The sequence below is a fragment of the Antedon bifida genome, chromosome 8 (assembly GCF_963402885.1).
Source record: "Antedon bifida chromosome 8, ecAntBifi1.1, whole genome shotgun sequence".
NCBI lineage: Eukaryota > Metazoa > Echinodermata > Crinoidea > Comatulida > Antedonidae > Antedon > Antedon bifida.
The window spans coordinates 18976622-19261207 of record NC_136233.1 but is presented as its reverse complement, the minus strand read 5'-3'; the positions used below and the strand labels follow the sequence as shown (position 1 = coordinate 19261207).

The 284586-nt window shown below is 33.1% G+C and overlaps 23 protein-coding genes, 1 long non-coding RNA gene and 1 pseudogene across 35 annotated transcripts in view; 16 read left to right on the top strand and 9 right to left on the bottom strand.

Annotated features, from left to right (window-relative positions):
* Positions 1-21304: 21304 nt before the first annotated feature.
* Positions 21305-28137, top strand: LOC144849717 (uncharacterized). The gene is made up of 5 exons (XM_078706740.1): positions 21305-21786; positions 24795-24968; positions 25232-25380; positions 25580-25902; positions 26267-28137. The coding sequence occupies exons 1-5, from the start codon at positions 21358-21360 to the stop codon at positions 26779-26781; spliced, it is 1590 nt and encodes a 529-aa protein (XP_078562866.1). The 5' UTR covers positions 21305-21357; the 3' UTR covers positions 26782-28137.
* On the top strand, positions 27168-32800 carry LOC144849727 (lathosterol oxidase-like). Of its 2 annotated transcripts, XM_078706755.1 has the most exons (4): positions 27168-27283; positions 29821-29897; positions 31228-31354; positions 31828-32764. In XM_078706755.1, exons 1-4 carry the CDS (start codon positions 27181-27183, stop codon positions 32313-32315), a joined length of 795 nt encoding a protein of 264 aa, XP_078562881.1. In that variant the 5' UTR covers positions 27168-27180; the 3' UTR covers positions 32316-32764. The 2 variants fall into 2 exon arrangements, with proteins under 2 accessions (XP_078562881.1, XP_078562879.1); XM_078706753.1 differs by lacking the exon at positions 27168-27283 and having other exon boundaries at positions 29604-29897; positions 31828-32800.
* Positions 32801-33541: 741 nt separating this feature from the next.
* LOC144849720 (glycerol kinase-like) lies at positions 33542-44344 on the bottom strand. The gene is made up of 16 exons (XM_078706742.1): positions 44119-44344; positions 43580-43653; positions 41811-41995; positions 41223-41302; positions 40045-40182; positions 39605-39714; positions 39064-39166; positions 38724-38791; positions 38255-38378; positions 37844-37922; positions 37549-37645; positions 37095-37179; positions 36334-36454; positions 35856-35990; positions 35326-35403; positions 33542-35166 (listed from the first exon to the last, which is right to left on the bottom strand). Exons 1-15 carry the CDS (start codon positions 44191-44193, stop codon positions 35327-35329), a joined length of 1551 nt encoding a protein of 516 aa, XP_078562868.1. The 5' UTR covers positions 44194-44344; the 3' UTR covers positions 33542-35166; position 35326.
* A 748-nt stretch (positions 44345-45092) lies between these two features.
* LOC144849730 (regenerating islet-derived protein 3-beta-like) lies at positions 45093-49295 on the bottom strand. Its single transcript, XM_078706759.1, has 3 exons — positions 49125-49295; positions 45740-45992; positions 45093-45325 (listed from the first exon to the last, which is right to left on the bottom strand). Exons 2-3 carry the CDS (start codon positions 45829-45831, stop codon positions 45163-45165), a joined length of 255 nt encoding a protein of 84 aa, XP_078562885.1. The 5' UTR covers positions 45832-45992; positions 49125-49295; the 3' UTR covers positions 45093-45162.
* A 3406-nt stretch (positions 49296-52701) lies between these two features.
* On the top strand, positions 52702-67866 carry LOC144850293 (protein sel-1 homolog 3-like). The gene is made up of 23 exons (XM_078707540.1): positions 52702-52787; positions 53683-54247; positions 55800-55926; positions 57017-57141; positions 57479-57594; positions 57821-58012; positions 58477-58609; positions 59106-59338; positions 59548-59682; positions 59850-59967; positions 60244-60305; positions 60741-60860; positions 61886-62029; positions 62257-62400; positions 62867-63103; positions 63625-63749; positions 64145-64228; positions 64325-64415; positions 64786-64873; positions 64992-65098; positions 65341-65465; positions 65936-66038; positions 66366-67866. Exons 1-23 carry the CDS (start codon positions 52740-52742, stop codon positions 66462-66464), a joined length of 3321 nt encoding a protein of 1106 aa, XP_078563666.1. The 5' UTR covers positions 52702-52739; the 3' UTR covers positions 66465-67866.
* A 3855-nt stretch (positions 67867-71721) lies between these two features.
* LOC144850444 (uncharacterized) lies at positions 71722-90365 on the top strand. The gene is made up of 24 exons (XM_078707724.1): positions 71722-71796; positions 71907-71934; positions 72406-72590; positions 73012-73134; positions 73518-73659; positions 73905-75437; positions 75532-75690; positions 76116-76525; positions 76712-76786; positions 77247-77355; positions 77602-77712; positions 78233-78381; positions 78656-78708; positions 79194-79299; positions 86338-86447; positions 86734-86836; positions 87162-87312; positions 87549-87615; positions 87968-88034; positions 88186-88271; positions 88616-88745; positions 89254-89295; positions 89592-89694; positions 90212-90365. Exons 1-24 carry the CDS (start codon positions 71722-71724, stop codon positions 90238-90240), a joined length of 4146 nt encoding a protein of 1381 aa, XP_078563850.1. The 3' UTR covers positions 90241-90365.
* LOC144850445 (uncharacterized) lies at positions 81500-83860 on the top strand. Its single transcript, XM_078707725.1, has one exon. The coding sequence runs from the start codon at positions 81500-81502 to the stop codon at positions 82253-82255; it is 756 nt and encodes a 251-aa protein (XP_078563851.1). The 3' UTR covers positions 82256-83860.
* LOC144851112 (trafficking protein particle complex subunit 4-like) lies at positions 90309-93654 on the bottom strand. Its single transcript, XM_078708642.1, has 6 exons — positions 93480-93654; positions 92996-93170; positions 92773-92876; positions 92265-92391; positions 90631-91549; positions 90309-90465 (listed from the first exon to the last, which is right to left on the bottom strand). The coding sequence occupies exons 1-5, from the start codon at positions 93652-93654 to the stop codon at positions 91471-91473; spliced, it is 660 nt and encodes a 219-aa protein (XP_078564768.1). The 3' UTR covers positions 90309-90465; positions 90631-91470.
* A 2496-nt stretch (positions 93655-96150) lies between these two features.
* LOC144849712 (piezo-type mechanosensitive ion channel component 1-like) lies at positions 96151-148158 on the top strand. Of its 9 annotated transcripts, none has more exons than XM_078706732.1 (52): positions 96151-96432; positions 106951-107046; positions 107357-107479; positions 108130-108172; positions 108359-108802; positions 108970-109141; positions 109758-109817; positions 113988-114053; positions 114757-114777; positions 116263-116490; positions 117202-117468; positions 118097-118244; positions 118839-119050; positions 119609-119757; positions 120151-120297; positions 121150-121238; positions 121606-121754; positions 122057-122239; positions 123156-123224; positions 123664-123864; positions 124207-124408; positions 125006-125095; positions 125808-125970; positions 126598-126619; positions 126870-127033; positions 130305-130483; positions 130906-131056; positions 131636-131725; positions 131951-132027; positions 132396-132571; positions 132681-132765; positions 132989-133066; positions 133506-133619; positions 134038-134210; positions 134500-134579; positions 135907-135960; positions 136140-136175; positions 138322-138586; positions 138922-139101; positions 139529-139655; positions 139816-139882; positions 140332-140470; positions 140882-141096; positions 142034-142192; positions 142512-142659; positions 143182-143367; positions 143829-143927; positions 144258-144430; positions 144631-144753; positions 145112-145200; positions 145785-145971; positions 146345-148158. In XM_078706732.1, the coding sequence occupies exons 1-52, from the start codon at positions 96363-96365 to the stop codon at positions 146595-146597; spliced, it is 7281 nt and encodes a 2426-aa protein (XP_078562858.1). In that variant the 5' UTR covers positions 96151-96362; the 3' UTR covers positions 146598-148158. The 9 variants fall into 9 exon arrangements, with proteins under 9 accessions (XP_078562858.1, XP_078562852.1, XP_078562851.1 ...); XM_078706726.1 differs by lacking the exons at positions 96151-96432; positions 109758-109817 and adding exons at positions 101045-101613; positions 110634-110672; XM_078706725.1 differs by lacking the exon at positions 96151-96432 and adding an exon at positions 101045-101613 and having other exon boundaries at positions 135919-135960.
* A 6202-nt stretch (positions 148159-154360) lies between these two features.
* Positions 154361-156827, bottom strand: LOC144849608 (guanine nucleotide exchange factor MSS4-like). Its single transcript, XM_078706573.1, has 2 exons — positions 156438-156827; positions 154361-156175 (listed from the first exon to the last, which is right to left on the bottom strand). Exons 1-2 carry the CDS (start codon positions 156759-156761, stop codon positions 155936-155938), a joined length of 564 nt encoding a protein of 187 aa, XP_078562699.1. The 5' UTR covers positions 156762-156827; the 3' UTR covers positions 154361-155935.
* A 450-nt stretch (positions 156828-157277) lies between these two features.
* LOC144850612 (uncharacterized) lies at positions 157278-158982 on the top strand. The gene is made up of 3 exons (XM_078707938.1): positions 157278-157426; positions 157866-158285; positions 158471-158982. Exons 1-3 carry the CDS (start codon positions 157360-157362, stop codon positions 158914-158916), a joined length of 933 nt encoding a protein of 310 aa, XP_078564064.1. The 5' UTR covers positions 157278-157359; the 3' UTR covers positions 158917-158982.
* A 1436-nt stretch (positions 158983-160418) lies between these two features.
* On the bottom strand, positions 160419-234553 carry LOC144849721 (GPI-anchor transamidase component PIGU-like). The gene is made up of 11 exons (XM_078706743.1): positions 234153-234553; positions 233438-233502; positions 232673-232807; positions 231970-232073; positions 231322-231422; positions 173404-173507; positions 171058-171212; positions 170329-170472; positions 166659-166783; positions 164653-164795; positions 160419-162486 (listed from the first exon to the last, which is right to left on the bottom strand). The coding sequence occupies exons 1-11, from the start codon at positions 234280-234282 to the stop codon at positions 162376-162378; spliced, it is 1317 nt and encodes a 438-aa protein (XP_078562869.1). The 5' UTR covers positions 234283-234553; the 3' UTR covers positions 160419-162375.
* On the bottom strand, positions 180961-186489 carry LOC144849724 (uncharacterized). The gene is made up of 2 exons (XM_078706750.1): positions 185553-186489; positions 180961-183650 (listed from the first exon to the last, which is right to left on the bottom strand). Exons 1-2 carry the CDS (start codon positions 186250-186252, stop codon positions 183277-183279), a joined length of 1074 nt encoding a protein of 357 aa, XP_078562876.1. The 5' UTR covers positions 186253-186489; the 3' UTR covers positions 180961-183276.
* LOC144849731 (uncharacterized) lies at positions 190790-192684 on the top strand. Its single transcript, XR_013613993.1, has 2 exons — positions 190790-191178; positions 191939-192684. It is a non-coding gene; the product is annotated as an uncharacterized LOC144849731 (long non-coding RNA).
* On the top strand, positions 196050-196166 carry LOC144851193 (5S ribosomal RNA; annotated as a pseudogene).
* A 1118-nt stretch (positions 234554-235671) lies between the features above and the next one.
* LOC144849718 (sialate O-acetylesterase-like) lies at positions 235672-241319 on the top strand. Its single transcript, XM_078706741.1, has 10 exons — positions 235672-235781; positions 236349-236501; positions 237150-237334; positions 237680-237818; positions 238217-238430; positions 238516-238628; positions 238750-238880; positions 239268-239428; positions 239570-239762; positions 240089-241319. The coding sequence occupies exons 1-10, from the start codon at positions 235727-235729 to the stop codon at positions 240311-240313; spliced, it is 1569 nt and encodes a 522-aa protein (XP_078562867.1). The 5' UTR covers positions 235672-235726; the 3' UTR covers positions 240314-241319.
* Positions 241320-241693: 374 nt separating this feature from the next.
* LOC144849728 (peptidyl-prolyl cis-trans isomerase B-like) lies at positions 241694-245305 on the top strand. 2 transcript variants are annotated; one of them, XM_078706756.1, is made up of 4 exons: positions 241694-241849; positions 242996-243221; positions 243868-243987; positions 244406-245305. In XM_078706756.1, the coding sequence occupies exons 1-4, from the start codon at positions 241778-241780 to the stop codon at positions 244624-244626; spliced, it is 639 nt and encodes a 212-aa protein (XP_078562882.1). In that variant the 5' UTR covers positions 241694-241777; the 3' UTR covers positions 244627-245305. The 2 variants fall into 2 exon arrangements, with proteins under 2 accessions (XP_078562882.1, XP_078562883.1); XM_078706757.1 differs by having other exon boundaries at positions 241707-241849; positions 242999-243221.
* A 775-nt stretch (positions 245306-246080) lies between these two features.
* LOC144850893 (uncharacterized) lies at positions 246081-252746 on the top strand. Its single transcript, XM_078708398.1, has 7 exons — positions 246081-246267; positions 247537-247744; positions 249624-249743; positions 250183-250391; positions 251015-251228; positions 251439-251558; positions 251743-252746. Exons 1-7 carry the CDS (start codon positions 246211-246213, stop codon positions 251961-251963), a joined length of 1149 nt encoding a protein of 382 aa, XP_078564524.1. The 5' UTR covers positions 246081-246210; the 3' UTR covers positions 251964-252746.
* A 321-nt stretch (positions 252747-253067) lies between these two features.
* LOC144850254 (uncharacterized) lies at positions 253068-257919 on the top strand. The gene is made up of 7 exons (XM_078707492.1): positions 253068-253247; positions 254711-254918; positions 255229-255348; positions 256013-256221; positions 256336-256549; positions 256747-256866; positions 257040-257919. The coding sequence occupies exons 1-7, from the start codon at positions 253185-253187 to the stop codon at positions 257258-257260; spliced, it is 1155 nt and encodes a 384-aa protein (XP_078563618.1). The 5' UTR covers positions 253068-253184; the 3' UTR covers positions 257261-257919.
* Positions 257920-258948: 1029 nt separating this feature from the next.
* On the top strand, positions 258949-261387 carry LOC144850256 (peptidyl-prolyl cis-trans isomerase 6-like). Its single transcript, XM_078707495.1, has 4 exons — positions 258949-259237; positions 259975-260179; positions 260833-260952; positions 261071-261387. Exons 1-4 carry the CDS (start codon positions 259172-259174, stop codon positions 261289-261291), a joined length of 612 nt encoding a protein of 203 aa, XP_078563621.1. The 5' UTR covers positions 258949-259171; the 3' UTR covers positions 261292-261387.
* Positions 261388-262133: 746 nt separating this feature from the next.
* LOC144850251 (CCR4-NOT transcription complex subunit 10-like) lies at positions 262134-270473 on the bottom strand. The gene is made up of 14 exons (XM_078707490.1): positions 270413-270473; positions 269501-269780; positions 268650-268800; positions 267985-268205; positions 267512-267595; positions 267077-267329; positions 266595-266803; positions 266388-266503; positions 265909-266073; positions 265173-265367; positions 264729-264847; positions 264158-264330; positions 263664-263739; positions 262134-263356 (listed from the first exon to the last, which is right to left on the bottom strand). The coding sequence occupies exons 2-14, from the start codon at positions 269768-269770 to the stop codon at positions 262800-262802; spliced, it is 2589 nt and encodes an 862-aa protein (XP_078563616.1). The 5' UTR covers positions 269771-269780; positions 270413-270473; the 3' UTR covers positions 262134-262799.
* LOC144850257 (E3 ubiquitin-protein ligase ZNRF2-like) overlaps positions 269235-284586 on the bottom strand; it is a 32253-nt gene continuing 16901 nt past the window's right edge. The window contains exon 5 of one of the 2 annotated variants that reach the window (XM_078707496.1): positions 269235-269245. The gene's annotated coding sequence lies outside the window, so the exon portion shown is untranslated. Of the gene's footprint in view, positions 269246-284026 lie in introns of those variants that run through there. The other variant, XM_078707497.1, reaches the window with a different exon arrangement.
* On the top strand, positions 271215-273525 carry LOC144850258 (triple QxxK/R motif-containing protein-like). Its single transcript, XM_078707498.1, has 4 exons — positions 271215-271253; positions 271737-271955; positions 272237-272337; positions 272829-273525. Coding segments are annotated over exons 2-4 (255 nt in total). The 5' UTR covers positions 271215-271253; positions 271737-271802; the 3' UTR covers positions 272830-273525.
* Positions 273489-277920, bottom strand: LOC144850255 (uncharacterized). The gene is made up of 5 exons (XM_078707493.1): positions 277157-277920; positions 275796-275888; positions 275462-275590; positions 274784-274833; positions 273489-274670 (listed from the first exon to the last, which is right to left on the bottom strand). The coding sequence occupies exons 1-5, from the start codon at positions 277668-277670 to the stop codon at positions 274587-274589; spliced, it is 870 nt and encodes a 289-aa protein (XP_078563619.1). The 5' UTR covers positions 277671-277920; the 3' UTR covers positions 273489-274586.
* Positions 278334-282349, top strand: LOC144850253 (malonate--CoA ligase ACSF3, mitochondrial-like). Its single transcript, XM_078707491.1, has 6 exons — positions 278334-278397; positions 279042-279962; positions 280120-280283; positions 280421-280566; positions 280699-280917; positions 281377-282349. The coding sequence occupies exons 2-6, from the start codon at positions 279069-279071 to the stop codon at positions 281751-281753; spliced, it is 1800 nt and encodes a 599-aa protein (XP_078563617.1). The 5' UTR covers positions 278334-278397; positions 279042-279068; the 3' UTR covers positions 281754-282349.

Sequence of the window (284586 nt, the reverse complement as noted above, 5' to 3'; positions counted from 1 at the left end):
TACATCCTGTATGAACGCTGAACAAATCGAGCTACAGCTTGATTCCCACTAGAACTCGACGTATCGACGCAAAGTGCTGTATTGCGTAATCACAAGTGGGAACCGACGACGCAATAGTGCTGCAAACATCGAAGGTTTGATTTTACGCAGGCGGGGGCAAACACAATTATTAGAAGGGCATTTGCTTACGTTGCGTAGATTGCGTTGCGTCGCTAATGGGAACCACGCTTACTTTTCAACTCATTCATGATTATGTATAAAACGTAAGACGACAGCCTCGAGTTTGCTCCGGCCACCGAGTCGAACAATCCCCGTGGCAACGTAGCTTAAATATTGAGTTGAAAATACGGATAAACATTCGTAAAAAAATAGATGTGAAAAAAAGAATCGTTCACTCATTCCTAATTATGTTTTAAAACGTAAGTGTGCTCGAAAGCTCGTAAGGCAGCCGGTCTCTGTGGGGGAACATAGCTTAAACAGTGAGTTGAAAAAACGGATAAACATTCGTAAAAAATAGGTGTGAAAAAAAGAATCGTTCACTCATTCCTAATTATGTTTTAAAACGTAAGTGTGCTCGAAAAGCTCCTAAGGCAGCCAATATCTGTGGGAACGTAGCTTCAAGGCGCTTAGGATTGTAATTAACTTGTTTGAAAACAATGAAACAGACAAGTTTGAAATGATTTATTCACCGTTTTAATATATTTTGTATTCTTGCTACTTTGTCAAATTACATATAATATAATTGAGATAGACTGTTATTTATGAGGTTTCACTACTATATGGTAATCATCGAGGTATATTTCTATATGCATTAATGATGTTATTTATTATATATTTTTTTAATAGTTTGTAATTCCATGGACGTGTTAATTTATAGGGTAGCTCCGGGGTTAACATTTCTCTTATAAAATACAAACTGTTTCTACAAGATTGATGATATACCACTTATTTTTCAACATAACAGTTGTTCTGCTTCACCACTGACACAAAATAAGCGGGATATCATCAAGCTTGGTTCCCACTGGGACACAGCGTCATGATTGGTCGAATTTCTTATGTTGCGCGTTAAACTCGGAGCTACCCTTTAAGCTTGGTTCCCAATAGGACACAGCGTCATGATTGGTCGAATTGCTTGTGTTGCGCGTTAAACTCAAAGCTACCCTTTAAGCTTGGTTCCCACTGGGACACAACGTCGTGATTGGTCGAATTGCTTGTGTTGCGCGTTAAACTCGGAGCTACCCTTTAAGCTTGGTTCCCAATAGGACACAACGTCGTGATTGGTCGAATTTCTTATGTTGCGCGTTAAACTCGGAGCTACCCTTTAAGCTTGGTTCCCACTGGGACACAACGTCGTGATTGGTCGAATTTCTTATGTTGCGCGTTAAACTCGGAGCTACCCTTTAAGCTTGGTTTCCACTTGGACACAACGTCGTGATTGGTCGAATTTCTTGTGTTGCGCGTTAAACTCGGAGCTACCCTTTAAGCTTGGTTCCCACTGGGACACAGCGTCATGATTGGTCGAATTGCTTGTGTTGCGCGTTAAACTCGGGGCTACCCTTTAAGCTTGGTTCCCACTGAGACACAACGTCGTGATTGGATGAATTGCTTGTGTTGCGCGTTAAACTCGGAGCTACCCTTTAAGCTTGGTTCCAAATAGGACACAACGTCGTGATTGGTTGGATTGTTTGTGTTGCGCGTTGAAAGCAGAAAACAGTAAGCTTGGTTTCCACTGTCGACGCAAGGCAAAATAGTTGACCAATCGCAAGCGTAAGTTCAAATAATCCGTGGCTTGTAGTCATCATTTGAGTTTCGCTTACGTCCCTTGCGTTGCGTCCTAGTGTGAACCGAACATTCGTATCGTGTAAATAATTCAGGCAAATAATACTAAGCATCATCTGTATTTTTTATTGCGGAAGGTGATATTTCCTATTTCCGACTTATTAGGTTATATGCATGATATGCATATAACCTCTTGATTCTGTCAGGATCTTTATTTATTTATTTATTTATTAGGTTATATGCATGATATGCATATAACCTCTTGATTCTGTCAGGATCTTTATTTATTTATTCTTTCCTTAGCACTATTTTGTCCGTGAATTATCTTGATATCAGTTTCATCTAGCTAAGTCAATTTTTCAGAGTATATTCCTTATGGCCAGGAATCGATGTGGTTATGTTTTCACGGTGCGCAATCATAAATTACGCGGTCTACGCGCGATTTAACGAAATCACGTTTGTAATCATATCTTCACAAGCATGAATCACTTTTAAACAAAATTTGGTACTCATAAATTTCAGGTCATATTTCATCATATGGCAATATAATTACGTGCGTAGCGCATATAACGCATGCGTACGCGCGCTTAAAAGTTTTAAAATTGTCAAAATTTATTTTCGATGAAATTAGAGTACGTTTAATGCAATTTTAAGCGTTTAAAAAATTGCCACGAGTGCGCAGAATTGTGCACGCGCACTGCGCGTTAAACGTTAATGCGCACTCTTTTTGCCCGATTTCTGTTTTACAACCTTTCTTTAATAATATCATCATATTTGATTCACTTTTCAACTCGAAATTGCGTTATACAAGCACGTCAAAAGTGACAGGCTACGCACGTATAAGTTAACAAAATAGTGAAAATATGCTAATTTTTAAAATTAATATATATCGTCAGAATGCTGGGGAACACCTATTTTTTATTTCATTTTCTTGAAGTGTATGTATCATATGTATGATTTATTATCAAATTAAGAGAACAAAAGTTGATTAAGTCATCATTAATTGCATATTGAATTAAAAAAAATTAATTTCGACAATCAAACAAATTTTGACATTTTCTTAGGCCGAAATAACAAACTTAACATTAACTTTCTTTCTTAAGAAGTTCATATATTAAAGTTAAAAGTATATAGTTTGACAGTGCATCATTTTTTTTAAATTTTTAAAGATGTAATCATAGTAAAAAATTATAATTCATTGCGGTATGTAATAATCTATCTGCACCAAAGTGGTTACTGCATAGTAAATACACGGGGAATCTTTCTACATCTTTTAGTCAGTTGTGTATAGCTCGGTGGTCTGTGCTCGTGTCTATGGCTGTCAAGGTACCGAGTTCGAGTCTCACCTTGGGAAACGAAACGATATAAGATTTTTTTTATTATCCGTATTGTTTGTTCAATTTTATTTCTTAGTGTATAGATTATACACATGATTTATAATGAAATCAAGATAGAAAGTAACTTATGTCTTTATTATGTAACAAATGTGATTTATGACATTATACGCAGAGGGATCTTTGATCTTATTGTGATACCGGCTATTGTATTTACATTAGCTAGATCCTATCATATATTATAAATAATTAAAGATTCTGAGAAAATCAATCAGTCAATATATCTTTTAAAAATCAATTATCTTTATTTAAATCAATGCATATAACCTATAATTCGTCATAGTGACGAATTAAATCTAGTTTATTTATTTATTCTTTCCTTAGCACTATTTTGTCCGTGAATTATCTTGGCTTCAGTTTCATCTAGATAAGTCAATTTTTCAGAGTATATTCCTTATGGCCAGGAATCGATGTGGTCATGTTTTCACGGTGCGCAATCATAAATTACGCGGTCTACGCGCGATTTAATGAAATCACGTTTGTAATCATATCTTCACAAGCACGAATCACTTTTAAACAAAATTTGGTACTCATAAATTTCAGGTCATATTTCATCATATGGCAATATAATTACGTGCGTAGCGCATATAACGCATGCGTACGCGCGCTTAAAAGTTTTAAAATTGTCAAAATTTATTTTCGATGAAATTAGAGTACGTTTCAGGCAATTTTAAGCGTTTAAAAAATTGCCACGAGTGCGCAGAATTTTGCACGCGCACTGCGCGTTAAACGTTAATGCGCACTATTTTTTCCCGATTTCTGTTTTACAACCTTTCTTTAATAATATCATCATATTTGATTCACTTTTCAACTCGAAATTGCGTTATACGAGCACGTCAAAAGTGACAGGCTACGCACGTATAAGTTAACAAAATAGTGAAAATATGCTAAATTTTAAAATTAATATATATCGTCAGAATGCTGGGGAACACCTATTTTTTATTTCATTTTCTTGAAGTGTATGTATCATATGTATGATTTATTATCAAATTAAGAGAACAAAAGTTGATTAAGTCATCATTAATTGCATATTGAATTTAAAAAAATTAATTTCGACAATCAAACAAATTTTGACATTTTCTTAGGCCGAAATAACAAACTTAACATTAACTTTCTTTCTTAAGAAGTTCATATATTAAAGTTAAAAGTATATAGTTTGACAGTGCATCATTTTTTTAAATTTTTAAAGATGTCATCATAGTAATAAATTATAATTCATTGCGGTATGTAATAATCTATCTGCACCAAAGTGGCTACTGAATAGTAAATACACGGAGGAATCTTTCTACATGTTTTAGTAAGTTGTGTATGGCTCGGTGGTCTGTGCTCGTGTTTATGGCATTCAAGGTACCGAGATCGAGCCTCACCTTGGGTAACGAGACGAAATAAGATTTTTTTTTTATTATTTGTATTGTTTGTTCAATTTTATTTCTTAGTGTATAGATTATACACATGATTTATAATGAAATCTAGATAAAAAGAAACTTATGTCTTTATTATTATGTAACAAATATGGTTTATGACATTATACGCAGAGGGATCTTTGATCGGATTGCGATACCGGCTATTGTATTTGCCTTAGCAAGATCTTAGCATATATTATAAATAATTAAAGATTCTGAGAAAATCAATCAATCAATATATCTTTTACAAATCAATTATCTTTATTTTAATCAAATGCATATAACCTATAATTCGTCATAGTGACGAATTAAATCTAGTTAATGATTGATTTTACAATCTGTAACACATTTGTACACTATTATAATTTTAATGTAAATACGACAAGGATGACGTGACGACGATGCACGCTAAAAAAAATCACTTTACGAATACATGCTCTAATCAGTGCATTATGACGACGAATAAGACAGTAAAATAAAAGCCAATTTAAACAGACGAGAGGTAACGGTAAGCGGAAAACCGCGTAGCTTGTCACACGTACAATCTGTATAATATATCCTGAGTGCGTTTCCGCTCCGCGTTTTGTGTAAATATCAGAAGAAATAGATTATTGTTTCCACTTACCGTTACCGCTCGTCTGTTTACATTAGCCTTAATGACGATAATATGGAATTAATTTGTTTTCATGTAGTTCACTGTCGAGGAAACTTATACATCTTTCAGTTTACAAAGGAGCCGGTGCACATATTTAGATACCACTATATTTTTAGTTTAACATCGTTTGTTTTGCTAGGCATATTAGTTATCTGATTCTCGAAGGCATATCAGTATATTCTGTTGAGATACTTAGGCCAACTTTATTTTCACTAATGATATTTGTGGTGTAAAAGTGACACAATTTTTTTTTAAAATAATATAAGCATCGTCATGATTAATAGTAGGTATATTATAAGCAGAGAAGTGTGGAATTTCACTCTTCTACGGATTGTAAGTATAGATTCTGCATGTTGCATACTCTGCCGGCAAGTATTTAAATACTACATGTGTATTGATAGTTAGGAATGTTAATTATTGCTATTATAGCGTTACTGGACTCCTACGATATCTACTAAATATATCTAAAATGTTAATATAGTTTAACATAACATCGTCGTAGAGTATATACTAGTACAATGTGGATTGCTACTCTTTGACCTCATGTAAAGTAATGTACTTCTCTCAGGTTTGTTATACGTTTATTTATTATTAATTGATAGGCCTGCAAATAGTGGTCATTTCTATCACAGTAATGCTAGCTAAGTTGCAGACGCAACAACATTATGCATGCTTTCAATAACCGGTTTCATTTCATTCATCATGTAGTAGTAGTAATAATAATAATGGTAGTTTTATATAGCGCCTAATACAATGTTTCTAAGCGCTTTACACACAATATGATCCATAATATATCAGAAGATTAAAAAAAAAGAAGAAAAGCAGAGGAATCGTTTACACTGCTCCGTTCTCCAGCACTTCGAAGCTCCCGCGTGAGACCTCACCGGAGCAGCATTCACAGGAGCTCGAGCGAAAGGCATCTGTCTATCGTATCCTACGAAAATAAGGAGAAAACATATGTTGTCTAATATTGTTACGGGTAAATGAATGTAGTGTAATTATAATATATACATTTTCTTTTTATTTTAAATAACTAAGAATGTTATGTTTAGAACAAAAAATGGTTTTGAAATAGTTGACTGAATTATTTAACATTAAACTTCATTTAGATTGTATGTTGGTATTTGACCAGTAAGCCTATTGTGTACAACACTAGTTGATGCAGCATTCTATACAAGCTGTCTGCTGACTCACTTTTGCATACAAAAATGTCAAGATCCCCCGATGTAGTAAAATCAGTTAGATCGGTCCCCTTGCATAACACTAATTGGATACCTATCATGTTGTAGATTCGTTAACATAAATAAATTGCTGATGTGGTATAAGATCGTTTAGTTTATTTATTGTATGCAATGTTACAAACCGGAACTTGAAACGCCGCACTCTAAATGTTATTCTGTTCAAAGACAGGAGTAACAATGTAAAAAGCCAGCATCGTTGGCAGTATTTAGTTCTTTTATACTTTCAAATCTGTGGGACACTTTCATTACGAAGGTACATCGTGGATGTTACTCTGCCAATGCAAGCCCTACGTCTGGGTACAACCATATTGTATGTGAACCCACAGGTTCGCTTAACGTTCACATCTGTACATACATAATGTTATTTTTTTACAACCAAGTAATCTCTCTTGAAACGTTTTCCGTCATTCCGACAATACGCTTCCCATGATTTGTTTCCAACAGCTATGTTGGTCGGTCGGTCGGTAAACACTAACTTCAGCACGCGACTGCAGCCATGTATATGGCCTTGTTCTCTTTTTGGCAGGATTGTTTGTAATTGTGCTAAAGTCTACATTTTTTCTTTTTAATTCTTTTTTTATTTGGTTTATCCAGAGTCTTTGGTTTTCTGGTGGTCTGTTTACTCTCTTTTCAGCTTCCTTCATTTGTTGTTTAATTGGTGTATCAGCCGATATAGTATGTGTCCATACCATTTTGATCTTCTTCGGTTAATTATTTTACAACCAAATAGGAATACTTTAATTCAAGAACGATATAAACATATGAGTGGAATGTATCTATTCTTAGGACTATAAATAAATATATACATTTTATTATATTTATTATTCTGACCGTTTTCAACGGCACGATTTTAAAGTCCGGGAGGTTATATCAATCCGGGAGGTCTGGAGTTTTACATCAGCATCGTTTTCATTTTAATCCGATACAATCATAACCAGACAATCCTAGCTTTTTTTCATTTCTTACACTAAAACCAAATTAAATCTTCTTAAATCTCACGTTTACACTTAAAAGCACGGAATTATTTTAATAGATGATTTAACTTGCTTCATAGTGTGGGTCTAACGTGATTCGTTGTTATAGAACCTACTGTGTGTGCTGTTTGTTTTTTAAATATTGTACCGATAAACTAACGCTACGAATGTCTTTTATTTAAGTTTTAGAAGAATGACAATTTAATACTAAACACGTGAACCTCGAACCTCGAGAGTGCTCAAGGCGCATGGGTCAGTGAAAGAATGGTGGTAAATCCAGAATTTAAAACTAAGGGGATATAAGGGTGGTTACGAGGGCCTAACACTTGTAAAATTAACCTATATCCTATATCACCCGCCCGGTCCACCAATTTGGATCCGCCTATATGACTACCTTTAGCAAACTACCGTATCGGACCCTTCGTTTCCATTGAAAGAAATTAATCCCGTTTCCTGATACGAGTTCCGAGTTTTGTAGAAGTAGATTGATGGTTATTTTTAGTCGCGTGCAACGCGACTCTATAGCTCACTATGTCGGTTGGTCGGTCGGTTGGTCGGTTGGTCGGTAAACACTAACTTGAGCACTCGACTGTGCAGCCAGAAGCAGCCTGTACATTAAATTATACTGAATATTGAATCAAAACTGATCGTGGAAAAACCATATTTCTATGCTAGTGTATTGAAATTATAGTGTGATCCTGCCACAAGACTACACAGGATTGAACAAGTAGCTAACGGAAAAGGAAACCATACATACCAAAAACCCACGTTACAACAATACACCTAAACCTTGAACCCCGCAGTTAGATTTTTATTTTTTTATCATAATTAATCATACTTGTCTTAATGGGATTTACTTTCCTTGTGAATAATAGACCTAAATTGAAGTTTAATCACAATATTTGATTACTTATGGTATAAGAAAATTAAATTATAATTTCATTCATTAAATATTAATTCATGTCAAATAATAAAGTAACATCGTCGCGTGCGTTTAATAATACCGTGTAGGCCATAGTAGAGTCAAAATTATTACAGTTGTTCTTTGTTCCCGCTACGAGGCAAGCGCATCCACTTACGGAAATCATTCATCTTGCGTTGCGTTTACGTCTAAAGCTTGGTTCCCACTAGCGACGCAACGTAACACAATCTACGCAACGTGAGAAAATGCCCTTCCAATCATTGTGTTTGCCCCCGCCTGCGTGAAATCAATTTTTGCAGAACTGTTTCGTCATCGGTTCCCACTTGTGATTACGCAATACAGCACTTTGCGTCAATACGTCGCTGCGTTGCGTTCTAGTGGGAACCACGCTTAAGTGGGAACCACGCTTAAGTGGGAACCACGCTTAAGTGGGAACCACGCTTAAGTGGGAACCACGCTTAAGTGGGAACCACGCTTAAGTGGGAACCACGCTTAAGTGGGAACCACGCTTAAGTGGGAACCACGCTTAAGTGGGAACCACGCTTAAGTGGGAACCAAGCTGTGGGCCTACAGTTGTCATGTATGGTATCGATATGACGTACGTGTAAGATAGAGAGAATGTGCTTTAAAACATCCCTAGTCCCACACAGAGACCCATATTCGGATTTTAGAGAATTCTTCAATTTTATGAAATTCGTTTCCGTAAGATACTTTATAGGCATGTTCAACATACTGTAGATAGTCAGTGACCTTGGTTCTATTGACAAATCCTCAACAACTGTTTTATAATCAATGTTTCAGCTAAAAATTGCTTCACGGAAACCATTTTCAAAACCGGTATTGACGATTGAGATTAGTATTCTTTTGCTCAATAGAAACGGACCTTATGGTATTTAGTAGAGCTTAAAGGCCAGGTGCGGGCAAAAGATTTCTATTGATCATACATTCCAATAATTATCGATCTATAGTTTCCTCTATGTTTCATAATTTTTGGGATTTTATTTGTGTTAAACGAGCTTGTTGAAAATAAGCACTTTCTTATCAGTGGGGGGATAGTTCAAATTACACAGTAAAATCTCTATTCCTTTGTGCATAAATTTTGTAAAAAGAGAGCCATTTTAAAAAGCTATGAAAAATAAACCGTGTGGTAAAAAAATGTTATCAGATGACTAAATATAGGTAATATAACTTGAATATTACATTTCTGGTATTTTTATTCAACTTCAGATTTTTATTTTCATGCTATAGCAAAAATAATCCACCGTATATCCACCATCTTTTTTCACCTTCTAGGGAGTCACCAGACATGTTATTACATTAGGTTAACTACCTAACTACTGAAAAAAGTCTTCCTGGTTTTTATGGTAGAATTTTGCCAAATTTTGTATTTGACCATATTAAGGGAAATTCATGTTTTTTCGTCTTGATTTCTGTTACAAATATTTGATTTATGTATAATTAACCAAATATTATATTTAAATTTCATGCCTGTACCTGAGCTTTAAGACTAGATTTTACGAAACGGTCGCCGTTGTGTTAGCTGATCAATCATAGAGAATTGAACAATGCCGTCCTCCGCTTCGTGAAGAATAAATGTAGTTTTGTTTAAAGATGTATTGTCCCCCTGAAAAAATAATTCTTGTTATTTTTTGTTGAATATGCCATTTTAATGTGTGGAGAAACGAACAAAACGTTGAGGCAATAAGAAAGTGCTTACTGACGTTTCGACAAAAATGTAAATAGTTAATTTATTACAACGAAACTTACAATAAAGTTATTTAATATTTTAACAATACGATTAAAACTCATTGTAAATATTGTTCCATTCATGTACGAGTTAGGACTTCAATTGATATATATTTATATATGTATTTCAGTATAATCACCGGGCGGTTTAGAATTAATGTTCTTTGCATGTTGTGTTTATATATATATATATGTATATAAATGTTGTTATTTAGTTATTATTTAAAAATCGATGCTTGCAATGCAATAAAACTATATTCTATCTGCTTTTTAATGCGAATGATTGATTTTACAATAATTAAAGAATAAAGACGGTAAATGTTAAAGAAAAGGATAGCAACCATCAATGATTTATGATATTAGGGCTGCCGCAAAAGCGTTAGCAGACAATTGGTTTTGAATAATAATAAGAATATGATAATATGGTGATCTAATGGCGCTTAATGTTTAAAGCCTCTCTTGATATCAGTTATTTCGATTGAAACCCCTTCATTTTGTCGTTTTAAAGAGACAAATGGAAAAATATCGTATATTTTACAAGAGTGGAGCTGTAGCTTGGTGGTTAACATGCTTACGTTCCAATCTAAAAGTCCAGGGTTCAATCCTGACCTAATTCCAGGGTTGTCTCTACAGACATAATTTATAAGCACAACAAATTATAAAAATAGTTTATCAATCCTGTAATTGGCGAGTTACTTGCTGGTGGAAAAAATAAATAAAATAATAATAAAAGTTATAATAATAATGTTATAAAATATAAGATTCGCAGAACATCTGATATAGATAATGTCCGTGAATATGGTTACCGTATTTAGGGCCTATAGAACAATAGAAGCCAGTATTTTGGCATTACCTTCGTCTCCGATGGGTTAGTTCCTGGTATGTTCGGTACCTCATCTCCAGTTTTGGATCAACAGAAAAGAATAAATCTAAATCTTTAAAGATGTATTGTCTTTCTGAAAAAATAATTATTAAATTTCTGTTGAATATGCCATTTTAATGTCACATATTAGTTATCCACTTTGACCAAAAATTAGATTGAAAAAATGTATTTACCTGCAAAAAATAGTCAAATTGGCTGCCAGCCAATGGATATTTGGTTGAATTTAACCATTTTTTCAACAGAAGTGATTAACTTTATTAAAACTACAAAATAACCTATTAAAAGTCTGATTTAATTAATCTTCATTTTTCATGTTTTTGGGGGACAATACATCTTTAACTTATTCACTTTAGGCAGCAGAAAGATTCGGGCTTTTGAAAGAATAGGAACTCAATAAAATAGTCTCCGCGGGTCACTGTTGATCTACAAACCTACTTACTGGATGTGTCAAAAGTTGATTTGATTAACTCCTGATCTGTAATGTATACGGTACAATCGACATTTATTCCCTAGGCTTGAAAAATATGATATCTTCCTGAAATTATCGACATTTTCATTTCCCTGTAATTATCAAAATGCAAACTCTCCATTCGATAATTAGGCCTACAGGTAAAGTGTAAAGGTGTTTTGATAAATGTAGTCAATTATAATCGTTTCCTCGTTTCCCCCAAGGGATCAATCATCAGAAAAACAATATTTATGAATTGTTACCTGATTCTATCAACCTAATTTAACAGTAAATATAAGTTTAAATTAAGTTTAATACATGATTTAAGCAAAATTAGAGTGGATCGAATGATCATTTATACATTCGAACCTTAGGCTTACTTAAGGGTAAATCGATTGCCCATGAAAACAATTTACCCCGGTAAATACCTAAACCTGATATGTAATTTGTGAGATTCTATATTTTTCATGAAATTCAAAACCGACTAGTATTCCGGAACTGTATTTCTTTTTTTAACAAATGAAAATGTATCAGATTCGCACGTCACGAGAATGTTTACAAAACGGAAACAATTTACTACAGAACTAAAACAATTCAACCGGGAGGTAAAACTGACATTTTTAGTAAAGTGATTTCTTTCTTTAAATACCAAACAACCAGAAAAGGTGTGTATTCAAAGAAAAGATTTAATCATGTTTTTTCCAATTCACGAAACTCAATTTCCGTGTCTCCAAGATCATGCAATTATATTCTGAAGAAAAAACAGCAGACGTCATTAAAATTTGTTTGTAAAATGTCCTTTGGGCTCAAATGTTTAAAGAAACGATAGAAGTTTAGATTATCATCTACAAATCCACTTAACTTTCCATGTGCCTAGATTTGATTGGATTAACTTCCCATACGTAAACATAGTGCGTAGTGAATTTATAGTTGCGTGCACACGCGACTCTACAGCTCACTATGTTGGTCGGTCGGTGATCTGAACACTAACTCAAATTTGAGCACGCGACTGCAGCCATGTATATGGCCGTGTTAGTTTTATTCTCCGATTGAGAAAATATTTTAAACACTTATAGACCTAAGTATGAATGTCTCTTAAGTTGTATGTCTGTAAGTTTCTATATATAATTTTTTTAATTTAAAAGCCTTTTTTTTTTGTAGAAGGTTAGCCTATATCGTAATTCTCTCTGTCTCTCCCTTTGCTACATTCCTCACATATCAATTCTTATTATTTGTTATTGAAGATTAATTTCAAAATAATTCATAATAGCAGACGTCATACAAAACTAGCTTTCCTACTCCATAATCATTTTAAAGCGACTATTGCTATAACAAATTTGTAATTTAATATTCCCTGGACGGTAGTCTTCTTTAATGGAATACAAACATAATTTCCGTACTTAATGGAATTCAAACATTTTCATTATTCGAATTAAATAAGAAGCTTCCGTAATCACATATGTATTGTCACTGACATCCGAAATATGTTGAAAATTACATTTTTTTTTTAAACGGAAATCCAATGACAACAAAAATCATTCTTAACAGATTTGTATCTAATATATAATATCTTAAATTGTTCAGTTAGTTGGCAGATTAGTGGACGCTAAGTATTACACAATTGTTTTAATTTTTATAACTTTTAAACTCTGTAAATTGTGTTGATAGGATTAGATAAGCAGATCCGTCTTAGTTACGTTATATACAATGCCTCTTTTAGTCGCATGCAACACGACTCTATAGCTCACTATGTCGGTCGGTCGGTCGGTAGACACTAACTCAAATTTGCGCACGCGATTCAGCCATGTATATGGCCTTGTTAAACTTGCCAAAACATTGAAGACCCGATATAGCCACACCCACCAAAATAAACGCGCCAGACTGTCATTTCCATACATTGATATGTACGTAGATAATTGCCACATGCATAGAAATTGGTTAACTTTCCAGCTAGGTTGACCCCTCTGGGCTCTATATATATTATATTGATTCATCTTCAACAATCAAAAGCATAGGTCTACAATTGGTTGGGCTCGGATGACCCAGATATGGTACTATTACGCTTCTTTTCCAATTGCATATGCTGATCGAAGGTAGAGTCCACCTAACCCTAAAAGATGAAACACTACAGCACTTATTTAAAAAATGTTTAGGTCCAGGGCAGGCACTATTTCATTGGATCGGCCAGTGAATGATGTAAGGCAATCTATCTGTTTCAGTCTCGCTATTGTTTTGGCACAGTAAACACAAGATGAATTTTAAACTCAATACAATCCTGATAAACAAGAACAGTGTTATACAGTAACATAATAGTGATGGAAACACATTTTACCCAGAAGACTTTTCTTTCTTACACTTTTTCTGCAATTCTTTTTATAATAAACAGTTGAAATTCCACACCACATTTGTTATGTTCGTCTTAATTTACCGAACCGAAGAGTGATCACATTGGAAACTCTTAATCTATTGTAAGACTTGATATTGAATACCCATGACGTTCAAACTGTAAAAAAAAATATCCTTCAACTTTCCTACCTTAAAAATCTTTCGCGCTCATTTAAATATAATAAATTGTGAAGGCGCAAGTATAGAAAATGTAAATGTTTGAAAGACTATCATCCTTAGTTGTCACAGATAGGCTTATATGATTATTTTACGTACTATTTTGAAAAGATCATTCTTAGTTCAATGTCTTAATGTTGTCAACCTATTATTAGCATTATTACTTACTAAGTTTCCATTAAGTATTATTGCTCCGGCAGATTTTAACACTATTCTTGTCGTTGCTTTCGGTAGAGCCCATTCTCGGTACTGTGTCTATAATTTGAAGACACATACGCAGTGTCACGTGCATCATATGCTTAAGCATAAACATATATTTTAAGCTTAAAACATACAGGCGCCTGTGATACTGTACTTAATGTGACAATGTATTACAGAATTTACGACTATAAATAGATGAAAGCTCTATCTACACTTTATATGGCAAAAACATGTGCCCATATATGGACATGATGATGTAATATCACTACCATATTTGGGCATATCACTACCATAATATTTGGGCGCATCACAGTAGTTTGATAATGAGACAGAACTTTATAAAATTAATTAATTAATTAGAAAATTATTCTTCTTATAACTATAGGATAACATTTATACTGTCTTTGATATTTTTTCCACAGGTCGAATCAAATGACGTCATGATCAGTAAGAGCAATAATTTCGTGAAAATACAACGATTTTATTCGTTGATCATGACGCCATTTGATCAGAAAAATATTATTTTCATCGAAGACATTATAAATCAAAACCTTTTAGTTTTAGAATGAAACCTTTTCAAATTTCTTTAATTGTCCGTTGTTTGTATGCTGTATTATCTATTTATAGTCTCTGTTTATCTTTTTTATTTTTTCATTCTCATTTTAGGCAAATTGCCAAGGATAACCACAAGTGAATTAATTCACTATCCTTCTCAAAGGTGGCAATCTGTTCACAAGACAAACATATACAGAAGATGCTCTACAAAAACAAAGACTTATAATTAGTCTTTGGGAGTGGAGTTGCAAATTGTCATGAGAAAAAATCCTGACATATGCCAAGACTTAAACCCGGATTGGTAACCAAGCATCAAACCACCAAGCCACAACTCCACTCTTATCGTGCGCAGTATAAACGGGTCTTAATGATATGAAGATATTCTGTAGTACAAAGAATCGCATTCAATCGGTTATTGTTAAAATGAGCAATATTCTATACACCAGAACAATTCAATTAACATATAAGCAATTAATATCAATTAGAATGTCAATAAACGTCTGTATTTCTTTATCCTATAAAGTAGTATAGTTACCTGATTTGTATAATTTGACGTCATAATATCTAAAATATCAGAGAGTCGTATACTATTTACGTGCGTATTGCATTTACTCTGCCGTCTAGACATTTCGACTGCACGTCGACGAGTGACACACAGATTTTTAATGTGAAGTATCAGAGCGCAAGATTCTGCGTATGCCTATATGTGGCGTCAACGTTTTCCGGTTTTTTTTTTACTAAAATAAAATTGTAAAACTTATACTGCACATTCTAAGGCATTAATCATAAACAGCGACTGTGCTTTACACCAATAACATTGGTTGAAATAAATATGATGTCTTTAAATGTTTTTAAAACTGATAGCAGTTGTCCAAGTGTTAATTGATTTTATCGAAGCGAGTGCAATAACTGTACATATTATGTATATCTAAGAAATGCACAGGTTTTATTCGAACTCACCGCCTGCTTATAAAAAACTCTTCATCATTTAAGCAATTAAAAGATGTTCCTACATCATTAATTTTTAAGCAACTAACGAATGTTGCGTGCGCGATACACACGTTACGTTTAAGCTTCCGTTCGAATCGTGAAATCAAAAAAAAACAACTGTTTGCCAAATTAAGCTAGTTAGTATGCAAATAAGTAGAATGATACCACCCGTTTGGGTTACACGTGCTGATTTCTACTAAGTACTACTGAGTATATAAAATCATGTTGATACGAACGAGACTTAATACAAATACATTCGAATCGCTCTATTTCAATAGTGTCTATTTTAATGTCATATCTCTGCTATCTCTCTGTCTATAGACAATATAAAGTAGAAGTTTTTGGCACAAGATGTAGTTTATAGTTGTTATACGATATTTACTAAAAGATATGTTGTCTCTGGGATATCTTTACTCAATACAACCTGAATTGACCGTATTAAATATTGATAGGACTAACAAATTCTAGGTTTCGTTTAAATCTTGTAACTCTACCATTTTTAAAAGCAGTACAATGTTTACTGAAAAATACAATCTAGTCAATTCGAAAGAAAGAATAAATAGGTCACATAGAAAAGACAAATAAGTTTTTTTCTTTCATTTACAAATATGTCCGAAATTCCGGAAAAATACATCTTTATTTATTGGAACTTCGTATGATATAGTACAAGCTAATCTAAATAGCATCAACGTATTATTATTATTTCATTTTTATTTCGTAAAAGATTGATCAAGTATCATTGAATTAAAACCCCGTATGTGTGTCCATATGCATTTATTCAAACCTGACATTCGTTATTTGTATGTAAATGTGTTTGATAGGCTTAAGCATTAATGTAGGCTAACATATTGTAGAATGATTGCCTCGGGTTAAAAGTGATAATGAAAGATGCTCCACGTACATTCGAAGAATTACAATCTTACTTCTGTCGAAGTCAATTCGTCCTGTAAACTGTTATATGATGTGGTCATTTTGACTCATCTACATATTGAGATTCGCTAAGCAAGTTAATTGAACCATCGTGTCAGAAGGTTCGATTGATGGTCTATCAAAGTCAGTTCGTCCTACAAACTGTTACTTGGGGTGGTCATCTGATATTCGCCTCGGTATATTTCTATTCAATGATCTTCCTATCGACATTCAGCGAGCAAGTTAACTGATCGATCATGCTAGAAAGTTTATTTGATGGTGACGAATAAAGTAATGAAAATGTCCATCGAAGAATATCAATCATACAACTCTCAACAATCAGTTTATAAAAGTCAGTCATGTGAGTGTCCCCGCCTTAGTATATTATTGTTGAACAATGTTTTACAATTCGGTAGGCCTAAATTCGTTCTTTAGTTTGGTCAAATTTCGCATGCGCACTAAGACACATGCCTGTGCTTAAGCTGATTTTCTAAATATTACATTTGTGTGGAGATACTTAAAAGTTAGGCTTGAAAACAAGAATTAGTACAGAATTTGCTGATATGTTCCGATTATTCGAATTTTAAATTCAGTACGGAAAAAACATTGCTCTCGAAAAACTTGAAATAATTCACTAATTAAGATTCGTCAAGCAGGTTTCGTTAGACTATATATCTAGCCGTAAGTCATCGTTTTACTAACTTTCTTGTGAATTATGGGTGATAGTTATGTACGTTGTTTTTTCTTAGACCACGGATTGGTTAGTTACCGCAGGGAAGTTCATCAAAAGATTGGACGACGCTACGCAAAGACGTAAGAAGCGCCGTAATACGTGGTTCCTATTAGAAACGCCACGCAAGGTCGTAGACACACGCAGCGCAAATGAGTTGACCAATTACAAGCGACAGTTCGAATAATCCATTGCTTGTGATTGGTCAAATCACTTTGTGTTGAGTTACGTCCTTATGTGTGTATCTAGTGGGAATCAATCATTAGCAATTTGACCAATCACGGTTCATGGACCATCCGAATTGTCTCCTGTGATTGGTCAACATTAAAAGTATTCTGTGTATTAATAAGTATATCTTGGATCATATTGATACGATGGTCTTAAATGTCGATGTGTCTGAATGAGTGCACACAGTGTAGGCGTTTAAACAAACTCACGTAAAATATATTTCCAATTCTCTAGGCATTCGAAGTTACTTCTGAAATTTGACAATTATGAATTTGACCTGAAAGAAATGTACTAATGCAGCATTTGCATATGTAATCACCGAGTATTTACTCAATTTTATAACTATATTCCATAAATTACATTTATATTCACATTAACACAATTGAATTACAAAGTTTTATTTATACTGTACAAGTACCAGTAATACCGATAGTCATTTCATGTGAAATAAAAGTACAATGTCAGGTTAAAGTAATATTATATAGTTATTTTATTGTTATTTGTCAAGAAGATTCACAGTTTTGTCAAATGCGCGGACAGGTTAAGTGTCCAAAAGTAAAAGACAAGTAGGACTATTAATTAGAGCACTGTAAATATTATTGGAAAGAGTTGACATTTAATTATTTTGTAATGTTACACAACCCGGCCTAGAATGACTCGTACAGTGTGGTATTGTGTATAGTATAGAATTTAACACAATAAGCTAAAGCGATTTACCAGTGCTGTATCTCCTAATACTATCTATTTCCAAAGTATCATAAGATATTTGGTAATAGGGCCTAATGTAATGTAATGTTGTTCGTTTTATTTAGCGCTTTACACAATCAAAAGATTGTCCCAAAGCGCTGAATGTTTTGAAAACTATGATAGAGTATGCATTTTTAATAGGATCAGGAAGATTGTTCCACAGTTTAGGAGCTGCAACTGCTAAGGCCTGATCACCATTTATGTCAATACATCATCTCATTTACATCATGTGGTGCCTGTATCATGTAAGGTTAGGTTAATGGTTAGGTTTCTACTAGATACATGTTATATTGTATTACCAAATATTCCTATGATACTTGGGAAATAAATACAGTAACGAAAATTGACTATATAGCATTGTTTACCGTCGATAATTCATACAAAAATTATGGTATTGATTATATATTATAGGCATACGATATATAACCATATTTATAATAATTTTATGATAATCTTTTTTATTAGTAGAGCCATCGTTTACCAGCTGCCGTAATCACTACTGCAGATGTCTTTTTTAATTAAAAAAATAATATAATAATAATAATAAAGCCAATATAATTACAAATTTGTTGAATATGGTTTATATTCAAACAATGTATAATTGCATTAGCTGCTTTGTTTTTTTTTTAATTAGGCCTAGCTGAACATTTGGTTCCGATATGAAACATATATATGAAACTTTCGATTTTACCATGATAAGGCTCTAGATTTATGACGTCATATTAATGTAGGCCTACTATTCACATAGTTCAGTTTGAACATTTTTTATCAAGTCGACGTTGCGACGCGTCGGACCCAATTCCGTTGATTCTGGAACGCGTTTTTATGTCATGCTATTAAAATAGCCGTTATCGCGCTGCATGCGCATTTTAACATCTTTTACCTATACACGCAAGTCTCTATCACATACTCACTCATCCTTCATAAGATTCCCCGTACGTGACACTGGTATGTTTGCTTTACTTTAATAACAATATTAAAACATATGTAGTAGGCGTACCTGTACAAATCTATATTTACATTTACATTATTGATCCTAAATTAATATTTGTATTAAGGTTTATCTACATAATATTGTTATAGTGCTCTGTTGATTTAAAAACTATTAATAGTTATTATTATTATTGTGTAAAGGAATACGCATTATAGTTATAAATAAACGTCGTAACTAAAAAGTGCTAGGCCAATCAACAATGTTTTTGTAGCCTCTAATTATTATTAGTAGTATACGTACTTAGCAAGTAGGCCTAATTTAAATAATTGGTAAGCCTAATTACTATCAGGATGCTTCGATTCACAACCTCTTTAATAAGTATAAAAGAAAGAACACGGTCGTAGGGGACACGACGGATATATGAGCGCGAACTCTTGGGCGCGAGGCCATCGTCGGCACTCGCCGACGTATTCTTAAACATTAGTCGTAGTTTAAACTTTTCGAAGTGTGCAGTTCCATTTAATGACGTCAGGCTTTATAGTCGAGTTTCTCACGTCTGGTAAGCAAAGGCTATTGGCCAATAAGAAGAAAAGTATTCGAGTATAATGTGGTCTTTGCATTATTTATAAGAAATCAGTGTATTTCGCTTCTTTTTATTTAGGAAGGCGAGCTCTATCATATCAATCGTATCATTTATCATTGTAAACAAAATCGTACATGAATACAGAACAAAAGTAAATCAATTAGGCAGGATTCACCTTAATGTTATAACAAAAAGAAATACCTTACATAAAATTAAAAGATACAGGTCTAATACCTGCCTTAAATTGGTCACCTTGTGTACCTGAACTGACACAAAATGAAACATTTCGTCTTTAGGGCCATAAAATACATACGATTTTAAAACACTTTTACATTTCAATTTTTGTTTAGTTTTCTTTTATTTTGATTTGACAAGTCTTGCCAATCCTCTTTAAATGGCATATCACTGATGAGGTATATTGTGATTTAATTTCACTTACATAAGCAAGAGAAATATATTCGTTATTAAACATTTAATTGAGGCAAGGCTGTTAGATTGTCTTGATTGTAATAAATGATTATTGCCATGTTTTTTTCTTTCAATTTGTTTTCATTTAATTATGTCAACTTTGTAGCGGGCGCTATCCATTTAATTATGAAAGCCGCAGCAAACTGTTGTGTTCTTTCTATATACTGTATTAGTAAAGAAAAAGAAAAAAAAAACTTTCACTGTATTGAAATTCAACAGCGGCTTTCCACGGGAAGCGTTTAATCAACATCTGAATGGTGAATATCATTATAATCAAATTAGTTGTAATGGGGAAATCTCAAACTTGTTTCTCCTTGCTTAATAGCATACTAATCAAAATTAAAATCGATTTACTTTTCTTTACACTTGGAAATAAATAAGAATATTTTACACACAATATCTGGCTATAATTATGTATCGATTACATCGTTATATCCTCGTTATACAACGGCGCTTACTGAAAACGAAAACAATATAATTGGATTCTCTTTGATGCAATTACTAAACTTTAAAAGTAAAACTACTACACGTAGCCTATCCCTAAGGCGTGGATAGGCACATAGTAATTGACGACACCACCATGTACCAGTGTATTTCATTACATTATTTGTATCTCCAAATAAAAAAAAAAATATATATTTGTCAATGTGTCAGAAAGGGAAAGTGAATTTCATGTCGGAACGATCAGGGACAAGATGGATATAACGATATCCGAGTCGAATCATTGCTTTAAATGTCAAAATGCTTTCCAAGAACGTTAAAACAAGTTTATAACTCTATTTATAATATCTTAATTATTTACATGACTGTAACATTATGCTTAAATTGTTTAATTGCGGTAATTGACTACGCAGAAAGAGCGAACCAACTAAAAAAACGGTCATTGCTTGATTTCTTTAGAAGGTCTATCAATTAAGGGGCTGATGACTCACTTCCATTTTCAAAAGTCATATTTGAGATGAACAACCGAGGACTGAATGCATAGTTTTACTTTAGTATATAACAATGTCGTACTTTCTCCTATTTCTTGTGAGTTCAGTGGTTTTTGTCGTAGACCAACGACTGGTAAATGGGCAGATGGGGGGTGGCCCGGCTGGCCCGGGCGCGGCGGGCCCACCGTCTTCAAAAACACGGATATTAATCCTAGGCGCTGGACCGGCTGGGCTCAAAGCAGCTCAAACTCTTGTAGATCAGGGTGTACATGATTTTTTAATCTTGGAAGGAGCTTCATATTATGGTGGCCGTGTGCGCGATATTCCGTTTGCTGGGGCTCAGGTTGAAATCGGGGCAGATCGGGCTTTGCCGCTGGCGGAAGCAGTAGAAAGTGCGGCGATCGGACTTCTTCGAACGCATCGTCCAAATTGGGAATCGATGAATGTTGTAGATGCATCGGGACGTAATCTGAACCGAGCGGCACTTCCAGTCTGGACACAGGTATGCTAATTGTTCATAAATAATTTGGTATTAATTATTAGTTTATTAATAAAGTTCAATATAATACTCTATGTTGGGTGCCAGATTAGAAAAAGATGAAAATCAAAAAGGTGAATGTGTAATGATGAAAGTAAAAATTAAAAAGGTGTTGGGGAGTTGTTCCTGTCTGATTGAGTTGAGAAGGAAGTTGACATCAGCAAACCAGGAAAAGGCACGTTGTCCATAAAACTTGAAGGTCGTGAATACTAGGCCTCCGAGTAAAGTCAAACCTCCGATGATGATGATATAGGCCTGAGTAAAACCTCCGATGATGACCTCAAAATACATTTTTGCTTTTTTTTCGGAGAAATGATATATATATATATAGGCCTAATATTGGAGCCATGTTATGGAGTGATGAGAAGTAATGTTCATCACTCTTTTCTTAACTGGCAACCAATTTAGCTGCTCCATTACTGCTGCAATGCTGTCATGTTGGAATGCGAAGAATCAGGTGGGCACGCTTGGCCTTAGTGATAGCCGTAGTTGCAGGCCCACAAAGGAGGTGATTGCACGAGCCTAGTCTGGATGAAACAATGTTTCCACGATTTTGTGTTCAATACATGCCCAATCTTCATTGCAGATTTGCACACTTTGTCCACAGGAGCAGACAAATTGAAGACAGAGTTAAAAGATTTCGAGGTGATGGTCTAATAAAAGAGTTGCCAATTTTTACAGAAGGTGTCCAATCTTCAGGTCTATGACGACATGTAAAGTAAATTCAGTCTTGGCCTCATACAGTATACAAGTGTGTTATTGTACAGTATGATTTCACCAATAACTAAGTTTCAAGCTTTCTCACACAGCCTCTTGCAATGTAGAACTGAGTGAATGATTCAACATAGACCATGCTGCATACCATGGAAAGGTTCACGAAAGTGCGCGCATAACTCAATTAGGACCGAGGAGGGGACAACCCAAATGTGTTGCGTCACGGGCCTATTACGAGTACAGTAGGTAGGATTGGCCAACAATGTTAGTAAATTGACAAAGGTGTTAGGCAGTCGATGTTCAGCGTGACAGGGAATTGTGTTAATTCAGCTCCTGGAAGCATCTAGGCCTAGTACTTGACTTTTACTACGAATTAGCTAGCTGTGGAATGTTCTTAAATTGTTTCTTGGAAAGCACAGACAGTGAGCATAGTTTCAATCGGCTGATAATGAATAACAGTTATGTATGTTGAATGACAACTCTACGTGGGAGCTTCAAATAACATCCATGTTATCCTATGCTTTTATCCATTGGTTTATTCCATTGTTCAAGTTTCTTGTATAACTGCAGAAATTGATTTTAATCGAACTAATTTAACGTGTATATTCAGTTCAATTTATTTTATTATTTTACTGTATGTTCACAAAATAAATAACCTATGTAGATCTTATGCATACACCATAATCAATGTATCATACAACGTAGAGTCCGCTATAAAAGTATACATTTACATACAGAGGAAAAATAAATTAAAACATAAATGTTATAAGTTGTTTAAACTTTAAATTAATGTTCGCATGTACTCATCAAAAGTTGAGACGCCATGTTCGACAAACAGCATACACACTACAGTTTATAGAAGCAATGGCACCGAAAGCATTTTGATAAAACAAAAAAAAAACATTTACACATCTAATATTCAAACACCACATTGTAGCACCTTTAACACTACAACTACTAAAATCGTTGTTATAGGCCTAAATAAAATTTAGCATATTTCACTCAATCAGTGATCGATTCGTAGGCGGACTTCACACCTAACAACAAGATCGCCACCGGAAACAAATGGACTAGACAAGTCATGGTTTACTTGATACTCTGGAAACAGTACTGTAGTTAAAGTAAAATCAGTATAGTTGTATATTAGTTATATCAACCGAAAAAATGGTCAATATTTTGTTTTAGATACAGTATACATATCAAATATCAAAAGCCCTTTTTATATATTTGATATAAACTTTTAATCATCGCAAACTGTGAGCTTCTTCCACTCCAACCTTATTATCTTTTTTTGTTATCTTAATACCATATACAATATAATTAATTATTCAATTATGAATGTTAGATGACAAATTGAAATTTTGTGAATTTCGTAAATTTTAATTCATTAACATTAATGTTCAGCTTTCTGTTTCTTTATTAAGAATTAATTAATTTATATTAAAGTAGATATTTGGCCCATGAAACTTACCGGGTTAATACTAGCATGGAGGAAATATACAGTATATTTCCTCCATGATACTAGATACTATTTCTAAAGTAAACATAGCCTAAGCCTATAGAATTTCGGACTTTTTCAAATTATTCAGTTGTATATAAAATAAGTTAGCAGATAAAATTGATCATGACTTAGGGATTTTAGTCTCTATTTAATTGGCAAAAAAGTGAAAGTTTTCGAAATTTTCTAACTGTATTATTTCCTCATCGCTAGAGTCTATGGTAATGTTGATGCAACGTCACTTCCGTTGACTAAAGCGATGTCCCCGAGGGTGAGTTTGTTAGCAGGCAGAAACCCTGGGTAGGAAGTGATGTCATAGGTTAGACTGAACAGACCCCTGTAACGGAAAGGGCTCTCCTCAATCCAAGGTATGGCTATACCTGTAGAAAGTTTCTGAAAAAATGTTAATATTGCGAACAGATGCCCGGAAACTCTACAATTATTGACAAATGATTTTTACCACTGACTTTATCAAACCAGTCAGCGGACTATCCCGGCTTGCTAATATGCTAATCTACTTAGTTACTGTTTGAATCAGAGCATTAGTCATTCTATGATGAAAAAGTCATTCCAAACTTTGATGTCAAATACCATACATATGTGGTTCTTGGTTAACAATGATGAAGTATTTTCTTTCATGGCTCTTTCATCCGCTTGGATGCATCTCTCCCATGTTTCTGTTTTGTAAATTTCCTTGATTACCGTATTTGAACCTTATGACACCAAATTACCATTGTCAACGTCATCTTAATTCTTTTAGGCAGGTCGTGCTGTTCGTAATGGGTTAAATGTAGCGGAGGAATTGTGGGAATCCCACGACACCGATATGTCAGTCAGAGACGCCTACCGAACTATCGGGTGGCTACCAACGACTGCCCTAGAGAAGACGATTGAGTGGGCCTATAACGACTATTGGCTAGGAGATCGACCAAGTGTAAGTCCTGGTGTATTCTGCTTGTATTACTTTATTTACTATCAATCAATATAATTAGCCACATATTAAAGTATAAATGGTTAACCTTCCCATTAAAATTATAAATACGCCAAGAAATATTAATTAGTTTTGCCACATAAACATTAAGAAGAATCTGTGTATTAATAAGAAAAATAGCGTTCTCAATTGGTTTTAATTATGATTCTATAGCCAGTAAATTTCTATCTCTAGAGTGTAATAATTGTCATTTATTTCATCCTCAGTATGCATCGTTAATGTCACATGCGTTCGACACACCAGAGTGGGTGAAACGCGGACCAGGAGCAAGAAGGCCTGCTTACGTCACTGACCAGCGCGGTTTCAAACACTTCTTTGAAGCTAAAATGCTCTTCCTGAAAAACCCAACACATAAGTACGTTTTTACTATTTTCCTTTTCAGTGATGGATGCTAGTTGGAAAAAAAGAATTATTCACAAAACAAACATTGTTTTGATATACTATAAGTGGACTTATTTTAAATACAAAAAATTATTCTTAAATATTTATTATAAGGTTACGCCAGTAATGCCTGATTTCTCACGTAATGTATTTTACACTTTTAATACCATCAGAGCAAAGATCCTTTTGAATAAAAACATCACCCAAATCAACAACAACGCTATGGACGTTCAAGTGACGTGTGCAGACGGCTCAGTATACACAGCCGATTATGCTATATCTACGTTCAGTGTTGGTGTTCTGCAAAACAACGTTGTGAAGTTTACTCCTGGATTGCCCGGATGGAAAGTGAGAGAGTACAACAGGTATACGATGGGAGCGCATACAAAGATTTTGATGCAGTTTCCTTCAAAATTCTGGGGTAATACGGAGTTCTTATTACGAGCAACGGACCGAAAAGGGCATTATCCATTCTTCACCGATCTTGGATCAAAAGGTAGGCTATGATATGACGACCAAATGTGATACTGTGCATCATCTTGCCATTTTGCTTGGGAAAAAGTTTATCAAAGAAATCAATTCCATCAACCTCACCCATCCAAGGTAGGCCTCTACGGCTTGGGTTCCATTAGTAGCTTACATGATGGATCCACACTGGGGATTACTAATTCTAAATAGAACTTATAATTTTTAAGAAATTATTTCTGACGCAATTTCTTACTCGCTGTGCAATTAAACATTAGACCACTTTCTTTGTGACATTTATCCCAAACGGTGTGGGACCGATAGACGCTTTGGCTTCTCTTGATGACTTTCTTCATAATAATTTATTTATAAATATTATTGAATTATCTTCGTAGGCATTTACAGTCGTAATGTGCACGTTTTGATGGCAGAAGTAACAGGCGACGAAGCGAGGAGGATTGATCGTCAGCCGCGTTCGGTTATCAGAAACGAAATGATGGCCGTACTTCGTGGAATGTTTGGACCAAGAGTACCAGATCCTATTTCATTCCATGTAACAGACTGGAACTCTAACTCACTAACGATGGGAGCAAGATGCGTATTTGGCCCATCACTTAACAGCAAATGCTTTCAGAGGATTCAGTCAAAAGTAGGAAGGGTACTTTTTGCTGGCGAACATACAAGTCTGCGGTTCAGCTCTCACGTTCAAGGGGCTCTAGAAAGTGGTGCTCGTGAAGCAAGGAAAGCTGTAGACTGTCTCAACGGAGGAGCGTGCGCTGAATGGGTCGAAGGTCATCAGTGTGCTTGTACCGGGAGTGCGCCTGCGTTTAGTACGAACTCGGCATCAAACTTAAAATTACCCGGCGCTTTACTTTTTGCAACCATTATAGTTGCATTTTTTAATTGCTGATTTGCCGAATTCGATACACTTTTACTGTGCTTTATAGTAAAACTATAATTTAGTGGGTATAACTATGTCCATATAGATAAGCTATTATATATATATCGTCATCGGATTAGTTTATTTTGCTAAAATAATATATTAATTAAATGCTATGTGTTAATTAAAACATTTACAATATTATGCAGACGTTTTCACAACTTTATTACCGATAGTTACTTGTGTAACAAGTTTAATTGTGAAAGAAATGTTGTTAAAATCATTGTATACGCATCACTTGCGTCACCAGGTGTGAGTCCTAATTAGCATACATACTGTGTTTCATTTGTGGAAATCGTTTTCATTTCGATAGATTCCTCTATAGTTTACGTTTCGTTTACAAACAAATGGTCTGGATGTGACTGTACCATGTATAGTACTTACTTAACTGGATTATATTACTTTAATAATACTTTTTCATTTGACATTTTTTTGGAAATTGGAATTATTAGGCCTACACGTACACACAGTGGTAAGTTCAGATTTATTTGTATACTAGTGTTTCAAAATAGCGTTCTGCATGATTCGTTCGACACGGTGTAAGTTAGCTTTAAGTTTCGTCTATCTTAAATGTAGGCCTACTAGGATGTTCTAGTAACTGTAATGTTACAAGGTATGTACAGTGCATAAAGGTTAAGAGAACATCTATTAAGCTATACAGAAACTAAAGTTTACGCCATACGGGGAGCTTTTACGCACATAGTGCTTTGCTTCAACAAGTAAACCAATAGACTTGCCCCATGTCTGAAAACTACGAACATTTGAGCGTATTATACGTATGAAACGCTATATGTGTCAAAATATTTATCTTTTTACTAATTTTGGTCTAGAACCTATTCAATTCAATTCACATTTATTAACGTCCAAAATACAAAAGGTAACAAAAAAACAACAATGGCAAGAGATAATAAAAAAATAACCTATAACCATGTAAAAAAACAAGATAAAACTCTCAATCAAAATTTCCCGGAAATAACAAAGGTTGCCTGTAACGCCAGCAAACACATACGTATATTTCGTCACCTGAACCTGATGTAGAATAACAAATCGAGTGAGGAATTTACCAAAATCCCAATAACATGACGTACCTTGGTTGTTGTCGCAAACCAAAAGTTCCCTCTAACCAACGGGTGGTTTTCAACCTGCTTATCTTAAACAATTGACTAAAACTTAGCTAAGGTTAAACATTACATTAATTATGCATTTTTGAATAAATAGATATTCAAGATTTAGTCTTGCTTACGTCTAATTCACTGTGTAGTGAATTTTTGGAGAAAGAATGGCTGCCGTAATTTTTATTTAAATAAATGCTATTATTTTTCTTAAGCTTTTGTGTTATTCTTGCGTATATGCCTAAAGGAGGAATGCTGACAGTTGTTGCCAATTTCTCCATATCTCCACCCCTCTTCCACCATTAGTAGGCCGGCTATATTATACCGTGAGCATAATGCAAATGCGTTCGTGCTAACCAGTTACAGGCCTGTGGCAGATGGCTATTATAGGCTTACTCATGATTGCGTGGATACTGCATTCGAAATAACTAACCTATTGAGGTTAAGGTACTGCGTTTTACTGAAATACGGCATATAAAAAGCACTAACCCTAAGCTCACATCACATGCAAATAAGCGAATCAAAAGTATTATGCTAATGTGTGGCAATGGATATCCTAAATCTGTGTTCTCACCCAACGACGTAGTGCAAGTAGTGAGGTTCGAGTGGTTCATCGCGTAGAGAGAGAAAAAAAATAATTTAACTTAATGTGCAAGCAACATTTCGCCCGAGGACTTCCTCATCTTTCTTTCTGGTATCTACCAATTGAATTAGGCCCGCGTAGATAGCCATACCAACTTAATAAAGAGCACTGAAATCCACGATAATCTATTAATACCGTAGCGTGGGGTATTTAATTTTTTTGGAACTAGTACCAAGAGCACTCTCCTGAATATATAATAATGTTCAAATTGGAAATTTGGCAGTTTTATAGTAAATCGAAACAACTTTGCGCCGATCCACACACTATAAAACTTTAGTCTGCAAATTTGAGCAAACTCATTCGAGTTTGGCAAGAAAAGTTGATAAACCTCGTCAAGTTTTGAGAAGTTAGGCCAAGCATGGCATTCTTGGCAAACTATTTTGCCGAGGTTGTGTGAAAAGTCAATCACATCAATAGCCTAGCAGTCATGTGATTCTGCAGGTGGCAAAATAACTACCTCCCTGAAAGAGAGTGTAGACCTGCAGACACTATTACTAGGCTTCAGAATATATGGCTCTGGGTCTTAGAAAGTTAAAACTCCGTAGTTCATTTGATATCTAACAACGATTACAAAATGTATTGAATACAACAATAGTTATAACCATCAGTGTACCATTATTAATAAACGATAAAATATAATACTTTGAAATTATGGCAGTTGAAGTAATAGAACCCAAAGGACCAGCATAACATTATACAATGGTATTTACTGGTATTTATTGCGCGCTCATTAAAAGTGATTCATTTCTTTTTAAAATACGTGGTGGTATAACTAGTAAGGTATTTTCAAAAACTAACACATTAAAAGATTTTAAATGATTCAATACATTAATACATCATTATTACTGCGTTGCTTTTGGATACTTCAACGATAGTGGTTTTTTTTAAACAGGAAGATTTAACACTATGCCTATATATTTCATATTATATTTACTGGTCGGTATGATATTTCATCAATAAAAGTAATCTGGAGAGGAGTGGTAATAAAACAGATTTTCTAAATGACAGTTCAATACACGGACATCTAGCATCAACTTAAACCGAAGCTGTCCATAGTTCCAATTTGTAAAATCAAACCAAACTATATTCTAAATTGGTGAAATTAAGATAAAAGATTGAACATGGATGTCATTCTGAATACTTGTGATCGGTATTTTTTCACTCCTTATATCTATCCTGTTGACTGGGCTGAAGACAACATCATCAGACAATCACTTAGTTTATACGTATTTCTGGTATTCGTTTCCTTTTTAGCATATTTGTCGACGGCTACTTTATTTTATGTTTTCCTTTACGATAAACGACTCATGCAGCACCCACAGTATTTAAAGGTAAAGTAAATGTTTTTTTATTTAGTTGCACACTTTCTACCATGGAGGTATAAAATAAATCATTTTATACTTCCATTCTTAAACACACAGTACTTTAGCGCAGTGGCAACCGGGGAAGAGTATTTTTACTCTGGTCGCAACCATAGGCCTACACCGTACAACAACCAGTATTTTTTATTAGATAACATAAATTTTAAGTTTTAAATAATGACATTTTAAATAGGCCGTAGTGTATATAGTTCCAAACGGATTCACTTCAGTAGAAACAAAAAACAACTAACTTACAAAAATACAAAATAAATGGCTAGATTCAACCAAAAAGACTGGTAGACAATTTTACTATTTTTTGCTTTAAATTTGTTCAGGTAGATAATTTTTTTCCGCTCCAATTTTTGGTTCCAAAAACAATTACTATTATTTGACACAAAAAATATATAATTGTTTTTTAGAGGTACAATATATCTTTAATAGATATATTCTCTGAAGAATAGATAGGCCTATTATATTAGTTGTACACTATACATTCCTATCAAATTATTTTTGTATATTCATAATGTATGTATTTTTTTTTCTTTTTCCGTGTTGTTTAAATCTAGTCTTTGTTTGGGCATGTCTGTCACAAGCATTTTGCTTTTTTGAACATGCCTTCTTCAATCATATTACCTTTCTTTACACCATTTTGTATACTGTTTTTATTTGAAGAAAATAAATGTTACTTTGAATTGAATTGAAAAAGTAATAAGTAAATCATCAAAGTGGATGAAAGTTTGAACAAAAATGTGGGAGTTCATTACAAAGAGAGGATTCAAAAAAAGTCTAACCTTAAATATATATTGTTCCCGAAAAACAATTAAAAAATGAAGACTAATTTGTAGAAAAGACTTCAAATAGGCCATTACGCAGTTTTAATATTAACTTCCGTAGAAAATGTTTGTTTTTTTAAATTTTGTTTTCACTTATAAAAAGAAAAATAAACGGTTAAATTCAACCAAAAACACATTGACTTCCTGTCAATTTGACTTTTTTTTTTGGCGTTAAATTACATTTTCCAGTTAAATACATTTTTTGTTCGATCCAATGTTTGGTCAAAGTGAATAACTATATTATATTGTGACATTAAATCGGCATATTAAACAAAAACATGTTTTCATTTTTCAGGGGGACAGTACATCTTTAAGCCTACTGTATATTCTTATTATTAAATAATATTACATGTAGCATAAATATTATGGTTATGTGTTTTGTTGCGCTATTGATTTGTGAATAATAAATCTATAATCTATACTAATCTAATGATAATAATAATTATTATTATTCATATCTCTATTAGAATCAAATAAGTCTTGAAATCAAATGTGCGATGAAATCACCGCTCCTTGGCGCACTTCTTTTCCTTCCGTTTTTTGTTGGTGAAATCCGAGGTTTTTCAAAACTATACGATAACGTCACCGACTACGGTAAGTTGATTTGAATAAATAATGTGTACAATGTAACAATAAGTTTAGTTCACCTCGGACACAACGCCAAAGGATACAGACGCAACGTATTGACGAACAGCGAGGTAAGAACCTTGCGTTTCACAAGTGGGACCCACCTTTTCTGCCTTTCATACGTCGCAACAGTGATGATTAAATCTGTAATAGGGGATGGGAAACAGTTAAATTACGATAATGTTGCGTTGCGGCAGAAGTTGTTGTTTTTTCTATAACTTAAACTTTGCTCCCTGCGATCTCGCGTATTTTTCCTCTTGAGTCGAATTAGGGCCTACATCAGCCTAAATTTATAGTTTTTCTTTCAAATTCAAAAACCACAAGAGCTAAATAAGTAATTACAATTCGTGTTCGATATGAAATAATGACAATGAATAACTACTACACGCAGTAGTACCAGCTATACCTGCTATAACTTACAGTTTACTTACTCTTTTCAGGGGGATGGCCATTTATTGCTTTGAGTGTCGTATCTTTTGTGATGGTGACGGATTTTCTGGTGTATTTAGCTCATCGTGGATTGCACCACCCATTAGTGTATAGGAGCGTGCACAAAGTACACCACGCCTGGAAGATACCAACACCGTTCTCAAGTATAGCAATGCATCCTGTTGACGCCTGGATGCAGGGACTACCTTACCATATCTATCCTTACTTGTTCCCTATCAACAAGTACCTTCACTTAGGTTTGTTTTTAATGGTCAATGTTTGGGCCGTTAGCATACATGACGGTTACTTTATGGTACCTGATAGCCTGAAACCAATGATTAACGGGGCGGCACACCATACCGATCATCATTTGTATTTTAATTATAATTATGGTCAGTATTTTACTCTCTGGGATCGTATTTTTGGATCATTTAGAGACCCAACTGCTTATGAAGGAAAGTCGCCATTGGATGAGGTAATAAAGAATAATAGTAAATAAATACGTATACGTATATATATTATCCTAAAATATAGGAATATGTAGTGAAAAAGGAAAACGCCAAATACAACGACAACAATGCATAATTTATTTATTTATGTATTATTATTTTTTTTGTCTTTTATGGTAATTTATTGTTTACCGTAACGGAAAAGTCATTTCATCTCAAGTTAATTAGTCCGATATTTGCCATACTCTGACGTAGGCCTAATTGTACTTTTGTTCAAATGATATTATAAACTTAACGTTTTCGATTCACACGAATAGATTATTACTTATAGAATAAAATAGAATTCGGTATAGAATAAAACACTAATACAGTAATAATATATTACTATTTTTTATATAATTATAAATTAATTTATATTTCAATTCCATTCATTTATTTCTTATTTATTTATTGAGTTCATTATTTTTGTTGTTTTTGCATTTCTTAATCATTATCTATTGCCCATTTATTATTGTTTTGTTGAAGTAAGATTATCTGAAATCTCTAAATAAATAATATTATATGTAGAGTACGCTGTTATTTTTCTTTGGTGTTGATTAAAAAACTTAACATGCGATTAAATCTACGGCTGCTACAAATTCCCGCCCGGTACCGGTTTAAGAATAGAACTGTTCACACAAACACATTCGGCTCAAAATGTACTTGTGTGAGAAAAATATGTCATGATTTATTCTTGATTTCTGCCTCAGACGTCCAGTAAAACAATCGCATTGGGCTCAGAGATTCAGGCCTGGCCTGACCTGTATTTGACCCATTTCAATATTTGCCTTTATGCCTAATACGTGTGATGTAATTAACTGTAACATTAGTAACTATACTATGCAATTCCTACGCAATGCGACATTTGCTGGTACATTACATTAACATTAAAAGAGTGTGTCTTTGGCGTTCCATACGATGCGAATAAATAGCGGAGGCAGACATTCCCGTGCATTATTACGTACCTGTACAAATACCCTCCTTTTAGAGGGAACAATATTGTTCATTAAGTAACGAGGAAAATGTGTTTTTTGCGTCCCTAATGTATCCCCGTCGTAATATCATTCTACTGCACTAATAATATATCTTAATATAATTAAATCGAGATTGACAGAAATAAAAATACGTACAAAATCAAAATACAGTTAGGCCTACAGAAAACAAATTTACCGCGCGTAATATTCATTGTTCTCAAGAGAAAGTCAAATAATTAACAGAATACCAATGTCTTTCTTCCAATAAACTTGTTTAATATTATTTTATACAACATAATATATTTGTAACTAAAAATAGAGAAAGACTAACGTACAGTAGTAGGCTGAATGAGGTGTACCCTGACATACCACAATAATTTACAAACGCAATTAGGAAAATGAGTTTCCTTGAATATCTGTGATACATAAATTATCATTTTCTTGCTTCTAAATAAATGCTTGGAAAATAGTTTTGCTATCAAGGGAATGGCGGCTCCGTTTGTACTATTATAGATGTGTTGTGATGTATCTAAATAGGCCTACATCAGTATACATATTGATTGACCTGATTGATCCAACGATTATTTATTCGTGTGATCTTGACTTAAAAGTGAAAGTACGCTAAAGATAAATTTGGATACAGTTGAGAATGAAATGTTTAGTAATATATAGAAATGGAAAAAGAGAGAAATCGAAATCGAGTTTTCAGACAAACCATTGTGTCGGTTGGCGTACGCGTGAAATCCATTGCAAGATACACATTCTACAAACAAGCTGAAGCCAAAGAATTGGCTTGCAGAAAACTGATACCATAACCTATTATGTATATTTATTCATAACGTTCTTCCACCTCGGATTTTTAGAGAGAAAAAAAACGTGCGCCCCGTACTGGTACATATTACAAACACAATCATAGCACCACAAAAACTCTCAAACAATAACTATGTTACTACTGTACTACCAAGGCATGCATTTAAACAAACAATGATATAAATATTATCTGATATAATACTGTATAAACTGAGTAATTGAAGTTGGAACTACAGTAATTGATTAGCATACAAATCTAAAAAAAAATACTGTTGTTGTTTTCTCCTTCATTTTCAGGTGTGCCATACTTTAGAAATGTTTTGGAAGTTTCATATTAAAGTTTAAAATTTCTATTCTTTTTTTTATAAAACCGTTACAACAACATTGATAATAAACTTACTTGTTCTTCGAAAGCAGTGATGAAGCGTGTTGAAAAGTAGTGCTCCAACAAATGTTGTAAGATAAGAATTTTACTTATTTTGAATGACTTAGAATAAGTAAACTATTTTTATTATTACATAAATGTGTCAATTTTACCACTATATGTAATTCCTGTAGCAACACTTTTGGTTTAATTACAATACTCATTCTGCCGAACAGAAAATAAGTCCGATTATTATAAATGTTGTTGTAAAGGTTTACTTTCTACAACTAGCAATAGAAATTTTAAAACCGGGGTAAACTATTTAATTGATATAAATCAATTTTTACTAGTATTAAATGATTTCTTGCATATATTATGGGACATAACAAGTATAATTATCATAGGCTCTGTATTCCAAATATCCAAGAATTAAATTGATCAAAGTTATCAGTTATTCAACCAAAATTATAAAAATCCTTAAATTTCTTGATCACAGTTCTCTATGTAATGGGAGTCGGGTTTAGTTTCATCTCCTTTCAGCAAGAAAAGTCAAAGTTTGTGGGAAAGGTAGGATAAGAGATGTCTCCATTTTGGTGGTGTGCATTGAAGCCTAACTTTTACTAACTTTTATTTATTTTTTTTTTGTGCGATTGACAAACTTGACCTTCTTTTCGCTTCTGCACACATTATTTGGAAATCTTTCCAATGAAAGACCTAAAAAAACAATTGATTAGAAATTACTTTTATTTTATATTTTTTCATAAATTGTTTTCATCAATAAATAAATTGTTTCATTAAATTTTACACAAGATTAATTTGTAGATAATTACAAAATCATTTTTCCAAAAATGTACGATATTAAATATAAATCACCTTATTCATTATCTCGTTCCTCCCACTGCATTGACCGCTGGACAGCTTTCAACCATTTTTTAAAACGCTTTTCACGAACTGAAACATAATTTGCATTCATTTATTTCATATAACCAAATTTACAAGATTAAAAAAAAATATTTATTCATCATCATTATTATTTTCCTCTACTCCGTAGAACATCATTTGTGAATATTCGTACATGAGTTGGTGACATTTATGCAGAGCCTGAGATTCCTAATTACCAAATTAAAATTTATTCATAAACGAATACCCTTTTCACATCTGCAAAAATTGTTACAACCTCAATTGTTATAACTTGTTACAAGTTGTTTTAGATGTTTTTGTAGGTGTGTAAAGGGTCTCATTTGAGGTTCTTAAGGGAGTTGCAGTAGTTTTATATTTAACCCTGGACCTTGGAGTTGTAAGACAGGAATGCTACACTACAGTTCCATATTCTTTGTATATGAATTTATTTCTAAAATTAAAAATGATTTTTGTCAACATAATATAATGTATATCATACAAACCTTTCTCATCGATAGCCGGGGTAAAAGTTGTTTTTCCATTTACGTCCTTTTCTTGGTTTATATCCCAAACTCCTACAGCCTTCCCAGCAGCCACTGCTGCACCAAGCGCTGTTGTTTCAAGCATCGTTGGACGTACTTAAAAAGAAAAACATCTTTGGTTTTAGGGAAGGTTTGTCAGATAGCCTCTATCCCGGGATATCCCTATTATGGTGAACACTTCCTGATAACGTCCCTATCTCCTATGCCATGTTATTTATTCTAACATTTTGTGTGGTATATTCAGGGATTACCCCACAATTATCGGGGGGGGGGACACTTTGTTCGGTGCTGATGGTGTCCCTTTAATGTTGCTTATTGCTCCATCATTTTGTGTTGTATTGCGTCTTTTCAGATTTAATACCATAATAGCTTTTCATGAAAAAAATGTTCTGATATGTAATTCAAAGAGCAGACAAGTAAAAACAAACTTTCTCCTTACCAACTGGAATACCTAGTAGATCTGCTTGGTCTTGCATTAAAAGATTATTAGCTGTCATACCACCATCAACTTGCAGCTGTCGTAAGGGAATACCGGAATCCTTATTCATTGCATCTAAAAGCTGAATTCGTTACAATCAACACATGTATTAAAATAAGTTTATACTACCATAATATACATCATCAACAATCATCTACAAAAATTACTTAATATTAATTAAGTATGCAGTATGCATTTGATTTGCCATTTAACATAGGTTTTTTGTGTGAAATGCAAAAGACACAATATAACAACCACCACATCCCCCTCCATTACAGGTTAGATGTTAAACTAGATCGACTTAGATGCAGAATATTTGTGATTTTTCTTTTCACAGATAATCTTCTTGCAAAAGGGAGGTCAGCCATAAGTACAGCAATAAAACCTTGTAAAGATGCTGGTACTTCTAACATCTAATTTTAATTTGATTATTAGCAGCATACTGCAGTTGGCCTTGACTGTGTATGTGTAAGGCCTTTAAACTTTGAACATTTAATTATTAAATAGCAATTTTGTGTTTCTTTCCCTTTCCAGCACGCAATTTGAATGTTTTATAATTATGTCTGTATATATGTAATAATATATCAAAATATCTATACCACAAACGATGTTTGTAAAAATAAAGCAAAGATAACAAAAAACATAGAAGAAACACAATTTCAATTTAGTTCAAAATAATCATGATGTATTTCAATGAATAATGAAGTTTTTCTTCTTCTTGCCTCTTTAGTTTGGAAGCTAACTGACTCCAGGGTTGCCCTGGCGATATGAGCTTTAGTAGAATACTGTGTCAGCCCACAAATCACACTGAAAAATAAACAAGAAGATCAGGTGAGTGAAATTAAACTGCACACAAAGTTAAGATACTTCTTAACTTTTTAGAAACAATGCTCTCCTATAGCTACTTTTTATTCAACCAACTGTGAACATTGCTATTGTTTTAGCTTTTACACCAGTCCCACCCAATTTCCCTATATTCCCAGTTTCCTGGACTTTCTGCATGCTCACTCATGAGGCCAATCGAAGTATATTGATCGAAAAACTTTGATTCAGAACTATGTGTATCGCAAACTTTATATCAACGATATTCAGTTTATCTTCAAATCTTTACATAAATTCTTGAAACAAGTACAGTAGTAACTTTTCCAGTGACTTTGCCAGAAAGATGTAACATACCCTCGTGCATCTGTCTGCCAATAGGGGGCATATAGTCCAGAGAAAGCAGGCACAAAGTAAACACCTCCACAGTCATCAACACTCTTTGCAAGTTCCTCTGCAAAATAATGTATTATATTAGAATTTATACATACTGCAGTGTTCAAGGGACATAAATATTATTAAAAGGATACTGCTTTAAAACCAGCTTTTAACACTAAACCTAACCTATATTTTGAGGTCACACCTATTTGTGGGGAAGGGGTTTTACTGTGTAATCATTGTGTTGCAATCATACACTGGAACTCAAACTTACCAATTTCATGAGCTTCCTTAATAAATCCCAAATTATCCCTAAGCCATCGCACAGCTGCACCAGTAATGGCAACCGATCCCTGAAAGAAGATACATTAGTTGTTTCCAAATGAAAATGTTTTTACCTTTGTATGTACACTCAGAGAAAACATTATTCATAAAGTAAAGGTACAGTATCTCGCATTCTCATGGTGTCAAGGCCTATAGCAAACAAAACTTAGCAAACAAAACTTGAAAAATTCAATAGACCAGACAGCAATATTTCTAAATCCTCCCTACGACTAGTACTGACTTCATCAAAAGGTTGTATAATTATTACTTGCTTATGGTTATCGCAGGCCTGCATATTTTCTCTCTTTGGCAATATGAAGAAATTCATTTTCATATTAAAAAATAAAATGGTGTGCTGTACCTCCAATGCAAACACTGTTGGTTCTTTTGGTCCCAGTTTGTAAGCAACTGTAGTAAGCATACCGTGAGCTGATTGAACTGCTTCCTCCCCAGTATTGTATAACAGGAAACAACCTGTACCATACCTGTATGCAGAAAAAAAAACGTTACCATCTTAACCCTACATAGACTTATTTTGTACTTTTCTATATTATCATTGTAAAAAATCAATAGAATTGAATTCTATAGCTGATTTTTTTTTTTTTTTGAAAGATTGACCTTAATACTGTAATAAGTTTCACATAATAACTCCTGGCAAACAGACTGTTTTTCTGACTGGAAGTCTTACTAAGAGAGCATGGGCCACTATTGGTTCATCCAGGTAAGTGCCAGCAACATATACTGTCATCACCAATATTGATCTCAGTAGTGAAAAAAATAAACTGTTGAATTGCTACTTTTTTCTGTATGTTGGTTTCAGATCCACTTACGTATTTTTGGCCATTCCTTTTTTGAAACAATTCTGACCAACTAAAGCAGCTTGTTGATCACCAAGAATCTAAGGGAAAACGTTTATATGATAGATATAGGAATTGTAGTAGCATATCTAACCAAAACTTAACTTTATATCCTTTTGGAGACCATGGTGTACTGCAAAATATATGTAATATTTGTGAATGTGTGTTTTAATATTATAATAAAGATAATATTGTAATAAAAATCATATTATTGATATTCACAATGGAAGAGTTTAAAAACAGATTGCATTAGGATAGTTAATTTGACAAAACGGTATGAAAATAAATTAAATAATTAATAGAAATACAATACCCCAGCAATAGGCATCCCTTTTAATACACCTTTGCTAAGATTTCCATACACTTCCGCTGAACTATGAATTTCTGGTAAAATTGACATTGGTATATCAAAGAACCTAGGAAAAACATTTGACTGAATAACAATTTCAAAAGAGGGGAGAAAATTCAAATTTGTGACACCTGTAATGAAGAAGCAATGCCTGGAAGAAAACTAAGACACATAGAACAATTTTAAATTTCTGAATCGCCAAGAGTAACCTCACTTTCAATGTCATCATGTTTTTTTTATTTTCTATTCTGACATTCTACCATTTGCATGTCATCAAATGTATATTTATTAAACATTTGGCAACTACCCAAAGGCCAAACATAAAAGTGCATACCTCTTGATAAATTTATATACATATTTAAAACAGTTCAAGAAACGATAAACCGTGGTAAACATTAAAAGTTCATCTTTCTTTTGTCCCCCATCCCCTTCAAATACAGTGTAGCAAAAACCATCTCATATCTCCACTTCACCCATTCTATTTCACCACATGCAGTAGTCTTACTTGCATAAGTCTTCATCCCACTGCAGTGTTTTAAGGTTCATCAGCATGGTTCTGCTAGCGTTGGTGACATCAGTCAGATGCGCTCCTCCACTCACTCCACCCGTCATGTTCTAAAAATAGATCAATCATGCAGTTGTTCGCCATAAAAATTACTCCAATGGAAGACAGAATAAAAGAAGCTGGATTGATAATTTTAAGTAAGTTCAGAGGAGTTTGAGGGGTTTCCATAACCCATACCTTTCTCAAACTAGGGTTCAGCAGTGAAGTATGATAAATATGTAGCCTACATATAGGCTATATAGCCTAGCTCATGACGATTTTTGCTTCTTTTGTGAAAAAACGAACGCCGTTGTAAAAATCCTAGCTATGCTCTTGTTGTTTGTTACCAAAGACTCCTGCATATACTACCAGTCTTCAGATATTGTTTTTCAACTACCTACCCACAACAGCCAAGAATCGATAGTTCCAAATAGGCAGCTACCATTTTTTACAGCATCTTGAACAGCAGGAATGTTGTCCATTAACCACCTCACCTTCACAGCACTGAAATATGTTGACAGTGGAAGACCACACTTTGGCTATGTATAGAACAGTAAAAATCGACTTATGAAGGTTGAAATTAGTTGTAGCACAACATGCATTTAGGTTCAATCCATATACATAATTCTTATCTATTTTGTTCTGCTTTGCACTTTTGTTCATGCCTTGCGAGTCAAAAACACAGATTATTACAGAATTCTTATATATATTTTTGTAATCCTATTTTCATCCCTGTTTTAAATAAGTAAAAATAAATAAATACTCGACTATCAAGTCGAAAATCACAATTTTCAAGTAGCAGCTCAGTGCCAAGATATGACTCTAAGGAATGAAGAATTACTTAAAGACCCCTTCCCTGCAATTTTGGACGTTTTTTGGAAAATAATACATATATATCACTTTAAAAACATTAAACCATGTCATTCCTTGTCTTAAATGTACGTTTTATGGTAAATTATGATCAAAAGTGAGAAACAATGCACTACCTAAGTAGCTCGCGGCGATCGACCTCTCGTGGACGGTCTTAGGCCTAGCCTAGCTAAGCTTAGTTTTGTAGGCCTAGCTGGTAAACATCGGTAACGTACGAACATCGTACGCTAGCTATATACCTAGCCTGACGTTGTATAGTTGCTGCATTAATTGTCTTTCTATTTTTGCCAGACTCCGTTGATACAAATTGGGGAAAACCCGGTATTTTCGCTGAAAAGTTAGGAGTCTTCCATTTGTTTTGGCCTCACGATCGATCGAAAAGTGGGCGAATTACAGGTGAAAAACAAAAATATCAATCCGCGCGCAATGCATTTTGGGATTTATAGCGGGCCGCTATAATTATTAGAATCGACTTATTTTTCACATTTTTAACCGTTTAAAGACAAAAAAAGTTATCACAATAGGACCATATAGTATTATTTTTACATTAAATATAGTTTGTGATCTTAAATTAGATCTAAAAAACGTAGGGAAGGGGGCTTTAATTTATCCACCACCAAACATACTGTAACAGCACATCTTCTGAGAAGTTCACTGGACTTTATTGTAGTTTTTGTTTATTTATTGTAAATTCATAAACTTAAATTACCTTGAGGAATTCTTTGTTTTTATTTGGAGTCTTGTTGATTAGTTTATCTACAGTTGATGCAGTTCTGTTGTCCAACCACACTGGGAAAAAAATGTTTATATTACTGGTTTTTAGCCCATTCTTCACACCATACATTATTTTGTTTGCTGCCCTCATTTGCCCTGACCAAGTGTTGATTATGTAAATTAGTTGGTAAGCTCAAAACTTGTCTTTTCATCATTTTGACAACATTGATTGATTGCTTATGTACTGTTTTCATTAATAATAATTCATTAACAGTTCAGTTGAGTTATATTATACTATAAAAAATCAAAATATTCATGTTAAAAGTTATGAGGCTACAATAAAAAGTGGATGCCAAAAATAAAGGATTGAGTCAATCGATCTCATCAGTTCTTGGAGGTTATCAAAGGTTGGGTGCTAGGTCAAAAATAGAGCAGGTTGAAAGAGCCTTAAATAAACTTCTGATTGAGTGGAAGAATTTAACATTTCCATTAGTTATCAACAAAATTGATAAGCAAAACAAGTTATTAAGCAATAATAAATAAGCAATAAAATAAAATACATGCTCTCTTAATTTAATCTCACCAATAGCTGGATGCAATGGTTTTCCTGTTGTTCTATCCCACACAACGGTTGTTTCACGTTGGTTTGTGATCCCGATAGCCTTCATACAACTTGCATCAATGTTCTTTGCTGCCAGCTTCTTCATGGTTTCCTCGATGCATGTATAAACAGTTTCCAGAATCTCTAACGGGTCCTCTTCAACCCATCTGCCATAAATGTTATGATTTTTATTTTAATTTAAAATAAAATTCTCTTTAATTGATAATTGGTACAGTTACATTTTCTACATTTTTCACTCTACATCCCATCCCCACTTTTTTTTGTCTGGTTTCATGGTTCTTTAAGCACTATCTACACTATCAAACTTGTTGACAAAAAAGTGTGATGTGTCCAAATATGGTATTAATATGATGTCATCGTGTCCTTTGTTTATATCTTAAATAATATATACGGTATTATATATGGGCCTCTGGGTGTTTATTGTTGAGGGGGGTGTTTAGTGGGTTGGGTTATTCGAGTAACATGTATATTCAATTTTATATATAATTTTATGATAAAATACAGTTAAAATTGTAGCAAAATGCTTGATAAATTGTAGATCATGGCAGTCAATAAATTCTAAAAAAATAAATTAAAGTTAACTAAGTTAACTTTATACTCTATTTAAATTTAAAAAGAATTGAAAGTGGGTGAATGTTAGACAAAATGATAATAAAAAAAACAATGTTAGATAACTCATTATCATTTTAACAATGTTCATTGATGTCCTTGAAACTTCATGTTTCAAAAGTAGGTCAGAAGTTTATTTGTTTATAGCTATATGTATATCTTTTATACACAACTTGACCTTCTCTGTGTCATTCACAAGTACAAAGGTTAATCAAATTTCATTGTCAACATGCTGAAGATATTTTTTTATAGGAAAGAATATATAATCAAGGGTTGATATCTGTTGTGTGAAAAGTATCATAAAACAATATCATCTGTCGGTACTGGTATTTTCAGGCTTGTATAGTATAGTGGTTTAGTCTTTTTATTTTATATTCACTATGAGCAACACACACAGCACACTTCTGACTATTTTTGTATTCCTTGATGAGTGATAAAGATCCCAAAGTTAATTTCATTGTCAATTTGCAGGGTGCCATCTTTTTCCATTGGGACTGATAATTTAAAATATATAGATATAAAAACAGAGAACTTTTGTTTTTAGAATTTTATGCAAAGCACACTAGTGGTCCGTATAAACATTTTAATTCTTATTCAATTTTCATGAATGGCTGATGATGCAAGAGTGTTCTGGTTCCCTGCTGTGATATATTCCTCTTAAATATTAAGTATTTATAAAACTTAATTCAATAATAAATATTTAAGTATTTCCCTTAAATTTTATTCACTTTGATATGAGATTTTTTTAATTTTAAGGGTGTTTTCCTTAACCTCATATGAATGATGAATACAGCCACAGGAGCATAAACATTTTGTAAAAATAGCCTGAAAATAATGGACATTCTAATTGTTCTATTCAACTTATGTGAATATGTTTACCATTAATTTTTTTTAAATTTCTTTTCTATCCATATAAATCTATTAAATCACTCAATATGGGAAGAAACATCTGTGAAGTAAGCGCTGATGCCCTTGAAAATACTATTTAAATGCATTCCTAAGCCCTGAATGCCCTCCCATAATTAAGTTAGCATGAATTTTAAAATAACACAGTAGTATTCAATTTTCATTAATATGCCAACAATGTTTTTAGAAACACCACTATTTCCCATTCATCTTACCCTTCTTTTGGAAACATCTGTGTCAACTCTGTTTGATGGAAACATATCAACTCGGACGTTTTACTGGAAAAAACCTTTGAAGAATGCAACAAAACAGAAAAACTGGTCAGTAGTAAAATGTCAAATTATGATTTTACTGTAATTTATATTTTACTTTTTTATTGAAATTTTAACATAGGAGTAGGAATATTATAGTATGCAATCTCTGACCTTCAAATTTACTAAATGCAAATATTTGAACAACATGATTGGTGGGTTTTGAAATGTCACAAACTTTACAAGGTAGTCATCTAAATATAAATCCTAATCATTCTTGCAAATATTTCAATTGACATTTACAACAACAATCTAAATATTCATAAGGCCACCACATAAAAGATTAACTGCCCACACTGCTGATACTTTAGCTAAAATAAATACAGTAGATAAAAAGAAATAGCCTATCACATCAATCAACATGAACACACCCCACTGCCACCTTCGCACACCCCCACCACAAATTAATGCTTATCTCCTGAATTCATTCATGCTTGACTTACCAAAAACCGTGTGCTGCTGGTACCTTGATCGACAGCTCCAATTAAAGGACCGATATCGGTGTTTTTCGCAGACATATTGAACACAAATTATCGAGATATATATCACAACTTTAACTATAAATCGGAATTGGGACAGAGCAGGGTCAAACCGTTCTGTAAGGGTCAGAAACGTGTTATGAGTGCTTTGTAAACATTCGTTTTCTCTCATCAGAGTGTGGTCTTGAGGCTGTGTGCAACCAAGCATGTAAATAATTATGTATCCTCTGTTGTATGTTGTGATTGGTTACCTACCAACTTTGGAATAATTCATTATAACTAAAGGGATGTTAGTAGTATATAATTTGTTGACGATATTTTATTAAGTATATAATAGTATAACTGTAGTGAAAACGGCAAAAATAAGACGGAAAGAAATGAAATATACAAATAATAATAATAATAATAATAATTTAATGCACCGAAATCCTCAATGGCTTAGGAATTAATTAATTTCATTAAACTTACTTAGGATTTGTTATTGCAATCGGAGTTAACTGGTTTAAATTGATTTGCAATAACCAACTATCTTAGTTTATTTAAATCTTACATATAAATCTTATTTATTTTTTTAAAAAAATACGTGCTTACCGTTACCCGTATAGGTGTACTGTAGTTCGAACAATTCACATTAGATGCTCTCGTCTGAGTTCCATTTTGCTCCTACAAAATTCTGTCAAAGGAAGCTCATCCCTTCCCCCATTTCAAAATTGGTCATGTCATGGCATGCCATGACCAATTGCCGGCAACAATGTTGATATAATAACGCAATACGTTTTTCTTTGCATACATCGGTTTTTTTAAAGAAACTTTGCGCGTGCCATACTTAATACTATAATAGGCCCACGATTCTACACTCAAAATAAATCGAACCAAGGACTTAATTTAACTTTGAGCGTCAAAAAGATAACATTTAATATTTGTCTTTTGTATGGTACGCTTAGGTATGGCACGCGCAAACATCAATGGTCTCAACAAATCTATTGATTGATTTGTAAAGTAACACTTTTAAATGTTGCGATATACTTTACCCTGTTCATATTCACAGATGTAAGGCGTGGAGGTTGCAGGCTGGTTACAGGTCTCTGTAGTCCATCGGAACCCGTTTGAATAATCAAGACGCGTGCATTTGCGTCCGCTTGTAGACGGTTCTGTTACCCAGTCTGAATAGCTGTAAAATGATCGAACATGTAGTAAAGTGAAGTTCCCGTAGCAAATTATACGTTGGTAATGCCAGTCAGAACTTTTAAGCTATAAATGAAACAGGTTTTAAGATAACTGGCAATCCGATCTTTAGATGTTCTTTTTTTTTTGCGATGAACTAGAAACCGGCTTATGACGTCATATGGAAGTACTATTCACATAAGTTGAATTAGGTTTGGTATATAAAAAGGCGGGAATTGTCGACTGTATCCAATTTGGTCGATTCTAACGTCTCCAAAAAAAAAGTGTTATAATAGTGGACGACGACTTGGACAAATGTATAATTTACATAAATCCGATGTCGTACAGACAAACATTTCGTATCATTATTATAGTGAGGCCTAATGTGGGCTCCAAGTCGTGTTAGGAACTAATAACTCACCTATAAAGAAGACCATTCTCCCATTGGAATGGTGCTCCTGTAGTTGGTTGATGAAGACCAATCCAAAAGTCAAACGTATAATGGTTCACCATTCCTTGGATTGCCTGCTGCTCTTCACTTGACGTGATGGTCGCCAGGCGATATCCCGTGCCACGCAATTCACATGCACTTGACGCGGTCGACCAGGTGGTTGCCGTGACGTCATGGATGTAGTAACATGATGTTTCGTAACTTTGTTCGCCGATTGGACAACCTATAATTTAAGTTTTCAAAATTCAAAACTACTATAAAAAAGAATCATGTCAAGATTACTACAGTATAGTAACTGCAGTAGAATATAATTATGAGTCTATGTGAGTGAATTATCACAATCAATATAGCCTTCTTCTTCTTCTTCTTCTTCTTCATGTACCAAGTCCGGTTCTCAGCGACTCTGAAAAATTCTTCAAAATTCAGTTTGAGTTCTTTTGCAATCCTTTCTATAAACATAGCTCTTTGATTTCCTCTTGATTTCCTCCCTTCGATCTTCCCTGTTAAAATTAAATGTTCCAGTTTTTTCTTTCTGAGCAGATGTCCCATAAAATTATATTTCCTCCATTCCATGCCAGCTGTTTCACTATCTGTAATCATGACTTATTATAGGCCTACATCATTTTTTATTTCACAAACTAACTTGAATTTTTAAAAAATAAGTTGAATCTTACCCTTGACTGTTGGTATGAGTAAAAATAATATAAAACAGAAATGACTTCGCATGCCTAACATTGTGAAACAGCACTATTTGTGGTTGGTTCCTTGAATAAGTACTAATAATGTAATCGAGAACCAGAAAGCTGGGTTATATAGACGCGTCGCATCATACATTATTCGAAATTTAATAATTTCTTTTCCCTAATCAAGTAATTACATTACCTAGCCGTTAATTTGTTGTAACGTTGACTAATTGCGTATTTTTTCATTATTTATATGGTATATGCTACGTCATTTAACAAATCACACAAAGATTGAATTATGATTGATTCTTTGCGTAAAGCAATTTATTATCAGCTTTGTATGCTTTTTGTTTGTTTGTTGTATGTTTATTCGTTGGTTTGTACATTTTGTAAAATAATTACTTTAAAAAAGGAACAAGAAAATGGTTATTTATATAATCTCGAGGAATGTGCATCTTCTATACTATGAGCAAAAATATTTAATAGCACGCCCTCTTTGTCGTACTCCCCTGGACTTTACCAAGCATTTCCCTCAGTTTCCGATCGAGTGCTTATTGATTGATCTCAACGTTTTAGCAAAAAATGGAAATAAACAATCCGAGTTATTCAAAGCAGTCATGTAAATACCAAATCTAAAAATAGCATAAAAGGGAAATTTTGAAATGAAAAAGAAAATAGTTTTGGGTCACGATTCCGGATGATGTTTATGTAAGGTTTCTATAAATGCTATCAGTATTGTATGTTCCCGCAGAACACATTCATAAACCATACGTTCCTTTGGTTTCTTTTTTTTATATAGAAGTTTGTTAATGTTATATTTTTTAATATAGAAACTGTGTGACATTTCGTAACATGGTGACTATCGTAGCTAACTTTATGCCACTTTGTGTTTTACTCGGGTCAGATGTTGTTGTAACGGGTGGTGTGGAAGGAATTGAAGAAAACCACGTAGTAAGCTGGCTTAGAAATGGAGAAGAGATTACTAGAGGAGAAGAAATATTGACAGACGACCACTGCAGTGAACGTATACATCCTCGTGTTGGCGCCAATGGTTTATTCATGCTTGAAATAACAAATGTAGAGCAAGTTGATGAAGCTACGTATTCTCTGAGAGTTTACGAACGGCGCCATGACGGAACTCTCAATCAAATTGCACAACGTGACGTCATGTTTGTTAACGTTGGCCAACAATGCGATGACGACATGGATTACAGAATGGACATTGTTTACAATACAAGAGGAGGAGAATCTAATCAAGATTTTGGTTATGCATAACAACTACTGTATAACTTTCTTGGTTGATGTTGTAGGCCTATGTTACATTATATAAATTAATTGCAACATTTACTGATTCGTTTTAGACTTTGTTGTTAACCGAAATGGTAATCTTCTTATATATTAGCAAAATTACATATAGAATATGATATTTAGCGCTAAGAAACTGAGCGAAACACTTGGCAAGATAAAGAAAGCAAAAGAGGGCGTGCTATTTGTTATTTCGGCCCATGTTGAAGATAAGCATAACTTAAGCATTTGACGTCACCAATATATCGATTTGCTGAAATACACAGTAGGCATGGTTTGTAAATGACATTATTCGGAACGATAACTTAAAAATTCTTGAAAACAAACAAACCGGCTACCTGTACTTTTAATCAAGAAATGAGGGTATTTACAACTATGGAAAATCTTTTGAATATTGATTTGATTTGAATTTATTTGGAAAATCATCATAAAAAATACATACAAAGTGATAACATAAATTACGGACATTACAAATAATACATTTATAAAAGATTTTCCAGGATAGCCCAAAAAGCTTATCAGCTTATTTCCATTGGGATCCTTTATTATAGATGAGGATATTTACAACTATGGAAAATCTTTTGAATATTATAGAACTACATACTGTGGTAAAATGACTACCCGTCCTTTTATAATAAATATCAAATAATCAATATAATATAATATTAATCACAATAAAATCGACTTCTACAGTTTATGTCTTGTTTCTCTTCCTTATAATCAATATTATACTTTAAATATATGAAAATAAAGTAAATGTAATTGTACAGGTCTTTTTTGGCTGATAGGTAGGATTACATATCTGAAGAAAATATCTGAAGCAGGCCGCTGACCTGAGTTCGGAGAAACGGCACGAATTTGCCAAACCTTTGGTAAAATAGTCTTTATGCACCATATAACACCATCTCACCATTATTCAAATTGTACACCCATGGTCGGTTAGTTAGTCATTCAACCGTTAACGAAGTCTAGTTAAACTGGGAAATCCGTTAGTTTTATATAAATAATGCCTATCGATTGTAATTGTGGTTTGGATCAGCAGAACTATCACGTTTGAAGGGAAAATACATTGCAAAAGTGAGTCAATTAAATCATTTATTTTGCTTGCATTTTATAGTGTCTGTTGCATGTGTAATATTAGGAAATACTCATCTACGTTATATTCTAAAAGTCACTGATCTGATGTTTCCATTATTTGAAACGAATTGGGAAACCAGAAATACTTATAAGCCTACTGTATATGCATCACATATTCCTTTGAAAGAAGGCATAGAGTAGAAATTATTAATGTTTTGCTTATCATAGGTTTGGGCCGTAGGCGTAATTTTGGTGCAAAACTAATTAGGCAACAAACGATGACATTTTACCTGGGTGTTGTGTTTAACAATAGGTGTCTGGCTTTTTCAACTTGCTACAAACTGACCGGCGCAAAGAATAAGTTGCTGAAGCTATTTTCTATGCCTTGTCGTTCACTACAGGTATAAGAACATGCTGATTATCTCTGAGCTGTTACCAACGTGCGTATTCCTTGGTTCAACGATAACCTGTTCTGTGCAAATATACGGTTTAAATGATAACCATGTGATTGGTTGGCTTCATAACGATGCTCAGATAATACTAGGTGGAGAAAGCATCCTTGACCGATACAGAGGACGTGTAACTAGGCCTACTTCTACCGAAGCTGTTGAAACTGGACAACACTGGGAAATGTTAGAGATACGTGATACTGGAGAGCTCGATTCTGGCATATACTCAGTGGTCGTCTTTGATCGTTTGGATAATGGCACACTGCATCAGGTGGCACAAGGAGAAGCAGGTTTTCTTGAAGTAATAAATAGGCCTACCCACGAAACCGAGTGTGTCCGTATTGATTATTTTTCTGCCATAAAACCAAATAAACCTGGAATTTCACATTATAAAAAAGGAAGGAAAGGAAACAAAAAGAAATCAAAGAAAAAGAACAAAAAACAAAAGAAAAACAAAAAAAAAGTTAAGTTAATTAAAGTTAAAAAATAAAGTAGAAAATGGTAGAAAACAAACAGATTGGGGTTTTTTTTTACAAACGGTTCAAGGAATAACAAATTAACGATTTATTTATATTTAGGCCTATCATAGAAATTTGGTAGTAAAATTAGGCCTACATTTTAAAATTAAGGAACGAAAAGACTTACAAGGACAACGTAGTTGATTCGTTGTAAATATGTATCTTAATCAGATTCATTTACAAATAAAAATTAATTTAAAAGTTGATTATCTTAGTCTCATGATTGCTACTTTTGTGATGGTGGTATGCAAATGTTTTTTTATCATTTTTTTATCATGGTTTTTCATTATACAGGGTTCGTCCCTCACACCGGATGCGCATGTGCATGTCTAGTTCGGTATCGATTTGGTTGCACTGGACCATTAATGCTTTGTTTGCGGGAGATCAGATACTCATGCAACAGAATAGAAAATGGTCTATGGAAAAAAATTAATAGATTGATAGCACCAAATTCATACATGAAGCTAACAACAGGACACCAAGTTCTTGTTTATGCATACACGCTTCAGTTTTAACATAATTAATAATTATTTTCCATGGTAAAGTAATTGTGTTTCTATTAGACCTCTTACTAAAATCGCACATGTGTGCAGTATTGATATGCTGAATGTCACTTTCTAACCCGGATTAATAACTGTATAATGATTGATATGTATATCGTAATCGTCTTTTAATTCAGGTGATGCAGCATTATTCTAATATGTTAAATTTAAATGGAAATAAATTGAATTATGTATTAATTTTTCCTGCTTGTTGTGTAATAAAATAAAGAAAAGGCAAAAAATGTATTAATTTGAACCAAAAACTGTAATTTTGACTGATCGTAAGCCTCAGCCGGTTTTTCCACACCAAAGGTAGCAGGAATGGTCTGGTTTTCGATGAGACACGACCCAAATTTTATTACTGTACAAGTCCGGTAAGAGACTTTTACACATCCGTGATCTGGTTAGTTTGTGTTGATAATTTCCTGCTAACATAACCACCAACGACGTATGTTAAGTTATATTAATATATTATATATTATATATAATAACCATGAAACTATTTTAGAGATTCGTGAATAATCTGGAAAATCCACGAGTCTTGCAAATATATAATGTATGCCTCTCAATGTTCTTTAAAATCAAATCAGCATCAGTAGGCATATCCATAGAATAAACATATTCGCAATCTAAGGTGAGTTGTCATTTATTTTGCTTAGAATTTGTCGTAGATTTAATTATGTATAGAAGGTTGTCTGTTTCTTTTGTCCGTTTCAGAAACATTGTAAATCAATAATCGTGTTTGAATTCATGATTTATGCTGTTATAGGTAAAACGGAATTGGGATGAATAGGTTAAACAAGTATACCTAGAAAATAATACTGTAAAAGTAACCCTCTGGAAAAGATATAGATACAAAACTTTACGAGTCAAAAAGGTACTTAGTCGATGAGTTTCTGCAGGCGACTGTGGCTATTACTTACAGTGGGGGAGTGGGGAGTGCCTACTCTCATGTTTAGTTCGATTTCTCTCAATTGAATAGACCTATGAATTTGCTATAATTATATACTATTAATTATTGTCTTTCACAGGTAACAAAATGATGATTACATCCCAACTTTTGCCAATATGTGTGTTCATTGGTTCAATAATAACCTGTTCAGTTAACATACACGGTTTAAATGAAAATCATGCGATTGGTTGGCTTCATAACGGTGAACTGATAATGCTAGGTGGAGAAACCATCATTGACCGATACCGGGGACGTGTATCTACCTCTACCGAAACTATTGAAACTGGACTCCACTGGGAAATGTTGGAGATACGTGATACTGGAGAGCTCGATTCTGGCATATACTCGGTGGTGGTCTTTGATCGGCTGGATAATGGTACGCTGCATCACGTGGCAGATGGAGAAGCAGGTGAAGTCAATATAGTTAATTTAGAGCCAACAGTGATTCAACGAGTTCAATTTTCCCTTCCATGAACCTGAAATGTATTTTAAGAATTAGAGGGTTCGGAAGTCTTGAAATGCCGGAAGGAAATGAATAAAGAAACAAAACGTACAAGATCTTTTTTCAAACGGTTCAAGTGTTAACAAATTAACGATTTGAAAAACTTTTGATAACATATAGAAAGTTACATTAGGCCTATTACACAAAATGTCTAATCTGTCAAGTGTTGTAACTGTAAGCCTAATTAGTCGATTTCCTAAGCAGCAGTGTCCGCACAAAGTTACCAAAGTTAAAAACTAAAGTAAATTTATGTAGTGTTTGTTTTATAAATAAAATTAATTGATTTTAAACGGTTAAGATGAGGAAATCTGAAAATGAGTACAAGCCGACAAGATTCGAACCCGAAATCTTGTATTTGATGTACAGACATTCTACCATTAGACAATACAAATTGTAGAACATCCATTAATAAACACATTCGATCCTATTTAGTGACCCATATTATTTCGAGGGCCAGAAGTGAAAAGACGGACATACAGAAACTTTTTATTATTAAGAAGAGTTTAGTAGCGCCATCAGTGATTGTACGCTTCACTGCACAGAGCAGTGAAGCATGTAATAAAATGTAGTGACGCGTGGTTACGTGATATGTTTGTTTTTGTTTTGCATCTCTTTTATCTTATGTATACACAAACACAGTTTACTACAATTTAGATGAAAATTATGAAAGATCATCCAACATTTTAATTCTATTTTAAAACATTCAATGGGTTCAATAAAACATTAATTTTAACTAAAAAATAAAAGTGTTTGTCGAACCTAAAACAGAAGAAGAGATGAACCAATCAGTGATAATATGATACGCTTCACTGCATACTGTGAAGTGAGGCGTGTAATTAAATGCAGTGAAGCGTGGTTACGTGTTGTTTTGTTTTGTGAAATGTGGGAAATTGATGATGTGTAATTAAGTACTACAGCAGTATATGAGACAGCCATTGCGGGATGATTTCTTTGATTTTGTTTAGTTTATTTTTATTAACTTTGGGTTTGGTATGTATGACTGCAATAGTTTGTAAATATCTTGTAGAATGAGGCACCTACCACACAAAGACAGGATTGCATTTGCTTCCTACCTACCACACCAGTAGTAGGCCTAGCCTACAGTAGGCCTAGCCTAGGCCTAGTACTATATATATAGGCCTAGCTAGGCTAGTAGTAGTAGTACTAGTTAGTACTTGCTTGGCCTTAAAACTTATATCTGGCATAATTTAGTGTTAAATGGTCATGCACGGCTGCGGTGTGCAAAAATGCCAGTCAGGGTAGGCCCTAGCTCTAGCTTGAGGGATCCAGGAGTGATTCAGTCTGACCTATTTATTATTAACAATAAACATAGTCTAGCCTAGGTCTAGATGTACGTATGTGGCACCCATCATAGGCATAATGTTATGCGCAGTTTGTACCCGAATCAAACGTTTTCTAAATTGTATACTATATAGGCCTAGTAGTATTTTGATACAAAATTACAATAGAATTTTAAATAATGAAACTTTTCAATGTTCATGACGTTACTGTCAACCCTTCACTTCATTCCAACTAGGACACAGCGCAAAAATGTAAGCACAGCGCAAGTGATTTAACCAACAATCTTAACTGACTTTATTGATGAATTGTCATTTATCAATTCGCTTACGTTGCATCTACGTCTATGAGGGAACCAAGGTTGATAAATATGCCCTGATTTGACAAAAAGTGGGTGATGTGCCCAAATATGGTAGTGATATGATCGTGTCCATATATGGGCACATCACATTTTTTTGTGACATAAAGTTTGATAATGCTTTAGACCTACTGTAAGTACACTCTTGAACATTCCAATTATTGTAAAGACACCTTTATACTATATTGAGAATTAAAGATTGAATAGCTAATTTTTTGTTTCATTCAGAGTAACAGTAATATACTTGAAAATGATGACACTTTAACTGTGCTTGTTGACACTGATAGATTAAAGCACAATTTTGTAAAGGTTTTGCAACCACCTGAATTTCTAACACCAGAGACATGGATCGAGGTGGAATACAGATGTTCAAAAGATTCTACAGTCGGTATCGAACTTGTCGCTACCACTGACTATCAAACAGAAACCACAATTTATCGCAAACATTTTCCGTGTAATCGTAAGTTCGACAGAGCCAGAAGAAGACTTCTAAAGTTATCGACAGCAGACAGTGTGCTATATAGACGAGACTACCTTTTGAAAAAATCTCACAATATTTATAACGTTCAATTACGTGGTTGGCTTTTGAGTAAAAAGGACCAACGACGTATATCTGGGAATTACTATCGTTCCAGTGCGAGAGTTACGTACCCAATAACAACACGCTCACCTTATTCAAGACCCAGGCGGAGTGTGTATCAAATCACATCAGTTTGTTTACCATGGTTATCTCGGATGCTGGTGAAATATTTAAATGATAAATATTTGTTAGAAGAGTGTAAGGTAGAACCTGGTAAGTAATGTTGCTGTAGCACTAAAGCATGGTTTCCAATTTTGGTGTATTTCATAATTTATATTTTTCTGCAACAAATTTAGATAAGTAAATGTGTAAACATTTTCTGTTGCAATTAATCAACTACCCCTTTTTATTTTTTCCATTGTTTTAAACACATTGTGTAATTTTATAAAACAAGGGCTTATTTATCTATTCTTCTATACATTTTTTTGTATATATTTATTATCTTAATGTAACTAGTTTTTAGTGGGCCTTCTATCACAAGCTCCTTGGGGTTTCTTTCATCTTCTTTACAATTTTACTCCTTTTTGTTGTTTTAAGAGATGAATAAAGAAATTGATTTGATTCTGGTGGATGAACACGTCTTCTTGGATAACCACTTTCAAAATTGAAGTCTCATATGGCTTATGTGTACTTTAAAGAACCCAGTGCGTTATGATAACTTTAAATGAAAAGTTTTCTCATTTTAGAATAAACCTCTGTCTACAGTATCAAACTTTATGTAATGTGCCCATGTACAGTACTGTTATGGACATGATGATGTCATATCACTACCATATTTGAGCATATCACTAGTTTTGATAGTGTAGACAGAGCTTTAGGATTTTATCAATTTATTGTTAGATCTGAAAATGATTAATATGCACATACTAAATGATACAGTTCTATCTTTACAACATAATGAAAACAATTAAAGTTTATTAGTATCTGAACAAAATTGAACATTCATCAAGAATTGAATTAGCAATTATTTAAATTTATGAGCATATTTGTCTGTACAATTGAATAGTGTACAAAAATCAATATTCCTAAGCTGCATATGACATCTGTTGCATGAATATGAAATAGTACCAGAACAAAATGCTTTTTTTCATCTCAAACTGACTATAAAATGTGTACAAATCAATAATTAACCAACCCTCCTGAATTAAAGATATATTGTTCCCTGAAAAAAAATGGGTTTTTTTGGTTAAATATATTTTAATGTCACATAATAGTTTAACCAAAAAAAATATTTACCTGAAAAAATTAAAAAAAAAAATTTACTGCCAGCCAATGGTTTTTTGGTTGAATTTAACCGTTTATTTTGTCATTTTATAAGTGAAACATTATTTTTTCGGTTTTTTTTTTCTATGAAAGTGATTAACTTTGTTAAAATTACAAAATGGCCTATTCAAAGTCTGATTTTATTAAACTTCATTTTTCATGTTTTTGGTGGAAACCTTTACATCTTTAAACATACATTTCTAACTGTTTCACTGTTATCCATTTCCCTTGTGTGTCAGACCTGCCTTGCTTTTTATTTCTTTTCTGTTGTTTTGGGCTTTGCTCCCCTCCCCTACCCCCACCTCCTTTTTTATGTGTTTTAGATTTATATTTTTATATATTTCAAATGTTATCATTTTATGTAAAAATCAATTGCAATTCAGTTTTACTGTGAAGATTATTTTTATAATAAATATACCATTATGAATGTATGAATTTTTCTTGCATGTATTTTCATTATATGCATTTATATCTCTTGAACCCTGTACTTTCATTATTTTAGAAATAGTAGACCTGGTACAATTTCCTTTGGCTCTGACTGGATTGTTTGCTGGTATAAGTAAAGATGTTCCTTCGTTTTCTGATCGCATTCTTCGTCACCAAGTTCAGTCTTCAAGAAAAAATCCAAGGTAAAATATATGATTAAACGAAGAAAGTTTATGGTAATGGGCTTTCAGAGTTTACTGGAAAGATTTTTAACTATATTTTAAAAGGGAGGAGGTGACAGTGTTAAGCTCTGTCTGCACTATCAAACTAGTTTAACAAAAAATAGTGTGATACCAAATATAGTAGTGCTTTTTTTTGGCACATAAAGTTTGATAGTGTAGACAGAGCTTTAATGCAATGTAATTAATTTGTAAGTTGTGAGTTCATAAAGAACAACAACAACACCTTGTACACGTGTAGCGAATATTTGCACATGATAGAAGATCAATCAGTATGGTTATATCTTGTGATTGCTTCCTGAATTTTCTACAGTATAGTCTGAAAGGAAAGTAAAGCTTTGGTTTGTAATTTTGCATCAACGTTTGCTACTCACTTTTAGCCAGATAGTTTGAGTGATTTCCTGTTGCCCGCTAAAGGTGTAATTTCTCCCAATTGTTTTGAAATTTACCATTAAGCTCTACTACGATTCCACTTTTGATTTAACTACATGCACAAATTGTCTACAATGCGTATGTGGCATATACCACACTATTTTAAATAACGCCTAGGATATATTAACATTGTAGCATACTCTATGGTTTAAACGATGCCAAACCATAGAGTATGCTAAAGTCAACAGATATTTCATTTTTACAAGGTGAGACTCCCTATATCCTACACATTAACAAATTATTTATCTGCAAAATTATATCTACTTGTGATAATATTAATCAACACACTTGTGTTCAGAATTAGAACAAGACTGTAACTACTTTATGTTTTCAGTTTGATAAATAAACTTAAATTAAGTGGATTTAAATTGGAGACACTTAATTTTTGGCATACAGTAATTCATAAATTCAATTATGTATCAAGATATGTGGTGCCAGTAATTTTCTGAAACTCCTTTACGTACAAAGCGGAATCAGACTAATTTTTCTACGTAATTGCAAGATATTCAGCATCTTTTTTTCTTTTCTTTTTTATTTATGGAAAAATATAATGAGTAGTATAATGCTATGATTTGATAATTTCTACTGCAGAAGGAAACTTGTATCTTTGTATTTTTATTAGATTTACATTCGTCATGTACATATACATGCTGAATCATTGTAAACACAGCCTCTGCAGCATCATGCACAGAAAGACGCACTACACAAATGCCTACGTCACACCCTTAATCTTTGTCAACAGTGAAGGTATTGTTTTGTTATCTTAATATCCAGCACCATGTTTAAACTGATTTATAGTATCCTTCCATTATTATCATTATGTATGTTTATACCACTTTATATAGTACTGTATTATAGTATTTTTATACTATAAACTCTGTCACCGACTTCACAGCAGTGCTATAAGCAATTTCTTGTTAACCCAGGCGCTCAAGAGTTAAGAAGCCCCAACGTGAGCAGTCCCTAAGAAGCTCCTTCGGAAGGCCCCGTAGGAGTGCTAAACCAAGGGCCTTTTCCCCCTGCATTACGCCAATGCTTGTGTGTGTTATTATTGTCAATGTATCTCAATGTTTGTTGCTTGCAGGCCAGGTTCATGTTCAAGGAGTTATGGAAAATGGTCAAGCTCACAGCATGTTGACGATAGCAAAGATACCAGTTGGTCAATGGGTTAGAATTGTTTATGTACAGGACAAAAGAAAGGTTTGTTTTTTAATTGAATACTATTACAAAATTTTGAAAGTTACAGAAGTTTGGTATGCCAAAATAAAATACAAATGTACAACATAATTAAATAAATTAAAAAATACATGTGTTTTCACTTTACCATGAATGTCGTTGTTGTAGCCTAGTATACTATTTCATAGACTGTTTTGATACTGCCTTCCATACAAACTAACACAAACTCACAATTATTCTTTTATTTTAGTGGTCACTGACGTTTAACTATGGTCAGAATTTTGAAAATGTTTCAAAATCAAGTGCATCATTTCCAAGAAGGTTACTATATGATGATCAAGATGCATTCATCCACATTGGGGGCAGCAAACCGGTCGTCTCATTCGAGGGTTACGCAGCACATGTAAAGCTTTGGCGATTGAGAGCATTAGAAGCTGAAAAAGTATTATTATGTTTATTTTAAGTAAAATTAATATTGCCCTTAAAGAGTTAATGTGTATCCTATGTGAATGGCAATTTGAAGTGAAAAAGCAGTACTGTAGCCTACAGTACAAGTATCACTGTGGTAGCCTACAGTGCAAGTATCACTGTGGTAGAACATGAATTTGACTCTTTTGTGCATAAAAATAACTGTAAAGTAGAGGCACAATTTTATGTTTTATCACTATGGCCAATCCCTATTCAGGGAACATCCATATTAAGAGACACTTGGTTTGTACAATAAAAGTGTCCTCGTTTATAGAGGTTCTAATGTACTTTTTTGGGTGTGAAAAAAGGTTGCTGGCATTTTTGTCAAATAGATCATTATTGATTAAGAATAAATTTACCATATACTAGGCATACATGATTATAAATGACTATACATGTTGAAATGATCATAAAACATTGTATTGAAATTGATTATAGATTAAGTTTGTAGAAGAGGATGAGCTGATGAATGGCATCCAGGTACAAGTTGAAAAATGTCAACGATTCAAAAAGAAGATGAACTCTTTAGTCAGTAATTATCAACACATGATGCAGTATTACATTAAACAGAGTGAGTTTTTACCTTGATTTACCTTGACCTTTAGACTATAAACCTTTTAAGGTTTGTGAGTCCCTCTTTGAACATCTTGGTTATATGGCTCAAACTTTAGGTTGTGGGTTTTCCAGTTAAATTATTGATAGAGGATGCATTTACTATATGATATGGCAAACTATTCAATCATTTACTGCAGATATTGAAAAGAATTTCTGTACAACACCACTCACAAAGTTTATGAGACTTGTTTCTGTAGAGCATTTTTATGTTTGTCATGTACTGTCAGGTTGCTACCTAGTGTGGGCAGGTATCTTTTTTTGTGTTGAATGAAACTAATATCAATAGGTATCAAAACAACCTGGTTCCAATTCTTTCTCTGCCAAGCGCCACCACCTAAACCTTTAATTATTCTGTATCTTTGACGTACAAACACCATTGCTGGTTATCACGTATGTATGTATCTGTTTGGTTCTACACTGTAAATTGTATTTGCACATTATTATTATTATAGAATCTTCACATCGCTATGAATACAGTTTAAGTATAAAAGAGCCAGTTCAGCCATATTGTAAAGTTTGGGCGTACAAGCCAAATCCCAAATACAAGATTGTTAGTGGAATTCTGAAGCGTTTTGTTTTGGACAAGCCATGTGATCAAATAGACCAGCGAACATGTGACTATGACTTGCTGTATGACAAAACAGAAATTGGAAGAAAATTGTTTGAGCAGGCTACAAAAGTACTGGTAAGTTTAATGGGACTTTTCTAAATACAAGACTTCTGTCAGCCACCAATTAAAAAGAGCCTAGAAATACTTCAGATACCATTATAAATAATGCAGTTTAGACTTCAGTGGAAATCAACCTGATCTAGATAGTCACTTAATCTAACTTTATCGTTTTGTAGGATATCAAACTTAATAATCAATCATGCCATTATTCTTATCTTTTACAGACAGTACACTTGAGAGATATCTCTGTGATGGTCCATCCATTGGAACAGGCCAGTTGCTATGGATACCATAGAGCAACTCATATGGTGGCTATTATGTACTCTGAAGGACTTGGAGCAAGAGTTGATGTAACTAAGGTGATTACAAAATAAACATTACTGTGCCCGCAGAAGCATTCAGCATTATGTCTGTTCAGACTTTTTTTGTATTTATTAATTTGACAGTTATGGGATAAATATTAAAATAATAATTGTTTAGTTGTATTCTTTCTCCTAATAATATATTTTATGTGGTTATTTTTCAGTCATTGATCCTTGAACTTGCTGGTGCACAGGGCAAAGGTCGACTTTCAGCAATGGCTCTGGGTTCCCAGCATTCCCTTGGGCAGCATGGATTACCGCTAGACTATGATTATGCATTCTGTAAGTGGAAATATTACAACATTCATTTTTTTTTCATTTCATTTATTTTTCGTCAAGACAGAAACAAAACATAACAAAAACCTGTGACGGGATTAAACAGAAGCAAACTGAATTTCTGTATAAATTTTCTCCGCCGTCACGGAGATTGATTGTCTTAACTTTAGACTTCTTTACCCACTATTTACCTAAATTTTTAACAATAGATAAAACAAAATGTAAATTAAAAAGTAGAGAAGCTGTTAATGAAATTGGCCTTTTTTTCAAAATAACCTATAGATTATTATAAATTGGTTGCCAAGGAAACTAGTGCAGATCGGGAAAAGCATGATTCTGGTTCGGTGAGTTTTATATATTTTTTTATTTAAACATTTATCGACTTATCGGCCCAATTTAATTTAACTAGTCCCAAATCCTTTGATACCAGAGATATTGTATGTTTTCTTCCTGATATTCTAAATGATAAAATCTTTTTCTCACTATACCAACTACTCTTTCTGTCAACCCTAAAGCTCTGTCTACACTATCAAACTAGTTTGACAAAAATGTGTGATGTGCCCAAATAAATCCATATATGGGCACATCACATTTTGTTGTCACATACAGTTTGATAGTGTAGACAGAGCTTTAGAATTCCCTGTTTATTAGGTTTAAAATAAAAATTAAGGTGTTTTCGTTGATCGACCCCTTTTTTCAATTGATTCTATACTTAAGCAACACAACAATATTAACCTAAACCTAATATCATTAACATTCTTCGCTTCACAACTCTCTAGATTTATACAGAGCATATAAGGTTGACGGACACTGCAGCTCTAAAGACACAGTCAGGCGAGAAGGGTGATTATTTCTTATGGCTTAAGTACCAGGCAAAGCATGGTATGGCAGATGCTCAGGTATTGGGATTGGTATAGCTCGGTGTACGCATGTCATTATTAAGGAGCTTTCAAACTATATCATGTCAATTCATTATGCACATGCAAAGATACTGCGACATGTGTCCTACATCAATTGACATGGCCTAGGTTGATTGTTGGTGGTCGCATATTGATAGCCCACTAAATGATAATAATTTTAATAACAATAATTGATAACTTTAACAATAATAATTGATAACTTTAACAATTAAGATAGTGAAATGTTTTTATAACTGTTTTGTTTTTTTTTATGATGGTTTTACTACTTTTATGAATGTTTTATTCATTTCTTTTGTTTTACCCATTGGGTTATTTTACTGCAATAAACAATACATTATTTTAAAAATTTTAAAAAGAACACCTTCTCTTATGCATCCATTTTCTTTCTGCATGTACACATTTTATCATGATTATTTTAATGTTAAACATTTAAATTAATACCTTTATGTTCCTTAGTTATTGAGTATTTATGCAACCCAGTCAATCCATTTTTTGTTAAGCTTTTGATTTTGCATCCTCATTAACACTGATTTTAAATTCCCATGGAATCGCTCCAATTCAATCATTTTAGGGTGTTATTTTCTTCTGTTTATTAAATCTTTTTCAAAATATTAGGTCCATCTAGCTTTTCCTGTGTTAAAAACTCTGCTCTCTGCAGTCTTTGTTTTCATGATGCCCCACTCGACTACACAGCTGTTAATTGAGTCATAATAATAATAGTCATTCTTCGCACACTTAGAAACACAGAATGACTAACTTGATAGCTGAGTTATTGAGTGAAACACATGGAATCGAAAACTCCCTAATTAAACTCCCAGCTGCGTTCTTCCATTATGCGTTCTTCCATTATGCAAATGATGTGTCTTTGCGACTCTTGTATGTTTTGAACACCTATAATATAATGCTCATGTTTCGAGTCAAAAATCAAAAGCTTTTGAATATGCATGAACCACTTTCCCAGCATGAGTTTTCCTCAATTTCCCCTTTCTTTTCCCTCCTCTCAGGGTGAGCTAGCTCGTATTCTGTTCTGGGGACAACATGGAATTGAGCGTGATGTAGCCGAGGCTGCTCAATATTATAGGTTACATGCCGAGAATAGTCCACTAAATGCGGCTGCTCAGTTTAATTATGGTATTATATTAACAAAGGTAACGTTATGTGCCTGTTTTCTGTTTTTTAAATATACGTGTAATTCAAACACGTTCTTATAACCTTTCCTCCCACACACACAGAATGATTTTATACTTTGATAGACATTGAATGATTTAATTTTTTATATTTTGGTTTGAGGGTTTTTTTATTTGTTGCAACATTACATTTTTGTTAAAATGAATTGATCCTAAATGAATTTTACTTTGGACGCTGCTACCACCAGTCAAACGTTGCAAGGATGCTATTCTGGGGGTCTCAAGGTGTACCACGTAACATGGAGGCTGCTGTACACTATTATGAAATGGGTGCACTAGAGCACCCTGACAATCCAATAGCTCTATATGACTATGGAATAGTGCTCATGCGGGTGAGATAGTTATTTGAACTGAAACATTATTTTGATAACAAAACTTTAAGCTTAACACATACTTTCAACAGTTTTAATATATATTTTTGTTGTAACATATATATATATGTCCAATTAAAGTTTTTCATAAATTGAATAAATTTTATACCAAACATGGTTAAATATATCAATATTATATTTATCTCTTTTATTTATCAAAAACAATTTTTAAAAGTTTATGTATATGTTGATAAAAAGTTTGCAGTACACCACATGTGATTTTGAAACAAAATGTTGAGTTTCTCGACAATTTGATCAATATGCTTCAATCATGGAGGTATAAAATGTTATACCTCCATGCTTCAATCGTCCACACTTTTTCGCCCTGAAAACCTTCAAACAATATGAGTTTAGACATTGTAATTTCTATGAATTTTCAACTGAATAACAAGTTCTGTAGACCTATATTACCATCTGTTTCTTGTAGGGACAAGGTGTGAAGAAAGACCGAAAAAAGGGAGTTGAACAACTGAAGAAGGCAGCTGACTTGGGGCACTCACCCGCTATGACCGCTCTAGGCTGGTATTATCTTAACATTGAGCGCAAAATTGATATTGCCATCCCATACTTTGAGATGGCTGATGCTATGAATGACAAAGATGCAGCGCACAACCTTGGCTTTCTTTATCAACATGGAATGTATCCTGATCACCCTGTTGACAGAGTAAGATATTGAGATATATATCAATTTACAACCTACAAATATTTCAATATTTTGTAAGCCTAGTAGGCCTTGAATTGTGCCACATTGCATTTGGATATTCACCAGCTCCCTACTATATCTTCCAGCATGAAATCTTTTTGTGTCTTTAATTTGTTACATAGATGTACAGTAGAAACCTTTTTGAGACACAAACTGTAATGGGAGCAGTACCCTGAAACTAAAAGTCTTCATTACAGTTTTTGTCCTGTTTCCGGTTCCCGTGTTGTCCTGTTTTCTCCTGTTTTCTTTTTTAGTTTTTATGGGCTGCCTTATACAAGCTTCGCTTTTTTGGAATGTTGCCCCTCTTATTTTAATCATATTTACTGTTAATTTTTATTTATTATGAAATTATAAGAGAAATATATGTTACTTTGATTGATTGATTGAGATAAACTATTAACACTACTATTCAGGGGACACTCCTTATTAAGGTGTCCCCTTATTAGAGGTTACTGTAGCGTTTAAACTTTGTTCACCTATAGGCCAAAGGTTTTGAATATCATTTAAAAGCAGCAGCAGCTGGTCATATTGAGTCATCCATCACAGTAGCCACCACATTCAATGAAGGCCATGAGAGTATGCAGAGAAATAGCTATCATGCTATGCTGTAAGTAATACTGGCTTTTACTAACTTCATCATAAAGTTACAATAGGGAAAAGTGAGATTACTCTGCTTACGGTATGCATGCATCTGGGTGTATGTGTAAAATTAAAGAATTTCATTGGTTGACATTCTGTACAACAATGAAAATGTAGTTTTTGCAAACGTCATAGAGAAGAAATCAAAGATAATCTTGTCTTATTTTGTATGATAAATCTGCTTTGCTATTAAAAGACTATATTGTTACTGAAGACTTCTGCAACGTCCTTCCAACATATACATCATACATAGATACTTCAGAATTTCAATCATATCTTAGTTACAAGAAATTTCAATAATGTTTACAATTTTATTTTTACTCATTTAATTTTGTTAAAATTTATTTAATTTTGTATACACAGATGGGCACGCTACATTGCTTTCTTGAATCCTGAACTTGGAATTGTGTTACGAAAAGGTCTTGATGGTTATTTTGATGGTGATTGGTATGTCTGTATCGGATACATTTCCAAACTGCTCAATTTTAATATAGATTTCCAGTTGACATAGGAATTAAGGTAATAAATGCATTTTCTTTGCAGGTCTGCAGCATTTGTTTACTACATCATGGCAGCTGAAACAGGCCTAGAGGTAGCTCAATACAATATGGCTTACCTATGTGAAGAGAACTTTGTAAGTAAAAACTGACACTTATCTAAATTCTAGTATGTACTACCAAGCTTGTAAAGTCTGTGGTGCCTGTCTACAGTTAAATCCATCTGCAGGATCACTTGCCTACAAAGCTGTTATGTGATTCGCTGAACAAACTTCAGTAAACTAGTTTGAAGGTGCAGTTTTTTTGTTCTACTCTTTTCCTGGCAAACTCTGATTTTGCTCGAGTTTCCAAATTTAAATTTTCAAGTATAGGCTCCAGACTAATTTCACAGTTTTACTCCAGTTGTTTAAGAGACACTGACTGGCCAAAACTGATTTCCAGAAAGTCTTTACTATTTGCTCTAGTCAGGATTAACATGGAGTTTAATTTCATTTTAACACTTTTTAGGATGGTCTTGCTAGCAGTTTTATTAAAAATGAGTGTACATGGAAATATTATAATTTATCAAGCATTGGAGAAAACCCTTACCCAGAATGTGAGTTTTGCAATGTTATAATCATTAAAAAATAAGAAAACATTAGTTATTTTTTAAGCATACCAATTTCTAATTTCCAGTTTAGTTAAATATATGTATTATTTCTCTTCATTATAAGCTCAAATCAAGATGGGTGATTATCATTACTATGGGTGCTTAGGCCAACAAGACATTCCAGCAGCTGTGGAGATGTATTCCAGAGCAGCCTCCGCAAATGAACCACAGGTAGGATAGCCTAAGGTCATACTTGCTGGTTTAAAATTACAATAATTAAAGATTTGCATGGTGAATAAGCACTGTTAGGTTTTCGGTACAATGGTAGCATAACAACCAAGGTATTCTCAACAATAATTTATTTCCTTTTTAAAATACATGGTGTACCGCAAACCTAACTTAGGTTAAAGATTATTCAATTTTAGTGAAGTGTCATTTTGCAATAACCTATGCTGCCTTTTTTCATTCTGTAGGCTTTGTTCAATTTAGCTTACCTAGTTGAGGAAGGTGTAAATATTAACCAAAGTACTTTGACCAACTTAAAAATAAACATTCCATCTGGTAACAAAACGGGTATACTTGTGAATCTGTATCAGAGGTAAGACATTTATTTAACTGTACATTACTATACTATATTATAAAGGAAACCCATGCATTTTGTTATGATTATTTTATTATATTTGGCTTGTACTGGGGTAGACCTCTACTCTTCCGAAACATGCACTGGGTTCTTTAATGTGCACACAAGCCAGATATATACGATGATTCTCCAAGTTAAATTTCTTATCCGAGAAGACTTGTTCTACTACCAGTTGGTCAAGAAGTGCCTTGACTGCTGCTAGGTCATTGTCTCTTATTATAATGACACATTTCTGGCATAGGTAACTCTTCTTCAAAGCCCAGACTGCTATCTTTTCCTTAAAATCCCAAAAGATTTTTTGTCCATACTTTAAAATGCTTTCTGACACCCATACCCAGATATTGTGTGCAATTTGCCAATGCTGAGCTAATATTCAAATGGCAAATAAGTGTCATTTTTAATGTTTCTCCATTTCTGACTGAATGTAGGTGCAGAGATAGTGGCCGAGATGAATCTTACTTACCTTGTGGCCTAGCCTTACTCAGAATACAATTTTTAGATACATACAACAGATTCAAAACCATCATGAAGGTAAGTCCTTTTTGACGACCCTCAGCTCTGTCTAGACTATCAAAAAAAGTGTGATGTGCCCTAATATTAAAGTTATATAATAATAATATACTGGATTCATAAAGCACCTAATGCTGTAAAACACTGTACATAAATTATTACCATTTATGGATCAAACACGTATGGAAACATACTCTCATAATGCAGCTAGTAATCAACCTTTGACCTTACCATATATGGGCACAGCACATTTTTGGATAATTAGTTTGCAATTACTCACTCTATTCAAATAACTCTTTACCCAGTGGCGCACAACAAATGTAAAAACACACTTTTTTTTTCCTGTAGTTATCAAGTGCACTGGGCATAACTGCTGTTTTCATGGTTACTTTACTATCAATCGGACATCATTTAAAAAACCGTGAGCAAATTGTTGAAACTGTTTGATGTTAAAATCATGTCATCATTGTTCTTGATTTCGATTGGACATTTTGATAGTAATTTATTTTTTACCAATGTTTGGAAGGACACTCTTCTAACTATCATCTAACAAGTTTTGGAGACTGACCATTGGACATTATTAATAAATTAATTGGACAACTTTTCTAACTATCATCTAATGATATTTGAGGCTAAAACTGTGTCTTCCAGTGCATTATATTACTTCATATTTTAACTCAAATTGTCAGTATCTAAAAATACATTTTTTATTTATTTTGTTGTTTTAATTATTACAAAGACATTATATCTTCCATTTATAATAATAATTACTTTCACCTTTAATAATATTTAATATTTAAAAAAATTATATTTAAAGCAACTTATTATTAATTTGTTTAGATAATTATTTTAAATGTCCAGTTTGTGTAATTAATGTTTAAATTTCATGTGCAATACAGTGGTATGTGTTTATATAGAATTTTTTTTTAGATTAATTCAAATTTCAAACATTTTCTTTCTCTTTTATCCCAGAGCCATTTGAAGGCTCTAAAACAACTCTCTGTTTATATCCTATATGTTAATCTTTTAACTGCAGATTTTAATTATTTCTATAAGATTTTAATATTTCTGGTTCAAATCTTGATTGGGTGCTTTTTTCTCATTTTCACAGGTTTCCTAATTTTCACTGTCTATAAATGAATTAATAGATTTCCAGTATATCACTAGGTGTATATTATTATCATTACATTTACCATATTTATTTGAACAAGGCCATATACATGGTTGCAGTCACATGCTCAAATTTGAATTAGTGTTTACTGACCAACCGACCGACATAGTGAGCTGTAGAGTCGCGTTGCACACGACTAATAAACACCAACTTTAGAACATTTTTTGGACTAAATGGTCAAATAAATCTTTTCTTTTTCTCAAACAATACTGTATTACAACATATTTAAATTTGTAGTAGAATGAATTCAAGATTTATAATTTACCAAGGTTTGATAAATTTGTTTACTTTTGATTTTAATTGTGTTGTATTTTTTCATATCTAGGGGAGATTAATTTGATTATACATGTTACCATATTACACTCATAAAAATAAACACCTCCCTTAAATAATTACATTAATGATTATTAATAATTTAATGCATTTGTTGTCAGCCAATCTTCCCGGCCCTGTCAGTGTGGCTGTTTGTCCCCTTCATAATTGTTTCTCCGTTTGTATACTTCTTTCAATAACCGTTTTATGTTCCATCCTCACCTAATTGTGTTTTTTTGTTTTCTATACATTTTTCAAAGAACGTTTTATCCGATACTTACCACAGTACTTATAAGTATAAGCAATAATTAATTTAGTGTATTAGTATTATATGTTTGATTTTTAAATTCTATTTTTCTGATGAAATCTTCCTATATATATATATTTACATTGAAATAAATAAAAGTCATAACTAAAAAACGATTTAGTATTTTGTAATATTTGTTAACTATTATAGCATAACATATTACACCCAAGTACTGTGTTTTACCTTGTCAATCTTGCTAAAACTAATCCATTATCAAAAAATATACTAAAAATAAGTAGAAATAAAAAGATATTAAAATAATATCAATTTAATTCAACTTTTTTAACCATGGAGGCTCAAATCAACTTATGATTGTTCTAACCTGGGCTGAGCAAATATAAAAATACAATTTTAACAATTTTCAACAATATTATGTATGGTATTCTCAATATAGGATTCTCTGAAAATCGGAAACACTAAAAAAAAAACAGACTTTCTTGAGGTTCGAAAGTTCCCATATTCTTTGTACCATTAAAAGCACATTTGGAATACAAGTACTAAACATATTAGACCAGCCCAAGGTATCCGGTATTAGAAAGTTGACTGTACTGTATATATAAAGAATAAATTAATAATAATATCCTGGATTTATATAGCGCCTAATGTTGTGAAACCTCTAAGCGCTGTACATAAACTAATACGAAAAAAAGGGAATTCCAACCATGCCAAAAAAAACCCAAACCGAAGTAAGGGGATGCGCCTTCGTCGCTAACCACGGATCGGTCTAATTGAACCCCGGTCAGCACCAGTTGTGTCTCGGTCATCCCGGACTCAGGCGCCTCCTGCCCTACTAAATTAGATCTAAAACAATCTAAAATTACAATCGTGATGCCAAATAATAACATGATATTTTAGAATGACAGCACAATTAAGGATGGACAATGAAGAACTTCATAAATTTCTTATTAACTCTCCACTCAATGGATCGACCCATGTTTCTTATTCAAGTCTTGGTTATTGTGTAATTTGGTAAGAAACAAATTAATTGGTAAACATTTTTATTTCAATAAAAGAGAATGAGTAAATATTAATAATATATGGCCGATATATCGACGATATTACATTTTTGACAATTCTCTTTATTATTAAGACTATATTTAGAATTACTAGCATTGCATAATGACTCGATTGTTGGTCTGAAAAAGGATGACATTGTATGTACTTTAATTTAAGAAGATATCATTTACACAACAATTTTGAATGAATTAGAAAACCTAAGATTGAGTTTCAGTTTAGTTAACAAGTTAATTAGACATTGATTGCATTGAAGTTATTGTGCGCTGACAGTGTGAGCAGAGGGGTTTTTTAATTCTGTGCTATTCTGTTGTAGTATAGACAAAACTGTGCTGACAGGGGAAACAGAGAGGTTTTTGAATTCTGTCGCTATTCTGTGCTATTTTTATGTAGTATAGATAGAACTGCGCTGACAGGGGAAACAGAGGTTTTTGGATTCTGTCGCTATTCTGTGCTATTTTGATGTAGTTTTTTAATTCTGTTGCTATTCTGTGCTATTTTGTTATAGTATAGACAGAACTGTGCTGACAGTGTGAACAGAGACGTTTTTGAATTCTGTCGCTATTCTGTGCAATTTTGATGTAGTATAGACAGAACTGTGCAAGGTATTGCATTGAAAAGAGTAAGTTCCTTTTACTTTTTGTTCTTAATTTAATAATCATTAGTTTCGAGAAAAGTTTGTCTGAATTGGGCTGACATTTGAAATTTGGTCACTTTTCAATGATATAGTCGCTAATAGCTTGTTTGTACTGGAAAAAATTAAGTAACAATATTACTGGTACCAAAGTAAGCAATTGTTTTTGTTACTGATAACCATACTTCAGGTGAATATATTTTAAATTATAATGATTAAGAGTGCAATTAAAATTGTCTAAAATTGCATGTGGATGTGTGTGTGTGTGTTTGCAATATATATATGCCTCATAACTAAAAAATGTAGATGGTGAAGTATTCTATATTTTTAAGCTCTTAGAGTTTGAGAATTTGTTTTTTTCTTTTTGCAAAAACTCTCCCTCAACCAAAAATGTTCTTGCATTTTGAACGACCAGTTTAAGCAAGTTGACTGGTTTAAAATCATCTAATAAACAATTTTAGAATAAAATGTTAATATAACAACAATGTGTTTAGATTATTTAACGTGTTTTCTAATGTACTTATTTTATTAATTATTTGATTTAAACTATCGTGTTTTCAATAGGTGATATTCAGCTTTTTTCAAGTGGACATAATTCTACAATATGTTTAAACAAAAGCATTTGATTGCGGTGTTCTCTGTCCTGTTTGTTACATTGTATTTATCATCATCATCAGCAGAGGTAAATTCTTTTATAGCATTTCCTGCCAAAAAAAGAAAACCCTTTGAATTTTGAGTATCAGTGGTTATCCAGGATTTCTGAAACAGAGTGCTAATGGTAGTAATATGTTTTCCATTTAATATAAAAATATTATGTAGCGTTTATTTCTCAAAGCATAGAGCAAAGCTTCTAAGCGCTTCACACTGTTACCCCAGTCATTGGATCAAAAACATATGGACAGCTACGTAATGTTGCAGCTAAGTAATCAGCGCAATTGTGTTTGATCTTACCCATTTACACCTGGATGGAGTGAGGCAAACGTAAATAAGTAAATTGTCTTGCCTAAAGAACATAAGCAATGCATTTTGTTAAATGACATCGCTAGATGGTTGGAAAATTTCATGATTAATGGCACTCTCATTTAGCGCGCTAGCAATCAGTAAAATGATCATACTTTTTTTACCAGTAACACACGTATGATTATGTTAGATGCGCATGTTCTGTGTGGGAACTGCCAATCGTTTGATCGTTCACAGAGCTTAGTATTTTGATTTGAGTCTAGGAAAACCGGTTAAATGTATGCTATTTATTTCCTAAATTTAAGGTGTTGGGGGAGGGGGGAGGTGGGCTTGAACCTGCCCCTGTCCACATACAGCTAATACTAATAACCTAGTCTACACCAATATAATAAGATTAGTAAATTGTATTGGAAACATTTTTCTTTTGTTATTTAAGGTGTGCCATTTGTAAACTTTACGATATCACATGGATATGGTTTGGGTGGTTCTGGAAACATTACATTCAATTCAACAGTGGACAATTGCTTAGATGATTGTCGTCAAATGGGTTTTTTTCGAGCCTTCAGATACTACTCCAACAATCTTTGTGAATGTATATTACAAGTTGACGAAGAGTCATTAGTTGTCGTTGATGTTTTTGGTGTTCGGCCTAGTGAGTTTTTCGCAGTTTTTAAAATAAAAAGTGTTGCGTTTCAAATCAGCGCATTTAAAACTATACCATAAGCAAGTATGTTTAATATGTTTATATTAAAGATGTATTGACCCCCTGAAAAAATAATAATTATTTTTTATGTTGAATATGCCATTTAAATGTCACATAATAGTTATCCACTTTGACCAAAAATTAGATAAAATAAAAAATTATTTACCTGAATAAACTGTAATTTAAAGCAAAAAATAGTAAAATTGGCTGCCAGCCAATGGATTTTTGGTTGTATTTAACCATTTGTTTTGTCATTTTATAAGTGAAAACAATATTTTTTGGTTTTTTTTTTATGGAAGTGATTAACTTTATTTAAACTACAAAATACCCTATTCAAAGTCTGATTTAATTAATCTTCATTTTTCATGTTTTTGGGGGACAATACATCTTTATGAAAAAGCACTTTACCAATCTATATCACAATCAATTAAATGATAAGTACTGTAACCTTTTCTAAATAGCTATAAATACTAATTAGATATTAATGGTAAAGTTTATCACAAGTTTAAGAATATTTACTTTTTGAAAATTGGGTAGTTCACCTCTGACCTTTCTCATTCTAATATTGATATTCTATAGCAAAATGTAATCTGGAATGTGAGAATGGATACCTTAATCCATTCCTATGCTACTGTAAATGTTACGATGATTGGTATGGCAAACATTGTAGAACCAATGGTAAGTGGTTTCCTCTTTCTCAATAATTAATTTGAGTATTGCCAAGGATTTCCAAAGTCATCTGTGTCCCGATAGATGAAAATTTATTTGTATGACAATTTTATTTTTAGTTTACAGACACCATGGACCCTTCAGGATGTAAATATCCTTTTGGGGATTTAGAGGGCCATTCCTGGTACCATGCAAAGTACTTTGTCCGCATTTGTGTATGGTATTAAAATATATCAGATCAAACCATGCTGTTTTCTTTGGTGGGAATGAAAAAAAGTCAACAACTACAATGTTCAACACACCGGGTTTAAACACCTTAATGCATTCAAACTCTGGAAACTCACCGAGGACCACTGTGCATGCAATGTAAAAGGTACCGACTGGTATGGTTTAGGGTCTGTGGGTCAGCCGAATAATTATTTATTTATATTATTATTGTATTTATCAATGATATAGGGTAACATTATTTTTTTTTTTTATTGCAAAACTCTGGTTGTGGTTCCGTATGATCTATAATCACAAGCTAAAAAATGGGTGGTTTTCCCCTTCGTTTTCATGTAAACACAAGTTGGTCAGTAATTTAAATTTTAACAATGCATCCTTTTCTTTAAAATATAGATGTATGTTTAGGAGAATTGGGAATGGAAGATGGTCGAATCACCACAATAACAGGACTTAGATTAGTGGAGATGGATTCACTACGTTTCAATAGTAATCAATTAAGCTTTACAGTTTGGTCTCGACATGCAGATTCTGTTGTGTCCCTAGAAATAATACTCCCTGTTATTACTAATCTAACAGCTGTAAGTTGGTAACAGGTTTAAATAATTTGAATTCAGTTTAAGGTCACACATATGCAAAAAGTTTTAGGTCCAATTATTTTAGAGTAAATATGTATATCTTAGCATCTGCAGACAGTGTAACGTGATTCTTGTTTAATTTTCTCAGTAATGTCAATATCTTGTTGCTGAAACATTACCTTTCATGGCCTACCAAATAATATTTGTTTTAATTATCAGAAAAGTTATCTTCAATCTCGAAGGATCACCTACAATTCATCAATTTGATTTAATTAAAATATAGTTATTGATATTATTGTAACTCAAATGTACCAATCAAACAAAAGGGATATTAAGAATAAAACTTTTATTATTAAAACGTTTATTATTGAATATTTCAGTGATGCCTAACAACGTCCTCTTTATCTTGATTATTAATTTACAGATAGCTTTGTATGGAGGAAAAACCATATCAGGAGATGATGCCAGGATTTTGAGATATTTTATTAGTTATTTTCAAGATGGTGAACAACATTATGTTGTTGGGGAGGATGATCAAATAATGTTTGTAAGTAGTACATTAGTACCAGGATTATTATACAAATAATGAACGTTCAGAATAACAGTAAGTGTCTTGGAACTAGCTGTTATGCCACTGCTGGACAACCAGCCTCTACATTTTGAAAATTACAATGCAAAAATACTGTAGAACATAGCGTTCAGCACTTAGTTTTACAATTTTTAGGGCCTGCAAAACACCCCCTCAACTGCCATTTCAAAATTCCTTTTTTCTCACATTTGTTTTTCAATAATTTGATATTAATTATTTTGCTACAGTAGTTACATATTTTAAGGTGTGTGTAAACAAGAGTGGGATAAAAATTTAGAGTAAAAATTAGCCTAGTATGCCTACTAAATCTGCTATGTATTATTGAAAATGCTTATGTTTAGTTTCCAGGAAATTTTCATTCAAGCAAAGCCCGCTTTCAAGTGTTGCCATTACCAATTTTTACAAGGAGATTGATGATCAATGGTACACATTGGCAAAACGAACAAGCAGTAAGGTTTGAGCTTTATGGATGCCCATATTTTGGTCAGTATTTCTTGCATAAACTTAAAAAAACATTACTAAATTTTATAATAAATTAACCTTTGTAATTGTACTAGTTGTCTTATTGGAATTGAAGATTAGAAAATATTATGAAATATTAAAAAAGAGAAATCAAAAGTTACCAGATACTGTTACTGAGAAGACACATTTAGGACCTGCAACAACATTCTTTATTTTTATATGCCATATAAATGCAGTAGATAGCAACTCATTTTTGTTTTGTGTAGATACGACAACAGGTGGATCTACTACTTTAAATGAGAGTGTGACCTCTAGTATGCCTACCACACTGATAACAGGTGTAGATACGAAAACAGGTGGATCTACTACAATTGCTTTACCTGAGAGTGTGACCTCTAGTATGCCTACTACCACTATAACAACAACAGGTGTAGATACGACAACAGGTGGATCTACTACAAGTCCTTTAGCTGAGAGTGTGACCTCTAGTATGCCTACCACACTGACACCAGGTGTAGATACAACAACAGGTGGATCTACTACAAGTACTTTAGCTGAGAGTGTGACCTCTAGTATGCCTACTACACTGATAACAGGTGTAGATACAACAACAGGTGGATCTACTACAAGTACTTTAGCTGAGAGTGTGACCTCTAGTATGCCTACCACACTGACAACAGGTGTAGATACGACAACAGGTGGATCTACTACAAGTGCTTTACCTGAGAGTGTGACCTCTAGTATGCCTACTACGACAATAACAACAACAGGTATAGATACAACAACAGGTGGATCTACTACAAGTGCTTTACCTGAGAGTGTGACCTCTAGTATGCCTACTACGACAATAACAACAACAGGTATAGATACAACAACAGGTGGATCTACTACAAGTGCTTTACCTGAGAGTGTGACCTTTAGTATGCCTACTACGACAATAACAACAACAGGTATAGATACAACAACAGGTGGATCTACTACAAGTGCTTTACCTGAGAGTGTGACCTCTAGTATGCCTACTACGACAATAACAACAACAGGTGTAGATACAACAACAGGTGGATCTACTACAAGTGCTTTACCTGAGAGTGTGACCTCTAGTATGCCTACTACCACAATTACAACAACAGGTGTAGATACAACAACAGGTGTAGATACAACAACAGGTGGATCTACTACAAGTGCTTTACCTGAGAGTGTGACCTCTAGTATGCCTACTACCACAATAACAACAACAGGTGTAGATACAACAACAGGTGGATCTACTACAAGTGCTTTACCTGAGAGTGTGACCTCTAGTATGCCTACTACCACAATAACAACAACAGGTGTAGATACAACAACAGATGGATCTACTACAAGTGTTTTAACTGAGAGTGTGACCTCTAGTATGCCTACTACCACAATAACAACAACAGGTCTAGATACAACAACAGATGAATCTACTACAAGTGTTTTAACTGAGAGTGTGACCTCTAGTATGCCTACTACCACAATAACAACAACAGGTGTAGATACAACAGCAGGTAGATCTACTACAAGTGCTTTGCCTGAGAGCACTGAGAGTGTGACCTCTAGTATGCCTACTACCACAATAACAACAGGTATTGATAGGTCAACAGGTGGATCTACTGCAAGTACTTTAGCTGAGAGTGTGACTACTAGTATGCCTACTACCACAATAACAACAGGTGTAAACATAACAGTTAAATCTAATTCTGGTGGCAGTTTGGGTGGTGTACCTCTGCTGACTTTATCTAATACCAATACAGATGTTTTGCCAACATGTACCTCTTCAGGTAAGTTCAACTAGTGGAGTATGTTAAGGCTGAAATATTTATAGAACACCCTTCTTACTTTACACGCCTGCTATGTATATGCATGTTTTCACAGACGACGGTCAGTCCCCTAAACTGAGCCGTTATGAACAGGAAAGTCAGTCACCGCCAAATGTCTACTGCTATAATAAAGGGTGCTCCTGGTGCTACTTCAAAAGGCTGCTTCAGCTCAACAACCAGCCAAATTTGAACGATCCCCATGTAGCGTTTTCAAGTATCCTTTCCAGGTGGTTTAGTAATTACACGGAATCCATTTCTGTTTATACAACACGCCAAATGTGTTAATTTAACGCGTTGTATAAATGGGCCCTAATGGTGTTTGTTTCTGTTTCTTCCAAACCACCAAATTTGGTACACAGTTTTCCCAATCAATCTAGCACCGGTATCCATAAATAATGCTCAGAGACAAAGTTAAACAGGAAATGCTTATGTAAATACATATTTTGAAGATATTGCCATGCTTTTTTGGTAAATGTGACACCCCTAGATGGTCAGAAATGGTACTCTCGCACATACAATTCATGATAAAATGGCACCTCTCACTAGTCTAGTTGGCCCAGAAAGGACACCCTACACGAAAAAAAAAAAATATTGCCTGCTCGCATTGATTCTTGAAACTTTTTGTTTGCTTTTGCTTAGAAGAGGAAGGAGATTTGGTATCTACCACAATTTCTTCCTATGATCCAACAGATGCAGATGTACAAAAATCAAAGATTTTTTATCGATCCGATGCACGAAGAGATGACTCGAGAGAAGCTAGTATGGTGGAGGAAGATGACTTGTGGGAAGATAGCATGGAGGAGGAAGAAGAAAGACAAGAAGAAAAAGCAGCTCCAACCATTCCTCCCCCTAGGCCATCAATTCAAAGTTTAATAAGCAGCAAAATAGAAGATCTTTCGTCCTGTGCAACTGCATTGTGCGTAAATCAAAGTGTATCCTCTGTTCATTGGGCGATAGAACAATCATCTGGTGACATCGATACAGAGATATTACTCACTTACTTCAAATTCATTGATACCCTTTTGAACAGCAGTCTGCCAACTACAAATGTAAGTTTTACCTTTACACAATTCAAGATACTCACTTCCGATAACTTTCCATTCATCTTATATTTATACAGTCAAACTGGGCTGGGATAATAGTTAATAGTTAGGTGAAATTGCTGCAAATTGTATATATAGTCTGATGATTTTTATTAAATTTTTGTTAACTTTTGATTTTTTTTTTATTTCTAGACATTATTCCACGTTCTGAAGGAAATAGACAGTCTATTGAATGTATCAAACCTACCTGTAAAACATTCTATGCAGGTAGGTTTACTTGTTTTCAATAATGTTCTCATTTTGCAATCCATACACTAGCTTCTGCCTCTTGATAGTCAATGGTACTAAAATGCTCTGATGCCAAATACTTTGGATATGCAGGTTGTACATATCACAAGTGTTACTTGACATGCAGTACCATGTTGCAGACTTTTTTTGCCAAAGTACTCATATTTTATCAGCGTTTGCCTCCAGGTTTATTATATAGGCTGTCAGTAGTATGTTGTCTTTGGTGCTCATTCAAGATATGAAAATATGGATCTTTCAGTTTTCGGCAACGTGTTGCTGGTCGCAGCCTGGACCTGGAAATCAAACCTGTGTCGAGCGACGACACACATCCCAATATCTCCATATACACGTAATGAATTAACATAATGTACTTAGGTCATTGGTTGTCAGTGGTTGTTGCAAATTAAAGATCCCTAATATTCTTTTTTATTTTTTACAGGAAGATACCAATGTAACTAGTAACCTTCTGTCAGCTGTTGAAAATGTAGCCATCAAATATTTCTTGCTTAAACCAAATGAATCCTGGATAAATGATATCAACAAATTCAGTAAGAAATTTATGTTGAGTTTTTTTATATTAACTCCTTCTTTCCCCAAAGAGAATACAGCCTAGTATTTCTGTCCTCCACACAATTCCCTATCTTGGGCTGCCTTCTGTCTACTTCCTGTTCCCTAATTTTGTATTATTTTGGACAAATTTGAGATAAATTGTGACTACTATGTGAAAGTTTAAGAGAGTTTCCAGATGTCACAGAAAAATGATTTTACTTTCTTAAATAAATGTTTAATCCTAGATGTGAGATGGGTTAATTTTGCATCTGAACGAGGAGACACGAAGATGAACTTTACAAACAAGGAGGAAGTAGTTGCAGAATTATCTACTACCAGTGTTTTAGATGCATATGGTCAGTGAATCAGATCTTTAGTGGTCTCTAATTAGTCATTTTCTCCAAGGGTTAAGGTTATCTACTGTACATAATCCTTTCCATAGCAGGGCCGTAGACACCAGTACGGTTGGTAAACTTCAACCTGACCACTTTTTCACAAGAAGCCTTTGACAACCTTGTGGCCAGCACATAATATTGTTCCTCTTGTTCTTTATTTCTCATGACTACAGCACTGTATAGAGAGAATCAAAGACAATGGTTATATTCAGGTGTTCAAACGAAATAATATTTAAAAACTCTCCCTATGGTTAGAGGTTATATAAAACCAGTATATTATATATCATATATCTTTACGCTTCCTTGTAACTTGTATCAAAGTAAAGAATTACTTTGATACTTGACCACAAAGTAGGAGTGCAGACAAAAAGCTCGCAAAGGCAGAAGATGATATTAATTTCATAAAAAAATGGTATAATGTAATATATTATAATATATATTTTTTTTAAACACTAAACTTGCATCATTACTATATGTCCAGATTATATGGTTTCCATTGTGTATAAGAGTTTGCATCTCATTCGACCAATCAAAGAGACTATTGGTAGTCATATAATGTCTGTTGCTTTTGTCAACCAAAATGGAAAGAAGCTAAATGGTGGAATCCATCTTCAGTTAAAGCTGAACCTAGTAAGTTTTCCACTTCTGATGTGTCAATTTTTGTACTTTTATACTGCTGCTGGGCAGTTAAGGGGGTTTATATGCCTGTTGAATTTATACATAAATTAATATTAGAAGATGAAGAGATATCAATTTGATCATTGTTGCACATGTACAGTATACACTTTTTCTAATTTGTACAGATTTTATTTCATTTCATTTCACACTTATGATATTAATTTATGTACACATGGACAATACAATACATACACATATGCTAATTATTACTCCTATTATTCTTTAGGTTGAGGATGGGTACACTATACCAACGTGTAATTTCTGGGATGTACATCAAAGGCAAGTACCAAGTCATAATGTGATATGTAGCATGAATGAATGGAAATTATGGTACCCAGTGGTGAGGGTACTTGCAGACAACAAAGTACTGTGTGTTAAGTTGGCATCAGGAAAAAAAGGGGTGAAGCACCTGTGTGCTTCATAGGGTTTGGTCCCACCATTTTACAAAAGCTTTCTATAAAGAAATACATTGATGAGTGAGTCAATGGTTTGAAGATAGACTTTGTGGAAAACAGAAAAGCCCTACCCTTCTCTTCCCAGCACAATATAAAAAATGTTACTCAATTAAAACTACAATTTCATACTGTTGTGTAACCCTACTCTACATTTCCAATATTTTGAAGCCTAGATTTTGACACTGTTTTCACCTCAACATTACTATATTTTCTCACTTGGTTATAAACCCACCCCTGAAAGTTCTGGGCTTTATTTGTAATTTGTATTATGACAAGTTTAATTTAATTTAAAATTTGCTTTCAACCCAGTGATTGGTCTGATTATGGCTGCCAAGTTATGTCATTCAACGATTCATGGGTCACCTGTCTTTGTAACCAGACAACCTCATTTGCTGTTTTGATGCAAGTTTCAGAGGTGATGTAAAAAAAATATATATCTATATGTATTAAAATCATCAATTCATAATCATAATAATATCCTGATAATAAAGTGTCTAATGTGGTGAAATCTGAAAGCGCTGTACATATTACAGTATTACCCCGGTCATTTTTGGATCAAACACATACAATATGCCCATGGTTCAGCAGTGGGTTTTGACCTTACCATGCATCCATTTGTATACCTGGGGAAGAGAGGAAACGCAAAGTGTCTGACCTAACAATACAAGCAATGCGACAAGCGTTTCATCAATTCACGATTTCACAATCAGTAGTCCAACGCCCGACTCACTATGTCACACGCCCTCACACATTATCTACAACTTTATAATCAACTAGACATGAAACTCGTCACTTTGACGAGTTAGTTATCCGCACCACGACAAACGCCACGTGCACGTCATACGTTGGAATATTGCACACAGATAAAGATTATGGCATTATGACAAGAACTGAAGAATATGACATGCTGTTAGTGCTGAATTTTGTGTCATATAGTATATACATGCAAACAGTATAAGCTGTATACATATTACATACAGTGTAGAATAGGTGAAATTACGGGACCCGCCATTTATTCCAATTTTTAACATGGCGACGGTATCAAAATGAAACACTTAGATAGCAATTTCTGAAGGAAATTATCTCAGGAACAACATATTAACGTGTAGAAGAAATTTGAATACGTAAAATATAGATGCGCACCCTTTTAAATGTGATGAACTATTACGCAAAATATGAAAATACGACTTTTTTTATTCAACTGGCCATATGATGACGTCACAACATCCGATTGGCAAAATGTTTACATGAATTCGTATCTACAATCCAATAGCTTCCAGAAAACGTTTTAATCGTGATTATCACATTTTATTCTTACGAGCTATTACAGATTAAAATTTACTGTAAAGATGAAATTAATGACCCACGTAATTAAAATTTTTAGGCATGATGACGTCATAAAAATTAAAATATTTTTATCTCATGCTAAAGAAAGTTGATTGACCTACACAATATATAAATGTAGGAGAAAAAGGAATACAGATAAGCGCGATGCGCTCCATTGAATGTGATGAGCAATAACGAAAGAGACAAAAATCCTATATTTTACATTCGTGTGGCCATACGATGACGTCACAATGTTTTTTTAGCCTTATTGATGCATGATCCGATATCTACAACTCATCAACTTCTAGATTTTGTAATAAAAATAAACGGTTAACGGTTTACTTTAGAAACTATGACTGTTTAAAAAAAGACATAATTTTGACGATTTTTTAAGCTTTTTCATAAAAAACGCGCACGAATTGTCTAATTCAACGTGTTCGTATGGCGTTATTTAAACTGGAAAAGGTCTAAATTGTTTTCAAAATCACTGGGAAAGGCTTGAAAAATATAATTCAAGAGAAAAAAATATGTTTTTAACGCTATGTGCGCACCGCGCGCATAAAAAATTGCGCGCCCGTGGGAATTTTTGACATGCTCAAAATGACAAGAAACGCGTAAAAAGTTGATTAGAAATTAATTTTGCGCATTTTGAAATTTTAAATGCGCGTACGCGCGTAACTTCTTGTCAAACATGCCATTTTTAATCCGTAGAAAGTTTGCCCCTGATATGACTTAAATTTTGTCAAAGTGTCAATACTAAATGACTTTTGGTTTTTAATCTATGATCAATCATTGAAATTCATAAAATTGCGCATAAGTCACGTTGCGCAACTATGACGTCATTCAAAAATAGGAGGTGCACAACTTCACGTAAATGCCCATATGTTGTCAAAGTTATGAAATGTTATGTTTACACATTTTAGAGGAACACGACTCACAAAAAGGAAGGAAGGAAAGAAGAATAATACAGAAAAAAAATATTGATCTCATACAATTACAAGGAGTTATCCGCTTGGTATACCAAGCGGATAACTAATAAATTGTCACTTTATAATCATAATGAATTACAGTATATACCATTTTCAAAGCTACAATACGTACGTTGCAACCTTCATGGAGAGCGGACAAGAATAAATTAGTGCTGCGGAAAGTGTCCTAATCCGACCAAACAGGACTCTAATTACTATTTATCGACTATATTGAGAATTATAGACGCACAGTCTCAACAAATTATATATTTTTCATGATTTATTTTGCTCTAATTTACTGGTTTTCCTAATTTTAAAACCATGACTACCAACGAGGCCAGTAGTAGACGAACCCGCAGTAGCCAACCGGACCAGCCACCTGTAGACAATGAGGTAAATATGCATACATTGCATGCATTGTTAACCAAATTGGACGCTGATATGAACTCCCGGTTTGACGCGCTAGCGTCTCAAATGAGCAAGGTGAATGCAGACATTAAAGGCATTCGAAATGATATGGCGGACTTGGAGACAGGGGTGAAGCATATGGACAACGATATTCTTGAAATTAAGGAGGAAACCATACCAAAGTTGGAGTCAGAACTTAAGGATAAAATTCAAGAGCTGAATGCTAGCAGGTTAGAGTCAGAGCTTTACAGTAAAAAAGCAAATTTATTGTTCTTTAACATCCCTCAATCCAGTGCAAGTGAGGACACGGAGAATGTCCTACGGAAGGTGCTGACCAAAGTAAACACCGCTGCTGACGATATTGAGTTTGCAAATGTCCACCGTCTGCCTACCAAGTCTGTAACGGCTACTAAGCCCATCATAGCAAAATTTCTTAAAATGAAGGATCGCGAGGCCGTTTTGAATTACATTTCTCGCGCTAAGCTGAACATTGCTGGGAAACCGGTTGTTGCTGTTCCACATCTGCCTACAGCCATGCAACAGGAACGGAAAAGGCTCATTCCAATTCGAAACAAGCTGATAGACAGTGGGAAGAACGCCAAAATACGAGTTCAAGGCACCAAGGTAGCTATCTTCGTTGACAAGGTAATATGGAAAGAGAATTTGTAAATTATTTACTATTCCATTTCAACATTAACTCATTTTTGAACTTCGAAACGCCGGACGGTAGTCGTTTTATTTGCCATTTTCAACATTTAATTTATTTCATGAACTTCCCAACTGTTTAATGAACTTCCGTACTGTTTAGAATGAGATCGTTTATTTTCCTTTTTAAGATCAATTAATTTGTTGAACTACGCAAAGCCGGCAGTACTGTATGTAGTGAGAAACTGTAAATTGTTTGTATTACCATTCTAACATTAATTAATTATTTTCATAAATTTTGAAAATGCAAGTAGTATGAGACTTCATTGATCTTTCTATCTGTCTATACGTTAAATTCAAACATAATATGGACCTTTCCCCAGTAACACATTGTTCTTGTCGTCTTCGTTTTTTACTTTTTGCCTAGATAAGTATATGTGTTTAAGTGTGTATAATATGTTATATGTTGGCATGGTACTCTTTTTACATATATTTCATTATGCGTTATACTCAATGACCTATTACATTCCATTTTATATTATTCAAGTAAATGACTAACTATTGTAATTGCTGTTCAAAAGACATTAGAAGTCATCAGTCAACGATTGTTTGTAATATTTGTAACTCGTATTACCATACACATTGTATTTATACCGATGTTAATGCTAATGAAGACTGGTTTTGTTTTCAATGTACTGGAAATGTCTTTCCTTTCAACCATTACATTGATGACGATGAATTTAAATTTGCTTTATTCAGTCTTAATAATACCCTTGAATATAATAGAATGTTAAATCTGAAATTTAATCCATTTGTCTTTAACGATGTGATAAATAACTCTAATAATTTAATTGATTATGACATACCACATTCATGTTCTTATACCTTTGATCATAACATCTCAGCTACATGTGAAAAGGACTTTTCCATCTTACATATAAATCCACGAAGTTTCAATAAAAACGTTGATCTGATTAGCACGTTCCTCACTAGTTTAAGGCATACCTTTTCGATTCTAGCTTTATCAGAAACCTGGTTTAAAGAAGATGGTTCCAATTTAATCCACATAGATAACTATAACTTGGTTAATACACCATGCTGTGGAAGAAGAAGTGGTGGTGTTGCTATCTATGTTCATAATACAATCTCATTTCGAATCCGGAATGATTTAAAATTAATTGACAAACCGTCTGAGCACTTTGATCATTCTGAATCTATCTTTATCGAAATAACAGTTCCCGGTAGGAAAAACATTGTTGTTGGCAATATCTATCGTGCTCATCGTACCAATATTGAAAAATTTTTTTATGATCTTACAAATTGTCTCACAAAAATTAATACTGAAGAAAAACAATGTTATATATCCGGTGATTTTAATCTTGACCTCCTACATTCTAATGACAATCACATTATTAATGAGTTCCTCTCTATTTTTTATAACCATAATATGTTTCCTCTTATCGATAGACCCACCAGAATTACCCCTTCAACAGCTTCCTTAATTGATAACATTTTCACTAACATTTTTACTCATTATATAAAATCGGGTGTTGTTATTGCCGATGTTTCTGATCATTTCCCTGTTTACCAAATCACTAAATCAACTCCAATTAGCAACGCAAATACTTTGAATAAAATTTCCACTCGTTTATTTAACCAAACTAGAATTCAACACTTTTTTGAAAATTTAAGCTTGGTTGATTGGAGTTGTATTACTGATCTTGATTCTTCTGACCATGCATATAATGTTTTCATCCATAAATTCACAGAGGTCTACAATGTACATTTTCCCATCTCTAAACATTCCAACAACAATTCCCGGCGTCGTTGTATTCCTCAAAAGCCTTGGATTACTTCGGCGATCCTAAAATCAATAACTCGAAAAGATAAATTATACAAAAAGTATGCAAGTAACCCTACTGAATCCAACAAAACGTCTTATGTTAATTATCGTAATAAACTTACTTCTTTAATCAGGGTTTCTAAACAGCAGTATTATGCTGAAAAGCTTGAGGAAACAAAATTTAATTCAAAACAGACTTGGAATGTTCTCAATAACATTATGGGTAGACAAAACAATAAACACATATCATTTTTTTAAATAAATGATTTACATATATCTGATTCTCAAATTATTGCTGATAACTTTAATAAATACTTTGTCAACATTGGTCCTGAATACCTGCGTAAAATTCCTCAATCTGATATTACTTTTAATTATTTTATAAATAACATAAAATCACCCGTTAACTCTCTGTTTTTTTTACCAACTGATAAAGATGAAGTACTCACAATATTCAGAAATCTGAAATCTGGTGCTAGCAGCGGTTTCGATGACATTAAACCAGATATTATTAAATCTGTTGGGGAATTAATAGCATCTCCACTTGTTCATATTTTTAATTTATCACTAGCTACCGGTATTGTCCCGGAGAAGCTGAAAATTGCCAAGATAATTCCCGTCTTTAAACATGGTGAGACTGATAAATTTAGCAATTATAGGCCCATCTCGGTACTGCCCGTTTTCTCCAAAGTTTTAGAACGCATAATTCATAAAAGACTCTATAATTATTTATCTCGATTTAATTTATTGCAAGAGAACCAATTTGGTTTCCGCCCAAACATGTCTACTGAAATGGCTGTTCTACAAGCATATGATAAAATAATCTCTGAATTAGATAAGAAAAAGCATGTTCTTGGGATATTTCTGGACCTTTCAAAGGCCTTTGACACCGTTAATCACGACATTCTCCTGTCTAAACTACAGCATTATGGTATACATGGTGTTGCCTTTGATTGGTTCAGAAGTTACCTGGCGGATAGAAAGCAATATATCTCTTTTAATTATCATAGTTCTTCTTCTTTAAACATTTGTTGTGGTGTTCCACAGGGCTCAATTTTAGGCCCGCTACTCTTTATTATTTACATCAATGATTTAGCAAACATCTGTAAACACTCCAATCTTATTTTATATGCAGATGACACTAACCTTTTAATTTCAGATAATGTTTTAAACCGTCTAGTTGATAATGTAAATTCCGATCTCTCGACTATCTCGAGTTGGTTTAAAGCAAATAAGTTATCGCTTAATGCTAATAAAACTAATTATATGATTTTTAAGAACAGATATAGTAACCGTGTTTACAATGACCTTAACATTTTCATTGATAATAATAACATCTCTCGTGTAACTAGTTGTAAATTTCTTGGTGTAATAATGGACGAATGCTTAACCTGGAATCAACATACAATCCATATTGCAAACTTAGTTTCAAAATATTCTGGTATTCTTTTTAGGCTAAAACCAATTTTACATGTCAATGTTCTATCATCCTTATACAAAACTCTAGTCCTTCCTCATATTCAATACTGCAGCTTGATTTGGGCTGACCACAATAACTGTCGCCTTGAAACTGTTTATCGCAAACAAAAGCGCATAATGCGTTTATGCACAAATTCTCAATTCCTTGAGCATTCACCACCATTATTTGCTAGTCTTAACAACTTAACTGTGTATGATATTCATAAGTTATCAAAAGGTGTTTTCATGTATAAATTTAAGAATAATTTATTACCAGCTAACTTTTCTAATTATTTTGTTAGAGTAAACTCAGTTCATAATTATGGCATCAGGTCCTTTGATACTTATCGCCCTTATAATTTTGTTACCGATATGGGTAGAAACACTGTCAGAGGACATGGTCCAATTTTATGGAACAGTATTGATGCTTCTATTCGTAATTCATCATCTGTTAAAGTATTTAAAAAGTTGTATAAAAATAATTTGCTCTTAACTTATCAATGAGTGTTACAAATATGTTTACATTTACATTGTTCTTTTGCTTCTTTTGGTTTTATCGCACTATCTTTGAGTTCATATGCCAACATGTTTAGCTAGTATTGTCTCGTCCTGTGCTTCAATTATGTTTGTATCATGTATTAATTATTTTGTTAAGGTGGCCAAATACTGTACGAGCTTTGCTCTTTTTTGGTCATCCTTCCATTTTTGCATATATTCCATTTCGCTTATATTATTATATTGGAAAATAAAAACTGAAACTGAAACTGAAACATTATTAACTCAATCTTAATTAAAATGTTTTCAGGTTTCGATTAGTGAAACGAATGAGAAGGTTTTAAGTATGATAACCCTAATTGGAGTTTCTATATCAATCATATGCCTGGTCCTTACATTGCTATCGTATATTGTGCTCAAGTAAGATTTTGATTTTTATAAACCTTTTTATCGTACGCAATCCCATTAATATATATATATATATATATATATATATATATATGAAGGGCTAGTGTTGCCCGAAAGCTCTGCTAACTTTTCTGGCTGCTTTACTTTATCGTTTTGATTTAGCCTTTCGCTTTTTTTTTTTGTATTTCCATTGAGATCCAGCCACTGATACCCACAGCATTGTCATTTTTTTCAGTAATTTGCCTTTGGATATATATATATATATAAATTAAATTTCACTGTTATTACTTCACATTAGGTTACTACACCAGAGAAACATAGCAATCCATGCCAATCTGGCACTATCGTTACTATTTGCTCATTTGATCTACGTTACAGGAATTGATGCTACGGGCAATAAGGTTTGTTTTAATCAAATCTGTTACACCTATAAACTTTTATTTTATATTTTATCCTATTTTATTCACCTAGAGGCTTGAAAAAGGAAATCATGCAGTGATCATGCAAACAAAATGCATATGCATATACTGACCATGTGATCATATGTATTTATCATGTGTAAGACATGGAGAAGACATGTATTTATCATGATAACAAAACTGATTTCCAAGAACTGACCATGTGAACAACATGAGATTGTCATGACTTTATAATTTTTCAATATTTATTGCAAACATCAATTATTATATCCAATTGAAAATTTACTTCTTTTCCACTTCTTTGTAGACTGTATGCAAAATAATAGCGATTCTTTTACATTACTTCTTTCTTGCATCGTTTGCATGGATGATGATAGAGGGCGCTTACCTATACGTGAAAGCCAGCCAGGCTCATCGCAAACCACTGACTCTCCTACATTATGCTCTAATTGGTTGGGGTAGGTTACATTATTAATAATTATTGTCATGAAAATATTGCATTTGGTTCCTAAATATTATAGGAGAGAATTTTTCTTTTTCGTTGATCCAATCAGTACTTTTCGAATGGTTGGATCAACAAAAAAGAAAAATTTTATGTTTTAGTCAACAGTTTTTTTTTATTTCGTTTTTCAACTTTTTTATATAAAAATATTTCTTTTGAAACTTCATAATTATAAAATATTTTTCTTTAAAGTGTCACCACTTTTCATAGTTGGTATAACAGTTGCTGCAAGATATAACGGATATGGAACACCTGAAGCGTAAGTTACAATTATAAACAATCAATACTAAGAGTGCAGAATTGCACGACATTTATAACAACTCTCAAAACAGCTAGAAAGGTTTGCAGAGCTTTTGGGAAACACAATCATCATTATATATAGTATATTTTTATAACATATAAGAAGGCATAATGTTTCAAATTAGGGTATGCTCAGACTCACGGTGTTAAGGTGGCATTATGTAAGCGGTGTACATATTTTTGTGTCTGGACTAGGCCGCGAATTAGCGTTAGGGGCCTTGTGTTAGATAACAAACCTAACGCCGTGAGTCTGAACATACCATAAGATATCATTTTTAATGGTATTTAGAAATTTAATTTTTTTTTTCTAGATGTTGGCTTGGCTTAGAGGATGGTGTTATATGGGCATTCGTTGCTCCAGTGCTTATTGTTGGAATTGTAAGTTACAGTGGCTTACCATCACTCACTAAGCAAAATTTAACAGAAACATAGTTACCAAGAAAAAAACACCTTACTTATGAAAACTCAGCTTACTAACTGAAAACTCCACAATTTTTATACACATTTATGACATGATACTTGTTTCTAGATTAACACACTTATAATGGTGAGAGTTATCAAGACGTTTAATTCACTGAAGACTAATGCAGATAAAGCCAGGACACCGAGAATGAGGCAAGAATAATGTGCATTTAGTATAGCTTTAAAGTCACTATTTTATGTATATCTTTGTTTTGAATGAACATAAATATTCTGCACCAGTATATCTTACTTACATCAGTGGAGAACTGAGAAAGGGTTCTACATTTTGTATGGTATTTAGGTTGTAGCTTCAGCTGATAATTCTACAAAACAAGAAGAAATACTTATGCTGTGTTCCTAAGCTATGTCTACTCCAACCAAGTCCATGTTATGCATTTCGATAAAAGCTCGGTCAATATTAATTGTATTCTATCCTAGCTCATAATGATATATAGAAATGTGTGTGATTGGTAATAATATATTTTTACTATTATCAGGGCAAATCTACGAGCTATTTTAGTGCTCCAGCCTCTACTTGGTGCCACCTGGTTATTTGGAGTGCTGTCTTTTAACTTTGTTTGGGCGCTATCTTTCGTATATCTTTTTGTCATCTGTAATTCCTTACAGGTATTGAAATATATTTACTTATTTTTTAAATATTTAATGACAAAGTCCATTCTATAAGATAAAAAGAACTGGTATAAAGCTTTCGTTTTTCACCTCGTAACTATATCTTGGCTTAAGATTTATAAATGCCACCCTTGTAGGCCTACCATTTAATAATAATAATAATAATATCCTGGATTTATATAGTGCCTAATGTTGTGAAACTTCTAAGCGCTGAACATTATTACCCCAGTCATTTTTTGTATCAAACACGTATGGAAACATACTCCCATAATGCTGCTAGTAATCAGCGCAAAGTTGTGTCTTGATCTAACCAAGTTCCCATTTATACACCTGGGTGGAGAGAGGCAAACATAAGTATCTTGCCTAAGGTTACAAGCAATGCGGCGAGAGTTGGATTCCAACCTCGATCTCACGATCAGTAGTCGAACGTCCAACACAATGCGCCACACACCTTTTAATGCGCCACATGCCAATTTCATTATATTGCTTTGTTTTCTACTTTTAGGGAGCATTCATTTTTCTACTTCATTGTGTCATGAATGATGAGGTAAACCAAACGTTTTAATGTATTCAGTACCATAGAGATACTAACAATAACTGTGAACAATGCCAACAGCAATCCTATCCTATCTCTCTAAAATATATTGTATAAATCATCTTTTAATGACTCTCTCGGCCTTGAAACATTTTAGTAAAATTCCATGATGATGGAGGACATGCATGAACCCTGATTTAAAGTCTGATAAAAGAAATGGCTACTTTAGGCACAATGTTATTTACTTACTCTAAAGCTAAAAGTTTTCCTACATTTCGATCATATTTAGGACCTTTTTAATGTTTCAGGTTCGGAAAGCCATTTTTCATCGTCTTAACAGATTTAAGGCGATTCGTCGCGGCCATCATAGTGTTCACTCAACAACAAATAGTTCATTTACTGGCACAACAGGTATGAATGTAGTATGTAATTACCAAGTTCAGTGGTCAAAGCCGGGTGCGCAGGCAGTAGCCATAAAATTGGCACAGGTTGAAGGTTCCCCCTCCCCCGCCTTTAGTTCTTTGCTCCAGTGTACACGTCAGGCATGTATATCTTTCTATAGAGTAGGTTTGAGGGTGTGCCCAGTGTACTGTCCATCTCAACATGTCGTGGGCAGATGAATGAGCACTGTTTAATGGTACATTGACATAAAAGGTCTGTACAGTATGTGCAACCAAGGTAGGATACTGAGCTCTGGAGATGAAAGAGTTTACCTGTGGCTGTGACACAATCAGTTCCATGCCCCTTAGACACCATGTGCCGCAGAGAATATGTACATAGTACCGTACGGTTGGAATTTGTAGCAGCTCATGGTCCTGTTGTTAGATTGCATTGCTGCAACTATACTCAAATAAAGTCCTGCGTACTAATAGCTAATGACAATGATTTTGGACCCATATTAATTTATGTGCATTATTATTTTTTATAGGATTGACACGGACGACAACCAGCTGGTAAAAATCTATGGAAATGCAGACAAATTATTCATCTTCATCAAAGAAATGAAAGCAATTGTACAGAGAATATACTGTATATCTCTTTTAAGTTTATTATGTATTTATTTACTGTATTTTTTTCACAGTAAAACAATAATACTAATATAAATCAAGATACAATATATTATATTTACACCGACGACAATATATTTTATAGACTGCTTTTGTTCACTCACTACTTGATTTCCTAATAAGGTTTATCGCAAATAGCGTGAGCGATGCATGATGGGAAGGGTTTGGGAGCACGACGTGCACGTATGTGATTTGTTGTTCGTGACGTTTGCTCCCAAACCCTTCCCATCATGCATTGTGTAATGACGTTCCTTGCGAAATCAAGCTATTTGCAATAAACCTTATTGTAGAAAATAATCACCTAGTCTTTACCGATCATGCTTAGGGGGCTTTCAATTGCACTATGTAACACCTTTGCGACATCTGGTCATCATGAGGTACTGTACTTTGTGAGGAAATTGCAGAAGTATGGTACTATGACGAATAGTTTTCATCCTCTGACCCTCAAAGCCTAGTAGTTTATAATTTATAACTATAATGTATAAATAACAAACTGTACTTAATATCTCATTACTACTGCACTTTCGCACCTACAATTTTCTGGTTCTGGTCAGAGCAACCAGTGTTTGAAACCTGAATTAACTCTCAAGATAATAATACTTATTGGTGCTACTGCACCTTCGCACCTACGATTTTCTTTAAGAGGTTCTGGTCAGATTTAAACCTGAATTTAACTCTAAAGTGAGTATGTGCTAAAGTTCAGTAGTGTTGTAGTTATTCTCTATTAATTACTAACTTTATTGTAAATTATGTGTTGAGCACATGATGGTTTTGTAAAATACTTTAGTGAATGTAAGAAAATGTTCTTTTATGATATAATAATCGAGTTGCCAAGTGGTTAAGGCAGTGGCAACGAGAACATAGCCATAGAATTTTAAGGTTCTCTGTGGCCAGTGGTAGTAGAACTCGGATAATGAGGTCCAGTGTACATATCTGGCATGTGTGCACTTTTAAGAACCCACAATGCATCAGTGTACTGAACACTGAAACATTTTTCTGCCCGCCACTGTCATATTCACATTTATAATAACACATTCTATTTGGCCACTCATGTTTAAGAATAACATAATTGTTCAGCACAGTTTGTTTAGCTTCTAATAGGTTGCAACTTAATCATTGTTCATGCATTTCCAGCGTATACGCCACCACGGTCGATCTGTTCCACTAGAGCTTGGATGTTGGTATCAAATAAATCGCACCTGTTTAAACAATGAGTAAACAAACTTTAATATAAACATAATGCTTGAACTAAATGCTAAACATGATCTTTTCAATGTTTATTTCCTAATAATAATGTATTCTACATTTGTATTTATATTAAAATAAATGTCATCATTATTACATTATGACAATTAGATGATCTATCATAATTAGTTTAGCATGATAAAGATAAACCGTTAAAATAGAAATCATGTTATGATCTAATTATGGAGGCTGGACCTTATCTATTGTGTGCTTTTTGTCTTATTACAGTCCAAGCTTTATTTTTACAACCCTTTGTATTCAGGGAATATTTTCATTCAAAATTTGTGCATAGCCATAATGGCTAATCAAAATATAAATTTTGTTTAGTCAACATTTTCATTAGCAATTTTTCATGTATATTTTTGTTAACAGATTTGACGCGTTAAACCGGTTTGATTATAAATCGGGACAGGTTTACAGGTATGGTACTGTAACTAATTATATGCCTGAACTAGCTTAGGCTTAGGGCTTAAGCAGGGCTAGGCATTCAAATTGAATCGCCCAATTTTGCGATATCGTTCTGCATTTGGATCGCAACTTCTGTTTATTGTGTAGCCATTGGTGATGCGTTACTGGCGAAAATAATGGTATGTGCTATTTTTTACAAGATACCATGTTCAATACATTGCTGTCAAACAATGAATATCAATGGTACATATAGAGACTTACCTAATTGGCATATCAACGGAATAAAATGGATTTTTTAGAGCATAATCTGCGTAAATTTCATAAATCTTTTTTAACAGAGTGTCAATACCAGTCTGCTTGGGGTCTGTTAATAAAATAAATTTGATTCCTGCAAAAAAAATACAAATTTATGATTTTATTAGTAAGTGGAGTTTGAAGCTTGTCCATCACTCTTAAAGCTCTGTCTACACTATCAAACTTTATGTGACAAAAAAATGGATGTGCCCATGAACATGATGTCATATCACTACCATATTTGGGTAACTAGTTTGATAGTGTATACAGAGCATAAGATCTGGAATCAAATCCTGTTTATTGGCCATTGTGTCTTTTTCAAAATTTGCATTTGCTGGTATGGGAACAATTTTTTTTCAAAAAGTCAGGAAATGTAATCATTCCTTGGGGAGAGGATGGACTTAAAAGTAATGATACATCCAAATTAATTATTTTTCATATTTGATTACAATATGTTGAAACTTCCACAAAATACCTGTTAGTGTTTGGAAGCAATGCAGTTTAAATGTATCAGTTTCAAGGCATTCAATCCCAGATGACCTTTGTTCTGGTGAAAGCTGACAACCAATAGCGTACAACCTACAGAGAAACTTTTGTTGTTTTAATTTGGATAAAAATGTTAATAGATTAAAAACTTTATTGCACTTTATTATCTGACATATTTAATGAATGGTTTTCTGCTTGATTTGTTTACTTACGAATGAAACATAGAAGCTAGCATAATTCTTTCATTTGTTGATAATTTCGGACGACCAAACTTGATTGCAATTGGATAATTCTCTGGATTTGCGACAACTTCTAGAATATCTCGTCCATCCTCCAACTGCCTTCCTTTAGCTGGCATTCCATTGATTGCCAAAACCGTGTGACCAACTATACAGTATATTAATTATTATATAAATCCATTATTAAATATTAAGAATTAGTTAGTTATTAAGTTACCATTATTATTTTTTATTTTACATTATTTCACATAAGCATCATGCTCTTATGCCTCCTGTAAAGCTATATCTACAAGTCCTAGACTAGTACAATATGCCTAGACCTAAATTAAAGTGCTAGGCCTAGGCCTAGTCCTGAGCCTGACTGACAGCCCTCCCCGCCGGACCCTACCCTGTCGATTCTCTCAATCGCAAAAGACTGTCTCTAAAAATAGAGGCCTAGCTAGCCAGTAGGACCTACCTTTGATTCCATCTCTTTGGCCAAACGAAACCACCATTCGTTCGTCATAATGTTTCAGTGTAGGTTCTAAAGGAAATCCAAATGTCTTTTCTACCTCAGTTTTTGGCTGAGTAAAGTCTGCTTGGTAAATTAAACCTCCTGCTCGATTTACAACGTAAACACTGAAGATCGCCATTTTTCGGAAAACGAACGTGGTGGCGCTCTTTGCAAAACATAAATTATTTGAAATTCGAAGAAAAGAAGGTGGTGAAGACGAAAACGAATGATCCACCAACTTTCATTAAAAGTAAGTAAACACTTTAGCTAAACATTTGATGTTTCTCAATAATTAAAAGTGATAGTGAAATCACGTATAGAGGTCTAGCCTAGGCCTAGGTAGGTGTGTGATTTCTAAGTTCATTACAAGCTAGGCCAGCCAGCCCAAGACTATTGTTGTTGGGCTGTATGGTGTACCCTAAATAAAGGGTGTCAGATGAAGGGGATTCTGCTGTAATTTTGTTTCTTTTCAATTTCAATTTTTTCGTTTCTTTCGTATTTATATGGTGTTGGTTTTTTTTGTAATACAGTATCACGAACTTGTGTAAAAACAATCAATGTTGATTGAATGAGTTGTGCTGTACATCAGTCTCGTGTCTAAATAAAGTTTATATATATATTCTTTCACTTGTTTTGTTCTTTTTTAGCTGCTGACCGGCGAAAAAGGCGCATACCAGGGGTGGGGATGTGTTTCTTCATGTGGAGTAATATGTCTAAGAGCCTAGCTAGGCTCGAACTCCTCTTCATTCACATTCATATTTTTTTAGTTAACTAGTCAATTTGTTTCACATTTTTTTTCATTTTTTTATTAATATTAAATATTATTTCATTAATTAATAATCTGTAAATTTAAATTAAATAAAAAAATGACACTTTCTCTGCTAATTAATAGTAATTGACATTCATTGATTGAATGTGACAGTCTAGGCCTAGGTAGGTAACGTTGGTGGATTACAGAAGCAAAACAATTAATAGCAGGCCACTTAAATTTATTAATCAACTTATTTTCACATTTTTAACTGCTTATCACAATAGCCTAATAGGCCTACCTAGGCCCATATTAATATATTTTTACATCAAATGCAGTTTGTGACCTTAAATTAGATACAAAAAAATGTTGGGAAAGTTTAATAACAATTCGTGGTTGTTATGAAAAAAAAGAACATGTAAAAAATGAATTAAATTGGAGCATGTTGATAACATGTTATCATAAAATCTTGTAATGTAACCAACCCCTAAAAAATAGAGTATGGAAAAACCCCATTTATTGTGTTTAAAGATGCCCATCTTTATTCTTATATACTGTACTGGTTCTTTGCTTTATTTCCAACCAGCACAATTGTTGTTTTGATGAATTGGCTTTCTTTCATTCTGAATGATCTTGTTATTTGGTGAAGAATGTCACATTGTTATTGGATTCCCTTGTCATTCATTATTTTACTTTAAAATAATCAATAATAAAATGACATTGAGTTACTTTTAAACATTTTATCATCTAGTATAGATAGTTAAATTTGTATTTTTAAAATGATATCTACAGTAGACTGCAATTCAGTCTAAAGTTCTAATTGTTATATTTTTATTGTTAATGTTGTAGTTGAATTTGAATAGTCCACAATATTATTATTATTTTAAATGCTTAAAAAGGTTATTTTTTTAAATTTTCTAAAAACCTATTTAAACAGTTAAAAAACATAATAGTAGAATTAGCATTCAACTAGTATTATTAAGGCTAAAAGTGAATAAAATATCAATAAAAAGAAGTCAATAAAAAACATACAATCATTATACATAGTACTTGGACTGTACTGTAGTATTATTTGCCAAGTGTTAGCAAATATTTTGGTAATAGATAAAAGTGTGTATATTAGACTTACAGTTTTAAATCTATCGCAATAATCTCTAGATTTAGCTAGTCAATTCCAGAATACAAAAATCCTAAAACAAAATTAACATGATTTTTTGCTAAACAAATTTAATATTAATACCAAAACCCAGGTTAATATAATACTGTACTGATATTGATCCCTATCTCAGCCTTGTAAACTAGTTCTACTGCATGTAGTGGTTGTTGACTTCCTGTGATAAAATTGATTGATTTCGCTAGATATGTTTGTTTAACTTTAGATTAACCACTTATAATTTTAACAGAAGTACTTGAGTTGATAATTCGTCCGTCATACAGATTGATTGTTTACTCAATTTTATTAATATTAAATATGAAGTCATTTTTGAAATTCAAAGAAATAAAACCAATTTTTTAATGTTAATAAAATATGCCTGATTCGTCTTAGGAAGGGAGACACACCTATTTAAAGCACAACAGTTTTTCTTGAAAAAAATACAAATAGCAATAGTAAAAGAGTTCATATATAGCTCCAAAATGTGATGAGGAAAGGGACAATTCATTTTTATTTGGCCTTAGGCATTGGAAAAGGAAATCATATTTTCTGCCATCGTACAGATGAATTTTATTGCTGTTGGTCTGACTGAATAAAATAAAATAAAAAGTACACGCCATTTTAATCGCCATTCTCTCTTTAACTTTCATAACATGCTATACTATTGGTCACATGTTTAGTATGTTACATAAATTATAATTCACTATAACCTTTGAATTTCCTTTCTTGTAGCCAACTGTTTGATTACCACTTGTGCAAGCTGCAACATTCTACCAGTCAAGCTTATCAGCTTGGGAAATGGCAATCAGGACCAAGCTGATCACTTCCTGTAGATGACAAAAACATTTAAAACTAAAAGAAATTTGCCGCTTTTTTCAGTGTGTTTGTTGCAGTAGCCTTGTTATTTTTCTCCAGAGCTGTGCTCTCTGGAATAAAATACGGCACCATGATTTCACTTGATTATGGAGTTTGTACAACTTTGATCCAAGTTGTCTTGCCGATATTTTTACTTGCAAGTAAGTTTTTTTGAAGTTTTTTTTTTTTAACTAGATAATGTAATTTGCATAGCCTTTAAACTTAAATGCAGAATTTAAACAAAGAAGTAGGGAATGATAAATGTTAATGTATAATCTTGGAGATTTGTTTTCTATTTCTATACATTAATTTGTTTGCACATTTATTTGTACATATTTCAATTGATAATACATTCTTACCAGAGATTAAATACTGTATATTGTTAATTTTGGTATAATTTAAATTTAATTTTTTTATGTTTTGTAATTTTTTTAAAACTTCAAATGTACTGTACTGTACAGGCTCTGAAAACAGACTGTAAAATGTATTAAAATTGATTAGTGTTGGTACAGTAGGCTAGGTCTATCTTATTAGGCTACTGTATAGCCTACATTAGACAACATTTTCCAAAAGCAATCAAAGGCTATTGTCAATTGGAGTTTCATTTTTGTATACTGTAAGATTAGATCACATTATTCCTGATTACTTGCTAATGATATGGTACTGTACATCATACTTATTTGCTGAAATAGTTTCCAAATTAGGAGAACAACATAGATTTCAAACAAATAATTAATACATGATCAAAAAACAGATAAGACATTTACAGTATTCCTGTTGAAAGCCACACTTTCACTTTCTGCACATTATCTAGTACAATGTTCAAACAAAAACCACCAACATTTACTTATCCTTTGTAATATTCTCCCCCATGGTTTATAAGCACAGCATAAGCATTGAAAATATCTATTGCATTGACACACTCCTTATTAGAAAGAATTATTCGTCCAGTGGTAGATTTTTTATTTAATAAAATCCATTTTGGAAAATGCAAAAATTGGTTTGCCATTCAAACCAATGCTATTTTGATATTACGATCATTCGGAAAATCTATGCTGTTTTACTGTACAACCACAGGAAAAATAGTTTTTATATGTTTGAACTACTGTGCTCATAAATTGTGAACATTTTACATTTTAAGGTCTTTTAAATTATTACATGGTACAGTATGTTAAATAGTAAATTCTGATCAGGTTCAATGTTTTTTTAGAAATACAAATACGTTTTTAAAATTGTTTTATTTCTTTATATTATTATCACTTCATATTTGATTTTGAAACAAATAATTGAAAGGCAGAAGTGTGTTGAATTATTTTTCAAATACCTTTAGCATTCAAATCTTTTAAAGTTGTAACACCAATAATCAAGGCTATCTCCAAATATGTGTTCACTCAGGTATATCATGATTGGTTCAGTGGGTTTGAATGCAAACAGGTTTGCAGTTTACTTTCAAACCACTTGGGCTAAAAGAATCTTTGTTGGAAAACCAATTGTGAATCCATTGCTTGCGCGTGGGACATGTTCATTATATAGTATTACAGTTCATATTTAAACTATTGTGATGCGGTTTAGTATAAAAATATTAAAAGCAGTAGATTAACACTGTGAAACATGGGATTAAAAGTACAGTATAAGTACCGATTCACTATCAGACTTTATCTGACAAAAAAATATGTGATGTAGTTTACCCACACATTTTATTTGAAACAGTCCAAGAAAAAAAACAAGCATACATTTACAATAAGTTAAATGGTAACAATAATAATAGTAGCTGTTTCAGCACAGAGCTTATATTATAGAGATCATTTCAAAAATTGTTTTTATCACAGCTGAGCTATTAATTACCAAGACATTTTTTACTGCAATAAAATATTATTTTAGTGTTTTCCAATGTAAAAGTTTATGAACCAGCATGATTGAAACAAGCTTGCTAACTATTTTATCGGGTTGAAGGGTAAACAAATATAGTTACTGCATTAACTGCAGTAAAATAAAATTTGACATGGTCCATTTTTGTTTGAGTGAATAGCTAATGATACTGATAGACACTGTCACACCTGTTATTCTGTTTTTGTTTTCGTTCACTTTATTCAAGCACAAGGCTTACATTCAATAGCCAACAATACCTTTGTCTAAGTAAACATAGAAAGTGTACCTATTATGTCCATTAATTGTCCCTTGATATGTGTTATAAATATTTGTTATAAGTCTCAATCAGAGCCTGACTGACCTGAATGACTCCCATACTGTAGGGTCAAAACACATTATCCTTTTTTAAAAGTTATTTTTCTTTTAGTTAATATAGTAAATATACTCATTTTTTAGTCTACAATTAGTTACAAAACATACTGCTATTTGGTACAATTCATCATATTTATAGCATTTTTTGGGAGAGACCGTTTTCTCATGGGAAACTGTAACATTACACAATTGACTTTGTATAGCCTTAGGGGACTACTGTAGTCCTGTGCCTGCTTCCTTTCAACAATATTGCTGCAGAACTCTCTACAAATTGATTTAAAGTGCCTGGTAATTCAGGCTAATTTGAGAGTGAGCCATCTAGAGTTTATTACATAGAGTTATATACTTTAGTAACTGTAAATGTATACATTACTGAAATGTGTAACTGTGGCTTGGCAACTGTAAACAATCTCTGTAAACCATGCCAACTTAAACCATGGACATAAGTCCATGCATAAACATTGGAGCCATGCTTAAACCACCTGAAACCAAAATGAACACTTTTACTTTTCAATTACAAATAAACGATTCAGATATTTCTCTCCAATTAATTACTGCTAATTTACACTTTCATTCATTTTCATTTCATTTTTAACCTTTAAATTGACAGCAACGAAGACGACTCTATTTATTTAATTTGACTTCAAATATGTATAATAATAATATCCTGGATTTATATAACGTCTAATGTTGTGAAATCTCTAAGCGCTGAACAGTATTACCCCAGTCATTTTTTTCTGATCAAACACCTATGGAAACATACTCCCATAATTCAGCTAGTAATCAGCGCAAAGTTGTGTCTTGATCTAACCGGGTTCCCATTTATACACCTGGGTGGAGAGAGGCAAACATAAGTAAAGTATCTTGCCCAAGGATACAAGCAATGCGGTGAGAGTTGGATTCGAACCTCGATCTCACGATCAGTAGTTGAACGTCCAAAACACTGTGCCACACGCCCTTACATGTATGTATCAACCAAGCATTTTGACAGAAAGTACTATCTTAAATTTATTGAACCATGGAGCTATAACAATTCATGATTCACATTCAGTAAGGATTTTAAACAAACAAAACTCAATTGTGTTGCTATAGAAAGGTGAAAGTCTTTTGACAAAAGTACTTTTAATGCCCTGCATTACAGATGGTTCAAAGTGTACAGAGTTTACCTTAGAGAAAAAGAAAAAACATTGTTTCCAAAATTTGGTTGGTTGAGCTGGGTACTGTACTGTACCTCTGGGTATCAAGTCATTTTATTTTAGATATCAATGTATAAACAACAATTTACAAACAAATAAATTTTATGAACATTAGTAAACACAGGCCCCTGGAACATACTGTATACTGTACATAACAGTAATTAAATGCTAAATAAACTTGTTAATGCATTAAGTATCTTGAAACATTTATATTGAGTTGTTTTAGACTTTGCACTCATTAATTTAATAATTAACCTCGCTTTAGATTGATATCAAATGTAGACCCTGGAAAGTTATTAGCCCGAGAGTATCATTGGGCGGATTGTGTGGACTTTGTTTAAAACGAGATCGTACCATTGTCAGCTCACCCTTTATACGATGACATTTAATTAATCAATCTTGTAAATTGAAATCTATTTAAGCTGAAAAATATTTAATTGCAAATTGTGTACAGTACATCCACATTGTATAGACTGCTACAGTGAGTTTGTTTATTTAGTGGTTAAAGGAAGTGTGTGTTGTACTGTAGCTCTTCTTAGCATTGTTTTACTGTGTTCATGTACAGTACATGTCTTGCAACTGTTGTAAGCACCTTCTTTGCTAACTGAACTTATTACAGAGGCGGTACAGTATACAGTATCATTATATCATCATTAACAAATGATAATCACTAGGGAAGTGTTTATTAAGTAAACAGAGTTATTTAGCTAATAGATATTTGTGGTACAGCACAGAGTCAAATACTGTGTAGTCATCGGAAGACACAGTACAGTAAGCAGTGGGCTTCCCTGCCCTAGAATTGGTAGAAGTTTTTACATGCTGTCTTACCACTGGAGAATTCCTCCATGCTCTTACACATAGATGAATGAATGAAAGCTATGGAATTGTACTTTGACATTTGGTGTTGGATTTCAAGACAATGCTTTTGAGGAATTAAACAGATGTTGTATGGCTTTTCTTAAACTGACTCAAAGCTACTGTGTTAATGAAATAAATTCTACTGTTGTGTTCTCTTTCGGCATTTATCTTCACATACCCCCTGTACTGTGTAACTCTTGACTGTTATTCACCACTACGTTCCAGTAAACACTGTATATTTTAATTTGAATCTTTTGTGAAGGGTCAAGTATTTCAGTGATTTACTACAGTAGTTTATATTACAACAAGTGACCTACTATATTTTTCCTATCTCAACTGAACTTTGCACAGATCTGCTATGTTATCTCTGGCTGATAGACTGAGGAGTGGTTATATTGGAATTTCCATTTTCCACTCGTCTTGCTGATCCTCAATACTATTTCTTAACTTATTTGGTTATTATGTCATCTTATGTTAAATTGGAGGAAGAAAACGAAATGGAGCAAGGAGAAGTGAAAAGGCATGAGAATGGTAGCAATCTACCCCGACCTCAACATTTAAACTTGCCTGGTTCCCAACCAGTTACCGTTCCAGATACGTCGGTAATCATGGAAGATGTTCCTCTTGACAAGGAATCTGTAGAGATTAATAAGTTACCTGAACCACAACCAAATAATATCGCTAATTCCAGTCAGAATGGTTATCCTGAAACTCCCTCTAGGAACAATTTAACAACCAATGCGCCCCTCCGACGGCCATCTTCTCTGCGTCAATCATCCCGTCCAAGGCAGACTTCAGAGTCTACTTCACGTCCACGTTCCATGGGAAGCTTTGTGGATAGCAGAGAACGGACAACATCGATTAACATTTCTGATCTGCCTTTCAAAGAACTCTGGAAAGAGACGAAAACTTTGATTAAAAAGCGCTGGCATTATTATAAAGGCGGAACACAGAGCACTTATAAGTCTGCTAAGAATTGGCTATATTCAAAATTATTTGCAATGTGGCTTTTATTCAAGATTCTTCTGCCGCTATTTCTACTTGTTAGTAAGTACATATTTATATTTTTTTACAGGCCTTAATAAATGTGCCTAAACGCTCAATTTATATGTATATAAATGGTTAGTTTTATTCTCTATCCTCTCTATACTTTATGTGTCTCCATGTTGTTTCCTCTACACCTCTATACTAATTTTATATTATTTACCTCAATTATGACCTTATGTTCTATATTAGAGTTGTACATGCCCACAGTACTGTAATCTTTCAAATGCTAGATAGACTTTTATATCAAGCTACAGTACCTTGGAATTCAAACCCATCTTTTAAAATTAATTAATACAGGTACAGTAAGGCCAATTGCTTCACTTTGTTCCTCTGGTACTATATTACAGGAAAGTAATGTTTAAAAAAAATGTTTGGTATTCATTATAAACTATTAAAAAAACTTGAACTGTAAGTATTTGAATAGTACAGTATTGACTGATAAATGTAAACATAAATTCTATATAAGCAAACGTTGGTATCATGCTCGTTAGTCATGGAAGAAAAAATAAATATTACTTTGCACCTTGGTTGTCTACAGTATGTACAGTAACTACCAGTGTAATATTTATATGAAGCAAGTGTAAATGCTGACTAGCACCATCTGTTGAAGCAGTGACATCTTCACACTACTGTGTACTCTCAGTAGCAAAGAATTTTAGCTATTAATAGAGATCATGTGTATCGTCATTAGTTATTAGTTAATCATTGAATTCGTGATTCAAATAAGATTTATTTGGTTCTTATCTTATGGAAACTCGTGTAATAGGCTCATCAAAGTAACATAACAGTATACAAATAATGAGGTTTTCACCCAAATAACTGGTTGAATGGCATTTCAAATTCATTCAACAATGATTGTTTTCAACTATTATTATGAGGCAATGTCAGTTACTTACTGGTTACCGTATTTATTTGAATAAACACCCCACTTTGAAAGAACGCCTCTCTCGAATAAACATACATATACATGTTACTATTACACCCAAAAAATAAACGCCTCCCTCAAATAAATAAGGTTTTTGAATTTTTGCTATGTCTGCTGCAAATAAATTGGGAATAATTTACTGTATTTGTATGGTTGAATCAATACTGCTGTATTCAATTGCAGCTTTTATAACAAAATCTTTTCATTTGTTTGTAAATTTGTCGTTCTTAAAATCAGACTCAGATTGGTATCATCGGGTTTCTCGCACCAAATTAGCTTTTATTGAAGACGTATCAAAAACGCATGATTCCTAATTGTAAGCTTCTGGTTACAGTATTTGATTGGACAATCTTTTCCAACATCAATCATTTTATTTGTTGACGTCCGTGTTTACTGGCATCGTGTTCTAATTGGATTCACATGTTACGATTTAATAAATGTTTTTAGCGTCATTTCAAACTTAATTATATCATTTATTACGAAGAGTTGTCATTTCAGCTTCGTGATACTAGTATCATTGAGTGTATGCACTTTATCTGAGTTAATAATAAATGTATTTTCACTACAGTACTTCCAGTTCAGTGTTTACTATGGACCATTTCAAAATTATTCTAATGTAGGCTAAGTACAGTAACTACTGTACATTGAGTTTACTGAAAAGCATACAATACAATACAAGTGCTTACTGAAAATTGTATAGAAATGTCCCACACAAGATTTTTGAAAAAAACATTTCTTTTTTACATTTTTGTTTTATCGTTGATTAATAATTAACCAGCTATCACTATCACAAGTCTGGCCAGTCACAACAAAAATTTTGTAGCTTTACTTACAATATTGTTTATTGCATTTTATTATGATTATATTTTGCTTTAATGATAAAAAGTATTGATAAAACTTTTTGCACTCAATTTTTAAGCATACAACTTCTTAACTGTAAGTTACTAAAAATTGTAGTTTCCCTCACACATAAGATAATTTAATTTTAACTTGTTATCGTTAATTAATGATTAATAATTAACCAGCTATCACTATCATGTCTCACCAGTCACAACAAAAATCTAGAATTCAGTTAGAATATTGTTTATTGCATTTTATAATGATTATATTTTGCTTGAATGATAAAAAGTATCAATAAAATTTCATCTTCTTGCACTTGATTTTTCAGCATACAACTTCTTACTGTACTGTTACTAAAAATTGTAATAGCTTGGAATTTCCCACACAAGATAATTTAATATTAACCTTTTATCGTTAATTAATAATTAACCAGCTATCACTATCTTAAGTGTCTTGCCAGTCCTAACAAAAATCTAAAGAGTTCTGTAAGTTACAATATTGATTATCTTGCATTTTATTCATAAAACATGGTCTCAACATTTTTGAAATTTGATTAATTATACTCTTACTAAAACTGTACATTTTAATTAATAATTGTCTAGCAAATGCCTATGACATCATACTGTAAGTGTGTTTGTTACTAGAAAATTAAAAAAGGTAACAAACAAATATAGGAATTTACAGTTTTAAAATGAATGTGTTTGAAAGCTGTAAGAGAAGTACTTTAATAATTCATATCAACACAGAGCCCACTTTATTTCATAATCAATTGGCCTCTTATTTATTTTACCACCATAAACCCACTTCACCACTTCATGGATACAGTAAGTATAATTTATGGACATTATTTTGATAAATTGTATAGCTCCCTCTGTGCAATTAATTAATTAGAAACCTTTTATTATTACTTCCTACAGTATGTAAATTATTATTATTAATATTTTATATTATTATATTTATTAACAGCAGAATTTTTTATTTTAAATTAATAGATATTTTTGGGGGCGTTTGTAGTCTTGCTAAAAAATAAATCCCCTTGAGCCAAAATCCAAATTTGATCACATTTTGGGTCAGTCTGTCTTGGGCAACACCAACTATTTTTGTTTACTCCTAATCCTAATAGATTTTATTTTGATTTTTTTTTAACACCACTAATATAATGATTTGAGACATGAAAATATGTGATAAGAAATAACAATTAAACTATAAGATCTTATAAAGCCTAAATTAATATACTGTAGTATAAAGTTGTCATTTAAAAAAAATTCTCTTCTTATCATAATTGCTAATTAAATCAATTAAGTATTCAAATTGTTTGTTCATTTGATATTTTAAGATAGTTTGTGTATTTTTGATGAGACTGCCTCAGCTGTGACACACTGATGTTCACCGTTTTATCATAAATTGATTATGATTAAATATTTAAATTATATCCCATATGGTTTATTCAATACAGAGTCAGCAGCATATCATTGCAACACAAAAGGACACCAAAATAGAACATTGATGCATCACATTTATTTTATTTTTTGAATAAGGATTATTTCAATTGGCTGCAGGAAAACATCATTGCCGAAGTATTGTAAACATATTATTATTTCGTCTTCTGGAATGTTTTTTAAAGTCCGAGCAGAAATCATTCGTTGCAAACTAAATATTGCCTGCTTTTTAAAGGAAATATTAGATTCTGTTAGTTACTAATTTACATTCAAGCTGTTTTGTTTCTAGTCTCAAAAGGCTATAAATGTTTATGTTTTTACTGATTCCGGCTGAATTAACTACTTATAGTGTACAATACCAGTAAAGTTGACGTTTAAGTGTACAGTAAAACTGGATATTATGAGATTAATTTCAAATGGGAGTGTTGTGTCAACCAGCTTACATTTTGGATTTTTAAGTATTATACTCAAATGTTGAATACAGCTAAAGCTGTATGGTAATAATAGTGCTCATGATGATAAGATTTGTGTTTCAGTGTAAATACAGCTTATTGAAAACGTGAAATTACCATAGGAATATCCTGTTTTATTTGGTGTTAGAAAAATATGGAATTTTTAAACTGATGTTTCTTTGCCCGTACAGTACTGTTACTGTACGTATCATCCATTAATTAAAGTATCCTGTCAAATAGGATTGCTGCAGACTGGGAAATTGAGGATTGGTGAATTTTACATTGCAAACAGAAGGATTTGCATATTGTATTTTGATTAGTAAGATATTTTTGTAAAGTTGTACTGTTCCAGCCTGTCATGTTCTTTGATGACATATTCAGTCCTTTTAATAGAGCTTCAGACATTTAATTCAAATACAAGAATCCACCTTGGAATCCACCAACATTATGTATTTTGATTCGTAAGATATTTTTTAATGTACGGTTCCAGGTCATGTTATTTTGCGACATTTAAGTTTCATCGAACATCGGAAATTCTTAGCAGAGCTTGCAGAACAATTGAATTTAAGTAATGAGAGTGAATAGTTTGGAATCAACCATAATAATTGATATTTGAAAAAATTAAATGTGCTGACAGATAACCAGGTTTTCAATGAAAGTAAACATCTTTTACTGAATATAATATCTTTCCTGAGATTATTCAGACTAACGATTTGCATTTTAATATTTTCTATATTAAAATTAGATTACTCTACTATCTCATTTGTAATCCAGAGAAATTGTAAGGAAATTGTGAATGTATTTAGAATGCTGTTCCAGTTGATATCCAGAAATAGAGAAAAATCAATCGCATTTACGAAATACTGTTGTACACAAATGCATTGACCATCACATTAGCATAGCAAACAGAGGAAGGTTGAATTTCACTTTGCGTGTGCACCATATTGTATTATCAGATATCACTCTGTGTGCATTTAAAAGAATGGAGGACGAACTGGAATTATTAACTCGAAATGTGGAAGGGGAGAATGAGCCAGATGGATCGGTTCCGTGGTACCGTCGTCATATAGAGGATGTTAAATATTATCTGATGTGGTTTCTGTTTTATATTGTTATATCATTTACATTAATAGTCGGTGAGAATGATGTCGAGAATGTCTTTTTCTTACTGAATTTTAAAAATTATTTTGTAAATGCATATAGAGTAAATTTAATTGCAAATACTTTCAGTTTAATGTTCTTAGTACTGTAAAGTATACTTTCTGTTATACATGTATTTGATTAAAAGATTGTGGGTCGCATGACATAACCTTTCATCTTTCAGCTCATGAACTTATTTGTACAATGTACATTCATTATTTGTATTATTTATTCTGTACAGTATATTTTCTGCTAAAGTGTAAAGTAGCACAGAGTATTTAATATTAAGTCTATATATAAACATTTGGACTACCAAAGGCCTACCGACATCTTTCCAATATTTAAAAGACCATAGTTGTATGACATATTTATGATGTTTTTCTCTACAATATCTTTCTTAAGCATATCCTTACAAATTGTCTTGTTTTTCTATTTTGTAGTACTGTACAAATGAATTTCATATTTAAATAATAAAATTCATTGAATCTTGAATTACATTTAAAATAATTTAATATCACTGTACTTCATTTCTTTTTTCCAGGTACACTATTTAGGTACAATGGAATATCATTTGTATATCTGCTCCTCTTAATGTGTGTGCCCTTACTTCAAAGCCCTACAGCGCAATCTATGAAAGGTAAGAATACAATACTGTAGCTAAAAACGGGAAAATTGAAATTTAATTTTTTTTAGCCGAAAACTGTACTCTATTGTGTAACTAATTATGTAAATTGGTTATGTTGCCTTAGTACAGCATCAGTTGAAAAGAAGGTTTGTCCCCCAGATTTTCCTTTCTCTCTCACTTTGTAGCTGATTTTTAATTTATTGTAGTGTGTTGATGATGTGTTGGCCGAAAATAGAAAATAGAGATCCATAATATAGTGCAAATAATGTTTTAAAAATGTTTTTGTTTTATAAATCTTGTTTTTATTTTTATTTTTTTTCAGGAGCTACAGGGAAATATCTAAAGATAGTCGTTGCGTTTAGTGCTGCTGCGTCGATTGGTCAGCTTATATTTCAAATAGTACTACTTATCATTGGCTATGGTGAACTGGACTTTCTAGATGGATGTAAGTTATTTTAGACCACAACAAAACACCTGTTTGTTTTGTTTGATTTGACTGGCTGGTTCGTTAAAAACCTAGAAGATAACCCCTGTGCGGTAACTTCCAATTTCAATTCCACAAATTCATTTTTTAAAATGTCTAATCTTTTACTTTAAAATGTACAGAAAGCAGGTTTAGTGATTTGAGTACCACTCAAAATGGTTAATAACCTTTGACCTTTAGATGTAATTACTGTATTGTTGCTGGTCACACAATATGGCACAGAACGTACTATGTTTAATTTATCTATCAATTACAGTTTATCAACAAATTCATTATATTAGCTACTTGACTGTTCTCATCTTGGCCATCTGTGAAAGATAATAATCTAGTATTCATATAAATGCTTAGTTTATCAACTTTCACCATCAATTTCCAAAACAGATTTTTTATTACCTGATTATTACCGACATTAGGAAATAAACTGGAAAAAGTTTTGAAAGAGCGACAATAATTGTAAAATCCATAACGTAAGGAATTCTGTTTGAGCATTGTTCCCAGACCCTCTTCAGCTCATCTCCCCCCTTTTCCTTTTTTCAACCCATCTTGAATTGTAATTACTGTCTTTGACATTGAAAATAATAGATAGTAATTATAAACTGTTCTTTTTTCAGGTACAGAAGCCGAGAAAGTTCTGAGGCAAATAGGTTTTCAAAGGTATTGTTTGTAATTTTCTCATATTAATGTGTATTGAAGGTTTAGTATGACTGGAACGAACTATATAACATGACCATTTTATGACCTTAAGGAGTAATGCCTCTTGTACTTCCTTCCTTTGTAGTATAGAGAGTATTTTCCTATTTCACAACATAACCCTGTTCTTAAATGGTTGTAAATTCACAGGTTAGATGTAACTGCACTATCATCTATTAGACTTGTTGCTCCAGATGTTATAGTGTTCATTGTGTCTGGCATTGTCCTAGCATCATGCCACAAGCTACTGGCCCAAGAGCGGGCCCAAGAAACAATGCAAGCTGCAACATCCAACACGGTGTACAAACGCAAAAAAGAAAAACGATCAATCATCATCGCTGGTCTACGCGGACTTCTTACAATGACGCTGTTGGCATTCGCTGCCATCATCGAACCTTCAATGATTTCCGCTGTTTACTTCGTATCGTTTTTGGTTGTCGTCACCTGGTGGTCTTTGTACAAGACGACAGGGAACCGGTTCATCTACTGGCAGGGTTGTTGGATGGTGTTCAGTGGATTTCATCTGGTTTTACTTTATCTTTGCCAATTCCAATTCTTTCAAGATAATGTTGATTTTGATGATCTTGCAGCCAGGTAAAAATACCAATGCTTTTCTGATTTTATGTTAAAGCCTTTATTTTTTATTAAATTTGCATTAACTTCTGTAAAAAAACTACTTTAGTATAATTACTATATAATTGATCAGGATTTTAATACCCACATACTTTTCTTATATTCCTTTCAAAAATATAAACAAACAGGTTGATTGGACTTAAAGCAGTGATAAAGACAGACTGTTCTGGAAGTGGTAAAGCTGCATATGAACTCAGGGTAAATGATGACCTTGATTGGCCTGCGTTTGTCAACCCTGGTGCAGTATTACTACTCTATTGGTACTGCGCCCTCGAGGTTCGACGATGGTTGGAAGGACCAGTAAGTGTGACTTTTTACAATTTCAAAAACTTCTTTTGATTATAAAGGCTGTTTTTGATTGCCTCCTTATGTACCTGTCACCCATGGCGTACTAATTGTGCAATAATTGTTCAGATGACCAATACTTTAGTGTGTACATAGGCAAATATTTGCTTGTTTGCATGGTTGTACTTGGCGGCAATGGAAAGACACATCATTGAAATCTTCCACTCAATCTAAAGTTTATTGCAAAGTCTTTCATTTTAACATAGCTCCCATCAAAAAACTTACAGGTACCTAAAAGTACTGTTTTATTATGCATTTTTGTTTAGCTACCCATTCCTAATTTTTTTTATACCATTCCTTATATGTACTTATCTAGCTACAGTACCTACTTTAGTTTTTAATAATTATTTGTGGGTTTTGGCCAATCCTAGAGTATACTAGTAATGTTCATAAATTCACCAAATTCATTTTTTTTTAAAATTCTTATGGTTAGAACAGAACAGGTTTCTGACCTTAAACTTATGTCACAGGTCATAGTTGACACTACATTTACTTGCAAAAAATATTTAATTAAAAAAAATGTGTTCAATTTTTTTATACACATGTCATTTCTTATTATAAACTCTTCTAGTGCATTTCACTAAGAGATAAGAGAAGTAATCAGTTGACTGGTTACACAAGGTATAAGGAGGTAATAACACAAACGTATCAATGCTTAATGGTCCAATCATTAATAATAATAATGTACTTAATATCCTTGTATCATTTTGTATATTTTATTTATGCTAATAGTCTACTAATACTTTATTATTATTCTAAATCGTGGCTTCAGGCTTTATCAAACAAATCATTTTAATATCTAGATTGTTTGTTGTTATTGTTTTCCCTTTTAGTGCTATTGTAAGTTTAAAATTGCAAGACTAATACAGCTATAATAAAAAAAAATATTTTTTATGATGTATAAACTACACAAATCATAATTTCAAAGAAAAACGTTTTCTCTTCTCCAGTTTGGTTTAACTTTCCATTCCAAGATCATTTTTAACGTTTCATTTTCATTTACTGCACATATTCAACCATCAGCCAATTCATGTTAGATACAAAATATTTTGTTTGGAGGTTGAGATTTGAGAAAGAGCACATGATTGTGATTGGTGATTGTGCATGAAAATGTTTCCACATTGAAGGGGAGATACCTGGGGTATATGCTAAATACAGGTACACCACACTTACAGTAGAACTGCTCCTTTGGGACATCCCTGAAAGGCATTTTCCAGTGAAATGAACAAGGAGAAATATATTTGTTAACACAAAGGCCAACCCCTAGTAGGGGGTCACTTTGTTGGGTCTTAAATGTGTTCCTAGTGGTTCTACTGTATTTTAATTGTCATTTTGATGTTCATAAAATCATTCATGAATTATCGGTAATCAAAGACATCATCTCATTTACATAATGTTAGTTTATTTTTGTGTGCTTTTATGTTGGTATTCTCACATTCCTACACAGCAACATGGGTATGACCAGTTAACTGGCCAAGATGGTCTGGTGAGTAGTGGATCAAATTTAGATTAACTTCTGACATTGTCCACAATTGTTATCGGGCGCACTTGGCATGCCATACTTGTCATTGTTTTTGCTTGTCGACTGATTGTGCAAGATATGCGAATTATGGGAATAAATTAGTTGTGTTAAATAAAAATGAAATTCAGCTTTAAATACAACTTAAAAGAGCAGATTTTGGAAATAACCTGGCAATTAATAGCATGTTTTATGGAACAATGTCAAAACTCTACTGAGCCACAGAGTGTTATGTAAATCATCTGCACATGCTTACAAACCAACCAGCATTGTGATAGCTCTCCATCATTGCCTCTGAGACTTTCTTGGAGATTTTATTGACGTACATTGCTCTGTTGCTTTTGAAGTGCCACTTCAAAAATGTCTGTCTTTTGAGTTTTACACTAATTTAAACAAATAATTTATTCACTCAACGAGCTCATCTTGCTTATTCAGCCAATATGCAAAGACAACGTTGGTGGAATGCCAAAGGAACCCCTTCACAGTTGTCAACTGACGCCATGCCACAGCCTTCTGTTGCTAAGCAACGACTGTGTTGCATGGCATCAAAATTATACTACATGGATTTGCGACATTCTGTACTTGCGTTAACTGCTCCTTCATCCACTTTGGTCTTTATTTTGGTTCTAATTTGTTTGCTTTTTCTGCGCTGCCTTTTTCATCCACTTTGGTAAAGTTGCTTCTTTATGTTCTTTATTCTTCTGCTTTGTCGCTCATATTTATTTTGCCTTATTTCCACCTTACTTTTGGTTCAATTTATTCATTTTTTTTTTCCTTTGCTTCTGCTTTTCACTTATATATTTCACCTTTTCATCCATTTTAGTCTTACTTTTGGTTGTTGTTGTTTTTTTTTTTATGTCACATTTTTTCATCCACTTTGGTGTTATTCATTGTTTGGTATTTCTGCCATTTTACAAGTTTAAAGTTCATTCTTCATTCTACCATCGCCATTAAATAATATACACCATCTGATTATCTCTGTACATTGTGCTAAGCTATTTTTACTAAATTATTTTTTTATTACTTTTTATTTTCAATTTAAATCACAAATATTGTATACTTACATTTTGGTTTTCTTTCCTTTAAAAAAAAAGTAATATTTTAGAAAGTCTACAATTATTTATTCCATCAATTCTTAGAATAAAATGCTTTAAAAATTAACAAGCAATTACTTACCTGTTATTAATGTCACATAATCGCCCATTCTAATATACAGTGCAGTACTATCAAATTAACTTATAAAACAACATTCTACTTTAATTTGTTCACATTTCTTCTTTAAAGTGCTGACTTGTACTATATTGCACTTTATTTCTCTATTTATTTCTAATAATGTTTAGTCACGCTTTGTTTATAATCAAATACATTTGATGATGCTAAATTGGAAATTGTTACAAATAATCACTCTGTATAAGGTTATATGTACAGGCGACACAGCTCTATGACATTAAAACCAAGCAAGCAATTCACATTCTGCATACATATACAAGTAAACTGGTTTGACAAAAAAGTGTGATCCATATATGGACATGATGGTGTCATGTCACTACCATATTTGGGCACCTCTCACTTTTTTAGACAAATTAGTTTATAGTGTATACAGAGCTTTATGCAATGAGCATCTCCCAATTTGGCGTTGTCTGGAGGTTACCTGGACAGGAGGTTGTGTAGGTACTTCAGATTATGTGAAAAAAACGATTGTGTCTCAGAAAGCATCCACTGACATAGTTGACTGACTTCCACATCTAACTTCCCTGCTACCTAATATGACTTGCAAGAAGTCATAACTAGAATACCAATAACTAGCAGAGGATGTACAGTACCTGTAGACAGATACATTAGAAGATTTTATTGTAATTTCTGGCATTATTGCAGTATCTGTAGTACTACAACAAAGCATTTTACTTCTCAAAATAAACGTTGCGTTAATCTTAAGTGACGTGCTTGTCTTTTGTTCAAATCCTTGCCAAAGAACCAATATTTCTGCCAATATATGCCCCATATAAATGCTATAAGTTGCTAGCCATAATACTCACTTGATATAAAGCAAGATTTTAAAAAGAAAATTTTCTTTTAATTATAATTTTAAAACGATAACTGCTCATGATGTTTTCTAAATTACTGGTTTTGGAAAAAAGGTTTTTTTTTTAATATAATAATAGTGTTCACGACTTTTAAGAAAGTTTTAGGAGAGTTGGTTGTAAATGTGTATTGGTTGGCATCATTGACTAATTTCATGTTTTTAAAGTACACAAATCATAATTTTCAACTTTCTTCCTTTAATTTAAAAAAAAGGCTACTTCAGCAGTAGATGTTCTGCAAAATCTTATTTATTTAATATTATTGTACTACACATACTAATAGTGTAATGCTCTATGTTCATGTACACAGCTTTATCTGTATAAACTAACACTTGATTACTATATATATTTTTTTTAATGTTCAAACCCCACCATAGTGTAATACATTTTGGGTGGCGATAAGGTGGCAAATTTTGAGAGAAGGTGGCACCATGTTAGAGAAGGTGGCACATTTTGAGTGAAGGTGGCACATTGCTAGAGAAGGTGGCACATTGCTAGAGAAGGTGGCACCATGTGAGAGAAGGTGGCACTATGTGAGAGAAGGTGGCACCATTTGAGAGAAGGTGGCACTATGTGAAAGAAGGTGGCACTATGTGAGAGAAGGTGGCACTATGTGAGAGAATGTGGCAAATTGTGAGAGAAGGTGGCACATTATGAGTGAAGTTGATACCGTGTGAGAGAAGGTGGCACTATGTTAGAGAATGTGGCAAATTGTGAGAGAAGGTGGCACATTATGAGTGAAGTTGACACCGTGTGAGAAAAGGTGGCACATTGTTAGAGAATGTGCAAAGAGTGAATGAAGGACATGCAATGTGAATAAAGTTGATACCGTGTGAGAGAAGGTGCAAAGAGTGAATGAAAGACGTGCAATGTGAATGAAGGTGGCACATTGTTACTAGTTAGAGAAGATGGCACATTATTAGAGAAGGTGTAAAAGTGTGAATGAAGGTGGCGCAATGTGAGTATGAGAGAAGGTGGCGCAATGTGAGTATGAGAGAAGGTGGCGCAATGTGAGTATGAGAGAAGGTGGCACGATGTGGAAGATGGCAAAGTGTGAATAAAGCTTGTTCAGTGTGTGTGAAGATGGAACATTGTGAGTGAAGGTGGTAACCTTTATTCACCCTAAAGATCCATTTATTCTGTGATTACATTATAGGCTAATAAATAAATGTTTTCAGTGATTTCTTTTTTATTTTTAAAGGAGTTAGTGGAAGTGCATGCAAAACCAAAAAAACATCACCACAAAAAGAAGTCTGGTGAACATCAGGTACACTCTCTTACTTTATTATGAATTCATTTCTTTTAATTTTTACATTTCTTAGTAATCCATTCATTTTGTATTACAATATATTACATACACTTTTTAAAATGTGTTATGTATTTTTTCATTAACAGTTCATGGTTGCCTTTCCAGGACCTCTAATATTCAACCTTTATTACAATTATTAATAAATTAAATAATTTGTATTTATGACAGTTTGTTAATTTGAATTAATTTTGTTATAAACTGCTTTTTAGGTCTTTACAGTTAATATAACCACATCAACTACAGTAATAATAGCTATTTTCACCTGGTTGCTTTTAAATTACAGTTCACATAGTTCTAGTTCTATTAAAAGTTACCAAGCCTTTGGAGAGGGCTTTGGTATACTTGTACGGTACATTATTATGGTATATACTCAAGTACAGCATGCTACACTATGGTGTACCTGTACAGTATGGTACACCATGGCATAATTGTGCAGTACTGCAGGTTTATTTGTACAGTATGGTACACTATGCTGGTACAGTGTGGTATATTTGTACAGTACACTAATACTTGTAAACAGTATGGTACACTATGGTATTCTTGAATATACGGTGTATGTTATGAGTATGGTATCACTATTGTACAATAGTATACTTTGGTATGCTGGTACTGGTTATCTTACCGATCTATTGTTCTCTTCTTATCTCACTATGGTGTATAGTCCACAACATCAAAGAAAAAGGTTTGTTTTTGCATGAATTTTATTTTTTTTTTCAAACACGCATGCAGTGTATTAGCGTTTAGAGTCTTCTAGCATTTCTGACTTTCTATAGTATTTTCTGTCTGTGCATGTATAAACTTTCTATAACTATCATATTTTCTTTTTACATCTTTCCCTAACAGATAGAAACTAGTTATAATGAACTCTGACTTGTATGTATTCATAAACTTAAATTCATAAATAGAGCTGTAACTGACATATGCATGAGTTATTCAACATATTAGTCAGATATTTTCCCCTAATCTGACGTAATTTGTACTTCATACTAAGTACATTGAAGCTACTTGCGAAAAAATAAGCAAGTAATTCTCGGCTGGGCTCGAACCCACGACCTCCAGATCACTAGCCTGGCGTTCATACCTCTAGACCACAGAGCTTGCGCTGATGGCTAGGGGTTAGATTCGAGCCCAAGTAAGTAGCGGGTACTGCACCAACAGGATTATAATTGTTTGTAACTACTGTGGAGTAGGGCAAAACATCTGACCATTTACTCAACACCCTGACGCAAAAGCTACTCCACAGTAGTTACAAACAATTATAATCTTATTCAACCTACTTTTGTGACATCAAAAACATTCTTTTAACACAGAATGCATATTCAGGCATACACTCATATTAGCCTTCATTAGCCTCATCTTTAATATTTTCTTGGAACCTTTATGCTTAAAGCTTGCTTCACACTAAGAAGAACATAAATACAAAAACGTATTATCAGATTATTTTGACCAATCACAAGCGGTGGATACTTCAAACTGTCACTTGCAATTGGTCGACTTACTTATGTTGTGCTCACGTTCTAGTGGGAACTATAATACTCACTACAGTAATAATTTTTCTGTGCTGTTGAGTCTATTTGTCAACATCTTCTAAACCTAACATTAATCTACTTATACTGTCTATGCTGCCTTTTACTGTAGTACTTTTCAAATACATCTGTTGTTGCAATATAATGTGTGCAGTTTCATTTGTTTAGACCTCCTTAACCAAGCCTTAAAAATGCTTTATGTTAATATATGTTTTTGCTTGAAAATCATGGAACTGGAAGACTGTTTTTTTATACATAAATGTATATTGTTCCATCCATCCATTTTCAAATAAATGAAATTGCATAATAAATAACCTCAATGAACGTGTTGAAGTGCACTATGTGTTCCCAAAAAGGAAATATATACAGTTCAATAAGCAGTGAAATAAGAATGTTTCAATGTGGCATAACAACCAAAAAATCAAATCTTTACCTAAATTCCTTTTTAGGAACACATGAGACACCCACTTCTATTGTTGACCCATAGTTTCATCTTAGGCTATTTGCCACATTTTCAATAAATAAATAAATCTCAAAAAGTATTTGTAGCTACATGCTATTACAACATACCCAAATATGGCAAAAGAAAAAAACACTTCTCCAGTGAATAATTTGATGATTTTTTTTTTAAACCTTTCCAGCTTCTTGTAGATGAAGATACAAGAGGAAGCTCTCCAGACTACCAGACCATGGACAGTCCACCAGCATCAGAGACGTTAGCCCATGAAGAGGGTACGTCCTATCAGCATCATGATAGAACAGATAGTGACATGAGCGCAGGTATTGAACATCCGAAAGCGAGTCCTTTGGGTACACTCGTCGCGTACATTACTAAGCAGAGCTACATAGCTGCTCTTATACTAATGATGGTGAGTGATTTAACTACTACAGACTTGGCTTTAGGAGATAATGATGGTTTTGCCTACTTGGATAGAATTGCACAGGGTTTTTAATCCTGTATACTGAGCAAAACATTTTTATTTTTAATATGTAAAATTGTTAGGAATTTAAGGGTAGGAACAGCCTGCTAAATTAGGTAGGTAATGAAAGAAAAAAAAAACAGATAAAGGAAGCGTTTGATCTGCGATGACTGAGGACTGATGACCAACCTTGGTTAGGTCATTTGATGTTCTCATCGGTCATCACCTGAACCTAAATCATCAAACCTGTGTCAAGATGAGGAGCGAAGGCACACATCCTAATATTCCTGCATTCACACATTGAACTAACATGACAGTTTGGGAGTCGCAAATCAAAAGCTCTCTGTAGTAAAGAATGGAGCATACTTTCTAATTACTGTATATGCCTTTATTTTCACAGTTATTTAATTTCCTCGATTAGGAGCCTTACTAAATATCGACAGTTACGTAGAAAAGTAGCCTTTAATTGAAAAGTTAAATCTCAGAAGCAAATTTACACACGCTTATAACATGTCGTCTCTAGTCAGTACCACCACAATCTGCGACTTTTCCGTCGTGACAGTTTAAAACATCGACATCAGTTGAAGTTTTAATTTATCAATGTAATTCCCTCTTGTTTATTGATTAACTATTTAAAACATATTTCCTTTTGTCATTTAGGCATGGAGTATCACCTACCACAGTTGGATGTCCTTCGTACTCCTTCTCTGGGCGTGTGCTTGCTGGATAATTCCAGGTTCCAGAAAGTGCGCCCTGTACAGCTCACCCTTCCTAGTCTTTTACACAGAGTGTCTGATCATTATCCAGTTTATTTATGGATTGAATTTGACAGAAGAGGAACTGCCGGAAACAACAGACAGCGGAGTGAATCTGAACGAGATAGGTTTTCAGAAATACGACCCTCCGTGTATCACATTAGCAGTAAAGGTAATAACTATACTACTATAATACTGTCATAAAACTTATCCTGAATGGTCACTCTTCTATTGTCCCTGAACCTAAATCTTTGTCTAATCTCTCCCTAAAAATCACATGATGAAGTTAAATTTAGGTGATACTTTTTAAGATCAAACATATTCCAATAATTTTTTTTAAACAATAAGAATAAAACAAATTGTGAAAATCCTAAGATTAAAAATGAAACATCACGTAAGTCAGAAAAGAAGTCTCAGTAGCATATGCAGTTATGTTGATATAAAGTTTGTCGTACACCACATATATAGTTTCTTGACGTTTCTATCAGTATTAAATTAATTAGATTGTCTCAGGAGTGAGATAGATAGATATTTTCACATTCTCACTCCTGAGAACGATCAAAGTATATTGATCAAAGCATTGAGAATCTCAACAGTTCTTTTCAGAACTATATATATACATGTGGTGTACCGCAAACTTTATATCAACATTTAATTTCGCCATGCAAACCTTCAAACAATACATACGCAGTTAGTTGGTGAGACTAATTAGATTAGAATACCCTCTTTATAAACAATGCATTACTGGTTCTGTTTTTAAATGGAGTTAATTTCTTACATGTTTAATTGTTTACTTACAGATTTTGTATACATGCATGTTTTGGCTAACACTTCGCCAGTTCTGTCGAGAAGCTAAGCTACGTGAACTTGACCATCACCAAGCTGCAGATGGCATCATTCTTCAGCCGTTCGGAATGATTTTCTCTGATCCAACGCATGAAGTTCAAGGTATTTCTTGACGATTCCATCAAAATTAAAGGACACCTTTCGTTTCCATATAAAAAATTCCTTTTCCTACTATCCCAAGCACTAAAAAGTGGATCAAAATCAACTACACTCATTCTGACTCGCGCGAAACATCCTAATGGACAGTTAAACCATTACTCGGGATTGGATTGTGCTCCTAATTTTGACATTCTTTTGACATAACATAACATAAATCTCTTTATTCATCTCATAAACAAACAAAAACAAGCAAGGAGTAAAGCATATTTTTAACGATGAAAGGGACCTCCAAGAAACCCCAAGGGGCTTGTGATAGGAGGCCCACTAAAACTAGTTACATTACTTAAGATACCGTAGAAAGAATAAATAAATAAATAAATAAATAAATAGACCATTAATTATAACAGGGGACGCGCATTGTTAGGGAATACCATTGCCAGGACAACCAAATACCAGATGAGGTTCGAAACAGAAGCAGAAAGGTTAAATGAACCCACATAGGCATACATACTGTGTACATTACATTATACACACACATGCATGCATGTAATCATGGCATCATGACTTTGATTTATAAAAATACTCTTTTCTTTACAGCTTTAGCCGAGAGGACAGACACTACGGACCAGGTTGATACTGTAAAGAGTGAGACTATGATGATCATAGGCAGTGCCATTATGGACTTGATAGCCAAGTACTGGATCCTGTTGTGTGGCGGCATGTTCCTTATAGTTAGTCTGCAGGACAACGTAGATTGTTTCAAGATAATCTACATGGCGCTTTTCTTGTTCATCATGACAATTTTTGTTGTAAGAAATATTTATTTTTAGAAATCTTAAAAAGCAATTTAATAAATTAAGAGAAGCTTTGGACTTAATAGCTTTCAACAGTGGCAGTGTGCCTGTTTTTTACTAGGCAATTTTGTTTGAGTGCATCGAATGCATAAAATTATACGCGTACGTATAAATATTTTCATCTTCCAAATACCTTTCTGTGACAAATCCTAATTGATGGAAATGAAAATTGCAGCTATTTGCCTAGTGGAAAACGGCTTTAGTGTTTTATTTTATATAATATGGAGGCAGTATATATTTAATTGTTTGTTTGGTAATTTTATTTTCGATCTATAGAAACTACAGATACAAACAAAAGATTTCCCTTATACAAAAGAAGTAGTTTTGTTTTGTAATATTTCAAAATGAATACAGGAGTTTATATATTTTATACAAGCTCATAGAATTTCTTGAAGTTTTTGAGAAATAAATTTGACTTTAGGATTCACCTAATCATGGTTCTTATGTTCAAATTAAGTATAAAATTGTAAAACTACCTGCCCAAGAAACTCAACAAATTTTTATTTTTATTAGTTTTCCTGGCGCCTGTTCCGAGGGATTGTGTATTTGTTCTGGTGGGTTGTCGTCATCTATTCCATGACAGTACTTGTTCTCGTCTACACGTTCCAGTTTGATGAATTTCCCGAGATGTGGCAGAATGCTACAAAACTTAATAATGAAACGTAAGTGTTGTGTTTTTTTAGATATTTATTTTAAGCCCATTTAACAATGATAAATAGATAAAATATACATTTCTTCTATAGAAAAATTCTAAAAAGAACTAGAGAAAAACTATTGTCTCTGAGAAAGAAAAACTATTTTGTTTTATGTAGAAAAAATGTATTTTATATATTTTTTGTATTGTTTAAATCCTTCGCTTCCAGATCTATTTAAGATAATAATTAAGTAAGGATGGGATGAGTCTCGCATAACTAAAAATAAAATAAACATTTTAAAAAATAACAACTCTGGACCATTTTATTTCCGAATCTTCTGAGACCTTAACTTAGCCCATCAGAATTTTTTAAAATCTAATTTCCACTCCATTTATGCTCAATTTGTTGTGTATTTCACAGGTTAAACGACATAGGTCTGGCAATATTTGACAAAACAGAACTGTTTTTGAATCTACTTATTCCTACATCGTTTATCGTCGTCGTCATGGCTCAGATTCACTATTTCCATTCTGTCTTTCTAAAATTAAGTGACATCAAAAGACCTAGGTAATGGTAACATTTGAACATAATAATAATATGTTATATAGCATTTGTTGCGCAAAGCTTTTAAGTACACATTGTAACCCCGCTCATTGGATCGAACACGTAGGACAGCTACCATAATTATGCAGCTAGTAATCAGCGCAATTGTGTGTGCCTTACCTGGCACCCATTTACACCTGGGTGGGGAGGGCAAACATATTAGTTTCTTACATAGGACACAAGCAATGCGACAATCGTTGATCTTGAACTGTTGATTCTACGATCAGAAGTCCAACGTCTAACACAATGCAACACTCATATTTGTAGGGAAAATATATCAGTTAATACCCAATTTTATTTGATTTATTTCGATATCATACAAGAACAAATACAGATAAAAACGCAATCATTTTGTATGGTGACAGAGATAGCCATCTAAATCCCCAAAAGGGGACTTATTCCCTGAGGGGTCTCCAAATCTCAATGAGTTTTATTGTCGAGTCGAGTGGCCAAACGGATAAGCGCCGCCGCTAACCATAGCTATACAATTGGCACAGGTTCACTCCTCGACCATAATCTTGAATAAGGACTGGAGGTCCCTGTGTACACATCTGGCTCGTGTACGCTTTAAAGAACCCAGTACATCTTTCGGAAGAGTAGGAGGTTACCCCGGTGTACTGGTCCATTCAGCCTCTGTCGTTGTGTACAGAAGAAAGGGCACCATTTGGTGGCAGCACTCAACACGAAGGGACCCTTAGGGGAGTAGAAAGTTGTGATATGTCTGAGCCTAGTAGGCTGCGAGTCGCAGGTTATCCCCTCCCCCCATTTATACGTATAATTATTAATCATACATATCAACTTGGTTTTTTTATATAGTGATGGTAACTACAGTACACCCGCTGATGATATAGAGGACAATGAAGGTATAAAAGATGAAGTTGATGCAGAATCAGAACAAAGCAAAGGTAAGGTCATGTGATGTTTTTCTGAAAATCTCTTTATAACCAATTAATTAAATATTTTAAATAATTTGTGTACAATAAATTAGATTTGTAGCACAACAATAGTGAAATATTTTAAGACCGTTAACATGAAAGCTCTGCTTTGTTGGTGAATAATTTATGTTAGTGGCTTTTATGCTGCTCTTGTACTGCTATTTACCTGTCTTTGTATGCTTTGTATTGTTTCCTGAATATTTTATAAATAAATACAGTAGATATCAATTCGGAAGGAAATTTATCAGTGTTTTGATCAAAAGTTTAACATTTTTATACAGTATTTTAAGGCCATGTTGAATCATATTTTATTCCATAATGCTTGGATTTTTTGCAGCTAAGAAAAGCTTGAAGCTATACCTAGCACAGCTGTTCAAGACAGGTTTGGCCTACTACCACAAGATAACATCTACACTGTGGAGAGTCATTGAAATTCACATGATGAAAGTTGTCTTCTTTACTATTATCATGGTAGCATGCCATGAGGTATTTATACCTTTCTATTTAAATTGGAATATCGAATGCTAAGCCTTGCAAAAAGTCTGATTTTAAGAGTAGAGTAGAGCATTGAACCTTTCGTTTGCTTTGCAATGGAACAAATAATTACATTTGTTGAAAGAGGAAAATTTGTTTTATTTTCACCTCATGAAATGATTTGTACTATTGCACTCATAAACATTAAATCCGGTTATTTTGATAATTATTTGAGAAAATGAAGTCTACATCTAAGTAACTTGGAAAATATATTATGTTTCAATGATGGATTTTAAGCACTTTGTCTTTTATAGGTTACAGCAGTGAACTGTGTGTTTTTGTTCCTGATGTTCTTTGCCATTCCTGTCCAGAGCCTTCAAAGACTGTTCTGTCTGATTGCCATCATCTGGGCATCGCTCGTCCTGCTCTGCAAGATGATCTATCAATTGAGTTTTGTAGAAATTGATGTTGAGCCAAACGAAAACTGCACAATACAGGTAATGTATGTACTGTTTATTGCAGGGACTGCCTCGTGAACATCTACATACAAATTAAAATCATATTATTGCAGTAAATGTAGTAGAATAATTTTTGACATGATCCCTTCAAAGTTTTGTTTTGTTTTGTTTTTGACGTTTATGTTCTTTTAAGTTCTGCTATTTATTTGTTAATTTCGTAGCTTAAGTTAGTTAAGATAAAAGGTACCAAGCTTGATTAGCTTCGGCTATATCTTGGCTACCTTTTGTATTGACATTTTTGTTTGATACATTTTTGTTTGATACAATAAAGAAGAAGAAAGAAAGAATTTTACAGTTATTCTTTTTTTATGTTATCCATAAATGTATCCTGATGGTTATCTTTGGGCTAATGAACTTTGCTGTCATGCACGTCAATCTTGGTAAATCATAACCAGATGCATCATTATGCCCTGTTGACACAAATTTTGGTTCACATTGTTTTCACATTCAATGCGTGACAATGTGTGTCATTATTCCAGGTATTGTCACGCATATTTTATGTACAGTACACGCCTTGTGTGCCCAGTATGAACCGCATCGTTACGTATGCTATTTCACATGGTCTGCATGGGCAACCTATGCGCATATCATTCAAAAACCCATCGTGAAGTATACGCAATTATGATCGCCCATGTCTTGAACTAGTTGTGAACTGCACGCCATATCCCCCAATGACACGCATACCTTACGTCACAAATTTAGAATGAAGGAACAAACATGTTGACCATTTGTGCCCACATTTTATGCATTGTCCCACAAGTTGCCACACACGATTCCTGCATTGTCACGCATGCAGTGTGGGACCAAAATTTCAACAGGCTTTACTAATTATCTTTTGTGCAGTTATGTTTAACTTAGCAGTTAGTTATTATTACAGTTAATGAATTCTTTTTAGAGTGAAAGCACTGCACACTGGCTTGGTTTTGAAATCCCAGATAAAGAAAGTTTTCCTGAATATGTACAAGTAAGTAATCAGTTTGAATTTTTTAAACGGTTATGTTAAGTACCACACAGTAGTTTCAACTCAACAAATGAAATATCAAGAGACTTTAGTAAAGCATGACCAAACAATAGAGGGTGTTATCAGTAATTTAAATAACAATAGAGGTATATTGTGACAACGGTACTAATTGCATAACATAAACAGCTGGCCTTCTCTACTTTCTTATAACCAAGCACCTGATAATTGATACTCCTCATGAAACAGCCTGTAGTGCATTAAAATGTTATGTAAATGCAACTTTGACTATTTCTGAAGCTCTGTCTACACAAATGTGATGTGGCCATATCTGGACACAATGATGTCATATTACTACCCTATTTGGGCACATCACACTTTTTTTGTCAAACTAATTTGATTATATTTGTCATCACCTTATCAAGCATTTTGTTTTCTTCTACAGGGATATGTGTTCATAATTGTAGCCTTGATTTTGAACTCAATTGTCACCTTGCATCAAAAGCAACATTACTTTGATCAAGGGAAAGCAGTCCCAAAAGAGGTCATTATATTTGAAGGGGTCAACAGAGACAACGCCGATGAGGGCCTGGTCAATATGTTTAAGTTTATGGCTAACTACGGCTTCTATAAGTATGGTCTTGAGGTATAGTAATATATGCATGGTTTTCCCCAGCATTTTATGAGTTTTTGTTGGTGACCACTCCCCCAAACATCATTCATCAACCCTCCAGGAGGCAGAACTTCAATTGTAGACCTGGATCAGACATTTATTGATGGCGCCAATTACACAATGATTTTCGACAATCATAATTCTCAGAATATTTACTAAAAAGCTGAACGTTCATTATCACCATCAGATGTCACTTTCCCATACAATAGAACTAATACTGAACGGCATATGATGTATGTAATTAATATGTAATTAACCAATCAAAATGGCAATGATACACTCTAAATTTTCTATTGATTTCTGTTCTGTTTTCAGATGTCATACATTATGATTGTGATAACAGTGTGCATTCGTCTTGACATATTTGCCATCGTCTACATCACGTTCCTTTTGATCATGATCTTCTTGGATCGTAAGGTCGTGATGGTCATCTGGCCGATCTTCCTCATTGTCTTGGCCATTCTTCTACCGGTCACCTATTGCCTGTGCCTAGGACTGCCGCCCATTTTTTGTATCAGTAAGTATTGAAAAAAAACCCTTATTGTAACATAATAGTTTTGTAGTGGTTTTTTTGTCGACCAACTTAATTCCGTAGTTCAAATCCTGTCCCAGTTCCAGAATCTGACCAACAGTACACAGCACCACTGTCTAAAGGGTTTTTCACACCTGTTCTGGTCCGGCAAATAAAGTCAATGTTTCGTTTTCACGACGCTCCACCCGGCTATGCGCCAACCGATCGAACATTGACGTTCGATTTGATTTGCCGGATAGCATGGTGTACTTAAGTTTCTTATCTGAAGTAATCATAAGTGTACCACAACCACCAGTTACTTGTCTTATTTATTATGAGTATTTCTGTTGAATAATGTGTGAAATCTTTAAATATTAATAAAGTGGAGTGGAGTTGTATCTTGGTGATTTAGATGCTCGCCTACCGATCCCATGTTGCTGGGTTCAAATCCTGTCCGACGTTATCATGACAGAAATAAGACTTTGTGAACAGGGTTGCCACCTTTGAGAAGGACAGAAATGAAATCATGTATGGTTATCCTTGGCAATATGGCTAAATTTAGAATACCTGTACTATAATAATAGATTAATTTTTTTTTTTCAGATTACATTTGGGATGGTTTAAATAAACAATTAGTAACTTGGCTGTACCTACCACTATATGACCATCCCCTCAATGCTAAGTTTATCATAGGTAAGAGATAAAGTACAAACATCAGGAAATCTAATCAAATTGTTTATTTTTTTGCTACTTTGTAAACAGGTCTTATACCCCTTTTCACATTAAAAACTCTGAATAAATAGTGTGTCAGTGTCTCCGATGTGCTACAGGTTTCATTCACATCAATTCTGTAAAGGTGGCCTTATGTTCGACATGGAACTCAACTCAACTGTCGACATAAGTGCTCCGAGCAATTGACAGATACAAACAAAATGTCAACATAGGCTTAGTTGCTTTCAATTGCCCATGTTCTATTTTTTCCGGAACTGAAAACTTTGAATTGAGTCACGCATTCGATATGGGTAACTGGGACCAGTAAGGATCAGTTTGATTTTTCAGTAAAAGCGCTTGCGCATACTGGTTCTATACAACTACAAATCACGTTGTGGGCGCCATAAGATAACCATGATTAGTTACAATCAATTCCCGTGTTGACATAAGCGGTTGTACATGGTTAGTCAAAATGTCGACGTAAACGCTCTTGCCCAACTAGTTCCTTTCAGTTGAGTTGAGTTCCATGTTCATTTACATTGAGATTTTGGAAGCTTCTCTTTTTTCTCATATATAGTATGCCTCTCTAGATGATAAATATATTAAATAAATAAACTTTGAGCCGAGGGACAACCTTCTGACCCTAAACAACTAATGGCATTAGGTAACTAGATTGTACACTTTTCCGTTTCAGCTGATTTCTTTCAACTGCTGTTAGTTAGTCTTCAATGGCAAGTATTCCTGAAGGAATCACAGACAGGATTTCCTGGAGGCAACAACAATGTGGCAAAGGACACGTTCAAAGATGATGCCGAAAGAATCACATCAAATCCTGTACCAAACTTTACCTTTAACAAGTATGTATCAATAGAAATTTAACAAAAGAATGTGGCAGGGTCATTGCACATTATAGCAATAAAGTTGAAGGCTATCCTCATCTATTGTAAATGTGGGGAATAACCCGCGTCTTGCAGTCCAACTGAGCTGTATTGCACAGGTGTGGATGACACATACAAGAACTCCTCAAAGGGTCCCTTTGTGTTAAGTGCTTCAACCAAACAGCGTCATTCATCTGTCCACAATGACAGGGGCTGAAGTGGACCAGCATACCATGGTAATTCCCTACTCTTCCGAAAGATGAACTGGATTATTTAAAGTGCACATGAGCCAGAATTGACATCAAAACAATGGTCGAGTGTCTTGAACCTGTGCTGATTGTATAGCTATTGTTTACAGCGCCGCTTAACTGCTTGGCCACTCAATTTGATTAGAACAATTATAAGATAAGATAAAAACTTGAAACTGGAGGTCCTTTCAGAAGAGTAGGGGGTTATCTCAGTGTTTTGATGTGGAAACTGGAGGCATGAAAGGAAGCTTATTGTGTTGTTTTGCCTAGTATCCACAGGTTGTTCTCACAATGTGAGTTATAACTTTAGAAATATTACATCATTTTTAAAATGTACAATGTTTTTGTTTCATTCTAGATCGTACTTGGATCTTTGCAAGGTATGTCTACCATAAATTTTATCATACTTTTTAAATATTAAAAAAAAAAAAGCGAAAAGCTAAATCAAAACGATAAAACAGCCAGCAAAGTTAGCAGAGCTTTCGGGCAACACTAGCCTTTCATCAATGCAAGTGAAGGAATTTGGATATATATATATTTTTATTGTTTATTTTATATATATAAGTTTGAAATACTGCAACTATTTTTGTTGACATCACTTTTATTCTTCTACCCTACTTTACCCACCAGAGTGCTGTCTTAGGGTACAATTTCTGGGTGTGCCTGGCTATTCTGTACATTACAGCCACAAGCCACACCAATATTCTAGGTGTAGGCTATCTTATCATAGCCTTCTCCTGCCTAGGTTTTGGCCGTAACTTACTCATGAAACCTATGGCTGAGGCGGTCAAGTTGTAAGTACAATAAGCACAAAAGCCACTGATTGCTGCCTGATGTAAACTAACCCACGTATTTGCATAGTAATCTGCATAATATTAGCATGTTAGAATATGATTTGCATAATTATCTGGAAAATACATAAACTATGTCAAATAAGTGTGTAAATATCAATTTAATATCTACCTTTTAAACAGAATCTATAGGGTAATAGGCAAAGCACATTTTTTTTAAACAAATTTACACTGACTATTTTATTATCTTCTAAGAAGTCTTTGAGGAAAAAAAAGTATTATTTTGATATTTTATCTTGACAAATTAAGCTTGGTTCGCACTAGGGTGCAACGCAACGACATAAGTGCAACACAAGTAAATGCTTGTGATTGGTCCAATTACTTGCATTGCGCTTACATCCCTGTATTGCATCTTAGTGGAAACTAAGCTTTAAAGTATGTAATTTGCCAGATAATGTTTTGTAATAGCTAGATTTGTTTTGGGATTGTATATGAAAGAGAAATAATCTGACAGTGAAACTAATATATATATATGGTGATGATAAATATGAAAAAATATACATTCCAATTGACTGTTAACTTTTAGTGTCTCCCTCACCTACCTTCCCGAAACAAAAGCTTGCTATACTGTATTGTCTCTTTATTCTCTTTCGCTAAAGCTGCTTCCACATTAAGCCTGAATTCAGTATGGCACCCTGAGAAAAATATCACATAAAATGGGTTCCTTGGTAAAGCATAGAGTCATTCACAGCATAATTGTACGATTTGGATCTGAATTTGGAGCGATGGAGCAAGAAACCATTTTTTCCTGATTTTTTCAATTGACCAATCAACAGTGTTCATGAATGATCTATGTGACACACAGGACAACCAAATTCGTACTCGATGTGAAAGCGTGCTCAACACTTAAATTATTTGCTCAGAGTGCTGACTGAATCTGGGCACAATGTGAAAGCAGCTTAAAACATCATTATGGTGTTTGGCCATTTAACTACTGAATATTTATACCATAGCACCTAATCTCGTTACAGCTATGCACTATTACCGCAACTAACCTAGATATGATTTAACATGTTTGCTGCCAGCCACATGATATTATAGAAACTCCCCAAAGCCCTAAGCTTGTTTCCACTTGGACGAGTAAGTAAGTAAGTAATTTGACCAATCATGACACGATGGATCATCCAAACTGTTGCATGTGATTGGTCAACTCACTTGCATTGCACTTTGTCAAGAGGAACCAAGCTTTATGCTGTTGCTGTATCTTATGTTTTTATGTGAAAAGGAGGAATTCTTTCGAACCCTACGAAAAAATAAATTCTAATGGCATGTCTGCAGCCAAAGTTACAGACATGCCATTGGTTACAGACATGACATTAGAACAAACAAATGTCAACCTTCAATTTGGTGTTAATAATTATTTTAATGTGAATGTCTCTCTCTGAGCCAAATTTAAAATTGACCAGATATTTTTGACTTGATGCAATTTTTTTTGGTACCCTTTGAAGGCCTGGTCACGCTTGATATCACAAACTATGCAGCAAACAGGTTTTACAAAGCTTAAACTTTGCAGAATGTCAACACTGGAAAATTATCTTTTAACTCAATTTTCTTTACCTTTATTTGTTGCAATTTGATTTTGTTCTTTTTGTTTTGTTGTGTTTTTTTTTTTCTGTATAACATTTCTTTATGTCATTTGTTTTTTACACTACTTTACAGACCTTAGTATTTCAATACATGTTTTACATCACCATTGCTATGATGTTTGTGACGGGCACATCTCGTATCAGCTTATTCGGTATGTTCTATGTCCTTTTCGCGATGTTCTACTTTTTATACGGTCCTGATTACCTGATACGATCTAGACGATTCCTCCTAAGAGCGTAAGTCCAGTAATCACCATCTAAAACCATTTCAAATTTCACAAAATTCATTTAATAGAAGTTTGAAATTTTATCATTTTACTCAATTCATAAAACACGCAAATCATTTTGGATTTAACCGTTTATGGTTTTGTCAAGGACTGAACAACTTAACATTACTTAACATTGAATATTATCAGTTTTCTCCTAAGGGCTTTTGGGATTGCTGGATATATCTAAAATTATGAAATACTAATTGCATTCAGAAATTTAAAACATTATTGTTTAAAAATGTGTGTGTTGCACTTTCTTTTCAAACTTTTCAGAATTGTTTTGCAATACTAACATCACATAGACTAATCATTTCAGCTTGTGTTTTTATCTCAATAGTTAACAATTAAAGGTTTGAATAAGGCAAATAATCACTAGTAAAGTAGCGTTGTGTTTTTAAATATGTAAAAAAGTATGGTTGAGAATCGAAACGTTGATACATTCTCAGTCATATTTTATTATTCTCAGTTTTTTTTTCACAAAACTAAATTTACGAGTCAATAATACTACCTAAATCTAACATACGTTTTGTAGACTGGCAATTAACTAATCCGAAAAAATAGATTCACATTAATATTAACAGACTGCAGTAACTTTAAGGGAGTTATTGCAGCAATCATATTACGGTACTATATACCATCACTTTTTGCATGGCATGCTTTTGTGTGTAATAGTGTATTACATGGAATGTTGGCCATTGATAGTACTGTTTAATAATATTTTAATTAATTATGTTCAGCAAAAAGATTAATTTTCATGTTTCATATTAAACCTGATGAATGAATTTTGCATTTTAAAATGTGTCCTTTTCATATTTTCTCTATTGTATAATCAAAGATTACCACACGCTTAACATCAAATTTGCTAATCGTCTGTTTTTAATGCAAGGCATTCCATGTCAATTTTATTTATTTTCTTTTGTACAAATCATGAAAACACATAAGGTTTGTCACAAATACCTTGATTTCACGAGAAACGTCATTGCACAATGCATGATGAGAAGGGTTTTGGAGCAATAGCGCCATCGTATAATACAAACTTTATATACTGGTGGTGGCGCTATTGCTCCCAAACCCTTCCCATTATGCATCACTCACACAATTTGCGATAAACTTTATTGATTTGGAGATTATGTCATATCCGTCATTTACTATTTGCAAGCTCTTTGTTTTGAGAAATAATGAGCATCAAATCGATCGAATACAATTTACAGATTAATTGTCTCAATAAATTATACGCTTATATAGACCAAGCTTTTGGAAGCTTCTATATTTTTAGTCTATGCAAGAGTGTTGGAGAAAGTTAAGAAGAGACAATACTCAACTATTACTAATGACAACTTGTTTCCTCCTATTTTAAAGATGGAATCTAGTTATATTATACAACCTGTGCGTAGTGATCATGAAAGTAGGCCTGCAGATTCTAACATGCGCCTACATAAATGATGTCCTGGTTGAGGGTAACTGTCTGTGTGCCCTCATTCAACTCCTTGGTGTTGTATGTTTACAGGAGGGTTACACACCTGTTCCTGTTATTGATAGTGAGTAACATTCTTAATTTAAAGTCAAAAGCCTCAAAATGGAGTTCTCTACTTCCAGAAAAGATGATGGGTCTTCTGATTTATCATTTGAATCTTTATCCAGTGGGTGGATCATTTTTGTTCAGATATTTTTTAAATGAATGATCTGATTAAAATATGGGGAAGAGAGAAGTTCAACGAAGCACCCTTTTCAGCAAACACCCCACCATTTGACAGATCCACATAGTTTCGTATAATTAATTTAGTAATGTTTTATAATGCCAATTGGTTGACAGAGTGCGTAGGCTACCATACATGGCCTGTTAGCATTAAATTTCCCTTCCTAACACCGGACGAAGGGCACTGACTTCTCGCCAAATTCGGAACTTCGTCCTGGACCTGACTTGTTATTTTATAACCATGATTTCTTTTGTGTTTTAAAGGTTGTGATTGTGTGCTGCCCGAGGATGAGAGCGGTCTCAGTTGGGATATTGTCTGTTTCTGTTTTCTAATCGTCCAAAAGAGAATATTTACAAGTTACTATTTCCAGTACATTGTCATTGATCTTCAAGAAGAGAAGAAGCTAGCATCAAAGTAAGATATTAGGCAGCGTTACATTTGACCTATGACCTAGAACATATGGAGGTACTATTCGCATATTCCTAGGTCCTACATCAACCCAAATCGCAAAGTCCATACTGTGTGGTTTTAGTAGGCAATGCCATAATCTAATTAATGGGTTTGTGACTTCTTGCTCCCTAGCTTTAGTGGTGAATTCCTCTTTTAGAGTTAGTCTTCTAAGATAGGACTTTAAATAGTAGGTCTGGTGTTCATAATTCACTTAAATAAAGCCTACCTAGTAATCTTTTGAGGTGAGTAGCGATTACCACCTGACGTACTAGCACTGCCTCTGTCTTGGATAAAAATTGGCATTCATATGTATGAATGTCAAGGTTTACATGACCCTAGAGAAACATGAATGTAATATCTAGTCCACCTACAGTATTAGCATGTTATGTGAATTATAATTACATCTCTTGAGAGCAGTGTTTTTCAGCTACTTTCTTGTTTGGTCATATTTATACAGATGTCTGATGTCACAATGTTCAATTTCAGATCATTGTGGATGTGGTTTGCGTTACTTTGAATTTCATTTACGATTTTTTATTACAGAGGAGCAGAATTGATCAATGAAATCTTAGCAGCTAAAGTGCGTAACAACAGAATAGTGGAATCCCACATTCTGAAAAAAGTTAAGCTAAAGTATGTTTTTAAATTTTGTATTTCTTTTTTATGTACACTATGTACATTATTCTTTGATTGTTTTTTATGGTGGGTTACTATTAGAAGGGGGGTTACTATTAGAGTGTGGGTTACTATTCGAAGATTTACGGTAATTGATTTCCAGAAACAGATTAACTGATTTTCACAGGGATATATTTTCATAGCCATGTTTCTGATTTGAATTTATTTTCCTTAACAACACAGAACAGACAAAATTCGAGAAAAACAGATGAGGGTTAAGAATGAAGATGAGTACAAAGAGCCTTTAGACCATGGTGAAGGTAAACACTCAATTTTTCTAGGCCTTATGGACCTACAGCAGCACCACCATGATCACCACATGTATTTCCCATACAATTTTACTTGCGGGTGTAATTGCTTGTGAATTTGTTTGCAAGATTATCAAATGTACTTAGTATAAAGTACAAATTACATCAGAGTAGGGCAAAACATCTGACCATTTACTCAACTCCCTGACGCAAATCTACTCAACAGTAGTTAAATACAATTACGATCCCTTATAATTACACAATATTGCTCTCGCCAGTAGCATCCATTCCTTTCACTTGCTAAATCCAAAGTCCCTTACATTTACGCCATATCACTCTCAAGTAGCACAAAGCAAACTCCATGTGGTTTTTTTTTGTAGCTATCCGTGGAACAGCAGGTTACTACATGTTTGTGGATGAAAGTGATGATGACTTTAGTGACCTGGAAGATGAATCAATCCATGAATATGGTCAGCCAGAAGACCCTATTCCCTCAGGAAAGATGAAGAGAAGAAATTCAGTCAGTGAATTGGAAAGGAAGCAATCTCCATGGCAGGTAAAGTCATGGCAGTAGAATTCTAATTTTATAAAAAGAATCTTGTGTTTAAGGTCTTTAATTTGAAATTCTATTTTACTAAGATTTTTGTTATGTTCTCATTTTTTAGTTGGCTTTCCAAGCTTTTATGACAAGTCCAAAAACAGCACTTGAAAATGATGAAGCTATGTCGCCAACATCACCAACAGAACCAGGTAAGTAGAGAATTGTATTGTGTTGTTTGTTTTATGAATCATTATTGGTTAATTCTCTCTCTTCTGTTGTCGTGTACATTTTTAAAAGGAACTTTTAAAGATCTATAATGGATTTTAAATAGAATTATGAACATTACTATCTCTTTACAGTCATAAGTTCATTATTAATAATTTAATTTAGTATTTAAGACGACCAGTCATTAAACTAGCATCATCTTTCTAGGCCTTCCAATTATTGATGAAGAAAAGAAAGATGATGTCGATGAATCTCAGCCAAGTACTAGCACAACAGCATTAATAGGTAAGGTTGTGTCTTTCATTGAAGACTGTCACACAAAATGAATATTTATCTGAAGCCCTGGCATCAGCTGGGAAGTAACAGTTTTGCAAAACCATGGTCAGTTGATGTCATCTGTTAGGGTACAGGTCTCTAATAATCTTCCTCCATAATGTCTTTACCTATGAGCTGCTCTACAGCAGCCATGGGGTTGGTGGTTTTCTACGATGCAGGTCTCTAACAATCCTCTTCCTCGCTAATGCCTTTACCCATTATCTGCACTACCATAGTCATGGAGTTTATGTCATCTGCCATGTTCTATAGAGTTGATGGTCTTCTAGGCATCTCCCATGGCATCTCCCATCTGCACCACCACATAAATGATGTTTTTGTTTTTAAATTTAGCAACAATGATACCTTTGCCATTTTTACCCGACATATTTGTTGTCATCTTTACAAACAGATGGAGAGGGAGATGAAACCGATGTTGACCTTGGTACCAAATCAGTTGATGATGCCTTAGAAGATGCTGTCGGTGGTATACTGGATACATTTATAGATGATGAGGAGGAAGAAGGTATGTGAATCATTAAATTGGTTGCCAGCCATTCATATATACTGTTCGTTTCAAACGTTGCTTGATTATTAATACTGTATTACTTTCCTAAAGGTCTTTCTACACTATCAAACTAGTTTGACAAAAACAGTGTGATGTGCCCAAATATGGTAGTGATATGCTTAAATATGGTAGTGATATGACATGTCATGTTCATATATGGGACCATATCAAAATTTGCTGCAGTAACTACATTTTGTTTACTCTTTTACCTTGTTTGGGTATCTATGCACACTGTTTATTGCAGTGACTGCCTTGAAACAAACTAGAATCATGTTATTACAGTAAAAACATTTAGTTACTGAAGTTACAGAACAGGAAATACAAGTTTGTCCTTTTCTGTTCAATATTATGTAATAATATGATTATTTCTTTGCAGGCACCGGATGTTGGGACAAATTTGTAAACATAATGAAGTTAGCGTGGAGAATATTTTTACGCCTTATTGATTCAGTGATAGGCTACTTGGACAAAGCCTCTGAAGAGTACAGATATGTTGCTAAGGAGTTGAAACGAATGTCTGCTGAGGGAAAACGAAGACGATCTGAAAAGGTTTGGGAAAGATATATTAAAAAATAATTTGTATATTATTATATAAAGATCTCCACACTGGCCCATGGCAGGTATATTCCAGTCCCATTCAACATCCTGCTATGATGAAAGATAGAACTGCTTGTTTCTAAACTGCCCTTCACACTGACTGATCAATAGCACTACAGTAGCCTAGGGACATCCCTATTAAAAGTGAAACAGGCCAATATGTCTTCTTTTTTTTTATTGAAAGGGACAAGCGTCCTTTATAGTTCTACTGTATTTTAATGTATAATTTGTTTTTGAGCAGAGAGTTACCGTACTACATTCTAGTGAAACAGACGAGGACGATAAGGTAGTTGACGAGGGAGCTGTCAAATCTGTCCCGCGGTAAGATTACAAATTTATTTAAAGATTTTGTGAATAACCTTCTTTATACAGGAACCTCTAAGTCTACTGGAGATGTTGATGTAATATTACTATTTGTACTACACTGTCATGTCTACTACAATGATAATGATAGATGAAATATATTTTTATAATTCTTCTTGCTGTGAATATTTTTAAAATTTTTATTGAATGTTTTCATCCACATTTTGTAAATATGGTGATATTACTTTTTGGGCTGTTTATGTTTATGACAATAAACAATTACAAAAACATTGTAAGCAAATAAATATGAATGTTGTAATTTCTTTTAGTTTCATGTTATATTTCTCAAAAATAAGTTTGAATCAGTTAGTCATTACGTACTGGTCCTGCTGAATTTAATTGCACTTTAATTTATTTTAAGTGTGAAGTGAAGTCATTGGTGGTGGTTGTCACAGAAATTTACTTTCTTGAATAGTTATGTTATACCTTTATACCTATACCCATCATTGTAAGCACTCCAATCTGTTGCATATATGTATATGTATATATTTTTTTCATTTCATTTTGAATTTATCCTGTTCCACACACTATCCTGATCCGTATACCTGTAAGTTAAACATTCCAAATACTGCTTTCTGATTAGTTGCAAAGTGTAATCTGCATGGGAATATTTTTCACTGCTGCACCAAAATATATTCTCATCTTTCAAGTGTTAAGATAAGGGGTATAGAAAACCATAGTCATAGTCCACAGGTTCAAGACAAGGCATTCTGGTGGTAGAACATGTCTTCTCAGAAAAGGACTTAAAACTGGATGTCCAGTATACACATCTGGCGCGTTGCACTTAAAAGAACCCAGTGCATCTTTCAGAAAGAGTAGGGGTTGCCCCAATTCTCTGGTTAATTTCAGGCGCTGTCATTTTTCACTGCATTGAACTAACAACCCCATCAGTGTAATTGGAAGAGTGCCAATTAGATAAAAATGGATTACTAACTTTTCTTTTTCATTTTGTCTTTTGCTTAAAAAGTGTTATTTTGGTGATTTAGTTAGTTAAGAATTGATGTTGTTGTGACTACTTTTCTAACACTCTTTCTGCATGAATGCTTCTGTATTCTGCGTATTTTTCACTACAAATTGGTCTTGGCAAATGCACAATATTATATATTTTGAATAACTTAAATAATGGGAAAATAGCAGGGGTTTGACAAGAACAACTATTTTAAATATTTGGGGTGTGTAGGTTGGCATCTCCACTAATCTCATAAATGTTCTGTATATATACTTTATAATTATTATATTGTAATGAAACTTAATTATATATGTTACAATTTTGATCTCTTTACAGTGTTACCATTAGTGATGATGTGACAACTCTTGAAATAGATTCTGCTACTAGGAGGTGGGTACATTTTATGCAAATTTTGTTTATTGTATTTTATTTTTAAAAGTTATTAAGATAAAGATGTATGGTTCAGTGATTAAATTCACCTCCATGTCCATAACAAAAATACAGTACTACTGTATATTTTTACTTTGTGCAAGAATGATATTTATTTTGATTTGATTCTTCCTCCCAAGTAATGAGCCAGCACCGGATACTCTCCTCATGTATTTGTAAGTGGATATATGCTGCTGTTGTGTTTGTTTTTAATTTAGTTATAGTTGACAATTCTGGTTGAGGCTAAAAAAATGCATTACTAAAAAACCTTATAGTCTATTTATTTAGTGTCCTGTTTGTTAACACTAATTACTGCACCTCTGAGAATTCACATTCTTTGAATTGAAATTAAAGGTCAGTAATTTGAAACATTTGTTGCAATAAGTTAAAATGATATTAGAATAACAGTCGTCTTGCGGCCTACATTGCTTGCTGGTGTGGACATGCACATTTAACACCGAAGTTTGTTCTCTTTTGTTTGTTGAACAAAACAATTTCAACGATGAAGGTTACTCTTCTATATTTATCTGTCAGGAAGATAGGAAGAACCCATCCATAGTATTATGAACCATTTATTGCAGTTAAAAAGTTAACACCCACATCTGTATAATATCACTCTTAAGACCTGATTCACATGTGCAGTTAAATGTTACAAAATGTAGCTAGGACATCCTCTAGTGATATTTCTACCAAGATACTATGCATTAACACACTAATTCATTTGTTGTACATCACAGACTCATTACCAAATATGACAGAGTATAAGGCATATACTCAATTGTAATGCCACCCTCTAATTTATGCTAAATTGGGACAACATTGTTAAAGATGTATTGTCCCTTTGTCAAATTCCAAAAAAATAAAAAATAAAAGATTTTGAAAAAAGTGGGTCATTTTGAAGTATCATAATAGTTATTAACTTTCACCAAAAATTAGTCGAAAAAAAAATCATTTAACTGAAATACAGACGTTTTTTGGTTAAAAAAATAACTTTGACTTCCAGTCAAAGTTTTCGATCAAAACATACCTCATAATGCAACGCGCTTATTTGGCTACTCTGTATGCATACTCATAAAAATTCCTCGCGATCTGTGTGAAAACACCTTTTCAACCGTGAAGAGTTGTAAACAATCCTACTTAGCATCATGCATAACGTATACTCGTGGTTTGAAATCTTTGTTTACTTTCGCTCGCGACGATTTTCCAGACGAAATGTAATCAAATTAATTTAGCTTTTAATTACGTAAAATTGTTGTTTTTGACTCGAATTTTCGACTTAAAGTGAATAACTTTAATATTACTTTGATATGGCCAATTTAAATTTAGAATATTTTGACCTTCATTTTTTTGTGTTTCAAGGGACAATACATCTTTAATGCAATCCGTAGTAGTATAATTCTACCCCTAAGATTCCCTAAATTTTATTCAGCTCCCTTGTAATGAAAGTATATATGGTACATTCCTTTTTGAAACTGGTGAATACCACTTTTAACATTTTCATGGAAGTTACATTGAATTACTTTTATACATATCACAACATGTTGCATTTGGTTACATTTTGTAAGATTTGTGTATGTTTGAATCAGGCATTAGTATCAATAGAAGGGTAATCCACAGGAAACACTAAATCTTATGTTATTAAATATATTTACATTACATCAATGGTCAATCTGTTGGACAAAAAAAATGTGATGTGCCCATATATGGACATGATGATGTCATATCACTACCATATTTAGACACATCACACTTTTTTTGTCAACTAGTTTGGTAGTGTATAAAGAGAGTAAAGCTAATGTTATTAGTGACTATTGATTACACTATATATCACCAAAGAGTTTGGCAGTAGTCACTGATACTACCACAACTTGCAAAGACCCTGTCTTCCTAATGCTTGGTTTCCACTAAATACGCTTGCATTGCATCTACGTCCTTGCATCGGCCTCTAGTGGGAACCACGCTTAACCAAATTAATAGTTCTATTTCAGCAAAATCCTTTTCCAGACACAACATATATATTATTGTGGAGGTTAATATTAACATTAATAGAATAACAAATAATTAATAGAAAATTATTTGTATTTGGTTTTCTTTTAATCTCACACTCTTCACTCAATAATAAATTGTTTTTGTTTAATTTTGTTTCACTGATTTTGTTTATGATTATTTATGTTATAGTTTGTTGACTTTGTTTTTATTAACATTATTAATACCACTTCACCTTCTTGGTTGTAAATAGAATGTGGAGTCTGAATGATAAGTCCAATTTAGGATCATGTCATTTTTTGTAACAGTATAAATTTCCTCTATTTTTTTTTTCAGTGGTGATTTTGAAGAATCGGTTGACACTGGATCTAGTGATAAATTTGAGAACAGCATGCCTCGTCCCATACGACTTCTGAATGCCATTGTCTACTGGGGAATCGCACACTCTGAACTCATCTGCTACTTTGTCATCATTCTGAATCATTTGGTATCCGCCAGCATTCTGTCCTTACCTTTACCCATCCTGGTCTTTCTCTGGGCTATGTTGACGGTTCCAAGACCAACCAAGAGATTCTGGATTACAGTGATCACATATACTGAGGTAAAGTATAATAAATAAATAAATGAAATAGATAGTTATTGTATGTATAATAAAATTGTTTTTACTTCTTCTAATTTACTTTTTATTATTGGGAATAGTGATAATGTAAATCCTAACTTTGACCCTCTAAAAGTCCTACCATGATAAGGGCACTGGAAGACACTATTAATTTTTTCTAACTGCTTTTTTTCATTTCAGTTATGGCAAAATTTAGGCCAAACACAAACAATATGGCAGATTTAAACTTTAACTCATAACCTTTAAAACACATCCTTTTTCATTATTATCATGAAAATGGCCACACAATAATACATTTCTTCTTTTTCTCTCTTCAGATCGTTGTTATTTTGAAGTATATATTCCAGTTCCAGTTCTACCCCTGGTACGACAACGCCTCTAAACAGGAAAACCCATTATGGTGGCCTCGCTTGCTTGGCATTGAAAAGGAAGATGACTATGCAGTATTTGATCTTGTAGTCTTACTTGCTGTATTCCTTCATCGTTCAATATTGCGTGTAAGTGTTCAAATGGAAAGCTGAATAAGAGGATTTTGGTTTTTTGATATTATATTTAGTTAATAATATAGCGGTGACAAATCACTTCACATCAAAAGGAACTAAATATAAGACTTAAAAAACTACAGATACATTCCTAACTAAAGACTAACGAAACAAAAATATTACACCAAAAAAACAAAGACTAGGAACACCAAGGATCAATTGTTTGGAAACAATAGACATAGGTAGCTTAGAAAATGCCTTGTCGCCAATTGCTCGTTTTTTGTAAGTGGTACTTCAAGTTTAAAAGTATCTAAGGAAGATCTTAACCCACTTCTCTTCATGAATATTTTATATTTCCATAAGATAGATAGGAGTGTTCTTGGAACAGTTATACACAGTTCACAGCACAGATTGCAATGTGTCATGTTATTCCTTCTTTTAGAGACATGGTCTGTGGCAAGAGAGCAGAGTTCTGCCAGATTTCCATGATGTTGAAGTTGAAAAGGAAGAAAACCAGAAAGGAGTTGATGAAGAAAATACAAAAGAAGGTGCCACATTGGCTATAAAAGGTAAGGCCACTAAGTCTTGACTTTGGCTTTTTCATATTGACCTTTGTCCTTTCATATTAGTTGCCTGACCTTATTATCTTGTTACTTTTATCTCATTTGTAAGATATAAATGTTAATTATAATAATAGCAGAAGTAATAAGAATTTATCATTATTTTTAGAAAAACCAGAAGGAGATGACACAGGGTCAGTCAGTTCGGAAGGATCAGAGGAAGAGGAAAAGAAAAGGTGAGTCGGTTTGTTCAAAAAGAAATAGTTCAATTGTCTAGACTACCATAATTACACTAATGACTTTACATACCCTAATGTGTAAGTCTCACACCAATCTGTCGGTTTCTCTGTCTTGATCATTTTCCTAAGTTGGTATGTCACTGCTACCTTCTGTTTTTCCATTCTCTTCCTTTCTGACCAATAGACACTTGTGCAAATGCCCTTTTGTATTACAGTAGTCTCTGTGTTCCTACTAAATGCTATTGTGAACGTTTGTCATTGCTAAAGCTGTGTTTTGTAAAGAGCTTTTATTAGAATAAAAAAAGTCCTGATAGCACAACATTTGATCAACAACATGTATTTGTACCATTACAAATAAAATCAGATACAGTGAAGTGTTTTGATTGAAAATGTTCATCTGGTTTGAAGAAAATAGAATTTTAAAATAGTATTTTGTTTTTTCTCAGTTGGCTGGATCCATTTAAACATTTTTACCAGAGGTTAATAGACCCAACGTATAGTTATGTGACAGACGTCTATGTAACCATGTTTGGATGTGATTTTATCAATTTCCTCATCACAACATTCTGCTCATATGCATTTGGGGTAAGTTGGTTCTATATTGGGCGTTCAAAACAATTTGTGTTTCCAAAGCACCGATTCAATATAGAATTTTTATTTATTTTATCAATATTTATTTTAGCCAATTTTTGTGTTAATTAATTTTTGCAACTGCTACTACTGGCCCAAAAGGTTGATATAGAAAAATCAGTCATGCATGCTATTTTAACAAAACAGAGATATGTATCCATGATGTGGGGAGTGGAAGGTGTGAGTAGTCCAGTAAAAAATCATGTTGTTATTAAAATACAAGCTGAAAATTAATAGATAGCTTTGAAGCCCTACACATTTGTAAATATGCTGTTGTTAATCTATGGGCATATGGCCTAAAGATAATAGGCAGGCTAATATATTTTCAAAGCATCTAATTTCCTTAAAATGTGTTTTCTTTAACAGGAGGAACAGGCCCAGACCGATGTAACGGAATACATCCTCAACAACCAAATCCCATTGTCCTTTGTCTTGTTGCTTCTGTTCCAATTCATCCTCATCTTAGTCGACCGTGCCATCTACCTCAAGAAGGATGTCAATGCTAAATTTATTTTTTTGATAGTGTTAGTGGTCGCAATACATGGCTGGTTGTTCTTCCTCTTACCTTGGATGTCTAACAGGTGTGTTAGGTTTATATGTCAACTTCATGCTGCATATATGACCATATTTGAGATTTGTTACTACGACAACATAACATATGGGGACTTTAGACTGGTATAAACTTTCCTTAGACATGACATGGCAACTTAATAGACTTAGACATGACATCAATAAACATCAGCATACCAATAGAAATGACATATGGCAACTTCATAGACTTAGACATGACATCTATAACAGCACCATACCAATAGAAATGACATATGGCAACTTCATAGACTTAGACATGACATCTATAACAGCATCATACCAATAGAAATGACATATGGCAACTTCATAGACTTAGACATGACATCTATAGCAGCATCATACCAATAGAAATGACATATGGCAACTTCATAGACTTAGACATGACATCTATAACAGCACCCTACCAATAGAAATGACATATGGCAACTTCATAGACTTAGACATGTCATCTATAACAGCACCATACCAATAGTAATGACATATGGCAACTTCATAGACTTAGACATGACATCTATAACAACACCATACCATTAGAAATCACATATGGCAAATTCATAGACTTAAACATGACATGTATTGACATATATGTTAACTTCATAGGCTTTGACACTACAGTATAACAGCACCATACCAATAACATGACATATCGCTTCACAGACTTAGACGTGACATCTATACCAGCTTCAGACTTAGATATGATCTATGGCAGCATCATGCCCAAAGACATTGCAGCTTCATAGGCTTAGACATGACATATATAGCAGCTCCATAATCTTAGATATGATCTATGGCAGCATTACGCCCAAAGGCATGGCAGCTTCATAGGCTTAGACATGACATATATAGCATCTCCATAGTCTAATATGATATGCGGCGCAGAGCATTATTCCTGTTTTTGCTTAAATCCTAAATTGTTATTTTATACAGGGAGTTTACCGATAATACACCAGCTCAAATCTTCTATTTCTTTAAATGTTTGTACTTTGGATTGTCAGCGTATCAAATCCGCTGCGGATACCCAACAAGGATTCTAGGAAACTTCCTTACAAAAACCTACAATTATGTCAGCCTTTTCCTGTTTTATGGGTAAGTGTATATTGAAACAAATTAGCACCCTTTTCAAATAATACTCCACTGGCTGGGTTCTTTTTATTGCTATGCCTGGCCCACAAAGGTTATTTGGACAGCCATACACTTTTTTTTTCACTTTTATTATCTATAATAGTCAATAATGTTCAGTTCTCAAGACTTTTCTGCCCTAAAGGCTTTCCAACTTACTACCAATCATTGGGGTGACCATGACCGAAAAGTAGTGTATGGCTAGTATTTGGCACATGTATTAACATGTAGAAGAGAAGCACCAAATTCCTGCCTATACTATAAACTTAACTTATTTGTGTTTTAGTTGGCAGTTGATTCCTTTCCTGATGGAGATTAGAATTGTAATGGACTGGATGTTCACAGCCACTACGCTATCTCTTGCTCATTGGTGCGAATGTGAAGATATTTATGCAGATTGTTTTATTACAAAATGCTGGAGGAAAATGGAGAAGGTTTGTTGAAGTTTGTTATAATTATTTAATTGCTCATTTGTTGGTTGATTGTGATAGCGAGTAGTATTTGAGAGTGTACCTGTTGTGATAGAGGCGACCTCTTTGAGAGTATACCTTTTGTGATAGAGGCGACCTCTTTGAGAGTATACCTTCTGTGATAGAGGTGACTTCTTTGAGAGTGTACCTTCAGTGATTGAGCAACTCTTTTGAGAGTGTACCTTCAGTGATAGAGGCAAATTGTTTGAGAGTGTACCTTTTGTGATAGAGGCAACTCTTTTGAGAGTGTACCTTTTGTGATAGAGGCAACTCTTTTGAGAGTGTACCATTTGTGATAGAGGCAACTCTTTTGAAAGTGTACCTTTTGTGATAGAGGCAACTCTTTTGAGAGTGTATCTTTTGTGAGTACCTTTGAGGATACCTTCGGTGACAAATGCAACTCTTCTTGTAGTTAAGAAACCTTTTTTGAAACAAAAAAAATATTTTGTACAGAGCCTGAAATGTGGAGTTTTTTTCTTTCTATAGAAATATCCAGCTGCAAGAGGTGTAACCAAAAGCTCAATGGTGAAATATGGCATGGGTGGTGTGATGCTCTGTGGTCTAGTTCTTATCATTTGGTTCCCACTTCTCTTCATATCATTTGTGAATACTTCAAGCATTCCAAACCCACCCAGCATAGCTACAGTACAGATACAAATTGCAGGCTTTGAGGTAAATATCATATATTTGATATACATAGGCCTAGTTCTCAAAGTATTTAACAAGGGCTTTCTAAACCATACATATTGGATACTTACACACATGCAGTTTTTGTCAGAACAGCAGGAGGGTGGGGGAAGGATTATGCTACTCAGGAATTACTGGTCAATTTAAAGCTCTGTCTACACTATCAAACTATATGACAACAAAATGTGATGTGCCCATATATGGACATGATGATGTCACATCACTATCATATTTGGGCATATCACTACCATATTTGGGTACATCACACTTTTTTTGTCAAACAAGTTTGATAGTGTAGACAGAGTTTAAAGTATGGTATCCTCACCATACACTCAACTATTATCTAGGATGGTTGCTCTAGTCATTGTTAATACTTGTATTTATTTTATTTTTGTATTATTACAGAAACAATGAATCTGTTCAATGTTTATATTTTTTTTCTGCAGCCTCTGTTTGATATGAATAGTCAGGATCAGAATCTTATGGTGATGACACCGGAAGAGTTTAATAAATTCCGAAATCAAGATGAATACAAGACCAGTCTGGTAAGTCATTAAAGAGCTTTCGCTTTCATGATACTGTACGCCACTCAAATGTGCAGATGTCGAGTATAAAAGAACATGCTCCGAAACACATGAACATGGTCAGAATGGCCTTTCCACTCATTAACTGCATGTAGTATGTAATGTAATATGGTATATAAAACAAGTGACAACAAATTTATAATAAAGTGTCAAATTCGTCTACAGTACATATTAGTCCCGGGAAGTAGTACGTATAGTTTTTCATTCAATTCAACTTGGGCTCTCTACACAGTTTACTTATTTGTATGATATGAGTTAAAACATAATAATAAATATATGTTCGCTACACAGGAGGCACAATCATTCTTCAACCAGTACCAATTCGATGATGTGTATATCATCAAATTTGTTGGTGAATCTGCGTCAAGTTGGGACATCAGCCCACCTGGCCGATTAGAACTTCAAAATTACCTGAATGACACCACAAGTAATGTGTCCGTTAAATTTACATACACATTTACAAGGTAAGTTGAATGAAATGACAAAGGCATTGATAAAGATCATTATATGTTGATAGAAACACTGATGATGATTATGATATTGATAGATTGATTATTAATAATGAGGAACAATGAAGATAATGAGAATGATTAAGATAATGAGATGTTGATGATATATTAATGGAAAGCAATAGTAGTTATGATAGACTTTTTCTTTTTTTCAGGCAAACATCTAGCACTATAGTAACACAAACTGTAGGTAACAGTCATACAATAGAACTTGAACCAGGAAATGTTAATAGAAAAAAACTGATAAATATGCTTCAGTTTAGAGATCGAAACGCTCCGTAAGTATCTTGTTTTGTCTGCCTTAGCACCCTGCACCCCATAATGGTTTCTCTGTACCTGTCTACACTATCAAACTAGTCTAAAAAATTCGACCAACTTTATTTATTAACCTCTGTTTCATGTGCGGTAGCTCTAACAGTACTGCAGTACAACAGTTATTAAAGAAATTCTAGTCTACAATCGACAGCTTAGTCTTGTACTTACCCCAGTCATATCGTACCAACATATTGACATTTCTTATTTAAATTTTGCATAAAGAATGTGGTGTTCTATACAAATGATTGCTGTGACTGTTAATGTTTACAGCCGTCAATTAAAAAATCATATTTGAGTAATCATTCTTAATCTTAATTTCAGAGTATTCAAAGATCTGTTCCCACCATATGTAAAGTTACCAGCCACTGGGGCTGTTAGCCCTGTTGATGTACTACTAATGGGAAATTCTAGTAAGTAAATCTTATTAGTATACTAGAATATATAAAATGACCGTTTGATCTTTTGGCCTGTTAAAGGCCCATCACCATCGTTTTGAGATGGCCTTCCATTACTTTTGGTCTGTTTTCAGTCTAAATTCTTTAATAATTATTCGGCATGTAGTTATCAAGCACAGGAGTAAGCAATAGGCATAGACCTGAACAGATGCAACTACTCATGCTCCAACGTCAAGATAAAGATTTTTACAAATTATTTACAGCTCTCGCAAAAATATTTATTTGTTGCATATTTTAAATGATTGATTGATAGCATCAAATGTGATACTACTGTATATGAATGAAGACATGTCTAATTGTTAGTAAAAAAAAGACCAAAATAAAATTGGATCAGTCAAATAAAGTAAGCTCTACAAGGACAAATATCGCATCACCTACACACTATCCTGCCCTAAACAGAAAAACTTGAACAAATGGTGGAAAGCGCAAGACAGATCATAATACAAGAAAAATAAATTTGTTGTATTCATGCAATGAGTTATAGAAAATAAAGTAATATGGTGTTTAGTTTTAGTTTTAATTGTTCTTGTCTTTCCTAGCTTATGATGATTACACCGATGTTTCTGCCACATTGGTGAAAGGAAATATTACAGATCTTGTTGGTGATAAGGAATGGTGGAGTGTAAAGGATAACAAATGTGCGGACGAAGCTTGTGAATATCTCAAAATTTACACTTTCAATGATCGAGTTGCATCTGATGTTTTTGCACCAGTATCTAGCTATGGGTATGTGGATTTAGTTTTATGCTATATTTTCATTTGATTGGATGATTGTAGGTCACATGGCGTACAATAGTAGAAACCTTAGCAACCGTACTGGTGGCTACGGAGACAGTATGAAATTTACAATTAAAATGTCTAACTAAACTTTATAAGAAACATATCCAATGATGTACTGGATTGCATGCAAAAAATGTTGATGATGATAATAATAATAATAATTATTTATAAAGCGCCTAATGTTGTGAAACCTCTAAGAGCTGAACATTATTACCCCAGTCATTTTTTCTTGATCAAATACCTATGGAAACATACTTCCATAATGCAGCTAGTAGTGATAAATGTTTAATAACCGAATAATTATATTTATTTTTTTCAGTGTCATTGGATTGTACGTTTCGCTCGTCCTTGTGGTCGGTCGTTTTGTACGAATGTACTTCAGCGGTATCCGCTACCAGATAATGTTTAATGAACTTCCGAACGTTGATCGCATACTGAAACTGTGCCTTGACATTTTCCTTGTACGCGAATGCCAAGAAATGGCACTGGAAGAAGACTTAATGGCAAAACTTATCTTCCTTTATCGCTCTCCGGAGACATTGATACGTTTCACAAAATACAAACGAGATTAAATGTTTGAATTAATTACATTAAAATGAAACTTCAGGACCAAACAACATGGGGTGTTCCATAAGAGAGTTTCTACTGTATGTGATTAAAATTGTGGGAGGGGATTAATTATATATTCTTCTAGCCTATCTCTGAGAAGATTAGTGGTTTGTGTTAGTAATTTGTAATGCTTATTGAAGATGTACTGGAAAGTTCAAGATGGCACTAATGGTGCTAGCCTACCTCTTGTGTTGGCAGAAGGACTTGCTGTTACAGTTTGCTAAAGCCTGTATGCATTATCTTTTATTTGTGGCACATATGTCAAGTTCTGACATACTGTAACAAGGTTGCTGTGGTATGCAAAGATGAGATCATAACCTCATTTTATTTAATGACAATATTACTGTACTAAGATTGGTAATCATAAAACCAAAGAAGTTTTGTAATTTGGTTTTTTCAAGGTTATTCAGATGTAGTTAAGGTATTTAAGTAAACACAAGTAAAACATATGGCTTGGTAAGTTTAAGCTGTGATCATATTATTCCACCAGTACTAGACATAAAGGTGTATTTGTCTTTCTTTTTCTCGTCATCCTTTTTGGAATATGTATTGAAGCTTTAACAAATTTCCACCGATTTACACCAAAGCCTGTTTCCTCCTCTATTACCTGTCTAGTTTATAAATACTGCCTTTCATATTATTTTTGTTTTATATGGAAAGGTATATATATATTTAGTACTGTTTTTCATGTGAAATCTTTTTAAAGAAAGTGTAAAAATTGTTATTAGCTTTAGTATCAATGTCTAAACTACATGTTTCATTGTTGTAAGGAAGATAACAGTTAATACAATCTTTTCAATAGAAAAAACTAACATAAATATCGTTTCTCAAATATCGTCTATTTATTCATTTTATATGGAAGCTTATAGCGATGACAAATATACATACTATTAGATAATTGTGTCCCCTTAATATGGTGTCCCCTGAAAAGGCGATGGATGTCCGTAGTGTTAAAACAGAAGTAATTGTGACCTGTTCAGAGATTATCTTGTCCAACATTGGAATTAATTTGTGAAATATGTGTACATGACGCATTGTATAATTAATTAAAAGAAATTGTTAAGTAATAAACCTTTTTTAGACAGAAACTGACAACAACATTAAAATAAAACTCTTAATTTACATCTTTTATTCTTATTTTGTTGTGGTTATGTACTCAATGTTTTACCAATATGTACATATTAATGTATTTATACATGCATTCATTATTTCATCAACGTTTTGTTTAATATAGCCATGCAATAATATGTATGTTATTACGTATCTTAATGTTTAAGTTTTTTTATTACAATGCTTTTATTTGATAGAATGTTTTAATTTAAAATAAATATTTTCCTTTTGCTAAGAATACAACTAAAGCTCTGTCAAACTATCAAACTAATACTATTGCCAACAAATGTGATGTGCCCATATATGGACACGATGACATCACATCACACTAGTTTGATAGTATAGATAAGAATTTATTCGGTGCAGTTTCCTAACTGAAACAGGCATAATAAAGCATACTTTTCTTGTATTGTTTTTTTGTTTATTTTCCACAATACTTTTTTGCTGTTTCATCAGTATGTGATGCATTAGGTCTTAATTAGGCTCTCTACGACGATACTTTATCTTTGTTTATGGGCAAATTTCGAGCAGTTTGTCCATATTTGTGTGTTATGTTCGCATATAGAACAATATTTAGAACATATTTCGACCCTTTCTATTTTCGAAAAATGGCCAAAATTACACTTTTTAAAATTCAATAATTATGCGATACTATTGCCATATATGCGCATATATTATGTTATCATCATCTTATAGAGCCATAGTAACTAGTTATGTCACAAAATAAAAAGGTCGAAAATTGGCAATTTTTCGAAAATTTCCCTTTTTCAAAAAATGACCAATTTTCGACCTTTTTATTTTTCGATAAAACTCGTTACTATAGCACAATTGACATGCGCAGAACGCATTATTCGACTCTGCGCATGTTTATAATGCTATAGTAACAATTTATGTCAAAAAATAAAAATGTCGAAAATTGGCCATTTTTCGAAAAATTCCCTTACTATAGTACAGGGATTTTTTCAAAAAATTACCAATTTTCGACCTTTTTATTTTTCGATGAAACTGGATACTATAGCACAATTGACATGCGCAGAACGCATTATTCGACTCTGCGCATGTTTATAATGCTATAGTAACCATTTATGTCAAAAAATAAAAGGGTCGAAAAATGGCTATTTTTCGAAAATTTCCCTTACTATAGTACAGGGATTTTTTTTCAAAAAATGACCAATTTTCGACCTTTTTATTTTTCGATCAAACTGGTTACTATAGCACAATTGACATGCGCAGAACCCATTATTCGACTCTGCGCATGTTTATTATGCTATAGTAACCATTTATGTCAAAAAATAAAAAGGTCGAAAATTTGCCATTTTTCGAAAATTTCCCTTACTATAGTACAGGGATTTTTTCAAAAAATGACAAATTTTCGACCTTTTTATTTTACGATAAAACTGGTTACTATAGCACAATTGACATGCGCAGAACGCATTATTCGACTCTGCGCATGTTTATTATGCTATAGTAACCATTTATGTCAAAAAATAAAACGGTCGAAAATTTGCCATTTTTCGAAAATTTCTCTTACTATAGTACAGGGATTTTTTCAAAAAATGACCAATTTTTGACCTTTTTATTTTTCGATAAAACTGGTTACTATAGCACAATTGACATGCGCAGAACCCATTATTCGACTCTGCGCATGTTTATTATGCTATGGTAACCATTTATGTCAAAAAATAAAAGGGTCGAAAATTGGCCATTTTTCGAAAAATTTCCTTACTATAGTACAGGGATTTTTTCAAAAAATTACCAATTTTCGACCTTTTTATTTTTCGATAAAACTAGTTACTATAGCACAATTGACATGCGCAGAACGCATTATTCGACTCTGCGCATGTTTATTATGCTATAGTAACCATTTATGTCAAAAGTGGTTACTATAGCACAATTGACATGCGCAGAACGCATTTTTCGACTCTACGCATGTTTATTATGCTATAGTAACCATTTATGTCAAAATTGGTGACTATAGCACAATTGACATGCGCAGAACGCATTATTCGACTCTTCGCATGTTTATTATGCTATAGTAACCATTTATGTCACAAAATAAAAAGGTCGAAAATTGGCCATTTTTCGAAAATTTCCCTGTATTATTGTACAGGGATTTTTTCAAAAAATGACCAATTTTCGACCTTTTTATTTTTCGATAAAACTAGTTACTATAGCACAATTGACATGCGCAGAACCCATTATTCGACTCTGCGCATGTTTATTATGCTATAGTAACTATTTATGTCAAAAAATAAAAGGGTCGAAAATTGGCCATTTTTCGAAAAATTCCCTTACTATAGTACAGGGATTTTTTCAAAAAATGACTAATTTTCGACCTTTTTATTTTTTGACATAAATGGTTACTATAGCATAATAAACATGCGCAGAACCCATTATTCGACTCTGCGCATGTTTATAATGCTATAATAACAATTTATGTCATTGGCCATTTTTCGAAAAATTCCCTTACTATAGTACAGGGATTTTTTCAAAAAATGACCAATTTTCGACCTTTTTATTTTTCGGTGAAACTGGATACTATAGCACAATTGACATGCGCAGAACGCATTATTCGACTCTGCGCATGTTTATAATGCTATAGTAACCATTTATGTCAAAAAATAAAAGGGTCGAAAAATGGCTATTTTTCGAAAATTTCCCTTACTATAGTACAGGGATTTTTTTCAAAAAATGACCAATTTTCGACCTTTTTATTTTTCGATAAAACTGGTTACTATAGCACAATTGACATGCGCAGAACGCATTATTCGACTCTTCGCATGTTTATTATGCTATAGTAACCATTTATGTCACAAAATAAAAAGGTCGAAAATTGGCCATTTTTCGAAAATTTCCCTTACTATAGTACAGGGATTTTTTCAAAAAATGACCAATTTTCGACCTTTTTATTTTTCGATAAAACTAGTTACTATAGCACAATTGACATGCGCAGAACGCATTATTCGACTCTGCGCATGTTTATTATGCTATAGTAACCATTTATGTCAAAAGTGGTTACTATAGCACAATTGACATGCGCAGAACGCATTTTTCGACTCTACGCATGTTTATTATGCTATAGTAACCATTTATGTCAAATTTGGTTACTATAGCACAATTGACATGCGCAGAAGTGCATTATTCGACTCTGCGCATGTTTAATATGCTATTGTAATCATTTATGTCACAAAATAAAAAGGTCGAAAATTGGCCATTTTTCGAAAATTTCCCTGTACTATAGTACAGGGAATTTTTCAAAAAATGACCAATTTTCGACCTTTTTATTTTTCGATAAAATTGGTTACTATAGCACAATTGATATGCGCAGAACGAATTATTCGACTCTGCGCATGTTTATTATGCTATAGTAACCATTTATGTCACAAAATAAAAAGGTCGAAATTTGGCAATTTTTCGAAAATTTCCCTTACTATAGTACAGGGATTTTTTCAAAAAATGACAAAATTTCGACCTTTTTATTTTTCGATAAAACTGGTTACTATAGCACAATTGACATGCGCAGAACGCATTTTTCGACTCTGCGCATGTTTGTTATGCTATAGTAACCATTTATGTCAAAATTGGTTACTATAGCACAATTGACATGCGCAGAACGCATTATTCGACTCTTCGCATGTTTATTATGCTATAGTAACCATTTATGTCACAAAATAAAAAGGTCGAAAATTGGCCATTTTTCGAAAATTTCCCTGTATTATAGTACAGGGATTTTTTCAAAAAATGACCAATTTTCGACATTTTTATTTTTCGATAAAACTAGTTACTATAGCACAATTGACATGCGCAGAACGCATTATTCGACTCTGCGCATGTTTATTATGCTATAGTAACCATTTATGTCAAAAGTGGTTACTATAGCACAATTGACATGCGCAGAACGCATTTTTCGACTCTACGCATGTTTATTATGCTATAGTAACCATTTATGTCAAATTTGGTTACTATAGCACAATTGACATGCGCAGAAGTGCATTATTCGACTCTGCGCATGTTTAATATGCTATTGTAATCATTTATGTCACAAAATAAAAAGGTCGAAAATTGGCCATTTTTCGAAAATTTCCCTGTACTATAGTACAGGGAATTTTTCAAAAAATTACCAATTTTCGACCTTTTTATTTTTTGATAAAATTGGTTACTATAGCACAATTGATATGCGCAGAACGCATTATTCGACTCTGCGCATGTTTATTATGCTATAGTAACCATTTATGTCACAAAATAAAAAGGTCGAAATTTGGCAATTTTTCGAAAATTTCCCTTACTATAGTACAGGGATTTTTTCAAAAAATGACCAATTTTCGACCTTTTTATTTTTCGATAAAACTGGTTACTATAGCACAATTGACATGCGCAGAACGCATTTTTCGACTCTGCGCATGTTTGTTATGCTATAGTAACCATTTATGTCAAAATTGGTGACTATAGCACAATTGACATGCGCAGAACGCATTATTCGACTCTTCGCATGTTTATTATGCTATAGTAACCATTTATGTCACAAAATAAAAAGGTCGAAAATTGGCCATTTTTCGAAAATTTCCCTGTATTATTGTACAGGGATTTTTTCAAAAAATGACCAATTTTCGACCTTTTTATTTTTCGGTGAAACTGGATACTATAGCACAATTGACATGCGCAGAACGCATTATTCGACTCTGCGCATGTTTATAATGCTATAGTAACCATTTATGTCAAAAAATAAAAGGGTCGAAAAATGGCTATTTTTCGAAAATTTCCCTTACTATAGTACAGGGATTTTTTTCAAAAAATGACAAATTTTCGACCTTTTTATTTTTCGATAAAACTGGTTACTATAGCACAATTGACATGCGCAGAACCCATTATTCGACTCTGCGCATGTTTATTATGCTATAGTAACCATTTATGTCAAAAAATAAAAAGGTCGAAAATTGGCCATTTTTCGAAAATTTCCCTTACTATAGTACAGGGATTTTTTCAAAAAATGACAAATTTTCGACCTTTTTATTTTACGATAAAACTGGTTACTATAGCACAATTGACATGCGCAGAACGCATTATTCGACTCTGCGCATGTTTATTATGCTATAGTAACCATTTATGTCAAAAAATAAAACGGTCGAAAATTGGCCATTTTTCGAAAATTTCCCTTACTATAGTACAGGGATTTTTTCAAAAAATGACGGATTTTTTCAAAAAATTACCAATTTTTGACATTTTTATTTTTTGACATAAATGGTTACTATAGCATAATAAACATGCGCAGAATCCATTATTCGACTCTGCGCATGTTTATTATGCTATAGTAACCATTTATGTCAAAAAATAAAACGGTCGAAAATTTGCCATTTTTCGAAAATTTCCCTTACTATAGTACAGGGATTTTTTGAAAAAATTACCAATTTTTGACATTTTTATTTTTTGACATAAATGGTTACTATAGCATAATAAACATGCGCAGAATCCATTATTCGACTCTGCGCATGTTTATTATGCTATAGTAACCATTTATGTCAAAAAATAAAACGGTCGAAAATTGGCCATTTTTCTAAAATTTCCCTGTACTATTAGTACAGGAACTTTTTAAAAAAATGACCAATTTTCGACCTTTTTATTTTTCGATAAAACTGGTTACTATAGCACAATTGACATGCGCAGACCCCATTATTCGACTCTGCGCATGTTTATTATGCTATAGTAACCATTTATGTCAAAAGTGGTTACTATAGCACAATTGACATGCGCAGAACGCATTTTTCGACGCATGTTTATTATGCTATAGTAACCATTTATGTCAAATTTGGTTACTATAGCACAATTGACCTGCGCAGAAGTGCATTATTCGACTCTGCGCATGTTTAATATGCTATTGTAATCATTTATGTCACAAAATAAAAAGGTCGAAAATTTCCCTGTACTATAGTACAGGAACTTTTTCAAAAAATGACCTATTTTCGACCTTTTTATTTTTCGATAAAACTGGTTACTATAGCACAATTGACATGCGCTGAACGCATTATTCGACTCTGCGCATGTTTATTATGCTATAGTAACCATTTATGTCACAAAATAAAAAGGTCGAGAATTTGCCATTTTTCGAAAATTTCCCTGTTCTATAGTACTGGGATTTCTTCGAAAAATGGCCACACTAGACTAGCCAGCTCTTTGCCTTTGATCCTACTTGCCATCCATTCCTTAAGACCTGCAAATTCTCTGGATGCAGCAAACCTGAAACTTGCTATAAAAAACGTTACTTCCCGTTTCTCTAAGACCAACGAATGTCTTCACGCATCCCGCCAACATTGGTATGGTATTATGTACACATGTTTGTACTGACGCCGTAGTACGCAAGCCTCTTGAAACGCCTTACACTTGTCCGTTTTGTGTGGTCAGCAGAGCATCCACACTATATTTAGAGTGACTCCAACAGCAGTCGTTAACATAATTAATTAAAACAAATATACATAGACATACAGCACATTATTTATTCTAGTTCTAGTTCCTGTACTATAGTACAGGGAAATTTTAGAAAAATGGTCAGCAGAGCATCCACACTATATTTAGAGTGACTCCAACAGCAGTCGTTAACATAATTAATTAAAACAAATATACATAGACATACAGCACATTATTTATTCTACATACACAATTGTAAATTTTGGTCATTAATTCAGTAGATTTTTCCATATTTATACACAAAACATCAGATACATTCCTTGTGAAAACACATCTATTACATTTGAGATTTGAACACAAAATGAATTAAATTATTAAACAGTGGTTTATACTAAGGGCCACTGATTTTATTTTTTACATAATAGTTTTATAATAAAACTGGTGCATATAAAAATCAGTTAATTGAATGTGCTCTTGAACAATTTAGAATTATCTTTTGAATTTGGACATAGAGAATAGGCCAATAAATAATTTCCAGTGGTATAATAATTTACATTATTTACTAAAAAATGTGATGACGTTTTAGGAGAACACTACTGTACACCTGTTTAACTGCAACTGATTTAATACTTAATTCTGTGTCATGTTTCAATTAGCCTCCTTTTGAGCTTCAAGAGGATTTTTGCTCTTTTTTTAGCCGATTGTTTATTTTGTAAACTTAGAAAAAATAAAATATAAAAGAGTTACTTTAAAACCAAAATCCTACAGTAACCACAACAATTTATGTTTTTATTGCCTAAACTGCCCTGACACTAATTTGGACGCAAGATGTTGGGTAACGCCATTGCAATCTGAGTATTTTCAATAAATGTCATACACAGGCAACCTCTGACTAGGCTACACACGGTCATATGTATTATCCTTGTTTTATTAAATTGCACTAAAAAAGTTATAGACCTTCCTCTCACCTCCTTCCCCAAAAAATTAAAGAGGCATTAAATTTATGTTATAATAGAAGAGTATATAGTTTATTTTTGATAAGCTTTGTATTGTAAATATGAACTTTTGGTATTGAATCCTAAAACAAGAATGAATGTGATGTGTGGGGTTCTATAGCAGCGGATAGATCAGTATAACTATAATGCACTTGTCAATTGCATGACCACCATACGACCCCCGGGAGAGGTGCGTCATTTGTCCGATGTGCGTCATACCTTATGAATACCATGACGCACCTGTGCGTAAAAAATGTGACCTACCTTTAGGTGACCATGACGCACCCATTTTGACGCACTGTGACCATGTTTTTTATGATATTTTTAGTGGTAAAGTGACAGACGTTGACACACCATCGTTCATTGATGTGACGTACCTTCTAGGTAAATGATGCACCCATGACGCACCTCTCCCGGGGGTCGTATAGTGGGTCATACAATTGACAAGTGCATAATAACAATGTCATTCTGATATAGCGCTTAATGCTCTAAGCCTGTTCATGTACGGAAACATACTTAATGTATGAATCAGTATGACTTAATTTAGTTCATATACAGTACAGTAAGACCGAAGGTGGGTGAGTTGGGTAAGCGGTCACTTATTACCGGTCAAACAACATCTGTCTTCATGGTCCATAACTCAAGCAAACTGTAGCTTATGATTGGTCAACTCACTTACAGTATGTCGTTGCATTGAGTCTAAGTTGAACCGAAGTTTTACTCACTGAGCATTACATTTCCCTCCAAATACTCTCTATAACCCTAGGGCCGTTTAACAAATCATTGCATAATACCCATCATTCATGTGTTACACGTTCAATTGCTACATAAAAATTGTTAACATCCTTAGGATCATACCAGCCTATTGGTCCAACTTCACAGTCTGCGCATATAAGATATTTTACATTGTTGACTACGTTGGTAAATCCGACGTTTTCAAATGTGTACATTCCCTCAATTCGCCAATGATCTGATAAAGTCTCTCCGTCACCAGGGGCTTGGTTTGCTTTCTTATGTTTCATGTATGGTAAGAATATCTAAAAGAAAGATTATCATATTTGACAAGGAATTAAAAAAAAATGCTTGAAATTGATAAAATTAAAATAAAATTTGAAAACAAATCTGGAATCTTTCAATGTCCCACATTTAAAATCCGTTTAGGCCTAGGGCCTAGGCCTACTATAGAATAGCCTAGCTAGGCCTAGGGCTAGATTTAGAAAGAAAGAGTAGGCCTAGGCCTAGGCCCTAGGCCTATTTAATTAAATTTTTTAATAAAATTATAAAATACTTGACACTCACCTCCTTTTTTTCATATGTTGCATTTTCTGGCCTTAACACAATACTTCCACAACGTAAACATTTTAAAGATTTGCAGTTTTTATCATCAATTAAAAGACTTTTAATATCTAGGCCTCCAGTTGCTGCAGTCGCACCCGCGTCTGTGTTGTCTCCTCCACCTTCAGCAACAGTAGGTGTTGAGCTTGCATTGGTATCGTCGGGGCTAGCTTTGTTTGGTTCAGTAGAATCGCTTCCATTTTCTTGGTGAACATTAGCTTGAGATGCTTTAGATGGTACATCTTCAGCTTCAGCTGCTAATTCTTGTTTTGGGTTGATTTCTGCCATTTATTGAACTAAAAATATTGGGTTTGGTTAAGTTTTGTCGAATGAAAATATCGATCATGCCGCCGCCCTCTCTTGATTAATGTGTAGGCTACGTAGGCTATTTATAACCACCATATGCATGCACCATGCACCAAACGCACTGCACAAACTATCCAAAAAAACATTTGAATTACGTGCAACGTTTAGGCCTTCGTACTTTTAATTCCCTAAATAATATTTACTTTGAAAAAAAAAATTAAGTAATAAATGATGATTATTAATTTTTTTTTAAAACAACCAATATTCAATAAATTAAAGTGTAAGTATCCCTATAATTAGTAATAACAATACTGATGACTATATAAATAAAAAAAAATCAAGATAATAAAATATTAAAAATTGAAGATCATTTGAACTTAACTTGCAAACCAAAAACTTAGTTTCACAATGGTACAACTAACACATGAAAAGCAATGATTATAAGATTTCAACTTTAGAACATGAGTCACCAATCAGGCAGGAACTCAGCCTTCGAAATGCAACCGTTTTGGAGAATTAGACAACAAGACAACAAAAGTATAATTGATATCATGTTTTAGTGCTTGACTTTATAATAATTATGCCGAAGCTAGGAGTTTTACTGACTTTTATGTTGTCTGCTCGTATATCATCTACCGCTAAAACAAGTAAGATTTCGGTGACATTTACACTCTCGCATATATAGGCCTAGTAGTTCAGACTATAGGAAATAACAAATTTCTATAATAAAGGCCTATTGTATATTCATTGACATTAGATTTAGTAATTGGACGGTTCCATAATGTCAGCCTCAAGGAAGAACTGTGTCGCAATATCTTGGTGAGATTTTATTATAGTAAACACTACAGTATGAGTCAAATCAAAGTTTGTTCATGATCAATGGTGTTGACTTGAGCTCCTGGGTTTAGCCAGTGAGGGCTCATAGCCATTACGTCACTGTCAAGACATCGGGGTGACTCGATTCATCTATTTGGGAGTGATATACTGTATACAGACATTAACATAAGCTCTTTTTCTCACCAACGTAACAAGAACTGAGCCAATCCAATTAGACCTAACTACCTAAAATAATTGTTTAAATTTCAGTTGAAATAGGTCCTAACAAGGAACAACTTTGCGGGCAAACAATCAGTCTCGATGAGGGTCGGCTTATCTCATCTTTTTCTCAACTGCGGGATTTAAAAATCAACTGTATCGTTACCATCTTGGCACAGCCAGACTACCTTTTCCAGCTAGATTTCATCGCATTCAAGCTTCCCGCTGAAACTCCACATTTATGCGATAACATTCATTTAAATATTTACGACGGTCCAACAGTAAGCAGCCTACAACTTCAGCCGTTACCAGCTTGTACTGAAGGAAAGCCCACATCATTGCCTGCTCCAGTAGTCACTTCTGGAAACTCATTTACTTTTAGCCTAAGGTACGATGGACAGGTTATGTCTCAAGAACCGATAGACGTGCAGATACACTTTTCTTCATGGAAAAAGAACATAAAAGTAAAAGGTAAAATATAGAGTTGTGTAAAATTGTAATTGTCCTCAAAACAATAACTTTTTTTTCATTAAAAAAAATGTCGGTTGTTAAATAGAAAGCAATAACATCACCAGCATGATGTCACATAAACATATGCGTACAATGTACATGTAGTATTGTTTATTCTTAACAATTATAAATTCCATTTTCTACAGAACCACCTAAACCAACAGGACATGCGCACAAAATCGCATTTATTGTGCTTGAAACAATAACTGGACTATCAATTACTGCCGTAATACTTGCTGGAATCGTCATCTTTCTCTGTCGTAATTGTCGTCCAAAACCAGAGTACGAACCACCTCTGGTTGCTCGTGAGATCTCATCGCCGACACACGGTGGTCATAGCTACTTCTCAAACACCGACAACCAAGTTCTACTTCGAGGACCACCGCCCCCCACTGGAAGAGCTCCACCTGCACCACATGATCAACACCACCATGGACATTCATTACCACCGCCTCATCGTGTTCAGTCCTTTTATCCTAGTAGTGCATTGCATCCATCGTTAACAAGGGTTAAAGTTCTGCCAGTTCCTAGACAAGCACATGGAACTGTTGCATATGACATTGGAAATGAACTGGTTTACATGAACCGTTAGGTGTTCCCATTGGCGTTCCACATTAATGTGATAACATGGCGTTATCCTGTTAACGTAACTTTATAATAGGCCTAATCCCGCTAACATTTCATTTGTTAATAATAATAATATCCTGGATTTATAGAGTGCCTAATGTCGTGAAACCTCTAAGCGCTGAACATTATTACCCCAGTTTTTTTGGATCAAACACATATGAAAACATACTTCCATAAGGCCACATGCCCTTACATTTGTTCCAGTAAATGTTATATTATCCCATTAAATTTAAGTGGTAATATAATGTGAAATGGTATAACGCTATAAATATCACATTAATGTTTCATTGTCTTGTTAAAGAATATCACACCATGGAGGAATTAACCACGATTACACTTCATTTCATTTTTCATTTCATTTTTCATTTCATTTATTTGTTCGACTTTACAAAAGCAACAGAGTCACCATAACATGATATGTCTGGGGCCCCAGAAGAAATTAACTACATACAATTATTTATCAATATACAGTACAAAATGTAAAAACATAAAAAAATTGAAAAAAAGAAAAAGAAAGCACACAGGATTCAAATTAATAATCAGTAAAATTAAAAATGCTAACTGCCTGAGGAAAACAGAAAGAGAAGAGAGGACAGACGAGTCTTTGAGAGTGGAAGGAAGTGAAGACCAAAGAACAGGGAAACGATGGATAGGCTAATATTCTGTTAATGTTTCAGTTAATTTTACCATTGCTACAGTATCCATGTTAGTTATCTCACTAGCATCTACACTTATCTCAAAAATTCAGTTATAGCCCCCTCTATGAAGTCATGTGCAGAAATTCATTGAAACTTTTTCTTCCAAACAACGCACACTATTTTGTAGGCCTACAAGGTAATATTTGTTATGAATTATACAGTACATGTTTAACCTTGGACATTAATGTTGGAAGTGTAAGAGACCTTAGCTTGGCAGACCTTTGTTTCATACAATTTTGTTATGATTATTAAATCATAATTTAATCATTAGCTTTTGTAAAAATATTTTAGGTATATATTATTTTAGGATATTTTAGGTTGTTTTGGTGGAATCTATTGTTAATTTCCTGGTGAAATTGTTTCTCTTTGTGTTTTGTATGATTTGTATATGGATGTACTATCCGAAATAAAGGTAATGAATGAATGAATAACCACATTTTAAATATGGTATAAATAGGACAAATTAAAAAAGAAATTAAAAATATTATTTTAGAAATAAACATAGGGGAATATTAAAGAGAAAAAAAAATTATTTGAATGTGACATGATTGTATATACATTACATTAAAAGTTTCAATACAGTCTTTATTTATTTTTAATTAAGTCGATGAAAAGAGTAATTGGAAAAATGTAATTAAAGCCTTGAAAGAGGGGTAGGTTTACTTATTTTTTAAATTTTTAAGCAACATAAGAAACATAAATATATATTGTATAATTTATTTAATGTAAGAGAAAGAGAATTTTATTTTGTGTCTTTTATTAATTAGAAAGAAAGGGTAAATTAAACTTATTCGTTAGATGGAATATCTTGCCATAACATTATATCATTTTTATGAAATCATTCGTTCATCAACTAAACGGTTCATCATTTGCTTCACTAGTTTGGTTTTTACAGTGTAAAAATATTAATGCTTATACTACTGCGTCAAAATATTTGTTTACCTAACCCCCCAAACCCCATCTATAATTATATTATTTTTGTATACTATAAATACTATAAATAGTAAAGATTGATGATGTTTATACATCTATGTATCATTGACCTTCATATGAAATAATGTACTTTTGTGCGAAGACAATTTATAATACGAAATGTGTTTTTCACCAAGTTCATGGACATTACACATTATATTATCATAATAGAACTCGACAGAATACTATCATTCAAAACATACATACATATATTACATAAAAACAACAGAGTTCAACTAAAGGGCAACATATGAAAGCTGCAATCAACTTTGATTATTAGGAGCGTATTAGAACAACACACATCTAAGAACATAAAAAAGTGAACTAGTTAGAGATTGTCAAAACTAGGGCTTATTAAAATGAAAATCAATTATTTAAAACGCATTAAATTCATTCCCCTAATCAAAGGCCGTATTTATCACATTAATAAAAGTTCATCAAGGCAGCTTAATCAAACTTTTAAAAGTAAAATTTATTTCTAATTTGAGGGAATACTTAATTTTAAAGAGTACATAAGTTAAGGAGATTTTTAATTTGAGTGAGTACTTAATTTTAAAGAGTACATAAGTTTAGAGGATTTTTAATTTGAGGGAGTACTTAATTTTAAAGAGTACATAAGTTTAGGGGATTTTTAATTTGAAGGAGTACTTAATTTGAAAGAGTACAAAATGAATTTTTAATTTGAGTGAGTCTCCCAGGAAAGATATGGCATATTTTATATTTTTTTACAGTCTAAACAAAGCTCTCAGTTAGTATATTAGGAAATTATTAATTATGATGGTATAAGCTCTACAATACTATCAATACATATTTTCAATTAAAAATTATTAATATTAATTAATAATGTTGAACTTGATTATATTTAAAAGTTATCACAAATGTGTATAATTAATAATTTCAAGCCCCCCCCAAAAAAAGATCAAGTGTCCTCAATGCTTGGTGTAGTACATGTCATTAATAAATCAATATAGAAAAAAATGGAAATAGAACATAAATATTGCTTTAATATTAACTTAAATCTCCTACTTCCTGCCATGTTATTTCACAAAGGTCAACTTAAATTGGCAAGAGGTCAATTTAAATTTGAAGAAGGTCATAAAGTTCAAATTTGATTTGAGCAGTTGATTAGAAATAATTTTTTTTCTACAAAGAAAATTGGAACACAGAAAAGCTATCGGTTTTCTACAAGGTCCTACTTAACATGAATATCATAAGAATATCAATGAGACACGAAGATGCTTTAAAGAAGAACTTTCTCAAAAAATAATCTAAAATCAAGTTGCTGAAATTGAAAATAAAAGGGCATGGTTAAAAATATTCCAGCATTTTTGGTGCTATAGCAGACAACTCACTTTATTCCACTATAATTTTAATTAATTAAAATATGCTATACATTATTATGTTTTTAATGAATTAATTATTATACCATTTGCAAAAAATGTATATTTACTTGTTTGTTTTCTGGTTTTTATGCTTTTTACCCAGAAAAATGCCTTTAATATTGTATATAATATTTTAATTGTTTTGTTCATTTGTATGATAACATTCTCAATTTTCAAGTTATCGTCTCGAATATTTTTGGAAAAACAAAAAGCCTATATCAATAAATTGATGACCTCAAAAAAGCTTATTAAGTATTTTGCTAAATATTTGAGCGCTTCAACCTCCAAAGATTATTTGTTTAAAATTTAAAGTCTCTTTTTAAGCATGACTTTAGGTTTAAAAATAAATGAAAACACCTTTTTTGTCTAAATCTATTGTAACTTGACTGGTTTTTCGTTTCCTTCATCATCAAGTGCTATACCATGAAGAAGACTGAATTCTCGTCGTAACACAGCATAGGAAACATCAGTTGCAAGAAATATCTATTTCGGAGACAGAAAAAAATAATTTGATTACATTCGGCCTAACTTTGGTTTTTTTTGTACAAAATACAACATTAAAGCTCTATCTACACTATCAAACTTTATGTGACAAAAAAATGTGATGTGCCAATATATGGACATGATGATGTCATATCACTACCATATTTGGGCACATCACACATTTAACTAGTTTGATAGTGTAGACAGAGCTTAACAGTGACAAAATGTTAAAGAATATGTGTATACAGAAAATGAGGTGGGAGCTGGCAAAGGAGAGTGTGCTTTCACCATGTTGTATATATGCATAGCCTAAACAAAAGATGGGTTTCAGACAACAGCCAATGTCTATATCTGGTCTGCATCAAAATCCAATCAGTACACAGCATCTATGACATCAGCATCTAGTGGCTAGCACTAAACACTCCATGTCTGTGTATGCCATCTATGCCAGAATTCCATCAGCACAACCAAACATCAATATTATTAGCACCTAGTGGCTACAGCTCCTCAGCACCTAGTGGCTACAGCCCCTCAGCACTCCATGTTTTTATCCACTCAGAACCATCTACAGTGAGGCATATAACCACTATACTAAACAAGCACACAATATCCCCTAGCTCCCAATGTCATTATCACTTTAGTACTCAATACCTAACCAAACGTCTACTGTAAATGCCCTCAGCACTAAGTATTTATATCCCCTAGCACACAGTGTCTGCAAGGACATAGATACATAAACACTGGTTATGCCACAACAATCAGGTGTCTGGGAGATAGCAAACGCCCTAAGATAAATATAGTCATTATGTCATAAGTTATATACTGAATACGTAGGAAACATAGTGTATGCCTGTTTATTTTTTATTAATGTCAAACGGTTTAACCTTGTAAGGTCAAACTAATAATTAATACTTCACAAGTTGTTAATCAGAGAGGGCAAAAAGGTGAGAAAAAATGGGTATAAAAATAATAAAGTATACAGGGATATATCACTCTATTAATTTAGACACGCAGGCCAAGGATTGTCAATTGAGTTACGGGTGTTGCGTCACATTGCGTTTGGCATCAGCTACTTTGATATTGTTGAATGACAATGATGCAAATTTTATAAAGTAATTCTATGCTGTTAAATTGCCTTGATTTTTTATCTTCATGGTTATTATTAAATGATTTAATCTTGGTTGAGTAATTCAAAACATACAATGTTATGTACAACAAGCTGAAAGTTTAATTAAATGAGACAGTAAATAAATTTAAATAAGGGCACAGGAAGACATATGATTATCCAAAAACTTTCAAGTTTTTTTATATTCTTTTTTACATCCTCTTTTTGTAGTTATTTGAAATGACAAGTGGTTAATGTAATCTTTTTAGACATGTTTTAACAGAGAGATAGAAATAGGTTTTTTCACATGTTTTTATGTTTGTTCCTAGAAAGTAAGGAACATTCACCTCAAAGCAGGTGGCAGTTTCACCTGAGTTTACTGAGATAAACAATTTATTTGTAAGGATAACAACATAGGTAGATCCATGACATAGGCTAACTCATTTCACAATTTTTAGGCCCAATTGGCTCTCTAATTTCCAAATCCTGAATCCGCCATTGGATATAGTCTAGAATAGTGGAAGATGAGTCCAAATTGTAGTCTCAATCAGATCTTAATTCTCACCAAAATGCTACCCCTTTCCTCATACCGCCCCCACACCAACTTCCACCTGAAAAGTGCTTTAAATCATCTGTACTACCATACTGTATCCTAACTAATCCTAAGCTACCAGTAGGAGTAGCTTAGGTTAGATGTAATGCTCTCCACAACCATAGTTGGTTAAGATAAAAGGTACCAAGCTTGATTAGCTTCGGCTATATCTTGGCTACCTTTTGTATTGACATTTTTGTTTGATACAATAAAGAAGAATATATATATAAAATTTCTGTGGTAGATAGGAATAGGAGGTAAAGAGTGCGTATGCAGCTAGTGTCAGGGTTACCCACACTACATAGGCTGCAAGTCCAGCTTACCATGCATGTGGGACTAACACAATTGACCTCCATGATTAGGGTCAGAATCAAATCATTGTTATTAGCAAAAACTAATTTTCACATTTAAGAATTCCAGACACAAAAATCAGTTGTAACATCATGAGCAATAATCAGATCGTACTCACCAAAGCTGCGTTGTATACCAGCGTTACTGCGAAGAAAAAATTAGCATTAGCGCTTCCTGCATACATCCAGAGTTGGTACATGATTGGCGCTATGATAGATGAGACTGTCAACATTACACCAACAACGAGAGTATTACGCAAATCTAAGAAAAACAAATTTGTCAAAAATCATCACTAATGTTTTTGAATTTATAAAGAATTTGAATATGAATTTGAATACATTAACTTGATTGCAAATAGGAGAGGATGATAATAATAATGGATGTAAACAAATATTATACTATTCCGTTACTGCAGTAGCTACTTTTTGTACTGCAATAACTTATGATTTCAGTTTCAAAGAAAAGTTTATAAGGTAGTCACTGAAATAAACAGTGCGTATGATAACTCCCCAAAAGCCTGCTAAATAATTGCATAAACAGAGCAAACAAAGTGTAGCTGTTGTTGCAGTAAACTGCAGTAGAATAACTTTGATATTGTCAACGAATAAAGAAATAATAATTAGGTAATAATGAAGATGATATTGATGACGATAACACGGATAATGATGGATCGACACAAATGCATGCTTCCCAAATGAGTAATGTTCAAAAGCGCAAGTGTTATGCCAACAGGCATAATGTGTGTAATCGTAAATTATATTTGACAGGGGTTACGACCTTTCCGACAAGCACAGACCATAAACTGCCCAGCTACATGGTCTCCGGGGAATGCAAAGAATTATGGGTAATTCAAAGAAAGCAGTAATATAGAACGCATGTTCTTATTCAACACACTCCAGATTGACTCATGGGTAAAACGTCAATACACACTATACTACAACTTGTGGAACTATTTTACCTACACATTTATTAATAGTGACAGTTATCAATCATCTTTGCATTTGCACAGAGTTTGGAACATGTGGCCAATGTTTTGCGTTTCTGTACAAATAATTTTAAACTTTTCGGCGCATTGACCCTAGTTAAAAAATCATCTTTCATAGAATCTCTGAACGGTTGAAATATAAACTTAATTTATGGCAGACATTATCATTACTTTGAGTACAAGAGAAAGTAGCGTAGTTATTATGATTTTGTGCTTGAAGGCTTTACATTTCAATCTTGTTTAGACATAAACTTAAAAAAAAACACCATATAATACTTTTTGACATAAGTGAAATAATTTCTTAAGGAATTTCACTTAAGTCAATAAATAAAGTGGTATTTTCTTAAATAGGAGCATTTTTCATTTTTTTAATTGTTGAATATAGCCACTGATACCCATTAGATGAAAATGTTGAAATATTATTCTTAAGATGAATATAGTTTACATTAATATAATCAGTTTTACTTTATTATGGAACATGTTCATTTTTTTTTGGATATCCACATTGAAAACAAAATGACGGTGAAAATTAAAGGTGCATGAAACTTATAAAGCTTATTTTATCACCAAAAATTGATTTACGAGAGCAAAACAAGTACAGTAGAATGTTAGCGAAGCGTGGATAATAAAGAGAATGGTGTAATAGAGACAACATAGTTAGTATGTGCAAATTCAAATTATGTAAGAGCAAGGTCGTTTAGTGTCAGATGTTGATGCCAATGAAAACATTGACCCATCGGTGACCTTTCGTGCAAACAATTTGATTTACCCAATGGCAGGAATATTACTATTAATTCTGATGACATACTTACAAGTAAAAAATGAAATTGCATTTACATTAATTTAAGTATTATGAAAAATGTTAATACTTTACTACAGTATTGCGTAATTGCAAGGGATATCAGAATAGCATGTGAGAGGCATGGATTCGAGATCTGTCTGTACTATTGTAACTTTTAATGCTTTACTCCATTTGCCTCGTCCTTCAGATGGGACATTGCTCTTATGTAATTATAAAATGCACAAAGAACACGATTTAAAAATAATGGGGGGATAGTCTTCCGGTGTGCACTGGGCCTTCTTGGTGGAACAAGAGGGAATCCGAGCAGGGATTTATAACCAGGTATTCGCATACTTACAATGGAATGAGTGTGACCAAAGAGGAATAAGGGCCAAGTACACCACAGTATCACCGATTGCTGGATATGACTTGAATACAGAGATTAGTATAAGTTGTATTAACATCACAAAGACTGGATGATCTCTGTAGAGAAAAGAAAAAGTACATATTTAGTACTACTGTACTAGAGAACTCCTACGTTTAAGATATCACTGTGATACTATTCATGTTGTTATGTGAAGGATGAACAATAGACTCACTGCAATTCAATCACTATTATTCATCATCATTATTTGTAAAGTGTGATTTTTTATACTTTCAATACAGCAGAAATCAAGTATGTGTATAATATGAAGGGGAAAAAGAAACAAAAAAGAATTTTGAATGTTAACTGAACTGGAAAGGGCTAACTCCTCAAAAGAAGTTTCAATACAAACCATCACATTGTTTCAAAGCCTTTAGTACATAGTTTTTTTTGTAACAGTGCATTAAATTATGATAACAATGTCACTTCAATGTAGAGGGAAATACCGTTTACCAAAACAGAGCTGGCTTTTCCCATCTTAAACTTTGTCTTTCTAATTTGGAACTATCGCAAAGGATGAATGATCATCAAGGAGGTATTAACGTGGTCTTCTCCACGTACCCGGAATTCCGTTTGTTGGAGTCAATCAACGCCTAATCACCTTACGATACATTTTAACCACATACTTAAACGGATAAAAAGTAATTAGCAATGGGAAAGATGGTTTCCACCAGAAGAGTTTTTATATAGTGCCAGGTATTTATTTTGATAAGCCAGTGACCTGAAACGACCTTCTTAACCTCGGATTTGTTTAAGATTCCCACATCCTTCCATAAAACAATGGAAAAGCATTGAAGAAAGATCAGGTATACGATCTTGGTCAATTAAAACTTGTCCTATATAAGGCGGTAACTGAATCTACAGGATTTCATAATCAATTGAATACTGTATTTTATGATCTATACTAGGTTCAATGGATTGCAATTCACCTCAATGCCCTTAAAATCTTAAGTAGTATAACACTAGATATGTTTGGCAAAAAAACAACATGAAACACTTGCTCTTAATGGTAAATGCCATTATTTAAAATTCAGTATGAACTGAGTTACGACTAACATAGTGTCTACTATTTCAAATTTGAAGGGTAGAGAAAAATATCAGGGCATGGGAGTATATGAATTAAAAGAGAAGTGAAAACAACAATAATATTATTCCCAATACTTGTGATCTTAAAACCAATTGGTACAAATGAACAAGTGGAGAACCTCTGGTATTCTCTGAACCAGTGGAGTATCCTTGGTATGGACTTACTCCTGACCAGAGTACCTTGGCATGAACTGTAAACCTGAACCAGTTGAACAACCCTGGAAAAAACTTTACATTTGTACCAGTGGAGTACCCTTGGGTATGGGCTTTACATCTGAACCAGTGGAATATCCTTGGTATGGACTTTACTCCTGACCAGAGTACCTTGGTATGAACTGTAAACCTGAACCAGTGCAGTAACCCTGGTACACGCTTTACATTTGTACCAGTGGAGTACCCTTGGGTATGGGCTTTACACCTGAACCAGTGGAGTATCCTTGGCCCAGGCTTTACTCCTGACCAGAGTACCTTGGTATGAACTGTAAACCTGAACCAGGTACTTTGGTATGGACTTTAATTACCTGAACCAGTGGAATACCTTTGGTATGGGTATCAAGCGTGTACTAGTAAAGTACCTTTGGTACAGAATCTTATGAAAAGTGGAGTAGCATGGTATGGATTTCATGCTTGGTATGGACTTCATGCTTACCAGTAAAGTACTGCACCACTAAATTACCATTGGTAAAGATGTTTTAATACCTAAATAATTATAGTACTTGGTATATAAACTTTATACCAGAACCATTTGTTATGGATTTTTCATAGATGAACCAGTACAGTATTCATGGTCGACCGACTAAATACCTGAATCATTACATTAAGCATGGTTTTTCGGTATTCTTGGTATGGACTTTGTGAGCCAATTGGAGTCAGCTTATACTAAAATAAATGACTTTTCATGATAAACATTGCAAAGCCCTTTAAATACATTAGTTCAACAAACTCATATGATACCAGGTAAAAATTGTAACATTATATATACATTCCATGTCAATTAAGTACACTAAAGAACAATGCCAAATGTTAAGTTAATCATTAAATCTAGAGGTCAAAGGGCAAACATGTAATATTTATATCATAAAATTAAATGTCTGCTTATAATATACGGGCCGTTCAAGCTGTTTCGTTGCATAATTTAATAAAATAATGTATGAAAATTGTAGTATGTGGTAAACTTAATTCTTTGCTTAGTAATTATAAAACATGTTTCAAATTGGTACTGATGAAAATAGGCAGATTAAATTTGCAAATTAGAAAATGAATGACAAAGAGTAACAAGAAAATTGAGGATGATTAAGACATATCTTTATACAAATTTATTTTCATTCATGTTATTTTTGTATTGTGACATGATACTGATAAAATATGTTTAATTCTGATGAAATCACTCCAAACTCTTGTGATACTATTGTAAATAAACACAAATTATTGAGTTAAATAAGAGGAATTTGGAGAACAGATTGAATATAATAGCATATTCAGTATGAAATCAAAATGTCAATAATTTGAATTAAATTGAATATTAATTTAATTTATTTCATTCTATATTTAAAAAACATATGGCAATTTATTTTCATAGAATTGATATCTAAACATATTGCCCTTTATGTATGCTATATTCCTTGAAATTAATGTCCCAAAGGAGGATATATATTTTCCATGAAAATTAAGGATAAGTTTATCTTTACAATAAAAAATAATGATGTTCTTTATTCTATCAAAACTTGTGTCTCCACAAAACATAATTTTTCAGGAGGGCTTGTTTTTGTATCTTGTGTGTGTAAAATGCGTAACAAATTGGAAAAAATGACACAGATTCCAGTCGAATATTAAAAAATAAATAAATAAAACAATATTTGAATTCTGTGCAGTAAGAAGGAAATCTGTAAGAGTGACAAAAAGTCGCCTCGAACTGAGATTCGAACTTGGAACCTTCTGCTTGATATGCAACTATTAGACCACTGAGGCCCTCATGGTATGGTTCAAATTTGAAACTCAAAAATAGGGAGTATTAACTATACATAATATATATTTTCATAAACTCCTTTCAATTTGTATGTGTACATTTTTCACTTTATTCACAACGAATCAGTCAGAAAATTTGAGTACTCTTGAAAAACAGGTGAAGTCTTGTAATGCAGAATTAAAATCGCATTTTAGTTGATAAAAATCAAATTTCTTCTTAATTTAAGCTTGTTTTGTTGTAGTAAGTTTTATAATTGTTTAGCGTTTCTGTTTTAATTTTATCTACTAACTAGAAAATCTTTTAATGCATTAATATAAATTTTTTATTTATTTATTTATTTATTTTTTTCAATGTACAATTTTCTTGTTTGTTCGTCAGTTTGATAATTGTGATATTGTAGTTTTATTTCTTTCATACAGCCTCGTGGAAGAACATATTTTGTTGTGAACGAGCCTCCGTTTTAAAATAAAGATTTTATTATTATTATTATTATAAGTATTCGCTTACTGTAAAATGTTTTTAATGTAAAAAAATCTTTCACAAATACATTACCTGAATTTTATAGAAAGTGGAATGGTATAAATAAAAGCATTAATTTGGAAAACCCAGATAAAGAAGAGACGAAAATGCTCAAACATCTCCAGCATAAAGTACCAGAACAGACCCAAGTTTGGCTGCAGGTTTCCAACTGACAAACTAAAAAACAAAACAAAAAAACCAGTAAAAATATTACATTAGAATAGAAAACAACCTAATGACGTAGTGAGTGAGTTGACAAAGCGACAGTTTGGTTGATCTATGCATCGCGATTGGTTAGATTAGTTTTGGTGTGCTTACGTCCAAGTGGTAACCCTTATTAAAGGGACATCTTCGGGGCCAAACAAAGTGTCCACTTAATAGGAATTTCCACTGAATAGTATTGTAGTTGGCCGTAATATTAAAACATACAGTATATTGCCACTTGTCTTTTTTCACAAGATAGTGTTCCCTGAATAGGAGTGTTCCAAGGAAAGGGTTCTACCAAGTTTCTAATGTAATACTAAAAAGAGAAAAAAAAAACTGAAAAAAAATTAACTGTTGTATAATCAAACTATCAAATTATACAGTTCAACGATCTAGGCTAATGCTCTTATCACAAATGGCTCTGAATGTTTAACGCTTAACGCTTATACGACCTTCGATATTACGGATGGTAATGACCCTGAAAAGAACATTCCACTTAAATTGTTCAGTGTAGACCCAAATGTTTATAGAAAGGATTACTGATGTTTATATACTTACATAAAGCCGTATGTAGAGAATAGAAAATCCCAACTTTCTAGTAAGCTGTAGGAAAGGTAGATGAGAAAGGACGCCCAGAAAATGAAACATAGTCCTGTTTTGCAACATGACTTCCAGAACTTTACATCATCGAAGAAAACAGACACATCTTTTTGCTGTGCAAAAAAAACAACAAGATCTATGTTAATTATGATTTTCTACAGGTCTGTATACAAACAAGGCCATATACATGGCTGCAGTCACATGCTCAAATTAGTGTTTACCGACCAACCAACCGACCATTGGCCGACCGACACGCGACTAAAAACAAACAAAAAAGATGTGGGGTTGAGCTCAACAAAGTGTCCTCTTAATACGAGTTTCCCTTGAATAGGTGTTGATATATATTCTTAACATTCTTATTACAATTCTAATTTGCATATTAACAAACAGGTGGTGGTTTTAACCCAAAAAATGTGAAATGAATATTCAGCTCTGTTTTCTTCCAACACACGTGCAGAAAAAACAAGATGAAATGAAGAAGAACGACGAAAGAAGGGAAAGGAGGTGAAATGTAAAAATGAGAAAAAAAAATCTTTAGTTTTTAAAGTTCCAATAATTTGGAAGCTTTCAATTAAAAGAGACAAGCGTATTCGATCCACCTTTCACAACCATATGGTTTATTTTGACTGTCTTCCAATTATCTACCATCCCAAACTATTGTTTCCTCGATAACATATTTGAACGCCCACTCATACCGCCTTGCAAAAGTACAGTTCAACATTTTATTACATTAATATATTAAAAATATAATTTTAAAATTTAAAGGTTAAATAATGAATAAGAATGACATGACTGATTATGTTAATATTTATGGACAAATTATGTATTGCAACAGATAAAATTAAACTTGTAATTATGGTTGCACGCAAGGCAAAAATAATTTAATCTATCTTCTCAAGCATATGAAATATTGGAATTATGCCAAATTTTATGTTTAGAATCAATGTTGAAAATAAAAAAAAGAACAAATAAAACCATAAAAAAATGTAATGAACAGAAGGTATTAATCAAGAATATAGGAAAATCAACAAGAAAATCTATATATAAATTTAGAAACTGAGAAAAATACAGAAATTGACTGAGAGTGCCAAATTTATTATTTCAGTTTGTGTTTATTATAAAGATAAAGTTTTTTTTGATGTCATCAAATGTTCTGTTGGTAAACTGTATATTTAAAAAATGACAATTTTGTGGGTATCAGTGGCTGGATCTCAATGGAGATAACAAAATAAAATAAGCAATAAATTATTTTTAGAATATTGCCTTTCCAAGATTCTAACTCGGACACTGTACCATTTGATACCACTGGCTGTAGATTTGACAAAAACATAGAAGGTAGAAGTAGAGGGACTGAACCATATCACCCGGACTTGATAAGAAGACGCTCTACCATTAAACCATTGGAGCCTACATGGTATTTCAAATTGACTTGACACACAGAAGGTATAATCAGTGAACTATGACATGCTGATGGATTACCATCCATTGAAGGGTGTATATTAGGTGTTACATACAAATGTGAATCCATTATTTTTATGTGTACATGGAACGGACAGATATCGCATGACAATCGAAAGCTATAATTTGTTTTTAATAGTCAAAAGATTTGTTTTAGAAGGAAGAAATTGTGATTGATGAGAAGAGTAAGAGAAAAAGAATGATAAAGAGGAAACTAATGGAAGAGAAAAGGAAACAAGAAGTCAATTTCAATAAATGAATGTTTATGAGTTGAATGGGGGAATATTTTCATGAGGTGGACGATTTTTATAGTACTAGTCAGGCTTTTAATGAATGAAAATATTCTTCCCATTTAAAAATAACAAAACATTCATCACTTGATAACGGCCTATACCATTCACATACATCTATTGCATGCAAACAATTCTATTCAATGGTTCTATTGCATTTTCATGTGCTATATAACAAATATTGAATGGGGACAATTTTCTTTCCATTTAACTCATAAGCATTCATTATTTGTTACCACTGTTCTAAGGTAAACTTTTATTCAATGAACACACCATAGGTCATAAAAAAGGTAGCGCTCTGATATTGGTTGCAGAATTCATCATTTATTACTCCCTGCTTATAGTCACTAGCTTCGCATTCCACAAAATGATCAATATTTTTGCAAAAAGCTGAATGTAAATAGTACCATGTAATATAGAACCATTACAATGCAGAAAAACTAATACTGAATGGTATAATATTAAATCTAAGTTTTCATTGATTTCATCATCTCAAAAACCACCATAAGTTAACAACAATAAACAAATAATTAACTTATTTAAAACAAATTAATACCTCTTGTCTGGCAACATGAATTGCACATGGAACAAGGAGCATCACAGGATACAAAGACTGGTACGCTGCTAACGCAATTGCGAGCGTAGCGCCTGCACGCCGACCTGAAAGATACAAAAACATCCATCTCAACATTTCTTATTTTCTCTCTTCTTTTTATATTAAAAAATAAAAACAATTACAGTAGTACTCGTCATTGTGTTATTCTGGATGGGTTGTGGGTAGAAAAAAATTAGTTTTCGACACAACTTATGCAGTTGTTTATTGCCTATTGTGCTGCTGATATGTTTCAGAGCGGGTTTCTTTACACAATTTAAAGATAGTATAGAGGCAAGTGTACCCCTTTTACACAGTCCACCCAAACTGTTTCATGCAAGCTATATTGCAGCTTAATCTCAGGTTTATGAACTAGAGACTTTGGGATCAGAAGGCAAGCATGTTAACCAACAAGTTACATCTCCACTACACTAAACAATTTAGTTTAAATGGAGCTGGATTGCAGTTAAGTTCTTCTCAGGTTCTTCTCAACTAGAGTCGGCTGAGGAAAATGGTAGTGTGAACAATTAACTTGCACTTTCTATATTTTAAGCGTTTATGTAAATCATAAAACAGTTACTTGCTGAAATACTTCACAACTCTTGTTTATAATTTCTTATAATTGCTACTGTACTTATTTTGAAAATTTCACATGATGTTTTAGTGCTTTTTTATCACTAGAGATTGTTGTATATCCTGCAGTTTCTTCATGTACGTTTATGGAGAATGGATTCCGGCATTTTCTCTGATTTGAATCATTACATACTGAATAAAAATTCAACAGTAAAACTATACCCCTACGGACACCAACCCGGTAATATATAGTCCTATTCAGTTACTCACATCATCATGTGTCCACATTCCCTTAATACTAAGCATGTATCCACTATCAGAATAGTATTAAAACGAACAACAAAACAGATTTAGTAGGTTTATAGCCCCACCAAATGAAGTTCATAACAGTTTTACCCAATAATTTTCACCAGACAGTAGATATTAGGGGATACCTTAAACCAACCAAGAGTCTATTTCATGACCTAACCTGAAACGATATTGTTTCATGTGAATTTGTCATAGAAGGTGTGCCGTTTCCAGAAGATGGGTTGAACATTGGAATTCCCTGTCCAATGCTGTTATAAATTCTTTTCTATTATTAACTTCAAATCGGCACTTAAAAAATGTTGGCCTGACCGCACCCACTGGAATTGTGCCCTAGCTGAATTTATAACGTTTTTATTGATGGACACATCAGTGTTTTACTTTCTTCTATTTTCAAGAAAAAATCCTGGGATACACCTTCTGAATAGAAATATCCAAATGAAGTGTCTACTGTAGAAAATAACAGCATCACATACAGACAGACATAACATGCAGTACATATACAGTATGAACACTTACAACATGATTTTAGGCTATATCTAAAAAAAGACTAATTACTCCAATAAATAATTACCCTACAAAAACAACTTGCTCACCATGTTCACACCCTTTCCACGTTATTATCCACTGTTCAAGTTCAAGTCCAATCAAAAATAGACATTATGCTCAATCAAATGTATTATGTTACAACATACTTTCACAAATGTCTTTTGTATGTGAACATCGATGTTGTATTAAATTAAATGTCAAGAGATTCTGGAAAGCAATTGGCTAAGTTCTAGGTCTCAATACATTATTTATAATGTGAAAACATGTTTTATATTCCATAGTGTTCTATATTTAGTCTATGTTAAATTTTCTTAAAACATTTGTGCGCTAGAAGGCTTAACATGTGTCAACGGATTATGCATGGACGTTGCGAGCGTGTTGTGAAAGATTTACGTTTAGCTCAATATATTTTCAATTAAACAAAACAATGTGGACAAATTTTACCAGAAAAACAAACATTTTTTATCTTGATTTCATATGCATCCAACAGCGAGCAACTCGCCAATTACAGGATGGATAAACTATTTTATAATTATCATGGTTATAAGTCTCATTTGAGGCTTATGGAGTTGAAACTTACAACCCTGGTACTAGGTCAGGATTGAACCCTGGACCCTTGGATTAGAAGGCAAGCATGTTAACCACCAAGTTACAGCTCCACTAAACTACAATTCCATTAGAACTAAATTTTGTAAGTTAACTTTTCGTGAGCCAACTTAAGCTAGTGGAGTAGCTACAGGGCAAGATGCTAGGACAAATAAGAACATTGGGTATGGGGTCCTACCTAAAACATTTTTCTAGAACCAAGGCCTTTTTTCCCTTTATATACTCCATGAATTACTGTACAAAATAAATTACCTAGTATATTTTAATTACATTTTATTATTAAAAAACCGCACAACTGAACACTAGGACAAAAAAACATGCAAGCCCCTAAATTCAACATAAAATCTTGTGTGCGTGTGTTGACTGAACCTACTGTAACATTGTGGGCCCATCCACGGCTGGTCTCATCTCAAAGATTTCTATTAGGCTTAACAAATTTATTACTTGAGGGAGAATGGAAAGTTACCATTTGGGTTGGCTATGTAAACAGTTAAATCAAACTGAAAGTTAGTATGAATTATTGTTTAATGTTTTGAATCTATTGCTCTAAAAAACAGGACCACTGTATGTAAAACACGTGCAAACTGACTAAACTAAATAAAATAAATAAATAGACCTATTCATGTTTTAACTACGCACCACCAACCTTGTGTGAAGGCATATAATGTATAATGAATATCCTGGGTTAGCGTAGTAATGCCTATTCAAATTTACATTTACATTGTGGTGATACTGTACAGTAAATCAAAAAGGTAAAGGTGAAAGGTATGGCATTATTCTGGTCCTCAAGTTTCAGGTTTGGCCCTTCAAGGACTTGTGGTAACCAGCAGTGCAGCACCCATGAGATAAGCATACCGGGATACAATCCACTATTTAAATAGTATACCAAGTTCTTTAACGTGCAGTATATGTACACGGGACCACTGGCTTTACATCTCATCCGACGGATGAGGCAAAGAGAGTTAAGCATCTTACCTAAGGATGCAATCAGTCTAGTACAGATAGGCTCAAAACCTTGGCTCCCACGCCCATCAAATTCTAGTCCTATATTATCATACACCATCACTCTCTAGCACACGACACGAACTAGAAACCTGGGTTCAAGTCACAGATAGTATATGAGTAGCATCCATGCATAAATAAGTTTAAAGTGATTTCCGTAAAATCCCAAGGTCCAGGGTTCAATCTTCACCTACTCCAGGATTGGAACCAAGATTATTTCTACTCCTTAAGTCTCAAATGAGTTTATTTTATAAGCAAGAAGCATGATTGTTTATATTTGATTTAATTTTTTTGTATGATTTAAAGCATGGGGTTTTTTTTAAATTTTTACACATTGTTGGATTTGTTTAGTTTAGATAAACACACCATATAAAAAAGATGCTTTTTATACGAGTTGAACGTTTCAATATGAACAGCGTATGTTGTTAGAAACATCAAAACCTTCAGTGCTACAGTAATGGCAATTTGCTTTGCAATCTGTCACAAGAAATATGCCTACGGCGTCCAAGATGAACAACGAATTTATATAAACTTCGTGCGGTTACACAGCAACTACTAAGGTTTTATTTTGTACATAAATCAAGATCAACTAGAGCTATCGAGGGCCCTTTGTTCGCCACCTAGTTTCGTGAAGGTCATAGAAACAACATTCATAATCAAATCAAGTTAAACTATTTTACCGACGAAAAAAAAACTTGAATTTACGAAACTTTCTATACAAATATTTGTTCCTCGTATATAAAAAAATTTTGAACTATGTCATGTCATAATAATTTGAATGGTAATATGATTTTATGGTTGAATATGCAAATCGGGCACATTACATAAATTTTAAGACCAGTTCAACAATGAACGTATCAATAATGTGGGTACCCTCTAAATGTAAAACGATAAGGACATTTTTTCAAATAACTACCATGTGACTGTAATACCATTTGCGTACAAAGAAAATTGTTTTCGTAAAAATATCGCATATTCTTACTTTATGCAATAGTTTGCAATTAAGTCATCTACGTACTATATTTATTTTCAATGATGCTATGTTAGTACCTATTAAAGTTTGTCCAAAATCCATCTCGGGCGTCAGCAATAACTTAAATTATTATTTAACCATTCAGTTATTAAATTACATAAATGTATAGCAATTATCTTGGTTGAGAAAATGATTCAAAATTGAGTCTATCTTTACTATGCTTACTTGTTAATAAAGATAAATTAGAATTTAAATTAAATTTGTCACACGTTGGTTTAGTTAATTAATTTAATTATTAGTAACAGAAATATTAAATTAAATTACAAATTAGTATTATTTTAATACTTTGAAATTCGTATAATAACTCCTTAATATTATTGATTTTTATAGATCAAATTCAAAGGTTGATTAACATCGCAAAATATTTTATTAAATACGTGAAATTATAATTTAAAAAATACATATAACATTAATATTACTTATACATTACGTACGTTAAAATTTTAGAATCTGGCAGATTATATTAACCCTAGGGGGTATTTAAAACCGCAAAAAGGGTAGTAAGTTATTGGTAGAGGTTAATATATTATTATTTTTTTACTGCGTAATAATGTGACCTTTTGACTAGGCCAGAGGTTAATCGACTAATAAGAGGAAGGTTAATTTGAAAAGCCTTTACTACAATCAGTATAGGCAGGACACGTGGAGGCTAGCAGCTGCCATTTTAAAGCAAAAAAAACGCAAGCTTCGTTTTCTGTAATGGCGGTTGGTCAGCTACGACAACGCATTCACGAAACATTAATTTTAACCACAATGTATACTACATATATGAATATCGTTGCACAGCGAATCTATAATTATCACGTACGCTAAGACAACGCTTTAAAAATCGCTTTTGAATAAAATTTGAAAATCTAACTATGTTTGTGTGATTTTACGCGACATTCTTATCTTATACATTTAAGAAAATAATTACGATAACTTTATAAAAATACTTTATGCATTAATTTAACGTATCTCATAATTCAAAATAATGTTATCATGATTGCTATTCGGCTTTACAATTATAATTGTTACTGTACATCGCATTATCTATAGAACGTAATAGTATATTACATAGTTTGTTGCATATTCAATGCCCAAAATATATTAATATTATAAGTAAATATGTTACACTGCAAAATCTTTGTAAAATAAAATGTTTAGAAATATAATTTTAAATGTTATTTTGTATAATTAACGTATTGAAAAGGCCGGTGTCAGATTTATCAAACTTGCTAAGCAAAAAAAATAATTTTTAGTTTGTTTTAAGTTGAGTTGAGTTTTGCTTAAGTTAGTTTTCAAAATATATTAAATAAATATTTGTACATATTCACTTAAGTACTTAATCATTCTGAATTAAGCGAACAGACTGTCAGTCCTGATATTATTGTCAGTCCAGATTATTTATATTGTTCTTTAATTATTATTATTATTATTATTTTTAAATTACAAATTGTTGAATACAGGGTATTTAATCTATAGCTTACTTTGTGATAAATATTTAATCTAAAAAAATATCTGAGTGGTTATTCTACTCATTGCGAATCGTTTTGAGGCGAAGATTCGCATATAATTTTAAAAACACATACAGCACATAAGCGGAACCATAGCAGGATTATGCTGTATAATCGCTATGCTGTATAATGTTTAAGTATCAATGTACTAAGAAACTAATCGAAGAAATGCAACGGTGAAGACTACGTATTTTCATGAATATGCTCCCGTCTGCTAGATTGCAATTCAAGCACGGCAAAAGCAATGGCGGGTATAAACTCCTTTGAAATGAACATTTCTTTAGCTTAGAAATTCAGCTGAAGTGAAATACAGGTCAAGCTAGCCTTGTAATGCTAAGAAACTACAAATGTTATGGGGAAAAAAGATCGACGGTCAATATCTGATATTGTTAGTTAGTACAAGGCAATGATTGCGAAATAAATAGTTCTATTTTAAATTTGTTATTAAAAGGTTTGTATTCCAAAAAAAGAGATTATCTTTAGTTAAAAGAAAATAATTAACACGAACAGCCTGCAGGTCCTTTTTGGCTAGGCTTTTACTCAATTTCATCCGCAATAATACACCCCAAGGGATATTAGTTAATAAAAAAACGGGCAAAGGATTTTTTTTTAAATTCTGTATTTATAACAATATTTTTGGTTTACTAGTACAGTAGTACTATTAAATTTTGTAGTGTAATCTTGTAAATTATTGTTTTAATCATTTCTAATAGTTATATTTATTTTATGATTTAAACATCTTATCCAAATTAAACGCTCTGTCAAAATGTTTTAGAATCTTTTGAGTGAAGTAAAATTTGACAAGGCATATAAACACGACTAGTTAGTGGTATACTGGAAGTTACTTAATTTTTTAACGGTTTTAAGTTGAGAAAACCAGTGAGAATGAGAAAATGCGCCCCTTACAAGATTCAGCAATGGCAATAATGGTAATTATAACTAAAGTACAAACTTTTTAAATAAATTATGTCATAAAATTTACAATAAAAAAACCCTGACAAACTAAACGCTATGTTTTACGTTTATCATCGTTGGACAAATTTCAAATCCACAGAAAAGCGATAAACCGACAAAATGCTTCGCAAACGACTTCGAGGACGAGAACTTTCTGTGATAATTACGTGATATATATTATCATTAACAAAAACCATACTGCAAAGTAATTTGATAATCAGCTTTGGCAAAAGTAGGACGGAGTCAGGTAAGACCAATGATTGTCCTTCAATCTAGTTTTGTACTAGTTTACTCCGAATAAACATTATGTCAATTAAACATTATATTCTAAAGGTTATTGACTTGAAACGGCAAATATAAAATTTGCTAAACTACACTTCCAAAAAAAAAAATTAGGCCAGGTCGGGGTTTTTCACCTCTCTTCTATCAACGCTAAAGTGATTTTTATATCAAAATGACAAAGAAAATTATTTATTTTTGCGACGATGTCATTGTCACGTCATCAATGTAAAATCTGATATATTTAGAATTACGTATATTTTTCAAGATGAATAATATAATGCAACGCTGAATAAACCCATGAAATTCTAATCAGAAAACCTGTCCAATTTTTTTTTTTACGCCCATAAATGAGAAATGTACAAAATAAGGGACCGGCTGGAGAGGTCATGTATTCGCGCTTCCCTGGGGATTCCACACTGATCCTTACAAATAAAATTATATTTCTTCGTTATGAATTTATGATTTCATAAAACGGGTTACGATAAAGCAATAATATAATTCTGGCAAATGATCAACGAAACAGATAAGACAAAACAAGGAAATAAACTAAAAAGTACATCCTACAAAAATAGTATAAAAATTATTTACAATTTTCCAAAAATTAAAATAAAAAAGTGCAGCATACGTAATACAAAAAACAACACAATAATGATATCTAAATATTTTAGATTTCTTTCAGGAAAGAAAAAATAGACATCATTTTTGTTTAAATTTATTTTTTTCTCGTGTAAATAATATAACATCTCCAAAAAAAAAAACCCATAAAACACAAGAGCATTTATTCATATATAACATATATATATAGCATTTCAACCTGCCAAAATTAAGATTGAAATAGTATAACTACCAATCCTACATTTTTTGTTGACAAATATTTTGTTTACCGGTACCGTAAATTATCAAACAAAATACGTCTTTTACCAAAAATGAATATTATTGTGAAAATATGATATTTTAACCTACATACTAATTATCATCAAATAAATATATTTATTTTAGATTAAATAGTATATCATTTGGCACTACCCTTCTCAGCAATAATAACCAAAATAAACAGAAATAGCCAGAATGTTTGTACCATATTTTCTTGAATACATTTTTAAAAACGACAAATTGTGAGGTATACAAACTAAATGAGGTCACACTTTTATGGAAACTTAAATTTAAAACTGGATGTTACGCATATTTAATGACCGTGGTCAATTCAAATTTTTTTTTTTTTTGGGGAGAAAAATTTGCCACGTTCTAACACTAAAGTAAGGGATCACCTCAACGTTTAAACCATTTCAATACTATTCTCAAATCAGTTGCGATAAACGCAGATATCCAATACTCGTGAATGCACATTAGCGGATTTATTTGATTATTTACGGTAATATTTTGGGGCCAAAACGGATACAGTACATTTAAGATGAACGATAATGTGTACTATAATCTCTAGATACAAGATGTAGCAGTTTTAAACAACTCAACTAGAATACGACCTGGATTAGTATTACTTAAAAATATAAATAATTGATTTGCATCAGTTATATTATGAGTAAGAGAGAGAAAGACGACCCGTTGAATTTTTGATAACACATACTCTTACACACAGGAGTTTTATTTAATAAATATATATCTAAATAGATGTAAAATCATTTTTTATATTGCTGAGGGTATATTTGCTAAGTGTGGTCATATATTTGCTTTGCAAGACTTTAAATACACTTAAAGATATCATATCAACTTATTCTACTGCAGTAACTAAAGTTTTAACTGCAGTAACATATGACTTTAGTTTCGTTTCATTGTACAAGTTTATGAAGAAGTCAATGCAATAAACAGTGTTATGAAAAATAATTTCATAAATAAAATGTAGTTACTGCAGCAACACAGTGTTGACATGGTTCCTAAGACATGGATAATAAGCGCACCCAATGCAATAATTATTTAAATCATATTACCCCCACTGAAATATCAACAAGGGTTTTTTTTTGGTAAAACACAGCAGAAAATTTTATGAATACCAAATTATTTTCTATTTTCTTGCCAATGTTTTACACAAAACCTGTTTTGCCCGTTCAATAAAAATGTTATATGTGAAAAACCATTAGGTATATCTTGCATTTACAAATGTTACCATATTAGCAATTTTTAACACTAGCAATACGACCACACACAACATATAAAGGCAATTTTTTCTTATTTACAAAAGTGAAAAAAATTCATCCTATCGATCGGCGATATTGAATTCAAGCAAATCGCTGAGGGTTCCTTAAAAGACTAAGATAATTTTATTATAAAAACATGTACTGACAATTTTACCTACAGAATCACACATCATCAATATCATCAACATCATCATCAAAGTAATTTAATTTCCAAATTTTTTCCTTATAATCAGTTTAATTTTTGTTTTGAGAAATCTTCCTTATTTATGAATAAACAAATGTATATAGATTATAGATTAGTAAAATGATCAATTTTAGTCGCAAAATCATGATATTTAAAATACATCCATAATTTGTACTTATAATTGATAATAAACATGTTTTTATATATCCAGTTTGTCCTGAATACCAATCCGATACTTGATACTTGAAGGCCCGTTGGCAATTAAAAAAATTGAATTCTAATTATTTTATAAAATCATCTGCAACGCAGAAATTTAAACAATAACCATCGGAAATACTCACAAATTGAGGCACAGAATATAAAGAATTCACTTTGTAACAACTAAACAACCTCCTGAAGTATACACACGCACACACCGAAAACAACCTGGCACAGAGATAAAACTTTTCATTTTTACATACCCTATAGTTACAAATTCTCTGTTGACATACTTCAAGGTTACGTTGAAAACACAGAACATTAATTTACTTATTTTTGCAGCAAAATTGAACGCAAGGGTTACAGGGATGGATATAGGGATAAGGATAGTACAGTAGTAAAGGGTCAGGAACAACAGATAGCATTTTTTCAAAACATGCATTTTAAAAGGTGTTTTTTTTTCCCCGAGCACCATTTATAAATTAACAGTTCAGTAGATTGTTACGATGCTTTCAAATGATTCGTTTTTATTTCATGATTGTTTGTGGTTCGAATCAACGAGTTCAGCCTGATCCGATGTTCTTCTCGTAACCATTTATGCTGTTCACGTTTCCACTCATGTTCTTCCATCATCATTTTTATCCGAACTTGATGTTCTTCAATCATAAGACGCATTTTAAGTTCTTCGCATTTCTCCGTTGAATTACGCGATTCGGAATCACATTCCATTTCTTGAGGTGTGGCCGGCATCTTCGGATGGACTAATGGTGGATCTGTCGCCTCTGATGGCGCTTGACTCCCAGAAGTAGATTCTGATGATTGAGGCGATTCAAATAAATTTTGGGCTTCAGAACTTCGTTGATGCATGGGAGAATCTATAAAAAAATATTTATTATTTATTTAATTTACTAAAAACACAATTAGAATATGTACTTTTAAATAAACAGTGGTTTTTGCAGATATATTAAAATCATAATTTACATGTACCGATTCTAAAGTAGATAGAATATAAAGTATAATTACTAGAATCAAAATCAAACTTTAAAGTAAAGTTATATATTTATACTTGTTGGTCGTAAGTTTTTCAAAAAGTGTAGCTATAGACCTCCACATACTAAATATTCTAATTAATTATTCAAAATATTAAGGCGTATTATTCTTATTAGACCTTAACAATAATAACAATAATGAAAATAATAATATTCATAAAATAAACTCGTAAAAAATTATATAATATTCAAGCACAAGAACATACAAAAACTAACTGAAACCATTAAAAAAATCTAATTGAAATTGCATAATTTAATATGAAAAAATGTAAATGATTAATTATAATACTAATAATAGCATAAGATTTATCATTAAATTAATCATCATAATATTAATCCTGGTAATACAAAGTTAATTATTGAAATACATTGCAGTCGGAATAAACTGATTTAATGTAGAATATTAACAAACCAAATTAAATGTTCAAACCTAAATCAAAATATCAATCTTTTAAATATACATATAGTAACAAATTCAACAAGGTTTATTTATGTAAATAAAACGCATCATTTCTGGTTTTACATTCCAATATTTGAAACGTAGTCGCATATTTTTTTTAAACTGCAATCTAAAAAGGACAATTTTATGTTTTATATAAAATAGTATTTATAAATTATTTTTATATAATATATATATATAATATAATTATCATACAGCAAATTTACAAGGCCTAATTATAAACGACGCATCATTTGTGGTTTCATTCAAAAGTTTTTGAGTCCGAAAAACCGCAATCTGAAAATTGAGAATTTGTTGGCCTTATGTGAAAAACATTTTTCACCAAAATAATAAGTAAGAATAATAACAGTAATATTATATTTAAATAGTATTGATAAATCATTTTTATATAATTATTATTAAGTCAATCAATTGTGATAACATACGCCAATATTTGAAACATAGTCGCATATAAAAAGCGTAATTTTTTAGGTCTAAAGAGAAAAAAAATTGTTCTAAAATAATATGTATTAATATTAAATTAAAAATAGTATTTATAAATCATTATATATTTAAAAAGACGCATCCATTGTTGTAACCTAAGCCAATATTTGAAACATAGTCCACAATTTAAAAAATGCAGAATTTTGAGGTCTGAACTAAAAAACATGTTTCAAATCGTATCTTACATATAAATAGTATTTATACAATTTTTTAAATTTTCATAAAGCAAATTTACAAGGTCTACTTATAGTTATACAAAAAAAAGACGCATTAATTGTGGTTTCTTATGCCAATATTTAAAACATATATAGTCGCATTTCATAAACCGCAACCTAAAAAATTGAGAATTTTTAAGTGAAAAATGTGCTGGCAAGATAAAATTGTACAACAAGCTTTTTAATAACCAGGTTCTTTAAATATATGTATTGTATATTATGTAATAATTATATATCTCATAATTACAGTTTAATTATATGCATTTACAAAATATGTTATTTCTGCCCGATAGTGTTAGGCTCAATTTAAACAGAAATTCTGCGCGTATGAATTTTGTTGTCTCGGTCACCGGAGATCATACGACTATAACACTGGAGAGTCTGCGGCAAACCGGGCATTTATGAAGCTTGAAATATTGAAATACCTAAACCAAGGAAACTGTGGTTTAAAACTAGATATCACAATGGATATTCCAAACTTATCTCCTTGAAACTAAAATAACCGAAAGAAAAAAAAAAATAATTTCTATTTCGTAATCGACTATTTCCGTTGTATTTATACAAACTCACCTTCACAATCTTTTGATGTTTCTACCGATTCAAAAATATGTGGAATAAAAGCACGCATAGTATCCGTTACCGATGGCGTAGAAGATGGCGAAGCGCTTGAAGCTTCCATCTTTATCATTTGTAATTCTTGCCAATCTAAAGCGTCTTGTTTTCTAGCTTTTTGCGTAAGGTTCTGAAAACAAGTTCTCAATTCTTGAGCAGTTCGGATGCAAACATCCTCTTCATTGTTAAATAAGTTTTCTATGTTTTGCCAAGCTTCGTCTTTACTTTTTTGCGTTTTCATATCCTTACACGACGAAACTACGATAGGGTGTTGGTTAGCCAAATGAATTAACAAACTTCGCTCAAGAGGCGAAAAATTCGCTTTCCTTTTTACCATCGGTCCATTACCACAAATTGGCCCTGAAATTCCATCACGTTTCCTGCAGTTTTGAACACTTTCATCTTTTTTAGCTTTCTGAAGCAAATTCTGGTAGCAAATTCTCAATTCTTGTGATGTACGTACGGAAATATTTTCAGAATCATTGAATAAAGCAGCGATCATTTGCCAGGCTTCGTCTTTGCAACGTTGCGTTTTAGAATCCTTAGACGATGAACTTACTATAGGGTAGCCTTTAGTTAAATCAAGCAAAATACTTTTTTCCAGCATCGTAAAGTTGGCTTTACGTTTGGCCATGGGTGGTATGCGTAGGGAGCTCATGAGTGACTCCGATGTTTTCACGTCAGGTACCAATAAAAACAGCTATGTTTCACGGAATAATGTTACTTATAAACAGCCACGACTAAGTTCAAAATATAACAACATGAAGACATGAAGCAATGTGCATCTAGCCTTGACCAGTTATTGACATGTTCACTAATACTGGTATGTTGTCGTTTCGCAGTTCTAATGGCTGACTCCTAGTGTACACAACTATAGATCTCTTTTAATATTGTGCCATAAATGCTATTACCTAATTAAATTCCATTCCTATGACCTTCGTAACCTTCGCGTACATGTACGTGATTGGCTAGACCCATCTATAGACCTAATGTAATTATAACCCCTAATTTAACTCTCTGTATAATAGAAAATATTTATGAATTTGGGGTATAACATGCCCTGAACACAATAAACAATAATTTTAGGAAAACTATGAATGAAAACAATGCGTACTAACCAACACACCAACTTCTTTACCAGGATAGGAGACAATGAAACCACAAACTGGAAAGTCAATTCGCACATGTGGAAAATGGGTTATTACAACGATATTTCAGGCTTTACATTCAACGATTTCGAGGACAAAAACATCACTGTTTAATTATCATTCATCTGTCGAAACAATCGCCGACACTAATTTCCAAATAATATTTTTGGCCTTACTCTTGGCCCGAAAATATCACCTCGATATACGCAGAGTATATTTTTCTCCACCGGCATCCAATGGACGAGTCCAACTCCAGATGTAAAATGGCTAGGCCTAGCAAAACGTAGAACATGATACAACCATATTTTAAATGAATAGAACTAACAATTGTATGGTAATGCATGGGCATTATATAGGATATGCATGACTAATAATTGAAATATCATTTAACAATAGCTTTACACCAGGTAAATCTAACAAAAATGAAGGTTAGAAATACCGAAAAGTAAACCGCTTTTTTTTTCGTGGTAACCGATCGGGTATGTTGACGCGGAAGAATATTTCCTCTTGTAGTTATGTGAAAAAGCGGGCCTAGCAATGAAGGCGTTTTTCAGCTTAACGATCACAATCATTACATATATCAATTTGAATATCATTAATTTAAATAATATTAAACAAATATAAATTAAATATATAAATAAATGTCAATATATAGAATACATAAAAAAATGTAATTTTTTCATTGTACTTGTTGATTTTAATATTTATGTTACATTAATTAACATTAATTAAAGTAGCTACGGTTAAAAAAAAAAATATTTGTATTGTTGTTTATTCTATATTATATTTAAACAATGTAAATTACAAAATAGATTGTAAGATACATTTTTAATAATTTAAAATATATTTCATCATAAATTCTAATGTAGTTATATTTATTCAAAATTATTTAATGAACCATTCTACTAATTCAGAAAAACACAATAGAAGGTTAATTTGTAAGTGTGTTTCATTCACATCTTATAGTATATTGTAGCCAGTCATTTATTATCCTTTTAAAACCAATTTAAAAAAAGAAACAGAGACAAATAACTGCAGCAACAAAATATATACAACAATACTAACAAAAACACTGGCAAAATACCACCTACCCATTTATATATATTGTATATTTCCCTTAGAAATTTGACGCCAATACTACCATTACCTTTGAAACGACTAGGCTTGCACAATACTGATAATAAAAAAAAAACCCCATCGGCCGTAAAAGCGGGTCCCTTATTCAGGCAGTATCATGCAACATGTGGGCTTACAATATATTGAATGATTTCTCCATGTTTTTACGACCTTTTTGTTACATTTTTGACCCTCAACTAATAATAGCGAAACCAGGTTGATATACACAGGAACTGCATAGAACATTCAATGAACGTTCAGTGACTCCTGCTGCCTGAATGCTTTTAACCGCTGTAGGCTAACTGACGTGCAAATAAAACAGTAAATTTAATTTGATTTCTATAGTATTGTTTCCTTTATTAAATCTTACACTTAATACATTATTTGTATGTGCAGTTAATCAAAATCCATGACTTTAATTTAATTTAGCCAAATAGTGTGTATAATACATTACTAAATTTAATCTAATTTCTTTAATATTATTTCCTTAAAATACCATGAGAACTCTATGGAAACAAGTTTTTTTAGCTTATAGTGTTATGGGCCATGTCAAAATTATTTAATTTTCATTTCATTTTTCATTTCAAGAACGTTTATTAATTTCAATAATGGCAGATAACAATACATATGATATAATTAATTGTTAAAGACCATTATTGGGTATCCTGTATTAGAATATTAAAGTAGATTCTTGTCACATCCAGGATTCCAAAGAAAAACAACAAATTTTTCAGGTAATCATACAGATTGTTTATTGCAGTCAGCAGTGCCTCATAAATGCCTACAATGGAACAAATTAAATTTGTAGTGAAAAGATGTAGTTACTGCAGTAACTGCATTACAATTTGGACACAATTTTTACATTTTCTTTATGTGAATGTTTTTTTTTGATGATTACAATTTTTTTAATTTAATATATATAATAAATAATAAACCCACAAACATACATATATTACTAATGTTCCATATTTTATCAGAAAATATAATATATGATTTATGATATATAACAATATATTGGCAAATTTAATTTGATTTGTCCATTAAATGTCTTTAGTAAACCACAGAAATAATACAAATTTGACACATTCTCTAAACCACCTAGTGATAAGCTGAAAATTAAGTAATCATCATCCTATACTACGCAGAACCTCATTTGAGTATAGTACCTCATGTGTGTCTTATACCTCAGGATGACATATCTCAAGGGACTTTTAGCTCAGGGTAACCTTATACCTCAGGATGGCATATCTCAAGGGGTCTTTTAGCTCAGGGTGGCCTTATACCTCAGGATGGCATATCTAAAGAGGTGTCTTCAGCAGGGTATTTTAGCTCAGGTGGCCTTATACCTCAGAGTGGGATGCCTTAGGTGGTCTTATAGCTCAGGGTGACCGTATACCTCAGGATGGCATGCCTCAGTGGGGTGGCAGTGTCTTCAGCGGGGTATTTTAGCTCAGGTGGCCTATCATCAGAGTGGCATGCCTTAGGTGGTCTTCTGGCTCAGTGTGAACTTATACCTCAGGATGGCATGCCTCAGTGGGGTGTCGGTGCCTTATTAAATATATATCAGGATGGCATTATACCCTAGAGTGCCATTATACATCAGGTAAACCTATTATTTAATATGATTTGTTCAATTTTGACATAACACTATAATACAAAGTATTAACAAAAACAACTTAGTCACTATATGAAGACTTTCCTTAATCAGCTCAGTATGACACCATTTTTAAACTTTCACACTGAACCAAAACAAGAAAATTGAAGACACTAATTTAGGACGCAAACAACTTTGAGAATACATCACAAATGTATTCAATAATAATGTAATTACATAGTGGAAGGGCATCTTCTACGTTGATTCGATGAGGTCTTCAAAGTCATTGGTAACATGGCTGACAATTGTTTTTAGCATGGTTGTCTCAAAGTGTGGTATTGATTTAGAGGAAATCGGATGGGACGTTGGTGAGATGGGGACACTGGGTGGTCTCAGTCATTTTTTGACATGGTTGTTTGCCATCAGTTTTTTGATGGGAATTTGAGGTCTCGTAGTCTTTGATGACATGGTTGATAGACATTGTTTGGCATCAATTTTCAGGAGATCACATGCGGCCCATTCCTCAGACAAGATACGATTTGGAGGTGTGATTGCATCAGAGCCTGTGTGTGTTTTAGTACAAATGTTGCTCTTTATTTATCTCCAGAAAAGGAAGCAAAGAACTACAGTACCCTACAATGTATCAGTAGCAACCTGGGATAATAAACCTAATAGTAGTGATCCATTAGGATGCGATCCAGAGGGGCGTCTAACTACCATATTTCTGGATTACTTTACTACTATGAAAGACTTATGAATATATAATCATTAACCTACAAGCACCCTGGGGTATTAATGATTACTGCTAAAAATTAAAAATATGAGGGGGTAGTTTCAATATTCTACCATAACATAATCAATATTTTGCAATAACAAAATGTTATCACTTGGTACAAAATATAAACTATTTTAATCTATAGTATATTTCGCGTAACATTTGTAAAATAGTTTTAGTTCGATACAATCCCCGTTCTTAATATTTTGATTCAAACGATCATTTTCGCTGATGTTTTAGACTCTATTGTACTCTTTAAATTAATGGTGGGCTTATACACAATTTGCACGAAAAATTTATTTGGGCTTATACCTGGGGTGGGCTTATCAACAGAAGGTTGGCTTAAACTTGCGTCAGTTTGGTAAATATGTTTAAATTACGGCTTCAATATCATACCTCATATTAAACTTAAGTGTAAATTGGTAGTCATCATGTAAGCTTCTGTTGATTTCAGTTTTTATCCTTTATAATTTGCTTTGCAATAAAACTACTCATCCAAAACAATAGTGGTGTAATTAATTATCTCTGGTAATATTAATGGATGAATGACAAAAACCTTGAAAGTGGACTTGGCGTGCAAAGTGAAAGTTTACTTTTACTTAGTTTAATGCATTACATAACTACTTCCTTAAATTTTCTATTCAGTCAAGCAGTTTAGGACAACAAAAGGAAGGATGCTTTTGCTATCTGCAATTGAGGAAATACTAGCGGAAATGGTTGTAGCGGAAAGTTCAATTGGCCTCCTGGTTCCTAGCTTATCTACCCTCTAAGCCCATTTCTTATCAGTTGTCTTAAACTTGTTCACAAAAGCAGACACAAACCATTCCATTTGGTACTTTTACGTCCATCTACATGGATGGTACGATGTTCGGATTCTTATTCTAAAAAGTTCACAAATTTAAAGCTCTTTTATCTGGAACTATATATTTAAATTACACAAGGAGAAATAAGGTAATTAGTTATTTTGAATATATTCTTTTTCTTAATAACTTTATTTTTAGTTCTTCAGTTTATAAGACTTATAAGCAAATCTTAAGAAAATAAACTGAAAAAAAGTAATCATATAAGATGTTTGAATTACAACCTTATGTTGTTATATAACTTTATTTTGGTATCATATATCTTTAGATAATATATTGCATAAATTTAGAAAGTTTTTACTTATATAAAATTTATTTTACTTTAAAGTGGCACGGCTAATAAGCTGACATAAGCTTGGCCCCTTTTGTCACGCTTTTGCACAAAAGCTATTGTTGTTTTTGCCAAAGTTAATACAATTAAATGAGCTACTTCTACTTTATTAATTCTGAACAAAATAACTTAGTAACTTATTTACATTTCTATTTGTTTTGAAAAGTACTGTAATCATTGATCAATAGGCAAAAAATCTTATGGACGAAATTTGATTTATTTTAAAAGAAAAAAGTTATCTTTGATGAAGTTTAAATTATCTGTAAGATTTGATTATTAAAACATACTGAAGATATTTTTTAGCAACAATGGCCGTATTCACCAATCACAATTCAGTTAGATATTTCCCTTAAATACTAAGTATTTATTTCAATAAGATTTTCCTTTTAAAATTGTATAATTAATCTAAATAATCTTAAGAGTAATTGTGTCATGGCCACTGGAATATATTACTATATATATATATATTACTTTCTTTTAAGCAAATTGAGCAAAATTTTTGTATTTTCTTTATCAACAGCCACTAGAATGTACGACACGAACCGGTTTATTATTACCTTATCAGGATTGATATTACTTGCAAGTGTGAATCTGGTAAATACGAGTGACCCGACCTCCAAAAATGATAACGCAAATGAACAACACAATGCCATAACTGGATATTTTCTAATATTACTTGTCCTATGCATTGCACTCATTCTTTTTGTATTAATCGCCATTACTGTTTATTGCTGTAAAGTCAGGAACGACTTCTCCACGATAGACTTGCCATTTTCTCAGTCGGAAGAAACTATTCGCATGTCCATTAAAGAACATGAAAAGTCATGTTCATCAGCAATCAATATACCGGCACCGTTCCCGAAAGTTCATTCACAAAGCGTGCCAATACCTAAGGTACGCTCGCACAGTTGCAGCGATTTTGTACCGCATGACGAATCATTCAGCAGACCAAGTTACAGACAACCAACAAAGAAACCAAATATCAACATTATTATTGGGGAAGAAACCAGGCATTGCTCTCCATTTCCTGTCCCTGATAAGATGTCACGGAGAAACACGGTAGGGAGTCGTCCCATGCGTAACGTTCGATTTGATACATTCCCGTGCCCGCAGAGGGTTTCAAAGAACCCATTCCAAAGGCAATTATCGCTACCAGCTTCTGTACATACGGAATTGAGAACCGAAGTGAGATCCCCGAGCAATCCATTCAAACAGAACGATTATGTACAAAGTTGTCCGTTTACGTAAATTATACAATTACCAATTCATGAAAACATTTGTTTGACAGAAGGATTATATAAAACTGTATTCATGTACATTTGTAAACCTTAAAGAATCTATTCACAGAGCTATCGTCAGTGTTGTTTATCATTTAAAAAATTACTAAATAAATGTTATGTAATAATAAATAAATAATAATTTCTAGAGAGTATTGTTGAAGCATTCCAATTATATGTACATTGATGTAAAAAGTTTAGAATAAGTACTTTATTTAGTATATTAAAGAAAAAAAATAACACAATATTTATAAAATAATTAAATTTAAAGTACAACTAAAACTAAAAGCAAATTTCGAGAGACAAATTGAGATTAATAATAGTAGAGGACTTTTTTAAAATATTATTTTTTTTTATGATTCTATAAGCATAGTTGGAAGAAAGTGGTTTTAAAATACAAAAACTCGGTATTATATAACTATAATCAACTCTCTCAAAACCGAACTTCTATAGAAGTGGACTTTCCATAAATTCTAATGCTACAAAAAAAATCTACTTCCAGGAAAGTTTCAGATTTTCACTGTGTTGGTTTGGACTCATTTCTGCTTTTATATTAATGTATCATTTATGTTGTATTTTTAGGGGAAACATACAAATAACATTAAAACTCTTTTATAAAAATCTTTAAATTGAAAATGAATTTAAATCAAAGAGCTCAGGATAAGGATATGATCTGCAAATAAGATAGCTATATGAAAATATCATTCCATTTTTCTGCTATCTCGTCTATGGTATGATAACTGTGTTCCATATATTTATCTAAGAGCAAATTCTTAACTAAATTTTAGTAGTGGTAAGTAGTTTAAAATCAACCTTTCCGCAAGAAAGAACACTAGTCAGCTCAAACTAATACCAATTAGTTATTAACAAATGTAACAATGTACTTCTACTTCAAACAACTTCTATACAAAACAAACAATTGTAAACATATAGATAAGATATAATATTACTTTTTGAGATATTGTATGCGAAATATCTATCAAGGCTCTAAAAAACTATATTAGGGAGCTTACGATTGGCAATGGACTATGACTTATGGCGTCATTTTGATTATTAGCATACAGTACAATGAGATTGATTTGGTTGTTTTGATCGAGTGATTCGGGTGATAACTATGAATTTTGTTACTGACCGACATTTTTTTGGGTATGGTCATCACAAAAAAAAAGAGAAATCAATTTTACCGAGCTGGACGACAACGTAATGTACCCGCAAATTGGACGTTTTGATCGATTTAAGTTTGGGTGATAACCATGAATTTTGTTATTGACCGACATTTTTTTGGTCATCACAAAAACAAACAAAAATCAACGACAACGTAATGTACCCGCACATTGAAAGCTCTCTATTTAGTCATAAAGGTATACATATTCCATTCTTTTGTTTTCTATTATGATTATTTATTGTTTATGATTATGTGAATGGAAATAAAGAAAAGAAAGAATATATACAATCTCTATGAAAATCTAACGTATATTGTATAATACGTATAATATCTGGTTTAACAATCATTTGGCCTCAATTATTTATAGATATTTTTAGTAATAATCTCTAAAAATAAATATCATATTTAGATTAATTCTGTGAATGTATGTATATAAATAATGTATACTTTAATAAAACTCTATTGTTCTATTTATTGAACATATGATGAATAGTAAACAATATTCTTGAATAATTGTTTGTCAGTAAATAAGATTATCCCATTCATTCATTGTTTATAAAATAACAAAAGGAAAATAAAAATAAATATTGTATATCAATAATTTAAATTGGATATGTGTGTCCGTTCTAATGGTATTCTTTTCTGTTTACTTGTCAACCCAGATATCACTGTTTATTGTTAGTTTATAGAATTGTCAAAGATATGAACAAGTAAAACTATTCTGTTATCCAGTAAAATGAAATTCAAATAAAATGATGTTTTGGAACTATATACTGTAGTCATCCAGGGCTATTAGGTGTTTCTAGAAGGTGTACAGTATAGGTCATACAAAAATATGGATTCATGTCAAATCATTTTTCTGAACTAATTTCTATCTCTTCCTGTTACAATTTTCACTTTTTTAAAACAATTTTTTTAAATTCAGGTGCTATTTCTAATTTTATTTTAATAGAAATCCTATCGTTAGTATATAATTTATTTGTGAGAAATAGGATAGTTTAAAGGTTCAAAAAGTAAATTTAATTCTAGGCTTACACAATGAGAAAGTTGATGTTGCTTATGTTCAATAATTAAAGTTTCTAATTACTATAAAAGAAATACTTTGTTTCTAAAATTATGAATGAACGCCAGACATGGATAGTCTTCTCGATCTTCCGGCAACAAGGCCAAACAGCCTTGCTTCCGTTCTGTTCCTACAAGCCTTCGTCAACTAGTCTTCAAACTCCTAATCCTACTGGATTCTGAATACCCTACCATCTGTTGAGACGAGTTATTAAAATATCTACAAAAAAACCTGTGCTTTATTCGTGGATTTAAGCGGTTTAAAACTAAGAAAAAGTGATATACAAAAGAACCGGCTTAAACTAATATAAGCTACAAGATTAAATTCTTTAAAATGCAACAAAACTTCAGGGTGGGTGTAAACCCTAGGGAGATAACCGCTACCAGTATGGTGGACCAAATAGGGACTACTTTCATTTATTTATAGAAAAGGAATATTGCATATGGTTGAAAGCATGCAGACAAGTTGGCCTCATTTAATATCTAACTACTAAAATGTTCACTCATTACATACTTCATACATATACGTAAACACTAGTAAAGCTAAACAATAATTGTAAACAATATAATAAATAACAACGTCTGTATGATGCTTGGCCTAAACAAATTGTACAACTGAACCCATATTAAGCACCAACCAAGCACCTCTTAAGGGGTATACCTGGGTCAGGGGTATCTCTAAGATAGGGATATTCCTGGGATAGGGGTGTCCCTGGGATAAAGATATTCCTGGGATAAGGATATTCTTGGGATAGGGGTATCCCTGGAATAAGGATATTCCTAGGATAGGGGTATCCCTGGAATAAGCACATTCCTAAGATAGGGATATCCCTGGGATAAGGACATTCCTGGGATAGGGGCATCCCTGGGATAAGGATATTACCGGGATTAGGGTATCCCTGGGATAAGGACATTCCTAGGATAGGGGCATCCCTGGGATAAGGATATTCCTGGGATAGGGGCATCCCTGGGATAAGGATATTCCTGGGATTAGGGTATCCCTGGGATAAGGACATTCCTAGGATAGGGGCATCCCTGGAATAAGGATATTCCTGGGATTAGGGTATCCCTGGGATAAGAACATTCCTAGGATAGGGGCATCCCTGGGATAAAGATATTCTTAGGCTAAATACGGCTTTACCACGTTGAAACACCGGTTCTCGTCAGATCACCGAAGTTAAGCAACGTTGGGCCTGGTTAGAGCTTGGATGGGAGATCATCTGGGAATATGGGTGCTGTATATGGAGCTGGGGTCCTGTTAGGCATTTGAAATCAGCACTGCTGACTCTTATGGCAGCCCCTGCATCTAGTATCTGCCTCAGACGTATTGGCTTATGCCTTTCCTCTGGTCAAGGTGGGCACTGTACGAGAGAAGCCCTTCTTGATCAATGTTAGGACCAATCAAGGTGCTTTAAACAGTCCTGGCTTTGTTTGTATCAAACCTGTTAGTGGCGGTAATTATCGCTGTTGGTTTCGCTTGAATAAAAATAAATAAATAAAATAAAACAGTTCTCCATGTTAGTTCCACATGATATTGATCTATTAATGGGTATCTCAAACTTTTTTAAAAAACAAAATCAAAAGTTTCAATTAAGAATGAATACCAACCGTATAGATGTCCTATATATATATTTTCTATACAAACAAGATTAAATTTTAATATAGCATCTTTAATATTATGTTAATTTGTTTGTGTATTATCATGGTCTATCGTCAACTAAAAACCACACTTCTACATTTGAAGGTGTTTTTTTTAACACATGATTTGAATAACGACGATGCTTTCAAAATGGCATATAAACATATAGTTTTCAAATTTAAAATGAATTTAAATGTATATGACTATGTTTATAATCAACCTTGAGTGTATTATGTTTATTAAATATGACTCGTGCCAACCGAAAAACGTTATTACTGACCTCGACAGCGGTTATTTCTGCACGAACCATGAAGAATCGCATCCAAAATGGCGTCGATAAATACAAATATAGTCATCATTTATATATTAAAAGATACATTTTATACCAACGTATCTTAAATGACAATAGAACTACGTATTATTCTAATTGATTTGGTGTTACTGTTATGCGAAAACAATATTTACTAAATCTAAAGGCGTTTCACGTTGCTTGATTGAACATTTAAAAATTATACACTTAAAAAATGGCGTCTATAGGTGTTTTGTTAATAATTTGTATATATCATTGTTATTTAAAATATAAATCGCTAAAATATTATCTGTGCTGTTAACCTTGGGTACATAATATTGATTAAACACAACTCTCCCGTCGACTAAAAACGATAATAATGACCTCGATTATTTTTGCACATGATGACTTCACGGTATGAATGTTTCTTAAATGGCGTCGATGAATACGAACTCATTTTTCACTACATTTACCAAAAAATCTTTCTGTATTCTCGCGCGATAATACTAGTAATCATGTATGCTTTTCTGGCTTTGGTTTTTCAATTTTATTTATTATTCATTGCTAAAATAATTTATATTTCTGGTTGTCTTTCACAATTAGAATAAGACTTTATTTTAATTGAACTGCCAACTCAAAATTGTTGTTGGTTGATTGTAGGGCAACTCACGCTTTAAACTTAGTGTTGATACAGCTCTTCCTTTTAAGCAATATAAACAAAATATATTTTTAGAATATATGGCTAAAATAACTATTCTTCTCCATATCCTTGAGTCTATATTAGCGATTTTTAATGTCCTCGAAAGCGATTATTTCCGCATATGAACCACAAGAATAAAAGCGCTTTTATAAAATGGCAACCAACGGTTATAGATTCCTATTGCCGAATTCAACAGTTTTACTAAATATATCAAGATGACTCTACTAATAAAAATATCGAAATGTCAGCTGAAAACATACACAATTTTAGTAATTAAAATTGTCAAAGTTTAACCATCAAACCAAACTACACAACTCCACTATTATAATAATAAAACTAAAGATCTTGTAAAGAAAGAGCAAGATAAAATGTTATAAAGCATACATTTAGTTAGGGAACATGTAAAGATTATTCTACTTCAGGTACTGCAGTAATACATATATTATGCAGTAAACAAGAAATAGTTACTGCAGTAACTGCAGTAGATTAATTCAGAAACGGTTCCTTTTAACGTACACCATAACAGTGTACATTTGAAAGATTTAATTTTATTGGAAATACTGTATATTTTTATATATTTAAAACCTAATACATTTCACCAAATACATAGCTATTCAAAATTCCATTAGACACTCCTTTGAATCGTAAATGTAAATTATTTGCGTCACATGTAAGGTCAGCTCGTTACGGCGTCATGAGTCGAAACGCATGAGCATTCTAGCCGAAAAGAATCTTACATACACGTACAATACATGCTTCGGTTTTACTAACATTTTCATAATTATATTTCAATATGGGAGCCTGTTTTTTTCCCTGTCTTTTCTTTGTTTAGTTGAAACACAGTAGTTTTTATAATATAACTAATTTGTTCATGTCTTTGTTTAAAAGTAATCTGAAACCACCTGTTGAAATATCAATGGGGACAGTTATTTTGTGGGTGTTTTTTAAATGTTATAAAGCAAGGTTAAGTTTTGAGTTTGCCAACCAGATGACCATTAAATCGGCAATCACAAAAAAAGTTGGGCAAGTTTGGACATCTCAAGGGGCTCCTATGAAATGTGACTATAGATGAAAACGCATTTTATCATGTAGAACACATAATTACTCATTAATAATTAAAAGCAAAATATTTAATTTTTTTACAAATGCATGCGCATTATACAGCGGTTATTGACTTGCACAATTTCAAATGTACCCAAATCGTGCTTACGGTTTTTTATATAATGCTGCAGCGTCGCTGGGGTACGCTTAAGAGTCTCGGTGGCATGACGTCCTTATTAATTTTGTGCTGGTCAGAAAAATGTGAAGGTCGTTTGATTTTTGCACTACGGGTCCCGGTAGATCATCACTCTCCCAAGAAAATCATGTTCTTAATCCATTTTTTTCAATTTCCAAAACCCGCTGATCTTAAAAATTTACAATCTAGCGCATTTCTCGCAGCTTCTATATCCGCAGGATCAATCACCAGAGGCATTGCAGATGTTACTTCTTGAATTAAAATATCATGTAAACACGTTTTATGTGACCTTCAACAGCTTTTTAATCATTTAACGTTTTTTTGGTGTACGGATTGGTGAATTTTGAAAAAAACTAAATTAAATAGTTGCAATTAATCCTGTTTAAATTAAACTGCTCATATCCACAAAAAAAATGTGGTTTTAAATCAACTTCACAAATACATAAATGTAAGATACGCAAATATAACAATACCATAAAACGACTTATTTCTTAAAAGTTATCGTTTAAAAAACAATAAACGTATGGATAGATATGAACTAATGGATCAACATCATCAAATAGTTTCATTACCATGGCAATCATACGTTTAACACTCGCACAAATACGCCCCTATTCTAATTAGAAAAAAATGAAAAATAGCCAAAACACAAAACATAACAAATTGACGTATAGAAACATTTACAGTATTGAATTTCACAAACGTAGCAACACAGTCAGAAAACTTTCAATGGTCATATTTTTTGAAGAATTTCTGTGGAAAGTTTGTTATGTAATATAATTTACTATTAAATAAAAGAAATTCAAAATGTTTACTACTAGAAAAAACAAATCACTAAAAAACAATAACGTTCATGGTCAAACCCCGCTTGTGTCACGTTTCAAATTCAAATTAGGAAGAAAAAAAATCGCATAAAAAAAAAATTATACTGCTGTAAGGAAAAGAAATCATTGGAACAGTAAACAAGCTCGCGTATATTTTACGAGATTTTGTTTCATAAAACCTATCTTCATTCTATGACTATTATCGGTTTTGAAATAACTAATGTTTTAAAACGATAATAAGTTTTAAAATGGTACCACATGTTGGTCAAGTATAACTCATTTTCTGTCAATTTTTGTGAGGAAGGAGGCATACTGTAGCTTCATCTTTTTGATCAAACTGTTATTTGCGGTAATAAAATTTAGACATACTGTATATGGCGGTCTATGATCAACTGGATATTTTCCATCCAGGGGCGCCGTTACGTGTCAACAATTCACTTATACTTCGAACCTTTCTAACTGTAATTACATAATGCAGACAGACGTTTTCTCAAAGGCCACAAAATTTCACGTTTTATACAGCACAGTGTAGAATACATATAACAAAATGGCTGCCGATTAACTCGCGAAATGAAGAGAATATTTTTATTTTTCTGTTTTATTATGCTCAAGCAAAAGAAGTAGTACTTGTTGCATGTACTAGAGTTATGTAAAAATGTGTAAGAAAAATTGTTCGCAAATTTCGCAAAAGGTACCATGTCCATGACAACCAATACGGAAAAATGTTTTCTTTTACTAAATCATTTTAAATCAAGTAAATTATGACATTTCATATTTCGAATAGTGACAAAAGTAAAACATAGTCATTCTAAATGCTTAATATTGTAAATATAAAAATATTACTGGTAATCATCAATTAATAATTATCAATTATAAGATTTAGATAAGCATCACTAAAATCATGTTCTTATCCTGTTAAAAGATTTAAAAATATCCACAAAAAAAAAAAATTATATAATATTGATATGAGGTTACTGTAATATTTTTCATAACTTTATGTAGATCGCCACTTCGCAGATAAAATATCGCCATTATAAAACGGCAGATAGATATTTTAAATAAATTTGCTTCATACAACAGCAAATAGCTATTTGTAGTTGGCTCACATAGCGAGTATGATGAAAGTATTTAACATTATGTAGGCAAGTAACTTGAGGTCACAACATTAGTAACTTGATTTACTGTAACGACACAGCTCTAGAAGAACAAAATGGCTGCTTCGCGCCGTGTAACAAATTCACATTTTTACTGCTTTCAATAGAAAACGTATCTGTGAGTTACAGTGTAATTTTAAATGAGATATCCAACATTGTTTTCTACCAGCTTTTTGTGTTGATCGTAAAAAGCATCGGATTCATAACATTTTAAACATGAAAGTTTTTGTTTTTTTTTAAATATAAGAACATAAACGACAAAACGATTGTAGCAGACTAACTCTAAAACTTAAAATTTAACATTATTTTACAATCGGTAAAATATAAACTAATGATTGTGTACGTATACCAAAATTAATAATTAGTTAATTATGTTTTCGCAATTATAAACATTACATTTAATTTTAAACATATCTATTTTGTAGCATAATAATAAACCTTAAATTTATTCGCAAATTAAAAAATGTTTTTTCTTTTTGCGATTTTATTAGTACGGCCTATTTTTCATTTTTAATGTAAGGTCATCACATATTTCTAGGCCTGAATAATGAGTAAATTAAATTATCGAACATTAAAATGTTTCCATTGTTAGATAATTAAATCTAAAATGTATTATCGATATTTACACAGAAAAACTTTTAAAATTCTAAACAACCCTGGGTGTACGTTAACATTCAAATTAAATTTTTGTTTTATATATATATATTTTTAGATACTGTAGTTAAAAATGTACACATTTTTTCAGGAACAGGTGAAAAATGAACTCAATATTAGATTATCATTCGATTTACATGCTTTTGAAAAGAAATAAATAAGAAATAAACCGAATTACTGTATATGTGTATATATATATATATATATATATATGCTTCAAGTAGATTTCATTAAATTTATTAATGGATTTTTACTTCAAACCATAGGTTTCTTATCGAAATATGCGAAAATGTTCCAAATTAAATTACCACGGAAATGATCATTTTCCATCGAGCATGAATATAATGAGACACGATGCCATGATGCAGAATACGTTTAAGGTCAATGCTAATTATGTGATTCACTGCCGTACAAAAAGGCAAGAAAATGGCTTCTAACCAACCTTCGAAGTATATAGAATTAAATATAACACATTAAGTTTTGCAAATACAATGAGGCTAATTTGAAACATTCTTATGAGGGTCACATAAAGTACACCAACATTACAATGTTACCGCAGTTATTGCAAAACCTTCTGGTCTCAAAATTTGATTTTCGCCGCAAAATTGTATTTCAAAATTAGATTTTGAATCCCAGTAGACAATGTTAAATATCAAGTTTATGGCGTGAATGTCGCTGAAGAATATATATATAATATAAACTCACATTTTTTTATGACTATAATATGAAAGTTTGCTAATTACAAACATAGCGTTTTAAGTTAAGTGTAACAATTAAAACATACTGTAGTTTTTATAGTATAGAAATTTGTATGTATATTAACACTATATTTTTTTTAATCGTTTACAAATTACAGTATTTACGTATGTTATATAATCGTATAATCCTACATACGTGAATGAACGTGAATATTTATTATTAGTTTTGTTACAACTAGATTTTGTATTTCATTGCATATAAGTTTCAAATGAATCTGATCTGAATAACTTCCCTGAACCTGAAGTTAAAACTGTCCTACTCCAGAAACTGTTATTGCAACTGTAACAGTTTCTTGGCTTTGAAATTATTTTTTGGGTAACCATACACATTTTATTGTGACATTGGACAAAAAAAGTTTTTTAAATTGAATTTTTTAATTTGCAATTATATATATATTTTTTTAATGTAGTTACTACAAGTAACTACAAGTAACTACAGGAAAAGAAATTTGACATGATCTTTCACAAAAGTTACTTAGGGATCATATCAAATTATTCTACTGCAATTACTGCAGTAACCAGATTTATTTATCAGCAATAACATTTTTTTCAGTTTATGAGGCACAGTCATTGAAATTAACAGAAAAAATGCATAAACATGTTAAGGAGTAAATAATTTGCATAAACAGGTTAAGGAGTAAATAATTTGCATAAACAGGTTAAGGAGTAAATAATTTGCATAAACAGGTTAAGGAGTAAATGATTTGCATAAACAGGTTAAAGAGTAAATAATTTGCATAAACAGGTTAAGGAGTAAATAATTTGCATAAACAGGTTAAGGAGTAAATAATTTGCATAAACAGGTTAAGGAGTAAATAATTTGCATAAACAGGTTAAGGAGTAAATAATTTGCATAAACAGGTTAAGGAGTAAATAATTTCCATAAACAGGATAAGGAGTAAATAATTTGCATAAACAGGTTAAGGAGTAAATAAATTACCAAAGAATAATTATACATAAGATACAGTATTTATTATAATGGTATATTATTTATGTATAAAATTTATAAATAATAACATTTTTATGCTTGTATTTCATCACTGAGTATACTATCTAGACTTTAATTTAATTTTTATTAATTTAGTACAGTATTATTAAATTTAGTATTTTAGTTTTTAGTTAGTTTTAGTTGATAAACCCAAAAACTAAACAGTTTCCATAAATGTGCATTTATTTCAATTTAACAGTATGATATTATGCAAAATATACATTATTTTTATTGTGATAAATAAAACATGCTATTAATTGTGTCCTTAATTTGAAAACAATGAAAAGCATTATCATTCGATATATATATTATAATTATTATTTTCGTATAAATAGTTACAAGGTAAGTACCCCTTGGAGGATAGAGATGTTAGAGATACCGACCAACGGCTTCGGAATGTAATATACCGACCAACTGATGCGCATTAATACATGTATATAGTATTCATAACCGCAGAAATGCGTTTCTTTCGAAAAAATGATCACCGTACTATAATTATTACACTTGCAACATAAAAATGTTCGTACGTTTCAATATTATCATGTTCTGTTCTTCGTTCTGTTTAAGTATTCCCTTTGTTTTGAATCGTGGCCAGTTCTAGCCCCTATCGACGGACATGACCTTGAACGTTAAAGACCTGTTTGACACTAAATAACCCTTATAGGTGTAGAAAGTTTATGAAAGCGTTTCCGTCGAACTTATAGACCAAGGGTATAAAAATTGAGAACATTTACTCAATGATTTATTTTCCACTTTTTCAACAATAACGTCATTATGTTTATCATTGTTTTTGCAATATTTTAAAATATTTTGAAGGTAAAAAAAAAGAAAATGGCAATTAAATGACCGTGCAAGCCATCAATAGTATGTTTTCATGTTTCCTGTTTCTGCTGCATAAAAATAACCGGTTAAAAACGGTGAAAATAAATTCCTCAATTTCTTGGAAGCAAAACAAGACAATTTTTTAGTAACCGGTTAAATGACAGCGCAAAAATAACGGTTAAAAATACCCATTCAATTCGGTATTAGAATGGCATATTTAACCGGTTATTGCTGGGCAACTTTTAGCCGCAACACAAATAACAGTTATTTGATTGACAGCTAAGTTAACTACACTATAGTAACGTTTGAATTAACTGCCAGGACCAATTGCATTTTGGGTAATTCTAACGACCACCCACTGATTTAAACGGTTATTTTGGAGCAAAAATTTAGCAGAAATGCAGTCAATAAAAAAATAACATTTTAAATCTATTTTGAAATAAACGTTTTTTTCGGCACATACAGTACTATTACCTCTTTTTAGGACGGCGTTTTAACATTTTTTTCTGGCAAGAAAATATATCAACACACATGTTGATTTGCTCTGAGCAGCATCATGATAAGAACAAGGAAACCCAAAAAACATTATAAATGAAGGGTTGGTACGAGCAGATACTCAGAATTGTCCATTAGAGTGGGTTAATTACAAAGGCCAAAAACTTGATTCTTAGAATAGGACAAAAACTTTAGCAAATTTTATTGTGATGTCACTTCCTTTTTGGAAGTATCAAAGTAGTTTTACAAAAAAAATGTGTAATGTGTTCAAATATGGTAGTGATAAAGTTTGTGTGGGCTAGAGCATCATCCACATAATATGTACTAGCCACGTTCCAAAATCTTTGAATGTATCAATACACCTTTGCTGCTGCAGTAATTCTCTCATTGCAGCAGTACTTAATAATTAAATTGAAGCAACGAATCCTTACACTTTTCCCCCAATGTCTGAATACCTGATTCACACATCCAATACATGCTAATTTCATAATAGAAAGATACCGCCGTTGTGTTACTGCCAACTCTGAAATGCTTTCTCAAGTTCATACTAAGGTAACAATTTGTAATACTATATGTTACATTTTCGCAAGATTGTTTTTGGCAAGAAAATCGGGTATTAAAGTCACAGAGAAAATGAACACTATAAAATAATGCTGAATGACTTAGTTGACGATTGGATTGGATTGCAAAGCAATTGTAATTCTCTAGAAAGCATATTTTTATTATATATTTTTATAGCACCTAGTTTCTACTGCAGTAAATCTACTAACATTGTACAATGGTACCTATATCACCTAATAATGTTGTATTATCTACTGCAGTAGTTGTAACATTGCTGTTTATACCTATTTTTTCTATTTTAGTAAGTCTACCAATGTTGCTGTTAATTACAACCAATAATGTTGAATTTTTACTGCAGTAATCCCAACATTGCTGGTGTTCTTCAATTTAATGTAATTTAAAATAAATGTAATTCCTGCAGTACCTACTAGTTACAATTTTTCAGGGATAGCTACTGTATATTGCTTCGTCCACCTACGCCACAGAGATTCTACCTACCCAGCAGGAAAATTATATTCCATCCACTAGGCCTAAATCTATCTTTCTTTTAGTTGCTTACGCTTGAACTTGTCTCTTTTTTTAAAAAAAAGAACACCTATGTGCAAATCCTGGCTACAGGTTTGGGTCTCTAAATGTATTTACAGCTTTTTTTTTATTAAAAGGGAGGGCCTGAATAATATAATATAAATAAAACCTATAGTGCTTATAACAAGCAGGAAAGTACTTCCACTTGTAAAAGGAAGTTCTGATGTTCAGATAAAGTAGTGCTAAATAAAAGTAATCCATTGTGTCCCCCAATTGAACCGGTAAGGAAGCACTTATCAAAACACAATGCCATGTGAAAATATCAAAGTAAAGCCAAGATTTAAAGATACTTTCCATCTGAAAACAAATTATTTTTCAGGTCTTATCTTTTAAGGCGAGTGAGTGCGATCACTCACCTAACACATTACTAAACTAAACTGCGATTTACAACACGCTTAAATTTGGTAAACTTCTACAAAACAAAATACAAACAGCACACCTACAGCATCCCTGAATGTATTGAGGAGTGCAATTTGTAGCACACCAATAGGACAAGGCCTGATTTTTATACATAATTTGATTTTAATTTGACATAATGGTTATTTGTGTTAAACTAAATATGATTTTTAAAAATATTTACCCGAAAAAATGATTTACCTGATAATTAAAACCTTAATTTAAAGAAATAGTTAATTGGAAGCCTATTGTTTAGAAGTCAATCTTAATTTTGTCTCTTTTATAAGTGAAATTTGGGTAAAAATATAACCTTACAAAAAATACAAAATGGCCTATTCGACGTTTAATTTTATTTATTTTCATTTTTCATGTTTTGGCGACAATTGAGATTAATTTGATTTGCGAATGAACGTTTCTGTTACAAAAAAATTAATTTATTCAAAATTAAATACCTTGAAACTAAACGGCCCCGAAATTCCTAAACTCACACATAGTCTACTAAATAAAGCACATGTTACAAGCATAATCTATCTCATATGCATATGAATAGAAAAAAAACTGTCGCTGATGACGCCCTTGACGTTCGTCCTCCCCCCGCTAAAGCAACTTCAAACCATGTGCAAATATAACAGCATATTTTACGGAGTGAGGCATGCTGGGAAGGGCGGTCACGGTTAGAATTAGCTTAAACTGACCTTTGCAAGCAGCTTGACAATAAGATAGCTCATAGAGAAAATATATTATACAAAACGAAGAACGTTTTCTACATTTCAACGATAATAGCGAACAACCACAAATTACCGAAAAAATCGTATTTAAAGTCGCATCGTTAACGGCAAATATAAATAATACATAGGTGATTATCAGCTTTAATTTTCTTTTTGGAATAAGAAATACATTTTGTTTAAAACCGCACTATCATTAACAACTTTCAGTGTTCAATCGGAACTTGATTAATTGTTTATTCAGAAATAAACGCCATAAAAACATGCAAATGATGATATATCAAACATGATATTTTCACTATAAACGTGTAGTATCAATATTGCTGATTGTTTTCATACACGCAATTTAACTATTTCGAAATCTTTGATACGAATTAAAAAATAAATGTTTAAACAACCGTCATACGGAAGTCTATAGTTCAAAACTTACATAAGCAGAAAAGATATTAAAGTGTGAACAAAGCGTATTACATTTACAGGCAGCTCCGGCGTATATATTTATTAAAATGACAATACGAATCTACTATCTTTCTGCACGCGGTTTGCGGTTCAGTAAACATAAACGAATACCGTCTCAACCGTATTAAATTAACGACACAGAATTTTGATTTTTCAGGTAACCACAATCTATTGTACTACAGTAGTTTCGACTACAACATTACTTAATTCAAGGTTAAGCAATGTTATATTAATATATGACACTATATGACACTACAAACTGTTTTTTCTTGTAAAAAACGTGACCGATTTGACTGATCAAAAACGGCAAAACGCCTAAAAAAACTATTCATTCAATCATTTCTTTTATTTCGGATAGTAACAAAACATACAAAACAAGAAAAATTCAACAAGAAAATCAATAAGAACAATCACAACCCAAGAAATTAATTTACACCATAATGCTGATGAAGGTGGGTTTGTAGTTTTAATTAAACCAAATACAAATGTCATGAATTTAGTTTATGAATGGAGTGCCTCCAATATTCTTAAAATGTTATTCGTAACAAACATCATGCTTGCGCTATTGTAACTTTAGGTAAACTTATAATACCTATCACAGTTTTTTTTAAATTTTGAAATATTGTTGCAAAGCAATGTTGGCACTATTCATTCGAAATGTCTATATCATTTTATCTATACATAAATCTAAAGATATTAACAAAGATGTACTGTACAGTAATACCGACATGCTAAAAGTTAAAGATGGGCGACAAGACACCTTTAAACGACAGGTGAAAGCAAAACATTACTATTGATAATACATTCCAATAATTTCACCTATTTTAAGATTATAAGAACCTTCTTTGAGGTGATCTTATGCTTATCATTAACTTTTTGTAGCAGAATTTGGCTAAATTCTGTTATTTTATTGTGATTTCTGTTAGACATTGGTAATTTGTGTATACTAGTATACTAGTACTGTATACTAGAACATGCTTAAATTATTCTTTATTTTTTATTTTATGTCTTTAGGCAATGTGGCCAAGGATTACCAATAGTGAATTAATCACTGTCCTATCAGATAGGTGGTAATCCCCCTGATACAGGGGCTATTTTCTGAACCAGTTCACCGGGGTAACCCCCTACTCTTTTCGAACTAGGAGCGAGTCGGCCTCGAACCCTTGCCAATGTTGTTGGCTCTTTAGGTACTGTAAACGGCGCCCCTGCCTTAACCGCTCGGCCATTTGAATCGCTTCATTCTAGTGCAGTTACTGCAGTAACTAGTAACTGTTAACTCCTTTTTTCTGTTCTGTTTCTTGCAAATGACAATATAGTAAATGGAAGTAATTTTCCACTGATAAAAGAATGAATGAATGAATTGGGAAAAAAGTTTTACATTTTTAGTGACCCGTCATCTCATCACTCTAGGCCATCCAAACATCATTAATTTCACATTTAGAGTGAATGACACAGATGAAAGGTTGTTCTGAATTTTGCTACTTTCAAACCAATTATTGTGGAGAAATAAAAAAAAAGTAAAATTTTTAAGCGCAATTCTGCTGGCCCCCCCGCCCCCCCAAAAAAACAGCAGAATTATTCTGGAATATTGGTGCAGCAGAAATACAGCCTAGAGTACGGCAAAGCTAGTTACTATCAATTGATACCGCCTCACTTTTATCATCCTGATCTTACTAATAACAGTTCAAACAAGCTTCGTACAAAAGTCTATAGTTTAAAACTTACATAAGCAGAAAAGTTATTAAAGCGTGAACAATATTACAACACTTCCAGACTACAAAACATTATATAACACAAGTGTATCATTGCCATTGGTTGATTACATATCATGTGACATGCATTATTTGGATCCATCCTCATGTTAGGTGATACATAGCATGTTAAGGTCTGGTGACTGTGCGGAGTCAATACACTGCTCTACTCTGCGGCCAAATTCTAAGCAAAGAAAATATTATTTTGGGCCCAGTAAATGAAATTTGAATACAAATATCTTTGAAAAATAGAATTAGAAAAATATAACAAGAATAATAGTGATTTAGTATTTTTTATTTGGAAAAGTTCAAATTTTATTTTTTTTCATAAAAACGATAAGGAGTTTAGCTGGTTAAAAATTAGAAAGTCTTTGATTGGAAAGAGACCTCGATGTTGATTTATGCTTTTCCCTCTCAAAGATGCCATTAGCAGAATTAAGAAAGATCATCACAAAATATAATGTATTCCGAGAAATAATTATATTTAGAACTTCATGTTTAAATTTTTTGCCTCACTTCCTTCAACAGGTGAACATACTAGAAAGTGTAATTAACTTTAACAAAAAAAATTAAATGAAAAAACTGCTTCGAAGAAACGACATGAATCCAAATAAAATATTCAAGTCAGCGGCAATATAAAATGCTACTTTATCATGATTTTCGAGATACAACGGTCAGAGGTCAAACATATGCTAATGTTTATGAGTTACCATGGCAGAAAACTGAATTGAAATACTTGCGTTCAAAGCTAAACCAAACTTTAATATATTACTAAACATAATGACATAGGGTCAGTATAAGGTCACAAACATAGTGAAAGCCAATGTTGGTAAACAGTTTATGCCCACGGGGGTATAACATACACAGTGGTAACAGTAAATGGCATCGTAACAAAATTCCAATTTTTTTCGTTGTCAGATCACGACAAAAAAATTATTTTATTCCCTGATGAGATTTAGATCTGACTACATTTCAGGTCAAATTAGCATGCAATTTATTAAATGAATTAAATAATGTTTATGTATATATATTATTAATATAATTTAATTAAATAATTATTTTGTGAACCGTCAAATATCTTTCATGTGTAACCTTCAGACGGAATAGTAATTCAAAAAACCGCAGCATTCGGGAAAAAACGACAAGTGGGGATAAATGTGGTTAGACAAGTTCAACATTAATGAGATTATATATTCTTATATTATATAATAAACATGAGAAAAGGTCTATGTATTCCATGTGTTGTAAATTACGCAAATTATTACATGGGAAACATATCATAATTTATCAATAATATATTAATAAAAAATATTAAGAAATCTATGAATACAGTAACAACAATAAAAATATGTCGCTGATGTGTTAACAGGATAATAGATTCTTCGTATTATAGTATTCATTTTCGCATTACAACTCAATGAAAATATTTTAGCAGCGCTGGCTGATTAGCATGTTTCTCGTTCGACCTCCTCTAGTTCCGTTTTGACCTATGCTACTTCTTGCTTTCTAGCATGGTTTTCAATATTTTTGATTGGCTGATGTCATTTCGCGAAACTGAATTGCCATCCGTTTTCTGTAATGTCCATTTGCTGTTTGTAAATGAATTCATGTAACAATTTGTTGCATGCTGACAGTTTGAATTAAGTTGGACTTTTCAGAAATACATGAAACGATAACATGTATACGCTGGGAATTGAAAAAAAAATCTCTCTTTTTATATTTTCTTGTTTTTCTCTAAAACCGATTCCAAAGTAAATCAGAAATCAAGTATTACTTGAATAATAAAGTTGATAAGGTCAGAAAAAACTGTTAAAAAAGTCCCATTCCCTACAATTGTTGACGTTTTGCAAAAATAATGCATATATATAACTTTAAAAACATTAAACCAGGTCATTCCTTGTCTTAAATGTACATTTTATTGTAAATTATAATAAAAAGATAGTAACAATGCACTACACATATAGCTGGCGTTGAATGTCCTCTCGTGGACGATCTTTAGGCCTAGCTTAGCCTAAATTATTAGAATCAACTTATTTTTCACATTTCACAATAAAATATTTATTTCTACATTAAATGTAGTTTGTGACCTTAAAGATGTATTGTCCCTTGAAACACAAAAAAATTAAAGTCAAAATATACTAAATTTTTATTGGTCATATCAAAGTAATATTAAAGTTATTCACTTTAAGTCGAAAATTTGAGCCAAAAACAATGATTTTATGTAATTAACAGCTAAATTAATTTGATTACATTTCGTCTGGAAAATAGTCGCGAGCAAAAGTAAACAAAGATTTTAAACCATGAGTATACATTATGCATGATGCTAATTAGGATTGTTTACAACTCGTCACGGTTGGTGTTGGTGAGAAGGTGTTTTCACACAGATCGCGAGGAAGTTTTATGATTATGCATACAGAGTAGCCAAATAAGCGCATTGCATTATAAGATATGTTTTGATCGTAAACTTTGACTGGAAGTCAAAGTTATTTTTTTAACCAAAAAATGTCTGTATTTCAGTTAAATGATTTTTTTTTCGACTAATTTTTTGTGAAAGTTAATAACTATTATGATACTTCAAAATGACCCACTTTTTTTCGAAATCTTTTTATTTTAATTTTTTTGGAATTTGACAAAGGGACAATACATCTTTAAATTAGATCTAAAAAACGTAGGGAATGGGACTTTAAAATACTCCATACAGTATGTCAAAATATACAGTAATCCCAAGGATACAAGGAAACTTTATTCATCCCATGCCTAAGTATAATCCCACATTTTCAGACCATCTAACAGCAAATACTCACAAGACTCAATTGCATGATGGGAAACAATCCATACGTTCTAAACCACATTTTAGGTATACTGTAGGTAATGGCGTTATATAGACTGTCGGAAAAATCAGATGAGACATAATTTTAACCATGGACCCTGGGATTGGTAAGCGGGCAATTAAGCAATAGTGCCATTACTTTTTCCTTTATTTTATTTGTTCTTTTTCAATATGTATCACATACAGTATAGACATTTTAAGAAATCTAGAGCGACCACTCAGTTTTTGCATCACTTTGCTGACCTCTAGTTGACTGTATAGTATGTTTATGTTTCACTCTTTATAAATTTTAACTACAAATTGTTCCCGATTCCTACATACAAAAACTTGCATATAATATCAGTAATTAAGTATATTTATGCCCAAAATATTTGTTCAAACATTGCTGAATGATGGAAGCAAAGACTACTGCCAACACATAATGTGAATAACGCTATTCAACGCTAAACTAAGCAACACAAAAAACGCACACGAATATACAATACAAACATCTTTACCAATTTAAGACACTAGAATAATCATATTTAGATTGCCGATTGGCTATCAGTATAGTTAAAACTATATCAATCACATATACGAGATCTCACGGGAAGTAACCGTATAAACAGGATGATATCTGATCATCGTTATCATAGCAAATGATGCGGGATGATACTGCACGTTTAAGGTCATTCATTTGCTTTTGGAAATAGAGTAAGTAAACAAGGAACAAGTCCTTGAAACTAAGACTACCTTGGAATAAATAGTTTCATAAACATTGAAATATAAAAATGTAAAAGTTTTGATGTGATGGGATATTTTAAAATGTTATTTACGATTGAAGAAATTTTATATAATTAGGTCATATGAAGAAACTCAAGATTATATTATATGTCACTTTCCACTACTTGCAGAAGCTTACATCATAGCAACAAATTATTACTTTCATAACATAATTATTTGAATAATACAATTAATAATAAATAATATAGTATAATATTAGATGTGTCATGACAAATTTGAGTTGTGGTGCGGAGGAAGCTACAGCCACAGAACTTTGAAGCTGGACTATAGTGTCAGATCAAACATTCTTAGCAAAGATGAAAAAGTCCATTCCATACGACAAATTGAACTGATTTGATAAAAAAAGCAAGTGACTAAAGCAAGAAGATTGATAAATGCCAATGTAAGTATATGTTAAAGGAGAAATACTGCATGGAAGAATTATTAAAAAACTTCCATGGTATTGGAATTTGTTTATTGCATGATAATGTGCATATCTTATGATTGGACTAGTTTCCCTGCCTGGTGGTCTAATGGACAAGACACACAACCATACAACTGAAATTGCATAGCTTTCAATATATTTACTTCAACAGTACTTTAAAAATTTAATGAGATAAAGATTTTTAAAGAGAGATTATTTGTGCACAATACCACGTTAATCAACAAAAATATATCATTCATAGGTGTGGTCAATGAAAATAGTAATAATTTTATGCAAAATGAGGATATTTCTATGTATTTAAATACACATTTTATGATTCAAATACATTAAAAAACATCCTTAAATTACCTAAAATTATTACCATACTCATTGACCACATCTGTTTCATCATAAAAGTGTCTAACTCACAATGATTGAGGGAGACAGATTACTAGCAGTATTATTAGTATGAATATCAGCCTGGATCAAAGCTAATTGTAAATATTCAACAACAGTTAGCCTTGGATCTGACGATACCCTGTTACATTATTAAACCGGACGGACAACTTACGTTTCACGCATACCCCAAAAGTCCTACTTAACTCCACAGAGACTTGGACTAGGAGATAAGTCTGAGTTAGCCTGTTTCCTAGAGGTCAACAAGCCAAGTAGGACAACCACATACAGACAGTAACATTAACCAGTTACATAGTTATAGTGCCCGGAAGTGCACCCTCTTTTGACAAGAAACATGAAATATAACATTAATGTTATAGCAATAAACATTAATGTTGTATATATCACATTACTTTGGTACATCATATTAATGTCAAAGTACTCAATTATTGAATAAAAATCCAAACATTTGTAAACAAACATTGCGTGTTGTGTTATGTAGGAACAACATTAAAGTAACATGGATTTAAAGATTGACAGTATTCAATAGGCCTAGTATGTTGTACAGTAGAGCACCCTCGTGTGACAGAAAATTTATACAAAAAAAGCATTAAACATGTTAAGATGATAGACTTTGGAAAGTATGTACGTTAATAAATAAATTAAACACAATAAAAGAAACGTCACAGTTGAAATCAAGTATTTTGATTAACTTCAGATAATATACTTGTTTTCATTGATAATTTATAATTATCAAAAATATAAAATCTTTATAATACCTATTGTTACTAATTAATATTTTGGTGCATTGTATGTCTACAATAGAAATTATCAAATCAACAGAATTATGTCAATTATCAAAATATATCAAATTTTGTACCAGCAGAAAATGTCATATGGTGAAGATAATATATTTAGTCAATCTATGGTATCCTCGTACTCAATATTGATGTTGTCATTAACGATATTTCCACCCCATATTTAGTCATAATATTCTCATATTTGGCGATAAATAGAATGTCACCATAGGCATGAATAAATAAAATAACGTCAAGATATGTAGGCCGACAAAATAAACGTTACAAGCAACAAAAAACGGATACGTAGATGTCTGTAGACAGGCAGAAAACGAAACTTATAACTTATCTGATCGAGCAGAATTAATTTCATCTGGTAAATATATTAATTCTATTAAGAATTTGATGTTATCAAAAGACAAAATTCAATATAATTCTCTTAAATTTAAATTGAATTTTATTCAATAAACTGTCCTGGTCAAACGATTAATTCAAGGCCCGCCCCTCATGTGTACTATCTTCTCATCTGAAGGGCGCACATGTTTTACATAATCAGCAACATCGAGTATGTTATATATATATATTAAAAAATTCACTAAACAATGCCTTTTGACTATGATACATAATCTGGAGATTAATATACCTCAACTCCACTATAGAATAGACATCTTGATATGAACTTTAATAACACTAAACAAAATCGTAAATTAAAAATTTGTTTTTATGTGAAAACATTCTTAGTGAAAATTAGCAATATACATTTAAAACTCTTCTTCTCAAAGAATAATCTTTAATGATTGTATATCTATATATAAAATTGCCGTATCGCGAATCTAACAGTTGTATTTCACGATTATTTTTCTCATAGTTTTGTTGTTTAAAATAGATTATCATCAATAACTTGGTTGGTTCAACCTTGAAACTTTAACATTACAAAATTTTTTTGTTATAGCTCATTATCAACAACATATTTTAAGTTAACAGGTAGAGAGTATGTCTAAACATTCTCGGTGAACTTTTGAACTCACTAACATATCATTAACCTAAAATAATATGTGAAATAAAGCCATAGAATATTTTTATACACAAAATAAATGTACAATAATATTATTTGTATCGTAATGATGACTGGTTGCACGCAAATTTTCTTTGAAAAATGGTGTATCAGTGAGTTTGATTTAATGGCAATTCTCGAATAAATTAAATGCTGTTGATACGTTATATGGAGAGCGAGGACACCTGCCTTTCATGATTCATTACACTACATCGTTAAACGTCCAAAGTGACAGAGAAAAAAAAACGACGAACTTCACTTGCATAAAAATCACATACGACAAAAATAAAAGCATACACTGTCAACATAGCTCCTATCTTTAAATAATATTTTTCTAATGAAACAACCAAAATAAACTTAATGACGTATATTTTGTTTAATAAACATACAACTGTTTAAAATTTCAAAGTAATAATAGGTAATGTATTATCTCACGGTCATTGTGGAATTCGTGAATCGTGTACAATAGCGGGTAGGAAACAAAACATACCCGTTTGTTTTTTAATCGATGACAACAAAAAGATGATGAAAAATTAAATGAGTTGAGTATAATGACTCTATATAACCCCGATGCAGTTATCTGAACTTGAGTTCATTCAGATTCGTGAAAAGGAAATGAAAAAAAGGGCTTGGTTATATAACTGCGCAGTCGTGATATGCAAGTGAATGAGGCCCAGGACTGGCCTGGAAATTTACTGAGCGGAGATAATCGTACTAACGGAGAAGTATTATTCGAAGATACGCAAGCATACGGGAGCCATTTTGCTATCGCTATTTTCATACTTAACGAATAGGTTTTAAAATGATATTATTTCTAAAACTATATTATGTATACGTTTCCATGTTATCGTCAACAACAATCTGTTGCATACCACATATGGGTTTCGGATATTGGGTTTTAAACCACAACATTCTGAGAGAAACAGATTAAATTGTATGCCAACATGAATGAATACATTTTTATATAAGTTTTTAGGCCCTTTGGGAGAATAGATGAAGTGAAGCCTCCAGTATCAAGAAGTACATTTGTTTAAAAGGGTATTTTTTCAGTTGCGTTTCACCTCTATGTAAAAATAGTTTTCGTCAACGAGACGAAAAAAAAGATGAGCTCATCTTGCATTATCACCATCAAAGCATATGGTAAAATTTTACTGTAAAGCATTTATTTTCCTTACTAAAACTCACCAACCACGCTCACATGTAGAGGGTCCGCGGCCAAGGAGGGGGATAACCGTCGTCACTTGTGTCTCAAAAGTAAACACATTTAACAACCGAACATTATTAGAAAGCACAGTGTGATAACTAAATCATAAATGTAAATGAAATTGATGTCATATTACTGAATCTCATGAGTATGTATTAGTACACACTAGTTTGACAAATGTCTATATGGGCACATCACATTTTGTTGTCACAAAAAGTTTGATAGTGTAGGCAGAGGTTTAGTTGTGGAAGTTGATCAGTGGATTGCAAAACAGTTAAATAGTTGAGTAATAATGTAATAGCTTCAATGTAAGAACAGGATTTCAAATAGGGAAAAGAGCAAAGGAATACCTCAGAAACCTACAACACTTCCTTCCTTCCCAATCTATCACTTACAATGTAATCAAGTACCAATGGACAATCGCTAAGGTAAATGTTGATGACTTGCGGATTGTTCAAAAGGAAATAAAAAAGCTTTAAAGTATTAACCTATATGATATTTCTACTACCACAATAAAAGGACCTTTTGTTGCAAAAGGATGTAAAAGAAAAAATCCTGTATTAACAAACGTGAAATTCGGTGCATTTGCTTATGCGATGAAGCACGAAAGCCCATGATTGGTTCATTCACCAATGTATAACGGATACGGAATCAAGATGGAATTGAATGAATTTTTGTCCGAATGCACCCGAGGGCTATCATCTACACGTTTTTGAACAACTTTTAAACCATATTTTCCTTAAAACTACGCAAAGAAAACGATAATGTTGGTCATTTATGTTCCCAATTCTTGGTAGTGGTTCTTAGTATCTTAACCTGTAATACAGGCATCACGTCATGTTACAAATGTAACATTGTATTACAGAATTTACCTATGATAATGTTACTGTATGCCATATGTGGAATTACAGTACAGATAATCAGATGGTCAATGTCACAAATAATTACAACCATCATAGATAGAAAGATTTGGTGAAAAGAGAGCTGTATTGTTTGAGTTCAGGAAAATTCTGTGCAATATGAATAAGTGGATAGATGAATTTAGTGAGTTGTTATAATATTTCATTCAAATAAACATAAATTGAAGAAAACTAAGATATGGTAACATTGTTAGATAAATGAGAAAAAAAGTCTGTGTCTTAAAAGAGTTCAAATTAGCACACTGTTGATTTGGAATCAGAAGGGAATTTCACTAAGTTAGAGCTGCCACAGCAAAAGCTCTTAAGCAATTGTCTTTGTACATGAGTAATAGTAAACAAGATCTTTATATTCATTCATTCATTCTCACTCCTGAGGACGATCAAAGCAATTGATGAAAAATGTTGAGAAACTCAACAGTTCTTTTCAGAACTAAGATATGTGGTGTACTGCAAACTTTATATCAACAAGATCTTTATACCAATTAATAATTTCCAGAAGATAAAAGTTTACCAGTGAAATAATAACTAATCAAAGTTCATCGCATTGTCTTATCTAACTGAGAAAGCATGTAGATCAAGGTTCCATTCCTGTAATTAGCAAAACACCTAATCTCTTTCGGATGTATTGACTTTGGTGGTGTCCGAAACAAACTAACAAAAGGAGTGGCAAAGATATCCGGCCACATAATAATGAAAATGAGATTTGAACTCTGAAAGTATGGTTATACTTGAATGTGATTCAAGGGCGGATGTAGGTGGCGCTTCCTAATTTCTTCTCCCATCTCATCACAAAATAAGACAGGCAGAGAGCATGTACTTTGACTTTATAAAAACGAGCGTTATATTTTAATAGATCAAGGGCGGATGTAGGTGGCTCTTCCTAATTTCTTTTCCCATCTCATTACAAAATAAGACAGGCAGCGCCACGGACTTTGAACTTGTAAAACGTGGTTATACTTGAATGTGAATCAAGGCGGATGTAGGTGGCGCTCCTAATTTCTTCTCCCATCTCATCACAAAATAAGACAGGCAGAGAGTATGGACTTTGAACTTGTAAAACATGGTTATACTTGAATGTGAATCAAGAGCGGATGTAGGTGGCGCTTCCTAATTTTTTCTCCCATCTCATTACAAAATAACATAGGTAGAAACACAGACTTTGACTTTGTGAAAACGTGGTTATATTTTGAGAATAGATCAAGGGCGGATGTAGGTGGCGCTTCCTAATTTCTTCACCCACCTCATTACAAAATAAGAAGGGCAGAGAGAATGGACTTTGAACTTGTAAAACCTGATTATATTTTTAGAATAGATCAATGACGGATGTAGGTGCCGCTTTATAATTTCTTTCTATCTTCTACCCATCTATCACAAAATAATACAGGTACAGAGCATGGACTTTGACTTTGTAAAAATGTGGTTATATTTTGGGAATAGATCTTAGAAAGATTATTCTTTTTTTTTTGTTATGGATAAGACAACAAATTTAAAAGTCAAGTCTGTGTCCCTCATCAACTTATTCTATGCACTTAATGTGATCACCATTAACCCTGAAAGTTCTTATTAGAAAGTTTAACAGTTTAATACCAGCTTCATTCATCTTTAATAGAAAAGAAACTAAGTATAGCATACACAATTAAAGCATGTATCTAATGTAGATATCATATTGTCAAGGTTTCAGCGTATAATAAGCTATATAGATAGTGTAACCTGATGCATGTAATTAGTATTTGTTGTTCTGGCAATAGTAGGCTAATAGACCTGTTAAGAGTCCTCAAGAGCCTTTAATCTTCACCGCTACCCCGTCCAGCACTCGAGCCAGAAGGAATAGATATTGTAGGCTATAACAGCAATTACCTTATCATCAGGAAAAGCATGGCCCTATAATCTTCCTGTTCAAAAGCTTAGCTTGGAAAAATTTGGACCACACACAAAACACCACCTTGTGTGCTATAACCTCATGTTAAACAAAACCAATGCACTATTACCCATTGTTTACGATTCTACTATCTCCTATCATAAAAATAGTTAAGTGTTGGTCATATGGTTTATTTTTCCTTCCTTTTTTTAAAATATAAAGCAGTAGTACAGAGCTAGACAATCGATTCCACTAGCAAACTTTTGATCATTTTGTACAAAATCTAACTACTACTAACTCATCAAGCAACTAAGCATTTTTGGTAAATTATTAATTCTACAAAAAGTTGAATTGGCAGATAAAGCATCAAGTACTTTTGCTATACAAAAAAGTATACCTATTTATTTTCAAAAACAAAAACCAGCACACATTTAGATAGTTTAGAATAATAGAGACTACACACCTAGCAATGAAAAATCTACTAGTTTGCTTTGGTGAATTTCAAGACCTGTATAATAGTGCTAAATCTATATGTTGGCATGTCTACCATGAAAATTTGGAAATTTAAACGCCATGTGCAACACTGGAAATCAGGTAAAACGATTCAATTTGTATATTTAGATGCGATATGTTGAAACCGAACTAAGCAAGAAGGAAATATCAAACTGATAATATTTGCTATATATATTATCATTCAGCCAACCTTAAGATTAGTTTATGATAAATGATGATGTTTCAAACTTACAAATGATATAAGAGAAAAATAAAAATTATGGAACTAACCTTAATTCAGTCAGCATCACTAAGAAATTAAAATCTGCTTCAAGACTTTTTTTACATTTTATCAGAATTATTAACGTTTCCTGTGTTGTACTTAATAATAACAGAATTGAAAGGAAAGTCACAATTATACATTTCTAACAGTTTTTCTAGCATAGTATAGCAAAAAATGGAAAATATATCTTAAAACTTTTTACTATAATAACATATATCTTATATATTATGATACTATTTACCATTGGCATATCGATGTTGCCACAAATGGAAAGATTTTAGATAAAAAACAAGGGTTAATATTCAAACTGGACCCGTCTCCGCTTAGGTTATGTATATGAATGTGTGCAATAGAAATGACTCTTATAGTAGGCTTACATGTCAGTAGATAATAACGTACGTAATAATAAGACGTATAACTATAATCGGTCGATTTGGTAACCCAATTAATCATAGACACATCGCCGATACGAAAATATGCTGGTAGTTAAAGGAGTGCGGAAAACAAAAACTAGTACTACAAACACAAAGTTCTTTGTTGCTATTTCGTTTTTAAAGATCGGCCAATTCCTCTATAAAGTATTTTATATCATTTACAAACACATTGTAAATTCGTCAATTATTGTTGTAGAGCAAGGCCTGATAATTTTAACATGTGCGAAAATCTTATACCCGCACTTCATGTTTAAACTAAAGACAGAAAAAACATATACTCTATGTACCATTTAGCATGCAATTACAAGATGGGTACATAGATAATACATCTACCAGGTACTGTACGCGTCAATACCCCTGGACGATCGATCATTGCAGTGTGTTAAAAGTTAAAGCATTGCAGAGAGAAACAAAGGACAGAATTCAACTGCAGAGAGAATGGTTTTTGTATGCCCTTTATAATTGACCTTGTGACAGTGGTTATAGTATATAGTTATATCCAGCAAGGGATATAGTACGTTGAAAAGTCTGATTTTACATTTTAACCCTTAACGATAAAACATAGATGCAGAAAAATCTATGAAAGCACAAAGTTTTTTTGGATGCAGAAAAATCTAAAAGTATACATTGTGTTGGTTGTGTGTATGTTTTAAAGCAAAATTGTACAATGATTATCTTCTCCATGTCATGTTACAAATGACTGATCAATGCATGATTTATATATTTCACACTTCTCAGACAAAGGTCGCTGATGGATCAACATTTGTGTCTGTCTGCTTTTCAGAGTTATGTTGGTAAAGTGGAATTTTTCCATTCACCCCTCACAAGCGCTATTAATGCACCTGTGGCATCATGTTTGATTAGTCAAGGGCACCTGCTTGATGAACCATGCCGGATTTAAACACGAGATCCACGGATTAAAAGACCGAAAGCCTACTCCACTAAACCACATGTTTTCATTGACTGGAAGTGAACGGGTTAACCGACAGCTTAGAAAACTTGGCAAGGGTTTGTATTTCATACGCGGTCAATGAGCTACATCGTGGGATACTAGTAACCTTATTTTGGTTTTCAACTACTCCATTTACATATAAATTGAAACAAATGGTGACAATTACATTTTGCAAATTAAAAGCATCAAAATAAAACACTAGCAAACACTTACACATTTTTTTTTAACCTACTGTAAGAAATAGATAAAAATTAATTCCATTTTTTTTGGGTTGTGAAAATGTTGTGGTCCTTGGCCTAGTTATAATAAAGTAAGTGTGCTTAAATTTAATCTAACTTCTTTCAGCTTGATTGCGGTCAGACTACAACATCAATACTGTTTTAATCGTGAGGTTGGGAGTTTGTGTCCAATGCTCCTAGGCAAGCCCCAGGTATATAAATGAGTACCTGGTTAGGTCAAAGCATCAACTACTGCACTGATTACTAGCTGCAACATTGTGAAAGTATGTTTCCATACATATTTGATCAAAATAACCGGGGTAATAATGTGAAAGCGTCATTAGAACATGAAATCTGCGCTAAATACATTATTATTTGAACTAAGTTCACCCTTTTTAACAGTCACGCAAAAGGATTAGTAGCCTAGTAGCAATTCTATATTCTGATTTCAGTTTACCACAACAATGAATTATTGTTCCAGGGTTCCAATTAGGCTAGTAATACATATGGAAGGAAACCATACTCTTTATAACTTTTTTTTTTTCATTTCCTATGTAGGATAATTGTCACTGACAAGACGAACCAAACACTACCTAAATTCAACAAAATGTCAACAATGCTGTTTCATGTCAAGATAGTTTATCTAATCCAAAATTAAATTTTTCTTGAAAATGTATGAATATTTGCATGTCATTTTGAAAACGGATATATTATATTCAAATTTTTGTTGTTGAATATGCCATTTTGATATTCCATAACAGTTATTCACTTACACCAAAAATTGGATTAAAAAAAAAAATGATTTACCTGAAAAAACTGCAATTTAAAAAAAAAAATATAAATAGGGGCATGAACAGTGTGTTATGTCTAGCCTACTTGATTGACTAATATGTGGGCTTAGAAAACCTTTACAAGGCTGAGCTAAACCCATACAATCGCTCAACTCAAAATATTTTTACCATTGAACAACACACAGACATGTTTTTGAACCGTATTCGAGTACTTAACTTTTCATTTCAAAATTACTTTATCGCATACAATTAAACTTAAAGATCATCCTAATCGAAAACAAGTGTATTATAAATTCATACTTATAACAAAATTACCAAGTAAATTTGCTGCTTTAAATTCTTTAAATTTTATTTTTAACATCACATACAATTAAAGTAAAAATAAAATAGATATAAAACAGATTCAGAATTAACAAAGTACATTTGCCATACATTCCTTAAATTTGGTCTATTAAGAACGTGCTTTAAATTTCCGGCTAAGAACGAATGAAGGTCGCTGGCGAGAAATGATGGAATTAGTTTAGAAGATGCTATCGACCATGGATAAATGTATAGCAATACCACAATGATCCACTTTTATTGGCAATTTGCCAAGGTTTATTCAAGCTTTACCTGAAGCACCTGGCTGGCGTACAGTAGTTGCACATCTTTGTATGATTCCAATATACGATATGATTCAGATTAAATTTATTGTCATATGTGTAAACATACAATGAAATAGTAATTACTTGAAGAAAAATATATGAATAATAAAAAATTATACCAAAACCATTAAAACAAACAATTCATTTACTGGATACTAACCACGCATTAATAGCCTTAATGCGGACGACAGGAATGAACCTTTTGATCTGGTGTGGGTGTAGACCAGAATGGCATGAGAATTACAGGTGGGCTATTATTTATTGATGATACATTGCTTATAATTGTACAAATAATAATAATAATAATATTCTGGATTTATATAGCACCTAATGTTGTGAAACCTCTAAGAGCTGAACATTATTATCTCAGTCATTTTTTTGGATCAAACAAGTATGGAAACATACTCCCATAATGCAGCTCGTAATCAGCACAAAGTTGTGTCTTGATCTAACTGGGTTCCCATTTATACACCTGGGTGGAGAGAGGCAAACGTAAGTATCTTGCCTAAGGATACAAGCAATGCGGCAAGAGTTGGATTCGAACCTTGATCTCACGATCAGTAGCTGAACGTCCAATGCGTCACACCCCCCGTAATAATAATGTTAAGCATGCTTGATGATGCAAGATTGTATGTTGTGATAAATCATGTCAAACTTTAAAGAGTTTAGTTTGTGAAATGATAATTAAACATCATGAGATGTTGCAAAATGTTATTGTGCACATTCTAGGGTATGCAAGATTTGTGAGATTATATAATTGCGAGAAGTACAGGAGTAATTTCCCGAAAGATAGTAAATTAAAAACGGTACTGGGTATGATCAACTAGTGTTCCTGCTCTTCATTTCCCAATATCAAAAATAACAAAAATATTTCAACAATTATTCAGTAAATTTATTTCATATTAAGAACACACTGGAATGCATATTATTTCAATTATGATATTTTTTAAGAATCAATTTGCAAACTCCACTAGAGAATTATGTGTTTTATCCATTGAGATATTAAAGATTGACTAGAGGGCAAAATCTAATGTTATTGAAGATCAAACAGTGATTCTCCATAGCTATCAGATACACCAGTTTGAAGACCCTACGCAGTCACGCACCACTACACGTACCAATGCCATAACATACTGTTGTTGGAGGTACACACCTAATTGGTGACAGTGGCTTAGGCTGCTTTTGTGCTTTCCTGGCAGCTAGTGACTATGATTTTATATTTTCTTCTTGCGTCGTGTTTGTTTAACTTGTTGATTTGTATTATATTTTGTAAAATGTATCTTTACCTGAATAAATAATAATACTACTCTTAATCTTATACAATCCTTGTATGCTCATTTCCAAGAAATCCTTAGTTTCATTGCCACTGACAATATAATTATTTCATAAAATCTTTAACCAAAATGTTCTAATTTATGTGTTCTTCGTAATAATATAAATTGTTATTTTAACATACCAAATAATATTTTTGAACAAAATATATAGAGCAGCCATTTTGTGTAGCCCCTGGCATCACTTCGCCTCTACCTAGTTGAAAATCTAGTAGTACATCTATGGTTTTATCTCATATGTTATGTAGTTATGAAATTTATTTGTTTTGCGAGTTAATGGAAAATTGGATGACCATTACCTATCCGGAATATGAATATATTTTGAAGGATTATGAAAATACTATGTAAATAAATATAAAAAAACATTCAATATTTTAAAATATTTAAAATCATAGCATAAAGTACATAGACTTGCATCGTTCTACCCGCAAAATGTAATTTCTAATATGTTAAGCATGAGATATACGTTTCAACATGAAATGATACGTGAATAATTAACATCTATACCTACAACCTATAACCTGGCCAGGGTCACATTATAGGTATTATAATTTGTAACTTAATCGCAACCATGAGACATTTATAAGGATAGGATGGAAATCTATAGTAATTTTCTATTAATCAACTAATTAATAGTGTTAATATAATTTAAACAATGGTTCGTCGTAGTTGGTTGTGTTCGTTTGGCAGTATATTGGTTCTGTACTGTACATAACATCCCCATGACTTGCACAAGATTGAGCTCTACAACTCAGACAAGCATGAATCAACAACTCGCACAAGACATAGCCCATGACTTGTAACTGAAGGAGCCCCAAATTCAGACAAGTTTAAACCAATGTCTAGCACAAGAACCCCACGACATGCACAAGAAGACTTGCAGCAAGATAGAATCCATGATCACCTGCATAAACTAGCATAAGAAAGAACACATGACCCCAAGACTTGTATCAGAAGGAACACATGATCACCTTCACATTCACATGGAGCCACTCGCACAAGAAGGAACCAATCACTCTCAAAAGAAAGAACCCTTGAAGGACCCCATGAACATCTGCACCAAAAAGTACATGAATAAAGGCCATGATCTGGAATCAAATGCATTGCACGGTTCCTAAAAGAAAAATCTCCATGATTCAGGGAAAACAATGAACAAATGATTGGCACAAGAAGGAGCCCCACAGTTCATACAAGAATGAAGTCCAATGAATACAAAATAAGCACTATAACTCAAATATGGAATATCAATTTTAGTACATTTTAGTTGAACAAGGATAAAAGAGGTTTTCTTTAAAAGCTAACAATTTAAAGAAAACCCTGAACTGAACTGGAGAACAATGTATTCACAAAATGAAACATTATGCCCGCACATACATAAAACAATGCACATAAACATTGAATTATGTTCATAAAGTATTTGGGAATACCATAAAATCATGAAAAAAAAAAACAAAAGCTTTCTTGTGTTTATCTGCGACGATCAAAACATGTGCGTGCAGAATAAAACAAAACAATTTAGAAAACGATTGCAATAAGAGATAATGTAAAAAATAATAATAATTCTACTGCATTTACTGCAGTAATAACATGGCATAAGATGAGTCTGTTTTATTGTAGAAGTTTATGAGGCAGTAACGGCAATAACAATGTGTATGTGCAATAACTAATTGCATTTCACAGGTTAAGGAGTACCCAAAATGTAATTACTGCAGTAATTGCAGTAGAAATAATTAGTAACAATGTTTCTAGTTGGTTCAGATGTCCATCCTGTGTAAGTGAAGATGTTGATTTTACATATAGATATAGGGATGTCCCAAAAGACATAAAAGTAAATGTATTCTAGAAAGAAATATTTTAAAAATGTCTACAGGATTAATGTGGTTGAGGATAAACTGGTGAGATCGAGGGAACTTAACACAGTGCTGGTTTTAATTATGTCATTATTGTCAGTCGAATCAAGGTTCTGCTATCAACAAATTAGCAATACCTCTTTGTATAACTAGTATTAATGCATTTTTGTAATTGAAAAACAGCAGGTTTAAAATCTGACTGGTGTATTGTAAGGCAATTTTGATACCACACATAAAGCAATGTTTTCGCTAAAATAAAAAAATTGAATTTTAAATTTTAAAAATATTCCTAGGGGAGCAAATATAATAACACCACATGCATTAAAATTGGCCTTTGAATCTTAATAATCTGTATTTAAATAAATAGTTGGAACAGATTATACTTGGTTTTTTTTTCAAATTGTGGCGCATTTAGCCTGTGCCTGGTTGCACCATCTCAAAACGAGTACCATGCTTCATAAATCAGTTTTAGTTTTGCGATGCGAGAGTATGATGCCGACAGTTAAGAAAGAACAGATGCAGTGAGGCACACCATACATACATAAATTTATTAGGACATTTTTAAAACCTTTCGGTTGTGTGCGCGATAACCCGACATTCTTAGTAGAAACAGCAACAATTCTTTCTTTTCGCTCACAAGCATTGGGTTCAAATTCCAAGGTTTTCTTATGACAATTTTAACAGATGCGATCTAGAAGATATTTTTTAGTACATTTTGAACAGGACTGTTACATTTAAACGCAAACAGTACTAGAAACATTAAAGCATAATTAGCTGTTAATATTTCCGCTCTTTTGCCCTTAGAATTTATTTTTGCTATGTTTCAAAACATTTTCAAAAAACAATTAAAGCATAAATTAGGATGTTTTTAAAACTTCTCGGTTGTGTGTGCGATAACCCGACATTCATAGTATGTACGATTAAACACAAACAGTACTGGAAACATTCAAGCATAATTAGCCGGTTATATTTCCACCCTTAGAATTTGGGTTAATTCTTGGCTACGTTTCAAAATATTTTTTTTAAAACTTAACCATATGTGCATCTGCTACATTCATATTCATAATAAAAATTATATGCGTTGTTCACCATCAGTTGGGTACATGTACCATATTTCATAAAAGTACAATTGTATCATATCTCACGTATGGAATTCATAGAAATCAAGATGCGGGCTGCCCAACCTTGTAATTTATTTATTTTTAGCACACTTATTTTACCGACACTACAAAAATAAATATTAAATAAATAATGAATTGATAAAAATTAGTTATTTTATTCTGGATCATATGTTAACAATTTTAGCATAATTTTTCAGTACGTCCGGGTGAGAATTTTATGGATGTCATCTATTATATGCCAGTTGAGTTCAGTTCTAAAACATATTGCAACAGCATTCTGTCTGTTGATAATCCTAATGGAAGGACCAGTCTATCTATCTTAAAATGAGACCCTCTATAAGTACCCACAGGAGAGCTACTTAAAGAAACCAATAGTAGCCTAATTATCTATAATTAATTCTTGATGAATCAACAAAATAAGGGATGATAATACAATCAATACTTAATAATCTATAATCAATCAAAATAATTTGTAATGATTACCTAGTTATACGTAGGTGTGCCATAAACAATTACAGTAAAATGCCTCCGTTGGGAAATCCCTTTTTTAGAGACACCATTAAGGGAGACAATTTACCATAAAACGAAAAAGAGGAAATATAGCAGAAACTCTCCTTTGGGAAACCTCTATTATTAAGGGGATAATATCCCAAAAAACGATTTAGTGGTAATATGTTTAACCCTACGGTCAGCCCTATTCAGGTGTCTCCTTAATGGGGTTTTATTGAACAAAAACTGTAATTAATGAAAGAATTATCAAATTGCTCAAACAATAACATTATATAAAATCCTATTTTAAAAAGTTAAAGATATGTCGGACGACACAAAATAAACAACATTCTTTTTTTAGAAGTTATCATAGATTGATTGATAAATTTCTTGGAAATCATGTTCCTATTGAATTTACAGCCATTATTTTAGTTTTTTTATGTTATATATATTGACAAGCTCAACACGAAAAAAGTATTTAATCCCGATGGCCTTGCTATACTACTCAATAGGATAGGCCATTTCCTGTAAAGCTTCCTTTTTAACTCCATTATTTTAGTATCTTTGTTTTATTAGATGAAAACTGGTATAACATAACCGGACTATAAGAAATCTTTAACACATTGTTATACATACAAAATTCTGAGGGCGCTATTTAGGAAAATTATAAGAAACTGAAATGTATATTGTGACGTTTACGTTGATATGTATATGAAGCGGGATTGACCAACTAAATGATGACACGCGCCATTTTGTAAATAACAGCGCTATGCGATCGCTTCTTAAGATTTTCGGGGAAAAAAGATCCATCACCAAATAATGGGAATACATACTTTATAAAAAAAATGTAACATTAACAAATTTGTATATACATTGTATTTGACATCATGAATTCGCTGAATAAAAAATCAGCGAATTCACATTAATGCGTATATACATTCGCATCTGGAATTTTGTACTAGAACATCCAGCCACTCCCAAAAGCACTATTACTGTCTGTCTTTGCAATATAATAGAACATCTTTTAACGAACGAGGGGCACTATATATGTATTAATAATACAGACAAATTCAGGACAAATGAGACACTTCATTGGGTCCCAAAGATTTCCCCTTAAACGTTCCCATGTAATAAATAGTATTGTACAACTGGCATTTACTGAAAATAATCTTGATTCTAAACGATTTAAAATGTATGGTAACATCTCCTAGCCAATTGTTTGATATATTTATTTTTTATACAATTTTTATAGTTCAGTTCTCACTGAATGAACATAATATATTTGGTGGGATTTAGGGAAAAACTCATTGTACGTTTAAGTTTACATGTTATTTATAACAGCCTAATCGCAGAGTGGTTTTTAATTTCTCGTTTCCACTATTAGGAAGTGTACATTACACTACAATATTACGGCATGGGTTCAAATTTCTTCATGAGTTTACATTCAACAATTGTTGCGGTTAAGAAATGGTTGTTAATATAGAAATAGATGGCGCTCTTCTTATTTGCAAAAGGAAATATTGAAGGCTACATAAAAGTACAATGCTCATGAATGAGTGTATTGTTTTGAAAAATTACAAAGTTCCTTTCTGTTGTGTCGAAAAGGAAGTTTAGTACAAAGAAATAACATTACTGTCAAATTTGAATATTCTTTTGGAAGTCATTTAATTGTTAAAAAACTTTTAGTTTTCTCGGAGAAATGAGCTCATGACTCCAACAAGAATGAGCCCAATGACTCCAACTAGAATGAGCCTAATGACTCCAACAAGAATGAGCCCAAATGACTCCAACAAGAATGAGCCCAATGACTCCAACAAGAATGAGCACAATGACTGAATCAAGAATGAGCCCAATGACTCAAACAAGAATGAGCCCAATGACTCAAACAAGAATGAGCCCAATGACTCAAAACAGGAATGAGCCCAATGACTCAAACAAGAATGAGCCCAATGACTCAAAACAGGAATGAGCCCAATGACTCCAACTTATATATCTTAAACTGACATTGTATATAAAACTGTATGAACTTAAAATATTTTCAAGGAAACTTGGGAAATAAGGCATCTCAGAATATACAATTGTTTCCACTTCCTTCCTAACTTGTTATACAAATAACTTATGATTTAAATGGCAATATTATGATAGATTGACTGTTCCATTAACGAAAATATTCTCTCCATTCCATCAAGGAAAACATTCAACCTTCATTCAGCTATTGACACTAAATCGGATTTGAAAGGGAAGTCAAAATCCAGCAATTATAGACAAACAATGGAGTACAGTATTTAAAACATAAGTTAAAGTAAAGTCTAAAACTATGGTGGCGCCAAACAGCTAAATATTCTAGCTAGTTTGTTAATTATTGTAATATTGCTTTTTAATTTATATGTAAAAATATAAAATAATAAAAATTGATATGTATATAGATGTAATTATTGGCCGTGATAACCCATGATCACGGTCAACTTTGGTAGCACCTTGAGCACTTCTAGTGAATATGTGCGCTTTATAAATTATTATTATTATTAATACATGTTTGCGATATTAATTTTCCTATCCATATTTGAGGTAGCTGTTGGCTTGAGATTTCCCAATAACGAAACAGCCCCTAACCCCTGTCACCAACCCTGCCTCCAACCCCCAATACTCATTTCTTTTTGGCCTACATTTGGAGAAAAGGGTGGGTCGAAACTACAAATCGGAATCATTCTTGGGTTGAAACATCTCTAATTTATTAATCAACATACTTCCCAGATTTTTACGTCATCATTTTGGGCATGATAAACAGCATAATGTTTATCATAATCACGTTTTCGAGTAATTTGGGAAAACAGATGTGCGTGTTGCACACTGCTGATTTTACTCTTATTTATGTTTCTACATCTTGTACTTTTGCCAATCAGGGAAAAAATATACAGTAATTGCTAAATAAAATTATTTGTTGTGCAATAATTTATATAAAAAAAAAACAAACTTAAAATGGTATTTACATTATTACAAAAAGTACTACTGTATTTAAAAAATCAAAATCATAAAATACACAATTAAAAGGTACAGTACTTACTTTTTTTATCTTAAAAAACTTCACAACTGCAGTTTTGTTGGGCTGCTCAAAAAATATTTGTTAACGTCTACTTTTCCTTCACTCCAATAAAATGCTTGTTATAGGGCGCGAATTAAATACAACTGCCGAAGATTTTGTGAATACATTTACAGAGAAATAAGATGTTTTTTTCTAACGTTTTAATCACAAGGCTGCACTTAAAATACCCACTGTATGGGGAAGGGTTTTCGTGGGTTCTTGTTTTTTATCGGCAATGTCAAACATGCTTTGTTTTTTATTGCCAAGGTCGACTGTGCGCCTTAATTCTGTTAATTGATACCAGAAGATGTTACACCATTGGCATGGTTGACCATGCAGATAGTCACTTCCTATGTACACAGGGAATTGAAACAAAATAGTAGATATGACATGTTGGTATTTAGATCCGAAAAAAATGGTCGATACTTACCTTGAAATGTAAACTGGAAAGCAAGTGCCACTGCCAGATTGGTTAGTAAGATGGTAGACTTCGCACAACATGTGAAGATTGTGAAGGGATTTAACAAATAACTATTACACAATAGAGGGTGAAAAAACAAGAATAGAGAAACTATGTCAAATTATTGATGAATTGAAAGAGAGATAATTAGCTCAAACGTAAAAGGTATCTGTATTAAAGTACAGTTTATATTCTCATCTCTCTTTAAATACATTCAAACAGTTCGGGACATTTTCTCAGTCTTGTCTCAAATTTGTATGTTGCATTCTTATAAATTTTAATGAACCCATCCAAGATTTTTTTCAAATGGGGTTTAAAGCTTTCCCAGGACCATTCCATTTTCATACCTCATGGGCAATAGCAACACATTCTCTCTACACGCCAATTTACACAGACGAGCTTTAACGGTAATACAAATATAGAATCTATGTTATTCCTTAGACCACTTACACACAACGTGGAGAGGACGGGCGGTTTCCGCTCAGGATAGATACAGATTCGACGTGGGACAGGCTATATGATTTTCTGCTTGCCTTTACCACTCATTTGTATAAATTTGCCTTTAAACTGTAGTATAGATTTCCTTCTCTGTAAATTAGTTTAATGTTGTTGACTTACATGTATAAAACAAGTTTTGGTATTTCTGTGAAGGCAGACTGATCCAAATGCAGTGCTTCAACGCCTTTGGCATATCTGACTTGCTCCCTCTTTTGCCGCCTAAGCTGAAAGTCAATGGAATATGTAACTAAGACATAAAATTAGATGGTGCAATGGAAAGGTAAAATTAAGTTGTCAAGGAACTGAACTGATCTGGTCGACTTGAGTGCTCTGTGTAACTGACCTCAACTTACTGTAACTCAAAGTAACATAGATTACAAATTTGAGTTTGAGTTTTCAATTGACATAACTTTAAATCGTGTCGCATATGGGTAACAGTGACCAGTCTTTTGGTACTAGTTCCTCCATCAAATCACGTTAATCTTACAGTCCAGGTCCAGTTACATTTAGTGCCATGTTGACATCAGCAACCGTAAAGTTGATCTTTTTGTTTCATTCAGTTCAGTCGCCGATTTTATAGGACCGCTGAGCTTTCACTTCTGAAATATCTGTGCCAACATTATTCTATTACATTTTTACTAGAATAGCCTGAAAAATAACTACAGTAGAAGGGAGAAACCATCGAGACCAAAAAAGATGTTTCTTCTCAACGTTTTAACAAGAAAGTGTACTCTAAATCAAGGAACATCACAAATGGTTCTACTTTTTCTTTTAATTTAACATATTTTTAGTCTTTTTGCCTTGCTCACTATTTTATGCTCACCATGTACTTAATACCATTCTGTGCTGCGCTGTAAAGAACGATACCGATTAACAAATCAAGAGCGATGAAGATTGTTGGAATAATCAAAGGTGTGATACTATACAGATACTTAAATAGATGCAGACAGAGAGGCGTCTGAAAGAGAAAAACAATTTCTATTTAATCAATCAATAATTGATCAATAAATTAATAATGTAATGTTATTCAATCAAAAAATATTATAAAAATTATAGAGTAAAATCAACAGTTTTACAAGGTTGAGACTATCAGCATGTAATTGAAGGTTGATTGTGCCATTATAAAACTTTACATTGAGACGCATGGTATACCGTGTAGATAGCCATATTTGTCTGTTGAACAGGTGAATGGGAGTGTTTGGAAGCAGATCTATTTTGCCGAAAATGCATATGTCAAGCTTGAGGTTGATGCTTGCTTGAGATTTCTCAATTTTGCTAACCGCAAAACTTTAAAAAATAATCTTTTTCAGAAACATCTAGGGCCAATACATTCCTGGTCTGACCCTAATTCATGATTTCTACATTGTTGTGGCCTAGGATCTAGGCATGATAAACAACAGATTTTGGTAGTTTTTAGGTAATATTTTTTAATGAGATTGGTGAAAAGTGAGACTTTGGATGCGTGGCACAAGAGTTTGAGGTTGGATCAGAAAGGTCTAGGCTCACGCCAGATGCATGGTACACATGACATGTATGGAAATGACTAATATTGAATTGATCATTTTATTTCAGAATAAATATACTTTACCTCATGAAAAATAGCTCCTACATATGGTGAAATACCTTGCTCCATTAGAGTGATTCCTTCAATAACTACAGTAGAGAAAATATCACCAAACAAAATTACTTATCGTTATAAGATTGTATACAATGAATTTCTTTTCTAAATAAAGAAAAACAAGTCCCAATTTTCCTAGTTACTTAAATTTTAATATCAGAGCAATAATTAACTGGCTATAAAAAAGCACCACACAATTTAATGTCTGGGATGAAAGAGACTGAAATCAAACTTAAAGTCCAATTATTTTTTAGACTGGTTATAAAATGCCTAAATTCATTCTTTAATTTTTAATTACTCACTACCTACTACTCACTATATTATTACAAATGTTTTTTATAAAGTATGTTTTGGGCGGTAACTCAACTTCACTCTAAATGAACATACATGCCACACATCTGGCCTTTTTTGCCGCACCATAAATGGATGTTACATACCAAGTGTCTAAAGTGGTTGATATACACTCTAAACCAATCAAACCAACAATGGTGATTATAAAGATGATAATAATAATATGATAAAACTGTACATAGTTAGTGGAGAAGTTGATTTTAATCGCGAACAAAATCAAACAGCAAGTATTAATCTGGATTAGAGCCTAGGCTAATAATAATGAACACCTAATATATTATGAATGGAGAAAAAAACCATCTTTAAATTAAAATTAATAATTAATATTGTTTACTTCTTGTCCATGACGTCAAAGGAGTCACTACTTCAATTCTATCTGCTAGAATACTTGACAAGTATGTTCTAAAACAGATAAAACGCAGTAATATTGCCAGAATAACACTAAATAATACCGGAGCAGCCATCACAGAATGCTAAGCTAGGCCAAGGACTGCTGTACAAGTTTCACAAGCAGCGCTCACTCTACCGACCGACCGATGATCAACGAATGTGAGGCCTGACTTTCTTGTCGTTCCTTCCTTAAATCTTTGTTCTATAATCGATGATAGACAGTCAGTACCAATCATTCACAATAGCAAATTTCTAGAAAAATATGGGTGTTGAAATCAGAAGAAAAGTTAGCAACACTTGATTTGATAGTTTAGGCCTAACTTTTAATTATAAAACCATGCCTCGCATGTTGCAACTTTCGTGTTTAAATTCTGTATCAAACATTCCTGAAAAAAATATGGCTATTGGTACGGCGAACGTACTACTGATCAAATTAATTATTTACACGGAAAGCCGACGTGATAGTGACAAGATCCTATAATAAAAACTCCTTTGTATGAAATGGTAAACACATTTTTTATGATATGTATTATATAATGTTTATTTATTTTCAAAAACAGTTTACATAACATAACATAATAAAAAAATTACATTTTTTTCTTATGTCAGCAAAATGAACATGCGGAAAAGAATAGGAAACCATGGAGAATTATATATATTTATACCTCCATCTTTTTGCAGTTCTTACAATTTCTAATCATTTATATTAGTTAGTGCTTGTTCGCAAATTTTTCTCAAATCATGGAGTAAAGAATATTATTCTTTACTCCATGCTCAAATCTAGGACAAATTGCCTACCAATAGCTTTTTTCGCCAAAGTGTTCAGAAACATGCATCTACTAACATCTATCTATCAATTAGTTCCAACTCAACTCCTAGAGGAAAATTTGCTAACAAGCCCTGACTATATGTTTATGATAACAAATAAGTCATATTCAACCATCCTAATCATGTTCATCACAATTTAAATACAAGAAGCAAATCGAAAAACACTTTAGTCTTACCAAAATGGCATAATGATTCTGGTAAAAGAACATTTCAATACCGCTCAGTCAAACTCTGGAATAATCTTTCACCAGATATTCGCAGCTCTATAAATTCATTAACTTTGCAATCGTTTAAAAATTTGATCAAACTGTATTTTTCTCTTGCTTCTTGTGATATTGTAGTTTTTAAAAACGTTTTCATAATTTTCCATTTTTATTGTTTATATTTGTAAGTGTTAACTGGACTTCAAGGAGAACAATGTACAAATATTGAATGAATATCCAGAATAAAGAAAGATTTCTATCTATCTATCTATCTATCAGCATCGAAATGTTATTTCATTTCACAGCTTCCTAGACCTCAGCCGTGTCGTTAGACTGGAATGCTGACAAGTACGGCGACTGTATCAATAACCACATCCAATGACAACCATTATCACGTGACATTCGTGATAAGTCAGGTGATTTCCCAGTTAAAAACAAACCGTGAAGATTGCCGTAGCTAGTACTAACACTAACTGCAGACACAACTATGTCTAGATTAACTTTACTATTGTTTTTCACGTGTTTTGTTCAAACAGTTGTAGGTAGGTATAACACGAATTTATGTATAGATACAATATCTATTTGAAAAATAATATTAAATATTAAAATTAAATTTTTTTTTGCACCACATTCTGTAATTAATACAGTTTACTTAGAGACTATTTAATTATTATATTATGATCTACGACTAAGGTAAAAAGTAGGCTTCTAAGAGGACCTAACAGTTAATCGAAGTTCACACTGTATCATGAAGGAGGGATGGGGGAATTAAAGAATAAAAAAATCCTCTGTTTTTTTACAAACTCTACCGTATTGGTTGTCCTTATACAAATAGTGACTGATTTCAAATTGGCCACGCCTCAAATTGATTGCGACTCAAATCCATTATTTCAATTGATCCTAACAAATAAATAAAATTATACTCTAACGTTTCCGCAGCAAGAAGTTAACTGATAATTAACTGATAAAGTTCCTGCAGAAAAATTAACCAATATCTCATTCAAATCAGATAATTATCCAATAAATGCAATAATTCTTAATACTTTGATTGATCATGCGCACTTTAATTTTTTATCTATTTTATTAATGACCATCATTTTTAATTTTAGGATCAACAACTTTCAGGTTAGCGTCTTATTATAATGATCACATGGTGTTACAGATGGCCCCTGAGCGGGCCAATATATGGGGTTATGCCAACAAAGGTGCTCAAATTGAGGTCACACTGAAAGGAAAAGTGTTCAGCGCCGTAGCCACAAGCAGTAAGTTCCATGTACAGTTCTGTAAAAAGAATGCAAACGAAATCATAAACCAAAATTAAATTTAATTTTACAGAGTGCTTTGTGTATTACAGTAATTTTATTTTTGAATAGCAACACCATTGGTAGATGTACTCCATTGGACTTCTCAGACCTGAAGTATAGATACCTGTGAATATGAATGCCATGATAGATGGACCATGGAGGTATAATAGTTAATACCTCCATGGATGGACTGTGGAACCTTAATTAGTGATGATCTATGCTAATAGGCAACTGGAGGGGAGTGAGGTGGGGTGGTGTGAGACGGGGAAGGGTGTCATGGTCATGGTATCCATTTACACCCAATAAATAAATTATGGGAGGTAGTGGGAACATATTTCTGCTTGTTCAATAATGCTTCCAAATTCCCTAGCAAAACTACACTGGAGATGAGGAGCTTAGGAAGACACCGTGCAAAGCACCAGTGATGGTGCCCCTGTAAACTCCAGAGTTTTGCTAGACAATGCGAAATGATCATAATACTGTACGCATCTTGACTGCACATGGAGCAAAGTAGTCTTAGAAGATACTGTCAGTGTTTATTACTTTGCCATCCATAATATAAGAGATTATGTGTTGTATTGAAACTTTCCATTTTTTAATCTCTAGCTTCTTTTAGTGCTGATGCTGTATGGAAGGTGACCCTTGACCCTGTCCCACCTAGTGGTCCATTCACAATCACGATATCCTCATTGAGTGATGGAATACATGAGGTCATTGAGTTGAATGATGTTCTTTTCGGTGATGTTTGGGTTTGCAGTGGGCAGAGTAACATGGCATTTGAAGTTAAACAGGTACTGTATATTATATACCAGGTACGATGTTGAATTCAGTAGAGTAACTGACAGATTGACTGAAAAATATTTAAAGGGTAGCTGTGAATGAATATTTTTATTTTTTATAAAACTATAAAACTTTGCAACAACATAATAATACTGTAAGCCCAATTAAATTTATGTAAATATGAGGCATTGTATATTAATCAAAAGAATTTACACAAGACAATGATGCTCGTTCTGCTTAACCACTGATAAATAATATGTTGGGTTGCCAAGGATAAACATTGTGCAGTCTCCATTGTGCAGTTTTCTATTTATATTGTCAATTTTAAAATGCTTAATTTTTTTTTATTTTTTTAGGCATTCAATGGAACTGAAGAACTACTAAAATCATATGAATACCCGAATGTTAGGGTCTTTGCTGTACAACAAGTTGAGTCCAATATCCCATTCTATGATCTTAAAGCAGTCTATCAACCGTGGTCAAAGCCCACTCCAGGTATGTAGGTCAGAGATATGAATATCCCAACGTTAGGGTCTTTGCTGTACAACTGCAAGTTGCAAGTTGAGTCTAATATCCCATTCTAAACCGAAAATAGAATCGTTTTAAATGTAGAATGTAGATGTAGAGAAATTACCCCCAGAAATACTTTTAAAGGGGAGTGACCCTCTGTCATCTCAATTTGTATAAACACAGTCATAGCACAGTGATCATCCAACATAGAGTGATTTGCATACCAATTGTATATCAAGCCTAACCCCTTCTGATGCATGACAGTGATAAGACAGCCTCAACAGGTTTTAAACTCTGTCTTTTTTACGTACAAGGTCCATTTCTTACCATTGCGCAATCTTGTGCTCTCTATCAAAGTAATGCTTTAAAACTATGTATTTTAGAGACACTTGGTAAAGACACCGCAACATTCACATACTTCTCAGCTGTTTGCTGGTTCTTTGGAAGGGACCTTTATGACCATCTCAAATACCCAATTGGACTGATATCTACCAATTGGGGAGGTACACCAGTTGAGGCTTGGTCGTCACCTGATGCTCTCGCTAAGTGTAATAGGACGATAAAGAAACATGCATGGAATGAGGTAAACAAAGAAAGGTTAGTATACGAATAATGACTGTGTTATAAGAAATTTAAATTTTCCATTGTTTTAACACACCTCTCTCAATACTACCTCTTGCAGCTATGACTTTACAAAACATGAGGTTGGTGGGCCCAGTGGTCACAGTGTGTTATGGAATGCTATGATACATCCTCTTATCAATATGACAATTAAAGGCGCCATCTGGTACCAAGGTAAATGTATCATCCTTTTTTAAATATAAATGAAAGAAAACCAAAACAGTACAACTACAGTATATAGAAAAAATCTACCATCCCAACACTGAAATAATGTGGAGCAATTTTTGTTTTAAAGGTGAGGCTAACACTCCTTCACCTAACAGCTACAACTGTACATTCCCTACTATGATAGATGATTGGAGAGAGAAATGGTATGAAGGAACAGGTGGCCTAACAGACAAGACATTTCCATTTGGTTTTGTACAGGTACAAGCAACAAAACTTTCTCCAATAAACACACACAACCGTTTAAGCTACATTCAAATCTCTGTCTCTTAATTAATTAATTTTGTTTAAATAATTTGAAATTATTTACCAAAATGTTACTGTCGTCCATTTTGTAAAACAGAACGGATGTGCATTGCATTTGTAATTACTGAACAGCAGTTTTTTAAAAGTGAAAAAAAATATTTTTTTAAACTCATTGAGACCAATAATTTGAATGTGCAATGTAACCCAATCGTGATGATGGATCAAAACAGTGCATGGCATGTAATATGTAGAGTGAAATAATACAGTATCTTATTTTTTTCATTTTATTACAACCAGTGAGTACTTTAAAGTCTTAACTCCTCAGTCGTTGATTTTCTTTAGTTGTGCACATCAAACAGTGTTAAACCCGGATTAATTGGCAACTATCCAATTCTGCGATGGCATCAAACTGCTGACTTCGGCTACGTTCCAAATTCAAGAATGGAAAACGTGTTTATGGCTGTGTCGATTGACCTTCCTGACCCAGCCTCCATATATGATCCGTAAGATGTCAATTTATTCTATATCCTTTAAGATGAATGATTCCTTAATTAGGTTGTCCTCTTTCAGCGGAACTACTCTATCTGCCTCTGGTTAACTTTTCCAACTTGTTTAAAATGTGTAGTTATTGGTTTTTTTCTCAGAATACACCCACGATATAAACAAGAAGTGGGATACCGTCTTTCATTATCTGCCAGAGTGGTGGTATATCAAGAAAGTTATGTAACCGGTTCAGGGCCATTTCCAACCAAGTTTGCTCTCGAAAACGACACTCTTACAATAGCCTATGATAATGGAAAAGCTAAAGTAGCTGTTGTCAATAACGATGGCTTTGAGGTTAGTTTAATACTAAAAAAATGCAAATATAAACCAGTTAACCATTCTCACACAGATCTAACCATTATGTTACAGTTAACCTAGTAATGAATAAACCAGAACTTAACCATTCTCACAAATCTATGAATTATGTTACAGTTAACTCAGTTAATAAAAAAAAAAGCTAGTGTAAACCAGACCAACATACTTTTGTGTAGAAACTGATCTTGTGTACAGTTTTTAATTTCAAAATAGGTGAACCAATTATTGACAAATAAATATACAGGATGTTTTTTTAATAAATAATGTATACATAATTTACATATATTAACATCATTATATTTCAGATTAACTGTTGTCCGACCGCTGAACTTTGTGACGTATGGTATCCGTCATTGATTGTCGGCCAGAAGTCGGAATCGCTTATTACGCTAAAACACAACTGCACTACTGGAGTTGCGAATCAACTCCGGTATCTATGGAGAGAGTATCCATGTACATATAAAAACTGTTCCATCTACAGCGTTGACAATAAACTACCTGGCGCGCCATTCATCTTGCCGCTCAAATAGACAACATTCCCGATTTAACTAGAGAAATATTTTTTTACATGATACTTTGTTTGTTTATGAATTTGAACATTATTAATGGGACACTTTACCTGAACAAAGGGGAATATACACTACCAACATTAATTCCAACCCCTATTCAGATATTCATCCCTATTGTGTGTCCCCTTAATAGTGGTTCTACTTGCCTAGTTTAATTCAACTAGAAACTGTTTTGAATTTGGTTACGGTACATATATAAAATGGGTGGTGGCTTAATTAATATTTCAAAGCTGTATTAATAGATTTACCTGACTGCCTAGTTTAATAACTCCAATATAAACTAAAAATCAAAATATAAAATATTTTGTTTCATATTTAAGTTATACAGTTATACCACTCCAGAGTTTGCACACACCATACAAAGCACGGTTGTTGAGATGCCCCATGCATGTTTTGTTGTGGTGAAAGGGATGCATTATTAACTGAAATTCAGTCTAATTTCATGTTCCTACTAGTATCAATCTATCTACTGTACTTTCTAATAAAAAAAAAAACAGTGTAATTAAAGATGGAGGTTCTCTTTATGTTGCAACTATTTTTCTCTAAATTTGTTAACGGTTTAGTATGCTGAAGAATGAAATAGAAAATATATTATAGACTTTTATCAATATAGTATTATATTGTTTGAAGGTTTGCATGATGAAATCAAATGTTGATATCAACTTTGCGGTACACCACGTATAAAGGACTGTTCAGTTTCAGAATTACAAAAACGTGGACGTGTAGGCCGCAAACTTTATATCAACATACTTTTTCGTGTACAGTAATACCTTGCCTTTTGGGAAACAATGCAAATACAATTTTAGATATGATTTATTGTATTGATACATTTACTATAGTACTAATTTAATTTTATATATACATGTTACTCCTGTATTAAAATTAAAGACAAGCGAATATATTTTTGTTATGTATATTTCATCATATAATGCAAAGGCAAATAAAGATTTCTTTTCTAACACAGCAATGGACGTTTCCACATTAAACTAATGATGGATTAGTTATAACCATGTATGAACAAATATATTCTTGTTCCTATTGGCACCCTAAAGTGTATCCACTTAAAAATGAGAAGGGGTAGTGGTAGTTTACGGTTCAAACGTACCCTCAGAAATTTCCTATGAAACTTATTAATTAGAAACAATTTTAAAAGTAGATACTAATATTATTCAACTGTCCAATCAATAAGCAGTAAAGTTCGAATCACGTGATATATCTCTTACGTAATTTTCAGAATCTGTATCTGATAGTCTGCCACGTTTAACTTTTAGGAAACCCCTCTGCACCAGTCCATTCTGATTGGCTAGTTTACATTGATCCCTGGAGTGATAGGTCATAAGCGCCGGTTGGTTGGTAAGCAAACGACTTCCTGTAAGTAAGCATTTAGATGAAACTACATTTCTGAAGTCCCAAGAAAAAAACAACATGGCTTCAACGTATACATCTCTACTACGTGTACTTTTTAGTATATCATTTTGCTGCCTAGCTTTTGTCACTGTAAGTACATAATCTGGGTATGTTTTTTATCATTAGCTTTAATAATGTTAGATAACGTAACGTATTAAATGCGATTGATAAACGAGGAGTTGACATAAACATTGGGTGGGTGATCCACATGTATATTGAATTATTGACACAATGTATAGTGTATTTATACTGAAAGGTATGTTACCACCAGGCTTTGAAACGTGTGTCATTGATTAACCAGGTAGGAATGTAGCCATACACTATTTATATTGCATACCATCATTTTACAGTATTTACAGTACACAAGAATAACAGACACATGGGCCTACATTAAATTGTCATTTAAAAACAGATAAATAGGCCTATGATTTAAAAATAGACATTTTATTGTTAGAAATATATGCTACAAAAATATGTATTATTCAGATTGTATTAACGCATGGAGGTAGTCAGAAGCTTGGTCATGTCCCCTTCTACTAAAAAAAACTTTTTTCAGACTGAACCGGCAAATCATAACATCTAATAAATGCTATTGATAATACAGATTAGGCCTACGACAAAGATGCATAAACAATCATCCCTCATTAGGCATATGCTAGAATTCTAAATATCAATAATTTATTATTTTTCATTTGTGGAGTCTGCATTTACAGCTTATCATTCTATTCAAAAAGTCACTTGGTAACACCATAAATCAATATCCATCTATCGACTACTATATAGGCCTACTCAATACTCGACAAATCTATTATTTCCCATGCCCAGCCGACAGCTAGGTATAGTAGGATCATTGATCTTGGTACCCGATCGTCGACAACCGGCCAATCGATCGGTCGGGAACAGCTATCAATACTTTTCCAACTTGTCAAAGCGTTAACAATTAAATTCATGAATAATACTACAGCGTGAAAACTACTATTTTTTTATACAAAAGGTGTTACCTCGAGAGGGAACCATGGTAGTAGATGTGAATTGAACCCAACACTAAAAGCACAAGACAACTGTGGTTATAGACGTCGAAATATTAGAGTGAGGAGAATTACTGCATGATGCTTTCGGATCACAGAGAACGCTTTTTTATGGATCCCCAACCCCAGAAGAAAAACGTTTTCCAGTTTCCTTCATATCATGACAATCTAATAAATTATCCTATTAAAATGTCTCTTTTCTATTCAGAAGGCCGAATCATCGGATGAAACTGTCGAAACCTTAGTGACCAAAAAGGTGTTCTTCGATATGTCAGTTGGCGGTGAAGAAATCGGCAGAATTGTTATTGGTTTGTTTGGCGAAGTTGTTCCAAAAACGGTAGAGAACTTTGCTGCACTTGCAACGAAACGAGGTGCAAAGGAGGGATATAAGGGCAGCAAATTCCATCGAATTATCAAAGACTTCATGATTCAAGGTAAAGATAGGCCTAATAACAAACAACAGTTGTTTGTGGTTGTTGTTGTTGAGGTTGTTGTTGTTGACGACGTTGAGGTTGTTGATGTTGTTGACGTTGAGGTTGTTGATGTTGTTGTTGTTGTTGATAGGAGGTTGTTGATGATAGGAGGTTAATGAGATGACAACACTGTCCTTGGTGAGGAGTAAGTCATGATTAATGATGAATACCAATGTTGATGGTGTGACAATATTGATGATCAAGATTATGAGATGATAACAATGATGATAATAGCACAACAATATTGATGACATAGCATGATGTTCATGTTGACGGTGAAGATGATAGGATGATAAAAATGATAATAATATGACAATTATTGATAGGAATAATATGATGAGATGATGATAATGGTATTGACAATGATAACAATGTTGATGATTATGATGATGAAATGAGAACAATTTGTTTAATGATGACAATGTTGTTGAGAATTATTATTGTATAAATATATATTGTGATATATTGTGATAATGGTACAACAATGACTTTGGTGGGGTGATGATGATACTCGGACGATAATTGTAGTATTGATGAAACGATGAAGGTTATAAAAGTGAAATATTCAGAGTATTTACAGTTTAATGTATTTACTATGTTAATTTAGGTGGAGATTTTACGCATGGAAACGGATATGGAGGAAAGAGTATATATGGCCATAAGTTTGCTGACGAAAATTTCGATTTAAAACATTATGGAGCAGGGTGGGTTAGCATGGCAAATTCAGGTAAGTACCGTGTGAGAAGGGTCACATTGCAAATTGACCGCCAATCAATACCTCAGAAAACATCCCTTTAAATAGCAAACAAGATGTATTTACCGCAGTAACTTCAGTCGAATAATTTAGACATGGTTCCTAAAGCTAATCATTATCTGTATTCACTTACATGTATACCTAAATCCCAGTTATGAATATATCATAAAGAGGAAATAATCAACAGATGTTTCGACGTGACCAGGACGTGTAATTTTTCCAGAACGTGACCAGGACGTTTAATTTTTCCATAACGTGGCCAGGACAAACAACTAAGAGCCTGTTCACACGTATGGCGATATGGCGATTACTTTACCGCTTGCGTAAGCCGTACGTGTGAACTAAGAACTAAAACTGAATACTACTGACGATCAATCATTTCTTCTTATAGGTGCAAACACTAACGGTTCTCAATTCTTCATCACGACTGTCAAGACGTCTTGGTTAGATGGCAGGCACGTCGTCTTTGGAAAAATCATCGACGGAATGGATTTAGTAAAAAAAATAGAAAACATCAAAACGGATTCAAGTGATAAACCGTACAAGGACGTGCTCGTTTCAGACTGTGGTGTCTTAGAAGTGGACGAACCATTTGTCGTCGAAAAATCATAAAGATGTTGAACAGGAGAAGAGACAGAAAATTCTGGAATAAAATGCAAATCCCCAAAAGCTTCTACGGAGAATATTTGCATTTTCCCATGAATACATGTACAAACCTGTCCATGTCGGAGCACGTGATACGGATAAATTTGTAGCTTTTTTATTTGGGGAAAATCATGTTCAATTCAATGATTATCCAAATATTTAATGGGGAATAGCCTGATCAACATGTTGGCGTTGTTTAAACATTTATACCAAAACTCGAAATTGTATTGAATACGGTCATTTATGTTTCAGCGTCGCTGATTAAAATGGTAGGCCTATTAAAGCAATTTGATTTAAAAAAATAATTCCCGAATCAAAATCTTCCTTTATTGTGTAAACGTCACCCATCCTTCTAATGTCCGTGTATAATCACGGAGGTATAAAATAAACCTCTATGTTATAATCATGCTATAAATGTTTCTAATAATTATATAGATTTTTAAATCAATCATCGTAAAACAGTAATCATTCTTTAGTATTTGTAAGTATCTTCGTCATACAAAAACAATGCATTTGTTAAATCCAAATTAAATATTACCGAGCTTCAAACTGTTTTTAATTTAAGATTATTTTCGGTGAAAGGTATTATGATTGTATGGTTTAACTTTATCTTTTTAAAGGTATTAAATACGAGGCAAAATTTAAAGTCATGCGAAAGACGTGCCTTAAGTTATTTATTCGTGCTTTTAATAATTTGTTTAATAAAATATAAAGTAAAAGTACTGTGTCTGATCATATAATGATATCGTGTTATAAGCTTATTATGTCATGATGAGAAAATACGAGGTCGTCAAGATTTTAGTCACGTGGCAATAACGAGGTGTTGGTCAAAACGAACAGTGACAATAGGATGACGAAAATGCACGACGACTGCCGTACGATAACTTCGGCGATGACGATTTCATTAACTTTTTACAATTAATTCAATCGCTGCTCAACCCGACTTTTAGTTCTTCTTTCTAAATATGAAGACAAATCTACTATTTCAACATGTTTCAAGTTCAGTAAACTGATTGTTAGTTTAGATTTTGAGGTTTTTATTATTTTACTTTTTTTTATTCACTGTATAAAATATATTAAAAAAACAATAAGACTATATCAAAAACACGATCTGGTCATGTGGTAAAATGGTTGTAATAGAGTGATTATGTCCGTTCAATGCTTTAATTTGTCAAAACATTATTATATAAAAGACATAAGACAAACTAATCTAATTTGTATTCCCAAGGTTATCCTTCGGCTTTCCTCCTCCTCATTCAAAATAATAAAAATTACCATTGCTCTGACGTCATCCAAGACGATCTTAATTTAAAGGGCGCCACCCACTGATTTCTAGACTAACTGGTATTTTAATCCCGCATTTTACCTTGTAAATTGGGCATCGGAAATTGTAATTACAGTTTTCTTTACTTGGAGCTAGTAGAAGTTGAGCAGACGCCAGGGAAACTTGCCAGTTGCCACGTAGAGAGCGCTCGGCATTGACGACTGTTTATAACGGCTAGGTAATATTACTAATTAATCGTTTTAAACTTTCGTCCAGTTATTGCCAATATGATGTCCAGTTTAATTGTTGGAATCATTATGTCACTCCTGCTGGAAAATGGTTATGTAAGTCTTCTATTTCATCATTCAATAGAATAGGTTTCATACAGTAGTTTGACCTACATTCGTTTGTAGAGCGTCCATTAGGGTCTTTTTACCTTGACCAAATTTGTTGTTTTTTTATATCTTAAAATGAAATAGGCTGAATCAAATTTGCAAAACATATCAGTAAAAAACATCAATATGTTCTCGATTTGATGAATATAAAGGAATCTATATTGAAAAATTAATTTTTTAAGGGAAATCTAACTGAAAATTGGCATCAAATATAAATAAAGTTGGCAATGCCGTACAACTTTTTTCGTCATCCATTTAAAGATTTACAAAAGTCACTAAAAAGTATTTACCAGAAAATGTCTTTTTTTCGGTGTTTTTCTGTTTATATGTATATTAAAAATTCGGGTATTCCACCAAACATGAAGCGGGTTTGTATGTACTTGTTTCTCTCTATTCGTTGCAGTTTAAATTCGGTTATGTGTTTTTGTTCTACAGTCAATTTTTTTATTAACGATTTCAGCCCGATTGTTCTTATGTGATTACATTTTGAACGTTCTACTACAAGCCAAGGAGAAGCGCATTTTTACTGGGTGCAATATACATTAGGCCTATCTACTTCATCATCAATCACCCGGTCTAATCAAAACATACACTAAAAGCAATTTCAAAGGTTATAAACTCGAGATCAAGGTTGTAATTTAATAGGTGCAACAAGTTTGCTTGCTTCAGGGTGGGTCACATTACATATTCACATACGTAGGCCTACTACTGCACATCGTACGAACATACATGTTCTTGAAGGTATTGTTTAAAATACAGGTATAATTATTACCGGCTATAATTAGTATCCCAGGGGCTCATATAGGCCTACAGTGTTTAAATTTCAGTCTTAAAATGTTCTTAATTTTTTTTTTTACATTTTTTAATGGGCAAGTGAAATTCATCATCTCTTTTTGACATACTTGTATTCTGGTTCTTGGTTCCAAAGTTATATTAAATAAATATTTATGTGCATTTTGTACTTGGGCCTGATATACATTCTTAAATCAGGCGAAATACAAAATGAAAAAATTATCATCAATTACCGCATCACTCATTACGCTAATAAAAGCTTCATAAATCATATATAAACCAATCAAATTTGAATGTAACGGTTACACATTACACAAACGGAAACAGATTATACCAACGATAAATAATAGTTAAATTATTAGGATCCATTGATGTATGTTTTCAATAAAGTTTCATCATACTGTCAACTCGAATTAAACTTTTCAGGCAGCCGAAAAAGAGCTCGTGATTACGAAGAAAGTTTCCTTTGATATCACCATTGACCGCAGACCAATCGGCACAATCGTTATAGGACTCTTTGGTCAAGTGGTTCCAAAGACGGTTGCAAATTTTGCAGCTCTTGCCTTGAAAGGTGGAAAAGAAGGATACCAAGGGTCAAAATTACACCGTGTATCCAAAGGTTTTATCATTCAAGGTAATGTAATACTGTAGTTTCATCACATAAATCAAATTGAATTGTATTGTTGCGAAATGTTTTTTAGCCAAATGTATGTCTATTCTAAGTATTAATCAAAAGGCAAATTACTGAAAATGACTATGTTGTGGGCATCAGTGGCTCGATCAAATAAAATTAACAACAAAATTGCAGAGTTTTTCATTGTGTTAGCAGTGTTAGTCAAGATTATCAAATAGTATTACAAACGGCGTCAGATACCAAGTGTACATAGTGTTTTGAAAAACATAATCTCTGAAGACTAATTAAACTAACTAATTATAGCATTCTTCTGTTGTGAGTACTGTAAATGCATTACAGCAATGGTGATATCTTGATGAACAAACTCAGGCGTTCAGATAGAGAATGAAATGTTGTAAAACCAACAATCCTATACCAGTTGTCTACGCTCTGTACGGTCTACTAGCAAAGTTTTATCCGTGTCTAACGAACTCCAACTGGAGTTTCAAGTTACTTTCCATTTTATGGGCAACCTAGTTAAGTTAAGGCTTAAGCGCTGCAATCTTTTGCAATTGTAATGAAACTATAGAATATAATATCGGCCATTAATATTGATGTTCGGTACTTAAAGATGTATTGTCCCTTTGACTAATTCCAAAAAAAAAATTTTAAAAAAGGTTTCGAAAAAAGTGGGTCATTTTGAAGTATCATAATAGTTATTAACTTTCACCAAAAATTAGTCGGAAAAAATCATTTAACTGAAAAATAGACGTTTTTTTGTTCAAAAAATAACTTTGACTTCCAGTCAAAGTTTTCGATCAAAACATATCTCATAATGCAACGCGCTTGTTTGGCTACTCTGTATGCATAATCATAAAACTTCCTCGCGATCTGTGTTGTGTAAAAACACCTTCTCAATCGTGACGAGTTGTAAACAATCCTAATAATAATGCATACTCGTGGTTTGAAATCTTTGTTTACTTTCGCTCGCGACGATTTTCCAGACAAAATGTAATCAAACTAATCTACCTGTTAATTACGTAAACTTGTTTTTAACTCGAATGTTCGAGCCAAAACTTTAATATTACTTTGATATGGCCAATTTAAATTTAGAATATTTTGACCTTCATTTTTTGTCTTTCAAGGGACAATACATCTTTAAACATTTTGTTTTCTACAATTTAAAATTCACTTTATGTGGGGTATGGAACATAACCTTCTCTGAAGTTTCTCATTAAAACATCTTGGATACACTAGTCAGGCAGAAACATAAATGAATTCAACTGTTCGAAGGTCAAAATATTCTTATAAATGTCATTGTCTATTAAAAACTTATAACTAATTTGATTGCTTTTCCTTGAAAATTATGTTATCTTCCTGTCCAGAGATAATTGAGAACGGCACTTGATTTTTCACATGACTTAAGCATTTTAATAATTTAAAACTAAAGGAAATGAGATGCTTCAAACTAATGTTTATCAGTGGCAGTTAATTTTGTGTTGTTATTGCGGGGGGGGGGGGCGGGAGTGGGTGGTTTTGGCATGACCGTAAACATTTCTAAATGAATATTCCCTCCGAAACATGGGAGCATCTTATGCGCTCTGAGAAAAATAACTTCATTTTGTCAAAAGAAAGAGAGTTTTCTAAAAATAATGTAGGCCACCAACCAAAATTGTTACTATCCTAAAAAATATTGTAAGCAATTATCTGATAATCTATCCTCTATATTTTAGAGCTTTTTCAGAGTTTTGTCCAAAACTCTGGAAACACAATTAAGTTTTCAAAACATGATAAAATGCCATGTACAGGTATTTAGATTTCATTACTTGAAAATGAATTAATTTTCTTGTCTGACATTACTCATTATCTCTATAACAATATTTCCTGTTTTTGCCCAAAGGTGGTGACTTCGTCAATGGAGATGGTAGCGGAAGTACTAGTATTTATGGGAAATTCTTCAAAGACGAAAACTTCGACTTGAAGCATTACGGACCCGGATGGGTTGCTATGGCAAACGCCGGTAAATATATACTATGGGATTTCGACTAGACTATACAGCTTTCCTATGGGAATTTATTGTATCAAAAAGGCAACCTACTATAACATTGAACGTGTCTTAGAAAATGAGGCTATAAATATGATAAACTAATAAAAAAAACCAGGTCGAGTCTGGGGTGCCAAATGAGTTCGTTATCATCAGCTACAATACATTTATTTTTAAACAAAAAGAGTGGTAGAACTAGGCCTTCAATTATCGTAGTTGAATTCCAAATGTGCAACAACAAACAAACCACTTATACATTATGCATCAACTTCTACAGTTAGCAATGTGCACATGTAATTTATTTATTCCTTTGTAATTGACAGTTAAATATCCAATAGGAATATTTAGGGAAATTAATGTACAGTTTGCAACTCTACAATTGCAATATTATTTCTATTCTACAAACTTTCTCTAGGCCCAAACACAAACGGAAACCAGTTCTATATAACCTGTGATCGGATGCCTTCATTAGACGATCAAAACGTCGTTTTCGGAGTAATCACAGAGGGTCTGGATGTCTTACGAACGATTCAAGAAGTCGAAGTAGATGAAAATGACGCTCCTAAAGAAGACGTGATAATTGATGCTTCTAGGGTGAACACTGTAATGGTAAAACTGATTTATGTAAGTGAATCATATCCTCATGAAAATCAATTCCAGTCACTGCACAGATGGCAAATATACACCCCGTATAGTGTACAGATGACCGTAATTAGTTTAGGCTCTGTCTACACTATCAAACTTTATGTGACAAAAAATGTGATGTGCCCATATATTGACATGATGATGTCATATACTTACCATATTTAAGCATACCAGTCCCATATTTTTGGGCACATCACATTTTTTGCCAAACTAGTTTGATTAGACAGAGCTTTAACTTGACTGGGAAAAAATACTAACAACCATCGACAACAGCACAGTACCGAGTACAGTTGTTGGAAATTTCTGTAAGTAGAGGCAGAAAGGCCTCAGTAAATGTGTAAGCTCCGATGCATTCAGTGTTATCAAACTACATTTCCTTGAAATACTAACGATTAAAATTACTCAACCTATCTACTTTATTCTGTACATTTGGCCCTACGATGATGCAATAATGTATTTATGCTATCCTATAGGCCTAATATGGAAACCTTTAATGGTCATACTGTATTAATAATTAATTCTCTCTTTCCTCTTCTCATCATAATCTTTGCATAACTACAAGTGTTATTCTGTATAAAACGAATAATTCTCTTTTTTTACAGGATGATCGTGAGTATGCAGCTATGGTGACAAAGAAAGTGTTTTTGGACATCACGATAGATGGCGAACTGGAAGGCCGGATCGTCATAGGTTTGTTTGGCGATGTTGCACCAAAGACGGTTGCCAACTTCGTGGCGCTCGCTGCTGAGAAAAGAGAAAAGGAAGGATATAGGACCAGTATCTTTCATCGAATAATTAAAGGATTCATGATGCAAGGTGAATATGAGCGTTACTGTCAAAGGTCAATCTCATACATTATATCGCATTTGATTTCATAGATGATCCTTTTATCACTTTATGAAGATGTGAGTACTAAGGACGGACCAGTAAACAGCAATCGGGTGGGATATTTCCTCTAATTATTGATCTGCCTATTGATCAACATCAACAATTACATTGTTTTTACATTGTTTCTGTATTGTTTAGGTGGTGATTTTACAGATGGAAATGGTTATGGCGGCAGAAGTATTTACGGCGAATCATTTCCAGATGAAAATTTCATATTGGATCATTATGGACCCGGATGGGTTGCTATGGCAAATGCAGGTTTGTAACATCACACGACCAAATAATATAAAACAGTTTTAATAGTGAAAATGTCAGATGTTTGCCCTACTCTCAAATGTACTTAGTATGAAGTACAAAAAACATCTGACCAAGAATCAAATACATTATATATTTAGTTATGAAATCTCCATATTAGTATAAATTCGTTGTGTTCTATCAACAGGTCCAGACACAAATGGTTCTCAGTTTTACATCATAACGGTACCGACACATTGGCTAGACGGAACGCATACTGTGTTTGGTAAGGTGCTCGAAGGTATGGATGTGGTAGAGGCAATGGAAAACGTAGAAACAGATGCTAACGATCGACCAATCAAAGACGTTGGTATTTTTGACTGTGGAGTAATTGAAGTGGAAGAACCATTTGAAGTTGAGAAATTATGACATGATCCAGGAAGCGGTTTTTTTTTTAATCAAGAATTAACAACACGGGGTAACACAACGCGCGCGTTTCGATGTTGATAGAAATGTATGACTTTTTACGCGCGCAAACTTATTGTCTCATTGATATATAAGCATACAATACCTTGATTAATAGTCAAATTAAAATGTTCGTGTACATTTGTAGTAGGCATACCATTATTCATCAAAGATAGTGTAGCCTACAGATCTTCTGGACTCGTAAGGGATGTGTTTTCAGTCATTCATTCAATACTGTAGAGTAATTTGTACCTATTTGGCTTTCTGAGCACAAACTATATCACAAGATATGGTCAGCTCTGGTTAACACCGACAGTCGACAAAAAGTGGTAAAACAAGTTTCAAAATTGACCTCCGGAAATAAACTAACGATGTCTGTATTTTTAATTACCCGAATCCTCTCACGTGTCTGTGAAATAAGGTATAGCTCGATCAGACATCAAGACGCTCATGTGTTCTTGTAGTTTCGTTAAATATTTTTTATATGAAATGTAGGAGTATGAGTAGACCGATTATATAAAAATAGCACAATATTAACTACTTTTCCAAACATATCGTAAAACGTTGACATCTATTGACAATATTGTAATATTATCCGTTGGCTTACTAGTAGGGCCTAGCCTACATATGTTTTGAATTAAAGTTAGTCTAACCATGGGTTCACTGGCCTATTAATACCTCATTTGTACAAACATTTTTTTATGTTTATTTTGATATCATCGAGAATATTAAATTCTAATAACTTAAGATGGCTACACTGTATTGATCCTTTCTTGTCTGTTTATTTTAATTTGTTTAATTTAATTTGCATAACTGTCATAATAATATCCATAATTTACATTCTTTCATCCGCTCAAAACTAAAACAATTTAATGATAATCTAAAATATATTGTGAACTTTTATCATATCTACAAATGACCTAAATTGTAAATATTAATTCCAACAGAAGCGTATTTTATTTATATCGTCTTCAACATTTCAGTCAAAAACTACCCTCGATCTTAAGTGTTACGTTCCAGACGTTCTATGACCTCGCTGAATTAGTAAACGGAAATAGTTGTAGAGAAAATTTGACACCGACTTAGCAGCAACGACGCGACTTGCCACGTTGTACCCTAGCAAACCTCCTAGGGTTGAATTAAGTAGTCCCACATCACTCCACCATCCGTCTTAGACCAACCAAGATGTACTCAACAATGTCGGCTTCACTGCTTGTCTGTTTGCTTTCAATTCTCAATGTTATTAACGTAAGTAATTATATAATTTGTCAGTTATGATTTCCTTTACTAATGTTTATACTATTATTAACCAGAATTAAATGTATATATAGGCCTACATAGAGAATATGCTATTATATTATCATCAGCAATGACTTCCTTCGTAATTAGACAATCTACCATTTTAGCCTATTGTATTCCTATCCATAAAATACTAATTAAATTTGCAGGTTATTACTTAATATGTAAAACCACTGGTAATAATAAAATATTTTTAACTGTCAGAAGTTTATTCTAAGCGTCTTTATAAAGTATGTTACTGTACGCTTGTTTCTATTGGTCTAATGTGTAACTAAAGACAGCTACGTGGCAAGGTCGACAACATTCTTTGGAGTTGTTTTTTTATAAATTAAAAACAGGCCCTTTAACTTTGATTAATGTTTGTGGACATTATTAATAAAGTTTATCAAAACAATTGACTGATAGTACTAGCCAACTTGGTGCGATATGTTTGATTTTAACAACAATATAGATAGTTAAGCACTCATACCGGGTTACATAACACGATGATAGCTCCTGTTCTATCGAACAGGTGTAATTAATACTGCACTGTTTACAAAGGTCATTAGACTACTGTGCAATTATTGGAATACAGTAGAACTGTATTATTTTGATAATTTTTCCTTGTATCATAATAATAATTATTAACAAATAAGTATGCAGTTTAAAAAATAGAACCGGAAGAAATTACAAGCCTTTACTATTAATTATTATTCATTCATTATAAAACCAACTCCTACTTTCATTCCTGGATATCATTGAGATTCCTTATTCTATCGACTTCAAATTAATAAAGCAGATGTCAAATCATTTATTAAAGCTCAGATATCCACTATAAAACGAGAAAACTTAAAACTTCATTTGAACACTAATGAAAACTAAATTGTATAGAACTGACAGGCAAGGTGGTACCCAACAGGTTTCTTAAAAAGAACGATCTATCGTTTGCAAAATGTTACAAAACTTCTTCAAACACGTTTGAATGATTTCAGTTCACTCATCTTTAAAAGGGAAGCTGAATTAGCAACGTGGAAGTTTCAATTCCCATTGGATTTCCCTCGGAATTCTACTAGCTTCTCTGAACCTCCGTGGTGGATACAAAACGTGTATGATTTATGGAAGTAGCAGTTGAACCTATTAAAAGTATAGGGTTTATAAATAATTTAAGTTTAATACGGTTGCCTTTCAAATACCAAGTGTTAAAATTGTATTCTTGAAACTTCCTGGCGGCAAGATGAAATCAATATCTGCATACCGTGATGATTGATTCAAATATATACATATATAAACACAACATGCATAGAACATGAATTCTAAATCGCCCGGTGACATACTGAAATGCAATTAATTAATTTAAAATGGAAATCTATGAGAATCGGAAAAAGTATTGATATAGAAAAATATAGTTAAACTGTTTGTTTATTGTTTGACAGGCAAAAGAACAAGTTGTAACTGCAACTCAGGCCGTCACTATGGACATAGACATCGGAGGCAAGAAGGCAGGACCTATTAAAATTGCCTTATTTGGGAATGAGGTACCAAAAACGGTGAAGAACTTTGTCTCGCTGGCGGAGAAAGGTGGAAAGGAGGGCTACAAGGGTTCCCAGTTTCATAGAGTAGTAAAGAATTTTATGATCCAAGGTAAGATAACCGTGCACTTTCAATACCCATATGAACAATACAGTATTTCATTGAGAACGTATCCCTCTTTTGTTCAAAGATCAATTTTCAAACTAGTCCTGTAAATACTTAGGCTTATGACAATTGTATGACTAATCCTACCTAGGCAAAAAAAGCAAATAAATAAAACTGTTTGATGCCGCCATGTAACAATTCTGGCTACGAGCTTGTCATCTTCAAAATCGTTTTCATCATCACAACATTATTGTATCATATCGTCAGCATGGTACTGTCAATTATGAACTTGTAATACTGTTTGGTTTGAATTTAGGTGGAGACTTTTTAACAGACGATGGAACAGGAAGTACGAGCATTTACGGCAAATACTTCGATGACGAAAACTTTAACTTGAAACATTTTGAAGCCGGCTGGATTGCAATGGCAAATATAGGTTCGTTGTTGTCATCTACTTATAACTTTATAATAAGAGTATTTTTTCAGTTTGATAGTCAAATGGACAGATACTGACTGACCGACAGAGATTGAGACCGACGTGTTTCCTATCTTCATGTGGTTGGTTAGTACAAACAAGGTTTATCATCGTCTTGTGTATTATGAACTATTAATCGACTAACTAACCAACAGAGACCGATTGACATAAACTGACTGGCTAACAGTGACTGACTGACCAACAGAGACCGATTGACATAGACTGACTGGCTAACAGTGACTGACTGACCAAACTAAAACTGATCCGACATTTTGAATTGTGGCTGGTATATGTTGTACACACTGATTCTCGGATGTCGGATTTTCTAAAACCACGCATATGTTAAATTAAGTTCAAATAAAAACAGTACAAAATATATTATTTTACCTTAATGTTCGGCTGCAACCTCAACGAGGCTTGCACGTGTCAATGTCAAGTGATCTTAATTTGCATTCAAATGCTTTCACGTGTCTGAGTTTTACTTACTTGTTTGGGTTACATTCATAACAATTTTGAATTATTATATACATTACATATTACCAGACACTATTTCAGAGCCAATAAAATTACTACACTTTCTATTAAATGATTCAAATAGCATATTTTCCTTTTTGATGCGGTATAGGTCCGGATACAAACGGTCACCAGTTCTACATCATCACCAAGCCCACTGATTGGCTGAATGGCCGTAATGTTGTCTTCGGAAAAGTTGTTGAAGGCTTGGATGTCGTCGATAAAATTTCGTCACTGAAGACCAACGACAAAGGCAAACCTTTGGAAAAGGTCACCATCGCAGACTCTAAAGTCGCCAAGAGCAACATTGAAGTCACTTACGTAAATAATTCTTGCATTTGTTCTCTAGGCCTAATGTGAAAGCTAAATCTGTTTATTTAAAATAATTTCTGTCCAAAACTTTACATTTAAACTCTGACCTATTATATATTTTAGGATGATGGAGAGGTCGATGCATTAGTTACCAAAAAGGCATTCATGGATGTTAGCATAGGAGGAGAACCAAAAGGCAGAATCCTGATCGGTCTTTGTGAAAAAGTAGCACCGAAAACCATTAAAAACTTCGAAGCTTTCTTAACAAATCCAACAATCAAAGAAGGTTACAAGGGCAGTATATTCCATCGTGTTATTGCAGACTTCATGATTCAAGGTAAGATTTCCATCAAAGAGAAGTTCCAAGTTTAGATGAGTTAGCGACTCACTCAACGATATTTAGCTCTAGTTAGCTAGAATGTGATGTGACATCTAGAAAACACTAAATTTAGTTTTGAGTATCTGATTATACATCATAAAAGTTTTTTTTCCACGTAGACAAATTGCTTATTTATATGTTTTATGTTGCTTCAGGTGGAGACTTCTTACAGGGTAATGGTTACGGCTTCACCAGTATTTACGGAGAAGTATTCGATGATGAAAACTTTAAGCTGAAGAACTATGGCGCTGGATGGGTCGGAATGGCTAACAAAGGTAATGCATTTACTGTATGAAATGGATTCAGAATGAACAAATTGTCTTCGACAATGATCAAAGAAGTTATGCTTGAATCCCTGGAATCTATATGAACTTCGGATTTCAATAGAATACACTAAATAAAAAATATTATATTTTTTTTCTTATTAAAATTTGTTTTGTCGTTACAGGTGTGAATACAAACGGTTCTCAGTTTTACATAACCACAGTCAAAACGGCGTGGTTAGATGGCAAACACGTTGTATTTGGTAAAGTACTCGACGGTATGGATGTAGTGAGAGCGATCGAATCTAATCCAACAAACGAGAATGATCGACCAATCAAAGAAGTTGTTATTGAGAAATGCGGCATAATTGAAATTGATGAACCATTTACCGTTGAGAAAGCATAACAATGCAATATACCTGTCAACCTACATTTCGGTATGTTCTTTTCTAAAGCGGTTCACAATTAATAATCTTCAATAAGCAAAGTTTCGCGTGAAACTCAAGCAGAACTATTTGTAAAACATAAACAACTCCGTTTTCATTTTAAGTAGTTGTCTTCAGATAGCGAATTCCACTTTCTGGACATTACTAAAATGTGAACCATGATGATAACAAAATCATGAACAAAATTACTTTCTTTTATAGTTGCATGCAGTAACTTATCATTTTTACCGTCCAGTTCACTGGGTATAGTCTTTGACGGCAAGATGATTAAATTATGTATGATGTATGTAAATGAGACACATTCATTCAGCTGGGGTTATGCCCAGGAGTGTAGAGCTCTCTCATCTTCATATACCATATTTCGAAGTGCAAATAATATCAAGACAATGGGCTTTATCATGCAAAACAAGTGTAGATTTTTTAGACGATTTTAATTACTTTTTATGTACTTTTCTACAAAAAACATGATTGTTCGTATTTTTACGATGATCATAAATTGTCGTTTCCTTTTCAATTCTTTTATAACAATTTTAATTATCAAATGCAACAAAGGTGTGTTATCTTGTTTTGTTTTTTTTTCTACGTATGTAAGGAGAGAGATAAATAAATTGAACGTCAAAGATAAATTGTTTGTCGATTTTTATGTAAAAAATGTCTATAATGAAAATTAGTTAACGTACCATCTAAATATAAATCTGTATCGACCAGAACATTCCATATTTGATAAAACATTTTTGATCAAAATCATGGGGATAATGATACATTATTATGATAATTATACGGAGACATGGTGGTGATAATTAATCATATTGTAGTGATGAAGAAAATGATGCTACATAATGATCATATTAAATTAGGGCCTATGCGTGTTACGAACTACAAAGATCTTGATATTGCAGTTAGGCCCAACTGTAATCCCAACGAGGATTATTAATGGTGAAACTAACAGTTTAAAGTAGGTCATACAACATATTAAATAGGCCTACTAATCGCCCATCGATATGATCGGTTTACGATGAGAAAATCTTAGAAAATACAGTTGGCCATCATGGCAAATTATTGAGAGAAAAAATCAAATAGTAAAATTGGCTCGCCAGCCAATGGATTTTTGGTTGAATTTAACCATTTATTTTGTCATTTTATAGTGAAAACATTTTTTTTTTTGTATTTTTTTTCTACAGAAGCGATTACCTACAAAATAACCTATTCCAAGTCTAATTTAATTAATCTTAATTTTTCATGTTTTTGGGGGACAATACATTTTTAACGGTGGCTGAATCTAACATAGGCCTACATAAAAATGTAATATAATCTGCCAGATAGATATAAATCTAACAAAACGGAGAAACTGAGAAAAGGGAGAAAATGTCATCTGTAACTATTACAAGGAAATTCATTCTCCGGTTTATGCCGTTTTAATTCTCACCGTAAACATGGTTTTATTTATATTTGTACATGGTGTTCGAATATGAAAGACCAGTTCAGTTCCCGGGCCAATTATATCGTGTATTGCAATTTATATACACTGTTTTATATTTGTTTAAAGTTTTGTTTTCTCTAAATTGTGTTACGTAACGTGGTTGATTAGGACGAGGTCAAGATATTCGACTATAAATCAAAGGTGTTTTATTACTGTATCCGCTGTGGGGTACCGACTGCTACTGTTCACTCAATAGCTTAACTTTAGTTTCCTGCTTGCTCGACAACCCAAGGCTGTCTTCATGCCACGTCGCATCGTCTTGGGGTCATCTCATTCATCGGCAATATTTTGAACCAGGGCATTATTGATAATAGCCTAAACGTCTGTAGTGGTCGTCTATATGCATGGATTGGTCTGTATAACGGCCAGCTAGGACTTGTGAATTTGTCCCATGATGATGGGCAACATGCTCCATACGCTGCTTTTAATTTTAATCGTCACCATTTCAGTCATTCTCGTAAGTTGGTAACTGTAAGCTAGTTAAGTTTGTTCTTTTAATATTTATAACAGTACTTCATGACGCTGTCATACGGCATAGTTAACTGTACTATAATGTTACTATAATATAAACTATGTGATGTTACTATAATATAAACTATGTGATATATTTAGATGCCACGCGTGATCTCATTAGGACAGTACTATAACATTAACCTTGTTTCATTACGCTTTTAGGACCGATAGTATGCCTACGGATAGGACTATAGTTATATAGCCCTATATGTTACATAAAATGTCATATAGAGAAATGAACGTAGGCATGTTCATGAACAGATACCGTTAAAATTCACGAAAATGCAGAAACTGCCCTCTTTTAGTCAAGTACACATTTATACTGAGTGTTGACTAACCAATGCGATTGGCAACCGTCTACCACATCAACACAATAAAAATAGACACATGTTTGTGAAACCATTGAGAAGAATTGATGGATCAATAAATAAATAAAATATTCAGCTTGTCAAAACGATTAACATCCAATATCAATATCTCAATATGTACAATTAAAACATGAACAATAGGCCTACAGTACACATAGGCCACTTTTAACACAGGCAGTATATTCAATATAATTATAGTTCCCATGGTGACATTTTATTTTCTTAATTATTTCCTTAGTTTCATTCTAGATTTCCTGAATCATGTTGTATGACGCCAACATAAATCATAAAATAAACTTTTTTTTATTCCTAGGCATCACCTGACGCCATAGTAACACATGAAGTGACCTTTGACATAAGTATTGACGGTAAGTCAGCGGGGATACTTATAATTGGACTGTTTGGAACGATTGTACCAAGAACGGTGAAGAATTTTGTGACTCTAGCTAAACGAAGCGGACGAAAAGGTTACATTGGAACAAAATTTCATAGAGTTATTGAAGATTTTATAATACAGGGTAAGTGCGGTTGGCTCATCAGTTGAATCGATTTTACGACCACGCGCGATTTTCTCCTTGTATCATCACGTGTGTATTCAAAAGTAGTCATTTTGGCACATATGGCGTGTAAACTTGAGCTGGGTTCAAAATGACTGGGAATATGAATACAAAAACAAATCAATATAACTAGTATTTTAAAGTGAAATCTGTTGGCATATAATTTTGACCGAATGAAAAAAACAGAGTTAAACGCATGCTCCACGTGCCTCAACAACCTTTTAAATCCGCGCGAATTTGAAGATGGTTTGAGGACACGATATCAAATAAACTGTGACACTCATGCAAATTACGAATACATGACGTGAAAAATGTCATACGTAGGTTACACACATCATGAAGTGTTACATTCTTTACGAACCTGTTAAAGCATTCGTGTTACATCGATGTAACATCTCAGAACAAGCCTACAGAGGCGAGGCATTAAAGACTACATGTGCATTGGTATTTGCACGTATCTGAAGTGTTTACGTGCATGTGAAAAGCGGTGTATCTCAGCAAGATTAACCTGTATGTTACATATAATGTATACCATACGTGTCAAACGTTTACAATATAAGATAACTATACCGTAGGTATACTGTATAGTAAAAATATCTATATTTAATTTTAAGGGGGTGATTTTGACCAAAGGGATGGCTCAGGAACTGAAAGTATTTATGGAGATTATTTCGACGACGAAAACTTTGATATGAAGCATTATGGACCTGGTTGGGTCGGCATGGCAAATAACGGTAAGTGGTTAATACTTATATTCCAATAAATAAGGGCAGTAATAAGTGTTTGTCTTGCTAATTAATACAAATTAAATTGAAACAATTTAATATTATTTTGTTGTCTTTGAACTTATAGGTCCAAACACAAATGGAAACCAATTTTATATTGTCTCAAAACGAACACCTTGGTTAGACGGATCGAACGTCGTATTTGGCAAAGTTATAGAGGGGATGGATCTAGTGAAAAACATACAAGAACTAGACACCGACAGCCGTGATTGGCCATTAGTAGATGTGCTGATTGACGACAGTATGGTGGATTATATTAGTCCTCCGTATGTTATTGAGAAATCATAGGTTATACACAAATGTATATAGCAGACAATGCCAGTACAGTAATAATATAAATTAAAGTCAAAGTTCACATTTACGAACTTCTATTTTATGAACATATATGTAGATTCTGTTTTATTACCCCTTTTAGGGTTATTAAATAGTATGCTCCACTAGCCATAAACAAGGCCATATACATGGCTGCAATCGAGTGACCAACCGAACGACATAGTGAGCTGTAGAATCGCGACTAAAAATGATTGTGTCGATGATTAGGTTCGCGGTATCCACACAGAGTACTGTTAGTGCTAACATGCCTCAAATGCCTCAATGACCTGCAAGGAACACGATTCATTTTAGTAGTTTTGAGTATTGAGTCTTATGTATCTTTCATCAAAGGCTAAACATCTCATCCAAAGGACAATGGAATGCGATGAAAACATCTCGCTAAACAACATAGAAAAAACGTCGATGGTAGAAAAAAAAAGAAATCATTAACTGACAGAGGTAGATGTAAAACTCATGTATACACGCACAAGTCTGATTCATGATCATTACACCGTGTATCCCTATTGCCCGATTGCAATATTATTGCAATATATACAAAGTGTATTATTGACGGTTTTGTGATCAAGTACAAAAATACCAAAACCCAAATTGAACAAAATCCGAAAAGGTTAAATTTCAACCTGCGAAAAACTAAAATACAGTATACAGATACTATCACTGCATTGTGTATATAAGCGCCAATGAAGGATCGTTCAAGTAACCATACCAGAATGTTAAGCTAAACTGATAGCATGCATTTCAGTGAACAAAATCTGAATCTCAACCTGTGAAAAACAAAAATGTATGTCAACATTACATTTGAGTATACAGTTTTTATTCATTGTGTCTTAATTATACTTTTGTGGAAATGCACCGAATTGAGTATAAACAAAAGAACTAAGATACTGTTATACAGTATTTAGCATCAATAATAATTCATTTTTTAACAATATTATAAACTTCCATTTCTGATTAAAAAATTAAAATGAAAATTTGAATTCATTAGTCATAATTATAACTTTCAGTGCAATAAAACAAAAATAAATAAAACATTAATTACATATTTCTTAATTAAAATAATTGAACAATGGAATAAAATTAATATAAGGTTTATCACAGATGAATCGAGAGAAAGCGCCATTGCATAATAAAGGAAGTGCCGGCATCAATAGCAAATGTTTCTCCTATTTCCTATCCATCATGTGGTGGCACAAGCTTGTCAATGCTATAACGATAAACCTTGAAAAAGAATTTGTTTTAAATTATGACAGATACCATTACATAGTCTCTGACCATCAATTTGATTAAAAAAAATGATTAAGATAAAACAATAACAGTAGGTCACAAGGAAAGCGAGGTCAAAGTTTAAAATGAGTGCAAAGAATGCGTCCACGGGAAATACAAGTCACTTAAATAGGATGACGTATTACCATACACAGATAATAGAGTCTTGGCCTTTAATTGGAGGTGGTTTATGTCCTTGTTTATTTCCATGTGGTGTTATTCCAGGTGGATTTTGTACTACCCACTGGGCTGAATACACCCCTTCCGTGACCAGGTGCTAACAGATTCCCCTGCGATGCATTTCCAAGAAATCCGCCGGACACTGGCACTGACCCCATCAGTGGACTTGACTGCCCCAAATTTGGCCCAAATCCATGATTGGGAGACTGACTAATAGCCGTCCCAAATGACTGCCCAATGGCTTGACTCATAGGTGGACCGATTGGTTGAGCAACTGGTGGAGCTATCGATTGACCACTGGGTAGTGGTATTGCTTGTCCAACTGGTAGAGGTATCGGTTGACCAACTGGTAGAGGTATCGGTTGACCAATCGGTGGAGCTATTGGTCGGAAGCCTCCTTGACCAGGGGTTCCTATTGGTCGTTGTGACTGACTAAATGCTGGCATACCTACTGGCTTTTGGTTTGGATTGACTGGTGGTAGGATTGGTGTTGGTTCATGGTGGCTAATTTCCGTTGCTTTATAATAAGGTATCAACTGTTGTTTCTTAACCATCTGTAATGCTAATTGTGTACTACCTGTAAACGGAAAAAAAACAAAAACATAGTGTTTACAAAATATGCAAGTGCTTCTATAATTACTAGGGAGCGCTTGATTTGCGACCACCGAGGACCGACAGCCAACCTCGGTAAGGCCAATCAATTTGTCGTCGGTCATCACCTGGACCTAGAAACCATGAAACCTGCGTCAAGGTAAGGAGCGAGGACACACGTCCTAATATTCCAGCATGCACACGGCGAACTAACATGACATCCCTAACATTGGTAAGAGTAGACATTATACAGTACTAAATGACAACAAAAATGTTTAACTATGAATACTCACCACATTGCAACTCAATAATTATTCCAAGCAGCAACGCTTGTGGAGGAACTTCTGATTGAGGGATCAATGAACATGCCTAAGTTGAGGAAAATTCCAATTATTATTATACAGTATAATATCTCATTTGGGTCACCCTATTGAGGAGGAACTTGATGTCATCGTGTCCATATATGGGCACATCACATTTGTTTTTGTCACATAAAGTTTGATAGTGTGGACAGAGCTTTATTCAGATGAGCTTTTGGCTAATAATGGCCTACCATCATTAGAAAAGTCAATTTCAAGTCAATAAATATGGATTTCCCTTAAGTGGTATTCACTTTATTCTTGTCAAAATATAGTCACTGTAGTCGAAAACTTTATTTGGTCACATCACATTTTTTTGTCAAACTAGTTTGATAGTGTAGACAGAGCTTTAAACAAACATGCCTATCAAATCTTAAAATTCTCTCCATGTTCTACAATAATCGCCAATAACATGATTAGCCTCATACCTGCATAATGCATCGCTTAGCCTTATTCATTTCACCGCGCATACAGAATGCCGTAGCCAGGTTGAATGCCATTGTGGCTTTTGCAGTCTGCAGTGTCTCAGGGTACATCTGGGTCATTGCTCCTCCTTCTGGCAATTCCCCATCTGTGTGATTTTCTGTTTTTTCCTTGTTTCCTAGTAATTTTAAACCAAAAAATATTGAGATTGAATACCTTTTGCAAAAAATGATACATACTCATTGCCTGCTCTGCAAACTATAGGCAAGCTCTATCTACACTATCAAACTAGTTTGACAAAAAATGTGTGATGTGCCAAAAAATATGGTAGTGATATGACATCATCGTATACATATTGGGCACATAACATTTTTTTCGCATAGTTTGATCTACACTATCAAACTAGTTTGACTAAAAAGTATAATGCGCCCATAGATGCGCCCATAGTAATATGACATCATCGTGTCCATATGGCATATCACATGTTTTTGTCACATACAGTTTGATAGTGTAGACAGAGCTTTAGAAGTAGTAGCACTTCACTGTCTAGTTGAATGTCTAGTGGTGGAATCTTACCTTGATCTCCTTGATATAGAATGCTCACATCACTGACATCAACAGATAAGTGCTTGATCGCTTCTGAAATTCTGTCAAGATATATTAAAGCCTCAGCGCAGTACATGTGTCCAAGATACCTACATACAAATGTAAAAAAATGTTGTTAAAACAAAAAATAGTATATAACATTGCAAAGGCAGGTTGAAATGTTAAATGTCGATAAAATTTGACTGTTCCAAAGGTTGAGATATATCTCAAGAGCAATCCATAAGAGAACATATTATGCATTAACAGAGCCATAGCCAGAGTTGAAAAAGTGCAGAGGCAAGCCTAACTGTTTTTTCTAGTAGTAGTAGTAGTAGTGAATTTCAGACAAGGGAAACGGCCTGCCTGCTACATGCTGGATACGGTCCTGATTAATATATAATCATTTCTTTATAACAAAAATACAAATGTACTAACTTTAGAGATCCAGAGACTTGAGGTTGACTGATCAGTTTTTCTGCATTCTCCAGAGCACAAGTGAAATCTCTAAGACCCAGCCTCACATAAGCACTACATGCAAGTATGGAACAGCGGAGACTAATCACTTCACTGCTCTTTAGAGGTTGTGATGGTGGCGCTGGTTTTAGATGGAAGTACCCTTGCTGTTTGGAACTAATTAAAAAGAATTCATTATTACATTATAAACAAGAGCGATCAGAGAGTTTTGACTTCTGCCAGGGGTAAAACAGTCTTTAAATAGCCTTTGAAAGTCACAATACATTTAAACATAGGTAAACAACAAGATATAATAATAATAATAATAATAATATATACGAATTTGTAAAGCGCCAATTCCAGCAACAAGTGATCAAAGGCGCTGTGGACTTAGATGTTACATCTTTTCAACAACATTCTTCTCCTCTAAAGGCCAACTAAGACAGCGACGTACGAGACAAAATTAACGACGACCTAAAAACTACGACATTATCGCAAGAGGACTCGTCTCGTCGGAATTTCAACACCGACAGACATTTCAACAGGCCTCGTCATATGACGTACCCTCCTGAACAATAAACGCGAGGCAAATGAATACTGTATATTGAAAATTTGTTCAGTAGTTTTGATGTGTGGCACAAACATATTTTATAACCTCTCTGACAAAGGTAAATGTTAAGACTTGTGTCCCTAGAGTGATCTATATGAACAACCTTACCTCGGTAAATCTGTGCTGTCTGTCTCAGCACTACTGGCTGATTTGGTAAGAGGTGTGGTTGAGTTTTGCCATTCACACTCCAGAAGGTTGAATGCGTTACATAGACATAAATTAGCAAAGTCTAGAGTTGCCTCTGGCATAGCAGCAGACTGGCCATTACTAGAACTGGAACAACAAATATAAATTACAAATCCATTGGGCAGGGTATGATTATCGTAATGTATGTTATAACTACAGTATTGTAGGTCTAGGCCCAGAGGCCTACTACAAAAACAGGAAGAGCATGCTGGAAAGAACCATGTCATCTACTTCCCGTGGCCTAAGAAAATGGTATATTTTATGATTGCTCCCTATTGATACTTTGTTCTACTTGTAGTTCTTTATACTGTATGTATAAGGGAATGAGAGTTTAATTTCAAAGACATCATTGTAATGTACTAGGCCTACTATAACATCTATCACATTGTTCTACTTCATACCTGGCATTAGTTGATGTTCCCGACACTAAGACAACTTTCCTGTATATGCCAGTTCCTACAACACTCTTCACAATACCTCGATTCTCATCACCGTTTGTAGTAACATTACGTTTAACCTGACAAAACACGAATTTGAGATGTAATTATGGTAATAATATGTTATTGATAAAATCTAAGCCTTGTCTTGATAGAAGAATGTGCTATTACCTCAGCTTGTTTGTCTGCTAAAATACAACACTCAGCTATCCTTAGCCAAAGCCTAGCATTACAAGGGAAGATCTGTACAGCCTCTACTAGACAATCAAATGCTGATAATGGATGGCCAGAATACAACAGTTGTATCCCAATGTTAAACAGCAGTTCAGAGTGGCAATTAAGACTTAGAGTTTTCATTGGTCTTCCTGAGAGTTCACAACCTAAAAGAACAAGAATTAATGATATTAATATGCTGCCGATGTAGCGAACACAAAATGCACGTTTAGTACTAAGCCTAAAGTGTCTTCGTATACCAGGAGATGGGCTTATTCCTGGATAATATGCTTATATCTCAGGGATGGGTTATACTGTACTATATACTCAGGGTGGGCTTATCTATTTGGGATATCATTAAACCTAAGGTGGGCTTATTACATTATACATTAATACAGTATAACATTGGGTAAATAAAAGAAAAGAAGAAATTTACTCACCCTGTTTCCTCGGTATTTCTTGCACAGCATTTATGTTTTCCTGAATCGCTCTACGTGCGTAGAACACCGCGAGGTTGTATTTGTGCATGTGGAAATGTATACAAGCGATATTATTATAGTACATTGATGAAAAGCATTCACCCGTGACGCGGGAATTTGATGACTGAGGGGCACTGTTGAGGAACTTGATAGCCTTGCGATAGTTTTGTCGCAAGTACTCAAAATTGCTCTTCATGAAAAGAGTAGTTGTTGTCTGAGAAGTAAAAAAATTTAAGTGTTAAAATTAAAAGTAAAAACTCAGTACACATCCAACCACAAGTTACTTGCCAATTACAGGATGTATAGATGTCATGCTTATAAACCAAAAATCATTTATGGATTAATTTATTACTGTGTACCAACAATTAATTTTTTATAAAAATGATGCATACTTACCGAGCCTGCGGAATTCATCATGTGTTTCAATTCCCTTTTGCATGCCTTCATTGAGCGAAGTCCTAAGAAACACCTTGTTTTACACTGCAAAGAAAAAACAGACAAATATATATTTTTCTTCCATCACAGTGACTTTGTGTTACAACAACATACTGTATGTGTTACTAATGCTTGGTTCCCACTAGGACAAAACAGCAACACACGTAATTTGACAAATCATGAGATGTACTGTAATTGGTAAAATTGTTGGCTTTAGAGATATTCCTTGCACTGCATCTTAGTGAGTACTAAGATTTAAATGACAGTTTAAGGTAATTAAACATAATTGGTCCTGCAAAATATAATAGTGAAATCTCAGCTTTATGTATAAAAGGCAAGAATAAATAAAGGTGCCTTTATTATTATAATCTGGTTGATTGGTTTTTATATATTTAATTCAAGTATTTTTACTACACCTTTTATAGAGCAATTACCTTATTCAATATCGGTTTCTGCATTTCATACTTTTCGCTAGTAGTGTTCTCATTCTCTTTTCCAGACTGTACATCAGAACCTTGATTTTTCTTAGGTGTAGGGTCGTTGCCTAAAAGTACTTTCTCCAGGTAGTTTAAATAGAACAGTGCTCTATCTGGTTGCTGGCTACGAAGATAGGTTTCAATCAATAACAAAAGAACACTATGGGCTAGCGTTTCAGCTGTAAAAAATAGTTACATATAGTTACATTAGAAGTAACTCAACAAATAATGATTATTTGAGTGTAATGTATGTATTTAAATAAAAAACTAAAAAAACAAAATAAATTGGCTCCTCTCTTACTTTTACAAGTCATGCTCGTAAAATTAAGGAAAGCTATGGCCAGTTGAAATACATTATCTATGCTTGTCAGTATCTCTACAAAATGTTTATTAATTCAAGAGTATTTGACAGCTTAAAACTACTCCTGTTAGGCCAACGTTTTTACATTAACAATATAGAACGTCATGTGATGAAATATATAAATAACAATAACACTCAGCAATTCAACAACCAACAATTTCATTCAAACTTATAACATGGAAGTCTGGAGAACAATGGTCATCAACGTTAACAATTAAACATGATACCAGAAGAACAAGAAATCAAGAAATTTTCTTCTTACCGAGTGGTTCTATAATTTGAAACAGCTTCTCCAATATGCGCGTAGCATCGTTATATTGACGAAGATGAAACAAGATAACGGCATGGTTGAAGAAGAATACTCCTTGTACTGCATCCTCTAATGAGTCAAGTTCATTTAAAGATAGCTGGGCCTAGAAACATAACATGTTTATTCAATTTACTGACACACAGGGTTCGGAATACCCCAGTTAAATGATGTTTATCGTGGTAGCTTGAAATTATCTATCGATTCCACTGTGCTTATTACAGTATATTATATTCTATATTTCAATTCTTTTAGGCACATGGCCAGAGATTAAATTAATCCGTGTCCTATCAATAGACACAGGAGCATTTTGTGAACCAGTTCACCAGAGCAACCATTTACTTGTCTTGTATGATAAACTGCGTTCTTTGAAGTGCATACACTTTAAGAAACTATGGCATGCCGATATTGTTGGCTCTTTAGGTACGGAAAACAGCACCCTTGCCTTAACTGCTCGGCCATTTTACCCACTTTGCTATTAACCATGACGGTTTCAGCAATTTACATAATACTGTATGACACTTTTAAAAACTTATTTTCAGCAGTGTATACTCCTTTTATTCTTGAAAACCTCTTGAGAATTGTAAATAATTACCAAATGTGTCTTTATTCATTCGCTCCATGTGGGTGACATGGATCACTTCTTGAGCCTTGCGTACATTTGATAATTTCTTGTTTATTATTATTATTTATGCAATAATTTTAATTATCCAACTTAACTTTAATTAGTATTTAAACTGGATTTCTTTAGGTTGTAAAAAAATCACTTTAGTCATCATACCACAATCACAACACGTCTTACTCACAAGTTTTGAAGCCTGAGTTAAGTTGTTACGAAACTCATCAGTGTTTTTACATCCAGATTGATAGAACTGAGCAACGGCCAAGTTATGGTCAACTTTTGGATCACGTTTTCCATTACTAGCCAGCTTCTTTAACTGCTCTACACATGCTGTATAATTACCAGCTTTGAAGCTCTCGCTAGCAGCAGTCGCTAGGCCTTTCTCTTCATTAGTAATCATCGTAAGAGCAGGCCCAGGTGAGGAAGTTATTTCACGTGCAGATGCTCCATCCATTTTGAACTTTCTGAAATTTATTACGAATCAATATAATTATAAGGCTACTGTAGGCATGATTAAATGAGGATATTTAGCTAGGCCATAGGCTAGCGTAAAATGTGCATATATAAGCATAGCTAGGTTCTAGGTATATACCGTACTATTATAATTATTATTTACATTATATCATATATACTATAGATAAGGGCCTAGCTAGGCCTTTTTTAATTATCTATCTAGCCTGTCCTACTACTATTATAATTACTAAGGCTAAGGTGAGCTAGACCTTAGTCTTAGAGGCCTACTTACTTAGTACTAGGCCTAGATTATTAGAGTAAGACTGAAGAGTACTGACACTGTAGTTAGTAGGCCTAGTAATACAATAGCTAGGGCCTACCCGTACTAGCTAGGTGCGAAACAGCAGTAGCGCCTTACGGCCTGGGTAGGCCTAGCCTCTAGCCTACTAGCTAGACCAGCAGAGGGGGCCCTCTAACTTTATCAATCAGTACCTAGGGCAAGGCCTAGCTCTACCTACACACTATACCATAATATCCTACTTATTGTTAATATTACTAGGCTAAGATGAATAATTTGGGAGGCATTGAGTTTCATTAAAATACAAGTATAGTAAATAATAACATTAAAAGTGAAATAAAGTACTCTTTTAAGTTTCACACAGCCTTGAATTTCGAAGAACGAGAGGGAAACGTGACGCTGCTTCTCGTTCTATTTATTTGCTGCCCTCATCGATGTGTCCAGACTCCAGCATCCACATAGTATGAGGCGCATTTAGTGTCATTACGTTCAGTCTAAATACTGTACTGTACTGTACTTATCAGTCTGGTAGTACCACAATACCTCTTTCACACCAAAACTCTGGAGTGATCTCCGGAGACACCCCAAGGTTGAGCGGGGTTGGTGAAATCTGTCCACCAAGGTTTGTGACTATTCAAAACGTCGAGAAACTCCGGAGATACCCATTCACACTATAAGCAACACCGGGGTTTGAATGAAATAATAATACTGTATAGAGTAAGCTCGGTGGAACTGTTTAGTAATCATTTATATTTTACGCTTGTCCTTTTTATATTTGTGACTGTTTAAATATGTTTGACACATTTCCATTTACATCGTGATGCTAGCTGAGAACCAACGTTGCAGCATGATCATCTCCTTGCTGGATCATGAACCGTTATTTATTATTTTTATTCCGCAACTTCTCTATTAATTATTAAGAAAGTTGTGTATGTAGTTGGACTATGCCTTCAAGTTGTTTTGTTCAAAACCCACCATGAATATTAGAGGACAGGTTTAGCGCAGAACTTACTGCTTACTCAGAATATAATTGGCAGAGACCATGTATCGTTGTTGCTAATTTAATCAAAACACCAATTGGCTGCCCATATACGCAACGTCACAAATTGTTGTTTTGTTTTTATTTTTGGTGATCGCGTGTCACACACACACGTCAGTAAGCCAGGCAGCTAGGCCTAATTAATATGTAAAGCATTTTTTACTTATATTTGTATTATTAATAGTGAAATAAGGACATTTTAGGGTAAAATATCGACCACTGACTAACGTTGGTGAAGATGAGGCGTTATGATATGCTTTTCTTTTTATAAATTAATGCATAATAGTATAACCTCCCGCTACTACTACTACTACTACTACTAGCTAGGGCCTAGGCTAAGGTAGGCCTCAGGCTCTGCCCTCCTGGCTGCATGAGGCGCCAGGTATAATAAAAAGGCAAGTAGCTAGTAGTTGAGGGCAGGCCTCTATTCTAGGACTAGGTCTAAATATTAGTACTGTTCTATAGACCGTGTCCGTAGTCCCTAGGCTAGTAGGCCAAGATGATCCGGCCCATAAAATATAGAGTTGATGCGCCGACTTATTCGGAGTGGGGGAGGGCCCGGGGATGTTTTGATTATGTGTATTCTGACCATCATGTATGTTTTGCTATTTCATATTTATGTAAATGTAGGACAGGTTGCTGTGTTAGTAATGATACAAACAGAGATATATAATTTATATTGTGCAAGTATTCAAGATGGGAAAGAAGGACGTTCATGGGATAGCTCCTGTTGAGAACTACCGTAAAAGTATTGGAAAGCAAGATTACAAACGCAGCAAGAAAGACATAAAAGCAGCCAAGAAGGCCGCACAACAAAGACAAAGTGGAGCATCTAAAAGCCGAATATATGTGTGTACCACCTGTAATAAAATTATTTTTATAATTTGTGAAAAGTTTGTTCATAATGAAGTTTGGGAAAATAAATAGTAACTGGACAGGAATGGTCATGAAATTATCAAGTAAAAAATCAATAAACAATAATATTATCATTAAGCTAATAACATATTATATGCTTTCTTTGTTTTTCAACTTGATTGTAATTGAGATATTCATTTTGCAAAAACAAACAAATTATTCACAGTTTTTCTACAGTACAAGACACATTTTTTAACTATAAGTTTTACTTTCAGGAAGGAATTCTTGTTTTAGCAGCATTGTGTGCCGTACTATGTTTTGTTTACTTTATATTTGCGATGAATATACGTCCAGTAGAAGATTCTACAAATAAATGGTTAGTTAAGAATAATTTTGTTTCCCTATGTTTTTGTATGCGAAAACAGTATATAATAAAAATCATGTAAAAACCATATATATCAGTTAGAAAATGTTTTTACAATCCTAATTTAGTATTGGCAAATCTGAAGATATTTTATATAAATTTGTATATTGTAAACCTAATGTTATTACTGTAAATATAATATTATCTATCAAAGCATCACATTTTAACCTAGCCTAGTACACCAACATTCCGTTGTTTTATATTACCTCCTAGTGGAGTAAATTTTTGAAGATTTAACTTGCATTTAAAATTGTAAATATAATACATCAAGAATTATTAGCTACAATCGACACAGAAAAAGCCTGTGTATAATCATATGAAATTTACCGCCCCCAATGTTTATTATGATTTTATACCCAATAAATTCATAAATGTAATTTTCCTCTACTGTTATTATTTTGAAACTAATATTTGCGTTATGCTAATGTTTATTATCTTTACAGATATTTGTTTATGGTTTTCTCCAGTTTATTACAACTGAATAATAATAATTCAGACGTGCCTTAATTCATGCAATAAACCTCAATTTCAACATCGACCTTCTAAGGAAAAGAGAAGACGAAGAGAAACTATGTTTTTGAGATTGCACTTAATTCTGCAATACCCTTTTAATTGAGATTACAATAAATGTGTGAATGTTTTTTAACCTAATTTTTCATGAATATTTTTAATTTTGGGAAACGAAGTGCCTTATATGTACATACAACACATAAGTAACACAAGTTACTCCCAAAGACTACACAGGATAATGCTATTGGTCCCAACGAAACCATCTTTGATTTTGCTTTGAGTCCGTTTTCAAAATAACCCAAGAAAATATTTGTGTATACATATTTTTATTCTTAAATCGTGAATGACAACGTCGATATTATAAAAAGAACTAGTCTGATAAATAAAGCTGTAGTTGTTTACTTCCAAGCAAGAATACTACTAATGCTATCATGATCAAATCACAAATGTGAACAACTTCTGAACATTAACATGTTTACATCTTACGATTAGCAAAAGTCTTGAAACTTTCGGATATCGTATTTTATGACCAATGTATAGTGTGATTTTAATGTATATTTGATGATATAAATGTTCATTCAGTACTAAAATGTTTGTAGTCGTAGTAATAAATAAAACAATACTAACAAATATCTATAAATGTGTTATTTTATAATCGTATACAATGCAGCGACAATTATATTGAACTTACGAAAAGAAACGTAGTGTATAATATTGGAATACCTTAAGTGTCTCAAGGGTTGTCCACTAAATAGAGGTTGGTTGTTAATAAAACAAATACCCCCACCCCGTTCGTTTCACAGGAAAAAGTGTCCCCTAGTAGAGAGGAGTTTAAGATTCTAGTACTGCATTTTGATATATTATAAACCTGAAACTGCCCTAATGACTCTCAATAGTCGGTCACAATCTACCTCATGACAGCTGCTGTTGCTGCAGAATCTGGTGTAGGTGTGAATTGCTGACCTGGGTATATTTTTAGTTGATAATTCGACGTCGCTCTTTTTATCAAAACGAACAGACGACGTATCAACTAACGATGTTTGTATTTTGATAATCGTATCTTTCTATTGGATGTACTAAAAGGTGAAATTCTCGATCAAAAATGGTACATAGAAGCAATATGTCTGAAATGGTAGACCTAATTCACAATTTCGAGGCGCTCCTCATCCGTATTCGTCGTCTAAGCCAATCACAAGTGAACGATATTTAAGGAAATATGTTTTACTGTACAGAGTACTACTGTAATATAATTTTTGACTTCTACTTTAAATATTACACAATAATACATTTTTATCGTAGATAAGAAGTACTTAAGTAGACCAAAGTAATACTGTTGGTATTTGCATTGTACCATACATTCACAGTGTTCATTTCAAAGTCCTCAAACACCTCTCGTGGTAGAAGCATCGTCATTAAAGCGAGCTTTCTATTAGTGACGAAATTGGAACAGACGTCAACTAATTGTACGCATTTTGTGGAGGCAATGCTTCGAGTTGCTTCACATTTTTAGCTGATTTAGCCTAGTATAGGTTCAGACAGAAACAGAAACAATATGCGTAGTTCTTTGGTCCTGTTGTCTCAAATCGAAAGCTCCTATTGATCAATACCACCATACCCACCACACCCTCGTCTGAAATTATCCTTAAAATTTCCTTTAAAATCAATCTATTATATGTGTTTTTTAAAGTTAATTATTTGATATTGAGGTCACAGTTGGCACAAACCACCGTCTTCTGTTTGTGGTCTATTAACTTCGCTTCTGTGTAGTAGTTACCCTGATGGACAAAAGAAAACGATATCAGTAACAAAAAAGTCTACCAAGAAACACTGATGAGATAGATAATTGAAACACTATTAATCTGATTTCGAAAAAAAAGTGAAAACTTACGGCTGGCAAAAGTCCTGGCACGTGATCTTCTCGCATATAATATTGGTCGCCTATTAAGAAAAGAATACATGACCTTCATTTGCCAAATGCTGGTTAGAAAGTTTAAGATGGCAGAAGTGTTAAAATAATAATGATGTCAAAAGAATGACGTGTCACATGGTTCTTGATAACTGCCTTTGATATTTCTTGCTAAAACTGTTGAACAGTTCCTCGTTCTTTAAACGTACAGCTGTTTTATATGTAGTATGCAATAGTTAAGGTAAGTTATTTATTGTTTATTTAAAGAGATGTGTGTCCTAATAAACATAAACACTTTAAAATTATTCTCCTTTGGATAAAAAATACCATTAAAACAATTATTATTTTGCTTATAAAAATAAATAGTTAAATTTAAAGAATTGATTAAATTGAATTCAGGCGAATTTTTTGGTAAAATGGAGTATTATGTGCCTATTCAAAAACAAAATAATATATATATACATATACAATAATTTGTAATAAAGTTATCGAAAGCAAGAAGGCGTTCCTAAAAAAGCTCAGTCTTAGGCCTATTCCGTTAGCAGTGATATGAGATTAGAAGGTTACGGTATAGCAAACGAAAGAAAAGCTATGACAAGCATGCGCGCCTACAAAGATTTCAAGAAGAGAAATTAGCACTAGGCACATTATTATTCATACCTCCTTTCATAGGACATGTAAAATAAGGGTCTTCCTCCGCCATATCACACACTGGAAATTCATTAGTATATAACCTAACACCGCCATATTCCACTGTAACAGCGATTGTTCCAAAAAGTATACTGTTTTCTAAAAGAAGAGAACAGATATTACTCATTTAAATAATAGGGCTATCGGCCATTTTTATAGAGCTTTACTTCGTAGATTATATGAATCTTAACTCTATTCAAAGAGCTTAAAAATGTACATGGTTTGTATTTTCTCGGGTAAAATGATTAAATATTGTTCATATTTACGTTAGGCCTATATATTATACTAGTTTATGTTTACGTACCAAATGTAGTATTCATAACCGTAACAATTTTAATTCCGCCACTTTCGTCAGCCATCAGAAGGGCAGCTCCGACTACTGGTGGATCTGGTTCATCTGCAATTTTAAAATTAATTATTACTATCTTTTAATTAGATGGTGCCCGTCAATCGGGTAATGGTAAGCAATAATGTCTCTGTGACGTGATTGTGACGTAGGAACAAAGGGCAGGGAACTGCTGGAACTCTTATCGACTGTTCCAAAGAATTTGGTAAAAAACACAAGTTTGCCGTTCTAACATTAATGGATAAAGTATAGGTCTAACTAGACGATGTTTTTTTCCTAACCGACCGACAAACTGACAACAATCTATTTGTCAACGACTCAAGGTTATAGCACTCCTGGTATGTTTATAAACTCTTCAACTGTATCATAATTTTATGTCATCAACCGCAAAATTACCATACAATATCAACAGTCCGCACATAGACACTCAGCTGCCAGACGGAAAATATAAATGTTTATTGTGACAAAAAATATTAGGCCTACAGTTCCTATTACAGAAAACGCTTATTTTGTGAAGATTATCATTCTCAATATATATTAGTGAGTTTACGTAATTTGTAAAAGTGAAATCACGTTTATCGAATATAGCTCGGATAGGTTGACATTTGTGAGCAGCATGCAGAGCTGACGTGAAAGTTGCGAAACTCTGATTCCCATTGTTCAAGGAAAAGGAAGGTCAACAGGTCACAGCAAACAAGAAAACAAAAATATTGATAACAAACATAGGCTTTGTATCATTTTGAAAAAACGTCAGTAATTAATTAATTAAAAAGAAAGAAAATTATATAAAACATTATGAATATGGAGCTCTTTCTTCTAAAACATTGTTCTCTATGAGTTCTCTATTTATAATTCTTTAACATAACACGTAATTACTAAAATGTCCTACAAACAAAGTGACCTTCTAAAACTTTTCTGGGCAACATCATAAATTTTAATATATAAAAAAAACCCGCTTGATTATGGTCCTTAACCAGTGGTGTTGTCCTTGGTATAGATTTCATAAGATAAATTCATGTTTCGCAATGGTACAATAAACCCGACATTGATTTGATGAGCGAATACGGTTATTAATCATAAAAACCTATATTAATTTTCTGACTCAATAAAAAACAGTATCCAGCGAGGTAGGACGACAAGAGTCTATATTGTAGAAAGAAAACAAAATGTTTTATTCTATATATTCCTTTCAGTGATACGTAAAATGGGAGGACTGAGAGACAAGACTAGAGCTGTCAAAGAAAAGAAAAATCCAGACAAACAGAAAATACAAGCAAAATTAATTAAGATTTAAAAAATAGATAACAGATCAATCTTACCACAAAACGCCCATATTTTTCCAACGGATACAAATCCGTTATCAGATATCCATTTATCCCAGTCGAAAAGTTTGAGGCCATGCCGCCCGATTCCTATATTATGCTGCTCGGTTTTAATGTCTCCTTCTACTAAAATGTTTACTTTTTCTTTATTTTCTTCTTTAATAATGTTTGGTTTAGCTCCCTCCTCTAAGTTTCTGCTTATTTTTGTATTTTCTTCTAGGCCTATTACATCGTTCGTATTTGCTGCTACAATTAACTTATTATTTGCATTGTTTTCCCTTTGTGCGAGACCAGTGTCTGCAGCCTGTTGCTGTGGAGCTGCAGGAATGACCGCTTCCTGTACTGGTGCATTTTTCATCCAATCTGGTCGACGTATAGATTCTTGTTTATTCGCCATCAATGTTTCTTCGGCTGGAGGATGGTTAAACAGAGTAAAATATACCGCGGTGAAAAAAGTCATAATAGAAATTAGGATGAACATGGTTCGCCTGGAAACCATTTTGCGTATCATTCAGTTTTTAGAATTCGAGATAGATCAAAGACCAGATGTCATCACAGCACTGCCAACAAGACCTAACTGGTTTTAAAGCCAATGCGGCTGTGTATCCTGCGATGCATTAGGTTGATCAAGCGGTCACCGTTTCAAACTTGTTTACCAACTCAAGATATAAGTTTTCCGTGCGCTACTAATATACGCTTGTCGCGAGCTCTATTGTATGCTAATCGCTAAGTTCATCGGTGATCGATAACATATATGTTTTTGTACGTATTTAGTCTTATCACATGCATAATGGAAACCGTAGCAATCAGATCTTATTGCATCATCGCAGCCAATGGACCGACAATAAATTTGGTCAGATCAAAATAGGCCTACTTTTTTGTATGTATCTAAAAATAACTTTGTTGGAAACTTGAAGTTATATCGCTATACACCAGGATGATTGAAATTGGCCGTGTTAAAAAGACAATAATAAAAACCCAAGAAATATATAAAGTATAGTTATTAGTAGATTTAAAACGAAATACTAGACCATGGAGGCAGACTGTTATGTGCTCTTCATAAACGATTACGTAATATTATCGAGGTACTTTGAATTAGAAATGGAAATGCCCAGGTATGCATTAACCTACGACACGACATGACCTCATGCTTCGTTGCACACACTCAAGAAAAATGCTATTAACAACATTAGTCTAGACTTAATTATTAGAGGGGTTTTATTTTAGGAATACACTCAGTAAAATATATTTTTTTAGATCACATAGGCATAGGCCTAGAGTTATGTGATGCACTAATAGTTGTTACTTTTATTTCGTATTTATTTGGTCTAGGCCTAGGCCCTACTAGCTAGCTAGGCTAGGCTACCCCCCTGACTGAGTAGCCTACTCTAGGCTTAGAGGCGGAGATCCGTCTCTCTTGCTTGTATTTTATTAGGGATTAGGCCTAGGCCTACTAGGGCATAGCTAAATTACACTACATATACAGCTTAGCTAGCTTAAAGTTACCACTCTTTTGTGACTTGCCAGTCAACACACCGGTCTAGCCTAGTAGTACTACTACTAGTAGTATACCTAATCTATAAAGTATAAGCCATAGGATAGCCTAACTAATATTAATAAAAGGCTTAGGCTAGTGGGGATCTTACTATAGTATAGCCTCATAGGCCTAGCCTAGTTAAGTTACTAGCCCTGGCTTAGCTATTATATATATAATACAGTAAATAAACCTGTCCAGAATATTTACCAAGGCAACTTTTTTTAGAAAGATGTTCACTGTTGGTGCTTTAACATATTCTCTGGTATTTTAATACAGCATGTAGTAATTCTGAAAAGTAGGCTGCCTATTTAAAACTTTCATTAAAAGTTTTTATTAATTCTACAGAATATAATTCTAGCAAGACAACGGAGAATGAATATGCAAAGCATTTCCCGGATGTTTAATAATAGAACAGCAGAATTGATCTCGATATCCTTGAGGCCATGCATGTGTCGTTATTTTGCATCTGACTCAACAAAACCAGTTTTCTTTCAAACGCTCCGAGAAAAGTATGGAGACAAAGTAGCCATCGTGGATAACATAGGAGAGCACTCCTACAACAAAATTTTATCTTTAAGCACCAGTCTAAGCCAAGGGATTTTAGCAACAGCTGAAAGAGATCCCACTCTAAAAACATCTACATTCCTTTTGAATGGGGAAAGAGTTGCTTTTTTATGTCCAAATAATGTGACATATGTTGTTGCACAATGGGGTACTTGGATGAGTGGGGCAACTGCTGTCCCACTTTGTAAATCACATCCACCAAGTGAACTTGCATATTTTCTGAATGACTCCGCAGTATCCTTAGTTGTCACGACAGCTGACTACGTTGATAAAGTTAGAGAAGTCATCAAATTGTTAGGAGTTAAACATATTGTTCTTGATGAAGACAAAATTGCTTCAAATGATACTGATAATAATGTAATTAATGACTTTGCAACATTAACTGAAGGTAAATTTAATTCCGACTTATTTGCTGAAAAAAGGTTAATCACAGAAAAATGGCGACAAACCAAATGGAAAAACCGCGCTGCACAGTTGATATACACTAGTGGAACAACAGGACGACCAAAAGGTGTGTTATCTACATTTGGTAACATCCAATCACAAGTGTCAATGCTGTTGGACTCATGGGAATGGTCTAATAAGGATGTTGTACTGCACGTTCTTCCATTACATCATGTTCACGGTATCATTAATCTGTTAGTATGTCCTTTATGGTGTGGAGCAACATGTGTCATGCTGCCTGAATTTAATGCAGATAAGGTTAGAATTTCTTGTACACAAATAAATGTTCACCTATGTTAAGTACTTTACTTCAAGTAATAAGGATAGCAAGATATCACTTTGTTTAAACTAATATTGTATGTCTTTTGTTATTAATACGGTAAACAAAGAATTCTCTCTGCCTTTTTTCTTCAAGGTTTGGAGCTATCTTCTTGGGGAAACTGAATCAAAAATAAATGTCTTTATGGCAGTTCCAACAATTTACGCCAAACTATTACAAGCGTACGACTCTAAATTTGGAAGTGTGGCAGGCGGAAGAACTACAGAATTCATCAAGGCAACTTTACAAAACAATATTAGGTATGAAACAATGAATGGATTGAAAGGAAATAAGAGTAGTAGGCAGGAAGAGAGATTTGATTGTTGCAAAGATTTTTCAGTTGTGAAACAAAGCAGCAGATAAATTTACTTATATTCGGAATGATCTTGGTTACTAGATTGATGGTATCAGGCTCGGCTGCATTACCGCAGCCAATCATGGAACAGTGGGATAAGGTCACAGGTCATCGTTTGTTAGAACGATACGGAATGACAGAGTTTGGTATGGCACTTTCTAACCCACTAAATGGTCTCCGTGTCCCAGGTAAATTTATGTTTGCTTCACACAATATTCATCAAATTTGCTGGACAGAAAATTTTATAAAAAATGAACTACCTCCATGAAAGATTAGAAATGGATATGAAGTGTCATTTCTTTACTAATTTTTATTTTCAGGATCTGTTGGAACTCCACTACCATCCGTCCAGGTAAGATTAGTGACCTCCGAAGGTAAGATTACTGCAGAAGGTAACTCTGTGAGAACTACAGTTACACCAGGAATGGAAGGTGTAGCTGGTGAACTACAGGTTAAAGGTCCAAATGTGTTTAAGCTGTACTGGCAGAGACCAGATGCAACTGAAGAATCTTTTACTGAAGATGGATGGTTTAAAACAGGTTAGTAGCCAAATACTCATCATCACCACCTACCAGTTTACTAGTACAAACCCAGCATACACTGTATACAAAACAGTCCTTGAAAGAGTTTATATGTGGAAAATCATTTTCTAAGTTAAATATGTGTAGTGAAGCTGTAGCTTGGTGGTTAACATTCTTGCTTTCCAATCTAGCCAGGGTTGTGACTCTTTCAGCTCCACTCTCCAAGTCTCAAATGAGCACGATAAATTAAAAAATAGTTTATCCATCTTTTAATTGATTGATTCACTGTTGGATGCATATAAAATATTTTAAAATAACAAATTTGCTGAACCTAACCATCTAAAATAATCCTTACTACTTAAATGACTGTCAATGTGTCGTTGGATTCATACCCAGGCATGAATTTAGTCCCTCCCTGCATCATCACATTTTTTTTTTAATGCCTCCAGGTTTAATACCTGACTTATCTTTTAACAGGTGACACTGTGATGTATGAAAATGATATGTACCATATCTTGGGTCGTACATCTGTCGACATCATCAAAAGTGGTGGGTACAAGATCAGCAGTCTGGATGTGGAGCGACGTCTTCTGTCGCACCCCAGCATTGAAGAATGTGCAGTGGTTGGTTTGCCAGACATGACATGGGGTGAACGTGTTGCAGCCATCATCAGTCTCAAAGAAGACTGTCAGATGACCCTCAGAGTTCTACGAGATTGGTGCCATAATAAGATGCCGTCGTATGTCATCCCAACAGAGTTGAAGATACTACCAAGTCTTCCTAGAAATGTGATGGGAAAAGTGAACAAAAAGGAATTAATTGTGGAGGTATTTGGAGAAGAAGCTTTGCCATAAAATTAAAATATAATCTAGGGGGTGTTTAGTGTATGAGCGCTCACTGGATAAACCCAGGGGTTCCAGAGCTTACAGCTGAGAAAAGAGAGTCCCTAAACTAGGGGCCTCCGGCCTGTGCGTTACGCCACTGAGGGTGCTAATAACATAAGTATACCATAGAAAGGAAGGAATCATAACTTACAGTGAATGATGACCTTTTTGGTTTAGATGAAGTTAAATCTATGGATCACATGAAATTATCACATAACTATGCTTGAGCTGGAATCTAGTTTACGGTCAAAAACAAAATGGATGCTGTAAAAGAAACAAAGTTTTAGAGACTCCACGTGTGGCAAGTCTATTGTGAAATCTACCTTTCAGCACCATAAACAAGGCCATATACATGGCTGCAGTCGCGTGCTCAAGTTAGTGTTTACAGACTGACTGGCCAACCGACACAGTGAGCTGTAGAGTCAAGTTGCACGCGACTAAAAACAATACATTATTTAAAAAACAAGATATTACTTTCTACAAATAATTTTTATTCCATGAAAATAACAATACATATACAATTGTTTTGTTATGTACACCAAAGATCAAATAAATAATAAAATAATGACTATTATGTAGAAATATTAATGTTTGTATAATTGTGTAAAAAACAAATATTCAGTTTCTATTGACAAATAAATAATACTAATAGCAAATAGCGATTACAACATAATTTTCTACAAATAAAATTTCTATTTCACAAAACTGATAATTGCATATAGCTATCCATTTTTAAAAATCGTTCCATCTACTGTATCAAAGAAAAAATAATTATACACAATTACAATACAAGTTTCGTCAAGTAACTTTTAATCCATAAAAATAATTATTACATTTATTATACCTACTTTCCACTTTCTCGCATATTTAAACCCAAGTACAAAGTGTATGTACTAACTTTAGAAATTCTTAGCATTTAAGGAATTTTTATCTTCAAGTGGTCTTAAATTAAAATAACCATTGAAATTACTAGTTACAAAACTTCCACATATTTTGTACTATGAATTGTCAATGGGTGCTTAATATATTGTCTATGCCATATCATATACTGATATTGGGAAACAGACTCAAATTCCAAGACATGCAGTAAGGATCATGTCAAAATGATTCCACTGCAGCAATGCAAATTGTTCAGTAACTTCAGTAAAATGGTAAAACATGGTCCCTAAGTCTGTTAATGTTGGACAGACATCAGTTTCATTTGGTGTCCGCTGAAAGCCACAAAAAGGACCAGTAGGAGAGATGAAAGTGGTCTGTGTTGTCTTTGGGCATTTTTAGCCAGTAGCCACAGTCACAAATTGTTTTATTTACCAGTACTAAAAACTGTTGTAGAAAGGTGGTTGTCAAAATAAAAAGTAATTGATTTTAACACCTGTCAATAAGTATATAACTTTTGCTTTTCCCTAAAAAAAATATTATACTGTACACATTGTTGGATTTTTATATAAAAACAAGCGGATACAGACAGTATGACCTTTCTGCGAGGCTAAAAACACTTCCTATACAATGCCAGCGAAAATATAACTGTGGTGAACCAGTGTAAATTATCTAAAAAATATATTGTATGAGAATGCGGTTACGTGATGCAGAATGCAGTTAACTTCAAGCTGGGACATACACATGTTCCTAATGTAAACCGCATTGGTTAATATACAAGTAATCAAAAATATTGTTCTGTTTGCTATTATATATGGACATATATAATAAATATTGCGATCGTTATTTCATTTCCTATAAGTAGTATTTAGATTTTCTTCTTAGAAAGTAAATGAGTGGTACTATTTGAGAACATTGTAGTTTTGGTATTGATAATATAAAACAATTAAATACAAAATATGACTGATAACAATAATGATAACAATAATATTAACAATGATTAATAATATGACTGATCACAATTACGATATCTGTAATACATTTTTTTTTTTCAAATACAGCAAAAACCAAAAGGAAAGTATTTTATAGAATTTTTCTTGAAAAAATAGTGTGTAAACTTTCTTTAAGAATTAAAATCAGTTTGGTCGTGTTTTTTTTAATTTTTGGTTAGAAAAACAAAAATACTGCCACCTTGAATTAGATACAAAATAATGTCAAATATGGTAATAATATGAAATGTTTTACAACCATGAAGGCCTAATACTGTACTACAATATTTTAGTGAATTATTTTGTATTAATTCATTAAGAGGCATACACAACAACTACACAATGATTTGATTTATATAACATTATACGACAACCAGCCCAAATTATCAAAATACTTTATTTATTTTCAGGATATTATGGTTGGGGAAAATGTTTTAATTACAAAACAAAACACCTTGAATTGCCCCTCACATTTAGTACTTTAGTACTGTATCATACAAACCAATTTTTCCATATCAATCTAGGAGTTAATCAGATATTTTTTATAACTGAATGTTTATGAATAAACTAGACCACAGAGTTTACTATTCATTAGCAGACAAAATAATTACACAACAGACAGACAGACATCAATAAATTATCAATAATTAATCGGCAGTTAAATCTGGAAATGTATGAACTTTCATCTTTTAGTTACTGAAGCGTAATCATTGCTTGAAGCTGAGTCATACACAAACAAGATGTAAGCACCATCTTTACTTCACTTCAAATCGTCTTCCTGCAGTAAAACCGTGGCCCTATTTTGTTTTCTCTAGAAAACAGGTTTACAACACTCTCAAATAAAAATGTCTTCAGCTATTGATGTTAATTGTGGCCCTATTTAGTTTTTTTCTAGAAAACAGGTTTACAACACTATCAAATAAAAATGTCTTAAGCTA

Excerpts from the sequence above, each read along its gene's own strand:
- LOC144849718 (XM_078706741.1), top strand. The coding sequence starts at position 235,727 with ATGTCTAGATTAACTTTACTATTGTTTTTCACGTGTTTTGTTCAAACA. Across the intron at positions 236,502-237,149 it reads CAGCGCCGTAGCCACAAGCA|CTTCTTTTAGTGCTGATGCT; the intron begins GTAAGTTCCATG and ends TTTAATCTCTAG. Across the intron at positions 238,431-238,515 it reads AATGAGGTAAACAAAGAAAG|CTATGACTTTACAAAACATG; the intron begins GTTAGTATACGA and ends TACCTCTTGCAG.
- LOC144850254 (XM_078707492.1), top strand. The coding sequence starts at position 253,185 with ATGTACTCAACAATGTCGGCTTCACTGCTTGTCTGTTTGCTTTCAATT. Across the intron at positions 253,248-254,710 it reads CAATTCTCAATGTTATTAAC|GCAAAAGAACAAGTTGTAAC; the intron begins GTAAGTAATTAT and ends ATTGTTTGACAG. Across the intron at positions 256,222-256,335 it reads GCAACATTGAAGTCACTTAC|GATGATGGAGAGGTCGATGC; the intron begins GTAAATAATTCT and ends TATATATTTTAG.
- LOC144850893 (XM_078708398.1), top strand. The coding sequence starts at position 246,211 with ATGATGTCCAGTTTAATTGTTGGAATCATTATGTCACTCCTGCTGGAA. Across the intron at positions 247,745-249,623 it reads CAAAGGTTTTATCATTCAAG|GTGGTGACTTCGTCAATGGA; the intron begins GTAATGTAATAC and ends TTTTGCCCAAAG. Across the intron at positions 250,392-251,014 it reads TAATGGTAAAACTGATTTAT|GATGATCGTGAGTATGCAGC; the intron begins GTAAGTGAATCA and ends CTTTTTTTACAG.
- LOC144850255 (XM_078707493.1), bottom strand. The coding sequence starts at position 277,670 with ATGATACGCAAAATGGTTTCCAGGCGAACCATGTTCATCCTAATTTCT. Across the intron at positions 275,591-275,795 it reads GGTTATGAATACTACATTTG|AAAACAGTATACTTTTTGGA; the intron begins GTACGTAAACAT and ends CTCTTCTTTTAG. Across the intron at positions 274,671-274,783 it reads TGCCAGGACTTTTGCCAGCC|GGTAACTACTACACAGAAGC; the intron begins GTAAGTTTTCAC and ends TTTGTCCATCAG.
- LOC144850251 (XM_078707490.1), bottom strand. The coding sequence starts at position 269,770 with ATGGATGGAGCATCTGCACGTGAAATAACTTCCTCACCTGGGCCTGCT. Across the intron at positions 266,804-267,076 it reads AGAAATACCGAGGAAACAGG|GTTGTGAACTCTCAGGAAGA; the intron begins GTGAGTAAATTT and ends TTGTTCTTTTAG. Across the intron at positions 266,074-266,387 it reads GGAACATCAACTAATGCCAG|TTCTAGTAATGGCCAGTCTG; the intron begins GTATGAAGTAGA and ends TTGTTGTTCCAG.
- LOC144849721 (XM_078706743.1), bottom strand. The coding sequence starts at position 234,282 with ATGGCTGCTCCGGTATTATTTAGTGTTATTCTGGCAATATTACTGCGT. Across the intron at positions 232,074-232,672 it reads AGAATGGTATTAAGTACATG|CTTAGGCGGCAAAAGAGGGA; the intron begins GTGAGCATAAAA and ends ATTGACTTTCAG. Across the intron at positions 170,473-171,057 it reads TTCTCTACATACGGCTTTAT|TTTGTCAGTTGGAAACCTGC; the intron begins GTAAGTATATAA and ends TTTGTTTTTTAG.
- LOC144850258 (XM_078707498.1), top strand. The coding sequence starts at position 271,803 with ATGGGAAAGAAGGACGTTCATGGGATAGCTCCTGTTGAGAACTACCGT. Across the intron at positions 271,956-272,236 it reads CATCTAAAAGCCGAATATAT|GAAGGAATTCTTGTTTTAGC; the intron begins GTGTGTACCACC and ends TTTTACTTTCAG.
- LOC144850444 (XM_078707724.1), top strand. The coding sequence starts at position 71,722 with ATGGATACCTTAATCCATTCCTATGCTACTGTAAATGTTACGATGATT. Across the intron at positions 87,313-87,548 it reads TTATGCTCTAATTGGTTGGG|TGTCACCACTTTTCATAGTT; the intron begins GTAGGTTACATT and ends TTTTCTTTAAAG. Across the intron at positions 89,296-89,591 it reads ATTGTGTCATGAATGATGAG|GTTCGGAAAGCCATTTTTCA; the intron begins GTAAACCAAACG and ends TTAATGTTTCAG.
- LOC144849717 (XM_078706740.1), top strand. The coding sequence starts at position 21,358 with ATGTCGTACTTTCTCCTATTTCTTGTGAGTTCAGTGGTTTTTGTCGTA. Across the intron at positions 25,381-25,579 it reads CTGAAAAACCCAACACATAA|AGCAAAGATCCTTTTGAATA; the intron begins GTACGTTTTTAC and ends TAATACCATCAG. Across the intron at positions 25,903-26,266 it reads CACCGATCTTGGATCAAAAG|GCATTTACAGTCGTAATGTG; the intron begins GTAGGCTATGAT and ends TTATCTTCGTAG.
- LOC144850253 (XM_078707491.1), top strand. The coding sequence starts at position 279,069 with ATGAATATGCAAAGCATTTCCCGGATGTTTAATAATAGAACAGCAGAA. Across the intron at positions 280,567-280,698 it reads AAATGGTCTCCGTGTCCCAG|GATCTGTTGGAACTCCACTA; the intron begins GTAAATTTATGT and ends TTTTATTTTCAG. Across the intron at positions 280,918-281,376 it reads AGATGGATGGTTTAAAACAG|GTGACACTGTGATGTATGAA; the intron begins GTTAGTAGCCAA and ends ATCTTTTAACAG.
- LOC144849712 (XM_078706724.1), top strand. The coding sequence starts at position 101,064 with ATGGAGCAAGGAGAAGTGAAAAGGCATGAGAATGGTAGCAATCTACCC. Across the intron at positions 119,758-120,150 it reads ACAAAACTTAATAATGAAAC|GTTAAACGACATAGGTCTGG; the intron begins GTAAGTGTTGTG and ends TGTATTTCACAG. Across the intron at positions 139,883-140,331 it reads GAGGAAGAGGAAAAGAAAAG|TTGGCTGGATCCATTTAAAC; the intron begins GTGAGTCGGTTT and ends GTTTTTTCTCAG.
- LOC144851112 (XM_078708642.1), bottom strand. The coding sequence starts at position 93,654 with ATGGCGATCTTCAGTGTTTACGTTGTAAATCGAGCAGGAGGTTTAATT. Across the intron at positions 92,877-92,995 it reads CTAGCTTCTATGTTTCATTC|GTTGTACGCTATTGGTTGTC; the intron begins GTAAGTAAACAA and ends GTTTCTCTGTAG. Across the intron at positions 91,550-92,264 it reads TCCGTTGATATGCCAATTAG|GTGCGATTTATTTGATACCA; the intron begins GTAAGTCTCTAT and ends TTGTTTAAACAG.
- LOC144849720 (XM_078706742.1), bottom strand. The coding sequence starts at position 44,193 with ATGTCTGCGAAAAACACCGATATCGGTCCTTTAATTGGAGCTGTCGAT. Across the intron at positions 40,183-41,222 it reads AAAACAAAGAATTCCTCAAG|CCAAAGTGTGGTCTTCCACT; the intron begins GTAATTTAAGTT and ends TTCTATACATAG. Across the intron at positions 38,792-39,063 it reads AAGGGATGCCTATTGCTGGG|ATTCTTGGTGATCAACAAGC; the intron begins GTATTGTATTTC and ends GTTTTCCCTTAG.
- LOC144849728 (XM_078706756.1), top strand. The coding sequence starts at position 241,778 with ATGGCTTCAACGTATACATCTCTACTACGTGTACTTTTTAGTATATCA. Across the intron at positions 241,850-242,995 it reads GCTGCCTAGCTTTTGTCACT|AAGGCCGAATCATCGGATGA; the intron begins GTAAGTACATAA and ends TTTTCTATTCAG. Across the intron at positions 243,222-243,867 it reads CAAAGACTTCATGATTCAAG|GTGGAGATTTTACGCATGGA; the intron begins GTAAAGATAGGC and ends ATGTTAATTTAG.
- LOC144850445 (XM_078707725.1), top strand. The coding sequence starts at position 81,500 with ATGACTACCAACGAGGCCAGTAGTAGACGAACCCGCAGTAGCCAACCG.
- LOC144850256 (XM_078707495.1), top strand. The coding sequence starts at position 259,172 with ATGATGATGGGCAACATGCTCCATACGCTGCTTTTAATTTTAATCGTC. Across the intron at positions 259,238-259,974 it reads TCACCATTTCAGTCATTCTC|GCATCACCTGACGCCATAGT; the intron begins GTAAGTTGGTAA and ends TTTTATTCCTAG. Across the intron at positions 260,953-261,070 it reads GGTCGGCATGGCAAATAACG|GTCCAAACACAAATGGAAAC; the intron begins GTAAGTGGTTAA and ends TTGAACTTATAG.
- LOC144849730 (XM_078706759.1), bottom strand. The coding sequence starts at position 45,831 with ATGGTGAACCATTATACGTTTGACTTTTGGATTGGTCTTCATCAACCA. Across the intron at positions 45,326-45,739 it reads GAGAATGGTCTTCTTTATAG|CTATTCAGACTGGGTAACAG; the intron begins GTGAGTTATTAG and ends ATCATTTTACAG.
- LOC144849608 (XM_078706573.1), bottom strand. The coding sequence starts at position 156,761 with ATGGCAGAAATCAACCCAAAACAAGAATTAGCAGCTGAAGCTGAAGAT. Across the intron at positions 156,176-156,437 it reads CAACATATGAAAAAAAGGAG|ATATTCTTACCATACATGAA; the intron begins GTGAGTGTCAAG and ends TCTTTCTTTTAG.
- LOC144850612 (XM_078707938.1), top strand. The coding sequence starts at position 157,360 with ATGCCGAAGCTAGGAGTTTTACTGACTTTTATGTTGTCTGCTCGTATA. Across the intron at positions 157,427-157,865 it reads ATCATCTACCGCTAAAACAA|TTGAAATAGGTCCTAACAAG; the intron begins GTAAGATTTCGG and ends TTTAAATTTCAG. Across the intron at positions 158,286-158,470 it reads AAAGAACATAAAAGTAAAAG|AACCACCTAAACCAACAGGA; the intron begins GTAAAATATAGA and ends CATTTTCTACAG.
- LOC144849724 (XM_078706750.1), bottom strand. The coding sequence starts at position 186,252 with ATGAGCTCCCTACGCATACCACCCATGGCCAAACGTAAAGCCAACTTT. Across the intron at positions 183,651-185,552 it reads AACATCAAAAGATTGTGAAG|ATTCTCCCATGCATCAACGA; the intron begins GTGAGTTTGTAT and ends ATTTTTTTATAG.
- LOC144850293 (XM_078707540.1), top strand. The coding sequence starts at position 52,740 with ATGATTTCTTTGATTTTGTTTAGTTTATTTTTATTAACTTTGGGTTTG. Across the intron at positions 58,013-58,476 it reads GAGCATTAGAAGCTGAAAAA|ATTAAGTTTGTAGAAGAGGA; the intron begins GTATTATTATGT and ends AATTGATTATAG. Across the intron at positions 59,683-59,849 it reads CAAGAGTTGATGTAACTAAG|TCATTGATCCTTGAACTTGC; the intron begins GTGATTACAAAA and ends GTTATTTTTCAG.
- LOC144849727 (XM_078706753.1), top strand. The coding sequence starts at position 29,688 with ATGGATGTCATTCTGAATACTTGTGATCGGTATTTTTTCACTCCTTAT. Across the intron at positions 29,898-31,227 it reads AGCACCCACAGTATTTAAAG|AATCAAATAAGTCTTGAAAT; the intron begins GTAAAGTAAATG and ends TATCTCTATTAG. Across the intron at positions 31,355-31,827 it reads CGATAACGTCACCGACTACG|GGGGATGGCCATTTATTGCT; the intron begins GTAAGTTGATTT and ends TACTCTTTTCAG.